Source organism: Biomphalaria glabrata, chromosome 11, assembly GCF_947242115.1.
Source record: "Biomphalaria glabrata chromosome 11, xgBioGlab47.1, whole genome shotgun sequence".
NCBI classification, from domain to species: Eukaryota; Metazoa; Mollusca; class Gastropoda; family Planorbidae; genus Biomphalaria; species Biomphalaria glabrata.
Genome location: NC_074721.1, coordinates 20,475,970 through 20,764,327, shown reverse-complemented (window position 1 = coordinate 20,764,327; position 288,358 = coordinate 20,475,970). Strand labels below are relative to the sequence as shown.

The 288,358-nt window shown below is 37.4% G+C and overlaps 6 protein-coding genes and 1 long non-coding RNA gene across 16 annotated transcripts; 2 read left to right on the top strand and 5 right to left on the bottom strand.

Moving 5' to 3' along the window:
- The first annotated feature begins 3,959 nt into the window (after positions 1–3,959).
- Positions 3,960–30,069, top strand: LOC106073177 (uncharacterized). The gene is made up of 10 exons (XM_056004234.1): positions 3,960–4,266; positions 5,022–5,089; positions 6,773–6,782; positions 10,955–11,091; positions 17,231–17,412; positions 17,818–18,014; positions 21,893–22,086; positions 23,136–23,276; positions 26,665–26,974; positions 29,403–30,069. Exons 2-9 carry the CDS (start codon positions 5,029–5,031, stop codon positions 26,958–26,960), a joined length of 1,218 nt encoding a protein of 405 aa, XP_055860209.1. The 5' UTR covers positions 3,960–4,266; positions 5,022–5,028; the 3' UTR covers positions 26,961–26,974; positions 29,403–30,069.
- Positions 30,070–43,004: 12,935 nt separating this feature from the next.
- LOC106068861 (glycerol-3-phosphate dehydrogenase [NAD(+)], cytoplasmic-like) lies at positions 43,005–55,063 on the top strand. The gene is made up of 10 exons (XM_056003887.1): positions 43,005–43,051; positions 43,901–44,034; positions 47,104–47,284; positions 48,025–48,165; positions 49,170–49,311; positions 49,597–49,709; positions 49,831–49,951; positions 50,136–50,245; positions 51,401–51,507; positions 52,058–55,063. The coding sequence occupies exons 1-10, from the start codon at positions 43,031–43,033 to the stop codon at positions 52,152–52,154; spliced, it is 1,167 nt and encodes a 388-aa protein (XP_055859862.1). The 5' UTR covers positions 43,005–43,030; the 3' UTR covers positions 52,155–55,063.
- A 9,317-nt stretch (positions 55,064–64,380) lies between these two features.
- Positions 64,381–100,124, bottom strand: LOC106068855 (uncharacterized). 3 transcript variants are annotated; one of them, XM_056003838.1, is made up of 26 exons: positions 100,106–100,124; positions 93,994–94,137; positions 92,531–92,775; positions 91,964–92,131; positions 90,872–90,979; positions 90,280–90,351; positions 88,605–88,734; positions 88,125–88,228; positions 86,920–87,009; positions 86,361–86,402; positions 86,018–86,160; positions 85,623–85,750; positions 84,723–84,841; positions 83,679–84,378; positions 81,868–82,196; positions 81,657–81,734; positions 80,835–80,943; positions 80,091–80,274; positions 77,809–77,907; positions 73,967–74,060; positions 72,608–73,867; positions 71,558–71,658; positions 70,726–70,904; positions 68,659–68,820; positions 67,929–68,101; positions 64,381–67,384 (listed from the first exon to the last, which is right to left on the bottom strand). In XM_056003838.1, the coding sequence occupies exons 2-26, from the start codon at positions 94,070–94,072 to the stop codon at positions 67,193–67,195; spliced, it is 5,088 nt and encodes a 1,695-aa protein (XP_055859813.1). In that variant the 5' UTR covers positions 94,073–94,137; positions 100,106–100,124; the 3' UTR covers positions 64,381–67,192. The 3 variants fall into 3 exon arrangements, with proteins under 3 accessions (XP_055859813.1, XP_055859811.1, XP_055859810.1); XM_056003836.1 differs by lacking the exon at positions 100,106–100,124 and adding an exon at positions 99,428–99,482; XM_056003835.1 differs by lacking the exon at positions 100,106–100,124 and adding an exon at positions 99,071–99,393.
- A 10,893-nt stretch (positions 100,125–111,017) lies between these two features.
- On the bottom strand, positions 111,018–112,395 carry LOC129928942 (jerky protein homolog-like). Its single transcript, XM_056045538.1, is given in 1 exon segment — positions 111,018–112,395. A coding segment is annotated over 1 exon segment (1,005 nt). The 5' UTR covers positions 112,023–112,395.
- Positions 112,396–123,732: 11,337 nt separating this feature from the next.
- On the bottom strand, positions 123,733–161,642 carry LOC106058378 (uncharacterized). 2 transcript variants are annotated; one of them, XM_056004904.1, is made up of 9 exons: positions 161,574–161,642; positions 158,179–158,319; positions 157,053–157,208; positions 152,421–152,516; positions 151,251–151,325; positions 147,086–147,199; positions 145,833–145,873; positions 133,994–134,040; positions 123,733–124,186 (listed from the first exon to the last, which is right to left on the bottom strand). In XM_056004904.1, exons 2-9 carry the CDS (start codon positions 158,298–158,300, stop codon positions 124,124–124,126), a joined length of 714 nt encoding a protein of 237 aa, XP_055860879.1. In that variant the 5' UTR covers positions 158,301–158,319; positions 161,574–161,642; the 3' UTR covers positions 123,733–124,123. The 2 variants fall into 2 exon arrangements, with proteins under 2 accessions (XP_055860879.1, XP_055860878.1); XM_056004903.1 differs by having other exon boundaries at positions 145,833–145,883; positions 147,087–147,199.
- Positions 161,643–162,873: 1,231 nt separating this feature from the next.
- LOC106073105 (uncharacterized) lies at positions 162,874–221,216 on the bottom strand. Of its 7 annotated transcripts, XM_056004927.1 has the most exons (16): positions 221,118–221,216; positions 218,961–219,063; positions 218,136–218,305; positions 215,616–215,829; positions 214,329–214,616; positions 213,902–213,952; positions 212,581–212,676; positions 211,459–211,482; positions 210,680–210,715; positions 210,251–210,277; positions 209,490–209,516; positions 204,705–204,731; positions 165,515–165,547; positions 164,789–164,815; positions 163,994–164,011; positions 162,874–163,023 (listed from the first exon to the last, which is right to left on the bottom strand). In XM_056004927.1, the coding sequence occupies exons 2-16, from the start codon at positions 219,022–219,024 to the stop codon at positions 162,980–162,982; spliced, it is 1,146 nt and encodes a 381-aa protein (XP_055860902.1). In that variant the 5' UTR covers positions 219,025–219,063; positions 221,118–221,216; the 3' UTR covers positions 162,874–162,979. The 7 variants fall into 7 exon arrangements, with proteins under 7 accessions (XP_055860902.1, XP_055860904.1, XP_055860905.1 ...); XM_056004929.1 differs by lacking the exon at positions 164,789–164,815; XM_056004930.1 differs by lacking the exon at positions 204,705–204,731.
- A 34,216-nt stretch (positions 221,217–255,432) lies between these two features.
- LOC129921851 (uncharacterized) lies at positions 255,433–258,822 on the bottom strand. Its single transcript, XR_008773837.1, has 4 exons — positions 258,499–258,822; positions 257,185–257,291; positions 256,767–256,835; positions 255,433–256,414 (listed from the first exon to the last, which is right to left on the bottom strand). It is a non-coding gene; the product is annotated as an uncharacterized LOC129921851 (long non-coding RNA).
- Positions 258,823–288,358: the final 29,536 nt, after the last annotated feature.

Sequence of the window (288,358 nt, the reverse complement as noted above, 5' to 3'; positions counted from 1 at the left end):
AATGATTAAGTTTGAATTTTAAGTCCTCTAATGCTACAATGTTATGTCATCACGACAAATACATTTTGTCTTCCAAAGTAATCAATAATCTAAATAATAATAGCGCAATGGGATTTTTTTCGTGGACAATTTTGACTTCGTGCCACAACGTAAACACTGTTCAAGCGCAATAGTAATATATTTGTCATATTCTTGTTTTAAATTGGTCTACATACAATTTTTATATTACACATATTGATTTTACTAACAAAATGTTAAGCATTTGAAAGACCATAAGAAGCCCTTGCACCTCTATTCTATATAGAATCAAGGCGACAGTAAAGCCTCATGTTCAATAAGTGCATACCGTGTGTAATGAGACCGTTCGAACAATGAAATGCTATTTAAATTCTTTATGAATACAATATGACAAGGTAATTTTAAAGGTACACTTGCACCAACGGGGATCGCTAGAAAATTAACATTCATCTTCATCGGGTAAGCACCTTAATGACGCGTCAATAATTACGATTCTTATAAACCATATCAAACACTATTGGAAGTGAAAACCATATTTTCTAATAAATTATAGATTTGATTTGAAAAGTGTATTACATTCTAAGCATGTCTTGTGTTCATCTAGTTTTCTGGATTAAGATCTCGGGAAATGTTTGCCATGGCAGACAACTCGTTCAAACCATGAATGACACACGTGTTGGTTCTATAGAGGTGCGATGTGTGGCTGGAGGGGCAAATAACTTCTTCCCTATTTATAAAGGGAGTTCGAGTTTGAAGCCCACTAAAGAACAGAGATAGAGATAGAAAGCTTAATGATGCGCATAGACCAAATGTCCATAGCATTTGGCATGCAAATTAATGCCGAAAAAATGCTAACAGCATCAGAGGAAAACACGGATAAGTATCAAACTTTGAAGTCTAGACCAGAGGGGTAGTGAACAAAACGTGCGCCGGGGCAAGGAACTTTATTGTAGCCCCCCCCCCCCCCCATGAGCGTCACATAAAAAAAACGATTTTCTAAAATTCAATCATGAATCGGTAGCAAAAATGTATTGCATTGAATATCAAGTCAATGATTCTACAAACTCTTCCTCTACATGGATGTAAAAAGGGATGTAAAACCTCAAGTTGGTAGGCACACACATTTAAAAAAAAACAATTATCGTTATTTAAGTTTGTCACTACCAGGACTATTAATTCAATTTTTAAATGTCATGGTAACGCTAAGAACATGTCACACCTATCGGCACAATTTCAAAATGATTTTATTCATCTTCTGGTATCCACATAGAAATCAACCAATAAGTGGCATTAAACGAATAAATATTAGGAACTTTGATTCGACTTACGTTCCCTCTCATCAAGACCGAATGTCGAAAGTCTTTAGCTACTGCTTTGGATACAGCTTTTACTAACAAAATGTTTTCATCAAGGATTCGTTTTTGGGGACCTATTGAAATACACCCTAACCCTGTATCCCCAATTTTAAACAAAAATAATTTTCAATCACAAAGTCTTCGTTTCAGATGCTTTTACATGGGACCCAGCTGTGACCTGTATATTTTCCTGAATCTTATGCAGACAAAGCCGTGGTCCGCTAGAGGTCTAAGTTTTCTTTACCTCTTCTACGACTGTCTGCTACAAGGACTTTCTTCTGGGCCTTAGTGTGTCCGCGGCCTTTGTCAGAACTTTCCAAATGTCTTTTTCAGAGACCGTCTGCTGCAAGCTACTTTCCTCTATGTCAATAAGGGCAAACGGCGGCCTTCGTTAAACTTTATAGCGCTTACGAGGGGTATCTCTGTTACGCCTAAAGAGTGGTTTTGGTCTGCACATTCACATTCCACTATAAAAATACATTTGTCATAAACACAGTGCATTGTATCCAACACGGTGAATACATTCCGATTTAACCCGAGTGGAAGTGATGGTTAGTTAAAACAATTTTGAAAACTAAAAATTTCCAAAAAATCATATTTGTTTTTTATTTTTTTTAGCGCCCCTTGGCGTATGGCGTCCCTCTGAGGGTTACAACTGAGGCATCATACCTCCTTGTTCCCCCTCATTATGCCTCTGCCTATAGACTCAGATTAAGAGACCAGACAAGTCAGATTTGCACAGCCCCCCCCCCCCCCAATCAGCACGTGCACATCTCAAAACTATGTGAAAAGACAAAGGCGTAGCATATAGCTTTAAATCAGACTATTCTTGGACATGATAACTTTCTAGTAGTTTTGGGAACCATGGTAAAAAAAAAAACTCAAGCTAGATTGAGCGGTCGTTTTATAATATCCACAGAGTTGGCAAAGACGTTCCTGAAGGGAACAGTTCCAGTGTAAAGAAGAAGAGGCAGACAAAAGACGCGATGGGAAGACAACACCAAGGAATGGACAGGCCTGTTAAGCTAATCCTGGCAAGAGAGAGAGAGAGACAGAGAGAGAGAGAGAGAGCGGAATGATGAGAGATGGTTAACAGATCATGTGTGATGTTAGAGGACAAGTGAAGGTGATTTAGCTATCCAACTTCGATACAACATATCCACAGTGTTTACCTATCATGACAGCATTTCGTGGTTCCCTTAGTGTGGACCTATCATGACAGAATGACGTATCTCCAGTGTCTCGTGAAAGTTAAATCACGAATCAAGTAGGCCTATTTTAACATAATTCTTTTCAATAGTTATTAACCACACAAAGAAAAATGTGTCAATACTGAAAAGTTTTTTTTTTCTTTTTGAAAGCGCTGTCATTGACAGTTCAACAAACAGGAACATAACCAAAAAAAAAAAAAAAATCGATAACTTAGCTACCGTCCCGATAAAAAGGAAATGACTTCGCAATCAATCAGCCATGAAAAGGTAATCTTCCACTGGGGCAAAAGTTTCCATTACTTTAGAAAGGGCTCAAATTGAGGACACCCCTACGTTAAAGAACCAAAAGTTTTATTCATAAAACGCTATTAAAACCTGAAAACCTTATTACCCAGACTTCTGAAAGACATTCTCTTTAAATGTAAAAATTTGTTTCGTAATTTTTCCGGCTACATACACTAACACTAACAATAACATCTCTTATCTATGTGACCGTGTGCTGTTGTTTGTATTGCTAGACCATTCCCTTCCTTATAGTTAGACAGAATTATTTGGAAGACTAGTTAGACATTACTACGAACTTACTGAGTGTGTCTGAGTGTAGATTGTGAAAGTTGTGGGTGTGTTAAAGTGGGACTATTGAGAAACCCACACAGTAGATGTAGACCATAATTTAAATAATTGAATCACGAACGCACATTCTTTTTTTTTTTAAGTCAAACAAAGAATACTTAATAACGGAAACTAATATGTCAGTATCCACAAGTATGGCTAAATTAGTTGGGTTTAGTCCCCTTAAGTAATTTTAAACTCTATTTCTCCCTCACGCATTCTCAGATCAAGTTGATACTTTAAACAATTATTTATTGTACCTAACAAAACATGAATCAATAAACAAAAATACTCAATTAGTCAATTAATTATTGATAATTAATTATTTTGTCAATATGATCGAATAAGGGAAATAACTTGTACATTATTGGTACTAATTGGTAGATATAATTTTAAGGACGGAGTTTTTCCTCGTTAGATAAGCTTTTTTTTTTTTAAAGGATTTTAAAAATATTTTGTTTGTTTATGTACGGTTTAAAAAAGTTTGGTGATTTCTTTTTCAAAGGCTTGCAAAATTAATTTAAAAAGCAATACGGCTAGCAGACAAGAAGTAACCGTTACCTAATCTTATCTAATCACAGAATATTCTGAATTGGATTTCCAATTTTTAATTTAGTTATCTAACAGACAGTATCCCAACACACATGTTTGTATGTTGATGTCTGTACATCTACACGCTCTACCTCCCTTCCCACTCCCGTGTGCTAAGACAGCACTGCCCCTTACGATCGACGATACTGTTAGATACTAAATGGGAGGCAAGTCGGTGTTTGTTTACCCTGACGACGGCTGAAGTTTTTCTCATAGCAATGACCCAGTCTCTATTCACTTCAGTCAAATGGAAGTAAATATAAAAATATTACATTGAAATAGGAAAGATTTTCCTGAATAGTGAAAGTGAGAGATTTTTTTCTTTGTAGATTCTTCCTTGAAGTCGTCGCAGAATGAAAGACCAACTCTGATTGGAGGAAAAGATAGACTTCAATTCAGCCGGTAGTGCAAACAATCCAGGGACCACTGAGAACTGGTACATTCGTGCACCCGGAACAAGGAGGATTTTAGCGTGTAAGGTAAGTATTTTATTTTTTTGAGAAATAATAATTGGATTGAAAATCTTTCATTGTATCGTTCACAATTTAAACTAAATAATAATATCGCATTTTATCGGTCAGTGTTTATTTACATTTGTTGTTGACAAACGTTAAGACTATATACTGATTTAGAAATGCATGAAAATTATTATCTTGCTTAATAAGCAACATATTATGTATTTAGATAAGCTTTTGTTAATCTAGAGATAAGCTATTGATAACATTGCGATCATCAAAGGTTAAAAGACTTATCTGGCATAACTCGTTGTATAACGCTTTGAATCACTTCGTACCCGTTACATAGGTTATTTAAAAATACTTTTAAATAGGTTTAGTCGTGCAAAAGGTGCATAAGAACTTTCCAAAACGTGCAATTTATTTATTTTTAAACTGCGAATGCATTTTGTTTGCACAAACTTAGAAAAAAATTATTAAAAAAAAAACAGCAACATTTTTTTAATTTTGAATTTGTGTGACGTAGGTTAAGATTTGATAATAACTGATCCGCAGTGGCCGCCTCCAACTTTGTGGAACTGAAACGCTCGTAATGATCTTTTTTTTAAAATTTAATTTTATAGTCTAATGTTTTGTTTTTACATGCATTTTATTTTTGTTAAGGTTAAACATTAAATAATATTAATTGATTTTTCTTTTTTTTCTTGTATACATTCAGATACTGTGTGATTAAATAATTTACGTCATCATAATAATTTTTGTTTGTTTACGACATCTAGCACTGGGATGGAGTGGTCACGTTGTTCAGTCTTGTTTGTGGCCTGTATGATAGGCATACTAATCAATGGTCAGTTTTACTTTTTTAAAAATATAAATTCTTAAGTTATTTGGTTCAGTTAAATGTCCACTTAAAAAGTCAATTCAATAAATGCATATCAGATTTTATTTGCTTTAATGTTTCCTACAACACAAATATATTTATTTACTTTCAATATGCATAACGTCAACGTTTTTTTTTCTATCCATTTTGTATCCTCTTGCATGACTTGTCGATTGTATTGTGTCCCTTTTCAAAGTAAATTAGTCAACAGATAACGTTTGCATAACTACCCAAGTCAATAGCGACTGCTCAAGTCTACCAAATATTGACCCAGTTATTGACAGGCTCCAATTTCATATTCATTGAAGCATATCCGTAGAACTTCGCAGGCTTTTGAGGTCTTTTTTTTTTAATGCTTGGTTCAAGTATTGAGACTCAAACTTTAAATCAATAATTGACACCAAGGACAGGGTCAAATCTATCATGCAATGAACAATGAACTCTCGTAATAGCTACCGTGACATTAGGAAAGATGAGTCTTTGTAATTAATGCCTACAGCGTCAGTTTTCGCAGCCAACTAGACTACGTGTAATCATTCCATTTTAATTTAGATTCTTCCTTCCTTGAAATTTCTGTATTCTACACTGTGTCTCAAAGTCTTTCTATTTCATTGCACATTCTCCAAAATGAAATTATAAATTATGTTGACTAATATTTCATTGAAATAAAAAAATATAAATAGTAGAATGTACATTTATGCTTTTTAAAGTGTGGTATCAAGTACAAGTCAGTTAAGTCTTGATTTATAAATCTACTCTTTTTTTTCACTTCTAAAATTTCCTCAGAGATCAACTAAGAAACTTAGCCTAGTCCTAAACATCATTAAGTAAGACTGTGATGTGGCTCAAACCAATAATATTTGAGAACCTCTTTATTCTAATATGTAATGAGTTCTTTGACAAATAACAAAGATTGTAAGAGATTGTAGCCATGAATTTCTAACTCCTATAGACATTGAGGATTGTCACACTAAACATTATTCAGAGTAATCTGCTCTGTGATGAAGCTTTCATTTTTGAGATCCAGTTTACGTTTTTTAAGCAACAAAATTCAGGAAGAAAAAAAGAAAAGAAACACATATGAAGAAATGTCGTGGCAATATATTGGAATCTAAAGAAATCAAAAGTAAGAACATGAAAAGAGGAAGATTTGGAGAGATTCTTTTAAACAGATTAAATAGACAATGTCAAGGACGCCATATTGAAAAGTCACTGATGGCAGCTATATAATACACATTTGTGCTTAAAGAGCTAAAGAAATTCGATAATACAGTTTGAAAAGTTCACAAAATGTATCAAATGACTTATACTTCGCTTATCGATACTTTAGTAATATGTACACTGTATACACTAAAAAGCTATTTGGAGATTGGCCTCCATGTATAAAAATCTTCCATGACTGTAATCTTGTTCAAATTATCAGACCACAAACCTATATACTAGACATTCAGACTTTTGTGAGATTCGAAACTGAATTTCAAAGAGTCAAAAAGAACGAAATAAAAATAAACTTTTCACCCCTCCCCCCCCCCAAGTGTCTTCATTTTTAAATGATGTAAACGACTTAGTATTATTCATGCATGTCTTAACATACATTTTCTTTATTGAATTTGTTTTCACGGCTTGGTGTGTCCACAACAATAACAACAGGCGTGTCTGGGTAAGTTATAGATAGGTGTGTCTGGGTAAGTTATAGATAGGTGTGTCTGGGTAAGTTATAGATAGGTGTGTCTGGGTAAGTTATAGATACTGTACTTCTTATAGATACTGTACTTCCTATAGATACTGTACTTCCTATAGATACTGTACTTCTTATAGATACTGTACTTCCTATAGATACTGTACTTCTTATAGATACTGTACTTCCTATAGATACTGTACTTCTTATTTCTGTTTCTCTCTCACTGTCATTTCTGTTTTTTTTTTCAAAATTTTGTTTCGGATGTTCCTTCAGAAATAAATTTGATTACACCCTAGGCCACACCTCCTACATGACGTCATGGCAGCTGGCATGGATCGATTCAAGGACCATCAGACTGACAATCAGAAGCGCATACCACACGACCAGGCAGTCATTTGAAAGGAGCACCAAGTTCCAAGAACTCTTTGCTTATAACGAGACAGCATAGATCTACAGAGCTTTTAGTAGAAAATGGCATTGTATTTACTTGAGTATTTCTTTAGATAACACCAAAAACAAACACAATTTTTTTTTAAATTTCTCAGTTGCTTTTTTTGTGTCATTTCTTAATCTGTTCACTGGACTGACCTCTTCTTTATTTGGTTGTAGAGCCTATACATCGCTTGTCCTCTAGGTGTGCAAAAGAAACTTAAATACCTGGTGTGTGTAAGCAAAAAGATATTTTGTAACAGGCAAAGGTGGCTTTTTGGTTTTGTGCTATATGTGAATCTGTAAGTGAATCTGTCATGTTTAGATTTCCAAAACATAAGCTAATGAAAATCAAATTTCGCCATCGACTGTGACTTCTCTAAATAAAGGTAACGGCCAATTTTGTTGTTTTTAATGAAAAAGTACAGATACACCATTTCTTTTTAAAAGTTTTTAAAGACTTATAAGTACAGGATGAAGTGGAAAAAAATCGCAATAACAGAAAAATACATTAAACAATGTTGCATTGTATATATATTTAGTGACTGATTTTTAGCGGCCCCCGAAAGGGGAAAAGACGCTATTAGTTTTGTGCGAAATGTCTGACCGTCTGTCCGTCCGTCCCGTTTAGATCTCGTAAACTAGAAAAGATATTGAAAATCCGACATCACAATATTTTAGACCATTCAAAGTTCTGATGCAACGGCTACTTTTTTTTCTGAAAGCGAAAAATCTAATTTTTAAAATCAGTTATGCAAGCAGTTTTTTAAAGAGAAAAAGCTAATTAGTATGCATTATAAGTTAAACCTAAATTAAAACGAATAGTAATCTTGTAAACTTCATTTTCGTAAACTTTTTCTTATTGCGAATTTTTTTTATTTTTTTTTGAGCATTCGAATAAGAGATTGGGCCTTTTCAAAACAATTACATCAATTATAAGACTTCAGTTAGGCCAGGAGAGGCGCGGTAGCTGAGTGGTAAAGCGCTTGGCTTCTGAACCGGGGGCCCCGGGTTCGAACCCTGGTGAAGACTGGGATTTTCAACTTTGGAATCCTTAGGCGCCTCTGAGTCCACCGAGCTCCAATGGGTACCTGATATTAGTTGGGGAAAAGTAAAGGCGATTGGTCGTTGTGCCGGCTACATGACACCCTCGTTAACCGTAGGCCACAAAAACAGATGAAATTTACATCATCTGCCCTATAGACCACAAGGTCTGAAAGGGGAACTAGTTAGGCCAGGTTCACGTCTAACTTTGCATTCACTTGCACCTATCCTTTGATCTGCTGTACCGTTGGGGCACTACACAATATCTGTCAACCTTCTTTCTCCATTCTTATCTCTCATTTGTCTTTGATATAATTTCATTTGGATGTTCTTTCTGAAAATATTGAAGCCTGCCTGGGTGGACCACTTCGGGGGCCGATTTTGAGTTTTTGTTTCCACACAAACTGTCTTTGTAATCTTGTTTGGTTTGATTTTGTTTATTTTAGGTGAGATTTTAATACTAAACCATCACTTGCCCCAGCTCAGCCAAGGGGATTTTGAGTTTAAAATCCCCTACAAGGGAGTTTTGAGTTTAAAACCACCTACCAGGGGGTTTTGAGTTTTGAACCCCCTACCAGGGGTTTCGCAGTTAAATCCCCCTCTTCTATAAAACATAAACGAAACAAAAAAAAATGCAAACGACAATCCCCAAATTCCAAGAGCACAGTTAAGCAAGGAAGATTTTGGTTTTAAAATCCCCTCCAAAATTTACGATAAACCCCCCCTCTTCAATATTAAAAAAGCAAAATTCTATGAGCGTAGCCAACTAAAAAATACCGCTTCAATATAAAAAAAAAAGCAAATTACGCACTCAAAATGTTATGAGCGTAGCTAAATTGGTTTTGACTCAGTTTTCAATTTAGGCTCCCTTTCAGCGGGGTTTGTAGGTAAAAAATACCTCTTTAATATTAAAAACAAAGCAAATTATACACTCAAAATTCTATGAGTATAGTCAAAGGGGTTATGAGTTTAACCAGAGGGGTTTGATGCTAAAAAAATATCTCTTCAATATAAAAAAAAAGCAAATTACACACTAAAATTATTTGAGCGTAGCCAAGCCAATTGGGGGTTTTGAGTTTAAACCCCTCTCCTATAGATGGCTTTTTTTTTAAAGTTCAAAATCCCCTCCAGATGGTTTTGAGTTTAAAATCCCCCTACTGAGCGTTTTTAGGTGGAAAACCTCTATCTTGAATATTATTCTAAAGCAAACTACAGTTACCAAATTCTATGACCGTAACTAAATGGGGTTTTGAATTTAGAAAAAAAACCTTCAGAGATTTTTTAGTTTTAATCCCCCAACAGATGATTTTGACGATGAAACTTCCCTTTTTGATATAAAATCTAAATCAAACTACAGTCCCCTAATTCCAAGAGCGTATTCAAAAGAGGTTACACATTTCTACCAGTGGCGGAGCTCCATTAATAAATAGTCATCTGCCGAAGTTGAAAAACACTAAATGTGGCTCAACAAAAATGATTTTAGGAGTCAGTTATAGAGTTCGGGTCTAAATCAAGGAAATCCTATGCCGAACTGGGAGTCAACCCCTTAGTAAGGTTGTGACAGAGCGTCGCATGAGGTTTGCGGGACATGTTCTCCGACAAAATGAATTACGCATAATAAGAGTTGCGATGACATCCTAGTACAACTTGGGGCCACACATTCATGGAGGTCCTCAGAGCAGGTGGGAATAGGCATCAGACATTACCAGTGACAGATAGATTTTTGAGGAAACAGCTTGACGGCAAATGCGCCGAACGGAGCGGGAGTGTCTATGTAAGAAAAGCACATTAGGTTTTTGAAATAAACCTTTTTAATAGCAGGAAAATGCACTGTAGATACCTCAGAATATGCACTTTGTTGGCTTTCAGTACCAGAAATAGTGCTTGGCGGCGGGGCTCCGCCCCGCGCTGGGGGACCTCCTAGCGTTCCCCAGACGCCCTTTCTGGCAATGGCGGGAAGTCTACAACTTTTCCACTAACTCCAGGAAGAACCTATTCTAGTGCACTATAAACGTCTTCCGAAAGAATGAAGGGTCAGAATTTGATAAAGATTATACATAATACATACTTACATATAAATATATTTTTTTTCGCGGGGGTGGGAGAAAAAATCCCCCCCAAACCCCACCCCCGAAAAAAAAATCCTAGCTACGCCCATATATATATATACAATGCATAACTGCAATAGGAAGATAATTTTTGTCTTATATTATTTACCATTATGTGTCCAAATCAATGCATTTTGTATTGTAAGGGCTACAAGTTTCAAAGTTTTAACAACTTATGTTTCGGTTTTCCAAAGTCGTGCTGATATAGGACCAAGCACGCATATTGAATGAACATAAGACCAACATATGAACAAGAAGATGATTTAATATGCAGTGTGGGTTAATAGGCAAATTATAAGAGCCATTCTTTAATGTTTCTCTCCTTTTTAAATGTGTGTGAAAATGACCGCCCGCAAGGGACACCCACGAGCTTGAGTGCCCTTTATAAGTGTATGAGACTCTAGCTTTGGTTTTGACCTACATAGATCTTGGTATTATTTACAATGTGTGTTGATATATATGTGTGTAAGTGTTTTTGTTTGATTGTGTGTGTATGCATTACTGTGAATGTGTGTCCAAATCTTCCTATGACTATTCAAAAAAATCGTATAATTTTATTATTTCCTTTAGCGCTGAAGAGATCAATGAGGAGACAATCAACCCAGCTGTCATATCTGTGGTTGCAGTTGTGGGTGGAGTTATCGGTCTTGTCGTGATTGTCATCATTTGTGCTGAGAAAAAAGTGAACCCAAATGTTAAAAGACGAGGTACGCAAGAATCAGGGCCGGCCTTAGGCATAGGAAAACTAGGGCCTCCGATGGGTGGGGGGTTCGCACAGGACTCAAAGAATTGTTTTAGAGAAATGAAATGCGAAACATAGATCCAAACTGAAACATAGCATCTGGCTCTGTGTCTACTAGTCTAGCTCTGTGTCTACTAGTCTGGCTCTGTGTCTACTAGTCTAGTTCTGTGTCTACTAGTCTGGCTCTGTGTCTACTAGTCTAGCTCTGTGTCTACTAGGCTAGCTCTGTGTCTACTAGTCTAGCTCTGTGTCTACTAGTCTAGCTCTGTGTCTACTAGCCTAGCTCTGTGTCTACTAGCCTAGCTCTGTGTCTACTAGTCTGGCTCTGTGTCTACTAGTCTAGTTCTGTGTCTACTAGTCTAGCTCTGTGTCTACTAGTCTAGCTCTGTGTCTACTAGCCTAGCTCTGTGTCTACTAGTCTAGCTCTGTGTCTACTAGTCTGGCTCTGTGTCTACAAGTCTAGCTCTGTGTCTACTAGTCTAGCTCTGTGTCTACTAGTCTAGCTCTGTGTCTACTAGTCCAGCTCTGTGTCTACTAGTCTAGCTCTGTGTCTACTAGTCTAGCTCTGTGTCTACTAGTCTAGCTCTGTGTCTACTAGCCTAGCTCTGTGTCTACTAGTCTAGCTCTGTGTCTACTAGTCTAGCTCTGTGTCTACTAGTCTAGCTCTGTGTCTACTAGTCTAGCTCTGTGTCTACTAGTCTAGCTCTGTGTCTACTAGCCTAGCTCTGTGTCTACTAGCCCAGCTCTGTGTCTACTAGTCTAGCTCTGTGTCTACTGGCTCTGTGTCTACTAGTCTAGCTCTGTGTCTACTAGTCTGGCTCTGTGTCTACTAGTCTGGCTCTGTGTCTACTAGTCTAGCTCTGTGTCTACTAGTCTAGCTCTGTGTCTACTAGTCTAGCTCTGTGTCTACTAGTCTAGCTCTGTGTCTACTAGTCTAGCTCTGTGTCTACTAGTCCAGCTCTGTGTCTACTAGTCTAGCTCTGTGTCTACTAGTCTAGCTCTGTGTCTACTAGCCTAGCTCTGTGTCTACTAGTCTAGCTCTGTGTCTACTAGCCTAGCTCTGTGTCTACTAGCCCAGCTCTGTGTCTACTAGTCTAGCTCTGTGTCTACTGGCTCTGTGTCTACTAGTCTAGCTCTGTGTCTACTAGTCTAGCTCTGTGTCTACTAGTCTAGCTCTGTGTCTACTAGCCTAGCTCTGTGTCTACTAGCCCAGCTCTGTGTCTACTAGTCTAGCTCTGTGTCTACTAGTCTAGCTCTGTGTCTACTAGTCTAGCTCTGTGTCTACTAGTCTAGCTCTGTGTCTACTAGTCTAGCTCTGTGTCTACTAGTCTAGCTCTGTGTCTACTAGTCTAGCTCTGTGTCTACTAGTCTAGCTCTGTGTCTACTAGTCTAGCTCTGTGTCTACTAGTCTAGCTCTGTGTCTACTAGCCTAGCTCTGTGTCTACTAGTCTAGCTCTGTGTCTACTAGTCTAGCTCTGTGTCTACTAGCCTAGCTCTGTGTCTACTAGTCTAGCTCTGTGTCTACTAGTCTAGCTCTGTGTCTACTAGCCTAGCTCTGTGTCTACTAGCCTAGCTCTGTGTCTACTAGCCCAGCTCTGTGTCTACTAGTCTAGCTCTGTGTCTACTGGCTCTGTGTCTACTAGTCTAGCTCTGTGTCTACTAGTCTAGCTCTGTGTCTACTAGTCTGGCTCTGTGTCTACTAGTTTAGCTCTGTGTCTACTAGTCTGGCTCTGTGTCTACTAGTCTAGTTCTGTGTCTACTAGTCTGGCTCTGTGTCTACTAGTCTGGCTCTGTGTCTACTAGTCTGGCTCTGTGTCTACTAGTCTGGCTCTGTGTCTACTAGTCTGGCTCTGTGTCTACTAGTCTAGCTCTGTGTCTACTAGTCTAGCTCTGTGTCTACTAGTCTGGCTCTGTGTCTACTAGTCTGGCTCTGTGTCTAATGGTCTAGCTCTGTGTCTACTTGCTAGACTACAGATGTTAGAAGTCCATTGTTTAGATCTACTTGCTAGACTACAGATGTTAGAAGTCCATTGTTTAGATCAGGAGTCTCAAACACGTGGCCCGCGAAACTATTTTGTGTGGCCCGCGACCACGTCCGCAAATTAAAAAAAAATTAGATAAAATTTACAATGACCACATATAAGCGGTGAAATGATTTACAACTGCTCAAATCAGTAAATAAGGTGTTACTGTCGCCCACCGACCGCTTAGGCTTTCAGCTGGGTGAACGGTGGCCTGATTCTTACCGCTGGCCGATAGCGGCTAGAATCTGGCCACCATTATATCACTGCTCCGACCGTTTGGCCGCGTGGCTAATCAGGCCACTTGGCTAGCGAAACAGGAGAAAAAAGGGAGATGGGGAGGGATTGGGTACATGTGTCAAGATTCTGTGAAGTCAAGCTTTGTTGTTAGCGAGATGATAGCAAAGGCATCACGACCATTCACTGAAGGCCAGTTTGTAAAAGAGTGTATGCTACAGGCGTGTGAAATTATCTGCCCCGAGAAAAAGAAGCCCTTCGAAGGCATAAGTTTGTCTGCGAACACAGTTGCAAGCAGGATCACCGAGTCAGCGACAAATGTTCAACAGCAACTGATTGCCGCTGCAATAGACTTTGTAGCATATTCCATTGCACTGGACGAGTCTACTGGTGTACCAGACACCGCATACTGTGCCGTATTCATTCGTGGGGTCGACGAAAACTTGAACATTGTTGAAGAGCTATTGGACTTACTAGCAATGAAAGGAACGACGACTGGACGCGACGTGTTTCAAGAACTGGAAGCTTGTATTGACAGGTGTGTGGGCTACCGTGGGAAAAAACTTGTTGAAGTGGCTACGGATGGTGCACCAGCAATGTGTTCAGTGAAGGTTGGTGTTGTTGGATTAATGGTAGAGAAACGGAATCAGCTCAGCTTGGCGGGACCTTTTGCAGCCATACACTGCATTCTGCACCAAGAAGCACACTGTGGCAAAAGTATACACACGAAGAACGTGATGGATGTTGTCGTGAAGACGGTGAACTTCATACGTGCACGGGGTCTCAACCACAGACAGTTTGTGTCATTTCTAGCTGATTTAGAAACGGAATACGAAGAGTTGCTTTATCATACGGAAGTCAGATGGTTGAGTCGTGGAAAAGTGCTGCAGAGATTTTTTGAACCGAGACGGGAAATAGCATTGTTCATGGCAATGAAAGACAGAGACATACCTCATCTCAGTGACCTAATGTTTTTGTCGGATCTTGCTTTTCTTACTGACATCACCCAACATCTCAATGCACTCAATTCACAACTACAGGGCACAAAGCAGCTGATTACCGTGATGTTTGATTCATTCAGATGCAAGCTGACTTTGTGGGCCACTCAGCTGGCAGATGGAAACCTGGCTTATTTCTCTTTTCTACAGAGCATAACGGTTGAACTACAGCGCCTGAAAGACTACGTAGACATCCTCTTCAGACTACTTGAAGATTTTGAACACCGCTTTCAGCTATTCACTGCTCTCGAACCACAGTTTTTCCTTGTTGCCACTCCCTCCGCAGTTGACGTGAAAAAGGTTCCAGTGGAAGTCCAGATGGAACTAATGGACCTGCAGTGTGACACTGTTCTGAAGCAAAAATAAGGTGATGTTCCAGATTTCTACCAGTTTCATCCCAGAGAGAAGTTTCCAAACTTAATTTGCGCAGCTGCTAGAATTCTTGCGATGTTTGGGGGTACGTACGTTTGCAAACAGTTTTTCTCCAGAATGAAGATCAACAAAACAGCATTACGATCATGATTGACTGATTAGCATCTGAGAGCAACCTTGCGGCTTGCCAATACACGCGACTTCAGGCCTAACGTCGATGGTCTGGTCTCTGCCAAACGCTCTCAGCTGAGTGGACAGAAACATGAGTGACGAGCCATCTGCAGTAGGCCTAGTAATTATAGTTTTTTTTTTTTTTTTTTTTGGGGGGGGGGGGCAACGTTAACTTATTTTAGTAAACTAAACTGCCTGTGCATGTATAAACTACAATAAATGTAATTAATAATTATATAAACATTTTATTTTAGCTTTTAACTGCAGTGACAGTTGTGTTTGTAAAATTTAATGAAAAAACATGATCTTTTCGTGGTGTGGCCAGCTGACTGATTGTTACTTTCCATTGTGGCCCACATGCTGATATGAGTTTGAGACCCCTGGATTAGATATACTTGTTAGACTACATCTAGGTTAGAAGTCCATTGTTTATATCTGCTTGTTAGACTACATCTAGGTTAGAAGTCCATTGTTTAGATTTACTTGCTAGACTACAGATGTTAGAAGTCCATTGTTTAGATTTACTTGCTAGACTACAGATGTTAGAAGTCCATTGTTTAGATCTATTTGCTAGACTACAGATGTTAGAAGTCCATTGTTTAGATCTACTTGCTAGACTACAGATGTTAGAAGTCCATTGTTTAGATCTATTTGCTAGACTACAGATGTTAGAAGTCCATTGTTTAGATCTACTTGCTAGACTACAGATGTTAGGAGTCCATTGTTTAGATCTACTTGCTAGACTACAGATGTTAGGAGTCCATTGTTTAGATCTACTTGCTAGACTACAGATGTTAGAAGTCCATTGTTTAGATCTACTTGCTAGACTACAGATGTTAGAAGTCCATTGTTTAGATCTACTTGCTAGACTACAGATGTTAGAAGTCCATTGTTTAGATCTACTTGCTAGACTACAGATGTTAGAAGTCCATTGTTTAGATCTACTCGTTAGACTACAGATGTTAGAAGTCCATTTTTTTGATCTACTTGCTAGACTACAGATGTTAGAAGTCCATTGTTTAGATCTACTTGCTAGACTACAACTGTTAGAAGTCCATTTTTTTGATCTACTTGCTAGACTACAGATGTTAGAAGTCCATTGTTTAGATCTACTTGCTAGACTACAGATGTTAGAAGTCCATTGTTTAGATCTACTTGCTAGACTACAGATGTTAGAAGTCCATTGTTTAGATCTACTTGCTAGACTACAGATGTTAGAAGTCCATTGTTTAGATCTACTTGCTAGACTACAGATGTTAGAAGTCCATTGTTTAGATCTACTTGCTAGACTACAGATGTTAGAAGTCCATTGTTTAGATCTACTTGCTAGACTACAGATGTTAGAAGTCCATTGTTTAGATCTACTTGCTAGACTACAGATGTTAGAAGTCCATTGTTTAGATCTACTTGCTAGACTACAGATGTTAGAAGTCCATTGTTTAGATCTACTTGCCTGACTACATCTAGGTTAGAAGTCCATTGTTTAGATCTACTCGTTAGACTACATATGTTAGGAGTCCATTGTTTAGATCTACTCGTCAGACTACAGATGTTAGAAGACCATTGTTTAGATCTACTCTTTAGACGACATATGTTAGAAGACCATTGTTTAGGTCTACTCGTTAGACTACATATGTTAGGAGTCCATTGTTTAGATCTACTCGTCAGACTACAGATGTTAGAAGACCATTGTTTAGATCTACTCTTTAGACGACATATGTTAGAAGACCATTGTTTAGATCTACTCTTTAGACGACATATGTTAGAAGACCATTGTTTAGGTCTACTCTTTAGACTACATATGTAAGAAGACCCTTGCTTAGAGTATAAATAACGGTCTATAATTCATTGCGTATTTTTCAGAGTATTTTTTTTTTTGCTTTTCTATTTAATTTGGGGCCACCCACTTCACTTCGCCTAGGGCATCCCTATTCACTTCGCAAAGGCCCTAGGCCTCGAATTACCTAATTAAGGCCGGTTCTGCAATAATGCACAATATATTGTAATGTATTGAATACTATAGAACATTTGCTCTCTAACATTGCTTAACCCGGAACAAAAGAATTTGTCATTTTTATTTGAAAGAAAAAAGAAATATTAAATTAAAATTGATAATTGTAATAATTTAGACAACTTGATGGTAATTATTTATCCCTTCATTACATGAAATTGTCTTTTTATCTTAACCACACTGGTACTGAGTACATCATAATCGATTACTGTGTGTCGTTTATTTCGTATGTAGGCTTTTATCAGTGCCACTCTGTGCACGTGTGTTTCTAATTTCATCATGTGTCTCTGTCAGGACCACCGGACTGGACAAATAATTTAATCTTGAAGAGAGAGCTGGACGAAGGATTCACTGACATCTCTGATGGCATCTATGCCAACAGTCCTAACCACGTGACCAGAGAGAGGCTGGGGATCACGGTGACCGATGCAGCCAGGTGGAATCGCGGAATGACATCAGGAAAACATGTCTTTGAGGTGAAGCACATTTTTTATGGACTAATGGCGCCATGATTTTTTTTTCAGTTATTAATAATTCGAATTTTTTTTTTGGGGGGGGGGGGAGGGGGGGTCTAATGCATGAGGTTTTAACTCTTTTATTTTAATGAAACATTAAATGTAAGCAAATCAATGCATTCTAAATCGCTGGACACATTGAGAACTATCGTCTATTCAAAAGTTTTAAAGGGTTATTTGAAATGATCCCCCATTGACTTCTGGGATGAAAGTCTGGGGAAAACATGCAGGGAAGTATTGTAAAAAATAAATCCATTAAAATGTTTTATTATTGTGTGTTTGTCTTTTGTCTGTCACGTTTCGATCGATCTAAAAAAATACAATCGATTTTGAAATCCGAGTTCATTTTCATATTTATTTTCTCAGATAAACTGGCCCAAGAAAAACAACCGAGGGTTCTCCTCCTGTGTAGGCGTAGGAACCTCGGATGTACCAATGAAAAAACAGGGCCGTGTCAGCCTTGTGGGTGAACACAGTCAATCGTGGGGCTTGGACATGGCCAAGCAGAGAGCCATTCATTTTGGTAAAGTGCAGCAGAGACTTTATTTGCCCATCCCCGACAGGTGGGTCTAACATATAATCATACATGTCAATAGGATTTGGGATTTTTATCTTTGGTGGGAAACTAGAAATAGACAGCTTTTTGGTCTAACCGGTGCACACACTACAGAAAGTGGCTGATAAGCTATTGACTTCAAAGGTTGTATCATGATAAGCTATTGACTTCAAAGGTTGTATCATGATAAGCTATTGACTTCAAAGGTTGTATCATGATAAGCTATTGACTTCAAAGGTTGTATCATGATAAGCTATTCACTTCAAAGGTTGTATCATGATAAGCTATTCACTTCAAAGGTTGTATCATGATAAGCTATTCACTTCAAAGGTTGTATCATGATAAGCTATTGACTTCAAAGGTTGTATCATGATAAGCTATTGACTTCAAAGGTTGTATCATGATAAGCTATTCACTTCAAAGGTTGTATCATGATAAGCTATTGACTTCAAAGGTTGTATCATGATAAGCTATTGACTTCAAAGGTTGTATCATGATAAGCTATTGACTTCAAAGGTTGTATCATGATAAGCTATTCACTTCAAAGGTTGTATCATGATAAGCTATTGACTTCAAAGGTTGTATCATGATAAGCTATTGACTTCAAAGGTTGTATCATGATAAGCTATTGACTTCAAAGGTTGTATCATGATAAGCTATTCACTTCAAAGGTTGTATCATGATAAGTTATTGACTTCAAAGGTTGTATCATGATAAGCTATTCGCTTCAAAGGTTGTATCATGATAAGCTATTGACTTCAAAGGTTGTATCATGATAAGCTATTGACTTCAAAGGTTGTATCATGATAAGCTATTCACTTCAAAGGTTGTATCATGATAAGCTATTGACTTCAAAGGTTGTATCATGATAAGCTATTGACTTCAAAGGTTGTATCATGATAAGCTATTCACTTCAAAGGTTGTATCATGATAAGTTATTGACTTCAAAGGTTGTATCATGATAAGCTATTGACTTCAAAGGTTGTATCATGATAAGCTATTGACTTCAAAGGTTGTATCATGATATAGTGTATTTGTGTGCACTTTTTATATGTAAGAGTGTAGAATGAAACTCTCTTCCGTTTGTTTGTCCTTTTTTATTTAGTTGGAGAACATTGAAGTTCAATTTAGAGTTTGTTTTAAATGTTTCTATTTGCTGATAGTAAAAATTCTCTTATGTAACAATCCCAGCATACTTAACATAATGTGACGTAGCTATGGCCTCAGTTGAACTGTATATGTTTATGAAAAAAAAAAGATAGTGGAGAGTCGTTGTTGTTTTTAAAAGTCTTGCCTACGTCTAAAAGTCATTTCATTTCTACCTCACTAACTCCCCAGGTTTTTATGTGCGTGACATGTGAAATAATGTAGCCATAACTATGGTGGGATATGACTGCCCTATTAAGATGTAGAGGCTGTGGCATGTAACATGTGTTCCAGATTGGAATTTTTTTTTGTTTCTATTAGTTGAAAAAGGCGGGAAAGACGAGGTGGGAAATGTGCAACAAACTTCTTGGGCTATAATACGGAAAGACTATAGGGCGCGTGCTCAGCACGATAGAGACTTCTGGAGTCTTTTTGTTTTCTTTGTCAAACTATACCAAACAATATTAACAAGCATACTAGAGCTATTTTACAATTTCAAAGGTTAACCAATGATTATTTTTAAACGTTGAATCTGGTTGATTTTCATTTTCTTGACAAAGTTTATTTTGAACTTACTGTCTGTCTGATTGGGTGGATTCTCCCGCACTGTTGTTATTCCCACTTTCCATTCTCGAATTAAGTTCAAATTTTGTACAATTATTCATTGTCGATTAAACAAGTGAATAAAATAATTATAATTGAAAGCTATTCTTTCATCAATTAGTGGTAATTAACTAATTTTGCATTTTATTGAAAAAAGGGAGATAAACTTATAACATTGAGATATATGGACGCGATTGAATGGTGCTCTCCATTCACTCATTATAAGCTTTGTATTGAAAAGTTGTTTTTAAATACTTTGTTTTCAAATGTGATTCTCCGATTTCTCGGGTCACTTAGAAGCGTATATATCAAGGGAGGTAATTCATAATATCCATTGCATGAAAACTAATTCAGTTACCGTTTCTGTATTACTCCTGTCTCGGAAGACAATGAATACACACAGTTACAACATTGGCTCTGGTTCGTCTAGAGACGGTACAGAATCTGGAGTGACTGATCAAGCCAATTTTGTAGCGGCAGAGTTTACCACAGTTCGTGCATGTGCGTGCATCTGTCCTAGGGCTAGCTGACAGGGCAGCTTTCTGTTACTTCGTTTCTTCAGCTTCGTTACTTTTGCAAAGTTTGTACCAGCACGTACAGTCTGTCTCTGTTTCTATTGATCGCACATAACGCAAAGGGAAATAACTCATCAAGATATGTCATAGAAATGCTAAGACAACGTAAACATGGAGGTACAAAATAAACTAGAAATAGAGACATCGACTATAAACATATATCACTAGCTTACTTTGACCTTTGACATACACATTTTTGTATGTAGAAAATGCACGTTCGCTATATCTTCTTCCAAGTAATAGAGTCTGGTGGGAAATAGTCCGACTTAGTTTCTTAAGACGATTTTTTTTTCACATCTTGTATATTACAGGCATTCCGTTATCTGTTAAAGTTCCCATTCAGACAATGTTAAGGTCATCTGTTTATTTGGACAACAGTTGAGCAAGGTGTTATGTGGCCAGCATAACTACCAACCGCCTTAACTTTGCCCAACTAAAGTCAGGTACCCATTAGAGTTGGGTGTACTCAGGGGCGCACTAAAAATCCCGAAATTCGGAATCCCAGTCTTCACCGAGAGTTGAACCGAGGACCCCAGGTTCGGAAGCCAAGTGTGTAACCACCGCCCCTCCCCCGTTCAACATATAGGATAATTGCGTCCTACACATATCCATGAATTCATTTAGCGTTCATTTTAATTAGAGACTTGAACTCTGTTAGATCTAAATCATTGGACAATTTTCTTAGCAGATGGAATAAGAGATGTGCTTATGTGTCTTTCTGGGTATTTTATTAGGTTGTGTTTTTTTGTATATGTAAGTTATAATTCAGTGCTTTATGTTTTATTGTTACTTTACGAGTAAGTCTTCTATTCTGAAATGTCTCTAAATTGTTTGATTTTACTACTGGTGTTACACTAGTCATTTGTTATGAATCTCACTGTTCTGGGTGTGTGGGTTTGTTTTATGTGTTCTTAGTTTAGAGGTAAAAACCACGGGGAACAAATTGTAAACTTAGTCCAACCAAGGTCAAATAGTATTGAAGTTTCAGGTTGTTGTTTTATTTGTAATAAATTTCTCTTAATAAACACTAATGCTTTGTTTAATTCTTATTGTATAATTTTCTTAATATGGAGATTCTATAGTGGTTTTATATTAATTGTAACACCTTGGTATTTTAAGTTTTTAGCTATGTTACTGGATTACTGTGAATAAGATTGATTGGCTTTTGTTTTAGTATTTTATTAATCGTAATTATTGATATTTTTCTAGGTAGAAAGACATGCTGCAATTTAATTTCCATTTCTGTAATTCATCTTTGTAAACTTTCAGTATTGCTTTTCATATTATGATTGTTTCTCTAAGTAATGTAATAGTTGTTGCTGTTAGATTTGTCTTCTTGATCATTGCATTGTATCTTGCATTTCTTTCAAACGTAAACAAGTTGCAATTTTAATGTTTCACATGAGGATTGGAACAAATCGTTTCTTATTTTCTTCTCTTTCCTTAAAAATGTAAACCGGGTCTATAAAATCCAAATGTAAATAATGCTATGATAGAATCTCAGCCTAGAAGTCCCACTATTCCCATGTAGATCTAAGATGTAATCTTTATGAGTCGACAGGTACTTTATGTACGTGGACATGGACTCGGGCACTGTCAGCTTCGGCGATGACGTCACCATCCACGGCCGGAACGCGGAGTACTACGGAAACATCCTGACAGGGATACCCAAGAACAGCAAGAAACCATTTTACTTGATGATTAGCATGTGCCAGCCCAAGGAGCAGGTGCAAGTTTACTACAGGGGGACTGCAAGTAAGTTGTTTGGTTAGAATGGGACTGCACATTAGCGTGTTGAAGTATCTTAGGACTGCAAGTAAGGTGTTTGGTTAGCATGGGACTGCACGTTAGCGTGTTGAAGTATCTTAGGACTGCAAGTAAGGTGTTTGGTTAGCATGGGACTGCACGTTAGCGTGTTGAAGTATCTTAGGACTGCAAGTAAGGTGTTTGGTTAGCATGGGACTGCACGTTAGCGTGTTGAAGTATCTTAGGACTACAAGTAAGGTGTTTGGTTAGCATGGGACTGCACGTTAGCGTGTTGAAGTATCTTAGGACTACAAGTAAGGTGTTTGGTTAGCATGGGACTGCACGTTTAAGTTTAATCATCTCTGTTCTAGTGTAATCAATGATTACTAACCCGCATCGGGTTCTAGTGATGTGTCGCAAACATTATGACTTTACCATTGATGCCACAAACCTCTTGATAATAAAAATGTGTGTGTGTGAATTATCTTGTGAGTTACAATACGTCAGTTAAATTATTCTTTAACTACGATCTGACTTAATCATCTCTTGAGAGCTACAATGGAAGGGCAACGGATGAACCTATCAACTTCATCTTCTTGTGTTTTTATTTCGATAAGTCTCAGATCGCCACATTAAAAACCTCCAAAACTAACCCCCAAAAAATTTTGAGTCTACGGTCCGACTCTACGGCGCTCAGATTTATGGCACTAATGGTCTCAGCCTTTTAGCACTTTTTCAAACCGATACAGCCAATATCATAGTTGGCAGATCCATGTTCCTTGATCCCACTAAGTAATTTCAGCTGCTAAATAGACAAGGAAATCTCTTAAAGCTATTCCTAAAATCTATTATGATTAATATGTTTTTCTTAAAAATACAACACCAGTAAAAAAAAAAAACACCAACAACAACAACACGCAAACAACGAAACAAATTTAAGTAAAAGTGATTTACTGCTGAAGTGATTTCGTAAATAAAATCTTCTTATCTCGTGTATTTTTTATCCTGTAACATTGTTGAAGCTCCTCATTTGAACGTGTGTTGATTTGTATCCATAGCAACAGGCAATGGCTTCAATCTGATTGGTGGAGCACCTTTCTACGAAGACGGAGGCAAGGGACCAACAAGACCTCAAGAACAACAAGCAACGGTTGCAGTAGCACCAGCTGCCAATGTTATAAACGTATATAGCATGCCCAGTAAGCACCTTGCATACTTTGCACGTATTGAAAATAGGTCCATCTCAACAGTCCTCGCTAAATAGGTCCATCTCAACAGTCCTCACTAAATAGGTCCATCTCAACAGTCCTCGCTAAATAGGTCCATCTCAATAGTCCTCGCTAAATAGGTCCATCTCAATAGTCCTCGCTAAATAGGTCCATCTCAACAGTCCTCGCTAAATAGGTCCATCTCAACAGTCCTCGCCAAATAGATCCATCTCAACAGTCCTCGCTAAATAGGTCCATCTCAACAGTCCTCACTAAATAGGTCCATCTCAACAGTCCTCGCTAAATAGGTCTATCTCAACAGTCCTCGCTAAATAGATCCATCTCAACAGTCCTTGCTAAATAGGTCCATCTCAACAGTCCTCGCTAAATAGGTCCATCTCAACAGTCCTCGCTAAATAGATCCATCTCAACAGTCCTCGCTAAATAGGTCTATCTCAACAGTCCTCGCTAAATAGGTCCATCTCAGTAGTCCTCGCTAAATAGGTCCATCTCAATAGTCCTCGCCAAATAGATCCATCTCAACAGTCCTCGCTAAATGGTCCATCTCAGTAGTCCTCGCTAAATAGGTCCATCTCAATAGTCCTCGCTAAATAGGTCCGTCTCAATAGTCCTCGCTAAATGGTCCATCTCAGTAGTCCTCGCTAAATAGGTCCGTCTCAATAGTCCTCGCTAAATAGGTCCATCTCAATAGTCCTCGCTAAATAGGTCCGTCTCAATAGTCCTCGCTAAATAGGTCCGTCTCAATAGTCCTCGCTAAATAGGTCCGTCTCAATAGTCCTCGCTAAATAGGTCCATCTCAACAGTCCTCGCCAAATAGATCCATCTCAACAGTCCTCGCTAAATAGGTCTATCTCAACAGTCCTCGCTAAATAGGTCCATCTCAGTAGTCCTCGCTAAATAGGTCCATCTCAATAGTCCTCGCTAAATAGGTCTATCTCAACAGTCCTCGCTAAATAGGTCCATCTCAGTAGTCCTCGCTAAATAGGTCCATCTCAATAGTCCTCGCTAAATAGGTCCATCTCAACAGTCCTCGCTAAATAGGTCCATCTCAATAGTCCTCGCTAAATAGGTCCATCTCAATAGTCCTCGCTAAATAGGTCCATCTCAATAGTCCTCGCTAAATAGGTCCATCTCAACAGTCCTCGCTAAATAGGTCCATCTCAACAGTCCTCGCTAAATAGTTCCATCTCAACAGTCCTCGCTAAATAGGTCCATCTCAACAGTCCTCGCTAAATAGGTCCATCTCAACTGGGTCTAACTAAATAGTTTCCAGAATTTGATTCAAATCTCACGTGTTGGCGCTTGTTCCATATGCAATGTTAGGAGACGTTTCTAACTTTTAGCAGCCTCTTTTCACGTACACACAGCCTTGTTATCTCGGCAACCAAAACTTGATTTCATAGAAGTAGTACCATAGTATCTATCTCATGGATATTTTGCATAAAAAGGTTGTCCGACGCCATCTTCGCTAATTATCCACCTTCACATCTTCTCCTGTCACTAGAAGTAGTTTCTCCCTGCTTAGCGACACATGCAGAAGTTTAGTTTGTCATCATTAACATTATCATAAATTTGAGTGAGGACTTAACAAAAGCCCTCGATAGAAACCCTGCTGTTTAGCCTAGCCTAGTGCATACATGTCAGCATACAGGTCGAGAATTTGTGGTAACTCTTAGACCTGTCGACACGAAGATGAGCAAGTTTCCTTTTCCTTTCCTCAGCGCCGGCGGCGACACCGTGAGTCGAAGTTTGGCGTGCGATATATGAGTTAACGGGACAGTGGCCTGTGCTGCACTGTGCTCAATTTTTTTTGGCTCAGGCCTGGGCAGCGTCCACTACGGGGAAGTGTGGTCTGGGTGCCACATGTGCGCCCAGACTCCTCGGTCTTTTTTGTGACCTGTCCAAGCACTCAAACCTCTTTTCCATTTCAATGTTTACGAAGCTACTGTTGATCAACTCACTCTGTCTGGTACATGTTATTGTTGATCAACTCACTCTGTCTGGTACATGTTATTGTTGATCAACTCACTCTGTCTGGTACATGTTATTGTTGATCAACTCACTCTGTCTGGTACATGTTATTGTTGATCAACTCACTCTGTCTGGTACATGTTATTGTTGATCAACTCACTCTGTCTGGTACATGTTATTGTTGATCAACTCACTCTGTCTGGTACATGTTATTGTTGATCAACTCACTCTGTCTGGTACATGTTATTGTTGATCAACTCACTCTGTCTGGTACATGTTATTGTTGATCAACTCACTCTGTCTGGTACATGTTATTGTTGATCAACTCACTCTGTCTGGTTCTCCCACACCCATTCTCCACTATGATTCTCGGATCAAGTTGAAACTTTATACAATTATTTATTGTTCAAGTCAAAACAAGAAACAGTAAAAAAAAACAACAACAAATTAGTTAATTGAGTTCCCCTTTCAGATCTAGTGGTCTATAGATATATATGATGTAAAGGTCATCTGTTTCTGTGGCCTACGGTTAATGAGGGTGTCATGTGGTCAGCACAACGACCAACCGCCTTTACGTTTCCCCCAACTAATGTCAGGTACCCATTAGAGCTGGGTGGACTCAGAGGCACCCGATGATCCCTAAATTAAAAATACCAATCTTCACCAGAATTCAAACCCCGGACCCCGGTTCGGGAGCCAAGCGCTTTATCGCTCAGCCACCGCGCCTCCAAAATAATTAATTAATTATTGATAATTAATTATTTTGATTGGTATCGAATACAGGGAATAAGTGCTATTTTTTTTAGAGATGTTGCAGTATATATGAAGCTATTCCCTATAAAACGTTTTGACCTCGTTTTTTCTTCCACTTCCCATGCTTGGATCAAGTTAACGTTTTGTAGAATTATTCATAGTTGGTGACAATACACGAATCAATAAAAAAAAAAGTAATTAATCAATTATATATAATTCATTATTTTTTTTAATATAAAAAATGGAACTTATTCCTGCTATATCTATTTATAGGCAGATGATATTAAGGTCATCTGTTTCTTAAGCCAATGGTTAAAGAGCAGGGTTTCATGTGGCCAGCACAACGACCAACCACTTTTCCCCAACTAAAGTCAGGTTGAATAGAGTTGGGGAGGACTCAATGGCCAAAGATACACATGGCCTTCTTTACCTGCCTTATAGATCGCAAGGTCTGAAAGGAGGAACTTTTTGCTTTTTAGATACGTTTTTAACCTGCAAAGTAATGGACTCTCCTTTTTGTTATCCAATCATTAGTTCTCACCAAATTCTAAAATTTCGTTGTACTTATTTCAGACATGCAATTTGTGTGTGTGTGTTAATATCACTCTTTAAAATGCTTCAATCTTTGATTTAGGCGTCCCTCAAGGTTACCCACAACAGCCTGCCTATCCAGTTCAGGGCGGCTACCCTCCTCCTTACAGCGCCTACCAGCCACAAGGGGCATACCAACAACCAGGTGCCTACCAGCAACAGGGATATGGAGGATATCCACCCCAAGGTTACCCCCCAGCCGTAGCGGAAGGGAGCCACAAGAAGAAAAGCAAGGGTCACAAACGCAGTGGCTCCTCTTCATCCTCCTCCTCCGAGTCGGACAGTGGCAAGAAACAGAGGAAAGAGCTCAAGAAGTTAGCCAAACTGGTCTCTGACTAAACTAGCTTGCACGGGTAAGTCAAACTGGCCACTGAGTAAACTAAGCTTGCATGGGTAAGTCAAACTGGCCACTGAGTGAACTAGCTTGCATGGGTAAGTCAAACTGGCCACTGGGTAAACTAGCTTGCATGGGTAAGTCAAACTGGCCACTGAGTAAACTAAGCTTGCATGGGTAAGTCAAACTGGCCACTGAGTGAACTAGCTTGCATGGGTAAGTCAAACTGGCCACTGAGTAAACTAAGCTTGCATGGGTAAGTCAAACTGGCCACTGAGTAAACTAAGCTTGCATGGGTAAGTCAAACTGGCCACTGGGTAAACTAGCTTGCATGGGTAAGTCAAACTGGCCACTGGGTAAACTAGCTTGCATGGGTAAGTCAAACTGGCCACTGAGTAAACTAAGCTTGCATGGGTAAGTCAAACTGGCCACTGAGTAAACTAAGCTTGCATGGGTAAGTCAAACTGGCCACTGGGTAAACTAGCTTGCATGGGTAAGTCAAACTGGCCACTGGGTAAACTAGCTTGCATGGGTAAGTCAAACTGGCCACTGAGTAAACTAAGCTTGCATGGGTAAATCAAACTGGCCACTGAGTGAACTAGCTTGTATGGGTAAGTCAAACTGGCCACTGGGTAAACTAGCTTGCATGGGTAAGTCAAACTGGCCACTGGGTAAACTAAGCTTGCATGGGTAAGTCAAACTGACCACTGGGTAAACTAAGCTTGCATGGGTAAGTCAAACTGACCACTGAGTAAACTAAGCTTGCATGGGTAAGGCAAACTGGCCACTGAGTAAACTAAGCTTGCATGGGTAAGTCAAACTGACCACTGGGTAAACTAGCTTGCATGGGTAAGTCAAACTGGCCACTGAGTAAACAAGCTTGCATGGGAAAGTCAAACTGGCCACTGGGTAAACAAGCTAACATGGGAATGTGGTGCACATGAAAATAACTATAATACGAATACTTACACTACTACTTCTAATAATAATAATGGTAACAAGAAAAACATTTTTTTTTACATACTTTAAAAATAAAAGAAGCTTTTATTAAGTGAAATTGTATCCCTTAGTTTGGATCAGGCATGTAACTATACGCATGACAAACTTAAACATAATAAATCTGTGCAATTAGAAATATTCTTACAAATACTCTTAGTTTCTAGCGCTATTTCGTGGTTTTAACTTTCTCAATGCGCTCTGATCCTACCACATGTCTGGACCAGTTGGGGGAGGGGGAAGAAGGGGGTATCTTGGGAAACGTTTATACATGATCGTTTTTTTTTCTTATTCTTAAATGCATAAAAAAAATTCACTTAGTGCTTAAGAGTCCTCAAGAGGATTAATTCAACTTATAGGCCCTACCACAACATCTGTCAAGTACGATCTCTTTCCCATGTTCAAGATACCAAACAAAATAATTAATGAACAATAGCTAATTAACTAATTGGTTCATTTTTTTTAAATTGATTCTTTTGTTGTCAGGTAAAAGAAATAGTTGTGCAATTCTAGATTGGTTGTGGGAGAAATAACGTGTGCAAACTTTCTACCATACAGACAGAGTGAATTGATAGAAGCTTTGTAATACTAAGGTGACTACAATGCATAGTTTCTCTTAGATGTTATTCCTGCGGCGGCAGGGAATTAGACAATTCTAAGTAATAGTAAGAAGGTATCGTCTTCAAGCTCGAAGAACTATGAGAAGTTAACAATAGCTAACGACCACGCAGACCTGTATGTGACCTACATATTTTGTCACATTAAAGCCTGCCAAAGGCGCTGTCTGCTGTTGTTGGTCTTTTCACTACCTGACAGGTCTCCATAGGTTCTTAAACGTATGTCATGCGATGTATTCAATACTTCTCCGGCTCTACTGAATGGAGCAAACATCGCTACAAAATAAATCAGCTTAGTGTTTCGTGTTCAATGTTTCATAGAACTTGGTCTCTAAGACATTTCTTCAAACCTACATGCTCGTTGTTTAGCCAAGAATTCAAAACAGTGGCGTAGCTAGGGAGGGGGGGGGGCTTGACGTCTTTATGAGCCCCCCCCCCTGCATTTTGACATTCGACATCAGGCCATGAGATAATGTACTTAATAAATAAATAACTTAATACTAACTCCTGTTATTCCCTGAGAGTAACTCCGCCAAAAGGAGGTCAACAGGTCACTAATTTATATAACAACATGAATAGCGAGATTAACTGGCAGAGGCGTAATATTTCATCCTGAATAGAACAAACAAACATTTCGGACACTCGCTTGGGAGATCCCTACAATGGGCGCTCGTGATACTTTCGAATTTGAACCTCCACCCCTCCCCCACCCTAGCTACGCCACTGATTCCAAACATGTTTAATTACAAATAAATAAATAGATAAAAATAATTAACTTATAAAAAGTTCATCCTTTTCTGTTAAGAATGATTATTATTCGTTTTTTTTCTTCAGTTTATCAATGAGATGACACTGTAGGAATGAGATTCTAAAAAGCTGCTGATATTTAATGTTGCATCTGTGACTGTGATATTTTATTTTTTAAAAACTGTGATTTAACTTTATTATGTAATATTTTATGTCTTTGATTTAATTGTAATTGATGTTTATATGCCTGTACATAAAACAATAAATGTGAAATAACGCGTCTATTTGAGAGTATTGCTGGGCTTCAAATCTTCTTTTCTCTTCACCCTGTTCCAAGAATGTAGGTCAGTGTTTCCCAAAGTGGGGTAGGGGAAGACTTAAAAATTAGGAGTGTGTACGCTTTGTACCTCATTAACTAAGCTGATTTTTTTTTAAATACCCGTTTATTATGTTCTCTTAATAAATTAAAAATGAGGTGGGGGGAGAGGGCTACTTAGCATTACACAAATTATAAAAAAGGGGTACACATAGGTCAAAAGTCTGGGAGACACTGGTGTAGACTCGATATAATAGGTTCTATAATGTTAATTGTTTGCTATCATTTTTTGTGTTAACACAGCGAGGCCTATTCAGAGTATAACAAAAAGTCTATGTATTTTGTTTTAATTAACGATTTATTAATGCCAAACATAATACACTCAACTTTGCCTGTTCTTTTGAAAGGTATGTGAAATAAAAAATACATACATTTAAACTTTTTTTTTGTTTTTTTTGACAACTCAGTCTGTCTGTCCGGAACAGATTTTGAACTCGAAATTTCTCCCAGGCCCATTCTTGGATCAAGTTGGAAACGTTACATTACCTATAGTACTCCTACCTAACAAAACATGAATTAAAAAGGTTACAAAGACAGTTAGTGTGGAAAACACAAACTCAAAATCGGCCTCGAACTGTTCCACCCAGGCAGGTAAAAAGGCAGGTTTCAATATTATCACAATGATATTCTATCAAAGAGAAAGGACAGAAAATAATGGAGAAAAAAAAGGTTAACAGATCTTGTGTGGTGCCCCAGCGGACCAAAGGATAGGTGAGTGTGAAGTTAGATTTGAACCTGGCCTAACTGATGTCTTATAAAGAATAACTAATTGATCTAATTGTTTTGTAAATGGCCAAGCTCTTATTCCTCAAGAATAAAACTTTTCCGTAAATAAAATTTCTTTCTTTGGTTAGGTGTTCTTTAATTGAGATGTAGCACTGCAGTTCACGCGATAATATGAAAAAACTAATTATTAATTGTTGTTTAAAATTATTTAAAAACTAGTAAATATTTTTTTTGTGTGTAAATATAGTACTTAGTATAAAAGAACTTACATAGCTTAACAATACGAATACTACTTTTACTTTGACAAAAAATCTACAACTGTTTGCATAAATATGTTAAAATATATGTTATACGAATGGTTGCCCTATTAAAGAAACTCAAGTGTTTGTTACTATTAATAGTAAATAGTTGTAAAAGTGGTGTATTTTTATGAAAAAACTGCTTGCATAAGTGATTTTAAAAAATTAGATTTTTCGCTTTCAGAAAAGAAAAAAGTAGCCTTTGTATCAGAACTTTGAATGGTCTAAAATATTGTGAAGTCGGATTTTCACTATCTTTTCTAGTTTACGAGATCTAATGCCTGCATCTTCTTCTTCTTCTTCTTCATCGTTCTCATTGTTATGTTGGAGTGTTCATATGACTAGACCAATACATGAGATGAACTGCGCAGTGGTTTCCAAATCAGGGAGCTCTCCATATAGTTTTCTTTCTATTGGGGTGATTTGGGGCCAATGTCTTATACGGGCCTCTTGGCAAAGAGAGCAGTTTTGCAGGACGTGGTCGGCATTTTCTGGTGATACTCCACAAGGGCAGATTTCACTGGTTCCAATTTTGAGCTTCCGGTACATGTGTTGTCGCATTCTGTCCGGTCCTGAGTCGAAAGATTAGACGTTGGTCTTGTCGGGATAGCTTATAGTAAGCGTCATCTTTCTTGTGATTTGGATGGGAGCTCGTCCATTTCTCATTTATTTTATCTACAATTAATTTCTTCATTTCTTCTGGATAGAGTGCAGAGTTAATTTGTAAGTTTGTTCTCCCACTCTTGGCGAGTGTGTCAGCCTTTTCGTTTCCTGCTAGTTGTATATGAGCTGGTATCCATTGAATAACAGTTTCTTTTTTTTTGCTGTTGTTGTTGAGCTTTGTAAGTGCTGATCTGAGGTTTTTAATTAAGAGGAATCAGAGTTTTGCAGGCTTTGGAGGGTTGTTTTCGCGTCTGTTAGAAAGACAATCTGTCTGTGAGGGGGAACTTGGATGATTTGCTAGCATGGTAGCAGTTAGTGCTAGTGCTTCCCTTTCTGCTCGTGACTGTCAGAGAGCTCTCCAGTTGCAATGGATTTTTCTAGTTTTCCTCCATCTGGCCATTCGATAAGTATTCCAGCTCCTCCATTTGTGGTGGCTTTATGGGATGAGCCATCTGTGTAAACTCTGATCCACTAATTGCTAGGGTAATTGGTATGTAGAAAACAGTTCAATATTTCCTTGAGCTCTGTTGGTCTGTAATCAGATTTTCTTTTTATGTTTTCAATATGGTCCCTTATAGTAGGAAGAAGACTTTCGTCCCAGGATGGAGATTCATTATAGTGTATCGAGGATTCGAGGGTAATTTTTTCAAGTTGGTGTTTCTTTTTTAGGTTTAGAGATTCCTGTATGAAATTGGTCATTTTGAGACGTTTTTTTTTGTGCCAGTTTTGTGGATTTTTGTTCTGAGTGGGTGCCTCTCCAAGGTTTCCAATTTAGTGAATTGGGAAAGGATTTTTATTTCTCTTCTTTCATCCAGAGAGATCAGGGCAGCGGTTTCCTCCATAGCTCTTATGGGTGTTGTTTTGATTGCTCCTGTCATTATCCTTAGACCAATATTTTGAACCTTGTCTATTTTTCTTAGGTTGGTTTGGGCTGCTGAGCCCCACGCTGTGGCACCATATTCTAGTACAGGTCTTACTTAACTGGTATAGGTCTTTTTCAGGATGTTGTGATTAACTCCCCAATCTGTGCCAGCTAATTTTTTCAAGAGGGATAGTCTCTGGATGCCTTTACTCTGTGTTTTATCTATTTGGTTTTTCTAGGTTATTCTCGGATCATAGCTGACTCCAAGATATGTAGGGCTGACATTTTTTCTAAAGCTTCTTTATCTAATGTTAATTTTCTTGTTTGTTGTTTTGTTGACAGTGAGAATATGGTATATGGTGTCTTTTTGGTGTTAATGGACATGCACCAGTCTTTGGACCAATTATTGAGCTTATCAAGAGCATCTTGTAATCGAAATTTCGATGTTCCTACATATTCTTCTGTGCTAATTAAGGCAGGTCATCTGCATACATGCTGCTTTTAACTTTTCTTGGTAGGTTTTGATTTAGATCGTTTATGAATATTAGGAAAAGTGTTGGGGATAGGGCTCCTCCTTGGGGGACGCCATTTTTTATACCCACTCTGTGGCTTCTTTGTCCTTGCATGCAAACCAAGGCTTTTCTATTATTTAGGTATTCCTTTATCCAGTTGTACATTCTGTGGGATATGTGATGCTCGATTAGCTTGAGCAAGAGACCTTGTTCCCAGACTTTGTCAAATGCTTTTTCTAAGTCACCCACACAATTGTTGTTGGTTTCTTTTCTTGAAAGCCGTCTTCTATTTCTTGTGTGATGAAGGCGATTTGATCTTGTGTTGATCTGCCTTTTCTAAAGCCAGCCTGGGCTTCAGTGAGTAGGTTATTTGACTCAAGGATCCATGCCAGCCTTCTATTTATCACTCTTTCCATCAGTTTGCAAGTACAGCTAGTGAGGCTGATGGGACGGTAGCTATCCAGTTTACTTCTTGGTTTGACATGCTTTAGTATAGGGATCATAATGGCTTTTTTCCAGATGTTTGAAATTCTGCCAGATTTCCAGCTAGCATTGAATATTTGTAGCAGTTTTCTTTTGGCTTGAGGACCCAAATGAAGAAGCATGTCATTTGATATTTTGTCTGGGCCCGGGCTTGTTTTGGTTTGAGGACTTTTAGGGATTTATCTAGTTCCTTCATTTTAAGATTAGTGGTAATTCCCAAGGAGTAAGCTGGATTGTTTTCTTTAATTTTATCTTGGATTTCTGAGTTTACATCTTTATTTCTACTTTCATTAATTTGTATTTGTCCTACGCTTTGGAAAAACTTAATGAATTCATTTGCTGCTTCTTGGCCTTTCAGGGGTTTGTTGTCCTTTTCTATTACTATAGGAGTTGTTCTGTTTTCTTCCTGGTTGAGACATTTGGCTATACGCCAGAGTTTGTGGCCATCTCTATCTACGTGTAGTTGTTCTGTTTTTTCATGCCAACTTTTCCTCATGGCGGAAAGGTAATTTTTCCTGAAAACTGCGTTAGCTGCTTTTAGATTTATGTTATTTTCTATACAAGGGTTATTTTCTACTGTGTTTCTGGCTTCAAAAGTGGAATTGTGGAGTTGTTGAAGGTGATCAGACCAGTTGGGGATATAATCTTTTCTTGCTCCTCTAGGAATTTATTCCTTAGCTGCTAGGAGGATTGCTTTGGAGAAAGCTGAGAATGACTTATTAACCTTATTTGATTTGCAGTTTATTGAAGTTGTGTATAGGTCTGTGAGCTTTGAGAATAGGTGCCAGTTAGCTTTTTTGTAGTTCCATCTGGGGATGGTGGAGTTTTCTGATATTTTGAAGGAGGTATCGATACTGATCAATATGGGTCTGTGGTCACTGGTGGCTAGCTGGTCTGCAACTTCTCTGGTGCACTTTTTGAACAAGTTTTCAGTTGCAAAGGCTAGATATGGAGTGGTTGATGTTAGCCAGGCTCTTGAGAAAAAGGTTGGTTTATCCTCAGGTTTATTAAGCAAGTTAAGTCTGTTCTCTGCTTGCCATTCTTCAATTTCTTCTCCCCTGGCATTTAGGTCTGGGTATCCCCAGCTCTGAGAGTGACTATTCATATCTCCTAAGATTAGACAGTCTTTTTGGTCAGGTATTTGTATGTGGTCAATCTCTATTTCCTTGTCTGGTGGGAAGTAGCAGTTAAATAGATTAATATTTCCATCTGGGAGAATTAGCTTAGTTCCCATTATTTCTGATTCTGAGGAGTTGGGCTTAGTAGGGTGAGGATTCCTCCTTTGGGTCTGATTTCTCTATCTTGTCTGATGCAGGTGTAGCCTCTAATGGAGAAACGAAGATTACTGTTCAAATGAGTTTCTTGGATGCAAGCTACATCAATTTCTTTCTCATGCAGAAATATTTTTAGAGCTTCTTTTTTCTTGTGTATGCCCTCTGCGTTCTATTGTAAGATTTTTAGACTTTTGGTCTTGGAGTGTTGCCCAGTAGTATTTACTTTCTTGTCCCTGCTCCTGGCTCCACAGGCAGAGATAGAAGAACCACCAGCTCGCTTGTGTGGGCTCCTTCGAGGCGGAGAGCCCGGCCCCCTACCTGCGCGGCGGGATTCCACAGGCAGGACGCCACATCTGTTAGAATCGTTACTGAACTCCAACATAGATGAGGTTGCGTGTCAATGTGTTATGCGCCAGGAGGCCCATTGACTCCGACTTCAGTCTGCTTTTCTTTCTGGGTGTGCTCCCATAGCCTTTGATCATCCAAGATCATCTGCAAGGCAGAAGGTGTTTATTTTCGGAGTTTTCTCTCCTAGGTGAACTGCTATCCCTAGCTAACGGGTTTCATCTACCCGGGTTTAGAGTTAGAGCGCCCTATACTCGCTTTTTGCAATCATTTCCCTGGATTTCTGAGATGTTTTTTAGTAAATATTCTAACCACTGGAATACTTCACCTCATCCTCCATGACTGCAAACCAGTTGGTCCGCGGCTGTTTATTTGCTATTCACAGCTAACCCTTATATCTAAGGGTCTTTCCCTTATCCACCACCTGGGGATGCGCTTGGTAGAAGGTGGTAGCTCCCCCAGCCTGCATCTTAATGATTGGAAGACATATGATAATCCCTAGTCAATGCTTTTAGGAGGTTCCTAATAGTCTATCATATCCCCAACCTGGTTGCTGTAACTGCTTGCTGCAACTGGTAGCTGGTAACGCATTATCAACGTAGCCCCGAAGTTATCCACATCTGCCAAATCCTCACGCAAAGCTGTGACCGGAGCCGACCACACCAGATAACCCCCCCCCCCCATTACATACCTGTCAGCAAAAAGGTATTGCCTACTGTCCATAGCCATAGAATATTGCCCAGTGTCCACAGTGCCTACTGCCCAGTATCCGGTCCAAGCTGTCCACTGCCGACTGCTTAGAGCAACCTTTGCTACAGAAAATAAACATAAAAAAATAAACAGGTGTGAGTCAGCACGGCCATCTACGAGCTAGAGACCACAGCTGAAAGATCATTCTACGATAACTTCTACATACTTAGTCTGCAGCACCAACCCTCCCTACAGCTAAATAGGCAGTGGCCCGAGCCGACGTCCTAAGACAGAGCCGACAGATGACTCATCCTTCTGATGCCAGTCCTACGACCACCAGAAGAAGACCAAACGGGCTAGCAGCTAAGAAATATAAGTAAGTAGACAAGACATAGGAACACTCTCTCATTCATTCATTAATTAGCAATCTATGATGAGAAATTAGTGTAATAACTTAAGGGAGGCAACACAACGAGATATAGATTTTTATTTACATGGAGACATGACAAACACATAGGACATCTGCCTTGAGCACAGCATCTTCATCTCGGTTCTCTAGACTTGGGCGGAAATCGTTCCCTTCTTCCCTAATGTCAACATTCTTCCTAGTCTAGTCTAGGGGTCGGCAACCTTTTGAGTCGGAAGAGCCAAAAATTACAATTTTAAAAAATGTGAAGTTTTTAAAAAGCCACAAAGTTTTTTCTTGCCAACTATAAATAGTTCTCACACAATGTTTTTTTTAAAAATGAAAAAAAACAAAACGAATTCATATATAAGTAGTGTATTGAGCAAACAAATTCAATTGGAGCGTTGGCTTTGTATGGTTTTAGAACGTTTGGATACATTTGGCACATATGGTAACTTGTTTTCTTAGTTTCAAACACGACTCTAATTTTCCCATTGTTAGTTGGCTTCTTACTTGACTTTTAATTCTATTCATACAAGAGAACGCTTTCTGGCACGACTATGTCGATCTAAAGATAGTCAGCACTTCAAATGGTAACTTATTCACCTCACTGTAGCATTCTGGGAGATTAGTCCATGCGCCGAACTCGCTGCATTCCTTTTAAAGCTGTCCACTTTTGTTGCGTTACATTTCTGGACCTCTAACACTTCCAACTTGCTTTTCAACTCTGTAAATATTTCCCCCCACAAAGCTTTACTTTTTAAATCGATCAATTACATTTCTCGAGATCCAGTATCAATTCTAAATGTATTAATGTGGATTTCGTTACTATTTGTGTTGAGATGGTGTACTAGGAATACTAGAATAGTTTTGTTGGTTTTGAACTGCTCAAATCTGTCTTTGATTTGTTTTAAATAACTGTGCTGAAGTAATTTGTGTCAAAAGTTGCACTGATTTTATCGAGATACTGCTTTAGACATTCAAAAAGAAGTAATTGACCGCACTGAATATCTTCTGCAAAAAGAATTAATTTTACTTCAAAACCAACCAATTCTTGTACCAAAACATATGATGGGTTTTCCTTTCCTTTCAGTTTTAGATTAAGCTCATTTAATTTCTCTGTTATATCAATCATAAAGTAAAATGTTTTTCAACTATTTGTCGTTCTCTAATTCGGTGTGATAAATGCCTTTATCATTTAGAAATGTATTGATTTCATTCAAGCACAAAGCAAAAAAGTTTCATCAACTTACCATTGGAAAGTCATAGCTTTTGACAAGATGCTATTAATAATCTTTATTACCAAATTCATGACCTCATTCAGTCGGAATCGTTTTGGGCACAAAGCGCTTCTTGGTGTATTATTCAGTGAAACGTAAGAATTTCTTGGTTTATTTTGCTCGAGGAATCGTTGTTGGTCCTTCAATTTTTCCTGTCATACTTCTGGCTCTATCAGTTGCTATTCATATGATTTTATTTAAATCGATCTTATTGTCTTCAAGGTATTTTTGCATAGCATTCACTCTATCGTCGCCTCTTGTTTGGCATGAGAGCGGTAGCAATCCTTCTTCTTCTAGCCAGCTTTTTGATGCTGAGCTGTGAGCTCTTTTGCAGACTGTGCCAAGGAAAAATAGTGCGCTGTTTTCTTCAGTTGTTTAGCACTGCCGTACAGGGTGTTGGTTATGTTGGGCTGTAGTGGTTGTAGGGTCTGCCTAATGTGGCTTAGGAAGAGCATTCAAAGAGGATATGGCTGTAGCAATCCTAGGGAAGACATATACCTGACAAAATGGGCAACTTGTGCGTGTCTTTATGTCGCAAGACTAATCTATTATAAGGTAGAAGAAAGTTGAATATCTTCCACCGGCAAATAATTTACATTTGAAGACATTTTAGCTATTCAATCTTGTACTGTTTTAGCGGATACTGGCAAATGTTAGATTTTTTTTTCAAGATTTCTGATTTGTTTTTAAATCACGAAACAGTTCTTCAGTTGCACGTATGACGCAGTCTTTGACATACTCACTATCTGTAAATGGGTTGCCTTTTTGTGCAATTTCTAGTGGTGCCGAAAAGCTTGCCAGAATAGCATTACTTGTAGATTGCTTCTAACTTTGAGAAGCTAATTCGCTTTACTTAAACAACAAACTATAAGTCACAGTCAAAGTGCGTGGTGAAGACGCCAATTCGTCTTGCGTCATAGCAAATTAAAACCTACATAGAAACATCCGACAACGGCGTCATTCAAGAGCTTCTGGCAGACTGACAATAGTGACGACGCGTGTAAAGGGGGATGGGTGTGGCGAAAAGCGAGTACAAGTGGCTGAGAAATCGAATCGGTGCCTAATCCTCATTAAACGATTCAGAACTATTTTTAAAAAGTTTCGATAAAATAAATAATATTTGCGTATAAAGAGCCGCAACTTCACATCCAAAGAGCCGCATGTGGCTCGCGAGCCGCAGATTGCCGACCCCGCGTCTAGTCACTAATAGTGCGCACCTTCTGCACTAGCTTGGATGGCGGTGTGCATGGCGGGGTTATAACATATTGTTATGACTTTGCCATGCGCACCGCCATCCAAGATAGTGCAGAAAGAAGGTGCGCACTATCTGTGACTAAACAAGTCGGATGTTGACATTAGGACTAACGATTTCCGCCCAAGTAAAGAGCCAATATGGAGATGCTGTACTCAAGGCAGATGCCCCTTTGTGTTTGTCATGTCTCCGTGTAAATAAACGTCTATGTCCTCGTTGAGTTGCCTCACTTCAGTTATTACAATTGGTGTCAGAAGTGGGATTATAGGCGACTCAACGAGAGGAGGTAGGATTCTAGCATAATGGCATCTTTCAAACAACTAGACCAGCTTTTAGTTAAGGAGCTAAGGCAGGAACTTCGTTACAGACGCCTGAAGCTTGGTGGTAGCAAGGAGGTGCTTACAGCTCGTCTCCGGCAAGCCCTAATCGATGAAGACGAAGATCCGGAGACCCACCTATTTGAAATTGAACCGGAGATTTATGAGCTTATTGGCAAGATAAATGAAGGTATTGATGCATTGTGTGAACAAATTAACAGTATGGGGAACAAGGTAGATAAAATGGTGTCTCAAGTGAAAGAAAGAGTAGACTCGTTGGTAAAGGAGCAGTTGCCTGTAGACTCGTTGGTAAAGAAGTTGCGTGGTCAAGACTGTGGTTGCACAAACAGTGGTGACGGAGACGCTGGGGATTTGAGCGCCGTCTGTGTCTGTGTTGTGAGCAAGTCTTGTGGTTGTGACATTCAAGACGAGAAATATGACAATGATTGCTGTGATGATCTAAACGAGATGTACCAAATCGAAGGGAAAGAGACAAATGAAGAAACTGAAGACTGTTATGTGCCTGAAGCGTTTGTTCCTGTTGTACCTGTTACCAGTACCTTAACTGAAGTCTGTTATGTGCCTGAAGCGTTTGTTCCTGTTGTACCTGTTATCAGTACCTTAACTGAAGTCTGTTATGTGCCTGAAGCGTTTGTTCCTGTTGTACCTGTTACCAGTACCTTAATGAGCTGGACAGATCAAGACAACGTTGGGTCTGCGTTCAAGCCTGTTGCTATGGACCTTAAAGACCTCTGCCTATCTGCCGGTGCTCACGAGGGAAATTCGAAGCTTGAAAACTGCGTCATGAATTTTACCATGAACTGTACGTGCGGCGCATCACACATAGAATTTAGATGCCAAGAAAACCACCAACAGGGCATATGTACTTCTACCATCATCATCGACATTGGCATAGATGAATGTCAATCAAACCACTTTAAATCTGAGCTGTCAAGAGGAAGACATTTTCTACTTGAACCTGAAGAGACCTATCTTCTGGACGTGAGACTGTTATCTGAGGATGACTGCGGTGCATTGGACTTTGTTTGCAACTTGGCTGCATGTGAACCTGCAGCTCCCATGAGAGGCGTCTGTCGGGAAGGTCTGCTGAGACAGCGTGTCCGATCAACGGATGTGCTGAAGAAAACAGTGATCGACACTATCTCTTTGTGTGTCAAACGGCCACGTCATCGTCGCAACAACAGCCTGGTCAACTGGATAAAGAGAAAGCGGCACTGGAGGAAAACAATGCGGATGGCCTCGTGGGGAACACGCTCCCTGCCGCCTGTGCCTCCCACTGATCGACCTCAACCTGAACTGTCAAACCTCAGCTGCAGTGTTACTTTTCGGGACGAAAAGTGCTAAGACGGGGGCAATGTTATGACTTTGCCATGCGCACCGCCGTCCAAGATAGTGCAGAAAGAAGGTGCGCACTATCTGTGACTAAACAAGTCGGATGTTGACATTAGGACTAACGATTTCCGCCCAAGTAAAGAGCCAATATGGAGATGCTGTACTCAAGGCAGATGCCCCTTTGTGTTTGTCATGTCTCCGTGTAAATAAACGTCTATGTCCTCGTTGAGTTGCCTCACTTCAGTTATTACAATATTATTTTACACATTAATACATCTATTTCATTTCTAGGTTATATTCTCTTTTTTTTTTCATCATTTATCTTTTGTAAACTTGTATTCATTAAATCATTTTAATTTTTAAATTTAATATACTGGTCTGTTCTTACTGTCAGTTGCGGTGTGCCTGTTAATATATCTTGTATATGTGGGCGGGATAAATAAATACTTAATTAATTAATAGCCCCTAGACCTTAACAAAAGAGGCAAAAATAACGTTTTAAACTTTTTGTCACAGGCCGTAACCAAATGGGCAGCTGTAGCTATCGAAAGGGACGCATGAATGCCAATATGACATGTATAAATTGTTAATGGTTTTATAATATTCTCTTAATTCTCTTTTAAAAGTGACCATCTGAGCATCGTTTAAAAAAAATTTTTTTACAGACTACATTGTAATACTAATTTAATCTAACACATTTCCGAAATAATGTAATAGCCTACATCCGTAGACAGTGCTACTAGTAGGCTTTATCCTTTTAGGACATAGTCACACTTAGCGATACATTTCTTATAAGTATGTATCTAGAGTTCACTGCATACGTGCGTGCTGTTATCAATACATTTTGATTTTGAGGACAGGTAGATGCCCATCATTTAATATGCCAGATTGTATAGAAATGGCCGGGCCGATTTAGACACCCAGTCCGTCCCTGTGGAGGATACTTTTTTTAAAAAAAAAGTAAAAGGTTGTCATTAAAATGAGAAAGGGACGAAAAGTGTGAAAGCGGGTGTGTATGTGTGTGTGGTGGTTACGGTCGAAAAGCAACTAAATATAGAATTGAACAGAAGTAGTCAGAAATTGTAGGCTACGTACGTAGGACTAACTTTTTTGCTGTCAGCGGTAAAGTTGGGGGGGGGGGGGGGCGGATAAGTAAAAAATGATACTAGAATTCAGAGGCCAAAAGCACATGAGAGTGTTTGTGGCCGGGGGGTGGGGGGGGGGGGTGGGATGTATAAAGGAGGTCTTTCCAAATTAAGTCAAATATCAATGTAGGAGTAATTACGAAGCGCAGATAAAAAAAAATAACAACAACAACTACAATATGGATGTTCCAGGCAGAGAGAGAGAGAGAGAGAGAGAGAGAGAGAGAGAGAGAGAGAGAAGGAAATAGCAAGCGGGCCGTTTAGTTTCATTCTAACACATACATTAATAATAATAGGTAGGCCTATGTTCGGGAGATCAATAAAATGTGACCCATTTATTGAAATTTCAAACGAAAAAAAAAGGAATGTTCCGGCAGTAAAAGCGCTACAACCTTTTGCGGTACGTGACGTTTTGGCCCCGCCGTTTTGGATACGGGACGTTTTGGCGCGAGCCGTTTTGGCGACGGGACGTTTTGGCGCGAGATTTCATTTGACGATAATTTAATAAGCACTTAGCTTTTATAACAATGTTTATTTCACTCTACCATAATATTGTATGTATAGTATGAATTCTAACACCGTTCAGCGAATTGTTTTTATTTTTCAATTTTAAAGGTTTTGCTTATTTCATGAATATAGGCCTATAATAAGTCAGATTCCTGAATGGTAATGACATGCTATATGCTATAATCGCACTGGATGACATTTTTGGATTTCTTTCCAAAAGATTTTGTTTTTTTATTTGACATTAGTGTAATATACGAACTAGCTAAGTGTCACACATTAATATAACAAAAACCATGTTAACATCTAAAGCTCTATTACGCTGAATGACGACAATAACTCCACACATAGTAAAGATCAAGACACGGAATGTGGTCAGTACAAACTATAACGTGAAAAAATATATTTTCAGGAATTGGGTATGGGTGATTTGGGTGACACATTGACGCAGGTAGAGTTAAACAAACGAGGACAAGACCAGCACCGAGCACTGGTCGTTGGGGTCAAGCGTCTGGCGATCATCTCCTTTGGAATGGTCATTACATGTGACACCTTTCCCGCCCCCTCTGTTCTGCTCATATTTCACTCCTTGTATATACTCTTTCCTCCACCCCCCCCCTCTCTCACGCGATTTTTGTTTTTAATTTTAAAGTAATATCTTTAAAAACTTTTTTGAAAATAAAAGTGTGCCTCTTAATAAACACACATACACAAGCCAAAATGTTTATTAAAGAAAATGATGTGAAAAACAAACACACATTTACATTTACTACGTGAAAAATATGTCTTAACACAAACACTCATGCAAAACATAAATATGAATAATTCTTTTATAAGAAATAATACAATAAACGTACATAATGTATTTCGCGCCAAAACGTCCCGTCGCCAAAACGGCTCGCGCCAAAACGACCTTCGCGCCAAAACGGCGGGGCAAAAACGGCGGCGCCAAAACGTCCTGCTTCGAACCTTGTGTTCGCGCTGTCATTATTATAGGCCTATACGTGTAAGAAAACAATAATGGCAATTGAACAGCAAAAAAAGCTTATCTTTTTTTTTAAAGGAACAATCTTGTAGATCTAGATTCTAGTAAATCTAGACTCTGTAGTCCGATATGATGGTTTCGGGGGGGGGGGGGGGGCGTTAATAAAAAGGCCTAAAATTTCTAAAACACCTGACGCACCTTTCTTCGTGACCTTAATCTAAGACAGTTCAAAGGTAAAGGAAAATGTGTATCTTCAGGTTTAAGGTATAGACATGTAGTGTAGGCTATCTAGATGTAGTTTTAGTTGTGTTATAGTCTAATAATCAAATTTACAATGTTTAAGTTAAATACATGAACAGCACACTTTTTTATTTGAGCGCCAAAGAAATTTAAAGCACCGCGTAATTCTAGATTTATAGACTACGACTAGACCTAGATAAGGATGATCTAGAATTCTCTCTCTTAGAGTCTAGAATCTAGATGTATAGGACCTACCAATGTATGTAGGCCTATACTAGGCTATACAGAACGTTACACTGACACAGACGTGTTAAAAGGAACAATAACATGTAGATCTAGCTAGACCATATACTAAATATTATGTTATAGTATAATCTAGAATCTAGACTAATCTATTATAAAGCTAAGATATGATCAAAAGCTATTAGAAATACTAAAATGGGGTAAACTAATACCATAATATATTATAGTAGTTATATAATATAGTTAACTTTCAGTTCGATTTCAATAAATAAATAAAAATTAATATGAATTTGTATTACAAAAATATTTTAAATATCAGCATCTAGAATCTAGATCTAGACCTAGAGTGTCAAGAAATGTCATTATTCTTATAGAACTACAACTATACGGAGAACTGCCTGATCTGGAAACCATTGCGCAGTTCATCTCAGACTCAGATATAGGAATACTGATCTGAACCCTCCGACATGTAAAATAAGAACGAAGAAGATTCAATTCATATGCAGCATAAATAATAAAGCTAAAGTAGATCTATTCTATATTAGTTTAGTTCCTATTTGACATTGTGCCTTAAAATAGATACGACTATGAACTTTAACCCCTTATTATATCGTTATGTTGTTATAAAAGTTGAATCTTCGCTTCCTGTGCTTCATTTGTCGACCAACGTATGAACAGAAGTACAGATCTTACGTTGGTCAAAATAACATCAAACCGAACATCATGGCCCCTAAAAAAATCTGTGTTATAGGATCAGGTAACTGGTAAGTCTCTTATTCAGCCTAGATTATCATACATCTAGATCTATAATAATATTCTACTACTTAGTTAGACTTAGTACTACTACTATAAAATAACTACTGTCTACTCTCTTAAGTAGTCTAAGCTAACACTAGTGACTAGACTGTCACTATGACTAGTCTAGTCACTAGCTAGTGCCTTTCCCTTACCTTACCCCACTGGCCACTTACTTAACTTAGTTACTAGACTAGTCTTAGTCTAGTCTAGAGACTAAGTAGACTAGAGTTGAGTCGGAGACTTGACTAGATGAGAGATCTATTTTTTTTCTAGACTATATCTAGGTTAATAACTTAATTATATAAAATATAAAATAATATAATCAATAATCCAGATCTAGACTCTATATCTATAGACTATAGAGTCTAGTCATAGTAGAACTATATTATTAATAATTATAATTTAGATCTAGACTATATATATAATATAATTAATATAATATATAATAATTATAATAATAGTTCACTAAGTTAAGACCCCTAGCTAGGGACTGAAAGCCCAAGTAGAGAGTAGATCTGTAATGATCTTGATCTATATCTAGATCTAGTAGTAGAAAAAGAAGTAGAGAATCTATATCTAGATTTAGATTTTTTTTTTTCTAGATAAAATTCTAGAGGCAGGTCTAAATAAAGTACATTTATAATTATTAATTATAATAGTCTGGAATCATTTTTTATTCATAGAATAAAATTAAAAGAATGTGACTTTGTGAATGTCACAATAATTAATGAATGCTTACTATTGTCTATACTAGATGTAGATCTAATACTTGTCTATATAGATTATTATATACTTACTAGATCTAGAATTCTAGAAAAATATGTATTAGTTACTAATTTAGTATGTATAACTTTTTTTTTTTTTTTTTTTTTTTTTTTTTTTTGCCAGTAGTAGATCTAGATCTACTAGATTCTAGAATAGATTGACTAGTACTAGATTTAACTAGATCTAGATCTATTACCTATAGTGGCTATAGATCTAGTCAATTCTAGTGTAACTATAGACTACTACATCTAGATTCTATATAGTCTAGATACATCTAGATCTGTCTTAGTCTTAGAATTAGTATCTTGTAATTAAAAGTGTAATATAAGGTGACTAGATTTTTGGGGAGTGAAAGCAGGACACATGATCATGGGATGTAAAACTTTGATGTTATTACATCACAATCTACACACAATGTAGGCCTACACACACAATAATTTAAATAATGAAAGCTTTCTGAAACATTTTCCAAGACAGATTGTCTTTCTGATCTTTCTGGGTCTTTCGCGATCCATCTGAAAGTATTAACCAGTTGAATAGGCTGCTTCTGTCTCTGAAATACCCGTTACACTGCACAATTTTCGTTAAAGTTTTAGATTGTCATCCAAATAGTGAGTCACATCAGTACTTCTTTGAGGAGAAACCTTTTCAAGTTTTCATGCTTCTTTCTGTGCATTTCTAAACCCATTTGTCAATGGCAGAAGATACTTCAAAAGCACTGACATTCTGTCCCTCAATAAACAGAACTACTGCATTGAATATTGCTGCAGTGTTTTGTACAAAAGGAAGCTGCATTTCGGCACACAAGTTTGCTTAGAAGCTTTCGATTATGGTGAGGCACTTCTCTTGTGAAAAAAAATTTGATTTTAAAACAGGGTATAATTTAAATAGTATCTCCACAGTATTCTTCAGAGGTACAAAGTCTGAGCAGTAAAGCACTTGGCTTCCGAACCTGGGGTCCCTGGTTTGAATCCTGTTTTTTTTTTTAATTTCGGGATCTTTGGGCCCCCCTGAGTTCACAAAACTCTAATGGGTACCTGACATTAGTTGAGATAAAATAAAGGTGGTTGTTCATTGTGCTGGCCACTTGACACCCTCGTTAACCGGAGGCCACAGAAACAGATAACCTTTACATCATCTGCCCTATAGACCACAAGGTCTGAAAGGGGAACTTTACTTTTTTTACTTTTAGCGCTAACCACCTGGCCTTTCCATATACCAAAATTCTGCTAAATTCTGTGTATCCACTTCCAGCAAAAGGTGGCACAAAAAATTGTATCATCAAGGGAAACAATTTTACTTTATTGTGGGCTCGAAGCATCCGTGAATGCTCTCAAAAGCTGGGCATCACTATCCTGCTTCTTTACTTTGTTAATTTTATATTCCCATTTAGTTCTTGTACAATTGTATTTTGGCTCATTCAAGTTGTTAGTCAAAATATTAACAAAGATTTTATAATAAATTGATTGACTTATGAAAGCTGGACATTGGTTGTCCCACCTGGACATTTTATGAAAGCATGACTGATTGTTCAAAGCGGGGCTGTCACACCTAAGTCAGGACTTCTTGTCACCTTATAAAATATAATAGTACCTATTGCTCCTATACTTTTGACTAATCTAGTCCTAGAATCTATATTAAATGTTGTAAAATGTTTTAATTTACATTTTTTCGGACGTTCCTTCTGAGTTATAGGTTATCTATGTCCTAGTGGCTTCTGAACCTCCTGCAGGACAACAGGGGATGGCAGCTGCCAGGGTATGAACCTGGGACCATTGAGATGACAGAATGAAAGTCCAGCATGCATACTGCACAACCATGCAGCCATCCACTTAAAATCTATTCTTACCATTTCATCATTCTTTCAGTCCACATGATTATTTTTTTTCCATAGCTGATTATCAGCTAGCTATTTACATAATTTTGTTTCAATTTTGGGATTTTAATAAGCTTTTGTATCTAATAGGCATTTTTAAGCATTCTCAGAGCGCTGTAGTCCAGTCTCATTTGTGGATCTTTTGGGGTATCAGGGAGAAGATTTTCATGCTGCCTTTAGATGCTCAGCAAACACTAGTCAGCTCGAGTCCCCCTGATAGGTAGCCAAGTAGTTTATGCTAGCCACACATCATGTTTTATAAATCAAACATTTTGTGTATCACTGAAGAAATCATTGTGTGTAAATGAGACTTTCTTAAACATAAGGCATTGTTTATCTCTTAAACTTTTTTGTGAACCTTATTACAAGAAAATGTTCACTCTTTCAATTCTAGGGGTACAGTTATTGCCAAAATTGTGGGCACCACTTCTTTGAATTTGCCCTCAGAGTTTGACCCAACAATCAACATGTGGGTATTTGAAGAAATAGTGGATGGAGAGAAGTTGTCACACATCATCAATACAAGACATGAAAATGTCAAGTATTTGAAAGGAATACAGTTACCAGAGAAAGTGGTAAGATCTTTTTTCTCTTGCAGCTCAAGTCTGGTGCACAGTGAATTATGTCTGTTGTGAGGTAGCGTTAACACATGATAACCTAAATAGATAAGTTTTTTTTTAGGTCCCTTGTTATCTTTAGCCAAGTTTTTGAAATACAAAACTTTTTTTTTTAGTACTTTGAATCTAACTCAGTTTTAAGTGTCTTTTAAAATACATTATAATCAGTTGATATAATAGTATAAAATGTATTTTTAATATTTGGTTACATTTTTAAAAGAGTAATTTTGTTTTTACAACTGAGAAGATAATTGAATTCTAGTTGTTAGATATAGGCATATCTGCCTTTATATAATTTAAGATAATTTTTTTTAACCAAATTGTTCAAATATGTGATACATTTGTTGTTGTTGTTTTTTTAGTTCTACTAACATCTATTGGGGTCTGGGGAATGAAACAAATCTTAAAGTGAATGCAGTGTATATTCATCTATCTTTGGGGCTACATCGGTTTAAATCTTTTTTTTTTTTTGTTGTTTTTCATTTATTTGTATGTTTAATTGACAACTAGCAAATATAAATGTACATGCACACTTAAGCAAATATAAATGTACATGCACACTTAAGAAAAAAAAACACCTTAATAATTCATGAAAACTGTTAAGAACTGGCTGTGGAAAATGAATTGATCTTTTGAAATAAATTGTTATTTGAATAATGTTGTTTGAATTATACTAATTTCACTCTACATTCTCTCAGGTGGCAGTAACAGATGTTATAGAGGCTTCTGCAGGTGCTGATATTTTAATATTTGTGTTACCTCATCAGTTTGTTAGAGGTGTTTGTGAGAAGTTGAAAGGACATGTTAAACCTGATTGTGTAGCTGTAACATTAATTAAAGTGAGTCTATAGTCTTTGCAGAAACATTATTTAGATAACCTAGTCTTTGCACAATCACACTATTTAGATAACCCAGTCTTTTCACAATCACACTATTTAGATAACCCTGTCTTTTCACAATCACACTATTTAGATAAACCAGTCTTTTCACAACCACACCCCTAGTCTTTTCACAATCACACTATTTAGATAACCTAGTCTTTTCACAATCACACTATTTAGATAATCTAGTATTTAGTAAAGCTGAATATTTAGAGAACCCAGTCTTTAGTAAATCACACTATTTACAGTGATGGGAATTTTCTGAAAATTTTTGGAATTCCGAAAATGTCTTCTGATCCTTTTTCCAAAAACTCAAGCATGTTTTGATTTTCAAACACATTAATTCTTTATAGTTGTTACAATACCAGTATATAAGCAATTATCTATTTTAGAATGCTCAGACTGCCTGGACCCAGATATATAGCATCTGCAAATAGCTTTCTCCTCTCATCTCAATGTACAAACAATTGTGCCTTGCATGCGTTTTGTGTGCAGTAAAGGTCATGCAGTGTAATTAATATGTAATACAACTTTTTTTAAAAGAAAAAATTTAATAGAATTAATTTTACATAATTAACTGAAATGGAATTCAGCAATTTCTTTTTTAAGTCACCACGATTGGCCAATTCAAAAACATCTGCATTGGGTGTGGCAAAATATGTAGGTCGCAGCTGGGCTGTGTAGCCACTTGAAATACTGCACTCCTCTAAATCTTCAAACTCTAAGCCTTGTATATATCTTTAGAAAACCTTTAGATAACCTAGTCTTTACAAGCTTTATTTAGATAACATAGTCTTTACACACGCTTTTTAGATAATCTAGTCTTTACACATTCTATTTAGATAATGTAGTCTTTACACATTCTATTTAGATAACCTTCAGTAAAAAAGTGTTGGTCATAATTGGATCTTTTAGATTGTATAGGTCTGTTTCTATCTTTCTATCCTCTTCCTTTATTTCAGGGCTTTGAAGTTGCGGAGGGAGGAGGCATACTACTGATATCTACTGTCATTAGCTCTATTCTAAATATCCGCACTGCTGTATTGATGGGTGCTAACATTGCAAATGAAGTGGCCTTAGAACACTACTGTGAAGCTACTATTGGTAAACATATTGTGTACACATTAATCTGTATTACTAGATCATTACTATACTTCCAGCAATAACGAAACATTTGTTTGTTTTCACAATGTTTTACAGCTTTGTTGCTTTCTTCAATCAGTTATGAGACTAGCTACTTTCAAGTTTTTTACTAGTTATGCATATCTGTTAAAGTGTGTGTGTTGTAAATAATCTGTATTATTAGATCATCCATAATTTGATGTTTGTTCTGAGAATGTTTATAATTTCTTATTAGTGAGAAACAAAAAAAAATTGATTTGATTTTAGGTTGTTCAGATTACCAGCTTGGTCAGAGTCTTAAGTCTGTCTTTGAGACGAGCTATTTTCGAATTGTAGTAGTTGAAGATGTCTTAACTGTAGAAGTATGTGGTGCATTGAAAGTAAGTATCTTAGTGAAATTGGTACTAAAAACTTTTTGTTCACTTCTAGAATGTAATAGTGTAGAATATCTATTGTTTCTTTACATTGTATAAAATGATTTGACTTTTTCCACACCAATAGAATGTTGTGGCCACAGCAGCTGGCTTCAGCGATGGATTAGGATATGGTGACAATACAAAGGCTGCTGTGATAAGATTAGGTCTGATGGAAATGATTCGCTTCTGTGAGCTGTTTTACCCTGGTATGTTACTTTCCTTTTTCAAATAAAGCTTGATACAAACAATTAGCTAGTAACATGATTACGTTTTTAACAGTTATATTGAAAACTTCAAATTCAAACTGAAGTTCAATGATTATGAAAAATTGGACATATTTCTTTCTTGATTAAACCAGTCATTTTTATGTGTTTTGTTACTGACATATAGGCTCAAAGCTACAAACATTTTTTGAAAGTTGTGGAATAGCTGACCTCATCACTACCTGCTATGGAGGCAGGAATCGAAAAGTAGCAGAGGCTTTTGCCAGGACTGGAAGAGTAAGAGACTGTTATTTACTAATGCTAGATCCTTCTTATCACGCTTTTAAGCTATTCATTCCTATTTGAATTGGTTTTGAAACCAACTGATGTTTTTAGGGATTTCAATCATACAGAAGGTGATCACAATTATTTTTATTTCTTTACAAAAACAACAGAAACAAATTTGTTGCCTTCAAAAGATTTGTTGCATTCCCATGTTCCATCCTCAGAAGGTAATGAATTCTTGCAGAGAGAAGGCTTTTCAAGATCCAATACTTTTCTGTTCTTGTTGTGCTGCAGCCTTCATTTTGTATCACTTTTGTTTATCAGAAACACATGTTCCATCTTTGTTTTTTTTTTTTTACTTATGTAGACACTTTATTTGCTTGCTGAATGAAAATACTTATACATACTAATGACAGAAGTTTTGTTGATTAGATGAATGAAAACATATACATATAATGACAGAAGTTTTGTTCATGACACATGTGTGCTAGCTTCAGCTAAATAACATTCTGCAATTTCCATTTAAAAAGCAATTTGAAAAGTCTTGAGATCTTTTAAAAGATTCAATTCTTTTCATTTAAATTTTTTATCAGCGTTAATATTTTTTTTTCATGTTTGGTCAAACATTTGGAGATGTGTTTAGTTGGGCTCATGTCATTTGTGATCTTTTTTAAGATGTCTTCAGTGCATTCTGGTGCTAGTGTAATTCTGAATACATCATCAAATGTATCTTAGTTATAGTACCACTTTCTATTTGTATTCTCTTGAGTGTTTCTATAATTTATGGATTACTTTTTTTATTGTTGACTTGTTCCAGGTCTTTTGTTTCCCCCCATTTAGCTTTACACTTGTGTACACAAGATTCTATTAGAGTCCTCTTCATTTTGTTCACAAATATTTATGGCTCTAATGTGTACATATTTGGATTATTTCAATGTTAGACATTTAGGATCAATTGAACAGAAAGTACTTTCCAAATTTCATCAACTGACATCAAACATTATTTTTTGTTTTTAGATAATTTTGTGTAGACTTCTCTTTGATCTCCTCATTGAAACAAACCTGTTTCTGTTAGTTATTTAATCTTGTATACATTCATACAAATCATAGAGAGGCTCTGTTGGATAAGCCAGGAATACTATTTTATTGTATCTTTGTATCATTCAGCCATTAGATGTACTAGAGAAAGAGATACTTAATGGTCAGTTACTTCAAGGTCCACCCACGGCTGCAGAAGTCAACCACATGTTGAAGGCTAAAAATATGGAAGATCAGTGAGTACTTTTTTTTTTAATTAAATTTTAACAAAATTAATAAATAATAAATAAATGTATTTATAAGTAAATAATTAAATGTAATAATTCTTTTGATCAATTTTGTCTTATGTGCCTTAGGGAGGTTAGGCCAAAAAAAGCTTTTGAAGCAGAGTCAGTGTAATTTGAAAGTTTTTTTTTTATTTAGAAACATGGCAAAATGCTTTCTTATCAAAATTATTAGAAAAAAGCATTTAGACATCATTGTTAAATCAAAATGTCTCTTTTTAATCTTGCTACTATAATAAAAATAAAAAGTTATCATTTGAAAATATTTGACATTGTAAATTATTACAGTATCTAATAAAGTATCTAATAAAGTAAATTTGATACATATATTTAAGAAGTCTTTTAAATTGAAAAAATGAAATGATTGTCTTACAAATTCCCAGAAATGTATTTAATCATAAATATTTGAATTATTAAAAAAAAAATGTAACAAGATTGTCTTGCTTAAATCCACAAATTTAAATTTTTAAAAATTGATTATATTGTCTTGCTTAATCCACAGATTTCCACTTTTTACGGCTGTTCATAAAATTTGTATAGGAGAACAGCAAGTGGGAGATCTTTTGGTATGTCTGAAAAATCATCCAGAACATAAGTAGTTGAATGTCATCCCAACAGTCTCTAGTTAGGAAGGAGTTGTGAGGAATCAAGTCATTCTATTGCTCAAGTCAAAAACATCATTATCAGTTGCATTGAAACCTTTGAAGAAGCTTTTCACATAAACATGTTTTGTTATTTCAGTCATTTTTTAGTTAGGTACAGGGTAGTTTTCCATTAAGACATTTATTTGTGTGAAACAATTGTTTTAAGGGGGTCTATACAAATGATATAAAGCAACAGATTTATAAGGGTTTTTTTTGGCCAGAAACTTGCGTGTCCACATCTTAACTTACAAGATAAACTTTTTTTTTTTGGTTTCATTTTTTTTTAAAAGTACTTCCCCTCCCCATCATGACTTACATAGTCTGTCATAATCAAATGGCATTTTTTTATTTTCATCCAGAGTGGCAGCCAATCCACCTTTTTTTATGTGGTGTCTTTAAGTTGATTACTGGCTGGGATTCCATCATAGGATGTGAAAAGCTAAAAGCTTAATACCTTTTGGTCTCATTAAGATCATTTTCTCTAGGATGTTGTCTCTGAATAGCTGTAACATATACTATTACTGTGTTACATGTCACTGAAACTCACAAAGCCATTGTTATTAATTGGTTCTGACAAAAGTTAAATCAATCATTTATGGTCTAATTTAGGATGCTGTTAACCTAATAGCTACTTTATCCATTTTTAAATCCAGCTACTTTATCCATTTGTAAAAAGTTGTGCCCTTTAAACTCCTAAGCAAAAAGTAGCTTAAAAAATATTATAATGAAAAAAACAACAACAAATAGAACAATAGGCTTTAAAAAATATACTTTTTAATTCCTTTCAAACAAAAAATAAAATATCTTTATAAACACTGTGGTATTGACACTTTCATTTTAAAAATGAGAAAGCTATACACATCCTATTTTTTTTTTTTTTTTTTTTAATGAACACAATTTATGTTCTTGCTCTGGATAAACATGAGATCATATGAAAGTTTAAAACTTGCTGGTAACTTCCTATTGCATTGTTCTGCGTTACTAGTCTACTGAAAATGCAGCATTCTATCGTTATTAGATTAATCATTTAATTTAATAATTACCTCAAGAGATTGATATTGGTGAGTATTGATATCTTCTCCTTCCCTACAGTGGGACTACTTCCCTCACCCTGGTTCACACTGATCTCTTCCTAAGTTTGTGGTCATCTTTTCTCTATCCCTTGTTTTTATAGCATAGCATACCATCCAGGGGCATTCAGTTTATTGTGCATTTGTCTTACTTTATGAAAACATGTGTGACAGCATTAGAAGCTGAACAAAAGCATTTTATCTGATAACACATGAATATGAAGTATGTTTTTATAACTAAGTAACTAACTAGAGAATTGATCATTTAAAAAAACTGATGCATTTTGTCTGATAACATTTGTACATATATTATTCTAAGTAACTAGAATAACTCAAGAATCAATCATGTCTTTTGAAAAGCATTAAAAGGAAATGAGCTTTCTCTTTTGTGTTTCATTCCACTTTTGGTTTCAGTTATGTTTACTTTTCTTTTATTGACTTTGCAACAATCAATCCAACAGCTTCTTGATCTAGTTTGAACAAGTTGCATTCAAATAATTGAAGATCATGTTTAAACATTTGGTGATATGGATTGACAGAAAATATTTTTATAAATATTTTAAGATGTAATGTTCATAAGGCTAATTGTTTTCATTTTAAAAAAAGGTTAAAATATTAAAATCTTAGATACCGCTGAGGAAATGATGTTTTAAAATTTCAATTCACTAGAACAGACTAGGGGATGTTTGGATCTTACCTGACGCTAAACATTAGCTCGTGGTATAGACCTTCTGTGAAAGTCAAGGGATCACTGTACCTGTTATTTCATTTAAATATTTTTGTTTTGCTATGTAACAAATCTTCAAACACCACCCCCCCCCCTTTCCTTGTAACAAATGTATACCCTCCTCATTCCCTGAGCTGTTAAGTAATATCTGAACATTCATCTATTTAAAAAAAAAAAAAAATCTTTAGATGGATTTTATAGTTCTACATATTTCATTATTTCTGTTATATCTTTGGTACAAGCCTTTCCATTTGAAAGCCTCCAGAAACTGCTTCATATTTCAGAAATGTTTCACCTGCCCAAGTTATTAAGTATTTTTCAATATAAAGCATAAAACACTTTTTTTGTCCAACTTTGACATTTTATAAAATTTGAATTTTATATTGTTTTTTTTTTATCTTCTAGTCATGAAGAGTTCTTTTGATATCAGTTTTTTTTTTTCTTGTTTGTTTGTTTGTTTTTTTAATTGTACTTTCCTTTACATGTTGAGTTAATGCAATTTTCAGAAATGATATCACTTAGAGTCCTTTAGCAGTGACACATTGCAGAAAAAAATCTTTGTATGTATTTGTAATTACTATTTAGATATTTCCAAGGTTATGTTTTTCAATTCAATTCTGTTTAGATCTTATATTATCCTATCCTTTAAAATAAGAGTGGACAGTTTCACTTAATGAGAAGATGATAAAAAAAAAAAGTTGATTTCCATTCTTAGGGATACAAATCATGATTTGTAATGGAAAAATAATTGTTTTGTTGATGTAGATCTTTAGCTGTATAATATCTTTATGTGTGTAGCTAGACCTTTGGTTATTTCAAGTTAGATTGTCTACATTAATTTTTTACTATCTTACATTACACTGACAATTAGATTTGGTTTTAATTAGTGATAAAGTGCCATCAAATAAAATAACATACTGGATTGAAATGGTCACAAAGGTCACAACTCTCTCACTGAATCAGATTTTATGCTAGATATGGATTACTTTCATAATACCAGTACCTCACAACTCTCTCACTGAACCAGAGTTAATACTTGCTTTGGATTACTTTCATAATACCAGTACCTCACAACTCTCTCACTGAACCAGAGTTTATACTTGCTTTGGATTAATTCATAATACCAGTAACTCACAACTCTCTCTGAACCAGAGTTTATACTTGCTTTGGATTACTTTCATAATACCAGTACCTCACAACTCTCTCACTGAACCAGAGTTTATACTTGCTTTGGATTAATTCATAATACCAGTAACTCACAACTCTCACTGAACCAGAGTTTATACTTGCTTTGGATTAATTCATAATACCAGTAACTCACAACTCTCACTGAACCAGAGTTTATACTTGCTACGGACTACTTTCATAATACCAGTAGCTCACAACTCTCACTGAACCAGAGTTTATACTTGCTATGGATTACTTTCATAATACCAGTAGCAGTGATTTTTGTTCTCATCTTATCTCTATTATCAAACTTTTAGCTTCTTGGATTTTTTTGATTTTTTAAAATTTTTTCTTCTTCAAATTTCCTGTCAACATTTTATTGCAGGAACTTTTTTTTTTTTAATGTTTATGTCCAAAGTCCTTTTGTATTAGCTCAAACAAATGACTGTCATATTTTATTGTTCAACGTTTCAAAGGACATTCCTGAAAAGATCAAAACATGTTACTGTAGTTAAAATCTGTACACTTTTAGATCCCCTGTAACTGTGTGCTCAATCAGGTCATATAAAAAGAAACACCCAATGTAGACAGAGAACACTAGATGAATGTACTGTAAACTCATTGCTGTTGCCTGGGTGTGAAGCTGATTGATTGTATTCTAGAGATAAGGTTATTGAGAATATTGAGATCAACAGGTCTAGTGTAGGAATGGAGGACAATAAATGTTACAAAAAAACAAATTACTTATTAAGAGTAAACATAGAGCTAAATTGAAATGCCCATTGGAAAATGTCTACTGTACAGTAATTTATTTAATGCACTATGTCAAGCAGCACAATTGTCTAAACACAGATATTTGTATAAACAGTGTCATTTTGAGCAGAGGTTCTCAACACTTTTATGTTGCCATCTCTCTGATGGTTGATATAGACCATCTTTAGCAGATCTTCTAATGACATGCCCACACTAGTAAAACCAGCTTGTAAGTGCTGCTACCTAGACATGTCTAAAACCAGTTGTCACCATTGTTACACAGACATGTTTATACTAACAAACTAGTTGTCACCATTGTTACACAGACATGTTTATACTAACAAACCAGTTGTCATCCCATCTGGTTACCATTATTACCTAGATAAGAAATGTTTTGATGCATTTATGAGATGATAATTGTACATTACACAAACATTATTATTCATCCTAATCTTATTCTCTGTTTAGTCTGCAATATTTTTGTGTACATAATAGATGGGGGCCCTTTACTAAGGCCCTTAATTTAAACTTTTTTTTTTTTGTGATCGTATCTGAAATACCTTTTTTTCTATATTTACATTATACAACAAATAAATGCAAGTATTGTTGTGATAATGGTGTTGTTGTTTTTTGGTTTGTTTCGTCAGTATTCGAAGAAAGGAGTTAATCATGTGATTCACACGTTGCTGAGATCAAGCTTGAGTTAGGATTCAAATCTTGAGTTAGGATTCAAATGTTCAGCTTGTTTCCATACTGCTACTTTTCATGTGCGTTCTCACCCCCGTCTCCCCTTTTTAAGCCTCTGTCCAAACTAGTGAGAATGGAGCTCTATTTGTGGACAAGAGTTGTATACGCTCTTAACAAATGCTTATAACTATGTTTGTCACTATGTTATTGTGTCATCTGGACAAACATTGAAACACTTCGTTCAGTTTGAACCCTAAATGTTTTTCCCTATGTACAACACGAAAGGACATTTTGTTCATCCATCAGATCACACTTTGACCTAGATCTAGGCAACCATTTTAATCCTGTATCTTTTGTCCTTCAACACAGTGACTCCCAAATGTTTTAACTCTTTCTTTGTAGCTTGTTGCTAGCATTAGTTAACTGAAGGAAACTTTGAGATACGCTTGTCAAGTTTTTTCCCCTGAGGTTTTATTGACCTTGTTTTGGTACAACAATAGTTTAATACATATAGCTGGGTAATCTGTAAGAACTTTGAACCTAGCAAAAAGTAGTTCTACCTTATCTCCCACGAGTATACTAGGTGTCTTGACACATTCATTACACGACCGATATTTACAAATATTCTTTAAAAGCCAAAACGTTTCTTTTATTTCAAAAATAATTTCTAATGCTAAAACCAATGAATTTCTTAAGCATATAAATTAGTTTCATTACTAATAACTAATCGTTTGCAAGTATATCCTTACGTACTGTACTTTGTGTGACTTAAGTCGCCCCTGTCTCCATCAGAAGTTTTGGGGATAGCGGACGGAGGAAATACTCCCATCTCCTCAGCGTGGTACCTCTGTGGAAACGTCCGCCCGGGGAAGCGGAAAGTCTAAGTACGTGAGCAAACATGGCTACCAGTGAGCTACTCCAGACATGCTCTAGCCAGTGTACTTACACTTGGTGGGGATGTGAGAAAGGCTTGCTACCCTGTCCACACCCATTGCACCGTTCCCCAACGGGGATCATACGGTGGTGATGGCCCTCCCTCGAAACGCAATTGTACATTATAGGATTATGAAGTGTGGGCTCGGCCTCCGGCCTCGCATGGGTAGGGGGAACCCTTTGCGTTAGCTAAAGGTACCGTGAACCGTGAACAAACGGATGTGATTAAATGATCATCTAGTTGATTGCGGGGCTCCAGACAGAGGGGTCGGTAAAGAGACAATTCCTCATAGGCCTACTATCCCGGGTCAAAGGTTCATATAAGGGATTTATCTCGTCGAACCTTTTTGGGCATCTCAACGAGGTGGATAGCGGACGAAGGATTTCAGCTCCCGTCGGCTCAGGGTGGAGCCTCTGTAGAAATGTTTGCTCGGAGAAGCAGATAGGCTAAGAACCAGAACGATCACACCCTCCAGTAGACTAGCACACTATACTCAGCCAGTGTACTTGCGCGTGGTGAGGATGAGAGACAGACTTATTACCTCTGTCCGTTCCCAATAAGGGCGGTGATGGTTCCTCTACGGAACGCCATGGTACAGTATAGGAATATGAAATTGTTCACCTCGTCGGCTCGGCCAAAAGCTTTTCCCGTCATAGGTTCATAAAAGGTTCTCAAACCTTTGTGTACACTTGGAGGAGGTGGATAGCGGAGGAATTCTAACTCCCTTGACCCCAACCTGGTCCAACCGTCCGTTAGTGGAAGCGAATATTGGCGAATAACAGGTAGCAAAACCAGTCCCTAGTAGATGGCCTCGTGTTCTGGGAACAGTTTGAGACCCCGCTGGCCATTCAACAGAGACCACTAGCCCAGATCGAAAAAAAATGTTTCGCTATCCCACGTGGGTGGTGTCTTCAGTGTCCCTTTAGTTTGAGTGACAGACCGCACAGGTGACGTCACACACTTGGAACAGGAAACAATTCACTGGTAGCGCGGCTGCTCAGAGAAACTAGCAAAGAGACCGAGGTTCGACCTAGAGTGGTCTTGTCTATAGACTAGAACATCGATTAACCCTCAAGTAGAAGCTGGATTAACGAGACACTGCTTTAATACTGACCTCCGTGACGCGTAACTAATCGGCCTTTCCAAATGTCTGCCCACATAGCTTAGGCCCCTAATGAGGCAACAGAGGCTTGGTTACGGGATCACGACAATCGTTCCCTCGACAAATGGTTCACCGACAATTGGTTCCTAACAAAGGGTTCACACAACTAAGGCCAACTGACAATTGGTTCACAGTCAAATCGTTCTCTGCTTATTATTAATAATTTCGTCTCGTGTTTTATTAAAAGTACATATAGAGGATTGAACATTTTAATACTCTTGTATTTAAAAAAAAATAAATTAAAATTGTATTGCTAGCTCGAGAACAGATTGGGTCCAATCCTAGTTTCTTTGTTCATCTTTCTTTCTAAAGACACTGGGCCAATGGGATAAAAATTAAACCTTAAAAAAAAAGTGTGATCTTACAATAATCAGCTGAACAATTGAAATGATCCATCACTTAAATAAAGGCAGCCTTCACCATGACGCTCGTGTAGTCTTGTTCGCCCCACCCCAATGCATAAGTGCTTATCGCTTTTTTATGTGGTCCAGATGTTCAATTAACAAAACCTATTCCGTCATGCCGTTAGAGTCAGGCCTTCGCCCCCGCCCCACCCCCTCCCCGCTTTTTAAAATCTACCCATTCATCTGGCTACTCCAGCTAACGCCTAGCTGAGTGCTAGACATAAGGACGTCTCTGGAATAACACTTTTAAGGACAGGGAATCATTATAGCTTAATTAAAGGGTTTGATGTATAAACACTAAAGATATCTACTAATCACTAGTATTAGGCCCTATACTTGCCCTTAAAAAAAAAAAAGAAGGTTTATTTAATATTCTAACAAAAATTGTAGGTCACATCAAATCTGCTACAGTGCTAGTCACTGCACTTGATTACTTGAGCCCAGCGACTGATAGAACAACAAAATTACCTTTTTTTTTTATTGAATGGGGCGGTTTTAATCTCAAAACCCCTCATTGGCTACTCTCACGGAATGTTATGACTGTAGTTATGCTTTAGTTTCAAAACAAACAAATAATGCAACATTACTGTCACCAATTCCCCAAAACTACTTGTGAAGAAAGAAGTAGATTACTTGTTGTCAGTTCCAATATTTTCTGATATTTAATCTGCATAGTTTTGCGCTCGGTCCGCCATTCAACAGTCACACACACACACACACGCGCGCATATTTGAGACATTTTGAATGAAATGCATTGAATCCAATGTAGACTATACGTTACCAGCACCATTCGAAATCTGTGTGGCTCATCAATCATTCATTTCCTAGTGATTTCTGTTGTTTTCATTGGGAGTCAGGCCATTCTATATTCAAAGAAGTCCAGTATTGGGAATCGGCGCCAACTAGGCGCCATTATCCCGATTGACGTTAAAAAGGATTTGATCCAACGACCCGGCGTGGAACTGGAACTCTTCACCCCAAGGTCTGAGGGTGGTCGACAATAATAGTGACCATTGAGGTTTAAACTGGGTATGATCGTGTCGTATAGGCCTATGTAGCGTAAGGCCTCCGTATCCGGCCCGATCACTAGAAGCGGCCGAAGGCTGTGATAACGACGTTAAATGTCTTCATGTTAGATACTGTAACCACCACAATACCGTGGGAGGATCACCATACCAGTTTTCCCATTATCAGCTAGCCACTTGTGGAACGGCTGGCGGAATCGTTGGACTGGGTCATGGGCGTTTACAGGATTTCTTTTTCGGGCGGGGGTTTGGGGGAATTCCCCTCCCCCCCCCCCCCCGTACATATATATATATACATGGTGCGTCAAAAAATGTATACACACTTTGAACTGTCATAGACTATTTCCCGTTCTACAAGGTTAAATTTCTGGACATGGAAAGCTTAATGTCCGATTGGAAAAATAAATGTGATTAATGTGAGTAATGTTCAAACTGGTGGCCTTCAGCATCAATACATTGCTGAGTACGAGTCAACACTGATTCCATACATCGTACCAAAGTGTCCACTGAGATTTCTGCGCCCAACGCCTGAACCTCATTCTACAGTGTGACGTGGTTTACGTTTGTACACCTCACCTTGAACTGTGCGCCATAAGAAGAAATCCAGCGGCGTGAGGTCTGGAGAGCGTGCAGGAAACTCGATTGGTCCCCTGCGTCCTATCTACTGGCCTGACACATTGTTGTATGCTTTATTCTTATATTGAAGAGGGTTTTTTTCGTAAACAAAATTTGGAGGGGCCTTTAAACTCAAAACCCCCTTAGTTGTGCTGGGGCAAGTGATTGTTTAACATTAAAATCTCACCTAAAATAAGCAAAATCAAAGCAAAAATCCAGTCATAAAATCCCACCCTCTGCATGGGCGGGGGGGTTGGGGGGGGAAGGAGTTTGAACACCCCCCTCCCCCGCAATGGACTGGATTATGGAAAAGTGTGTGTGTGTGTGTGGGGGGGGGTTGTTCCATCCTCAACCCAAGCGAGGTAAAAAAGAAAAGCTGGCCTCACGAAGTTATGGAGACTGTGTTCGCTGCCCGTTATTTGCCCTTCTAGTTTCCACTTCGAGACTACGGGAGCTGGAATCAAATAGTACAGACTCCATCACAGAGCGATGATGTCAAGTCTACGATTTAAATAGGTCTATTTGTAATCTTTGCTCTTGCCTTTTAGGCCTTGTTAAAAAACAACAACATCAGGTGTGTCCTGAATTTCACTGGCCTCTCATGTGCTCACATTTGACAACAAACTTGTGTCAATAACTAGGACAGTGTCACATACACCAAGCATGACAACACAATAGATCTAGAAACGCGAAACTGAGTTTGAAGACTCATTGCTTGTTGAATGGAATTAATGGCGTATTAGCACCTGTTAGTGTTAATGATAAGGGAAAAGAAAGGTAAATAATTGCTAGAGCTGAAGTGCGATAAAGAGAGTTGTCTTTAATAAGTCTATCTCAGATTGACCTGAGTATGCAACCATCTCAGTCGACTGTCGGGGGTTAAATAAAATATTTGTTGTGGATCATCTGTGGAGGACATTATTTCCAGAAATCATTCTTTAAGCAAATGACAAGCTAAAGAGTTTGAAGTTTAGAAGTTGTTCCTTCACTTTCTATATGCCTAGAGTTGACCTAACAATTAAAAGGCTTCTTATAAGTCTCTACTAAGCTGATTATGTGAAAAATTGATAATAACTATTTAAATATCATATTAGTTGAAACCTTTTCTGTCTTTAATCATGACTTTAAAAAAAAGAATCTGACATAGCAAGTATGAAATTAACTAGAGAGAACATTGAAATGACGTCATCCATCAATCTGGCTGCCTAATCGTGTGGTATGCGCTCTGGACTGTTGTCGTTTGGTGGTCTCAATGGTCCCGGGTTTGAACCCTGCCCGCTGCCATCCCCTGTAGTCCTGAGGGAGGTTTGGGCTAGGATGTCATTATCTTCGACTCTGAAGGAACACCCGAAAAATGTCAAACATTTTGCATCTGAATGATCGTGAAACACAGTAGACCTACTTAAGGCTTTCAACAAATCATTTAAAACAAAAATAACTAAAGGTCTAATCAAACAAGTTTTAAACAAATTAGTCGAAGAATCTTTTTTTTTCTCTTCATAAATCTGACAACAAATATTTACATGGACCGTTTGGTTTTCCCAGCAGTTTTCAACTAACCAATTCAATGTACACAAGTCTCTTGCAGTCTTTTCACTCTGGTCTCGTTCGTTCACACGAACTCAATGTAGTGTCAATAATGGACTATACAACTTCATAATTCAAACCCTTTCATTCAGACGAACAAATCAGGTATAATGAACAGCACACAAAAAAAAAATCAAAAGGTCAAGGTGAAAATCTATTGAGAATGGTTGGCCATTTATTGTGTCCAGGTGTTGTGCACGTATTTCTTCACACATTCTTTTCTTTGACTTCTGCTACACTCCTCAAGATACCACACAGCGAAGATGACAGGTGGGAAAACATTCTGGCTCTCATAAGTCACAATTAGTCAATAGCCATCACGGACTATTAATTAAAGGAAAAAACAAACATACGAACAGTAACTGCATGTGGTTGTGTTTAGTCATGTCTTTCTTTCCTTTGGCTGCACTGCTTGTGTTCTTATTCAATGGAAGTTTACTTTGTGAGAGTCAACAGTTCGAGGTGCTCCAATTCACCACAAGTTTGTTGCTGCAGACACCAGTCAAACAGGTCCCGGACAGAAGAGAAGTACGTGGGGCCATTCCTACATCTACAGACCAATGGCTGGCTCGTTTCATTCAACACGGACAAAGGTCAATTGATTATGTAGGCTTCTGTACTTCCAGCGAATGTAGACAACTTTTGCATGAACTTTTCAAGTGGAAAACTGATAATGATTTGGAAGAATCTAATGGACATTGGGGTTGAAGGTTTCTACATTTCAATTCCGTGTACACTTGAGCTTTAAACATAAATAAGTTCTATAATTAAACAATTAGTTGATGTGTGTGTTTTTTTCCGATAAAATTTATTTAAAATAGTTCGAATTTAAAAACTTTTATCATTTCTGTTATGTTAATTTATATATTATATCATTTCTGTATTGTACTAACCTAATGAAACACTAAAAGAAGACATGTCTTGATCCTAAGCTTTATTGAACAAGAATGACAAAACAGTTCACGATAACACAGTACACACACACACACAAGCTGACCTGGACACCAAGACATTTTGACACATAAGAACAGATCAGTTCACAGCACACAACAAGAACATAAATACACAACATGTATATCTAGGCCTAATGAAGTTCTGAAATGTTGGCAATGCCTAAACTAAATATAACATACATAAATTTGTATAGAATATGTATGAAAGTGAATAACTGCCAGATTTTATTTATTTTCTGGCTAAGTGGTCCTCTTCCATGTTTCATTTACGACAGTGTTTGTTAAAATTATTATTCAACGCGTCTTTCATATGAAGAATGTCATTTACTGTTGAGGTGAGGACTGTGAATGAGTGTTTGTGTGCTCAATTAAAAGGGAAATCAAACAATAGATTTTGTTCTGGTCATTAAATTAACAATTCTTGTATGTTTGACTAGAGAATATAGTTTGAATCAAGTGGGACACAAACTAAACATAAAAAAGTTCTTTAACTGAAGGAATACAATGACTAGAAGTAATTCCTGCATTAAATCCACTTACGAAATGTCTTGATGTCAAGTCTGAAATGATAAAAATAAGAAGATGAAGAGAAAGAGTCTCATTGCATGGCAGAGGGCGCTACTGTTGCAGACCTGCCACATCATCAAAAAGGTCCTCAGTGGATCCTGTGTAAGTAGTACTACAATTCATTGTGCTTCTCCTCTAACGAATCTCAGGGCCAACAGTGCCATAGAACAAATATCATATCATTAGCATAATAATAGTAATCATTGAACCCTAACACAAAGTGTCCTAGCCTGTCTAGTGAGTGCAGATTTGAGATTTCACTATTTCTACATGGACAAGTTTACACTGGTAGTGGGAAGTCAACTGGACGTTTCTAGACAGCTGACAAGCTTCAAGTTTTCAATGATCTGTCATTTATTTATACATATATAAAGAGCAGCAAGAATAACACCTACACAACCATAACATAACATCTACAGTATCTTGTTGATAGAAAATAATAATAAAAATATAAAATAAATAAATGGAAGAAAATAAAAAAAGAACTGAAAAGAAAAAAAAATATTTGAAGAATGAAAAAAGAACCATCCTTGGATTCAATCTGAATGTTTAATTGGTAGAGAAAATAAATAATCTTTCGACATATCCCAATAAACATATTGTAGTGCATTTGTTTATCATAGTTTAGTTCATACTACATACACATATAGGTAACCACTGGTTAGTTTCTACTGGACATGTTATGCTGTCAACAAATAGAAAACATGTTAAATGAATTATAATACTGCATCAAACATCTTACAGATGCATCATAAATGAATTTAATTATTCTTATAATAATAAGACAAATAAAAACTGTTATTAATTACTGCATAGATTGTACAAAATAAAAGTTTATTAAATTTAAAAATATATATCTATACTTTTAAATTTTCTTCAGAATGAATGGCCACCAAATATTTATACAAACTGTAGCCTAAAATAGGCACACAGTCGAGAGAAAACTAGACAAATAAATAATATTTACAAACCAAAGTTGACTGGAAGCAGTCAATGGACAGTTTGCAATAGGTGAACAAAGTAAAAGTATAAGAACAACAGACCAAGCAGCAGAGAAACGATAAAGGTAACTTCTGTAAGAGGAACTTTCTATAGTAGCATACACCAATGACAACAGCATAAATGTGATGCTATTCATAAAGTAAAGTTTTCCTTTCAAAACAAGCAATCCATACGGTAGATCAGCCGTCTTTACTACCCAAATTCAAGTTAGGTACCCATTAGAGTTGGGTGGACTCAGGGGTACCCTAAAAATCCCAAAACATCAAAATCCCAGTCTCTTCACTGAGATTTGAATAATGGACCCCAAATTCAGAAGGCAGGTGCTTAACCACTGAGCCACCACGCCTCCCTGATGCTATTAATACAGCTAGAAGTTTTTCTCAAGAATTAAATAAACATTAAAACATTTCAGCTGACCAAATCGTCTCTCTGAGACATTATGTCATTATAATACCCAGAGACTCTATGAAATAGCAGTTATGTCAATCTCTGTCTACTTGGGGGTGCTATTTTAACATTGTCTTTGAACCTTGAGTTGGGTCACACAGAAGTCAATAATCTTTAATAGCATCCATAATTGTATTTTACAGACTAGTTGCCATCTATATAAAATCTCTTTTTCAAATCAAATTATTTATAACTGGACTGTGTGTGTATACATATCTGTGTTAATATATATTGAGGACAAAAGAGTGATAACAAAAAAAAACAACAACACTGTTAGCTACAGTTGACTTGAAGTAGTGAGTTTGATATACAGTTGACTTGAAGTAGTGAGTTTGATATACAGTTGACATAGAGGTAGTGTTTGATATAAGAAGTAGAGAGTTAGATATACAGTTGATATAGAAGTAGAGAGTTGGATATACAGTTGACATAGAAGTAGAGAGTTGGATATGCAGTTGATATAGAAGTAGAGAGTTGGATATACAGTTGACATAGAAGTAGAGAGTTGGATATACAGTTGACATAGAAATAGAGAGTTGGATATACAGTTGACATAGAAGTAGAGAGTTGGATATACAGTTGACATAGAAGTAGAGAGTTGGATATACAGTTGACATAGAAGTAGAGAGTTAGATATACAGTTGATATAGAAGTAGAGAGTTGGATATACAGTTGACATAGAAGTAGAGAGTTGGATATGCAGTTGATATAGAAGTAGAGAGTTGGATATACAGTTGACATAGAAGTAGAGAGTTGGATATGCAGTTGATATAGAAGTAGAGAGTTGGATATGCAGTTGATATAGAAGTAGAGAGTTGGATATACAGTTGACATAGTGGTAGTGTTTGATATAAGAAGTAGAGAGTTAGATATACAGTTGATATAGAAGTAGAGAGTTGGATATACAGTTGACATAGAAGTAGAGAGTTGGATAAACAGTTGACAGAGAAGTAGAGAGTTGGATAAACAGTTGACAGAGAAGTAGAGTTGGATATACAGTTGACATAGAAGTAGAGAGTTGGATATACAGTTGACATAGAAGTAGAGTTGGATATACAGTTGACATAGAAGTAGAGTTGGATATACAGTTGACATAGAAGTAGAGAGTTGGATATACAGTTGACATAGAAATAGAGAGTTGGATATACAGTTGACTTAGAAGTAGAGAATTGGATATACAGTTGACAGAGAAATAGAGAGTTGGATAAACAGTTGACAGAGAAGTAGAGAGTTGGATAAACAGTTGACAGAGAAGTAGAGAGTTGGATAAACAGTTGACTTAGAAGTAGAGAATTGGATAAACAGTTGACTTAGAAGTAGAGAATTGGATGATTTTTTATTTGAACACAGTGGGTCAATGTATATTTGTTCTTATCGCTTCAGACTGCACTTTGAGCTTTCAAAAAAAAGCAATGATAGAAAGATGTGCTGGACACATAGCATCATTACAAATGTCCCATCATGTTTTCAGGAGAAAAGTAAATTCGGACTCAAAAGAGGAGTTGTTCCTATCCTATTTCTGCTCAATAAAGATTTAAAATTTTTTAAATACAATGAAAACCAAAAACAATTGGCAGAATAATTGTTAAATTGTATTTATGTGTGTGGTTTATTTTAAAGATGGAATTTTAAAAAGCCTGAATAAAAAATAAAAAAATTCAACCAAACAATCACCCCTTTTATACTTGCTTTCCAAACCAGAAGTAAATCATTCCAATAAAACCCAGCTCAAATAGAAAGAGTATGTTGTTTTTACCAAGAAATACAATGTTTGTTGCAGTTCATTGTAAACTCCTCGTTTTAAAACAAAATGAAATCTTTATACAATGTGTTGAGCATGAATAATGAAAGACAATGTTTATAAATATTTATACAAGAATGTGGTCAGTTTCATTAAAAGTCCAGTTCAGCATAACTTATTTCCATTTCTACACCAAACTCTTTAGCCCAAGGCTCACTGAGGGCATTGATAAAGTCCACTGTAGTCTGTCTGTTGACTAGAGTAATGTTCCAGTTGATGGAGATACCTTCAGTTTCATTGAAGAGCTCCAGTCTTATCTTCTTCATGCTGGTCTCACAGACTTCCTACAAAAAAAAGTACATAATTCATTGTCATTAAATTTGACACTATTAAAGTGAAGAAAATCAACTCAAGCAATTTGAAATGCTACCCTTTGAACCAAAAGGATTTTTTAAATAGAAAATATAAACAAAAATAATAGATATAAAGATGGAGACATAATAAAAAAAAAGTATTGACTTTATACACTCTCTATCTCCAAACTGTTTCTGGTTTGTCCATTTATTGATTGTCATTATAAGTTTAACATTCACATGTCCTATTCTACTCAATAAATATTTAACACTGTTTATACAAATTTCAAATAATCTGAAAAAAAAAAAGCAGAAGTAATAGATCAATACAACTTTGAAGAGAGAGGGAGGTGCGATGGCTGAGCAGTAAAGCACTTGGTTTGAATTCTGGTGAAGGCTCGAGGGCTGGGATTTTTTATTTTGGGATCTTTGGGCACCTCTGAGTCCACCTTTAACATCATCTGCCCAATAGACCACAAGGTCTGAAAGGGAAACTACCTTTAATAGATTAACAAATAAAAACAACAAAACTGACCACTGCAGCCACATTATTGATCTTCTGTCTCTCCAAAACTGTGAATTGATTGCCTACAGTATCTACAGTTATAGGTCCCTGAAGACGGGGCTGCGGCCATTGGTGATTGGCTCGTACAAGACACAAGTCACATGTAGTGACAACAAAGCTCACAGGAAAAAGCTTCTGGTTTCCTATTTAGTAAAAAAAAATTCAGTAGAAGTAGGTATACATAAAAAACAACAACATAAATATAGTTGAATTTTAAATATTATTGCTAATACTAACAAAGATTAATGCATTCTTTCACTTTTAAAATAGGTAATGAATGATGTGTATTGTAACTTCAAAGTGTATACCTAATATTACAAGTAACAAGATATGAATTAATTCTAATTATGAAGTACAAAACATGCTTCTTATGACTTTCCTGGACTTGCAGTAATTTGGTTAGCAATACAAGGGACATAACCTATCTCAATAAATCCCATACAATACAGAAATACAAGGGACATTACCTATCTCAATAAATCCCATACAGTAGGAACAGCGCCTGGATTGTGACAAGGTTGTTGGAGTTTTTTTACAACTCCGCGCAGTGCAATCAGGATCCTCTTGCACCCCTTAGGCACCCCCACGGGAGTCTTTTGTTACCCTTTAGCCTAATTGTTTCCTCTTACGATCATTTCCACCCGGGCGCCACTATGAGGCAGGGTAGCATGCCCGGGTACAGCAATACAAGGGACATTACCTCTCTCAATAAATCCCATACAATACAGCAACAGACTCTGGCCAGAGCTGACCTTGTTCACCACATCTACTTCAAGGTTGTTCAGTGTTGCCTGATCCACATCTTCATTAACAATGACATGAGATGTAATTCCTTGGGATACTGCATACTTGGCCAGGTTGGCTGTTGGAATACACAATGAGTTCAAACAAAATATTGTGTTCAAATTGAGAGATTATTGGCAAGCAGAGGTTACTGTACTACATTCTAAAAATTACCTTCAATCAATCCAAAAAAAAGTAGATGCGTCTCTTTACTAGCTACTCCAGATCTTAAGACATAGTTAGACTAAATAATATGTGTACAATTAACTACTGAAATGCTACCCATAACATAATAACACTACAAACATGACACACTGACGCAACCAGACATAACAAAACAACCAGACATAACAAAACAACCAGACATAACAAAACAACCAGACATAACAAAACAACCAGACATAACAAAACGTGAAATGATTAGGTAAGCCTTCAAAAGAGATGAATGATTTTTAAGTTTTTATTAAATTCATTTTTATGAATGTGTGCCTTTTTAAGTGGGTCTATTCTTTTTTTTAGTTTAAGATTTTTGTGTGAGTTTATGGAGTCAATTCCTACAAGAATTTATTTCCCAATCCTTGTAAAGCACTTAGAAAGAAAGTCTAGGACAACATTCTTCCCTATGGCAAAGCAAATTTTAGAATCAGTATTGTTAATTACAGTATGTATCTTTAAGCTAGTTTAGTAAATATATCCACATAATAAAGAAAAATTGCTCAATCAATTATAGCTTCAGATTTCTAAGCAATATAAAATGGATGTTTGTTCTTTTTTTTAAATACAGGTTCACTGGGATGCCCTCTTGTGAAGAATGTCAACACAAATCTCGCTTGCAAATTGCTGAACTAAGATCAGTGAAATCAGGAGTAAGACAAAAATGTATGCTATCGCCCATAATATTTTTTTTTTTAATTGGTTCATGAGACAGTCTCAGACAACAAAAATGGCATACAATGGACTCTATCACAACATCTGGAAGACTTAAATTCTGCCTCCTCTGATATGCAACAAAGCACTCAGACCAAACTGACCAGACTCTCAGAAGTAGCAAAGAGGACCAGACTTCTATCTACTAGATATTGGGAATTCAGTGGCCAAGTTATCTATCTACTGGATATTGGGAATTCAGTGGTCAAGTTATCTATCTACTGGATATTGGGAATTCAGTGATCAAGTTATCTATCTACTGGATATTGGGAATTCAGTGGTCAAGTTATCTATCTACTGGATATTGGGAATTCAGTGATCAAGTTATCTATCTACTGGATATTGGGAATTCAGTGGTCAAGTTATCTATCTACTGGATATTGGGAATTCAGTGGTCAAGTTATCTATCTACTGGATATTGGGAATTCAGTGGTCAAGTTATCTATCTACTGGATATTGGGAATTCAGTGGCCAAGTTATCTATCTACTGGATATTGGGAATTCAGTGGTCAAGTTATCTATCTACTGGATATTGGGAATTCAGTGGTCAAGTTATCTATCAACTGGATATTGGGAATTCAGTGGTCAAGTTATCTATCTACTGGATATTGGGAATTCAGTGGTCAAGTTATCTATCTACTGGATATTGGGAATTCAGTGGTCAAGTTATCTATCTACTGGATATTGGGAATTCAGTGGTCAAGTTATCTATCTACTGGATATTGGGAATTCAGTGGTCAAGTTATCTATCTACTGGATATTGGGAATTCAGTGGTCAAGTTATCTATCTACTGGATATTGGGAATTCAGTGGCCAAGTTATCTATCTACTGGATATTGGGAATTCAGTGGCCAAGTTATCTATCTACTGGATATTGGGAATTCAGTGGTCAAGTTATCTATCTACTGGATATTGGGAATTCAGTGGTCAAGTTATCTATCTACTGGATATTGGGAATTCAGTGGCCAAGTTATCTATCTACTGGATATTGGGAATTCAGTGGCCAAGTTATCTATCTACTGTGGGAGAGAAGCAAGCAAAAAGCCATACTACTCACTATGTAAAAGTTCGACAAACTGCAAAGTTTTCTCCTTGTTCCTTGTGATAAATGTGAAACTGGAACAGTCTGTCACAAACTCCAATCTGAAACTCTGTCCCCCTAGACCAACATCTATGTACCGCAGCTCTGGGATCGGTTGAGTTTCCACACATGTTAACCATTGGTCTGGAGGAAGGCTGAAATGTAAAAATTTGGATAATGTTTAATTATTACAGTGAAACAAATACTTTTGATGTGTACAAATGTGATATTAATAAACTACATACATATCTTATCTTATATAATACAGACGTTACTTTAAAAAAGATGAATACGTCCTACACGTCATGCATTTAGTCATGCATATTAACCAATGACTTAAATTCTGCCAAGTCACTGGTTTTCCTGGCTAGCTCAGGCAACCCGTTCCATGCTCTAATAGCACTAGGGAAGAAGGAGTATTTGTACAAATTTGTCCTAGCATATGGGACGAGGAATGTGCCTTTATCTTTGTGTCTTTCAGAGTATTTTATTAAATTTTGTTTTTGTATTTGAAGATTATGGTTCAGTGTTTTATGTATAATTGCTACTTTACTTTTAAGTCTTCTATCCTGAAGGCTATCTAAATTTAGTGATTTTACTAAAGGTGTTACTCTAGTCAAATGTGAATATTCTTTTGTTATGAATCTCACTGCTCTATTTACTACTTAATTAGATAATTTACAACACAGATGCACATTAACTAAAAGAAAAAAAGAATATACTGTTTAATAAATTTAATAAAAAAATATGCACATAATGACAATGAAATTTTAAACAATTATGCTAATTAATAGTTTGATGAGATTACCTGTGGTCATCAGATGTTATTTTTAGAATATAAAACCTACAGGATGACATGATTAAGATTCCTTCATAAGGGGCTTCAATGATATACTGAACTATTTCACTCTGTTAGAAAGAGAAATGTGTTTTAGTGAGTTAACTCTTTCAAACATTTGAAGAACATCAGATTTATATTTAATAACCACAGTGAGAAAATCACACAAATGAAAATAAAATAAAATAATTTTTTTTTTATAAGTCAATAGGGCAAGTCAAGTAGAATTCACCTTGGCCAAACAATTTTAAGGATATTATGGAGATGGACAAACTTTTCTGTATTTTTTTTTGTGTGTAGTTTCATTAAACACATTAGTTAGTATGTGTGATTAGTTAATATGTCACACATACAACATAACAAAATTTTTAAAAAAAAGGTAATACACCATCCATGTGAAGTGTGAGCATTGAACACTTGGTTACTAAGCCAGAGGGTAAGGTTGTTGCAGATTTTCACTTCACAATTTTTAGGACTTTCTTGAGACTGCTCAGCTTAGGAGAGTACAGGTGAATGATCCTTGTGATTTTTGTATAAGCAAATGTGACTCATCTATGTGCTAGCAACATAATATCCTTGTAAAATACTGGCTACAAAAATAAAATGTCTTCTAGTCTAAGGACCAAAAGTTCTGAAAGAGGAATCGCATAAAACAGTTTAAAAAAAGCTTCTTAAAAAAATAAATCTTTATATAGAATGTATAATAGAGTAAGTATATATAGAATGTTATAATAGAGTAAGTATACATATATAGAATGTATAATAGAGTAAGTATATATATAGAATGTATAATAGAGTAAGTATATTTAGAATGTATAATAGAGTAAGTATATATAGAATGTATAATAGAGTAAGTATATATAGAATGTATAGTAGAGTAAGTATATATAGAATGTATAGTAGAGTAAGTATATATAGAATGTATAGTAGAGTAAGTATATATAGAATGTATAATAGAGTAAGTATATATAAAATGTATAATAGAGTATGTATATATAGAATGTATAATAGTGTACGTACCTGTAATTTACATGTGAATTCTTCATCATTCTCAAACATGGACATCATCATGTACAGAGTTAAATGATGATTTAAATGATGGAAGGCATACTGTGGAACCATGCTGTCTTGTTTCTCTATTTCATTCTCATCATCGTCACTATTGTTATTGTCATAGCCAGCTAGTGATGCATAGTTGACATTATTAAACTCTGGGCTTTCTGCTTTTGGCAGATCAACTGCCCCAGAATGCATTGCATAGGAAGTCATTTGAGAAGAGTTTGTTTTAGCTCTAGCCTCCAGTTTCTGTGCCAGTGAAGAAGAGTTGAACCAAGTGGTGTCATAGATGCTAGTTATTTCATCCTCATCACTTTGAGTATGGGCATTGATCACATCTAATGTCATTGGTGCAATGTCTGTCTTAGTATCCAAGCTGTCAATTAGGGTGTCAGTGTCACTACCAGGAGGGGAAGTGACGGAAGTCATGTAAACACTACTGACCATGCTGTTACATATATCAGGATTGAGAGGGGACACTACTCTAACTTGATGACTGACCAGTGAATTCTTCACTGATTCCTCCTCTCCTTCATCATTGGGTGTCCCGATGGAAAACTTAACTGGCTCAGCCATGGAGGTTAAAGAAGAGCTGAGGGAGGTGTGACCACTCTCCACTACGGCAGGTGTTGGTAAGATGGTAATGCTGGAATTGCTATCTGAACTCTTCAGACGTGGAGTACAATCACTGTCTGTGCAGGCATCACTGTCACGTCTCTGAGTAACTGAAGACTTTCTGAGGGCAGAGACACTGACAGTTCTTACATTGTCTCTGCTTCTGATACTAGATGATAAGCTCTTCTGATCAAGAAGGTTCTGTCCCTCACTGACCAAAGCTTTAACCTTTTCTTTCATGGTAGCTAGGCTTTTGTAAATAAACGTTTTGGAAGAGGATCTATCTCTATTGCTCCCAGCTGTTGTAGAAATACTTGGAGTGCTATCCAATGAGCTTGGCTGCTGTGGTCTCTCAAGTTTTTGGAATGATGAGGTATTTTCCTTATCTAATTGATCAGCATCGGAGTTATTCAAGTTTTCTCCCTTCTTTCTCCTGGTTGAAACCTCTTCAAGTGTGTTTCTTCTCACATCTGCAGTCTTGCCCTTGGTTGATAAATCCCCTCTTAAACTAGATGTCATGGCAGCCAATTGCTGAGAAGTGGAGGACTTGGTCACTTCGGAGAAATAATCTTCAACACAGACAAGTTCTTCAGCTTCAGAGAAACTGGTCTGCAATGAGAACACACAAGAACAAATGTGGACACCAAAAACAGTTTTCAAATTCAAGAAATGTAATAAAGAAAACAATATTGATTCAAAACTCCTTACACCATGTAATAGAGCGCTGCGAACCATTTTGGTGTTTGCATTAAAAGCATTACTCCTGTCTCGACCATTGGACATTGCAGAGTCTTGAGTCCAGCTGAAAATGACAACATTGATAGACTTTCACTAAAAATGAAATATCAGAAAACAAACAACAAAGCAACAAAACAACAAAGTAACAAAACAAAGTAACAGTGTCATAGTGTTTACAATTTATTTTTTCATCAACATCAAAAGATTAAAAGAAAAGGATTTGTATGATTTAAGACCCAGGAAACTATAGACCAGTATCACTTACCAGCATCACATGTAAAATCTTAGAACACATAATATGTAGCAACATCATAAACCACTTAGACAAACATAATGTCCTCACACTTAATCAACATGGTTTTAGGAAATATAGATCATGTGAAACACAACTAATAGGACTAATTGATGATTTTTCAAAAGGTTTAGATAATAGTGAACAAATAGATGCTATCTTACTATATTTTTCTAAGGCTTTTGACAAAGTTCACCACCATAGTTTGCTTAAAAAATTAAAATATTTTGGCATTAATGGTCCACTGCATCAGTGGATTAAAGATTTTCTGATAAGGAGAGAACAAACTGTAATAATAAATGGCTCTAAATCAACATCGATAACAGTAAACTCAGGTGTACCTCAAGGAACAGTCTTGGGTCCACTACTATTTTTAATTTACATAAAAATGATTTACCAAATTGCATTACTTCAGGAACAAAAGTCAGATTATTTGCAGACGATTGCATAATATATAGAACAATATAAACAACACAAGACACAGATATTTTACAAAGAGAATAAGATGAATTACAGAAATGGGAAACAAATTGGAGCATGTCTTTCCACCCAGAAAAATGTCATTTGTTAAGAGTAACAAAATTACTAAAACAAATTAATTCCACTTATCTTATTCATGGCAAACCAGTAACACAGACTAAAAATGCAAAATACCTAGGTGTTATAATAAATGAAAAACTGTCATGGAATCCACATATTGATGAAACTATAAAAAAATCAAACAAAGCATTAGGATTTATTAAAAGAAATTTCTATAAATCAAATAAGAACATAAAACTAAAATGTTATTTAACCTTGGTTAGGCCAATAATAGAATATGCATCCTCCGTTTGGGACCCCTCAACTCAAGAAAACATTAAGAAACTGGAACAGACACAAAATAGAGCAGTGAGATTCATAACAAATGAATATTCACATTTGACTAGAGTAACACCTTTAGTAAAATCACTAAATTTAGAAAGCCTTCAGGACAGAAGACTCAAAAGTAAAGTAGCAATTATACATAGAACACTGAACCATAATCTTCAAATACAAAAACAAAATTTAATAAAATACTCTGGAAGACACAAAGATAAAGGCACATTCCTCGTCCTATATGCTAGGACAAATTTGTACAAATACTCCTTTTTCCCTGGTGCTATTAGAGCATGGAATGGGTTGCCTGAGCTAGCCAGGAAAACCAGTGACTTGGCAGAGTTTAAAGTTATTGGTTAATATGCATGACTAAATGCATGACGCGTAGGACGTAATCATCTTCTTTTTTGAAGTAACGTCTGTATTATATAAGATAAGAAAAGAAGATAAGGTAAGATAAGATCATTATTTTTATGATGTCAGTGAATCAATTAGAGAGTACAGAGTAAGCAAAAATTAAAAAGAAAGTAAGCTAGTATAAGTAGGAGTCACAGGAAATTAGTTAAAAAGAGTATACACAAAGATATTGTAATGTTTCTCACTATCCACGAATCCAGGCTCTCTGCAAACTGCACAACACAACTAACTCAAAGAACTTGACAACTCAGGGCTCCAAATTAACTTAACAGTTTAATGTCAAATACATCACAGCCAATACTGTACAATTGGTAACAACATAAAACTGACTGTACAAAAACTTCGCCTCTGTTCCGGATCAACTTCACACGGTGCTGGTTGTGACATTGTGAGATAACCTGAAGTGACTTGACTCTGACACATTTGCTCTTATATATGGTTCCTATAGGCCTTCTAGAACCAGATGGAATGTTGCCTGACCATTCTGGTTGATCACATGACTACATTCGACATGATTTGCGTGCAATATATTCACAACACAGATGCTTCCCGAACTAGAGTGTACTCTCACTCATCATGGTTGACAGCTTGTCTAGCGCTAGCCTAAGGCGACTTGCGTTGGCTAAATACACACAGCACTAGCCCCTCTGTGTTACCCCCAGGTTTATAACAATATTGTACAACCTACAGAAAAGCCTTAACCACTATACCTTGGTGTATGCTAGTTCTGACTCTTTGATAATAGATTCACAAGGAAAATGACAGAATTGTCTATTTTGTAAAATATGGTTTCTATAATCCTATCTCACTTTCTTCATGCATGTTTTTGTTTCTTGATGTACACAACTAATGTGCTATTTTTTTTTTTTAAATGTATTTTTCATTTTGTTAATATAGTTTTTTAGAATCAAATAATCAGAAGCCTATGATTTTGCGCTGCTGCTTCTGTTAGTTGGTAGAAAAAGAATGTCCTACAACACTACTGCTGCTATTTGATGCATTACATAACATGTTGCTGCTATTTGATGCATTACATAACATGTTGCTGCTATTTGATGCGTTACATAACATGTTGCTGCTATTTGATGCGTTACATAACATGTTGCTGCTATTTGATGCGTTACATAACATGTTGCTGCTATTTGATGCGTTACATAACATGTTGCTGCTATTTGATGCATTTCAAATAACATGTTGCTGCTATTTGATGCGTTACATAACATGTTGCTGCTATTTGATGCATTACATAACATGTTGCTGCTATTTGATGCATTACATAACATGTTGCTGCTATTTGATGCGTTACATAACATGTTGCTGCTATTTGATGCGTTACATAACATGTTGCTGCTATTTGATGCGTTACATAACATGTTGCTGCTATTTGATGCGTTACATAACATGTTGCTGCTATTTGATGCATTTCATAACATGTTGCTGCTATTTGATGCGTTACATTACATGTTGCTGCTATTTGATGCATTACATAACATGTTGCTGCTATTTGATGCGTTACATAACATGTTGCTGCTATTTGATGCGTTACATAACATGTTGCTGCTATTTGATGCGTTACATAACATGTTGCTGCTATTTGATGCGTTACATAACATGTTGCTGCTATTTGATGCATTACATAACATGTTGCTGCTATTTGATGCATTACATAACATGTTGCTGCTATTTGATGCATTACATAACATGTTGCTGCTATTTGATGCATTACATAGCATGCTGCTGCTGAATGCCCTAATGACCAGCTCATCAAACTATTTATTTCTTTATTTAATTTCTTTTGTATACAGAAAAGTAGCTTCTGGTTGTAAAGCTCAGAAAGTCACCACAGTTTAAATGACACATTATCTGTACAGTAAAAATCCTTTGCCAATAGATCGAAGTCTTCTAAGTACAGAGCCATGCAATGGCATTCATTCAATTAATTGTTCATGCTGCTGCTGCCTTAGCTGTTTTTCTTCTAGCACGCTTACCAAGTTCAAGTCAATATAAGATTTTAAAATCAATGAGTACAATTTTTAGAGCAAGCAGTCTTAAAGACAGGCAAAAATGAAATCAATAATTTTTTATATTTTTTAATATGTGTTGTCACTGTCATGGTCATACATATGGCACTTTCAAACCAAAAAAACCCTCAACAACAACAGAGAACTATTAAGTTCTATCAATACTAAATAATAATAATAATTCATCAAATTCACTTTGTTATAAATTGTTGTCCCCAAGAACTTACCTTCCAGAGTTATTTCCAGAACATGAGACGGAGTCAAAGTTTATTTTCCTAGAAAAATTAAGATCTAAAGAGCTTGTGGAGTTCTTACGAGGTTGCACGCTGAACAAAAACAATGATTAGACAGCATTAATGAAACAATATTTTATTTAGCTGCTATTAATGCCTAAACGTATCTGTGATCTACAAAAGGCTAAAATTGCATTGTCAATATTTTTTTAATCCAATGGAATAGGTAAACAAGGGAAAGAATTTTGTTGATTCCTGTCACAGGTCACAAGCTTGCTGACAGTGTCACTCAATTTTATCACAACATCGATTATTATTTATTTATCTGAATTATTCCTTACTCTTAGGCCTGATTTCACCACCAAACCTCACCTTTTCCTCTTTTTGCTTATCTCCCTTGACCCGGTAAAAGATAAACAGTCCTAGCACTGCCGTTGGTCATTGACGCCAGGTGTCTGACATTCACGGTCAACACCACCTAGACTGGAATGTACTTCATTCTTTCCTCCAGCTCTAACCAGGTCTCTCTTTGATCAAGGAGATAATCTGTGTCAACACGCCTCTTGACATTCTAAGTGCGACTCCATCCTCAAGTCAGATTCACCCATGCAGAAGATAATCTTAAGTCTCTCACCCATCCCTTTTCTGCCCATCTCTTCCAGACCTTTATAAGCTAGACCAAGTCGGAATAGACACACTTTGTCATTCCTCCATCTCGCTGACAGTTGAGTCTGGACTATATCATTCATTCTTACTTTTAGAGGAATACCTGGTGGTAAGCCAAACTTAATCACAGTTCCATTTAATTAGCTTGTGTGTTATTCTGGCTGAATAATACTGTTTCGATTGCAGTAGCTCAATCAATGTTTAATGTGTGCATTGTGTATTTCTCACTGTCGTAGGTAAGAAACAACCATTGCATATGTACATGTTTATATATTGCATTAACGTATGTCCACAATATTATTGCTGCGTTGCTCAATTGGTCATTGATGCAACCTTGTATATACTTGTACAACTTATTTTATTTCCTTTATCTTGGCTGATTGCCTTGATAGTCTTTCTAACGCATTGACGCTGCGCTTAGGAAAGAGTTATGAATTATCTCCCCCTTAACCATTTTACTTAGGTGAGAGTTACGCCCCTTGAAAGGACACTCTTCATTCAAGTTCACTCCATTGTAAACAATGGTGTCATGGTCGCTGACGCTTGTCCACCGCCCCCCCCCCCCTTTTAACTTATGTTTAATTGAGGTTATTACCTCCCTTACTTTGTACGTTTTATATTGCTACTATCAGCCATCTATTTTTTCAATTCCATTTGTCATCATCTCCCCATTGTACTCAAAAGCAATTTTACCAATCTGACGAATGCACCTCAGTCGAGGGCATCGATAAAATGCATGAGAGACATGTCCTAACTTTGTTTAGGTGTCTGCCTATTTGGTACTATTTGACTGCCTATTAGTCAACCTACTTGGCGCTATCTGCCTATTTGGCATTACGTGCCTTCTGGATGCCGCACACCTATTAGACACTACACTCCCTGAGACCATGTGTCTATGCCAGACTTCCTAACCTTGTCTACTCATTGCAACTCACTGGACCTATCCTACTAACAACACTGCCCACGGCAGATCAGCTCTGCCTGCAGCACACTTGTGCCCACAACAAACCTCTGAACTTTGGATTGAGACTCCACAAGAACTGAATCACCGGCGACCCTCTACCCGCTAGAGCGCCACCTCCAGCTGCAAGACCTCCACACAGGAGCACAGCCAGCTACTGCATCGATAGGACAACCAGATAAGTTCAAAGGACAAAAGTGACATACTCTCTCATAAAGTGCCAAGTATGATGATACAATATCACTAAGAGATAGATGCAAACCCCCCCCCATCCCTTTTTTTATTCTGCCTTGTACATTTTATGTAAATACATATCCATCAATTCTTTAAAGTTTTTGTATCTTTCTCCATTGTTTGTTTTGTTGTGTGCCTGCTCCCGATATAGCTCTGATGGCCCAGTGGGTGGCAAACTCAAAATAATCATCCCTTAGACACCTACAAGCCAGTCATACACACAATACACAAGGGCCGTCACAATGCCTCAATACAGACAGAAAGAGCATAAAAGAAAATGATGGAATGAGACTTTGTGACTGGTTACAACTTTTGGACCTCTGATTAGGGAATGAGACTGGTGACTGGAGAGATTCAATGACTTGACAAATACAAGATAAGAGAAATCCAAGATCTTTGACTAACATATACTTACTTTAAAGATTTTTTTTTCTTAGTTGAAATAGTCTTGGCCTGCTCTATGAAGCTGCCAGTAGAGGAACTGTAGGAACCAACAGGTGTGGAGTTAGCTGAGCTGGTGGATTTGACACCCATTCCAGGTGATGTAAGTTCTATTATAATTGTGCTGGCACACTTTGGACAGATCAATGTAGGAGTGTCTACAAAATGACAGTAACAAATAAAAATAGAAGTCAATCAAATAGAAATGATCCAAAATAATTTTACCCATACAATAGTATATTTATTACAATATTTTTTTTTTGTAAATAAAGGAAAATAAATGAAAAGAAGTCTGGCTTAAAATATAAATATCATGACACATTCTATAAACTCAGAGCAGAAACTGACTGAAACAAATAAGACTTAAGACAAATGCATAGACTGACATAAATTTTTATTTCACATGCTAAGAACCATTTTTATAAATGCTCTTTCTTCCCAAGAGCCATTCAAGCATGCAATGGGTAGCCAGGAAAACCAAAACTTAGTAGATTTATAATTATGGTTTTTTTTAAAGTATAATTTATTCGATAAATGCAGACACTAACGTAAACTAATGAAAAAATGCCCCAGTATAAAGTAACATGTTTCAAGTATACTTGTTTTGAAAGTAATTTTCTTAGGAGTACACAATCAGCATTGTGAGATTGATGAGTTTTTTTTGGTCAAAGAAAAGAAGTAAGACAAGAAATCAAGAGTCCTAGAGAAAGTCACTTACCAATAAGAGCTTTCATTGACTGTAAGTCTCGACTACTACCTGATGTTGGAAGGGATTGTTTTTGATGAACCAATTCACTTTTTATAAAAGTACTGTTACACTTCAAACACTAGAGACAAATTTGACAGTTGCATTTATTTAAAACAAATATATAGTTAACAATAAAACCTGCATATTTAGAATCAGTAAACAGAAATTGTGAAACATTTTTCTGAATTTTTTAAAACTATTTATTTTTTTGGAATTGTTAATCTACGACAGTACATATTTTTATTTACAAAGCTTCTATCAATTCACTTTGTCTCCCCCCTAGTATATGTGGCGGCGCAAAGTAAAGTAATAATAAAAATATATTACAGTACAAATAACAAAGGTGTAATTGCTTGACCATAATATTTATGTGCTCCACTAATTACTTTGCAAGGATCAACATAATAATGCCAATCTTTCATAGTTTAATTACCCCTGGACCCTAAAGTCAATACAACAGTTTAATCTTCTGATATGTATAATACAAAATAAATGGGGAATTCTTGAATTTATTATTTATTTATACATTTCTGATGTTCCTTTGGAAATGATTATTAGGTTCTAGCCCAAACCACATGCAGGATGGCTGGGGATTGCAGGGAGCATGCTTCAAACTTATATTGACTACAGTCCAGAGTGTATACAGCACAACCAGTCAGCCATCCATTTAGAACCACAAATATTTCAAAATAGATGATGGTGGTAGAGTATAGTTAGAAAATGGCAATTTTTTTTTTTTTTTTTTTTTTTACAAAAAATAGTAATACAACTTAGTAAAAATGAATTATTTACCTGCATTACTGCCACAGTTTTAGACTTAACTTCTGCTTCTCTTAATTCTAGAATAGGTTGAAAATGTTTCATAAGCATCTAAAGACATTGAAAAAAACAAGTTAAATATTCTTAGATATCCTATCTTAGAAATAAATTATTTCTACAAATCTCAACAAGATTTCACTGTTAAATCTTAACACCTAAGAGATAATAAGACAGTCTGACTAACATTTCCATCATCTATCTCAACATGATAGCAACGAGTCTGTCGATCTTTCCTCATGTAGTCGAACTTCAAGTCAAGCTGCATAATCTCTACCTCTTCTTCTGTCTCAGCGTCAAGGCTGGATGAATTATCCTCTTTTTGTTCATGGTGCCTCCGCGTCTTAAGAATACAACTATCCATGCTAGCCAGACTGGACAGCTCCAGTTTTTCAGTTACTTTCATTCTAATGTCTTTCTCAATCAACTTTGTGCTGGTTAAGGAAACAATGATTATCTTGTTGTCTTTGTCAGGGAGATGGGCAAATATGGCTTCTGTTAACTCAACATGCTTTGCTGTATAATAAACAAAAAAAAAAGTAAATTACAAACTGATTTTAAGTCCTACATTTAAAAAAAAGGTTCTCAAAAGTTATCATTACATGAAATACTTTGTAATCTTACTTAGTAACTTGATTATACTGCAGAGGAAGAGAAACCAGTGCAACAAAACTATATTCTTGCATAAAACAAGGAAAAATATACAAAATACTTTTTTTATAAACACAAAACTTCTATGAAATGTAATTAGTTTGAATCAGTCGTAATTAAATTTCTGATATATCTAGACCAACAACAATAGATCTGTGTGATTAGATATATTTTACAAATTGTTTTTGTTTAGTGCTATTTCATGCTTTTAGCTTTCTCAATATGCTATGAGTAAAAAGTAAATAAAGTTCCCCTTTCAGACCTTGTGGTTTATAGGGCAGATGATGTAAAGGTCATCTGATTCAGGGCATACGGTTAATGAGGATATCATGTGGCCAGCACAATGACCAACCACCTTTACTTTTCCCCAATTAATGTCAGGTACCCATTAGAGCTGCTATGAACCTATCACTTATCTGGCCAGTTGGGGAAATGGAGTGGGGGTGGGTGGGGAGGAAGGGATATCTGGGTAAATTTTACCATAACCAATTTTTAAAAGCTTTTACATAAGAAAAAAAAAAAAAAAGGGAATGACATAAGTTCGAGTTCAAGACTTACGCCTCCTCAGGATGGTATACTAACCACTCTGCTTGTGAGATGCTTATGACTATAGAGGATTGTAAAGTTTTGTGTTGTTTCAAACTTACTTTAAAATGGCGACCAATAAATGGGACTAATTCAGCTTGTACCACCACTTCAATCAAGTTCAATTTATTTTCCTTGTTCGAGATATACCAAATAAAATAATAAATCCCCATAAGTTAATTAACTGATTGTGTTGTTTTTGTTTTTTTTTGGGGGGGGGGGGTTGTGTTGTCAAGTAAAAGAAATAATTGTGCAAAATTTTAGCTTGATCCGAGAATGGGTGTGGGAGAAATAAAAGCACAAAGTTTTTACCAGACACAGTAGGTTGATCTAAGTTTTGTAAACAAAGGTGCAAGTGTGATTAGAGTAGATAACCAGAGAGAAAGAGAGCAAGTGAGTCAATAATAATTAGGACAATATTCTTTGATTCAGTTTCCCCACCATTTATTTTCGAGACACTTGTAACTTTGGCTTTAAGTACTGGTACAAAAGCTTATGAACAAAACCAAGTACTTGATGCTGGGTAAGGCTTGAAAGAATACTTAAATATCATTTTAAATTTGACTGCAAGCAATGACATTATGATCATCCTGAAAGTCTTCAATCTAAAATAAATCATACTATATAAGCTAATTAATTCCTTTCAATATAAAGAAGCTGCATAACACACCTAGATCTAAAAAAATTATTGTTACATTGAACAGGATTATACTGCAGTGTTGTAAAAGTCAATTGCAGAATTTATATTAACTATATACTTACAAGTTGTATTAGGGTTGTCTGTTTTTGTAACACTGCTTTTCACTTCAAGGTCCCTTTTTGGTAAGGTGATTCTATGGTTGGTTTCAACAGAAGAGTTATCACCTGACACAGAGTTGGTACTACATTGATCAGAATCAGGGTTTTCCCTTTGGATTCTATCAGAAGATTCAGAAGAAGTGTGTTTTGATGAATAAGTTATTGCTAACTTTGGAAAAGATTGGGTTATAGCTGTCTGGCTGGCTAATGATTGTCTTACAGCTGCGCGGCTGGGTAAGGGATTAGTCTGATCATCAAAAACTTTTCTTTCCAATAATTCCTGTGGCCTCTCAGAAATGTTGGAGTTGAGGTTTTCATTTGCTGAAATTTTTTTCTGTGATGTTTTTGTTGTTTCAATGATGTTGCTAATCTGCGCATTCTCAGATTTTGATCTTCCACCGGCTAATCTGGCTATTTGGGCCATGATGGGATTGCTCCCCTCCTCAGGTTTAGTATTTCTCAAGTAAAGGTCATCTTCTGTGGGACATTCTTCTACTTTTGGCTCTGCACTTTTAGCTTCACTGAATGTTTCTAAGTCTTTACTAACTTGATAGACTCCCTGATCTGACTCCTGATCAATCTGATCTACACCACTGGCACTCACTAGTGAAGAAGGGACTTGTGCTAGCTTTTTTTTATTGAAAATATTTTTATCTTCTATTGCCTTTAAGAAAAAAAAAATATATCACTGCACATTTTATATTGACACATAAGTACATTATGTACTTTTTGAGGCTAACTAAATAAGTAAATCATTTTCTATACCTCTAGTTATATTAATAAACATATATCTGATTCTTTCCTTAAAACTTTTGAGAATGCCAAAAAAAAATTTACATATTTTTTTTTAGCAAAAAAGAAAAAAAAAAAGAAAATTTTAATATGAAACTAAAAATCAACTGATAAAGGGATAGAAAAAAAAATGTGGATATCTATTCTATAATGTTTACATGTGAAAGATATTGCTAATAGTGATCCTAGTTAATAATCATCAGCGTAGGTATTTACTTGCAGCCAATTGGGTCCATAATGTTCTCTCAGTTCTTCCACTTCTTTCATTGTTCTCCTGGCCTCTTCGTTTCTGGCTAATGTTTGATGTTTATAGTGGTTAACAGCAGGTGAAGTCCCTTGATGGTAAACACACAAAACATTAATAGTGTACATTTTTTGTGTTCAAAACTTCACACTTTGCTAATACAGCAGTAATGGTCATTGGGCTAGGAGACTATATATACGTCTCATTCTTAGTGACTTAGGTTCAATCTTTTTTTTTACTTGCTAGCCCTATCACATTACTAATGTTAGTTTGTTTATATTAGAACCATAAAATACCACTGTTTCATTGATTGAGCCATTCTTTTTTATATGTATCAAGAGATATCAGCAACTGAGAACAGATTCTCAAGACATTTCATACACAAGTTCCTTTTACAGATTTGCAGTCTACTGTCTAAATATTAAAATTTGCAAAAACAACAAACAAGCTTTCTTATATATATATATTATATATATATATATATATATATATATATATGTTACAATGACCACCCCTATATATAAATAGTATGTAAAAATTTAAATTTGCATCACTGACAATTCTTATATATAAATAGTGTAAACAATAATTTTTTTTTTGCATTTTCATCCCTGACACATGTATGATATGTGGACAAAAATTCAATCATTTGACTATGTACATTACAAAGTTAAAGACTATGTTGCGTAAGAAAAAAATATCACTTTTGACAGGCAATGCACCACTAACAAATGATATCACATAAAGTTATTCTCCACATTGAAAACAAATCTAAGGTGCTTATACTCCTACTTGGCTTGCAACATACTTTAAATATTATTATATAGCAAACTGAGAAAAGTTATTATATCCATTCTTAAGATCAGACTGACCTGGTGTGGCACCCTGACTAGAAGACAAATCTCCAGATGTGTCCATGTCACGAATTTCTGTTCTCCTGGCCTTTGTTTTTTTGTGTTTTATTTTTTTAGAAGATACTGGCCTTGCAATCATATCTGTGCTGTAAATAGAAAGCAGAGTAATCTTAAAGAATCTAGATCTATTGTTTTTGTTGCATCAAATCTCAAATAATTCTTAAGAACCTTATAAATAAACTAAAGATAAAGTTTTAACAGATGAAATGTTTTCAAGCTTGGTGTAAAAACACTAGATGACTTATGTTCCAAATCTAGTAACTTGGTCTGGGGTTCCTTTCTATTTCATATTAAGATCTTCTTGCGAGTAATAATTTAATATAAAAACTTTTATTTTCCAAAGACAAACTCACCTATCTGTCTCAGATCCAATCCCAGAGGAAGGAGATAGTTGGTAATCTGTATTTGTTTCCAGGTTACTGGACATCAAATTTGTTCTGCTTTCATATGTTAATGGTATAGAACTGACAACTGGCTTTTTTTGTGGCATGAAATGCTGCGATCATATGTAAAGTTTTCTACACAAATAATCTATGTAAAAATAATTCATATAAATGATACCAAGACTAGTTATGTTATTTCTATTGAACTGCAATTTCAATATGATCTTCATGTTCAAATAAAAGAATGATTACAATTCTAAATAATTATAATTACAAGTCCAGCTATCAGTGATACCACTGAGTCTACACTTACATTTATTTCTGAAACGGTCAATTTTCTTCTGTCAAGCTCAAACTATAACAAAAAAACATTGTTTCAGAAGAACAATAAATAATTAGAGCACAACTAAAGATGACAATGTGATTTATTTTGCCTTTTCAACAAACTAGAAATCAATTATACAATCACTTGATATTAATAAATTAAACACAAATTTTAATTTAACTAATTCGTTTTCTTTTATTACTACCCGATATCTATGTCAAAAGTCATTTGAAACATTTTATTATTCTTTTCACAAATTCTAAGATCAAGCTTCACTGCCTAATTTGAAGCCTTTCAACACATAGGAAAAATGAAGTGTACATTTCCAAGACCTAGTAGTCCATAGGCAAGTTGAATGTTATAACTTTTTATTGGTAATAATTAACAGTGATGCTATGCTCAACACAACTTTTATTGTAACCACAGGAGATAAGGTACATACATAAAACTGAGTAGTGGAGTATTTAATCATTTTTAATCTGTCACTAATTTGTCACTACTGAACCTTTTTCTCTTTAAAACCATCATTCTTTTCTTTAAAACCTACCTCAGAATTGACAGCATGCCAAGACAAGCAGGAAACAGTTAAAGCTCGATGTAATCTGTGATAAAATATTGGATTCCCATCCAGCTGAAGCTAGAGACCATAAAAAAATATATCATCAAATCCATGCATATCAGAAGTTTTCAAAATAAACTTAACTACATCAAAAACACATAACTGAACTTCACTACTTGCAACTAAAGATAAATGAAAACTGAGCTAAATCTTTATCAACTCAATGCATGGCAGTTAATCTTCATATCAAGCCTTCTATTTACCGCACTGCTAGTTAGTTGCCCATACAATTTGTATCTCATAGAATGAAAGTAATGCTTTCGCACTGCTAGTTAGTTGCCCATACGATTTGTATGTCATAGAATGAAAGTAATGCTTTCTCACTGCTAGTTACTTGCCCATGTATGTCAGAATGAAAGTAATGCTTTCTCACTGCTAGTTAGTTGCCCATGTATGTCATAGAATGAAAGTAATGCTTTCTCTATATTGAAATTATTTTGTTCTCAAAATGGAAGAGCTTAGACCATTGGATTCAGCAGGTCTAAAAGTGCACAGAAATGAACCCATGCCTTTAAAAAAAAACACTTGATCAACATTTCCTTGGTTGTACCAAGACACCACACAAAAAGCTGCACAAGGTATTTACAGTTTGTTCCACCATGTATGAACATTTCCAATTAATAGTGAAAAAAATAAATAAAATATTCTGCACAAGACATCAAATATACATAAACATTTTAGAATTCATTCATCTTAACTCTTTCTCTCTATAATTATTTTTCCACGTTTCAACTGAATTCTTCATTTTGCTCATTACTAATTAACTACTCTGTTACGATTAAGTTTCAATAACTTTTTCATTTATTATCAGAAAATATTTTATTGGTACAGAATTAAAGGGGAATGCATGCTAATTTTATGAAACACAAAGTAAAGTTTATAAAATTAAACATTAATTTAATTTAATGAGGTCAAATCAACGATGGTATCATCAATTAGGAGAGAAAGAGTTAAGAATATACTTGCTCTAGACATCAACAATACATAAACATTGAAGAATTCATTGTTCTCCAATCCTCACTTTATTACTGCATACATTTTTTTATTCAAATACTGAGTAAATAATTGTGATTCTGATATAATAAAAATTGTGAAGTGTAAAAGAGATTCATGTTTTGAATGATTTGTTCTACCTGTTTTAATCTTGACAATGCCCCTAAAGGGACAAGGTAACTATGATCATTCAAATAGTTCTCTCCTAAATCCAAATCTTGTAGAGACACTAAGACTTCAATACCTTAAAGAAAATGATGATCAATGATAATGTAAAAAAACAGAACAGAAAATGTAAAAAATGAAACTATAATACATCCTTATTTTGGTTCAAATTTTCAAGTAATGGAGGAGAAGAAAGGTATATAGAGATTTATTTAAGCCTGTTGATGATTTAGAGTATGGAATTCTTTTGTGGTTTGTGGCTTTTTTCTACATATAATTAACATACTTTGGCTGGTTAGTCTTTTTTTTTTAAATATAAACTCATGTGGCTTAAAAAACATAGCACAACACAGTTCTAATAGTAAAACAAGACAATTGCAACATTTGACTATTATAATAATAACAGAAATTGAAACAAAAAATATTATGTTTTATACATAATTTTGGATACAAACCAGTAATGGTGTCCAGATTATTCCCCCTTAAAATGAGAGAAACCAATGAAGATCTTGAAGCCATAGAAAATGATGGAATTTTGGTTAAATTGTTGTAAGCCAGTGTTACACATAAAACATCATTGAGATTCTTGGGAAAAAAAAGGTAAGTGTCAATTAACATGCATACATGTATAAAATTAAGACTTTTTATTTAGAAAAGTTTACAGTATCTGCATTTTTTACCAATGGACTATTTGTTTGCACATTAGAATTTATGTTGGAATGAAAAATTGTAGTAAAAAAATAAACAGCTAAAAATGGTGACTGTAATCTCAAGATATGCTAATTCTATAGGATATGTAAAATAAATAAGATATATTCAATTATGATAGATTTATAACTCTTTTTTTTGTGTGGTGTATATATTTATATATATATATATATATAAATATATATATATAAATTTAATTGGTAGGTTTTAGAGATGGATGCAGCATAACAAATTCAAAATCTAGAGATAGTTGATGGAAAATAACATCTAAAAAATATCTATGTATTAGTCTCTTTCAAGAAAGCCTTCAAAATTATTTTATTAAAATCACTAAATTTAGAAATCCTTCAGGATAGAAGACTGAGAAGTAAAGTAGCAATTATACATAAAACACTGAACCATAATCTTCAAATACAAAAACAAAATCTAATAAAATAATTAGAAAGACACAAAGATAAAGGCACATTCCTCGTTCCATATGCTAGGATAAATTTGTACAAATGCTTCTTCTTTCCTAGTACTATTAGAGCATGGAATGGGTTGCCTGAGCTAGTCAGGAAAACCAGTGACTTACAATATTAGGGTCATTGGTTAATATGCATGACTAAATGCATGATGTGTAGGACATAATCATCTTATTTAATACAGATGTTAATTAAAAAAAGAAGATGATTATGTCCTACACATCATTAACGTCTGTATTAAATAAGATAAGATAAAGATAAATACTTTGGCATGGAATTCTCAAAGTCATAAAAAGAAAATAATTCAAATTCAGTATAATTAAAACAAGTTATCACCTCTACCATCTCAGGATATGTCAAAAGGAAAATTGGAGACTGGTCTAAAACCTCAGAAAGCACAAGAAACGGTTCTTACTTTCCTATCTCATGTACCGTGACTTCTTTGAAAGGCTTATGGAAGACTGCACTACGAGCAAGAAAATTAGAAAGGAATGATTAGCAGGTAATACAAGTGGTCAGCGAGAAACAGAAGAAAAGCTAGCAAACTAGCTAGCCTGCACAGAGGACAGCTTTCTCTCAAGGCACAAGACTATTATAACTAAAAAAAATATTGCCCTCAACAATAAGGATCAAACATAATGATCAGGCTTTTTGGTCAAGATTAGGAAATGGCAAGATAGGCAAAAGCAACAATGAGATGAGAACAAATGAGTAGCATGAAGACAAAAAAAAACACAGGCAACTGATCAGACCATCACTTACGATAACCCAAAGTTCAGGAGAAGTGAAAGCATTAAAATAGTGTTAGGAATGTACATTAGGAACGAAAGAAAGATCTATTCAAAAAACAAGGTAAATCAAAACCATTGAAGTGATCAAACAAGGAAAATATTGATATTAGAATATACAAGAGTCATTTTTAAAACTCAAAAAAAAACAAAAAAACAATCATAGTTACCACTAAATATGGGTCACAAGAATATAAGGAGTTGTGGCTCAAATCTAACTTCTGTACACAGGGTAACAGTCTCTGGAATATAATCAATGAAAAAATTATAATTTTAAAATAGACTGTTAAAATCTTAACTTTAAATTAATATCTGTCAGATGCCCTTCCTGAGTCAATAAAACATTCTAATGGGTGCCTGAAATTATTTTTAGGAAGAGGCAGTTAGTCATTGTTCTGGCCACATAACACCTTTGTTAACCCTAAGCCATAGAAAGAGCTTTAGATCATTTGCCCCATGGAATGTGATGGTCATTTAACAAAAAGGCTAAAATGAAGTGAATTCTAGAATACATTTTTTAAATTTATTATAAGAAAAATGTCCTTCCTATCATAGATGAAAAGTCACATTCACCTGTTTTTGGACACTTATATGTAACCACCATAAAGATCAATACTTAACTATCCTTGAAAGATTAAAGTCAAAATTAGAACATGAACATCCTAAAACCCTGAATAAAAACCCAAGCTCTTGATAGGAATCTCTTTGCTCCTCTACCATCAAATCCAATAAATAGAACATAGATGACAATACAACTATTACCAGTGAATCATCCAAACTTGAAAATGAGTTAAATGTGAAAGAGACAAATTTTAAAGCAGGCCATGTCATGGCTGCACTCATATCCCCTCCACAACATTCCAGCACATCCTGCAAGTAAAGGGACACATCTTTTGTATAACAATCCAATGGTTAACAGTAGAGGGAAATATCATGTAGAGCAATATCTTTATAGAAGTAAAAATAACAAAATACAAAATGCGATAGAATACTATAGTTAATAATGTTTTGATATATATAAATATATACATAAGGTTGTTATTGCAAATGGTCATGGATATAAGCACTCCTCCACTACCTATGCATCTCAAAAAACTTGAAAAAAAAAACATTCCAACTCCTGGTTTTCACTAACAGAGAAGAGGCAAAGACAAGTAACTGGCGCCTTAACCAGTAAGCTTTGGTAAGGATAGCTATGCACTTAGGAGAAGGAAAACTTTGAATTCAAACCTCTGCTTCTTGGCAGCTATACCTAAATATGGGAAAGGCTTCAGGATTTAGCTCTGAGGAAAAATTAGAACCTTTAAGCAGTTTACAGCACACAATGCCACACCCTGTCAGAGCCTGTGATGCCTCTGATCCCAAATAGTAATGGCACTAGCCATTCCTTTAAATACATAAGCTGCACAGAGAGGGGGGACTTCTGTGTCGGCAACATTGTTCTGACCATAGCTTAATTCCCAGGCATTCTCTCTTTCTATGAGATGGTCCATAGCTGCTTACAAAAGGAGCCATTTATTTGTATATATTGTTATAACCCTGCCTTGCACACCGCTATCCAACTCAGTGCAGAAGGTGCACACAAGTTCATACACTGTTAGAGAACAGACAGGAGGGCTTATGATGAAGTTCTGCCAGAGACAGACTGTTATGATCTATGTTTGTGATGTCTTGTAAATAAAGACCTGTCCTTAATGAGTTGCCTTCCTTAAAATTTGTAACATATATATATATATATGCACACACATATTCATATATTATAACCATTTACAACATTAACTGGAAACAATTATGACAACAGAGACTATACATTAGTGATGATTTTAAGAAAATATACAGCAGAAACTAACTTACCTTGAGTTTATCAATACTTCTATATATGGTCAATGAAATCAAAAAGTTTCGTAATTTGTGAAGGCCTTCGACCATATGGATCTGAACTCTGTGTAGGTTTAGAGAACTCAAATTTCCAAAACGATGTAAAGATATGGGTGATGTCAATGTTCCTGAATTGTGAACAATCTAAAACAAAAAATGTACATGTATTTATTGATAGCTGCGGTTGAATTGTAGACAATTTTGAAAGTTGTTTATAATCTTACACTTAAAAAATAGAAGACTACTGTAAAATAGTTAACATTTATAAGGTTCTGAGAAACTAATGCTGTAATAGTAATATCTCAAACAAGATAGATGAGCAGTTAAGCTTACAACAACAAGAGAGGGAATACAAATCTTAGCATCAGTTACAAGACTTTTAAGCTAAACATTTTACATAACATCTTTCTTAACAAATCTTAATCATTTACAAAACTATATTTACTTTTTTTAAACTCATAGTTTGTTTTTAAAGTCTCCAGGTTTAGGGACTCAAAAAACCACTTTACAGACTTATAATTATAGAAAGAAGAACCTATTTACTTTTAAACTGGGTGTACTCAACATAAAATCTTTAATAAATTGAATCTGTGAGGACCATTCAGCTTTTAGCTTATTGACTTCCTGTTGTGTCTGCAATCGTTTTGTCAGAGGAAGAAAGATACCACTTTCTTGAGTAATACTGCCATTTAAATCAGCAGAGCTATGTCGTCTGCAATCAGCATTTAAGTAACTCAAGACTTCTGTGGTAAGAGTAAATGTTGATCGTCCATTTAAAACTCTGTCACCTATACAAAACAAATATATAGATATTTTTTGTTTATTGAAATTTTGAAAAGACTAAAAATAACAATAAACCCAAAGTAGATGTGACAATAAATTATGTAAAGTTGTCTCAAGGAGTCAATATTTACAACATTTCAAAACTTAAATTTAATAATTTCCTTAAAAATAACTTAAGTCTAACATTTACAGATTTCACTGATTGTATTGTAGATCTCTATACACTTATGTTTCCATAAGAGTCAACTGAGATTTGTAAAATTAAAGACATACTTAGCAGTCTACTAATAGTGAACAGAGTTTACGCCTATCTTATCAACAGACAAGACAAAATATTTCGCTGAATGAAGCCTACTTTGTTTCTTTCACCTTGTGCAAATTAGGTCACACAAAAAAGGCATTTTTTTTTCGTAAGAAATTTTATTGTTTTCCCTATTCTTGTTATTTGAATCAAGAAAATATCATTGAAGTTTTTAACAATGAAATGAAGTGAATGAAAAAAAAAAAGCAATTAAGATAAATATATCCCAATAATTAATCATACGTGTTAAAATAATATAAGTATTAATGACTTTTTTAAAAGCAAAAAACTATAAATTAAAGTATAATTATCATCTTGTTAAAATGATGCAATCAAATCTTGATCTTTCTAAGGCAATTCTTTGTTCGATTAGATCTTTGTTTCTCAACATGGTGGCTCCTCCACCAAGTTTTGCTCACAAGGTAATCATTGGTTCAAGAGACAAATGTTCTGTTGTATTTGTTTTGTATTTTTAGATTCATATCTAATAAATTACTTTATTACCAATATTTTAAAAAAAAAATTATTTTCATTTTAGAAATAAGACCTTGACACAATTTTCATGAAAAGTGTCTGCAATAAAATTAACTCAAACATCATCTTGCTGAAAACAGTTAAACATCTTTTCATGTCAGAAGAGTCAAAAGGCTGAAACATACAACAGGATGCTACAAGATGTGTTGCTTAACACTAAGATGATCTTACAATTAACAGGCCATTAAAGTCATCTGCCTTGAGTGTCACACACACTTTAGTATTTGCCTTTATACCTTCTTCATGACTATGGAGATACAGATATTCCATCTTCATTTGGGGGGAGGGAGGAAGAGAGATACAGAGAGGGAATGTGTATATGTGTGTGTGTGTGAGAGAGAGAGAACCATTCTTTATTCTTTCATTTTTATTTTATCTGTGACTTTACCTTCATTCCGCAATAACAGATAAAGTTTTTTCAATGATCCATTACTGTTATTAGTGCCCTCTTGAGATCTAGATGTCATGTTCTTCAGTTCTTGAGAAGATCTATAACTTCAAAGCAAGCACTTGAAGCATTTTTTTCTAAAATCTAGATTAAAAAAAATTATTTCTAAAGCTATTTTTTTTATTTAGCTTTTTAACTTAAAAATACAAAACAAACATAGATTAGTCATTAGATCTAGATTCTAGATCTAGTACATTTATGCTAGAATCTGCTATATCTATCTAGACTAGATAGCAGATCTAGATGATAAATCTTTTATGTTTAATAAAAAAAATAAATATTTATAATTACTATAATACAAGTCTAAGTAAGTAAGATATAAAATATATGATCTTGAATAATCTAGATCTATTCTATATAAATACTATTTTTATAAATAGTATATAAATTATTATTAATAATACTATTAAATTCAATAAAATTATAAAATTGTCTTATTTAGTTATGACTAGATACTAGATCTAGTAAATCATATAATCTAGATAGAGTATCATAGAGTTTACTATTAATTATATTATTATATCACTGTATCAGAATCTAGATTATAGATATAGACCTAGATTTTTTAAATTCTATCACTATAATTATGATAATAATAATATTTTAATATAATGATTCTAGACCTATCATCTAGATTCTAGATCTAGATTTATATACTAATATAGTAGATGGAGTCTAGAATAGATCTATACTATGGTTAGTCCATGGTGGTTCGATGATGACCACTTTTGTCATCCAGGTCCAGGGGGCAGAGGACTTTGCACTGGGGTTTTGTGCCTCCTCATGTGGCTGGTGAGACCTATGATGTCACATATGTGAGCTGGAATCTAAATCTATATACTATGGGAAAGGACCAATGGTGAATGCTTTTGTGCCAGTTTTTAGTTTAGAATTTATAGCTCCGCAATGGTTAAACTTATTAAAAAAAAAGAAAACATCTGCGGACTCCTCAGCTATTGGCAATAAAACTAAATTTGACTCTTTTTTCCATATCAGCTATTAAATTTATAATTCAAGTCAACTTGAGGTAGGGGTCGGATCTAATCTGCGAACGTAATTTTCGCTGGAGTCATAATGAGCGAAAGGTCGTAAAAATAGGGAAATAGCATGTTAAAATATATATAGTAAATTAAGCTTCAATTAGTTCTATCATCTAATTTCTTCCATGAAACATTATAACTATTGTCCTCCTCATTTTTTTTCTCACTTTTCCCATGCTCCACATCTCCTTTCTCTGCTTGGAACTGATGTAGATATAGCCTAGGAAACTTGTGATTAAATATTTCTTTTAAAGAAAGAAAGAAACTACAAATTCGATCTTGCGCCTCCTTCCTATAGGCTAGTCCACGTCATTTTACTCTCCATTTCATAAACTCTCGTTACTGCAGCTATTTTTGTTTTAGAACACATGTTCAGTGCACATAATCACCATCAACTTGATCTCACATGAAGTCCCCCATACACGCACACTGTTTGACCTGTTTGACCCAAAGACAGATCCCGAATGCGATGGATTGATGTTGTATGGAGGCAGATCTACAACAGCTTGGGTTTCGGGCATGGAGACGAAAGAAGAGATCTGAATGTATGGATGTATTGAAGCAGGCCATAGCCCTCCACAGGCTGTAGTGCTACTAAGATGGATAGACAGAATTGATGTCCACAGCTGCACTTGCAACACTCAAAACAATCTTGAAAGAAAAAAAGCATAGGGCTAACTCTCTTCAGTACATCACACTGATGCGATACTTGGTCATGCCCATATTTTTATAATGCTTGCAAATCTTGGAAGCTAACTGCAGAATTAGAGAGAAGACGTGTAGTATGCCTAATGGAACTGAGATGCTATACAAAGACGGCATCACAAACGAAGATATTAAAAACATGATCACAACAGTCATATTACACCCTATTATCTGCTATAAACCACTTTAAAAAAATGTGTGGCCTATCACAATGTACCCAGGGCAAAAACCTTATATAAAAATTCATTAATGTCGGAAGGTGACCTATAGTCGATAATGCACTCTTTCTTTTTTTTTTGTAGCCTATAGGTAGGCCTATAGTATAAAAAAATAGGTGCGTAAACAATACTTATGAAAATGAATTATGCATTTCTTTTAAACTTTTATACACATATTAATACCATTAGTTAGTAACAAGAGATTAACCAGCCAGTTTGAAAAAAAGGAGAATGGCAAAACAGAGGTCCCCCCCCCCCTTCCACAGTACCTATAAAAGCTCTGGCATAGAGGAAAGTAGCTGGCAGCAGATGGCCTCTGATAGAGACTGTTGGAGAGCTCTAACATTTAAAGGCTGCGAGACAAACATTATAGACGGAAAGAAAATAGACAGCCAGGGGACAGCGGCTTTGCCTGCATGAAATGCGGGAAAATATGCTGGTCGCAGCTTGGCTTGCGTAGTCATGTGAGACACGTAGTACTGCACTCATCCTCAATCTTTGAAATCAAAGACATTGCCAAATTCATATAAAAATAGGCCTATTATTTTAATATTTCAGTTAACAAACAATAATAGATAAGACAAAAAGAAAAACAGATTAAATCAGTCACTAAATTATCATTAATGGCTTTTTAAGCTTATTACAGATGTGTTCGCTGAAAAGGTTTCCAGTTAAAAGGTCATTTTGAGCCAACACCCCATAGCCTTGGCTATTCTAGCTAATTATTTCCTCATCTATTTCTTGGTTCCGCAAGGTTGTTAACGCCGGAAGTGGTAATGGTCTTAAGCCCATCATTACCTATAAAATGCTTCCAATGGCATGCGTCTCAAATAGCAACCAGTCCAACTCCTAGCCTTCACGTGTGGTTCAGTTACTGAGGGAACAGTTACCATAGAAAGGAGAAGGAGCAAAGGCGAGCAACTGGTGCCTAAACCAGTAAGCTTTCGGGCAGGAGGGGCTTGTTAGCCTTGGTTGGCTACCCAGCTAGGAGAAAGAAAACTCTGAATCCAAACCTCCGCTGCCTTGCGGATATACCCAAACATGGGAAAGGCTTCAGGAGACAACCCTGAGAAAAAATCAGGAGCTGGTGACCCTTAGGCAGATGATGGCACACCGTGCTACTGATCCCAAACTGTATTGGATATAATATTCCGTTCCTTTGGTCACATCAGTTGCCCAGAGAGGTGGGAACTGCTGTGTGGGTGACATCGTTCCGACCATAAACAATGCCAAGGCTTTCATCTCACTTATTCAAAGTCCTAACCCCAAAAACTGGAGAGGACACTCCAGCTTTGCCTTTGGCATCAGCCAAACACGGGAAGTGGCAGTCACCGGTTATAAGCTCAAATGCTCAATTGACGTAGAGCAGGGCGCCTGGGGCCACTTTCGTTCTTGGGAGGGATCCTAGGATTCCAATGGACAGCTACCGCCCACCTCAAGCTGGGCAGCCCCCAGCCAATAAGGTGCTGTCCCGTCATGCCTGTCTTCCTCGTTTGGATACACGAGGAAAGGACAAAATCTGAAAAGCAGGCACAAAGCCAATGTACCAGTCGACATGAAGAAAAAAAAAAAGGAGCTCCTCTCTTAAACTGGGCAACGTGGAATGTGCATACTCTACAAACTGGACTTAATGAAAACTAAACAGACATAGAAGATGCCAGAAAATCCGCAATAATAAACGATGAACTGTCCAGGCTCAAAGTAGACATTGCGCCCTTCAGGAAACTCGTTCAATCAAAGAAAAAGACTACACCTTCTTCTGGCAAGGCAAAGCAGTTAAGAACACACTGCTGAACACAGTAGAGCTGAGGTGCAAGGGTTCAGAAAGACTCCTATCACTATGCCTCAACACATCTATTGGACACGTGACTTTGATAAGTGCCTACGCTCCTACTCTGAGTTCCACACCAGAAGCCAAAAATATGTTTTATGACAACCTTTCGTCTGCTCTTAGCGAGATCCCAACTACAAACAGGTTATCATCCTCGATGACCTCAATGCACGCATTGGATCTGACAACTCTGCATGGGCGTTTTGGTGTCAGAAAAGTAAATGAAAATGGACAAAGGCTCCTCGAGGTTTGCTCACTACATTCCCTACTAATACCTACTTCAAGACTAAACCACAGCACAGAGTATCTTGGCGGCACCCTCGCTCCAAACACTGGCACCAACTAGACCAAATCATGGTAAGACAAAAGTACTTAAAACAAATATGGGACCACCTGCTACAGCACCATCCTCCATCCTCATAGAGGATAACAAGCTGGATGCTGTAAACGAATTCTGCTATCTGGGATCCACAATTAAAGATGACCTGTCTCTAGAAGAGGAGATAAAAAAATGCCTCGCTAGACTCAGGTCAAGAGTTTAGGAAAACGAGAAGCTAACTACAGTGACCAAAATGGAAGTCTACAAGGCATATGTGTTATGAGTACACTGCAGTATATGCAGTAAATCATGGATCAACTACACAAAGCAAGACAGAAAACCGAACTCATGCCATTTAGATAGCAGAATTCATTCACGGTGTCCAGCTTGTTATCGAAATCTGAAAAATGACCAGCTCCTCTACCACAGAAGCAAAGCCACCTTAACCTGTGCTATTTGTGGACAGAAGTGTCCTCTCCAAAATAGGGCTCCACAGCCACGAGGAAGTGTGCTCTGAGATGATTATATATATATATATATATGCTTTTTTTTTTCAGCCTATGTCCATTGGTGCTTTAAAATCGCCTTAATTTCGGACCTATTCTCGATTATCCGGAAACGTTTAGACAATGGAAATTTCCATGCATGTCAACTTTGACCTTCAGCTATGCTTTATTGTATGAGGGAAAACAAAAGTGAATATGTGGGAAATGTAGAAAAATGGAGTCTTTGTAATACTATTTTATTCTGCATTTACTTTCAAAATAAAGAACAATGGATAAAAATTATGGGGAGGTGTTCACTTTATATGCCATTTCGATGATTTCGCTGATGGGCCTTCCCTTATATATTTGTATAGAATAGATTGAAATAATTGAATAGATCTAAATCTAGCTAGATTTACTTCAGTAAGAATCTTCTTATTAGCTCGAACCATTAGCCATGATTAGACTCAGTCATTTGTGGTGATTTGATTCTTGAACAATCAATGTGAATAAATCTGATCTAATCACTAATCAGACTAATCATCTACTCTACTCTACTCTTTCTAGCTAGCTGCACTCTACTAGACTCTACTAGCAAAATCACAAATGACAAAATGAAAATAAATTCAAAATCTAGATCTAGCTCAGTCTAGATCTAGAATTAGACTCTTGAGTATTACTAATATTAATATTAGATCTAGTACTAATTAATTAATCTAGCATAGAATATAGACTATAGTGTCTATAGAATATAAATCTACTGAAAAAGAACATACAAATATTTTTTTTTCCAAATGTTCAATGTAAACACAAGACACATGACAAATGGCGGAGCTTTATCTAAAAAACATACTGGTATATTTTTCCTACGCTTCAACTTTTTTTTCTCCCCAATATTATTCATTAGTAAATATTCTATAGATCTAAATAAAGAAGATCTTTTAACGTATATGTCTAATTATTTGAGATTTAATAGACTATGTCTAACACTAAAGTAGTACAATAAAAAAAGAAGCAGATAAACGATCTACAAGAAGTATATCTACATATAATATATAATTATGATACGTCACCGTTTCAAAACTCATTAAATGGGGGGGGGGGGGGGGAGAGAGCTAGTAGAGGTGTCCACGCCGTCTATTAAACTATACGACGTCCATGTAGGAAGGAATCAAAAATGCTTTCGGACCCTCCCAAAACAAGTCAGCACTGGGCAAATTATCACAGACAATAAAGGATGGCTGCCTGGTCGTGCGGTTTGCGCGCTGGACTGTCGTTCGGATTTATCGACGGTCGAGGGTTCAAACCCTGCCCGCTCCCATCCCCTGTCGTCCTGCGGGAGGTTTGGACTAGGAAGTAAACTATCTTCAACTCTGAAGGAACATCCGAAACATGTAAAACATTTTACAAACAAAAACAAGAGCAAACAAATGCACAGATGGGTCGAACATTACTCCGAACTATATGCCACAACATGATTGACAGTCTCTGCCTCAAGTAAAGATGGACTGGGAGCAGTATTACTCCAGGATGGTCGTATAATTGCATATGCATCAAGAACTCTCACAGATACAGAAACAAAATATGCTCAGATTGAGAAGGAAATGCTCTCAATTGTAGGCTATATAGTACAAGCAAGTTTCACTGCTACATATTTGGTAAGGAAGTAACAGTTTATTAACGATCACAAACCTCTGGAGCAAATCTTCAAGAAACCGTTATTGTCAGCACCAATGAGAATACAGAAGATACTAATAAGACTAATGTGGTAAGGAAAAGGCAAGGAAATTTTTATCTCCGATACATTTTCTCGTGCATATCTACCAAATACTGATACACAGACATGTGAATTTACAGATGATTCAGTGCATATGATCTTTGCTCGAGTGGTACTTCCCAGGCTACAAAAACTCGCTGATCGGGTCTATCCAGAATCACAATGCGGCTTTCGCTCAGGGATATCCACGATTGACATGGTTTTCTCCATCCGTCCAGTTCAGGAAAAGTGCAGAGAACAAAGAATGCCTTTGTACATTGCGTTCATTCGATCTAGTCAGCAGAGATGGCCACTTTAAATTTTTTACAGATAATATGCTGTCCATCCAAGCTGCTAAATGTAATTGTCTCCTTTTACCAAAATATTATGGGTACTGTGCAGTTCAACGCGCCTGCTCCAAAAGTTTCAGTGTAAACGGCGGTGTTAAACAAGGATTTGTCCTGGCCCCCAACCTCTTCGGAGTACTATTTTCACTGCTAATCCACCACACGTTTAACAACTCCACCGAAGGCATCTATCTCCTTTCTACATTTGATGGCAAACTTCTAAATATTATCAGACTGAGGGCCAAAACTAAAATCAGAACCACTCTCGTAAGAGATATGGTATTCGCGGACGATGCAGCGGTAGTGGCACAATCACAAGAGGAGCTCCAGTCACTGATGTCCTGCTTCTCTCAGGCCTGTAAAGAGTATGGCCTAACCATCAGAACGAAGAAAACAAACGCTGGCTCGGATATGTTCGCCGGAGGAGGATAATCGCATCCCGAAAGTCCTACTTTACGTGCAAATCACGTCTGGCTCAAGAAAACTGGTCGCCCCACCTCCGTTATGTGGATGTAATAAAACGGGACCTAAAAACAGTGAACATTGATACTGACCATTTGGAAGACATAGCCCTAAACCGCACTAGATGGAGAGAGATGGAAACAAAGAAAGCTATGAACAGTGGGGAAAAAAACAACAACAAAAAACACGGGCCTCGGCTGTGGAAAAAAAGCGTGCCATACGAAAAATGGCCGGCTCCTCTACCACCAAAAGTGAAAGCCACCTTAACCTAAGATATATGTGGAATTGGATGCAGGGCCGGTTCTACAAATTGCGGGGCCCTATGCGAAACGGATTGCGAGGGGCCTAGTCTGGGTAGGGATAAGGGTAATAAGTGAAAATTAAGTGTTTTTTTTTTGTAATTTATATATATATTTATTTAGGCCTACTGAGTACAAAATCACGGTGAAATTAATTTTACGAGCCGCATCTACAAAAGTAGTTTTCCAATATTAAGGCTAGTCTTTGAGTCCTAAGATTAGCGAGGAATGCAGTATTTCCCGTGGCTGCGCAGTCCCAGCTGTGACCTACATATTTTGCCACATCTGCAGGCGGTCGATTTAGACTTTCTTTTCGTCGACTGCGTTTGTCCTCGGCAGCAGATTTTCTTTTGGTCTCAAATGTGTATCCATCGGCCTTCGTGAGGGACCTCCAGCTGTCTCGTTCTGAGGCCGCATGCAACCAGGTGCTCTCTTCTATGTCAGCCAAGGAAAGTTGACGCCTAAGCTGGTCTTTGAAGCATTTCCGTGGGGCGCCTCTGTTACGTCGACCACCTTTTAGCTCACCAAAAAAGACTGCCTTTGGCATACGTTCGTCTCCCATACGGGATACGTGCCCTACCCAGTGCAACTGTTGGACCAAAAGAAGTCCCTCTATACTGTCCATACCGGCGTTCGCAAGGACATCGCTGTTTGTAGTGCGGTCCTGCCACCGTATGTCCATAATGGAGCGCAAGCATCTTTGGTGGAAGCGCTCAAGAAGTCTTAGATGTTTTCTGTATAATGTCCATGTCTCAGAGCCATACAGAAGGGTTGAGAGAACCACCGCCTGGTAGACACTGATTTTTGTAGGCAGGCGGAGCGATCTGTTCCGCCAAACTCTCGCCTGAAGGCGTCCAAAAGCGCTACTATGGCCCTGGCCAGACAGTTATCAACTTGAAAGTGAGGTGTCATTTGACACTATACTACTTAGATATGTGAAGTGGTCTACCACATTAAGGGGCTGTCCGTTTACGGTGGGGCTGAGTATGTTTTATTGGGCGACTTCTGGAACATGACTACTGTTTTTAGATAGACCGAAAGAGGCAGCAGCGTATGCAAATTTGTTTACCGCGTTCTGGAGGTCATGTTCATTGTGAGCTAGCAGGGCGTAATCATCGACATAGAGAAGCTCCGTTATGACAATCTCCTTTGTTTTTGTATGGGATAGTAGACGTCGAAGATTGAACACATTGCCGTCAGAACGAAACCGGATATAGATGCCTTCGTGCACTCGCTGCCTCATTTGACCCATCATTACGCCACAGAAGATAGCGAATAGAGTAGGAGCAAGTACACAGCTCTGCTTCACGTCATTTTCTATTGGGAAGTGACCAGAAAGGCCACCATTGTGTCTGATCTGGCCTCTTTGCCCCACGTGAAACTGCTTGAGAATGGATGGGCATCCCAGCCTAGCCAAAATCCTCCACAAACCATCGCGACTGACCGTGTCGAAAGCCTTGGTGAGGTCCACAAAGGCAGCGTATAGGTTTAAGTTCTGCTCTTTGCATTTTTCTTGTAATTGTCGCAGAACAAATATCATATCAGATGTACCTCTACCGGCTCTGAAACCACATTGGCTTTCAAATAAGACCTGGTCCACTAACATTAAATAAAGTATTGGAACTTCCTGTTTTGTGTTAAAATTTGCCTTATTTTTACATTTTTATTAAATGCAAGCTGAAAATACCGTTTTCTTTAAATCGCGATTAGGATTAGCGTTTTTTGATAAAGAATGACACCCAAAATGACAATTTGATCTATTTTTCAGGACATTTTTATGAGTTTTCAGGATATTTTAATAATTTCAGGAGATTTTCATGACTTTTTCGTATACTTTGCAATTTTAGGAGAATTGATATAACCTTTGTAAAAATATACTGGTAGAGGAACAAGCAGTTGTTGCACAAATCTTTATTCTTACTGTCTTATAAAAGCCTATAGTGTTTTATCAAGTAAAAAGAAATAGAGATCCCTATCTATATAGACAAAATTGATAGATCTAGATCAGTGGTTCCCAAACTTTTTTGTCTCGTAGACCCCCTGCCATGTTTTCTGGTTTTCGGTAGACCCCCTACTCAACTTGCAAATTTTTGCAAATTCATCAACCTTATTTTTAAACAAATTTCTAACTGTAGTGCGTTGAAGAGTGAAATAGTAATTTAAAACTACACAACTACGGATATAATGTTTTATAGACAAATCTGTTTTTCTATTAATTAATCTTTCTAACATTAAATATTAATTAATTAATTAACGAATATGCTTTAAGTATCATTGTAAAAGGTTTCGCAAAGAGCAGTTTCTCGTGTATTTCTTGATCTTTCACGTGTGGCTCAAGTATTAAATCTGCGGAACTGTTTTTATAACAGGAGAGGGGCAAAGGCGAGTAACTGGAGCCTAAACCAGGTCTCGTCGGTCAACCTTAAGGAAATATAAGGAGACGGTGACCATTACCGCCATGTATCCCTGGGCCGTCCCCTCTTCTTCTTTCCTTGTGGGTTCCAGGCTAGGGCTTGCCATGTTATGCTGGATGCAGGCTGGCAAAGGGTGTGACCAATCCATCTCCAGCGTCTCTGAAAGATATCTACTTCAATGGGCTGCTGCTTTGTTCTTTGCCACTGTTCCTCATTCGAGATCTTGTCTGGCCAGCGGATTATAAGAATCTTCCTCAGGCAGCTATTGATGAATACCTGGATTTTTTCATGGTGGTGATGGTGGTTCTCCAGGTCTCTTCTCCATAAAGTAGTATTGGCTTAACAATGGTGTTAATGAGCCTAATCTTTGTGGTGGAGCTTTTTTTCCCTAGATCCCCAGGTGTTCTTCACTTAATGGAAGGCTGCTTGAGCTTTACCATGGCACCGCGATTTGGAAGCAGATGCCAAGCAGATGGTCAAGACGTGCAGACAGTTGGAGAGTCTCGCCCAGAATCGAGATGCCTGGAAAAAGCTGGTTGGTGGCCTATGCCCAGAAAGGACCACAGGCATAGATGAGATGAGATGGTGACCATTAGACAGTTTGTAGCACACAGCACTACACCTTGTCTGAACAAACTGTATTTATATCTTTTGCAAAGATTTACATAAGAAGGTTTTAATTGTATAACTCATGCCACCGAAGCGACCTTAAACTGTATTGTCGCTTAAAGAAATTCTTTTAATAGTAACAGATGTAGGTTTTTGTAAAAAGGTAATAACAATTATTGACCTTTGCTTTTTTCCGTATTTTGCTATAAGTAAGGAAATCTTGTAAGACGCTCACAAACCAAAACCTTCTCTATATGATGTCAAACAGAGATTTTGTGGGTCTATTTTGAACTTTGAGTGTTCGAAAGTTGTTCAAATCTTAATTTTTGTCAAGGTGGCATTGTCTCAGATGATCCTCCATCGTAACTGGTTTCATATCGTCATAAAAGTCACTTAGGCAACTGTTGTTTGACAAGGAAGGAATGAATCCCAATTTTAAATAATTAACGCTGTACAGTCTACATTTCTTTTTTTTTTTAAATATTAGTTATATGTAGACAAAATTAAGCAATTTAAATAAGTATTGAAATTGAATACAACAATGTTTCGTTTCAATAGCAGGGTAAATATTGAAATGATTAACTCGGGTACAAATCATACATTAGTGTATGAAATGATTACATTAATGGAATGTGAAAATTAAGTTACGACCTGCTTAAATGAAATCTATTACCGTAGACCCCCGTGGACATCTCATAGACCCCCAATTTATTTTTTTACTTTCGTGGACCCCTTGGAGGTCTTCGTAGACCCCTGGGGGTCTATATGGACCACTTTGGGAATCACTGATCTAGATCTATGTACAATAATTTTATTTTCAAGCGAATGCATTTTTAAACATTTTTATGGCTTATTATGACGTTGCTCATACCAATAGCCAAGTCAAATAGATCTAAATCCTACTTCCTCTTGCCGTTCTTTCAAGGACATTTGACGTAACTAGCATAGCTTGAAACAATTTTGTGTGCTTTTTAAAACAGTTTAAAAGCTAATTACACAAAGATGTAAGCTAAATATTATAATAATCTAGCTATTATTTTCATATATCTAGGTATAATAAATCTAGCTCTACTTAGACTTAGTCCTTCTAGTCTTACACTAAGTTAGTTAGACTTGACTTAGTCTTAGACTGACTACTTAGACTACTTAGAGTTTAGAGTAATTACTGACTGTTACTAACTGTTAGACCCATACATGATACAAAGGCCTGAAAGGCAAAGGCCATATATATAGTTTAAATAGTTAGTTAAAATACTAATTACTATACTATAGTAACTTAAGTAACTAGTAGACCTATACTTATAATACTAGACACTGGTCTATCTAGATCTAGATCTAAACTAAACTGACTTAATAAGTCTATCTACTAATATCTAGCGTAGATTCCTAGAGTCTATATCTGAACACCGACTTTCGGGAACTACAGTAACTTGTCTATGTTTATCGAACAAGTTAAGCTCAGTCGCCGACATTTTTTATGTTTGAATTTGTGTAGCTCCGTAAAAATTAGACCTAAAAAAAATCTAGAAAAAAACTGATTATATCTATGAACTTCTCATCCATTTTTCTTAAAAAGTAGATATGTTTTATTCTATTACTACTCATAGTTAAAATTATATTTGATGTTAAAGTGGGTCAGGTCGATATTTTCAAGAGCTTAAATTATCGAACATTTTTCTAGCGTTATCGAACATCTTAAGAAACTATCGAACACATGAGAAGAATGGTGTTTTAAAAGTGTTATAACCTTAAAATTTGGTTATTAATATCATTTTCTTTTGACCCAATGTCAAGACAGAGAGGTCTTAGTCATTTTCACACTTAACATACCGCCCATCTAGTTAAAAAATGACCTCACAGAGTCACACTCAATTCCAACCAGTGCTGTATTTTGTTAAGACTTGAAAAGGTCATAAATAAGTCAATTTAGCCTAAGTCCCTAAGTTTTGCCTAAGGCTAAGAATCTATGGTAGATATATGGTAAATATGGGGCCCTTTATTATTATTTGTCAGTGCCATATATTTCTTGTGGCCTAAGCTATGAGCTGTATAAGCTTGTATATAATGTTGCCCAAGCCATTGGAGAACACAACTGTATATATCTGGTTGTGTGTTGTGTAAAAAAAAAATTGCGTCAACGACTCTATGACTATGTATTAAATGCTCTTGATGTTGGTGACCTAATTGGTGCCTTGATCGTTGGTACCTGTCAATTAATAATTGGCTCCTCCCACTTTCCCCGCAATATTAATATTGTTCTCACTAAGTAGCAATGTTTTCGTACTGTGTTGATGTGCGCAATCATTCAAACATTGGAGAATTATGTCTTATCCATGTCGTTGACGACAATTTTTTTTCCGTACTCAAGTGTCTAAAATGTTCAGTGATGTGTATCTAGATTATTCTAGATGATCATAATTGTTTGTCACATGACTTCACAAGCCCTCCTTCCCCCCCCCCCTCCCCCCTTCCGAACAATATTTGAAATTATAGACATAATTATAGACAGAGATTGTCAATTTAATTATCGTATGCAATAGTGATGAATAGTGTAATAAAAAAAGGAAATCTTTTTTAAAATATATGTACATATTTATTTACTTTTTTTTAAAAGTTACAACAAAAAAACTAGTGATGACTTTCAAAATATAATTTACACAATCAGTAAATACACAGCATATATATGTATTTACATATATGTGTACATGTATATATATATGTGTCATATATCTATGTGTGAGTTTATGTAATTTTCATTATTTCAATTGATGAGAATAAAAACATACAAAAGATGTGTAGTTAGTAGATTATTTTAAACATACACAGTAATATGGATATGAAATTATCATGTATATTTACGACTGATAACGAGTAGTGTGTAAGGAACCTCTAAGTTCAGTGCAAATAGGTATGATCTGGGCTACAATAGTTACACACAAATTTAAATTTTTTTGTCAAATTTTTGGCATTTTTGTGTGCAAATGGTATGCCACCACGAGTCACACCTCTCACAGAGAACCTAGAGGTCCCCTTGGTCCATTGTATTACAGCCCAAACATTTTTCGTTTGTGAATAATTCAACATTGTCCACCTCAATGCTCTTTGATAGTTCCATCTCCTTTGACTTTCTAGAATCTGGATTCTCAACCAAATCACTATTTTTTTTTGTAAAGTTGACCGATTTTTTCTTTTCTCTTTTTTTCGCTTCTTCTTCCTTTTTTTTCGCTTTTTCAATCTTTTTGTGTTCTTGAAAAAGTCTTGTTTTCTCATCAAGTTCTTCTCTTATTCTCTTATTTTCTTCTCTCTTGTGTTTTCTGTCAATTTTTGACTTTTCTATTTCATCCTTTTCTATCATCTTCCTTTTGAGAGAATCTCGAAATTCCTCTCCACTGATTATATTGGGTAAGGTTGGGGTTGTTCTATTTCTAAGTCTGCCTCTTCCCTTTCCACTAAAACTGGGTAATTTGAATATATCATCATGTGTCAAAATGGCTTTAGGTGGTGCAGATTCTGGTTCTTGAAATGCCCGATCTATACTAAGAGTTAAAGCTTCAAATTTCTTAAATTTTTTTTCATATACTGATTCATTAAATTTCTCCTTTTGGGGGCTTGATATCCTTGAAAAAAACATTGACAATTCAGTTTTTGTCATTTCATTGAAAATAAAGTATGCGTATTCTTTAAGTGAAGCTATTTTTCCAACATTTAACTTAACAGGGTTGGAGATAGGGACTTCAGAAATATTAGCGGCTTCATTCTCATAAAATTGTGTACATGGCAATTCATATTCTGTTGACTTTCTTTGCGACGGTGTTTCCGATTCAACTGGTACAAGAGAGTAGATATTTAATGAAGATTCATTCATATCAAATTCCGTAGATTCAGGTTCTGCTGCTTTTTGTTGCGATGGGGTTTCCGATACATTTGGCACAAGGGAGTAGATATTTAATGAAGATTCATTCAGGTCAAATTCCGTATATTCAGGTTCTGTTGATTTTTGTTGCGATGGGGTTTCCGATACATTTGGCACAAGGGAGTAGATATTTAATGAAGATTCATTCAGGTCAAATTCCGTATATTCAGGTTCTGTAGATTCAGGCCTACATTGCGATGGTGTTTCTGAGACATCTGGCACAATGGCTTCATCATATGAAAAAGATCTGCTAGGCCACATTTTTTGGGAACTTTTAATCATGTCTGGGTTAAAAGGGAAAATACCGGCAGCCCTGAAGCTGCTAGAGGCTATTTCTGGTGTGGCCGCTTTGTACCAAGCTGGCTTTAAAACTCCAGAAAAAGATTCTAAATTAACTCCTGCACCAGTAACTGATATATGTTTGCTGACAGCTTTCTGCCAGGCTGACTTTACTGAGCTCAGGGTTCGTAGCGCTCCTAAAAACTCCTAAAATCTCCTAAAAAATGAAAAGTCTCCTAAAATCCTAAAATTCTCCTAAAAATTGCCGAAAGTCTCCTAAAATTTTGTCCACTCTCCTAAAATTTTTACCCAATATTTTTTTTTAAATATAATTTTGCTTATTTCTTGCTAAAAATGTGAGGGGATAACAACAGCGTTACTAGGCATTCTGATTGCATGACCTTACGGGCTGGCTGTGTTAATGACCTGACCAGTGACGCGTCTACACCGCCTTTCACCCACTTGTGAAGCGCGATCTCGTGATTGAAGATGGCCTTGGCTCAAGCAAGCATTTCACCTGGCAGTATTTTTCTGAAGTCATTTAAGAAATGTTTGTTTCCATTTATTGTTACCACTAAAGACGCGCTAGATCTAGTCTGTAGTGACTATTGTCTATAATTAGAGCAATTACCAGACTAATTTGTAGGCTACATCCCTCCGGGCCCTCCCTCACCTAAAATCGTCTTGTTGTAAGTTAAGAGTGACTTCGCGCAGAAAGTCGGTAAATCTTCTAGATCTAGCTAGTCTCTAGTAACTGTAATAGTATCTAGATTTAGATTTAGATCTAAATTAGATCTAGTGAAGATAATTCGCACCTAACCTGAAAACTCCGTGAATTTTAGTCAATTTAATGATCTCGATACATCTAATGTCTAGATTACTCTAGAAATACGCTAGATTCTAGATTTACGCTAAATCACTTAGAGTCTAGTGAAGATAATTAACACAAAGAAGTGAAAAGTCCGCAAATTTAGTGACTTAGATCTAGACTCTAGATCTACGGTATATCCAGTGAAGATAATTTGCATACTGCCGCGAAAAGTCCGCAAATTTTAGTGACTTAGATATAGACTCTAGATCTATGGTATATTCAGTGAAGATAATTCGCACACAGCCGCGAAAAGTCCGCGAATTTTAGTGAAATTATATATAGACTCTAGATTAACTATAAAGCACTAGAATCTAGTGAAGATAATTCTCACACAGCCGTGAAAAGTCCGCAAAATTTAGTGACTTAGAGTTAAAGTCCGCGAATTTTACCGAATTAGCTTTAGAGTCTAGGTCTTCTGTAAATTTAGTGAAGATAATATTCACACAGTGAAAAGTCCTCGAATTTTCGTGACTTTGATGTAGACTCTAGATTTACGCTAAATCACTAGAATATATATAGTGAAAATATTTCTCAGAAAAGTCCGCGAATTTTAGTGACTTAGATCTAGAGTCTAGATCTACTGTAAATTCAGTGAAGATAATTCTCTCACAGCCGTGAAAAGTGATTAGTGATTTAGATCAAAAGAGTCTAGATCTACTGTAGATTTAACGAAAATATTTCGCATACAGCTATGAAGAGTCCGTAAAAATTATTTCACTCATAAAAGCCAGGGAAACTAGGCCTATATGGTTGAAAAAGATTCTGCTAGGAAAAAAAACGTGAATAGGTCTAATTCCCCCCCCCCCCCCCCCCCCCCAACCCAAAAGCCATTTTTAGTAAGCAAATGTCAACTAAACATTCAAATAGGCCATTATTACCCTATATATTACTGGCTCTGTTTATGAAAAGGATTTAAGTTAACTAATAAAAGAATAAAACATTACCTCAAATGCACACCATGACTCTAGTATCTATAAGATACACATAGGAACTAAAAATGTACATTTCCATCACAGAGAAGATACATCATGAATAAGGCATCTCTAAGAATGCTTCTTATTTTTAAAAAATGGAAAAGTAACCATTTGTTATGTTTTTAAATAAATCTTTGAAAAAAAAATGTTTGTTTGAGGTTTTGGGATGACAGTCAAGTTGTTACTTGATTAAAAGATAACTTTCATTACATTTTCTGTGGACATACAACAGCTGATAACATTGTTTCTGTGCATATTGGCAAGATATTTATTATTTTAAAAATCAAATAACAATAATTGATTTGATAAATGCTTAGTTTTGTGTATGTTTTACTATGTATCACACAAACGGATAGGAAACACACACACACACACACATCATACATTTCATCCTTAAAAAACCTCCTAAAATCTCCTAAAATTTTGTCATGGAAAAGTGCTACTAACCCTGTGAGCTGAAAAATGCCTGATCCAGGGGTTAAATGATATGGCTGGCATGAGGAAGAAGGCAGTATAAGATGATATTGTTGTCATGGCATATAGTAGAGGTTTCTAAAAGGGATGTATGACTTGCATGCCCATCAACGAGAAGCAAGATGGGCTTAGTGAGGTGATTTGTAGAGGGGATGAAAACGTCTCTCAACCATGTAAAAAAAACAGCTGCTGTCATCCAGCCTTTATCTTTATCCAGCTGAATTAATGCTTCTGGAAATGCATCAAGTAGGTTGTGTTTGGGCACCCGTTTGTAGGGATAAATCAGTAATGGTGGCATGTACTCACCTGCCGCACTACAGCATGCCAATACGGTGACCTGTTTTTTAGTGTTAGCTGTTATGTTGTATACGTTTTTGCTGCCTTTACATGCTATAACCTGCCTGCTTTTGACATCAAAACCAAAGCCAGTTTCGTCTGCATTGAAGATGCGACTAGGGCTTGTAAATATTGTTGGGTCTATTGATTCAATGGTTTGTTGGAAATCCATAAACCATTTTTCTATAGCTTTTGGTGTGACTACAGCTCTTTCTTTTGAGAGGGGCATGGGTGTTCTTGAAGAAATTTGGGGATGTCGGGAGAAAAATCCATTTAACCATTGTGTACTTGGCAAAGGTATCTTATCCAGATCTTGACTTTCTATAGTCTTATTTCGTACAGCAATGATGGCCCTTGCAGTCTCCCTAACCTCATCACGAGTTTTTCCAAAGCCTCGTTGTGCCATTTCGATTAGCCATCGCGTTAATCGTTTCTCTTCACCTATGGTTAAAAGTGATCGTTTGGGAACTAAAGGCTGTTTTCCTTTTATTTTGTCATGAAGAGTGGTCAGAGGTATGTTGTGAAATTTAGATGCTTTTCTCAGTGACATGTTATTAAATTTAATATCTACAATGGCAGCATTCAATACTTCAATATCATGCAGAATCCTGATGCCTTTATTTTTCTTTGAAGGCATAGTACCAATCCAATAACCAATATATAGGCCTACGTGAGTAGTAGTGACAAGTCTAAAAAAAAAATAAAAAAAAATTGAAAGTTGTAATTCACAATTTGATCCGTATCTTTTAAATTAAAGATTCATTATTTTTTAATAAGTTGGGATTTTTTTTTCTAAAAATAGTATGTTCGATAACTTCAGTTACGTTAAAATGTCCATTAGAATCCAACACCCTGCCAAAAACCCTCTAATTAATATTCATGGGGTCAATGAAAGCCATTTTGAATAGAACACACATGTGTCCCCATCTATCTAGATGCCTAATAATCAAATTTCATGTTGATAAGACAATATTCAGCATTAAAAATAGCACTAAGCCTAACATAAGCTCCTTCTTCCCAAAAGGCCAAAAAATGTAAGTTTACATACCTATGAACTTTGTTATGAACTTGCACTTTGCTATTATTAGAAAATCAACCAGACACACGAAGAAAGTAAACGAAAATGGTGCATGCGCAGTACCAATATAGTATTTTTGCTGTAATCTTCAAAATAAATAAGATTTCATGAGAATATCGTGGGGTGTTCGATAAGTAACGAGTTTTGGAGGTGTTCGATAGATGTAAGTTACTCTAGGTCAAATTTTATTTTATTTTTTTCTTTGGTGAAGGTTTAACTTAAGTATCGCTAGTGACTAGTAATGGACAATAAAATACTTAAATAGCTGTGTTCCTATGAAGATCTATAATCTATAAGTATTAATACCACTCATACTCTTATTAAAGATTTTATTTTAAAATAAATTTGGTAACTTCATTATGATTCTCCCATGCTGAAGGCAGTTTTTGTGCTTTCCCCTTTATTGGATGTCGCTGAACACCACTATGTAATTGCTAATAAATTAAAATTGGACCCCACAATCATTCACAATGGTTAATTCCAGCCCTGCTATTTAGAGATGTGTGAATACAGAGTAGATTACTTGTTCTCTTTGCTTGACTTCTTGGTACAATGGTTAAGTCCGGCCCTGCTATTTAGTGGTGTTCAAACTCTTAAGCCATGAAGAGAATTATATATATATATATATATATAGATACTGAATATTTATATTTAGATCTAGATATTCATTATATTCTGTTATAATAGTCTACTAAAATAGACTAAAAACTTAACACAATTATTTTTTTAGGGGATTATATTTTTGTATATATATATATATATATGTTGTTATATAGATCTGATAATAATTCACTAGATGATTTAAATCGTATACATTTTGTAATAATAAGCAGGCTTTAGTTTCCAAACTAGGTGCCTCTTCTAATTTTTTTTCTTATGCATTTTTTTCAGCTTGTATCAAATAAAAATAACAAGACTTTTCTGATAATTTGAGCATGAGCATCATCCATAGAAGCACACGAGCTGTTCGAAAGCTTGCAGTTAAGGGACGATTGGGAAGTGGGAGGACTTACACCCAAGTTTCTCACCCAGTTTTTAAATTGGATCAGGTAAACACTCTTTTCCTACTTTTTTTTTTTACACAGTGAAAGGTTTGAAATCAATTATTGACTCATGTTTGTAAGTTATAAATTAATATACGGTACAGTGGGCATCATCAAATAGATGCATTCATAAAGATCAAAGACCTTTTTTTCATTATTCTTTATACAGTTTTTAGATGTAATTGTACTGTGTTGGACACCTCTTAGCTGTGTTGTGTGAGTACAGTGTTGACTATGTTCAGGCAGAGCTAATATTAATTAACCAACTAGATACAGACGAAAGACCAATAATGAAATAAGGCAATCAAGATTGTTGACAATTCATTTTATTCGGTAATGAAGGGAATCCATCTATGTCATCACTGTCGCTAACAAAATAACGAAGTCCAAAAAATTCTCAATTAGCAAAACTAGACTTGTCTTCAGATAAGCTAACATAACAGTTTTTATCCCATATCTAACTGTAGTCATGGTTTTTATTATATGACATTATTGTCGCTAGATTAAACCTTCATCCAAAAAAAACAACAACCCTAAACAAATGAATCCTTTTACCCACAAAATTCTTTATTGTAAACTAACATAGCCTAAAAATGTTTAGAATGAAAATGAAAGAATCTTTTGCACAAGAATCAATTTAAATTTAGACATTTTGGACTCTATGTAATATGTAAATAAGAAAAATTCCTCTGCCATTGCAGATTGTATAGTCATTTTAAAAATGTTTTTAGATTTCATTACTAGTTGCTTTGTTTTCAATATCTTGTTTTCATAAAAACAATTGACGCCTATGGATATGTGAAGTGAACACAAAATTATTTTGTGTATTAGTGTCTGAACTATTTTTAGACATGGTTGCATGTGGTTTTTACATTTTGTCTAGCTATAACACTAGTTGAAATTTCTTAAAAATTATCCTTGAACTTCAGCTATTTGTAAACACTTTTGTGTGTTCTTTGTTTTATCTTTTTCCAATTCTTTATAAATATTTTTAATTTTTTTTTCAAAAAGCTTGATTTCAGGTATTAAAGATTTTAGAATTTTTTATTAATCTATAAACAATATAGTGGATAAATGATGTTTTCATGTCACTTTCAACATGTTTATCTTGTACCTAGCATTAAGGTTAAATTAAATATACAAACAGAAAATATGTGATGGTATTATGATGTGTCGAAGTGATAATTAGTAGAGGATTTTTAAGTGGCGCAAGGTTGTTTTTTAAACCCTCATGGTAGAAGTGGGGGCTGTTGTTGGTGTGGAAGTAACATATGAGTTTCAACTGTGTGATGAAATTCTAAATTATGTCAGTTTACAGCAACTAGTTCACCTGTTACCACATTTTATTTTTGTTTGACAGAATGGAGCTACACTAAGTCAGCCAGTTACAAGATCTGCTGGATGGGCCCTCCCAGCATCATTAGCCTTAATTGGACTTGGATTTTCACTTTTCAGCACCAAGCAATTAGTTTCCTGTAATGGAACAATTAAGGCATTTGCTGTTCCAAATAGGAAATAGTCCACAAAGATGAATGAATCAGAACCAAACCCTCAGATTTTAAACTGGCAAAACATTTAATTTTACCGGTAACATCACTCCAATACTTGAATACTTCATGGTTAGATAAAATAATGTAGAGTTCTTTTTTTAATCAAAATCTTTGCTCACAGAGCTAATCTTACTGAATGAATTTACTCAATAGTTTTACCCTTTTTTTTTTTCTTTTAGGAATATTGTCCCACAAGTTTTTTTCTGTTAATTGACATGATTTCTTCAGAATGAGTTTTTTTTTTTTTAAAACAAAATACCGGTAATTAACATTTTTTGTTGTTATGAACTATCTACTAGTTAATTAGTTTGCACTGTTTGCTAAGAATGAACATGTCAGCACTGTGTGAGATGTTCCAGGTCTGAACATTAAATGCCCTATGTACGTAATAGAGCTGAATAAAGCTCTTCACTGGCTTATACCTGAATCAGAGTCAGTTTCTTCAATGCAATTTATTTTGTTACTTGATGGATGTTTTGTAAATATTTGTTTTAACATAAACCTGTATTTTTAGTTATGGAAGAAAAGTCATTTTGTTGACTTTTTTTTTCATTGAAGTGCCAACACACATTAAAATTTTATCCAAGAATCAGAGTAGAAACTACAGCAGCAGTTTCATGTGTATGTAATTAGTCCATTTATTTATCTAACTACTGTACATAGAGCTGTTCAAACTGATCAACCAAACTCTGTTGTTTCATGTTTATTGATTTTGGTCTCAATAAAAAAAATGCATTTTATTAATCCATTTATGTTTTTGATATGTCTGTCCAAAATATGAATATACTTTTGAAGTTTTCCTAAGTAATTTCTCCACTCCTTGGCAACACAAAAAAGTTATTAAACACTATAGTTGTGAATCAATTATATTTATGTTAAATGTTATCTTTGGATAATAATAATGGTAGTGACTTTGATTCTGAAACTAAAGGATGAGTGCAGTGTTTCACCTGACTGCTCAGACCTAGTTGCAACCTTTATATTCTTTTGCATCTCATGCAGACAAAGCCGTTATCTACCGGCGGTCTATAAAGCACTCTTCCAAAGTAGGAAGCTTAAATTTTCATAATAGGATCCAATTTATGTATAATATATAATACTTCTGTGCTGATAAACCATCTCATAGAAAGTTAATACATTTCAGTGTTCACAAAATTGAATGTCGAGAAAAACCCAGTTGTTACATTTTGTTTCAATGTGCTCAAGAACATTACTTGCTAGAAAACTGCTAAATGAAGGCAATGACCATCCATTGAACCATCACTATACTAAAAAATGCAAGACAGATAATTATAACAACATTGTGTAGTTTCAATATGTAATATATATAGCTCCATTGTCTACTGGAAGTGCCCCAAAGCCATATGCATTTTATATCAAACAGGCTAAACTGTTATTTTGAAAATCATAAAATTATAAATTCATATACATTGGTGCTTTTTGGTCCCATTATGAATGAAACTGTACAAATTAAACAAACCCAACTAACTAAAAGAAGCAAGAATGAAAACAAAAATATCTGATCACAATGGAAGCTCTTTCATCTGCCTAAACGTTTATTTCCTTGTTACATTGGGTTTGTAAGTTCCTTATATTAAGTGGTAAGTGGTTTCATTTTTCTTTCCATTTGTATATGGAATGTTTATCGTCATCTTTCCTTTGCATTCCTCATGGAACCTCAGTAAAAGCAAGCCACTCTCCACGGTCTCTTGCTAGTGTATTAATGGCTTCCCAGCTCTTTCCTGTCCTCTCGGCTTCATCTAGTACACTGCTTCACCATGTTCTGATAGGTCTTTCTCTACGTCTTTTGCCCTGTGGGGTCCAAGCTATCTCTTATACAAGTACGCCTAATAGAAGCTTTTTTTTTTTTAAAGTATTAAAAACAAGGTTACAAAGACTGTGGAAACACAAACTCAAATCAGCCCCCGAAATGGTCCACTTTGAATGATCTCAAATATCATGATGTCAGATTTTCATTTTCTCTTCTAGTTTCTGAGATCTAAACAGGTCGGACGGACAGACAGGCCACACAAAACTAATAGCGTCTTTTCCCCTTTTCGGGGGCCGCTAAAAATGTTTTTCTTGTTTAAAACCTAACTTTCGTTGTGAAACAGTGTGCTTGCTGTGATGTAAACTGATCCCCTTTTTTATAGAGTACAACTTTAAACATCACCAAAAGAAGCATCCTGATTTCAGAAGCAATCTCACAATTGAAGAAAGAAAGATTGAAGTCATGAATTAGTTAATAAATTAACCAGACCTAATTCCCCGGACAATCATCATTACAACTAGATACAACAGTAGTTTGTTTGGTGCTGTGTCAAAAGATTGTAAAGCGGAAGAAGCCCTTTTTTAGATGGTGAATTAATTTATCAAAGAATGCTTGTCAGGCTCAGCCAATATTATGTGTCCCAATCAGAAAAAGGTATTTGATAGCATTACTCTGTCAAGAAGAATCATTAACTATGGTAAGTTGTGTTAAAAAGCTGATAATTTGATGCACCAATTTTACAAGGCAAGTAAGGATTATGTGTGTGGTACTTGCAGTGATCAACTGCATTGGATATATTGACCTAATTATTACAGTGATCAACTGCATTGAATCTATTGACCTAATTATTACAGTGATCAACTGCATTGAATATATTGACCTAATTATTACAGTGATCAACTGCATTGAATATATTGACCTAATTGTTACAGTGATCAACTGCATTGAATATATTGACCTAATTATTACAATGATCAAGCTTTTCAGAACGAAGGGTTTAACCACAGGCAGTGCGGTGAACTACTTGAAGATTTCGAAACAAAACTTTCCGATGTTCGGTACCACAATAGCATCAGCTGGCTTATCATGGGCAAGGTATTAAGAAGGATCTGGGATCTCATGGAAGAAATTGTTTTGTTCTTTGAAACAAAGGAAATTAACTGTGACTTTGTTACTAATATTTCGAATGAAGAGTGAAAGACAGACTTCATTTTTATCAATGTCATTATGGAATAATGTCAAAAGTCAGGACATGAAATTTGTGAGCATGTTAATCTTTCCAAAGTTTTCCCTTCTCTCCAGGAAAGCAAGTGAAAGCAATTTTTGGTCAGTTTTCTTTTCTGTATGATGAAGCAGCATTTCCACACTTGTAAAACTTTGCTGCTAAACTTTCACATTATTTAGGTCCACAAACATCTGTGAACAAGCAGTTTCTTACTTGAAACTAAACAAAGTGTAAGAACAGGTCAGTCCTGACTGACTAAGTTGAAAGCAGTCCTAGGAAAGCAACTAGTAAGCACTTCAGGAATATTATACACGAGTGCAAACAGTTAAATAGTTCATAAGTACTAATGTACATTTGTGGTGATATGTTGTAGTAATAATAATAAAAAAGAAACCATTAGTAAAGTTAGCTAAAGAAATTCCTAAATTTTAAATTTGCGTGTAAAAATCAAACGTAGGCCTACATGTCCAATACAGTCTAAATGTCAAATGACTTGACAATAGACATAGCTGTAAGTAGAAACATTTATATTTTCATTTTCCTAACTTGTCATTTTTAAGTACACACACAGTCTATTTCATATATATATATATATATAGGCTTGTATTCGAGTCCGAAGAGTAATGAGGAATGCAGTATTTCCCGTGGCTACGCAGCCCAACTGTGATCTACATATTTTGCCACATCCAGGGCAAGCATAACAATTGTTTGCCGGTGGTCGATTAAGATTTTCTTTTCGCCGTCTGTTCTCGGCAGCTGATTTTCTTTTGGTCTAAAATTTGTATCCTGCGGCCTTTGTGAGTGACCTCCAGCTGTCTCGTTCTGAGGCCGCATGCAACCAGGTGCTCTCTTCTATGTCAGCTTAGGCACGTTTGCGCCTAAGCAGGTCTTTAAAGCGTTTCAGTGGGGCACCTCTGTTACGTCGACCACATTTTATCTCACAAAAAAGACTGCTTTTGGCATACGTTCGACCCCAAGTAAATTATCTTCAACTCTGAAGGAACATCCGAAATACAAAACATTTTACAAAACATTTTACAACATTTTACTCGCAAGGACATTGCTGTTTGTAGTGCGGTTTTGCCACCGTATGTCCATAATGGAGCACAAGCATCTTTGGTGAAAGCGATCAAGTTGTCTTAGTTGCTTGCTGTGTACTTGCTCCTACTCTATTCGCTATCTTCTTTGGCCTAATGCTGGGTCAAATGAGGAAGCGATTGCACGAAGCCATCGACATCACGTTTCGTTTCGACGGCATTATATTTATTCGTATTCATTCCAAAAAAAAAAAAAAAATTCTCTGCGGCCCTTCATAGAAAAAAATTGCCCACCCCTGGTGCGACTTAATTACCAGTGATGGTCTCATACATTGAGAAACCTTCAGGCAGAACTGGGGGGAGGGGTATCGCCAAACCTACAATCTGTTATTAAGTTTTGTGCACGATGAATATAAGAGTGAAATTAGATTTCAATGGAGTTTTTTGTTTTTGTTTCTGATATTTGAAAGAAATATTTAAAGCAGTAGCCTCAGTGTTCATTTATTGCTTAGCGTTTCTTTGGGTTAGATCAAAATGGATGCAAAACAAAGTAAAAAAAACAACAAAAAAAAAAAAAAGTAGTTTTGATCAGTTATGTAAATTAAATTTAAAATAAATCTAGACTATGATCTAGAGCAGGGGTGGGCAACCTTTTTGGATCGAGGGCCGCATTTCTTTAAATTTGGGAATGGCGGGCCGCATATCTATATACAACTTAGAAAGATACTCTAGCTAACTTTTAATTCATAGTTACACTGTATTATATTCACGTTTCTTTTTTCCTCACTCCACGTTAAGGAATCACAACAATAGTTAGCAATTTTTTAATCAATTTATTTTTTCAATTGCTGTTGTCTTTTTATATTACAAAAACCCCACAAATATACAGTTGTACTTAATGTGCAGTATTTTACTTTTTACACTCGTGCATAATGTTCCGAAACTGTAAAACTAGCCTACTTGTTGTTACCCTTGTGACTGCTGTCAAATTACAGTCAGTCAAAAAAACAAGTAATCATCCTTTTTTAGTTTCCCCCCACCCAAAATATAATGCTTGTTCACTGGATGAGACAATATATGTTCCGGAAGTTAAATATCGGGACGAGCGAAACTTGCCCTTTTGGAGCATCACCAGAGAATGCTGAGCATGTCCTTCAATGGTGCATACTAAATCAGAGACCCGAACAGGACCTTGGCCCCAAGGCCCTCCTATAGAACCAAAACTATTCGGAGAACTGCCTGATCTGGAAAACATTGCGCGGTTCATCTTAGATACTGTTCTGAACCCTCCAACATGTAAAATGAAAACAAAGAAGAAGAAGAACAGATGCATGTATGCACAAATAGTGTGAACAGCAGCACATTTTTTAAAGTGTTAACATACAGATTCTGGCATCCATAAGACTCCTGTGGAGGTACTGACTGCTCGGAGTTATGTCCTCTGGAGCTAAATCAGCTTCTGCGCTAAATGGTGAGCTAATGGTATTGAAAGCCTGTTCTTGACGTCTTAAAATTTGCTTTTATAAATTGCAAAATTAAGGAATCTAAATAAGTGTTGTACTTTTAATCATTTCAATAGACATAATTTCACCTTTCAGCAAAGGAAAATGACAAAGCCTGTATTCTTTTTGCTTGCTTGTAGAAATGGGAAGGCCTTGTTTGAAAAGATTTAACATCCATTTACATTTCATATGCAAAAAGCTCATAGCAATGGCAATTATGAAACATGAAATCTTCCTTCCACGCTTCATTAGAAATATTGGTAACAAAATATCAGTCAGTGTCCTTCAAGTAACAGAACAATTTCTTCCTTGAAATTTTATATTGTTCTCGTTTACCTTGCCCATGCTATGATAGAGGAAATTTTGGATTAATTTATTCATAATCGGAACTACCTAAGTTAATACCCCCCTATCTCTAATAAATTTGATTTACCGAGAATTATAACTTCTGAAATTAAAATTTTATGCAGCTTTGTGCAAACTTTCCTGTTTAAAGTTTGTGGTTGGGATATTTAAAAAAAACAACAACAACACCATTTTACTCAGTTAAAGATCGAGCTCCACCAGTTGTCACCCTTGCCATCTTGTTCCAAGCATACCCAACATTCAACACAGTTCTGCATAGCATTGGATAAATACTGATCAGAGATTGTGTCTTGAATTGAGTTTATTGATGTATAGCCAATAAGCATAGTCTTCGTTTGATTGAAACTTTTTATAATGGCAGTTTCAATAATTTATATTTATATTATTTTTAATATATTTGCATTTTTATATGTATATACTGTGGGCACACCTGACTTCTGTAGATGTCGGGGGGCCGCATAAAACACTCCGGCGGGCCGCATGTGGCCCGCGGGTCGTAATTTGCCCACCCCTGATCTAGAGTCTAGACTAACAATATATGTTCGATTAGATAATATTTTTACCAATTGTTTTTTTTTAGCACAATTGCATGCTTTTAGCTTCCTGACTGCGCTATGATCCTATCCGTTGGCAAGGCGAAGGAGAAGAAAGAAGAAAGTATCTGTCTCAATGTTCCCGTTATCGCCCTTTTTTAAAGGATGTTTTATACATAAATACAAACAATAAATCTAATTCAATGTGCTAGTGAAGTGCCTTTGAAAATAGAAGGTCTATTAGTTATCTATTGTTAGTTTCAAACCTTAAAGCAACGAACTAATTAATTCTCTACACAAAGTTTAAAGGGGATCCATTCAACTTATGCCACAACTATATTAGATAGATAGATAGATAGATAGATAGATAGATAGATAGATAGATAGATCTATATATTGTTACGTATTTCTGAATCTTCTGGCTAGATGTATTAGTTGGCACACAAATAAAAACACAGCAAAGAACTTGACGACTAAACTTTCAGTTGCATATACATTTAATGACTATTAACTCTAACATTACTGTAACATGTAGCGTAGAAGACTGTACAATATCTGTCAGTTTACAGTTAGCTATACTTCGTTGCACTGCATCTCTTCACTTCGTTGCACTTCATCTCTTCTCAACTTGCATCGAGCCGTATTCCACAGAACAGACCAACGACACACTTCCCAGTGTCGCTCCAGGTCTCCCAAAGCTGAACCAAGTCGTACTCAAGTCTACCGAATCAGAGCCGCACACGTCTTACATCGACTGTATCGACTGTAACGGCTCAAGTCCACTGTAGTCCACTCCAGTTAACTCTACCCTAGTTAACTTGCATCGAGTCGTACACATTTCTCTTCCACAGAGCCGCACACGTCTTACATCGTCTGTATCGACTGTAACGGCTAACTCACGACTCCATACGACTGACTTTCACATTAACTTTCTGGCTTATATAGAGTCCCTAATCGCTTCTCCAAAGTTGCACAAACACTCCTAGTATCCTCTGGAATAACATGTCAGGAAACGTCACATCCTGTCTTTATTTATACATGTAGATTCCAGAAAACACTCGCTGCAGTGTCATCAAGTCGGGGTCACACGTAGTGACCTTTATCTGTCACTGTTCATTAGTAACTGTCCCCCTACTTAGATCTGTTCGTCCCCTGGAACAACACGTGTGGACACGTCACATCCTGTCTTTGTTTGTACATGTAGATTCCAGGGAACACTAGCTGCTGTGTCATCTCGCCGGGGTCATACGTTGACCTCTACCTATCACTGTTCATTTGTAACAATATATATATATTCCTTTAAAAGATAGGAGAATGCAGAATGGTTAGAGATGTACTTCTAAATGTGAAAAACTCTTACTTCCTCCAAGTACATTCTCAAAAAAAGCGATTTGTATATGAATATATTATTTAAAATATAAATGATTCTAAATCTCTTTTCATTAAATATCGGTTGTGAATGCGCTATATAAATTATTTTAAATATTGTAATATCAATGGTTTTTTAACTTAACCTCTCCCATCCCTCTTTTTCGTTAATTTCAATGGAACCATTAAAAAACGGGTGAGGGAAGGAGCAAAACAAAATAGGAGTGCCATCAAAGACCCATGCCGACCAGCAAATTGATCAGGCCAAACACAGTCTCGAAGACATCAAAGTAGTGTTGAAGACATGCCGCTCGTGCATAGCAGAAAGTACGGTCTAACGTTTTACAAATGATAATACGTACAGTGTATAATGTAATTCTTAAAATTACATTCTTGTAGAATTTCAAACAAAATTAATTGTTATAATAATTTACAAAAAAAAAAAAAAAAAAAGAAAACGTGTTTGGGCCTTTGTGTCTTGCTGCTGTCACTTTTGAATTTAATTTTCTTTGGTGGCGACCAGACCGGCCCATTTGGTACCGGCCCACCGGGCATTAGCCCGTTTGCCCATATAGCCAGTCGCCCCTGGCCACAACACCTGTGAAGTAGGCTACAATTTCTTTGCCTTGCTCGATACCAAACAAAATAATTTAATTATTGATAGCTAATGAAATAATTGTTAATTTTTATAATTAATTCTTGTTTAGTCAAGTACATGAAATAATTGTCCAAAGTTTCACCATGATCCGAGATTGGGTGTGGGAGAAATAACGTGGACACACTTTGGACCAGACACACAGATAGACCAGCAGCATTTAGGATTCTGTTTTTTTTTAGACTTATACAGATTAATAAAAAAAAAGAAGAATTAAAATGGTATACTTTTATTTTCTTCTTTTTAAATAAATATATACATTTTAAAAATGATTCTCTGAGATAGTCTCACTACAAATATCGTTTATCAGTTGTATTTCTCGATCAATAAATGATTGTGATGAACATAAATCTGTGACAACAGCGTTGTGTTGGATGTGTTATTGCGATGTGATGGTAGAAACGTTTGTAAAGTTTCGATCTAGCTCAATAAGATTCAATATCCTGATTGACAAACTATTCTATACTATGGTAAATATTTATGTAAGTGCTCAACATCGTAGATCAGTATAGGCCACGTTGTTTCTCTTCCAGTTAGACCAAGTACTATCTTCCAGTTTGGCCAAGTACCGTACTATCGTCAAGTTCGGCCAAGTACTCTCTTCAAGGCATTAACTTGGGCCACTAGAGCTCTTTCTTGATCTCATTCGAAATAAGAATAAACCACGAGTGAACTGGGAAAACAGGCAAAATAGACAAAATCCTTTAAAAAAAAAAACACCAAAGCTTATCTAAAAGGGAAGAACTCCGCCCTTAAACCTATATCCACCAATAATGTACAAGTTATTTCCCTTATTCGATTGAGTTGTTTTTTTATTATTCATGTTTTGGTAGGTAGGCTACAATAAATAATTATTTAATGTATCAACTTTATCGGAGAATGCGTGAAGAGAAATAGCGTTAATATTTATTTAAGGGGACTAAACCCAACAAATCAAGACATACTCAAGGAATAGTTTCCCTTGATGGTAACAAACAAAATAATTGCCATTAATTAATTGATTTATTTGGTTACTTTTTTTTTTTTTTATTGATTCATGTCTTGCCTATGCCAATGAATAATTTTGAGATGTTTCAACTTGATCCGAGAATGAGTGTGGGAGAAATAACGTGTACACACTTTTTACCAGACAAATAGACAGAGATGATATAAGCTTTGTAAAAAGATTTTGAGGTCATGATGCAATGAAGACAATTTGCATTTGTCAATTGTTTCTGATACTTGTGAGCATTATGTTTCGTTGTTTAAGGTCAGTGCAATTAATAACAAGGTTACAAAGACAGTTTGTGTGGAAACGCAAACTCAAAATAGGCCCCCGAAGTGGTCCACCAGGCAGGTAAAAAGGCAAGTTTCAATATTTTCAGAAAGAACATCAGAATGAAATTCTATCAAAGAATATTGACAGAGAAGAATGAAAAAAGAAGGCTGACAGATCTTGTGTGGTGCCCCAGCAGACCAAAGAATAGGTGAAAGTGAATGTGAAGTTTGGTGTGAACCTTGCTAACTAATGTCTTATAATGAATATCTAATTGATCTAATTGTTTTGTAAATGGTCGATCTCTAATTCAAATCCTCAAGAAAGAAAATTTCCTTTAGGTACGTGTTCTATAGTTATAGTACAGCTCTGCAGGTCACGAGACAATATGAAAAACTACTCATTAATTGTTGTTGTAAATTCTGTCCAACTTATATGCATACTAAATAGATTTTTTATCTTTAAAAAAACTTTTTTTTTGTGTAAATATAGTAGATAGTATAACAAAACTTATTTAACTTAGCAATACATTTGTAAAAAAAAAATTTTGACAAAAAAACTAAAACCATTTGCATAAATGTGTTAATAATATAATCAATTTTCATCTCCCCTACTAAAGAGACTCTAGTGTTTGTTACTATTAATAGTGAATAGTAAAAGTGGTGTATTTTTATGAAAAAACTGCTTGTATAAGTGATTTAAAAAATTTGATTTTTCCTCTCTCAGAAAAGAAAAAAGTAGTCTTTGCATCAGAACTTTGAATGGTCTAAAATATTATAATGTCGGATTTTCACTATCTTTTCTAGTTTACGAGATCTAAATGGGACGAACGGACGGATGGACGGACATCCCACACAAAACTATTAGCGTCTTTTCCCCTTTTTGGGGGCCGATAATAAAAAATAACGCAAAAGTTTAATAGGAGGTCCCCGGCGTTGATTGGAACATGAGAATATGGATCTTTCTGATTGAGGCGTATAGTGTTAAGGGCATATACCGTACCATGTATGTGAAACAGTTTGAATAAAGGATCTCAAGTGGAGTGTGTGTGTGTGGTGACAATAGGAAGAGGTTAGCGCGTGGTGTGTGTGTGTGTGTGGTGACAATAGGAAGAGGTTAGCGCGTGGTGTGTGTGTGTGTGGTGACAATAGGAAGAGGTTAGCGCGTGGTGTGTGTGTGTGTGTGTGGTGACAATAGGAAGAGGTTAGCGCGTGGTGTGTGTGTGTGTGGTGACAATAGGAAGAGGTTAGCGCATGGTGTGTGTGTGTGTGGTGACAATAGGAAGAGGTTAGCGCGTGGTGTGTGTGTGTGTGGTGACAATAGGAAGAGGTTAGCGCGTGGTGTGTGTGTGTGTGGTGACAATAGGAAGAGGTTAGCGCGTGGTGTGTGTGTGTGTGGTGACAATAGGAAGAGGTTAGCGCGTGGTGTGTGTGTGTGTGGTGACAATAGGAAGAGGTTAGCGCGTGGTGTGTGTGTGTGTGTGGTGACACTAGGAAGAGGTTAGCGCGTGGTGTGTGTGTGTGTGGTGACACTAGGAAGAGGTTAGCGCGTGGTGTGTGTGTGTGTGGTGACAATAGGAAGAGGTTAGCGCGTGGTGTGTGTGTGTGTGGTGACAATAGGAAGAGGTTAGCGCGTGGTGTGTGTGTGTGTGGTGACAATAGGAAGAGGTTAGCGCGTGGTGTGTGTGTGTGTGTGGTGACAATAGGAAGAGGTTAGCGCGTGGTGTGTGTGTGTGTGGTGACAATAGGAAGAGGTTAGCGCGTGGTGTGTGTGTGTGTGTGGTGACAATAGGAAGAGGTTAGCGCATGGTGTGTGTGTGTGTGGTGACAATAGGAAGAGGTTAGCGCGTGGTGTGTGTGTGTGTGTGGTGACACTAGGAAGAGGTTAGCGCGTGGTGTGTGTGTGTGTGTGGTGACAATAGGAAGAGGTTAGCGCGTGGTGTGTGTGTGTGTGGTGACAATAGGAAGAGGTTAGCGCGTGGTGTGTGTGTGTGTGGTGACAATAGGAAGAGGTTAGCGCGTGGTGTGTGTGTGTGTGTGGTGACAATAGGAAGAGGTTAGCGCGTGGTGTGTGTGTGTGTGTGGTGACAATAGGAAGAGGTTAGCGCGTGGTGTGTGTGTGTGTGGTGACAATAGGAAGAGGTTAGCGCGTGGTGTGTGTGTGTGTGTGGTGACAATAGGAAGAGGTTAGCGCGTGGTGTGTGTGTGTGTGTGTGGTGACAATAGGAAGAGGTTAGCGCGTGGTGTGTGTGTGTGTGGTGACAATAGGAAGAGGTTAGCGCGTGGTGTGTGTGTGTGGTGACAATAGGAAGAGGTTAGCGCGTGGTGTGTGTGTGTGGTGACAATAGGAAGAGGTTAGCGCGTGGTGTGTGTGTGTGTGGTGACAATAGGAAGAGGTTAGCGCGTGGTGTGTGTGTGTGTGTGTGGTGACAATAGGAAGAGGTTAGCGCGTGGTGTGTGTGTGTGTGTGGTGACAATAGGAAGAGGTTAGCGCGTGGTGTGTGTGTGTGTGTGGTGACACTAGGAAGAGGTTAGCGCGTGGTGTGTGTGTGTGTGGTGACACTAGGAAGAGGTTAGCGCGTGGTGTGTGTGTGTGTGTGGTGACAATAGGAAGAGGTTAGCGCGTGGTGTGTGTGTGTGTGGTGACAATAGGAAGAGGTTAGCGCGTGGTGTGTGTGTGTGTGGTGACAATAGGAAGAGGTTAGCGCGTGGTGTGTGTGTGTGTGGTGACAATAGGAAGAGGTTAGCGCGTGGTGTGTGTGTGTGTGGTGACAATAGGAAGAGGTTAGCGCGTGGTGTGTGTGTGTGTGTGGTGACAATAGGAAGAGGTTAGCGCATGGTGTGTGTGTGTGTGGTGACAATAGGAAGAGGTTAGCGCGTGGTGTGTGTGTGTGTGTGGTGACACTAGGAAGAGGTTAGCGCGTGGTGTGTGTGTGTGTGTGGTGACAATAGGAAGAGGTTAGCGCGTGGTGTGTGTGTGTGTGGTGACAATAGGAAGAGGTTAGCGCGTGGTGTGTGTGTGTGTGGTGACAATAGGAAGAGGTTAGCGCGTGGTGTGTGTGTGTGTGTGGTGACAATAGGAAGAGGTTAGCGCGTGGTGTGTGTGTGTGTGTGGTGACAATAGGAAGAGGTTAGCGCGTGGTGTGTGTGTGTGTGGTGACAATAGGAAGAGGTTAGCGCGTGGTGTGTGTGTGTGTGTGGTGACAATAGGAAGAGGTTAGCGCGTGGTGTGTGTGTGTGTGTGTGGTGACAATAGGAAGAGGTTAGCGCGTGGTGTGTGTGTGTGTGGTGACAATAGGAAGAGGTTAGCGCGTGGTGTGTGTGTGTGGTGACAATAGGAAGAGGTTAGCGCGTGGTGTGTGTGTGTGGTGACAATAGGAAGAGGTTAGCGCGTGGTGTGTGTGTGTGTGGTGACAATAGGAAGAGGTTAGCGCGTGGTGTGTGTGTGTGTGTGTGGTGACAATAGGAAGAGGTTAGCGCGTGGTGTGTGTGTGTGTGTGGTGACAATAGGAAGAGGTTAGCGCGTGGTGTGTGTGTGTGTGGTGACACTAGGAAGAGGTTAGCGCGTGGTGTGTGTGTGTGTGGTGACACTAGGAAGAGGTTAGCGCGTGGTGTGTGTGTGTGTGTGGTGACAATAGGAAGAGGTTAGCGCGTGGTGTGTGTGTGTGTGGTGACAATAGGAAGAGGTTAGCGCGTGGTGTGTGTGTGTGTGGTGACAATAGGAAGAGGTTAGCGCGTGGTGTGTGTGTGTGTGGTGACAATAGGAAGAGGTTAGCGCGTGGTGTGTGTGTGTGTGTGGTGACAATAGGAAGAGGTTAGCGCGTGGTGTGTGTGTGTGTGTGGTGACAATAGGAAGAGGTTAGCGCGTGGTGTGTGTGTGTGTGGTGACAATAGGAAGAGGTTAGCGCGTGGTGTGTGTGTGTGTGGTGACAATAGGAAGAGGTTAGCGCGTGGTGTGTGTGTGTGTGGTGACAATAGGAAGAGGTTAGCGCGTGGTGTGTGTGTGTGTGTGGTGACAATAGGAAGAGGTTAGCGCGTGGTGTGTGTGTGTGTGTGGTGACAATAGGAAGAGGTTAGCGCGTGGTGTGTGTGTGTGTGTGGTGACAATAGGAAGAGGTTAGCGCGTGGTGTGTGTGTGTGTGGTGACAATAGGAAGAGGTTAGCGCGTGGTGTGTGTGTGTGTGTGTGGTGACAATAGGAAGAGGTTAGCGCGTGGTGTGTGTGTGTGTGTGTGTGGTGACAATAGGAAGAGGTTAGCGCGTGGTGTGTGTGTGTGTGGTGACAATAGGAAGAGGTTAGCGCGTGGTGTGTGTGTGTGGTGACAATAGGAAGAGGTTAGCGCGTGGTGTGTGTGTGTGGTGACAATAGGAAGAGGTTAGCGCGTGGTGTGTGTGTGTGTGGTGACAATAGGAAGAGGTTAGCGCGTGGTGTGTGTGTGTGTGTGTGTGGTGACAATAGGAAGAGGTTAGCGCGTGGTGTGTGTGTGTGTGTGGTGACAATAGGAAGAGGTTAGCGCGTGGTGTGTGTGTGTGTGTGGTGACACTAGGAAGAGGTTAGCGCGTGGTGTGTGTGTGTGTGTGTGTGGTGACACTAGGAAGAGGTTAGCGCGTGGTGTGTGTGTGTGTGTGGTGACAATAGGAAGAGGTTAGCGCGTGGTGTGTGTGTGTGTGGTGACAATAGGAAGAGGTTAGCGCGTGGTGTGTGTGTGTGTGTGTGGTGACACTAGGAAGAGGTTAGCGCGTGGTGTGTGTGTGTGGTGACACTAGGAAGAGGTTAGCGCGTGGTGTGTGTGTGTGGTGACACTAGGAAGAGGTTAGCGCGTGGTGTGTGTGTGTGGTAACACTAGGAAGAGGTTAGCGCGTGGTGTGTGTGTGTGTGTGGTGACACTAGGAAGAGGTTAGCGCGTGGTGTGTGTGTGTGGTGACACTAGGAAGAGGTTAGCGCGTGGTGTGTGTGTGTGCGTGGTGACACTAGGAAGAGGTTAGCGCGTGGTGTGTGTATGTGTGGTGACACTAGGAAGAGGTTAGCGCGTGGTGTGTGTGTGTGTGGTGACACTAGGAAGAGGTTAGCGCGTGGTGTGTGTGTGTGTGGTGACACTAGGAAGAGGTTAGCGCGTGGTGTGTGTGTGTGTGTGGTGACAATAGGAAGAGGTTAGCGCGTGGTGTGTGTGTGTGTGGTGACACTAGGAAGAGGTTAGCGCGTGGTGTGTGTGTGTGTGGTGACACTAGGAAGAGGTTAGCGCGTGGTGTGTGTATGTGTGGTGACACTAGGAAGAGGTTAGCGCGTGGTGTGTGTGTGTGTGTGGTGACACTAGGAAGAGGTTAGCGCGTGGTGTGTGTGTGTGTGGTGACACTAGGAAGAGGTTAGCGCGTGGTGTGTGTGTGTGTGGTGACACTAGGAAGAGGTTAGCGCGTGGTGTGTGTGTGTGTGGTGACACTAGGAAGAGGTTAGCGCGTGGTGTGTGTGTGTGTGTGGTGACACTAGGAAGAGGTTAGCGCGTGGTGTGTGTGTGTGTGTGGTGACAATAGGAAGAGGTTAGCGCGTGGTGTGTGTGTGTGTGTGGTGACACTAGGAAGAGGTTAGCGCGTGGTGTGTGTGTGTGTGGTGACACTAGGAAGAGGTTAGCGCGTGGTGTGTGTGTGTGGTGACACTAGGAAGAGGTTAGCGCGTGGTGTGTGTGTGTGTGGTGACACTAGGAAGAGGTTAGCGCGTGGTGTGTGTGTGTGTGGTGACACTAGGAAGAGGTTAGCGCGTGGTGTGTGTGTGTGTGGTGACACTAGGAAGAGGTTAGCGCGTGGTGTGTGTGTGTGTGGTGACACTAGGAAGAGGTTAGCGCGTGGTGTGTGTGTGTGTGGTGACACTAGGAAGAGGTTAGCGCGTGGTGTGTGTGTGTGTGGTGACACTAGGAAGAGGTTAGCGCGTGGTGTGTGTGTGTGTGTGGTGACAATAGGAAGAGGTTAGCGCGTGGTGTGTGTGTGTGTGGTGACAATAGGAAGAGGTTAGCGCGTGGTGTGTGTGTGTGTGGTGACAATAGGAAGAGGTTAGCGCGTGGTGTGTGTGTGTGTGTGGTGACAATAGGAAGAGGTTAGCGCGTGGTGTGTGTGTGTGTGGTGACACTAGGAAGAGGTTAGCGCGTGGTGTGTGTGTGTGTGTGGTGACAATAGGAAGAGGTTAGCGCGTGGTGTGTGTGTGTGTGGTGACACTAGGAAGAGGTTAGCGCGTGGTGTGTGTGTGTGTGGTGACACTAGGAAGAGGTTAGCGCGTGGTGTGTGTGTGTGTGGTGACACTAGGAAGAGGTTAGCGCGTGGTGTGTGTGTGTGTGGTGACACTAGGAAGAGGTTAGCGCGTGGTGTGTGTGTGTGTGTGGTGACAATAGGAAGAGGTTAGCGCGTGGTGTGTGTGTGTGTGGTGACACTAGGAAGAGGTTAGCGCGTGGTGTGTGTGTGTGTGGTGACAATAGGAAGAGGTTAGCGCGTGGTGTGTGTATGTGTGGTGACACTAGGAAGAGGTTAGCGCGTGGTGTGTGTGTGTGTGGTGACACTAGGAAGAGGTTAGCGCGTGGTGTGTGTGTGTGTGGTGACACTAGGAAGAGGTTAGCGCGTGGTGTGTGTGTGTGTGGTGACACTAGGAAGAGGTTAGCGCGTGGTGTGTGTGTGTGTGGTGACACTAGGAAGAGGTTAGCGCGTGGTGTGTGTGTGTGTGTGGTGACACTAGGAAGAGGTTAGCGCGTGGTGTGTGTGTGTGTGTGGTGACAATAGGAAGAGGTTAGCGCGTGGTGTGTGTGTGTGTGGTGACACTAGGAAGAGGTTAGCGCGTGGTGTGTGTGTGTGTGGTGACACTAGGAAGAGGTTAGCGCGTGGTGTGTGTGTGTGGTGACACTAGGAAGAGGTTAGCGCGTGGTGTGTGTGTGTGTGGTGACACTAGGAAGAGGTTAGCGCGTGGTGTGTGTGTGTGTGGTGACACTAGGAAGAGGTTAGCGCGTGGTGTGTGTGTGTGTGGTGACACTAGGAAGAGGTTAGCGCGTGGTGTGTGTGTGTGTGGTGACACTAGGAAGAGGTTAGCGCGTGGTGTGTGTGTGTGTGGTGACACTAGGAAGAGGTTAGCGCGTGGTGTGTGTGTGTGTGGTGACAATAGGAAGAGGTTAGCGCGTGGTGTGTGTGTGTGTGGTGACACTAGGAAGAGGTTAGCGCGTGGTGTGTGTGTGTGTGGTGACAATAGGAAGAGGTTAGCGCGTGGTGTGTGTGTGTGTGGTGACACTAGGAAGAGGTTAGCGCGTGGTGTGTGTGTGTGTGTGGTGACAATAGGAAGAGGTTAGCGCGTGGTGTGTGTGTGTGTGGTGACACTAGGAAGAGGTTAGCGCGTGGTGTGTGTGTGTGTGGTGACACTAGGAAGAGGTTAGCGCGTGGTGTGTGTGTGTGTGGTGACACTAGGAAGAGGTTAGCGCGTGGTGTGTGTGTGTGTGGTGACACTAGGAAGAGGTTAGCGCGTTGTGTGTGTGTGTGTGGTGACAATAGGAAGAGGTTAGCGCGTGGTGTGTGTGTGTGTGGTGACAATAGGAAGAGGTTAGCGCGTGGTGTGTGTGTGTGTGGTGACACTAGGAAGAGGTTAGCGCGTGGTGTGTGTGTGTGTGGTGACACTAGGAAGAGGTTAGCGCGTGGTGTGTGTGTGTGTGTGGTGACAATAGGAAGAGGTTAGCGCGTGGTGTGTGTGTGTGTGGTGACAATAGGAAGAGGTTAGCGCGTGGTGTGTGTGTGTGTGGTGACACTAGGAAGAGGTTAGCGCGTGGTGTGTGTGTGTGTGTGGTGACAATAGGAAGAGGTTAGCGCGTGGTGTGTGTGTGTGTGGTGACAATAGGAAGAGGTTAGCGCGTGGTGTGTGTGTGTGTGGTGACAATAGGAAGAGGTTAGCGCGTGGTGTGTGTGTGTGTGTGGTGACAATAGGAAGAGGTTAGCGCGTGGTGTGTGTGTGTGTGTGGTGACAATAGGAAGAGGTTAGCGCGTGGTGTGTGTGTGTGTGTGGTGACACTAGGAAGAGGTTAGCGCGTGGTGTGAAGGATGCAAGATAAGCGGCCCTGTCGTTAGCGGTCTGAGGTAGGGGAGACGACTCCAGAACACCAGAGTCAAAAGATGTGCTTTTGTGGTGAGTTAGATTTTGTTCAAAATACCATTTTATATTATGACTAAAGTCTGCTACATTTATTTATTTCATCTCAAGTTCAAATATGTCTATAGTGTAATAAAGAGGATATTGTTCACAAAGAAGTGATTCCATTTATGTCATGTTTTGTACGTTCAAATATAATCATAGAGTTGTCTACCAGCAGATTGGTGCAACACGTCAACGTCCGTCAACATCAGCACACAAACCCCCGCAATGACCAATCGCGTTTGACTTTCTTTACCAAATGGCAGCTATCCATGAAAGCTGTGGACTTAGTTACGTTCTAAGAATTCCAACTCAAACATGCCTACCAGGATTCTAGACCAAGATTTTTCCACTCGGATGTCATTCATTAGAAGATTGTTAGGAAAACGTGAAACGCAGATTATATTTAGGTCTAATACATTCCACAATCTTGAGGTAACATGTTTGTGTAAAAACATAGAAAAAAAAACAACTTTAAGGGTTAACAGTGCCCGATGTATCGAACTTTTTTTGTACTCTTTCATTTTTTATGTCATATTAATATTATTTTTTTGGATGGCTGCCTGGTCGTGCGGTTCGCTTGCTGGACTGTAGTTAGAACTTATCGATGGTCCCGGGTTCAAACCCTGCCCGCTCCCATCCCCGTCGTCCTACGGGAGGTTTCGACTAGGAAGTAAATTATCTTTGAAGGAGCAGAATCTCGTCTTGTTTTTCTTAGTACTATTCGTGCAGCGTTGTTCTGAATTTGTTGCAGCTTGGCGATTTCGTCGTCGGGTATACCTGCTAGCACGGCGTTGCAGTAGTCAAGACGGGAGAGTATGAATGCCACAGCCTTTTTTTTGTTTTCGCTTAGGGCTGTAGACACGGTGTTCCGGGGCTCTAAATCTGCTTGCACTGAACACACGAGGTTACAATTGAATCATATTCTTTCTAGAATTAATGTCTACAAATGATAAAAACATAATCTCCCTCCCCACACCAGAAAAAAAAATATGACACATAAAAATTTAAGAATCAAACAAAACAAAAAGTTTGATACATTAGGCGCTGTTAACCCTTAAAGTTTTTTTTGTTCTATTACCTTGTCTTGTCTTCTATCATCTGTTTGCACACGGGAAGCTGAGCGCCCTGCAACACATCAACAGTAGAGTCAGATTGTTCAATGAATGTACAATTTCCCCTCAGGATTCGAAAGGCTATGGTTAGTACTATTAATGGTTAAAACGTGCATTTCAATGAACGAGGCTACGATCTTGCCCCAGTATAAAGGTATCAAAGCTTCACTGGCTACGATCTTGCCCCAGTATAAAGGTATCAAAGCTTCACTGGCTATGATCTTGCCCCAGTATAAGGGTATCAAAGCTTCACTGGCTACGATCTTGCCCCAGTATAAAGGTATCAAAGCTTCACTGGCTACGATCTTGCGCCAGTATAAGGGTATCAAAGCTTCACTGGCTATGATCTTGCCCCAGTATAAGGGTATCAAAGCTTCGCTGGCTACGATCTTGCCCCAGTATAAAGGTATCAAAGCTTCACTGGCTACGATCTTGCCCCAGTATAAAGGTATCAAAGCTTCACTGGCTACGATCTTGCCCCAGTATAAAGGTATCAAAGCTTCACTGGCTACGATCTTGCCCCAGTATAAGGGTATCAAAGCTTCACTGGCTATGATCTTGCCCCAGTATAAGGGTATCAAAGCTTCACTGGCTACGATCTTGCCCCAGTATAAAGGTATCAAAGCTTCACTGGCTACGATCTTGCCCCAGTATAAAGGTATCAAAGCTTCACTGGCTACGATCTCGCCCCAGTATAAGGCACTAGCGCATTCAGAACTTTGGAGTGGGGGGGGCGATTTTTTTTCCAAACCGTAACCCTAACCAAAATTAGACTGATGCGCTCTCTGGTCATGGCCACATTTTTATATGCTTGCGAGTCGTGGACGTTGAATGCAGAGCTTGAGAGGAGGATCCTAGCAATGGAATTGAGATGCTACAGAAGGATCCTAGGCATCACATTCAAAGACCGCATCACAAACCAAGAAATCATAGACAGGGTTACTGTAGCGATCGGAGCTCATGACGACCTGCTTACTATTGTGAAAAAACGAAAGCTTAAAACCTTTGGCCACATTACAAGATCTACGGGGCTCGCAAAGACCTTTCTTCAGGGAACAGTGCCAGGAAAAAGAAGAAGAGGCAGACAGAAAAAGCGATGGGAGGACAACATTAAAGAATGGACAGGCCTGCCATTGAGAGAGGTTCTGATCAAGGCAAAAAAAAGGGAGGAATGGAGAAAGACGGTCGACAAATCTTGCCTGGTGCCCCAACGGTCCAACAGACTAAGGGATAGGTAAAGGTAAAAGGTAACCCTAACCCTCAGTAAACCCTAACCCTAAGCATAAATGAGCGTACAGCATATATACACATACGCACGCACGCACACATATATATATATTTTTTAAAGCAGTGTTTCTCAACTTTTGGAGAAGCAAAACAACAAAAAAACAGCCATGTTGAGGCCTTTCTCTTGGCAGCTAGGGAGTCTGGGGGAGCGTAGAAAGCTGCCCGACGCCAAAACCGTTTTCTTGCATTCTTCACAGCAGAAACGCATTCTCCTGACATTTACAACTCATTACTCATCCTATTCAAAAAAAGGACCTTTTGAAAATGTTTTACTTCAAAAATATTCTAATATGAATTTACAGGCTCTTACTACATAGCAAATACAACCGATTTGTTCCTTGAAAAGATAAGATACCCCACATATTTAGATTAATAATTAATAATATTTTTTAAAAAAGCTCATTTTTAAGTGATACATTTTGCTCAAAAGGCATGTTTGTAACTTTGTTTTGTTACAGAACTATCATTCAAAGCTCTAAACAAAACATTTGGGAAGTGGGAGGAGAAATTAAGTGAACCAATTAGATTCTACTTAAATTTTCTTTCATATTTAGGATTTACGTAGGCCCTATATATTGTGATTTTTAGTCCCAAATTTTTTATGCAACAGAAAAATATCAGTATGAGTAAAGGCTGGAAACAGATGACTAGGAAAATAATATTTGGGTTCAGAACTCATCTCAATTGTTAATCTTATAATGAAAAATTTCGTATGAATTCTAAATTTTCCAAAACAAATTTTTTCTTAAATAACTAAGATAAATTCATGTGCAATTACATAAACTATGTCGCCATATTTGACTATTCAGTTTTAAAACGTCATGTTTTCGTCGGGAAAGGAGAGAGGGCGGTAGAGTGAAAACGTTAATCCTCGCTCCTTTTTATAATTTCTGCTAGTGATTGCCTTGGGCGCCCGCAGGGGGGTACAAGGGGGTGCACTTGCACCAGGGGCGGACTGGCTATATGGGCGTTCGGGCAAATGCCCGGTGGGCCGGTACCCAAATGGGCAGGTATTACCACAACAATAATCTTTTTGTTTTAAATTACGTCTGTAGTTTATAAGACAAGAGCCTCATTGATGTCTCTAAGGCACGTATTAAACAACTGCATGCATGTGTACAGCTTTCGATACATTATCTAAATAAATAGAATCTAGAATTGTGTGCCCATCGTATAATATACAATTTATGGGCTGGATGGTCTAGAAATGCCTGGGCCGATCTTGACACCCAGTCCGCCCCTGACTTGCACCCCCCTGGATTCTGATTAGCCAAATTCTAGCCACTTTTTTTGCACCATCAGGTCAATTAAAATCTAAGTAGCAACTGAACAATTAGTGCTTCCACTGGTGACTGAAGTACAGTTGTAGTAGACTAGCCTAGGCTTATCAGGCATTGATGACTGACCATTCACGTGCACCCTCTGAATTCTGGGTAGCCAAATTTTAGCCAGTTTTTTACTCTTCAAATCAATTAACTTCTGCTAGGAAGCAACTTAACATATAGTGCTTCCATTAAAATAAAGTTATTAAGGATAAGCTATTGTTGTAATAAACTGTAACAAGCTAATCAGTAGTATATGTCCGCCCATGTTCGCTTGCTATTCAATATTCTATATCACGTCGTAACGATTTGTTTTCATTTGCATATATTTAGTAGTTATTACATTTAGTAAAGACCCAGAAAATGATAAAGTATTTGTTTTTTTGTCTTGGAGTTAAAAACTTGCCAGCTGTCTTTTGATTTGATATATGTGAAAGTTTCTTTTAACAAGATTGAAGAGTACAGTCATCTTGGTAAATGTATTCACATCTTGCGGAGTTGCGGTCAGCGTTAGCGCTCAATAAAATAAAATAGCAGGTTAAACACGTCCACCAGTTTGTGATAGAAGAGATATAAAAAAAGTTCTTCCCATATCACCCGAGTCAAAACGTTGATTTGTATCGACAGAGCATTGGCAGCAGCAAGAAACCAAAATATACAAGCAGCACCATCAGGAATTAACTGCTGGTATTTCTTGGCATTTTTCACATGGACAAACTACTCGGCCAAGGCTACGATGGCTGCCCCGTGATGGGTGGCATTAAAAACTGTGTTCAGGCAAGGATTCGTAAAAAATATCCTAAAGCAGACATTGTCCGTTGCGAGCCCCACAGACTTAAATTTGTTATTATTGACCTGTATGCCTTTTCAAATAGGCCTATTGGTAATGCTGTCGGTGTCATCCAGAAGATTATCTATTTCTTCCATAGCTGTCCCAAGCGAGAGCGTTGATGCTAAATTTACCTCTTTTGTGTGAGACACATTTGACTGAGAAATACAAATTCCTTCGCGCTTTAAGTCACAACTCTTATAAATCTTTGACTGTTTGGCGTGTTTTAAATAACGGCTGTAAGTGAAACCAGACAAACTGCATATGCGTAATCTGTGCCTGCTTCTCAGATTTGTCTATTTGTCAATTATTCATCTTTTCATGAACCAGTTTCAGTGATGATGCAGTCTGTCCATCTTAGCATAAGTGGCCGCTTAACAGCAAATCAGCAGTCACATTAATGACATAAATACAAACGTGGCCATATTGAAGAACACTTCAAGGATGGCATCTTGAGGAAGGCGAGACTGCTGGCAGGCAAACGGGGTATTGAGTTGGTGCTACCGAGAATTAACAGTCGACAGACACACCGAGAAAAAAAAACATATGTTTGGATTTTGGGAGTTATTAAAGAACACAGCTTTACATGACGTCACTTTGTTCGTTAGTTTCTTCATTAACATTTCGCTTTTCAAGCAATAATTATGTTCAGTTCAAGTTCTTTTGTTTACGTCCTAAAATATGCAAGAGCTGCAACATTATGAAGCACTGCAGATAAGCGTTCATCGCCGGCTTGTCCATCGCGACAAGAAGCAATTCAGTAGTTAAGTTATTGACAGTTTTGGCAGTGTTTGCATTTTTTGTTTGATCAACCGTTGGGATGCACGGACCGCACAGATAAACTGACCAAAATGTATAGTAAATAGTTTGTTCGCGTGTATGGGTGGCGTAGTGCACTATTTCTTTTCTTTAATATTCTTTGTAATAAAAACGTTGCAGTTACGACTTTGAGCCAAGAGTAGAGACTTACACCACCCTGCAAAAAGTCATGCGGGCGCCCACGGTGATTGCATTTGGCATTAACGAATTCTTCGATATAAGAATTTAATTTATAGCATTAGCATATATAAATTATATGAGTGACATTTTTTTTAATTTTGTAATTTCTTAACTAAAATACAAAAAGAAAAAAGTATTGGTTTGTCCGATGGGCGAAAGGCGATTGCATGTATCGCCCCTCCCACCTGGTACAACCCTTTTTCATTTTAATTTACTAATGATAAAAATTTTAGATCAAAGTGTGTGTGCGACATAATATACAAATGGGTTAAAACATCAATATGTAGCTTATATAGATATTCAACTAATTTTGTTCACAAACTATGATTTCTCCATAAAAATAGGACCCCCCCCCCCCCCCACTCAGAGGGCTAGAGTGGGGAGGGCAGTAGACGCAATCGCTCCACCCCCTCCCACGTCACCAAATCGGCCAAGATACCAGAAGTGTAGCGACATAAGAGATTGTATGTAGGACTATTTCCTAAGGCGTAGGGTGGTAGGGCGAAGAAGTGATATCGGTAATCGAATTAAAAGTATATAGTAAGGAGGAGTAGCGTTATACAGCGGGCCGTGCCTGTGAGATGTAACAGATTATGTAAACAGTTTTTTTTTTTTTTTGGGAGGGGGGGCGGAGCAGGATGTAAAAAGACCATAAAAGTATCATAGTCATAGAGCTCATGGGCGTAGCCAGGGGGGGGGTTCAACCCTACTATTTATTTCATCATTAAATCCGGCTTGAAAAGTTTAGGTGCAACGGCTACTTTTGGTTTTCTAAAAGCAAACCGTTTAATTTATAAAATTAATTATGCAAGCGATTTTTTCATAAAAATACACCAATTCTAAAACAATTACGTAAATGTAAGGGAGGCAATGTTACAATATGCTAACAAAGATGGACAATTTTTGTGTATTTTCAGTATCACTAAGTCAAATATATTTTTAAAATGTACAGGAAATGTTTACAACAAATACAAATAATAGTTAAAGACGTTTTTTTCTGGTCAACTAGCTGCTAAAATTAAAAGAAAACATTTCTGTTTGTTTATAAAGGCTAATAATGCACTTTGTATGTAAATATCACGCACATTTTTTTAAATGGACTTTTTATGCAGCGATTTTCGTGCAGTAGCGTAACGTCGCAACATGATCAGGTGCTAAACCAATTCCTTAAACTTTTTTAAAAAATCAGATTTTATTTATTTTTTGTTTAGTGCCCCCATCCGAATAAAAGAAGCTTATTTTTGTGCGTTTTGTCTGTTGGTCGGTCTGTCCGTCACGATTAGATTTAAAAAACTAGAACTCTAAAAGCTATTGAAAATCTGATTTACCCTTTAATGTTCCTCCCATAACATCTCAATAGTTTTAAGTATCTAAAATTGATTGTTCCGGATTTTTTTGTGCAAAACTAATCAACGCCAACAAATGTTTGTTTGCTCTTCTAACTTATATTACATTCAATTTCCATGCTTAAACGTTGCAAAAACACATTATCAATAATATGTTGTTCCGTTTTTTATGTAAATAGCATATTAATGCTAAATCATAATCTCTATACTGACTTATATTTCATTAAGTGTAAAAATGTTCCGGATATTGTTTTATAAAACATGAATTATGCCTAATGATTGTTTGAAATCGCATAAGGCTTTTAAAAAAAGTAATTTACTAGAATTGATTACTGAAAATTACTTTTTAGACATTTAATTTTCTTGTAAAACATAACATAGAAGTTTTGTAATCGATAAAGAAAGTTCCGGATTTTGTTTCTTACAAATCGTCGCCAGAAATTTCCGAATTTATTTAAAAATCTACTAACGCCAAATAATTGTTTGAACTCCCTCTTCTAATTAATAAACAAATAATCTTCTCATTTACGAAATAATGTTTTTACGGATTTTTATGAAAAATATTTTAACTCACTACTCTCTTACAGTACATTTAACTTTCTACCTAAAACATTAAAAAATCTAATTATCGTTAATATTATGTTCCGGTTTTTAAGGAAAACAGAATCCAAACACCAAAGTAAGGTATGAAAATCTCTCCACGTGGCTGTAGTACATCTAATTTTTATACGAGACCATCCAAAAAATTTAATTAACGGTATTACATTTATCTGAAATTCTCTTTTTCTTTTACTATTTATACAAACATCCGGAACAATCTATTATATAAACTTTTCAATTGTGTTCATACCTAAAAATTATTGCGATGTTTTGAAACGTAAAATAAAGGTTAATCAATTTTTAATAACTTTTAGTTGTTTTTTTTATATCAAGATAACGGACAGACCGACTGACAGACAAAACGCAAAAACAATGTGGCTTTGATCCTTTTTAAATAATATCTATTAGAACTCAGTGCACCAATGTCTATGAACCCTCGTTAAATATCTCGTGTAAATAAAGACATTTTTTTTTATGGTACCGGTACTAGCCTATTGTGAGGTAATGGAATTTTTTTTCTTTGACATCATATGAATGGACTCTTTAAATGTAATGTTAAAAGAACGCACTCGGTGCACCAATGTCTATTAACCCTCGAAAAAATTGCTTGTATTAATGAAAACATATTTTAGTCTAACTAAGCCGTGTGACGTAGTGTTTTTTTTCCTTTGACGTCACATGGAATGAATTCTTTAAATGAAATGCTAAAAGAACGCACTCGGTGCACCAATGTCTATGAACACTCGAGAAATGGCTCGTGTTGATAAAGGTGATTTTTAGTCTAGCTAGGCCTTGTGACGTAGTGTTTTTTTTTCCTTTGACGTCATATGGAATGAATTCTTTAAATGAAATGCTTAAAGAACGCACTCGGTGCACCAAAGTCTATGAACGCTCGATAAATGGCTCTTATAGATGAAGGCGATTTTTAGTCTAGCTAGGCCGTGTGACGTAGTGTTTTTTTTTTCCCTCTGACGTTATATGGAATTAATTCTTCAAATGAAATGAAAAAAGAACTCGGTATAGTAATGTTTATTAAGCCTCGTTATGTGACTCGCGTTTAAAAAAGGAATGATATCTTGATTTAGATCTAATCTAGATTTTTTAAACTAGATCTAGATTTTTATTACAGTATATCTAGATCTGGATTTATATTCTAATTAAAATTATTTTAGAGTCTAGATCTAGAATTTCTAGATCTAGTTTAGACTAAAATAGACTAGATTAAGATGTAGAATTTCAATTTCTAAACTTAAAGTGTAAAAAAAAAGTGTAGATTTTCATTTCCAAACGTTTTGATCAATATTGTAATGTTTTAATATACTAAAACTAATCTACTATTTTTTTATTAAATTTAAATTTAAATTTACGGCAAATGAATCTTTGAAACATTATTACTTTTGACCATCGGATGGCTGCCTGGTCGTGCGGTTTGCGCGCTGGACTGTCGTTCAGATTTATGGATGGCCCAGGGTTCAAACCCTGCCCGCTCCCATCCCCCGTCGTCCTGCGGGAGGTTTGGACTAGGAAGTAATTATCTTCAACTCTGAAGGAACATCCGAAACGTGTAAAACATTTTACATCAAAATTAAATCACCTCTTGAATATTATTTGCGAATATGCAGATCCGACAGGGATCCGACTTCATAGACATTGGTGCACCGAGTGCGTTCTTTTAGCATTTCATTTAAAGAATTCATTCCATATGACGTCAAAGGAAAAAAAAACACTACGTCACAAGGCCTAGCTAGACTAAAAATCACCTTTATCAACACGAGCCATTTCTCGAGTGTTCATAGACATTGGTGCACCGAGTGCGTTCTTTTAGCATTTCATTTAAAGAATTCATTCCATGTGACGTCAAAGGAAAAAAAACACTACGTCACACGGCTTAGTTAGACTAAAATATGTTTTCATTAATACAAGCAATTTTTTCGAGGGTTAATAGACATTGGTGCACCGAGTGCGTTCTTTTAACATTACATTTAAAGAGTCCATTCATATGATGTCAAAGAAAAAAAATTCCATTACCTCACAATAGGCTAGTACCGGTACCATAAAAAAAAATGTCTTTATTTACACGAGATATTTAACGAGGGTTCATAGACATTGGTGCACTGAGTTCTAATAGATATTATTTAAAAAGGATCAAAGCCACATTGTTTTTGCGTTTTGTCTGTCAGTCGGTCTGTCCGTTATCTTGATATAAAAAAAACAACTAAAAGTTATTAAAAATTGATTAACCTTTATTTTACGTTTCAAAACATCGCAATAATTTTTAGGTATGAACACAATTGAAAAGTTTATATAATAGATTGTTCCGGATGTTTGTATAAATAGTAAAAGAAAAAGAGAATTTCAGATAAATGTAATACCGTTAATTAAATTTTTTGGATGGTCTCGTATAAAAATTAGATGTACTACAGCCACGTGGAGAGATTTTCATACCTTACTTTGGTGTTTGGATTCTGTTTTCCTTAAAAACCGGAACATAATATTAACGATAATTAGATTTTTTAATGTTTTAGGTAGAAAGTTAAATGTACTGTAAGAGAGTAGTGAGTTAAAATATTTTTCATAAAAATCCGTAAAAACATTATTTCGTAAATGAGAAGATTATTTGTTTATTAATTAGAAGAGGGAGTTCAAACAATTATTTGGCGTTAGTAGATTTTTAAATAAATTCGGAAATTTCTGGCGACGATTTGTAAGAAACAAAATCCGGAACTTTCTTTATCGATTACAAAACTTCTATGTTATGTTTTACAAGAAAATTAAATGTCTAAAAAGTAATTTTCAGTAATCAATTCTAGTAAATTACTTTTTTTAAAAGCCTTATGCGATTTCAAACAATCATTAGGCATAATTCATGTTTTATAAAACAATATCCGGAACATTTTTACACTTAATGAAATATAAGTCAGTATAGAGATTATGATTTAGCATTAATATGCTATTTACATAAAAAACGGAACAACATATTATTGATAATGTGTTTTTGCAACGTTTAAGCATGGAAATTGAATGTAATATAAGTTAGAAGAGCAAACAAACATTTGTTGGCGTTGATTAGTTTTGCACAAAAAAATCCGGAACAATCAATTTTAGATACTTAAAACTATTGAGATGTTATGGGAGGAACATTAAAGGGTAAATCAGATTTTCAATAGCTTTTAGAGTTCTAGTTTTTTAAATCTAATCGTGACGGACAGACCGACCAACAGACAAAACGCACAAAAATAAGCTTCTTTTATTCGGATGGGGGCACTAAACAAAAAATAAATAAAATCTGATTTTTTAAAAAAGTTTAAGGAATTGGTTTAGCACCTGATCATGTTGCGACGTTACGCTACTGCACGAAAATCGCTGCATAAAAAGTCCATTTAAAAAAATGTGCGTGATATTTACATACAAAGTGCATTATTAGCCTTTATAAACAAACAGAAATGTTTTCTTTTAATTTTAGCAGCTAGTTGACCAGAAAAAAACGTCTTTAACTATTATTTGTATTTGTTGTAAACATTTCCTGTACATTTTAAAAATATATTTGACTTAGTGATACTGAAAATACACAAGAATTGTCCATCTTTGTTAGCATATTGTAACATTGCCTCCCTTACATTTACGTAATTGTTTTAGAATTGGTGTATTTTTATGAAAAAATCGCTTGCATAATTAATTTTATAAATTAAACGGTTTGCTTTTAGAAAACCAAAAGTAGCCGTTGCACCTAAACTTTTCAAGCCGGATTTAATGATGAAATAATATTTTTCATATCTCTTCTAGTTTTCGAGATCTGAGTGTGACAGACGGACAGACGGACAGACGGACATTTTGCACAAACCTAATAGCGGCTTTTTCCCCTTACGGGGGCCGCTAAAAAAGCAAATTACACACTAAAATTATTTGAGCGTAGCCAATCCAATCGGGGGTTTTGAGTTTAAACCCCTCTCCTACAGATGGCTTTTTTAAAAAGTTTAAAACCCCTCCAGATGATTTTGAGTTTAAGATCCCCCTACAGAGCATTTGGAGGTGGAGAACCCCCAACAGATGATTTTGACGATAAAACTTCCCTTTTCGATATAAAATCTAAAGCAAACTACAGTCACTTAATTCCAAGAGTGTATTTAAGAGAGACTAGACATTTTTACCAGTGGCGGGGCTCCATTAATAAAGTGCAGTGAATAGTCATCTGCCGAAATTGAAAAACACTAAATGTGGCTCAATAAAGATGGCTAAGACAGATTTTAGGAGTCAGTTATAGAGATCGGGTCCAAATCAAGGAAATCCTATGCCGAACTGGGAGTCGATCCCTTACTAAGATTGTGACAGAGCGTCGCATGAGGTTTGCGGGACATATTCTCCGACAAAAAGAATTACGCAGAAGAGTTGCGATGATATCCTAGTACAACATGACGCCACACATTCATGGAGGTCCTCATGGCAGGTGGTAAGAGACATTACCAGTGACAGATTTTTATGGAAACAGCTTGACGGCAAATGCTCCGAACGGCGTGGGAGGGTCTAAGTCAGTAAGAATAGCACATTAGGTTTTTGAAAAAAAACTTTTTAATAGCAGGAAAATGCAGTGTAGGTACCTCAGAATATGCATTTTGTTGGCTTTCAATATCAGAAATAGTGCTTGGCTCCTAGTGCTCCCCCAGACCCCCTTGCTAGTAATGGCGGGAGATCTACTACTTTATGGAAACAGCTTGACGGCAAATGCGCAGAACTGCGCGGGAGGGTCTAAGTCAGTAAGAATAGCACATTAGGTTTTTGAAATATAACTTTTTAATAGCTGGTAAATGCAGTGTAGATACCTCAGAATATGCATTTTTTTGGCTTTCAATATCAGAAATAGTGCTTGGCGGCGGGGCTTCGCCCCGCGCTGGGGAAGCTCCTAGCGCTCCCCTTGACCCCCTTGCTAGAAATGGCGGGGAATCTACAATTTTTCCTCATGGAAGAACCTATTCTAGGGCACAATAAATGTCTTCCGAAAGAATGAAGGGTCAGAATGTAATAAAGATTATGTACATACACACACACATAAATACATATACATTTTATTCGCGGGGGGGGGATTTCCCCCCCCCCCCCGAAACAAAATCCTGGCTACGCCCAGGATAGAGATTGTCAAATATTTCAAAATAACGGAAAAGTAATAGTATAGTCAGATAATGAAAAGAAGACTATTTGGTAAGGCGGACAGTTTGGAGGGGGGGGGGGGGAGAAAAGTCATACTCAAATTTATGGGCCGGTCCAAGTTATAAAAGGAAGGGGGGTCCATGGCTAAAAAAAAAATTACTAGAAAACAATATATATCCTGGGACCAAAACAACGGGCGTGGCTTTTGTATTGCTCGTTTCTTATAGATTGTTCAATGGGCAAGAAATGAAATGTAAACAAATAATAATATGAAACATACCTTGAAAATACTCTTCGTCGTATACAGCGGCACTCACGTCGCTCGATTGACAAAAGAAAAGAAAATAACAAGATAACAGTTGAGTTCTAAGGCTATAGACAGGCGCATACTTGAAACATGTCAAATACGTGTTAAAATATTCATTCAGAGGCGAAGCTAGGGTGGGGGGAGGGAGGGGAAAGTTTCAAAATCCCCCGGGCCCCAATTTGAGGGGGGAAACCAAATGAGTGTATTTTACAATAAATATACCCTTAGGTGTGCCTCTCAGTAGGGTCAACCCTCGCGCGTCTTTCAGCTTGTCTCCCCTTAGGTGTATGACCGGATTTAGACAAGACACTAAGCTATTTGAGCTAGGGGTCTGCTTGTAAACATCAGACAATTTATTCCTTTGTTTTGTTTTTTCTCAAAACAATATGGGGCGAGAGGTGAGGCTAAGCTATAGCTTATGATGCCTATAGGTAAATCAATTTTACAGCACTGTCTATACCTGATCTTATTTGTTTCTAACAGCACTGTCTATACCTGATTTTATTCGTTTCTAACAGCACTGTCTATACCTGATTTTATTCGTTTCTAACAGCACTGTCTATACCTGATTTTATTCGTTTCTAACAGCACTGTCTATACCTGATTTTATTCGTTTCTAACAGCACTGTCTATACCTGATCTTATTCGTTTCTAACATAATTTATATCTGTTATTGTTCGTTTTATCAACATGATTAACACCTGACCTTATTCGTTTCTATCAACACGGTATATACCTGATCTTACTCGTGCCTGTTTGGCCTAAACCTGAACTTGTTCGTGTCTGTGGGGTCTAAACCTGAACTTATTAATGCCTGTATGGTCTAAACCTAGAGATTAGAGACAGGATTACTGCAGTGATTGGACCCCATGATGACCTGCTAACTATCTTTAAAAAAAAAGCACGCTAAAAATCTATGGCCATATTACAAGGTCTATGGTGCTGGCAAAGACCTTCCCTCAGGTAACAGTAACAGGAAAAAGAAGAAAAGGCAGAGACAGTAATGGGAGGACAACATACAAGAATGGACGGTACTGCCATTGAAAGAGGTTCTAAGGCAAAGGACAGAGAGGAATGGAGAAAGACGGTCGACAAATCTTACAAGGTGCCCCAACGGTCCTACAGACTAAGGGATAGGTAAAGGTAATTGGTCTAAACCTGAACTTATTCGTGTCTGTTTGGTCTATTACCTGAACTTATTTATGCATGTATGGTCTAACCCTTACCTGGCGCGTGTCTGCTCACGCTTGTAATCTTTATGTTTAATGCCGATGAACTGCTGCAACTCTGGGATATAGAGTTTAATATCATTGAGGCCATAGTTGGGGTAGGCTGAACAGCTGTAACAGTCATGGCATATAGAGTTTAATATCATTGAGGCCATAGTTGGGGTAGGCTGAACAGCTGTAACATTTATGGCATATAGAGTTTAATATCATTGAGGCCATAGTTGGGGTAGGCTGAACAGCTGTAACAGTCATGGCATATAGAGTTTAATATCATTGAGGCCATAGTTGGGGTAGGCTGAACAGCTGTAACATTTATGGCATATAGAGTTTAATATCATTGAGGCCATAGTTGGGGTAGGCTGAACAGCTGTAACATTTATGGCATATAGAGTTTATAAACATTGAAAGTTTGAAACCATGGTTTGTGTAAGCTGAACAGCTGTAAGTCACGAAATATAGAGTTTAATATCATTGAGGCCATAATTTGGTTAGTCTGAACAGCTGTAACAGTCATGGGATACAGAGTTTAAAATCAATGAAACCATGGTTTGGGTAGATCGTACAGCCATAACAGTCATGTCATATAACATTTAAAATAATCGAAATCATGGTTTGGCTAGATCGTACAGCTGTAACACTCATTGGATATAGAGTTTAAAATAATTTAAACAATGGTTTGGGTAGATCGTACAGCTGTAACAGAGCATTTGATTTAAAAGTTAAATAAAGAGAAAACAGTTTCCTAAACCTACTTTGCTTTTTCTAATGCATTGTTCAGAGATTTGATTTACAGCTTATGCATCAATAAAATCTCTGCTAAGCATATTGTTATAACTCTGGTGGTGGTGCTGATAACGGGAGTAGTGTGTGTGTAGTCAGGCCAGTCACGCCGGGTGTAGTCACGTGATCAACCAGAATGGTCGAGCGACGTTCCGTCGGTTTCTGGAAGGCCAGCGGGGATCCTATATAAAGAGAAGATTTGTCACAGTCAGACGGTTCACAACAGTCCGGTTCACAACAGTCCGGTTCACACCAGTCCGGTTCACTAAAGACGACTTGGTTGTGGTTTAGCGGTGCAGTTCAGAACAGCGCATTACGACGCTTCGGTCCAAAGTATTGTCAAGTACTGTCAAGACGCGAGCACGTTGCCCTGCCTCATCGTGGCGCTCGCATGGAAACGACCATGAGAGGAAGTGGTTAGGCTAAATGGGTAGCAACACAAGACTACCGTGGGGATGCCCACGGGTAGTCGAGAGTCAACTCATTGCACGGGCAGAGTTGTAAAAAAGTCCCCACGAACACGTCCCACATCCATGCGCTGTTCCTCAAAGGAACCGTTACATAAATGGCGGGTCCTGCACAGCTAGCTTGGTACAACGAAGGAAAATGGCGGAGGCTCCCGGTGGGACATGTGCGGCCAAGCATGCGTCGGGGGGCCAAAGGCATTGGAAACAGCAATGTTTTACATAGGCATTGACTCGGGTCTCTCTAAAACAGAACTGTGTTCTCACAGTTTTTTTTTGTTTTTTTTTTACTGTTTGGCGTCCAAACAGGTTTTTTTTCAAACTTATGGCTCGAAGAGCCTTCGGCTCAGCCCTTGGACATCAACAAGTACTGTCAAGAAACCTCGCGAGTACGAGACGACGTCTTGATCTTTATCTGCGTTCGAGTCCGACACAACGAGCCTAGTGTGTGAAGTCAGTCCTGAACTGTTGAACCCAGTGCAAGCCCGGAACGAGACGGAGAGGCCAGTGCAAGAGTTGATACGGCGGTACGGTGTTATCGGAGAGATATTTGTACAGTGTACGTGTTGCCAATTGTACAGTATTGGCTGTTATTTATTTATGCTGTATTGAGCCCCTTTTCTCGACCGTCTTGACTGCGACACCTCCTCTCTTATATAGGGTCCCTACTGGCCTTCTCGAACCGGACAGAACGCCGCTCGACGTTTCTGGGTGGTCAGGTGACTACAACTCTCGTGACGCTCCTGAGCTCTGTTCACGACGCCGATCCTACTCGAACCTTCATGCTGACACTCGTCTTGGCTGACCGTCGTAGCTCGTCACGGTTGACCGCTCGTCTAGCGCTGGCCTGGGGCGATTTGCGTCGGCTGACTACACACACCACTACCCCTCTCTGTGCCACCATTAGGTTTACAACAATATATAATGACATTTTTAACATGAAGCTTCAGTTACTACGGACACTATGGAGAACTCTACCAGAAAAACTTTGGTGGTCTTCGAAAAACAAATCCTGTAGAACTTCTGAAGCTATGGAAAAGTGGGTGGACAATTTATTGGGAGCTGGTGGGATTATAAAGTAAAGCAAGAAAAACAGGTGATGCCTAATTCGACCTTCGGGTCATTTAAATTTCCAACACTCGTGTCGCGGGACACATGACCGAAAAGGTACAAAAAACGAAATGAAATTGACCCGAAACTATTTGATTAGAAACTTACATTAATTAATGAGACATTGGAAGTTCCTTTTTTACGCGTCGGAAGTGGCTTCATTTATCTACTTAAAATGTGAGCAAAATTGTAGCTAGCTTTATCACCGAGTCATTTTCTTGTCTCTTTATGGTAAATATTCTCAAAAATCCTCCAATCTCTAAGGATCTTATGAATAATAAAAAAATGTTTAGTTATTGTGTAGTTATATATTATTTGGTTCAATTTAAAGATGCAACCTATAAAGGGGACTAATTCAGCTTATACCAAAACTTCAGTAAAGTACAATTTCTTTCCCTTGTTCGAGATACCAAACAAAATAATTTATTAGCAATAGTTAATAACTTATTGGTTCATTTTTTAAAATTGATTCTTGTGCTGAAAGGTAAAAGAAATAATTGTGCAAAATTTCAGTTTGATCCGAGATTGGGTGTCTGAGCAATAACGTGTACAAACTTTTTACCAGACAGAGTGAGTTGATTTAAGATTTGTAAAATGTTAACAAGTGATAATTCACATTACTAAGAGATGCACTCTGGCCCTCTATCCACATTTTGGTCTTACATGAACTCTATATCAACAAGGTTACAAATGACAGTTTGTGTGGAAACACAAACTCAAAACCCCGAAGTGGTCCACCCAGGCAGGCTTTAATCCGAATGAAATTATATCAAAGACAAATAAGAGATAAGAATGGAGAATGAAGGTTAACAGATCTTGTGTAGTGCCCCAACGGTCCAACAGATCAAAGGATAGGTGAAAGTGAATGTAAAGTTAGATGTGAACCTGACCTAACTAGTTCCCCTTTCAGACCTTGTGGTCTATAGGGCAGATGATGTAAAGTTCATCTGTTTTTGTGGCCTACGGTTAACGAGGGTGTCATGTTGCCAGCACAACGACCAACCGCCTTTACTTTTCCCCAACTAATGTCAGGTACCCATTAGAGGTTTCAGGGGCGCCCAAAGATTCCAAAGTTGAAAATCCCAGTCTTCACCAGGATTCGAACCCGGGACCCCCGGTTCGGAAGCCAAGCGCTTTACCGCTCAGCCATCGCACATCCCCTGGACTAAGTCCTATACTCTAATTGTTTTGAAAAGGCTCAATCTCTTATTCGAATCCTCAAAATAAAAAATTAAAAAGAAAATTCCGCAATATAAAAAATGTTTATGAAAAGGAAGTTTATAAGATTATTATTATTTTTAAATTAGGTCTAACTTATAATGCATACTAATTAGCTTTTTCTCTTTAAAAAACTGCTTGCATAACTGATTTTAAAAATTAGATTTTTCACTTTCAGAAAAAAAAACTTTGAATGGTCTAAAATATTGTGATGTCGGATTTTCAATATCTTTTCTAGTTTACGAGATCTAAACGGGACGGACGGACAGACGGAAAGACATTTCACACAAAACTAATAGCGTCTTTTCCCCTTTCGGGGGCCGCTAATAAAACCAAGTAGAAAATATTTCCCAAGCAAAGTAAAAAAGAAAATGAGTTATGAAGTAAACAATTACCGCACTTTATCATACTAGTGAGTCGTGAAGTAAACAATTATCATACTAGTGAGTTGTGAAGTAAACAATTACCGCACTTTATCATACTAGTGAGTAGTGAAGTAAACAATTACCGCACGTTATCGTACTAGTGAGTTATAAAGTAAACTATTACCGAACGTTATCATACTAGTTGGTTATAAAGTAAACAATTACCGCAGGTTATCATACTGCAACATTCTGTTGATCTGAAATGCACGGACCCTGGCGTGCTCTTGGCGAATTTCAAGTCTAAAATATATAAAAAAAAAGCTTAGATAAAGGGGAGAACCGCTCAATTACTGAAAATTCAAGATTCATTTTCTTTTTTCTGACTGACTTGACTGACAAAACGGTAGATTTTAATCGCCCTGATCTGCTGCTCATCGATAAAAAAGAAAAGGCCGCTACCATTATTGACATCGCCGTACCACTATCTCATAATTAAAAAAAAAACTGAGCTGGAGAAACAACGAAAATATGGGAATCTTGGCTTGGAGATGAAGCGTTTATGGAAATTATCTAAAATAACAATATACCCCATTGTCATATCAACCGAGGGAATAATAACAACTGACCTCACAGATACTTTTAAGGCCCTTGGCATTCCTAGGAACATTCTCGTTGCCTGTCAGAGGGCGGTACTTCTGCAGACCTTCCACATCACCAGAATATTCCTCGGCGGAAACTGTTAAAGGGACTACGATGAATTTTGTTTCCTTTTAACGAAACTCGACCCTGGCTTCGCCAGAGAATGAATACTCGCTCTTTTATAATAATAATAATAATAATTTTATTTATAAAGCGCTGTTAACAAACAAAATGTAGGCTCATGGCGCTGTGAAAAAATAACAAACATAAACACGAGAGCTAAATGACAAACTAATCTAAAAAAGTTTTAAACAGGTAGGTCTTAATATTCTTCTTGGGAGTTGTATAGCATGTTATCTGTCTGAGATCAATGGGAAGTGAGTTCCAAACCTTTGGTCTGTACACAGAAAAAGCCCGCAGGCCGTAGCTATACATAAATAATTACTACCAATTAATTTAATAATTGGTTAATTTTTTAATTGATTTCTTTGTTGTCATCGTGCATAAAAGTTTCAACTTGATCCGGGAAGTGGGAGAAAAAAAACGTGAAACTCATTCTGCCAGACAGACGAAGTGAGTCAATAGAAGTTTTGTGAAGAAAAACAAAACCTTAAGTAATAAATTGAACTGTGACCACTAATGACCACTAATGACCACTATTCCAAATGAACCAAATCCAAACCTGTACGTTGCCTACATTTCTACAAAGTCTACGAGTACAGATCTAGATCTTGATGTATTTTGATATGAACTTACCTTTTTTTCATAAACATACAAAAATCAGATCCCAGGAATAATAAAGATACAAAAAGACAGAGTATGATTATCATGGAGCTCAGCCGAATACGATCTCTGTAAACAAAAATAATCTTGAATCAAAGTCTGCAAAAACTTAATGACTGCGTGAACTCAACATCTTTCCTAACACTCATTTCGATCTGCCAGACTGGGTTTATAAATACTGTTACAAATGAACAGTGATAGGTAGAGGTCAACGTATGACCCCGGCGAGATGACACAGCAGCGAGTGTTCTCTGGAATCTACATGTACAAACAAAGACAGGATGTGACGTGTCCACACGTGTTGTTCCAGAGGACGAACAGATCTAAGTAGGGGGACAGTTACTAATGAACAGTGACAGATAAAGGTCACTACGTGTGACCCCGACTTGATGACACTGCAGCGAGTGTTCTCTGGAATCTACATGTATAAATAAAGACAGGATGTGACGTTTCCTGACATGTTATTCCAGAGGATACTAGCAGTGTTTGTGCAACTTTGGAGAAGCGATTAGGGACTCTATATAAGCCAGAAAGTTAATGTGAAAGTCAGTCGTGAGTGAGTCGTCGGTACTGTTGTCTACTGTGCGAGACAGTAGAAGAGAGATGTGTACGACTCGATGCAAGTTAACTAGGGTAGAGTTAACTGGAGTGGACTACTGTCATTAAAGTCTATACAGCGAACTACAGTGGACTTGAGCCGTTACAGTCGATACTGTCGATGTAAGACGTGTGCGGTTCTGATTCGGTAGACTTGAGTACGACTTGGTTCAGCTTTCGGAGACCTGGAGCGACACTGGGAAGTGTGTCGTTGGTCTGTTCTGTGGAATACGGCTCGAGGCAAGTAGAGAAGAGATGAATTGCAACGAAGTGAAGAGATGAATTGCAACGAAGTATAGCTAACTTTAAACTGACAGATATTGTACAGTCTTCTACGCTACATGTTACAGTGACGAATTGTTAGAGTTAATAGTCATTAAAGTTATATGAAACTGAATGTTGAGTCGTCAAGTTCTTTGCAGTGTTTTTATTTGTGTGCCTACTAATACATTTAGCCAGAAGATTCAGAAATACGTAACAATACCAATTCAATGCCTTGTCAGTTTTATATTCTCTGCTGCGCCTCTTTAACCTTAGTCCTACATTGTCATCAGTAGTACGTCATGGCTGCCACAAAGTAAACAGAACAAGAAAAATAAATAAAAAAATCTTTTCTAAAAAAAAACAAAACTTATTTAAGGGAAAGAACGCTGCACTTACAATGATATCTTGCAATAATGTGTAAGTTATTTCCCTTATTTAATATCAAACAAAATAATTTATTACCAATATTTAATTGACTTATTAGTTAACTCTTTAATTGATTCATGTTTTGTTAGGTTGATCCGAGAATGGGTATGGGAGAATAACGTGTTGAATTATCTAAGGGGACAAAACCCTACATATTTAGCCGTATATGTGATTACTGAAGGATAAATTTCCCTTGTTGGTATAAAAAAAATGAATTAATTAGTAATAGTAAGCAATGGGAGGCGCGGTGGCTGAGCGGTAAAGTTCTTGGCTTTTGAACCGGGGGTCCCGGGTTAAATCCTGGTGAAGACTGGGATTTTTATTTCGTGATCCTTGGGCGCCTCTGAGTTCCTGACATTAGTTGGGGAAAAGTAAAGGCGGTAGGTCGTTGTGCTGGCCACATGACACCCTCGTTAACCGTAGGCCACAAAATCATCTGCCCTATAGACCACAAGGTCTGAAAGAGAACTTTACTTTACTTAATAGTAAGTAATAGACTAATTGGTTAATTTGGTATTGATTCACGTCATGTCTAAGACAATGAATAACTGTTTTAACTTCACCCGAGAATGGGTGTTGGAAAAGTAAGGTGAACAAAATATTTACCAGACAGACAAACAGACAGACAATGTGAGTTGATACAAGCTTTGTAAAAACTCCCTAAGCCATCCCAAGTCGGAGGAAAAGGACGATGAAGGCAACATGCCTCTGACAAGGGAATGCTCATTCTGAGGAGCTAACATACATGCCTCTGACAAGGGAATGCTCATTCTGAGGGGCTAACATACATGCCTCTGACAAGGGAATGCTCATTCTGAGGAGCTAACATACATGCCTCTGACAAGGGAATGCTCATTCTGAGGGGCTAACATACATGCCTCTGACAAAGGAATGCTCATTCTGAGGGGCTAACATACATGCCTCTGACAAGGGAATGCTCATTCTGAGGGGCTAACATACATGCCTCTGACAAGGGAATGCTCATTCTGAGGGGCTAACATACATGCCTCTGACAAGGGAATGCTCATTCTGAGGAGCTAACATACATGCCTCTGACAAGGGAATGCTCATTCTGAGGGGCTAACATACATGCCTCTGACAAGGGAATGCTCATTCTGAGGGGCTAACATACATGCCTCTGACAAGGGAATGCTCATTCTGAGGGGCTAACATACATGCCTCTGACAAGGGAATGCTCATTCTGAGGAGCTAACATACATGCCTCTGACAAGGGAATGCTCATTCTAAGGGGCTAACAACAAGAAACGTTTCTCTGTAAGAAACATTATGTACACTCAAGATTCTCAATCGATCAGGACATAAGACCGGAACAGTTCAGTCATTAATTTAGGCTTAATGATGGAAACAAGAATAATAAATAAATATTTTAAAATATCGAGGCGCGGTGGCTGAGCGGTAAAGCGCTTGGCTTCCGAACCGGGGACCGGGGTTCGAATCCTGGTGAAGACTGGGATTTTTAATTTCGGGATCTTCGGGCGCCTCTGAGTCCACCCAGCTCTAATGGGTACCTGACATTAGTTAGGGAAAAGTAAAGGCGGTTGGTCGTTGTGCTGGCCACATGACACCCTTGTTAACCGTAGGCCACAGAAACAGATGACCTTTACATCATCTGCCCTATAGAACACAAGGTCTGAAAGGGAAACTTTACTTTACTTTACTATTTTAAAATATCAACGCTTCTATAACGTGTAATTGTTTACATTTGTAATAGATGTAGACCAACAATAATAAATCTGTGCGATTAGAAATATATTGACCAATTATTTTTGTTTAGCTTTATTTCATGCTTTTAGCTTTCTCAATACGCTATGATCCAATCACTTATCTGGACCAGTTGCAAAGGTAGGGGGGGGGGAAGAAAGAAGGGGGCATCTTCTTAAGGTTACCGTGACAGCTTTTTAAATGCATTTTATAAAAAAAGTACGACTCAAACTCGAGGGCTGAAGCCTCCTCAAGCCAATAGTCTAACTATTTTGCCAGCGGAGTTCTTATGAAGATAGGAGGTTTCATAGCTATCGTCAGTTTGAAAGTTTTAAGCGACGAACTAATTCTCTACACAAAGTATAAAGGGAACTAATTCAATTTATTGCCGTATCTGTCAAGTACAATTTCTTTTCCTTGTTCAATACCAAACAAAATAACTTAGTAACAATAATTAATAACCTAATTGTTTATTTTTTTTATTGATTCACTTTATGTCAGGTAGAAAAATAACAGCCAAATTTTAACTTATGTAACTTAATAATGTAATACACGAAATGTTATCAAGAAACAAATATACAAAATAAATTATAGAAAGCTGCAACGTGTCTGACACAATCTAGGAGAATATCAAATTCACACTATTTTTCAATATCTACCTGTGAACCCCCTTTACCCACAATGAGAAAAAGGTATAGCAGCAGCCCCTTATCCTGCTGGTAGGTCTCGGGGAGATCTGTTAGTAAAAAAAAAGGTCAAATAAAGAATGGATGCGAAGAACTGCTACTAAAAAGTAAGAGATACATGTATCATAGCACATACAGGCTAGTTGTGGGATTGAACCTGATAAGGTCATATTTGTGGTAAGGAAGACGTCTTATAGTGGGTCCGTTTTATTCAGCTAAAAAAAAAAAGTCAACAGTACAATGGTAAGGCGCTTTGGAAAAATTTTTACAGTTCTGAAATAATAATGAATGAGAATCGAATTAGAGGAGTTTACAAAGAAGTCTTCTACAAGAAAACGTTTTGAATTGATTTTATTACAGATGTCTTCCACAAGAATGATATGAAAAGTCCTATTTCGAATAAAGGATGTCTCTGTATTTGATAATTAAAGTTTTTAAAATATTTGTAATGATGTCCAGTTAACTTGATCAAAGCTGAAACATGCGAAATTTGATCTCATGAAAAATGAATGATCGCCTTTCCGCCCCCCCCCCTTTTTTTTTCCACGCCAGGGTGAATGTTATGATGAGAATCGAACCTAAACTAATTGAGTGGACTTGGACAGTAAAAAGGTAAAGTTCCCATTTTATACCATGCGGTCTATTGGGCAGGAAAGGTTAAGGTCATCTCTTTCTTTGGCCAATGGTTAACGAGCAGGGTATCATGTGACCAGCACAACGACCAACCACCTTTACTTTACCCTATTGATGTCAGGCATCCATTAGAGTTGGATGGACTCAGGGGCGCCGAAAAAATCCCGAAATTCAAAATCCCAGTCTGTACAGTGATTTGAACCAAAGTACCCCAGTTTCGGATGCCAAGCGCTTAACCATTCAGCCACCGCGCCCCCATGGGCAGACTAGTACTAACTTGTAATAGTCCACTTCACAAATGGGCTCCTCTCCTGACCACGTCCCGTTGACACAACGACTCAAATAGCTGCCGGACTTGAGGTGGAAGTTGAGGAGGCAGTCGAACTGAACGTGAGTCTCATTCTGTGTCTTGATAGTGTAGAACTTGGTCAGCCTGTCATGTACAGCCATGAATATTAGCATACGTGTAAACCAACATCAAAGTGGACCACACATTGAAAGATCGAATATCTAATTGTAAACAACTGTCAGTCCACTTGAATCATTCAGAGCTCGAATAAATAAAAATTGAAATAGAAAAAAAAGCAAAATATAAAAAATCCTTTTTAAAAAGTTCAAAGCTTATCTAAGGGAAAGAACTATCCCCTAACAACTACAATAATAATATATAATATATTATGTTTAGAATAAATATAATAATAATGTAGAAGTTATTTCTCTTATTTGATATCAAGCAAAATAATATTAATAATTGATTGACTAATTGGTTACTTTTAAAATTGATTCATGTTTTGTTTGGTAGAACAAATAATTGATTGACTAATTGGTTACTTTTAAAATTGATTCATGTTTTGTTAGGTAAAACAAATAATTGTTGAACGTTTCAACTTGATCCGAGAATGAGTGAAGAAGAAATAATGTGTTCAATTCTCTAAGGGGACAAACCCTGATAGTTTAATTTCCCTGGTTGGTACCAAAGAAACTACCAGTAATTAATTGACTAATTGTTGTTGTTGTTTTTTTTTTAAATTGCTTCATGTTTTGTCTTTGCCAATGAATAATTGTGTAAAATTTCAACTTGATCCGAGAATGGGTGCGTAGAAACTTTGTACCAGTCAGAGTGAGTTGATATAAGTTTTGTAACAATGCTCTTTTCAGAGTACCGGTATATACAAAACAAAATATCTTGTTAGCAACAAGAGGAGTCGGAACTGAACCCAAGTGGAACTCAAGGAGCAGTGTCTCTTAACAACGGATGTGATAATCATACTCCGGACACATGGGTCTGTGAAGAGCCTTTTAAAGAAAAAAAATCTTTTCTTTAGGTCATTAATGTCCGCAAACTGGACCCTTAACGGACAGTCAATCAGGGATTGGAACAATTGAGTGTGCTAGTCTCCAACCTGTTCTTGAAGATCTCCCTGGGACAGGCAAAGGTTGGAACATTAAGTGACTGGTTGTTTCTGGCGTAGGACTTGGCATCTTCCTTCTTGAAACAAACCAATGATGACAGCTCTCGATTCATCTTGGCAAACTACTGATGGCTAGAAAGCAAATAGGATTGATTGATAAATAAATAACATTCAATGATTTTTATTTATGCAGGGCAGTATTTAGACTTGAAAAGGCCCTACGCTTTGAGATATTAGACCCTTTATAAGGCCATATTTTATGACAGTACTCTAAGCCCCACTCTAAGGTATCTGAGATATAAGACCCTTTATAAGGCCATATTTCATGTCAGTACTCTAAGCTATCTGAGATATTAGACCCTTTATAAGGCCATATTTTATGTCAGTACCCTAAGCTATCTGAGATATTAGACCCTTTATAAGGCCATATTTTATGTCAGTACCCTAAGCTATCTGAGATATTAGACCCTTTATAAGGCCATATTTTATGTCAGTACCCTAAGCTATCTGAGATATTAGACCCTTTATAAGGCCATATTTTATGTCAGTAGGCCTACTCTAAGCTATAGCTCAAGATGATGATGATCTCTTTGTTTAAATATCCGTGCTATTGGCAAGCACATTTTATTGCTTAACTTCCTAATGGTAAAACATTTGTTTTTAATTAAAGCTCTACTTTCAGCAATATATTAAAAACCTGGACGCTGATCTCAAAAACGGCTCTAACGATTTTTCTAGAAATGTAACAGTTGACGTATACGACTGAGAAAAAGAATTACGAGCTAAATGGCCACGCTGGAAAACTCGAGTTTGACAGTTTATAGTTTTTCAAAGTAGAAAAATGAAAACAAAATCTTTTCTATAAATTGGAGTTAAAAAAACATGGCGTAGTCAGCCGTAGTGTACCTATAACTGAATTGTTTATTAAATGTAAAATTTCTTAAAGTTAATTGATATATTATCTAAGCTTTGCTTATGATTTTACGTAAATCTAATATAGATTTCGTTTAGGTACTAGATCTAGAAGTAGATCTAGATCAAGACTAGATCTTACGAGTTCTAAATCAGATACGTGTAATGAAGGTATCAATGAAAAGTTACTTTCTTATGCAATACCCGCTGGCTTAATTGGAAGAATTGATAGTTGAAGTTGGGGTTTTGTGCAAATTATTTTTGTATATTCTATTTTATTTTAAGCTGTATAATTGAGGTATTGCTTTTTCCATCCATCCCAGTGTCGCTAAAGTCCATGGATGGCCTTGGCCGGTTTAGCACATCGCTCCATTTTGATCTATTCTGTGCTTTACTTCTCCATGCCCGGACTTCTTGTAGCTGTTTTAGATCTGCCTCTACGTCATCAAGCCACCATACTCGTGATTTGCTTTGGGGCACCTGCCTTTTGGTTTTTGGCGGTGAACAATCTTTGCTCCTCTGTTCTTTGGCATTCTTTCGAGGTGACCTGCCCAACTTAATCTGTTCCTGTTTATTTCGTCATTATGGAGGGGTCTTCATAGAGCTGGAATATTTATTGGTTGGTGCGAATCCTCCATCTGGTTTCCCCATGTATGGCACCATATATTTTTCTGAGGATTTTTCTTTCCCAAGTATTTAGCATATTTTCTGTGTTTTTGTGTCAGCGTCCTGGTTTCACTTGCATATGTGACTACAGGTTAGTTGATGGTTTTGTAAATAGTTTTCTTTGTCTTCTTTTGAAAATGTTTTTCTTGTTGATGAACACAAATGATAGTCAATTTCCAACATGTGTGATAAATGATAGTCAATTTCCAACATGTGTGATAAATGATAGTCAATTTCCAACATGTGTGATAAATGATAGTCAATTTTAAACATGTGTGATAAATGATAGTCAATTTTAAACATGTGTGATAAATGATAGTCAATTTTAAATATGTGTGATAAATGATAGTCAATTTCAAACTTGTGTGATAAATGATAGTCAATTTCAAACATGTGTTATAAATGATAGTAAATTTCCAACATGTGTGATAAATGATAGTCAATTTCCAACATGTGTGATAAATGATAGTCAATTTCCAACATGTGTGATAAATGATAGTCAATTTCAAACTTGTGTGATAAATGATAGTCAATTTCCAACATGTGTGATAAATGATAGTCAATTTCAAACATGTGTGATAAATGATAGTCAATTTCAAACTTGTGTGATAAATGATAGTCAATTTCCAACATGTGTGATAAATGATAGTCAATTTCAAACATGTGTGATAAATGATAGTCAATTTCAAACATGTGTGATAAATGATAGTCAATTTCCAACATGTCTAATAAATGATAGTCAATTTCAAACATGTGTGATAAATAATAGTCAATTTCCAACATGTGTGATAAATGATAGTCAATTTCAAACATGTGTGGTAAATGATAGTCAATTTCCAACACGTGTGATAAATGATAGTCGATTTCAAACATGTGTGATAAATGATAGTCAATTTCAAACATGTGTGATAAATGATAGTCAATTTCCAACATGTGTGATAAATGATAGTCAATTTCAAACATGTGTGATAAATGATAGTCAATTTCAAACATGTGTGATAAATGATAGTCAATTTCAAACATGTGTGATAAATGATAGTCAATTTTTCAGAGCCATATCGCAATAGTGTATTTTACTGGAGTACAATTGTATATTTATGAGATTAAAATAGCATATGTATTAGGTTACAATAGTTTATTTATTAATATACTAAAAATATCTTTGTGTAGAGAATCACTTAGACTAGCTATTAGAAATTTAAAGAATTCGTATTGAAATACTTGTAGCATATTTGACCTTTCACCTTAGAAGATAACATAAAACCATTAGAACAAACCTAATGTTTATTTTGAGTCAATATTTACAAATAGAAGTAATGCCGCTTGCTTTATGTTCCTTTCAGTTCATATAATTATAACAAATGAGTTGCAAATAAAACACGTTTTAGTTTTTTATTCTTATTTGATTTATAGAAATGTCTTTTAATAAACCCTAATGCTTTGTTTGATTAATTGATAGTTTCCTCAATAAGGGGAGTCCCTTCAAGGTTGAGACTCTGATCGGCCGCAGTCTGGCATATGGCCCTGTAAAGATAAATCTAGTCTATAGTACATTTATATTATATATCTAGATGAGTATAAATCTATCAATCCAAGTCAAGTAGTATTACAATTACAGTAACAATTATAGTCTAATATTTAAAAAATTAGTGTTCTATTTTTAGGCGCCTTGATCTTACAATGTGTTTGTTACTTTTATGGATTCAATTATTGTTCTCAGAATCAATCAAAAAGTTTCTGTAGGTTGTATTGATGTAAAGGTAGTGATTAAAATAATAATAAAAAAAGATTTAACTCGAATAACTTACCTGTGGTTGCTATTTCTGTAGTACTGTGTACTGCACTAAACATTTGCATTTCCGCACTATTGATCATCTAAGCTAAACCAAAGTTTATGAAGACAATGTGCAAGTAGCATCGAATCACTGCGCACTTCAATTCTGCTTTAAAACTCTTTCAGATCTACAATCTTCAGCTTTGATTTTGATAAATCATAGTTCAGACCTACAATATAACAATAATGGCAATGTCTTCGATTCCAAAGATTAAGGATGAGAGCAGTGTTTCACGTGACTAAGCAATCCCAGTTGCGACATGCATATTTTTCAATGCAGACAAAACCGTTGTCCACCGGCGGTCTATTAAGTTTTTTCTGTCTTCTGCGCGTGTCTTCAATAATTGTTTTCCTTTCGTTAGTGAGAGCTCTCTAACTGACTCTAACAGAGGTCATCTGACGCCAGCTACTTTCCTCTATGCCACTGAGGGCAAAATTGCGCCTGATTAGTTCTTTATAGCAGCAAAGAAGCTCGCCTTTGGCCTGCAGTCGTCTCCCATGCGGGATAGGTTTCCTAGCTAGCGCATCTCTCGAAAGGTAATTAGTGCTTTTATACTGTCCACACCAGCCACTAGCAGAACTGAGTTAGTTGTAATATAGTCTCGCCAGCGTATGCCCATTATGGTTTAATGCCCTTGATACGGAAGCCAGGTCTCATAGCCATACAAAGGTGTGGTGACAACCTACAATCTACAGATTTTAATAAATCATAGTTTTAGATGTACGATTTACAGTTTTGATAAATCGTAGTTTTAGATGTACGATTTACAAATTTGATAAATCATAGTTTTAGATGCACGGTTTACAGTTTTGATAAATCATAGTTCTAGATGCACGATTTACAGTTTTGATGAAAAAGTTTCTCTTTCAAACCTTGCGCTTGGCTTTCGAAACGCGGGGCCTCGGGATCGAATCTCAACGATTTTGAATATCGGGATTTTCTGTAGGCCCCTGAGTCCACCTGACTCTATCATGTACTTGACACCTGTAGGGGAAAGTAAAGGCGGATGGGTGTTATGCTGGCCACCCTGTCTTCCATAGAAATAGATTATCTTTACTGCTTTGATAAAGTTTACATGAAAGGTCACAAGTTCATCATTTTTATTCAATTCTGTTTGAATATATTTTAAAAGTAGCATGTTACTGACTACTGAGTGTGCACATTTTGCAAATCTGACAAATGTAATCGTCTTGATGAAATCCCTTTTAGTTACGTTTAGAAGTAGTCTAAATAGTTTGTTGATATCTTATTCAATATATAACAAAACAACAACAATGTTTCAACACTAGTGTACTATTTATTGTGTCAGATTACAGAATTACAAGCCGTAGATATAGTCTTGAGTTCTTCGGTTTTAACTGGCAGGTTAAGATCCTCTATCAGCTGTACATGCTGGCAGTCTTAGAGCTTGGGGCTGATTTGGCTAATGTAGAAGTAAGAATAAATGACAGGCATAGGTTAATGAAATAGAAGGAAAGAAATTAAAAGCTGAAACAAGTCGGTGAGAGAGAGAGCAATGGAACATGATACATAAGCCAACATATTTGTTTTGTAAAGTGTGGCTGTTCTAAAGCACAACAACATATAGACGGATTATAAATCATTCTTAGTTTGACTGCGAATCAAAGATGATTAAATTATGCCTGAAGGATTGATGGGAATATTGAACAAGGGACAATGATGTGTCGTTGGTAAAGCTAACTACAAGGCTGCTCACATTTTAAGTAGAGAAATGAAGTCACTGTACGGCGCTTAAAAAAGAAAAGATGAACCTTCAATATCCCATTAATTAATGTAAGGACTAGATCCATACGTTTCTAATAAACTTGTTTCAGGTCAATTTTGTTTTGTTTTGTACATTTACGGTCATGTGGCCCGCGACACGAGTGCTGGAAATTAAAATGGCCCGCAATTAGGTTGGGCATCACTGTAGACTGCAGACAATATCAATACAAGTAAAAATAGATGTAGATCGTATCATCACAAGTAAATAGATGTGGATAATATCATTACAGGAAAATGTCATGCAGCTAGAACTACATAAATGTAGACAATGTCATGCAGGGAGCTGAGCCATATAGCGCTTGGCTTCCAAACCGGGATTCTCGGGTTCAAATCCTGGTGAAGACTAGGGTTTTTAATTTCGGGATCTTTGGACGCCTCTGAATCCACCCAGCCCTAACGGGTACGTGACCTTAGTTGGGGAAAAGTAAATGTGGTTGATCGTTGTGCTGGCCCTATGACAACCTCGTTAACCGTAGGCTACAGAAACAGATGACCTTTACATCATCTGCCCTATAGACCACAAGGTCTGAAAAGGGGAACTTTTCTACTTAAATGTACATAATGTCATGAAGGTAGATCTAAATAAATGGAGACTATATCAGACTTACATCTCGAGCTGTCACTTTCTGTAGACAGAAATATCATTATAAAATTAGTTTATGCTAAAAAAACTAGGCTTCCAATTTGAACACTGAACCAATAGGCTGCATTGGTTTTGGAATCCTAACTCTTCTCATGTAGTTTGAACACACTTGTATTTTGTAGAATATTTGCAATAGTATTATTAATAGAAACTTATTAACGCAGACACATTTATATACAGTCAATTATTTAACTACATTCTAAATTTGCTTTAATTGTAAAAAGTTTGAATGTAACATAACTCTTTTTTTTAGTTCATCAATAATATCTTCAAAAGCGAACAAGAGCTCTCTTCCACCGATGTACACCTCGCATACTCCATTCTGTCTGACAGGAGGTGAGACTTGGGGGTTAAACTTAAAGTTCGGTTTTGCGTTCACTTCCGGTGTCACGGACACTCCGGGCTCGCGGACTAGAGACACTTGGATCCCGGCATTGATCTACCAGGCAAGCCGTGCGGGATAGGCCATTTATGTCAGGGCCCCCTGAGGGATGGCGCCTGGATGTTGACAGATCGCTGTGGGAGCTCTTTGACATCCCCTCACAGTGCACCCTCTTAGGCACTCCTAGCCGTCCCTTCTCACGACCGTTTCCACCCGGGCGCCACGTTGAGGCAGGGCAGCATGATTCACTAGATTCCTCTCAAGCTTATTTAATTTACCATTTCAGACTGTGAAATGAACAGTGAAAATGAACAGTGACAATGTGAAAACATGATAACCAGGTTATTTGTTTCGATCTACGGGTACAAGAGCACTTACTTTTGTTAGCGAGCTCTTGTACATTCTCTGAGGTGGAGAGAAAACAAAATATGAATACAAACATCATGTCAAATATTGCTACACGTTGTCTACTTGATACTAAACGCTAGAACTAATTCGTACAAGTGCTTCCTCTTCCCTAATTAGAGAAAGGAATGGGTTGCCTGAATCAGCCAAGAAATCAACGACTTTACAGAGTTTAAGTCATTGATTAACATGCATGGCTTGATGGACACATGCAATGCGTAGAACGTAATTATGTTCTCGTTTGGAGTCACGTCTTTAATTTATAAGATAAGAAGATATACGTGATCACATTTTGAAATGAGACATTAAAAGTTTAGTGACTTGTGACAAGTGGGGTTAAAAGGTGGTCGTTTTAGCGTGTCTAGGGGGTTTTAGTTTGTGAACCCACACTTGCACAAATATACGTACATGCACATAGTTAAAAAGGCTGGCAACAAATGCTATATATAAAGACTTATATGCAGGTGAAATAAAAGATAAAGATAAAAGGTCTAATGCTTTACAGTGTGTTGGGATAAGATCAGGTATATATATTGGTCATCATTAGGGGAAGTTTACACTTCATGCCAGACGTTATGCTTTTATAATTTGGGACAGATAAATCAGATTGCGTCGGAGGTTCGCAAAAGGCTTGTAAAGGGGTCCCAGAACTGAAAATGTTTGAGAACTCCTGGTATAGAGTAAAAGAAGATGTCTTACCTTTGGATCTAGATGTACTGCTAGCTGCATTGACTGTCAATAGAAACATTCATAAAATATAAATACAAATAAAAATTTTCAGTTTTTTTTTGGTACAGTAAGAATAAAAAAAAAGGAATCCAAAACCAAAACACATTAAGTTACATAGTGACTCATATAAAGTGGACATTTTAACAAATCTTATATCTCATATAAAGTGGACATTTTAACAAAGCTTATATCAGATCAATCTGTATGTGTGTCTGGTAATAAATTTGAACACGTTATTTCTCCCACACACAATCTCAGATCAAGTTGAAACTTTTCTGAATTATTTATAGGCTTAAACAATATATGACTCTATAATCAAATAACCAATTAGTACATTAGTAAATTAATTACTGGTTATTAATTATATTGTTTGATATCAACATGGGAAATAAATCCTTCAGTATTCCCAGATATGGGTGACTATGTCGGGTTTTGTCCCATTGGATGATTGTACATGTTATTTCTTCCACACCCATTCTCGGATCAAGTTGAGCTTTAAACAATTATTTATTCTACCTAACCCTAACCACGAATCAATGAAAACATTCACCCATTAATCCAGTAATTATTGGCAATTTATTTTTTAATATAAAAAAAGAGAAACAACTTCTACATTCTTGTGAGATGATAAGCTTTGATTAAATTTGTTTTCTCTATTTTGCTCGTGACTAACTCCTTTTGAGCGCCACTTAAAAGGCGAAATGGAAGGAGACATGTGTGACCTAGACATAGGCTAACCAGTACATTTTGTTGTTTGATTAGACATAGGCTAACTAGTACATTTTGTTGTTTGATTAGACATAGGCTAACTAGTACATTTTGTTGTTTGATTAGACATAGGCTAACCAGTACATTTTGTTGTTTGATTAGACATAGGCTAACCAGTACATTTTGTTGTTTGATTAGACATAGGCTAACCAGTACATTTTGTTGTTTGATTAGACATAGGCTAACCAGTACATTTTGTTGTTTGATTAGACATAGGCTAACCAGTACATTTTGTTGTTTGATTAGACATAGGCTAACCAGTACATTTTGTTGTTTGATTAGACATAGGCTAACCAGTACATTTTGTTGTTTGATTAGACATAGGCTAACTAGTACATTTTGTTGTTTGATTAGACATAGGCTAACCAGTACATTTTGTTGTTTGATTAGACATAGGCTAACCAGTACATTTTGTTGTTTGATTAGACATAGGCTAACCAGTACATTTTGTTGTTTGATTAGACATAGGCTAACTAGTACATTTTGTTGTTTGATTAGACATAGGCTAACCAGTACATTTTGTTGTTTGATTAGACATAGGCTAACCAGTACATTTTGTTGTTTGATTAGACATAGGCTAACTAGTACATTTTGTTGTTTGATTAGACATAGGCTAACCAGTACATTTTGTTGTTTGATTAGACATAGGCTAACCAGTACATTTTGTTGTTTGATTAGACATAGGCTAACTAGTACATTTTGTTGTTTGATTAGACATAGGCTAACCAGTACATTTTGTTGTTTGATTAGACATAGGCTAACCAGTACATTTTGTTGTTTGATTAGACATAGGCTAACCAGTACATTTTGTTGTTTGATTAGACATAGGCTAACCAGTACATTTTGTTGTTTGATTAGACATAGGCTAACCAGTACATTTTGTTGTTTGATTAGACATAGGCTAACCAGTACATTTTGTTGTTTGATTAGACATAGGCTAACCAGTACATTTTGTTGTTTGATTAGACATAGGCTAACTAGTACATTTTGTTGTTTGATTAGACATAGGCTAACCAGTACATTTTGTTGTTTGATTAGACATAGGCTAACCAGTACATTTTGTTGTTTGATTAGACATAGGCTAACCAGTACATTTTGTTGTTTGATTTCATCATTGCTTACAGCTTGTAGTCTGTTTAATGTATAGGAAAGAGAACAGATGTAAGAATCAAAGATCAGAGATGAATTAATTCATTGTGTTTTATGATACAAAATGCACTAAGGTAAGTGAAGATAAGCCTTTGTGAGGAAAATTACATTGTTCGCTACAAATGTTAAATAGACCTTTTTTAGACCATCAAATCTATATTTATAAGTCCCCGAATAGCGCAATAGTTAACATACAAGACTACTACAAAATAGAGGCACGAGACCTCGAGTTCGAATTCAGGCTCTAGCAATACTTTTATTTTAAAATAGAGCCTTTGAACTTTCTCCCAGATACCCCCCCCCCTCCCCCATCTGGTCCACAGAAGTGCCTGGCACTGAGCAAGTAGCATTACACAAAAAAACAATTAATTAAAATATTTCCAATTGTACAGATTTATCATTGTTTGTCTAGCTAAATCGATTGAAAATTAATACATAATGGATTCAAAGTAGGCCTAAATGGACATATTAAAACGAAGACCGAGCCTCGCACAAACCGCTTCAACGCTAAATCAACCTCGGTTCGGAAGCCAAGCTCCTTACCACTCAGCCACCGCTCCTCCAGCAGGAGAAAAAACATGTACACATTTTGTATCAGACAGACACAGTGAAATGATATAAATATAAGTGTCATAAGTGTACATTTCAACTGAGGTTTCATATGAAAAGCCTTTATCTAAATTTCTATAATAAAGCTAATCGTCATTCACTGTAAAACACACTTTTTTGAGTAAGGAATTATAGAACAGATGAAGCAGAGAACTAACACACAACTTCAAAAACAATGAAGAGAAAGCACACGCTCCAGTTAAATCTGAGAGAACTAGAACTTATTTGGGCAAGTCACATTCTCCAGTTAAATCTGAGAGAATTAGAACTTAGATGGGCAAGTCACATTCTCCAGTTAAATCTGAGAGAACTAGAACTTAGTTGGGCAAGTCACATTCTCCAGTTAAATCTAAGAGAGAACTAGAACTTAGATGGTCAAGTCACATTCTCCAGTTAAATCTGAGAACTAGTACTTAGATGGTCAAGTCACATTCTCCAGGTAAATCTGAGAGAACTAGAACTTAGATTGGCAAGTCACATTCTCCAGTTAAATCTGAAAACTAGTACTTAGATGGTCAAGTCACATTCTCCAGGTAAATCTGAGAGAACTAGAACTTAGATGGGCAAGTCACATTCTCCAGTTAAATCTGAGAGAACTAGTACTTAGATGGGCAAGTCACATTCTCCAGTTAAATCTGAAAACTGGTACTTAGATGGTCAAGTCACATTCTCCAGGTAAATCTGAGAACTAGTACTTAGATGGTCAAGTCACATTCTCCAGGTAAATCTGAGAACTAGAACTTAGATGGTCAAATCACATTCTCCAGTTAAATCTGAGAGAACTAGTACTTAGTTGGGCAAGTCACATTCTCCAGTTCAATCTGAGAGAACTAGAACTTAGATGGGCAAGTCAAATTATCCAGTTAAATCTGAGAGAACTAGAACTTAGATGGGCAAGTCACATTCTCCAGTTAAATCTGAGAGAACTAGACCTTAGATGGGCAAGTCACATTCTCCAGTTAAATCTGAGAGAACTAGTACTTAGATAAGCTAGTCACATTCTCCAGTTAAATCTGAGAGAACCAGAACTTAGATGGGCAAGTCACATTCTCCAGTTAAATCTGAGAGAACTAGAACTTAGATGGGAAAGTCACATTCTCCAGGTAAATCTGAGAACTAGAACTTAGATGGTCAAATCACATTCTCCAGTTAAATCTAAGAGAACTAGTACTTAGTTGGGCAAGTCACATTCTCCAGTTAAATCTGAGAGAACCAGAACTTAGATGGGCAAGTCAAATTATCCAGTTAAATCTGAGAGAACTAGAACTTAGATGGGCAAGTCACATTCTCCAGTTAAATCTGAGAGAATTAGAACTTAGATGGGCAAGTCACATTCTCCAGTTAAATCTGAGAGAACTAGAACTTAGTTGGGCAAGTCACATTCTCCAGGTAAATCTGAGAGAACTAGAACTTAGATTGGCAAGTCACATTCTCCAGTTAAATCTGAAAACTAGTACTTAGATGGTCAAGTCACATTCTCCAGGTAAATCTGAGAGAACTAGAACTTAGATGGGCAAGTCACATTCTCCAGGTAAATCTGAGAGAACTAGAACTTAGATGGGCAAGTCACATTCTCCAGTTAAATCTGAAAACTGGTACTTAGATGGTCAAGTCACATTCTCCAGGTAAATCTGAGAACTAGTACTTAGATGGTCAAGTCACATTCTCCAGGTAAATCTGAGAACTAGAACTTAGATGGTCAAATCACATTCTCCAGGTAAATCTGAGAACTAGAACTTAGATGGTCAAGTCACATTCTCCAGTTAAATCTGAGAGAACTAGAACTTAGATGGGCAAGTCAAATTATCCAGTTAAATCTGAGAGAACTAGAACTTAGATGGGCAAGTCACATTCTCCAGTTAAATCTGAGAGAACTAGAACTTAGATGGGCAAGTCACATTCTCCAGTTAAATCTGAGAGAACTAGTACTTAGATAAGCAAGTCACATTCTCCAGTTAAATCTGAGAGAACTAGTACTTAGATAAGCAAGTCACATTCTCCAGTTAAATCTGAGAGAACTAGAACTTAGATGGGAAAGTCACATTCTCCAGTTAAATCTGAGAGAACTAGTACTTAGTTTGGCAAGTCACATTCTCCAGTTAAATCTGAGAGAACTAGTATTTAGATAAGCAAGTCACATTCTCCAGTTAAATCTGAGAGAACTAGTACTTAGTTGGGCAAGTCACATTCTCCAGTTAAATCTGAGAGAACTAGTATTTAGATAAGCAAGTCACATTCTCCAGTTAAATCTGAGAGAACTACTACTTAGTTGGGCAAGTCACATTCTCCAGTTAAATCTGAGAGAACTAGTACCTAGTTGGGCAAGTCACATACTCCAGTTAAATCTGAGAGAACTAGTACTTAGTTGGGCAAGTCACATTCTCCAGTTAAATCTGAGAGAACCAGAACTTAGATGGGCAAGTCACATTCTCCAGTTAAATCTGAGAGAACTAGTACTTAGATAAGCAAGTCACATTCTCCAGGTAAATCTGAGAGAACTAGAACTTAGATGGGCAAGTCAAATTCTCCAGTTAAATCTGAGAGAACTAGTACTTAGATAAGCAAGTCACATTCTCCAGGTAAATCTGAGAGAACTAGAACTTAGATGGGCAAGTCACATTCTTCAGTTAAATCTGAGAGAACTAGAACTTAGATGGGCAAGTCACATTCTCCAGTTAAATCTGAGAGAACCAGAACTTAGATGGGCAAGTCACATTCTCCAGTTAAATCTGAGAGAACTAGAACTTAGTTGGGCAAGTCACATTCTCCAGTTAAATCTGAGAGAACTAGTACTTAGTTTGGCAAGTCACATTCTCCAGTTAAATCTGAGAGAACTACTACTTAGTTGGGCAAGTCACATTCTCCAGTTAAATCTGAGAGAACTAGTACTTAGTTGGGCAAGTCACATTCTCCAGTTAAATCTGAGAGAACTAGTACTTAGATGGGCAAGTCACATTCTCCAGTTAAATCTGAGAGAACTAGAACTTAGTTGGGCAAGTCACATTCTCCAGTTAAATCTGAGAGAACTAGAACTTAGTTGGGCAAGTCACACACTCCAGTTAAATCTGAGAGAACTAGTACTTAGATAAGCAAGTCACATTCTCCAGGTAAATCTGAGAGAACTAGTACTTAGATAAGCAAGTCACATTCTCCAGGTAAATCTTAGAGAACTAGAACTTAGATGGGCAAGTCACATTCTCCAGTTAAATCTGAGAGAACTAGAACTTAGATGGGCAAGTCACATTCTCCAGGTAAATCTGAGAGAACTAGTACTTAGATAAGCAAGTCACATTCTCCAGGTAAATCTGAGAGAACTAGTACTTAGATGGGCAAGTCACATTCTCCAGTTAAATCTGAGAGAACTAGAACTTAGATGGGCAAGTCACACACTCCAGTTAAATCTGAGAGAACTAGAACTTAGATGGGAAAGTCACATTCTCCAGTTAAATCTGAGAGAACTAGTACTTAGTTTGGCAAGTCACATTCTCCAGTTAAATCTGAGAGAACTAGTATTTAGATAAGCAAGTCACATTCTCCAGTTAAATCTGAGAGAACTAGTACTTAGTTGGGCAAGTCACATTCTCCAGTTAAATCTGAGAGAACTAGTATTTAGATAAGCAAGTCACATTCTCCAGTTAAATCTGAGAGAACTACTACTTAGTTGGGCAAGTCACATTCTCTAGTTAAATCTGAGAGAACTAGTACCTAGTTGGGCAAGTCACATACTCCAGTTAAATCTGAGAGAACTAGTACTTAGTTGGGCAAGTCACATTCTCCAGTTAAATCTGAGAGAACCAGAACTTAGATGGGCAAGTCACATTCTCCAGTTAAATCTGAGAGAACTAGTACTTAGATAAGCAAGTCACATTCTCCAGGTAAATCTGAGAGAACTAGAACTTAGATGGGCAAGTCAAATTCTCCAGTTAAATCTGAGAGAACTAGTACTTAGATAAGCAAGTCACATTCTCCAGGTAAATCTGAGAGAACTAGAACTTAGATGGGCAAGTCACATTCTTCAGTTAAATCTGAGAGAACTAGAACTTAGATGGGCAAGTCACATTCTCCAGTTAAATCTGAGAGAACCAGAACTTAGATGGGCAAGTCACATTCTCCAGTTAAATCTGAGAGAACTAGAACTTAGTTGGGCAAGTCACATTCTCCAGTTAAATCTGAGAGAACTAGTACTTAGTTTGGCAAGTCACATTCTCCAGTTAAATCTGAGAGAACTACTACTTAGTTGGGCAAGTCACATTCTCCAGTTAAATCTGAGAGAACTAGTACTTAGTTGGGCAAGTCACATTCTCCAGTTAAATCTGAGAGAACTAGTACTTAGATGGGCAAGTCACATTCTCCAGTTAAATCTGAGAGAACTAGAACTTAGTTGGGCAAGTCACATTCTCCAGTTAAATCTGAGAGAACTAGAACTTAGTTGGGCAAGTCACACACTCCAGTTAAATCTGAGAGAACTAGTACTTAGATAAGCAAGTCACATTCTCCAGGTAAATCTGAGAGAACTAGTACTTAGATAAGCAAGTCACATTCTCCAGGTAAATCTTAGAGAACTAGAACTTAGATGGGCAAGTCACATTCTCCAGTTAAATCTGAGAGAACTAGAACTTAGATGGGCAAGTCACATTCTCCAGGTAAATCTGAGAGAACTAGTACTTAGATAAGCAAGTCACATTCTCCAGGTAAATCTGAGAGAACTAGTACTTAGATGGGCAAGTCACATTCTCCAGTTAAATCTGAGAGAACTAGAACTTAGATGGGCAAGTCACACACTCCAGTTAAATCTGAGAGAACTAGAACTTAGATGGTCAAGTCACATTCTCCAGTTAAATCTGAGAGAACTAGAACTTAGATGGGCAAGTCACATTCTCCAGTTAAATCTGAGAGAACTAGACCTTAGATGGGCAAGTCACATTCTCCAGTTAAATCTGAGAGAACTAGTACTTAGATAAGCTAGTCACATTCTCCAGTTAAATCTGAGAGAACCAGAACTTAGATGGGCAAGTCACATTCTCCAGTTAAATCTGAGAGAACTAGAACTTAGATGGGAAAGTCACATTCTCCAGGTAAATCTGAGAACTAGAACTTAGATGGTCAAATCACATTCTCCAGTTAAATCTGAGAGAACTAGTACTTAGTTGGGCAAGTCACATTCTCCAGTTAAATCTGAGAGAACCAGAACTTAGATGGGCAAGTCAAATTATCCAGTTAAATCTGAGAGAACTAGAACTTAGATGGGCAAGTCACATTCTCCAGTTAAATCTGAGAGAATTAGAACTTAGATGGGCAAGTCACATTCTCCAGTTAAATCTGAGAGAACTAGAACTTAGTTGGGCAAGTCACATTCTCCAGGTAAATCTGAGAGAACTAGAACTTAGATTGGCAAGTCACATTCTTCAGTTAAATCTGAAAACTAGTACTTAGATGGTCAAGTCACATTCTCCAGGTAAATCTGAGAGAACTAGAACTTAGATGGGCAAGTCACATTCTCCAGGTAAATCTGAGAGAACTAGAACTTAGATGGGCAAGTCACATTCTCCAGTTAAATCTGAAAACTGGTACTTAGATGGTCAAGTCACATTCTCCAGGTAAATCTGAGAACTAGTACTTAGATGGGCAAGTCACATTCTCCAGTTAAATCTGAGAACTAGAACTTAGATGGGCAAGTCACATTCTCCAGTTAAATCTGAGAACTAGTACTTAGATGGTCAAGTCACATTCTCCAGGTAAATCTGAGAACTAGTACTTAGATGGTCAAGTCACATTCTCCAGGTAAATCTGAGAACTAGAACTTAGATGGTCAAATCACATTCTCCAGTTAAATCTGAGAGAACTAGTACTTAGTTGGGCAAGTCACATTCTCCAGTTAAATCTGAGAGAACTAGAACTTAGATGGGCAAGTCAAATTATCCAGTTAAATCTGAGAGAACTAGAACTTAGATGGGCAAGTCACATTCTCCAGTTAAATCTGAGAGAACTAGTACTTAGATAAGCAAGTCACATTCTCCAGTTAAATCTGAGAGAACTAGTACTTAGATAAGCAAGTCACATTCTCCAGTTAAATCTGAGAGAACTAGAACTTAGATGGGAAAGTCACATTCTCCAGTTAAATCTGAGAGAACTAGTACTTAGTTTGGCAAGTCACATTCTCCAGTTAAATCTGAGAGAACTAGTATTTAGATAAGCAAGTCACATTCTCCAGTTAAATCTGAGAGAACTAGTACTTAGTTGGGCAAGTCACATTCTCCAGTTAAATCTGAGAGAACTAGTATTTAGATAAGCAAGTCACATTCTCCAGTTAAATCTGAGAGAACTACTACTTAGTTGGGCAAGTCACATTCTCCAGTTAAATCTGAGAGAACTAGTACCTAGTTGGGCAAGTCACATACTCCAGTTAAATCTGAGAGAACTAGTACTTAGTTGGGCAAGTCACATTCTCCAGTTAAATCTGAGAGAACCAGAACTTAGATGGGCAAGTCACATTCTCCAGTTAAATCTGAGAGAACTAGTACTTAGATAAGCAAGTCACATTCTCCAGGTAAATCTGAGAGAACTAGAACTTAGATGGGCAAGTCAAATTCTCCAGTTAAATCTGAGAGAACTAGTACTTAGATAAGCAAGTCACATTCTCCAGGTAAATCTGAGAGAACTAGAACTTAGATGGGCAAGTCACATTCTTCAGTTAAATCTGAGAGAACTAGAACTTAGATGGGCAAGTCACATTCTCCAGTTAAATCTGAGAGAACTAGTACTTAGTTGGGCAAGTCACATTCTCCAGTTAAATCTGAGAGAACTAGTACTTAGATGGGCAAGTCACATTCTCCAGTTAAATCTGAGAGAACTAGAACTTAGTTGGGCAAGTCACATTCTCCAGTTAAATCTGAGAGAACTAGAACTTAGTTGGGCAAATCACACACTCCAGTTAAATCTGAGAGAACTAGTACTTAGATAAGCAAGTCACATTCTCCAGGTAAATCTGAGAGAACTAGTACTTAGATAAGCAAGTCACATTCTCCAGGTAAATCTTAGAGAACTAGAACTTAGATGGGCAAGTCACATTCTCCAGTTAAATCTGAGAGAACTAGAACTTAGATGGGCAAGTCACATTCTCCAGGTAAATCTGAGAGAACTAGTACTTAGATAAGCAAGTCACATTCTCCAGGTAAATCTGAGAGAACTAGTACTTAGATGGGCAAGTCACATTCTCCAGTTAAATCTGAGAGAACTAGAACTTAGATGGGCAAGTCACACACTCCAGTTAAATCTGAGAGAACTAGAACTTAGATGGGAAAGTCACATTCTCCAGTTAAATCTGAGAGAACTAGTACTTAGTTTGGCAAGTCACATTCTCCAGTTAAATCTGAGAGAACTAGTATTTAGATAAGCAAGTCACATTCTCCAGTTAAATCTGAGAGAACTAGTACTTAGTTGGGCAAGTCACATTCTCCAGTTAAATCTGAGAGAACTAGTATTTAGATAAGCAAGTCACATTCTCCAGTTAAATCTGAGAGAACTACTACTTAGTTGGGCAAGTCACATTCTCCAGTTAAATCTGAGAGAACTAGTACCTAGTTGGGCAAGTCACATACTCCAGTTAAATCTGAGAGAACTAGTACTTAGTTGGGCAAGTCACATTCTCCAGTTAAATCTGAGAGAACCAGAACTTAGATGGGCAAGTCACATTCTCCAGTTAAATCTGAGAGAACTAGTACTTAGATAAGCAAGTCACATTCTCCAGGTAAATCTGAGAGAACTAGAACTTAGATGGGCAAGTCAAATTATCCAGTTAAATCTGAGAGAACTAGAACTTAGATGGGCAAGTCACATTCTCCAGTTAAATCTGAGAGAACTAGTACTTAGATAAGCAAGTCACATTCTCCAGTTAAATCTGAGAGAACTAGTACTTAGATAAGCAAGTCACATTCTCCAGTTAAATCTGAGAGAACTAGAACTTAGATGGGAAAGTCACATTCTCCAGTTAAATCTGAGAGAACTAGTACTTAGTTTGGCAAGTCACATTCTCCAGTTAAATCTGAGAGAACTAGTATTTAGATAAGCAAGTCACATTCTCCAGTTAAATCTGAGAGAACTAGTACTTAGTTGGGCAAGTCACATTCTCCAGTTAAATCTGAGAGAACTAGTATTTAGATAAGCAAGTCACATTCTCCAGTTAAATCTGAGAGAACTACTACTTAGTTGGGCAAGTCACATTCTCCAGTTAAATCTGAGAGAACTAGTACCTAGTTGGGCAAGTCACATACTCCAGTTAAATCTGAGAGAACTAGTACTTAGTTGGGCAAGTCACATTCTCCAGTTAAATCTGAGAGAACCAGAACTTAGATGGGCAAGTCACATTCTCCAGTTAAATCTGAGAGAACTAGTACTTAGATAAGCAAGTCACATTCTCCAGGTAAATCTGAGAGAACTAGAACTTAGATGGGCAAGTCAAATTCTCCAGTTAAATCTGAGAGAACTAGTACTTAGATAAGCAAGTCACATTCTCCAGGTAAATCTGAGAGAACTAGAACTTAGATGGGCAAGTCACATTCTTCAGTTAAATCTGAGAGAACTAGAACTTAGATGGGCAAGTCACATTCTCCAGTTAAATCTGAGAGAACTAGTACTTAGTTGGGCAAGTCACATTCTCCAGTTAAATCTGAGAGAACTAGTACTTAGATGGGCAAGTCACATTCTCCAGTTAAATCTGAGAGAACTAGAACTTAGTTGGGCAAGTCACATTCTCCAGTTAAATCTGAGAGAACTAGAACTTAGTTGGGCAAATCACACACTCCAGTTAAATCTGAGAGAACTAGTACTTAGATAAGCAAGTCACATTCTCCAGGTAAATCTGAGAGAACTAGTACTTAGATAAGCAAGTCACATTCTCCAGGTAAATCTTAGAGAACTAGAACTTAGATGGGCAAGTCACATTCTCCAGTTAAATCTGAGAGAACTAGAACTTAGATGGGCAAGTCACATTCTCCAGGTAAATCTGAGAGAACTAGTACTTAGATAAGCAAGTCACATTCTCCAGGTAAATCTGAGAGAACTAGTACTTAGATGGGCAAGTCACATTCTCCAGTTAAATCTGAGAGAACTAGAACTTAGATGGGCAAGTCACACACTCCAGTTAAATCTGAGAGAACTAGAACTTAGATGGGAAAGTCACATTCTCCAGTTAAATCTGAGAGAACTAGTACTTAGTTTGGCAAGTCACATTCTCCAGTTAAATCTGAGAGAACTAGTATTTAGATAAGCAAGTCACATTCTCCAGTTAAATCTGAGAGAACTAGTACTTAGTTGGGCAAGTCACATTCTCCAGTTAAATCTGAGAGAACTAGTATTTAGATAAGCAAGTCACATTCTCCAGTTAAATCTGAGAGAACTACTACTTAGTTGGGCAAGTCACATTCTCCAGTTAAATCTGAGAGAACTAGTACCTAGTTGGGCAAGTCACATACTCCAGTTAAATCTGAGAGAACTAGTACTTAGTTGGGCAAGTCACATTCTCCAGTTAAATCTGAGAGAACCAGAACTTAGATGGGCAAGTCACATTCTCCAGTTAAATCTGAGAGAACTAGTACTTAGATAAGCAAGTCACATTCTCCAGGTAAATCTGAGAGAACTAGAACTTAGATGGGCAAGTCAAATTCTCCAGTTAAATCTGAGAGAACTAGTACTTAGATAAGCAAGTCACATTCTCCAGGTAAATCTGAGAGAACTAGAACTTAGATGGGCAAGTCACATTCTTCAGTTAAATCTGAGAGAACTAGAACTTAGATGGGCAAGTCACATTCTCCAGTTAAATCTGAGAGAACCAGAACTTAGATGGGCAAGTCACACTCTCCAGTTAAATCTGAGAGAACTAGAACTTAGTTGGGCAAGTCACATTCTCCAGTTAAATCTGAGAGAACTAGTACTTAGTTTGGCAAGTCACATTCTCCAGTTAAATCTGAGAGAACTACTACTTAGTTGGGCAAGTCACATTCTCCAGTTAAATCTGAGAGAACTAGTACTTAGTTGGGCAAGTCACATTCTCCAGTTAAATCTGAGAGAACTAGTACTTAGATGGGCAAGTCACATTCTCCAGTTAAATCTGAGAGAACTAGAACTTAGTTGGGCAAGTCACATTCTCCAGTTAAATCTGAGAGAACTAGAACTTAGTTGGGCAAGTCACACACTCCAGTTAAATCTGAGAGAACTAGTACTTAGATAAGCAAGTCACATTCTCCAGGTAAATCTGAGAGAACTAGTACTTAGATAAGCAAGTCACATTCTCCAGGTAAATCTTAGAGAACTAGAACTTAGATGGGCAAGTCACATTCTCCAGTTAAATCTGAGAGAACTAGAACTTAGATGGGCAAGTCACATTCTCCAGGTAAATCTGAGAGAACTAGTACTTAGATAAGCAAGTCACATTCTCCAGGTAAATCTGAGAGAACTAGTACTTAGATGGGCAAGTCACATTCTCCAGTTAAATCTGAGAGAACTAGAACTTAGATGGGCAAGTCACACACTCCAGTTAAATCTGAGAGAACTAGAACTTAGATGGTCAAGTCACATTCTCCAGTTAAATCTGAGAGAACTAGAACTTAGATGGGCAAGTCACATTCTCCAGTTAAATCTGAGAGAACTAGACCTTAGATGGGCAAGTCACATTCTCCAGTTAAATCTGAGAGAACTAGTACTTAGATAAGCTAGTCACATTCTCCAGTTAAATCTGAGAGAACCAGAACTTAGATGGGCAAGTCACATTCTCCAGTTAAATCTGAGAGAACTAGAACTTAGATGGGAAAGTCACATTCTCCAGGTAAATCTGAGAACTAGAACTTAGATGGTCAAATCACATTCTCCAATTAAATCTGAGAGAACTAGTACTTAGTTGGGCAAGTCACATTCTCCAGTTAAATCTGAGATAACCAGAACTTAGATGGGCAAGTCAAATTATCTAGTTAAATCTGAGAGAACTAGAACTTAGATGGGCAAGTCACATTCTCCAGTTAAATCTGAGAGAATTAGAACTTAGATGGGCAAGTCACATTCTCCAGTTAAATCTGAGAGAACTAGAACTTAGTTGGGCAAGTCACATTCTCCAGGTAAATCTGAGAGAACTAGAACTTAGATTGGCAAGTCACATTCTCCAGTTAAATCTGAAAACTAGTACTTAGATGGTCAAGTCACATTCTCCAGGTAAATCTGAGAGAACTAGAACTTAGATGGGCAAGTCACATTCTCCAGGTAAATCTGAGAGAACTAGAACTTAGTTGGGCAAGTCACATTCTCCAGTTAAATCTGAGAGAACTAGAACTTAGTTGGGCAAGTCACACACTCCAGTTAAATCTGAGAGAACTAGTACTTAGATAAGCAAGTCACATTCTCCAGGTAAATCTGAGAGAACTAGTACTTAGATAAGCAAGTCACATTCTCCAGGTAAATCTTAGAGAACTAGAACTTAGATGGGCAAGTCACATTCTCCAGTTAAATCTGAGAGAACTAGAACTTAGATGGGCAAGTCACATTCTCCAGGTAAATCTGAGAGAACTAGTACTTAGATAAGCAAGTCACATTCTCCAGGTAAATCTGAGAGAACTAGTACTTAGATGGGCAAGTCACATTCTCCAGTTAAATCTGAGAGAACTAGAACTTAGATGGGCAAGTCACACACTCCAGTTAAATCTGAGAGAACTAGAACTTAGATGGTCAAGTCACATTCTCCAGTTAAATCTGAGAGAACTAGAACTTAGATGGGCAAGTCACATTCTCCAGTTAAATCTGAGAGAACTAGACCTTAGATGGGCAAGTCACATTCTCCAGTTAAATCTGAGAGAACTAGTACTTAGATAAGCTAGTCACATTCTCCAGTTAAATCTGAGAGAACCAGAACTTAGATGGGCAAGTCACATTCTCCAGTTAAATCTGAGAGAACCAGAACTTAGATGGGCAAGTCAAATTATCCAGTTAAATCTGAGAGAACTAGAACTTAGATGGGCAAGTCACATTCTCCAGTTAAATCTGAGAGAATTAGAACTTAGATGGGCAAGTCACATTCTCCAGTTAAATCTGAGAGAACTAGAACTTAGTTGGGCAAGTCACATTCTCCAGGTAAATCTGAGAACTAGAACTTAGATGGTCAAATCACATTCTCCAGTTAAATCTGAGAGAACTAGTACTTAGTTGGGCAAGTCACATTCTCCAGTTAAATCTGAGAGAACCAGAACTTAGATGGGCAAGTCAAATTATCCAGTTAAATCTGAGAGAACTAGAACTTAGATGGGCAAGTCACATTCTCCAGTTAAATCTGAGAGAATTAGAACTTAGATGGGCAAGTCACATTCTCCAGTTAAATCTGAGAGAACTAGAACTTAGTTGGGCAAGTCACATTCTCCAGGTAAATCTGAGAGAACTAGAACTTAGATTGGCAAGTCACATTCTCCAGTTAAATCTGAAAACTAGTACTTAGATGGTCAAGTCACATTCTCCAGGTAAATCTGAGAGAACTAGAACTTAGATGGGCAAGTCACATTCTCCAGGTAAATCTGAGAGAACTAGAACTTAGATGGGCAAGTCACATTCTCCAGTTAAATCTGAAAACTGGTACTTAGATGGTCAAGTCACATTCTCCAGGTAAATCTGAGAACTAGTACTTAGATGGGCAAGTCACATTCTCCAGTTAAATCTGAGAACTAGAACTTAGATGGGCAAGTCACATTCTCCAGTTAAATCTGAGAACTAGTACTTAGATGGTCAAGTCACATTCTCCAGGTAAATCTGAGAACTAGTACTTAGATGGTCAAGTCACATTCTCCAGGTAAATCTGAGAACTAGAACTTAGATGGTCAAATCACATTCTCCAGTTAAATCTGAGAGAACTAGTACTTAGTTGGGCAAGTCACATTCTCCAGTTAAATCTGAGAGAACTAGAACTTAGATGGGCAAGTCAAATTATCCAGTTAAATCTGAGAGAACTAGAACTTAGATGGGCAAGTCACATTCTCCAGTTAAATCTGAGAGAACTAGTACTTAGATAAGCAAGTCACATTCTCCAGTTAAATCTGAAGAAACTAGTACTTAGATAAGCAAGTCACATTCTCCAGTTAAATCTGAGAGAACTAGAACTTAGATGGGAAAGTCACATTCTCCAGTTAAATCTGAGAGAACTAGTACTTAGTTTGGCAAGTCACATTCTCCAGTTAAATCTGAGAGAACTAGTATTTAGATAAGCAAGTCACATTCTCCAGTTAAATCTGAGAGAACTAGTACTTAGTTGGGCAAGTCACATTCTCCAGTTAAATCTGAGAGAACTAGTATTTAGATAAGCAAGTCACATTCTCCAGTTAAATCTGAGAGAACTACTACTTAGTTGGGCAAGTCACATTCTCCAGTTAAATCTGAGAGAACTAGTACCTAGTTGGGCAAGTCACATACTCCAGTTAAATCTGAGAGAACTAGTACTTAGTTGGGCAAGTCACATTCTCCAGTTAAATCTGAGAGAACTAGAACTTAGATGGGCAAGTCACATTCTCCAGTTAAATCTGAGAGAACTAGTACTTAGATAAGCAAGTCACATTCTCCAGGTAAATCTGAGAGAACTAGAACTTAGATGGGCAAGTCAAATTCTCCAGTTAAATCTGAGAGAACTAGTACTTAGATAAGCAAGTCACATTCTCCAGGTAAATCTGAGAGAACTAGAACTTAGATGGGCAAGTCACATTCTTCAGTTAAATCTGAGAGAACTAGAACTTAGATGGGCAAGTCACATTCTCCAGTTAAATCTGAGAGAACCAGAACTTAGATGGGCAAGTCACATTCTCCAGTTAAATCTGAGAGAACTAGAACTTAGTTGGGCAAGTCACATTCTCCAGTTAAATCTGAGAGAACTAGTACTTAGTTTGGCAAGTCACATTCTCCAGTTAAATCTGAGAGAACTACTACTTAGTTGGGCAAGTCACATTCTCCAGTTAAATCTGAGAGAACTAGTACTTAGTTGGGCAAGTCACATTCTCCAGTTAAATCTGAGAGAACTAGTACTTAGATGGGCAAGTTACATTCTCCAGTTAAATCTGAGAGAACTAGAACTTAGTTGGGCAAGTCACATTCTCCAGTTAAATCTGAGAGAACTAGAACTTAGTTGGGCAAATCACACACTCCAGAGAAATCTGAGAGAACTAGTACTTAGATAAGCAAGTCACATTCTCCAGGTAAATCTGAGAGAACTAGTACTTAGATAAGCAAGTCACATTCTCCAGGTAAATCTTAGAGAACTAGAACTTAGATGGGCAAGTCACATTCTCCAGTTAAATCTGAGAGAACTAGAACTTAGATGGGCAAGTCACATTCTCCAGGTAAATCTGAGAGAACTAGTACTTAGATAAGCAAGTCACATTCTCCAGGTAAATCTGAGAGAACTAGTACTTAGATGGGCAAGTCACATTCTCCAGTTAAATCTGAGAGAACTAGAACTTAGATGGGCAAGTCACACACTCCAGTTAAATCTGAGAGAACTAGAACTTAGATGGGAAAGTCACATTCTCCAGTTAAATCTGAGAGAACTAGTACTTAGTTTGGCAAGTCACATTCTCCAGTTAAATCTGAGAGAACTAGTATTTAGATAAGCAAGTCACATTCTTCAGTTAAATCTGAGAGAACTAGAACTTAGATGGGCAAGTCACATTCTCCAGTTAAATCTGAGAGAACCAGAACTTAGATGGGCAAGTCACACTCTCCAGTTAAATCTGAGAGAACTAGAACTTAGTTGGGCAAGTCACATTCTCCAGTTAAATCTGAGAGAACTAGTACTTAGTTTGGCAAGTCACATTCTCAAGTTAAATCTGAGAGAACTACTACTTAGTTGGGCAAGTCACATTCTCCAGTTAAATCTGAGAGAACTAGTACTTAGTTGGGCAAGTCACATTCTCCAGTTAAATCTGAGAGAACTAGTACTTAGATGGGCAAGTCACATTCTCCAGTTAAATCTGAGAGAACTAGAACTTAGTTGGGCAAGTCACATTCTCCAGTTAAATCTGAGAGAACTAGAACTTAGTTGGGCAAGTCACACACTCCAGTTAAATCTGAGAGAACTAGTACTTAGATAAGCAAGTCACATTCTCCAGGTAAATCTGAGAGAACTAGTACTTAGATAAGCAAGTCACATTCTCCAGGTAAATCTTAGAGAACTAGAACTTAGATGGGCAAGTCACATTCTCCAGTTAAATCTGAGAGAACTAGAACTTAGATGGGCAAGTCACATTCTCCAGGTAAATCTGAGAGAACTAGTACTTAGATAAGCAAGTCACATTCTCCAGGTAAATCTGAGAGAACTAGTACTTAGATGGGCAAGTCACATTCTCCAGTTAAATCTGAGAGAACTAGAACTTAGATGGGCAAGTCACACACTCCAGTTAAATCTGAGAGAACTAGAACTTAGATGGTCAAGTCACATTCTCCAGTTAAATCTGAGAGAACTAGAACTTAGATGGGCAAGTCACATTCTCCAGTTAAATCTGAGAGAACTAGACCTTAGATGGGCAAGTCACATTCTCCAGTTAAATCTGAGAGAACTAGTACTTAGATAAGCTAGTCACATTCTCCAGTTAAATCTGAGAGAACCAGAACTTAGATGGGCAAGTCACATTCTCCAGTTAAATCTGAGAGAACTAGAACTTAGATGGGAAAGTCACATTCTCCAGGTAAATCTGAGAACTAGAACTTAGATGGTCAAATCACATTCTCCAGTTAAATCTGAGAGAACTAGTACTTAGTTGGGCAAGTCACATTCTCCAGTTAAATCTGAGATAACCAGAACTTAGATGGGCAAGTCAAATTATCTAGTTAAATCTGAGAGAACTAGAACTTAGATGGGCAAGTCACATTCTCCAGTTAAATCTGAGAGAATTAGAACTTAGATGGGCAAGTCACATTCTCCAGTTAAATCTGAGAGAACTAGAACTTAGTTGGGCAAGTCACATTCTCCAGGTAAATCTGAGAGAACTAGAACTTAGATTGGCAAGTCACATTCTCCAGTTAAATCTGAAAACTAGTACTTAGATGGTCAAGTCACATTCTCCAGGTAAATCTGAGAGAACTAGAACTTAGATGGGCAAGTCACATTCTCCAGGTAAATCTGAGAGAACTAGAACTTAGTTGGGCAAGTCACATTCTCCAGTTAAATCTGAGAGAACTAGAACTTAGTTGGGCAAGTCACACACTCCAGTTAAATCTGAGAGAACTAGTACTTAGATAAGCAAGTCACATTCTCCAGGTAAATCTGAGAGAACTAGTACTTAGATAAGCAAGTCACATTCTCCAGGTAAATCTTAGAGAACTAGAACTTAGATGGGCAAGTCACATTCTCCAGTTAAATCTGAGAGAACTAGAACTTAGATGGGCAAGTCACATTCTCCAGGTAAATCTGAGAGAACTAGTACTTAGATAAGCAAGTCACATTCTCCAGGTAAATCTGAGAGAACTAGTACTTAGATGGGCAAGTCACATTCTCCAGTTAAATCTGAGAGAACTAGAACTTAGATGGGCAAGTCACACACTCCAGTTAAATCTGAGAGAACTAGAACTTAGATGGTCAAGTCACATTCTCCAGTTAAATCTGAGAGAACTAGAACTTAGATGGGCAAGTCACATTCTCCAGTTAAATCTGAGAGAACTAGACCTTAGATGGGCAAGTCACATTCTCCAGTTAAATCTGAGAGAACTAGTACTTAGATAAGCTAGTCACATTCTCCAGTTAAATCTGAGAGAACCAGAACTTAGATGGGCAAGTCACATTCTCCAGTTAAATCTGAGAGAACTAGAACTTAGATGGGAAAGTCACATTCTCCAGGTAAATCTGAGAACTAGAACTTAGATGGTCAAATCACATTCTCCAGTTAAATCTGAGAGAACTAGTACTTAGTTGGGCAAGTCACATTCTCCAGTTAAATCTGAGAGAACCAGAACTTAGATGGGCAAGTCAAATTATCCAGTTAAATCTGAGAGAACTAGAACTTAGATGGGCAAGTCACATTCTCCAGTTAAATCTGAGAGAATTAGAACTTAGATGGGCAAGTCACATTCTCCAGTTAAATCTGAGAGAACTAGAACTTAGTTGGGCAAGTCACATTCTCCAGGTAAATCTGAGAGAACTAGAACTTAGATTGGCAAGTCACATTCTCCAGTTAAATCTGAAAACTAGTACTTAGATGGTCAAGTCACATTCTCCAGGTAAATCTGAGAGAACTAGAACTTAGATGGGCAAGTCACATTCTCCAGGTAAATCTGAGAGAACTAGAACTTAGATGGGCAAGTCACATTCTCCAGTTAAATCTGAAAACTGGTACTTAGATGGTCAAGTCACATTCTCCAGGTAAATCTGAGAACTAGTACTTAGATGGGCAAGTCACATTCTCCAGTTAAATCTGAGAACTAGAACTTAGATGGGCAAGTCACATTCTCCAGTTAAATCTGAGAACTAGTACTTAGATGGTCAAGTCACATTCTCCAGGTAAATCTGAGAACTAGTACTTAGATGGTCAAGTCACATTCTCCAGGTAAATCTGAGAACTAGAACTTAGATGGTCAAATCACATTCTCCAGTTAAATCTGAGAGAACTAGTACTTAGTTGGGCAAGTCACATTCTCCAGTTAAATCTGAGAGAACTGGAACTTAGATGGGCAAGTCAAATTATCCAGTTAAATCTGAGAGAACTAGAACTTAGATGGGCAAGTCACATTCTCCAGTTAAATCTGAGAGAACTAGTACTTAGATAAGCAAGTCACATTCTCCAGTTAAATCTGAGAGAACTAGTACTTAGATAAGCAAGTCACATTCTCCAGTTAAATCTGAGAGAACTAGAACTTAGATGGGAAAGTCACATTCTCCAGTTAAATCTGAGAGAACTAGTACTTAGTTTGGCAAGTCACATTCTCCAGTTAAATCTGAGAGAACTAGTATTTAGATAAGCAAGTCACATTCTCCAGTTAAATCTGAGAGAACTAGTACTTAGTTGGGCAAGTCACATTCTCCAGTTAAATCTGAGAGAACTAGTATTTAGATAAGCAAGTCACATTCTCCAGTTAAATCTGAGAGAACTACTACTTAGTTGGGCAAGTCACATTCTCCAGTTAAATCTGAGAGAACTAGTACTTAGTTGGGCAAGTCACATTCTCCAGTTAAATCTGAGAGAACCAGAACTTAGATGGGCAAGTCACATTCTCCAGTTAAATCTGAGAGAACTAGTACTTAGATAAGCAAGTCACATTCTCCAGGTAAATCTGAGAGAACTAGAACTTAGATGGGCAAGTCAAATTCTCCAGTTAAATCTGAGAGAACTAGTACTTAGATAAGCAAGTCACATTCTCCAGGTAAATCTGAGAGAACTAGAACTTAGATGGGCAAGTCACATTCTTCAGTTAAATCTGAGAGAACTAGAACTTAGATGGGCAAGTCACATTCTCCAGTTAAATCTGAGAGAACCAGAACTTAGATGGGCAAGTCACATTCTCCAGTTAAATCTGAGAGAACTAGAACTTAGTTGGGCAAGTCACATTCTCCAGTTAAATCTGAGAGAACTAGTACTTAGTTTGGCAAGTCACATTCTCCAGTTAAATCTGAGAGAACTACTACTTAGTTGGGCAAGTCACATTCTCCAGTTAAATCTGAGAGAACTAGTACTTAGTTGGGCAAGTCACATTCTCCAGTTAAATCTGAGAGAACTAGTACTTAGATGGGCAAGTCACATTCTCCAGTTAAATCTGAGAGAACTAGAACTTAGTTGGGCAAGTCACATTCTCCAGTTAAATCTGAGAGAACTAGAACTTAGTTGGGCAAATCACACACTCCAGTTAAATCTGAGAGAACTAGTACTTAGATAAGCAAGTCACATTCTCCAGGTAAATCTGAGAGAACTAGTACTTAGATAAGCAAGTCACATTCTCCAGGTAAATCTTAGAGAACTAGAACTTAGATGGGCAAGTCACATTCTCCAGTTAAATCTGAGAGAACTAGAACTTAGATGGGCAAGTCACATTCTCCAGGTAAATCTGAGAGAACTAGTACTTAGATAAGCAAGTCACATTCTCCAGGTAAATCTGAGAGAACTAGTACTTAGATGGGCAAGTCACATTCTCCAGTTAAATCTGAGAGAACTAGAACTTAGATGGGCAAGTCACACACTCCAGTTAAATCTGAGAGAACTAGAACTTAGATGGGAAAGTCACATTCTCCAGTTAAATCTGAGAGAACTAGTACTTAGTTTGGCAAGTCACATTCTCCAGTTAAATCTGAGAGAACTAGTATTTAGATAAGCAAGTCACATTCTCCAGTTAAATCTGAGAGAACTAGTACTTAGTTGGGCAAGTCACATTCTCCAGTTAAATCTGAGAGAACTAGTATTTAGATAAGCAAGTCACATTCTCCAGTTAAATCTGAGAGAACTACTACTTAGTTGGGCAAGTCACATTCTCCAGTTAAATCTGAGAGAACTAGTACCTAGTTGGGCAAGTCACATACTCCAGTTAAATCTGAGAGAACTAGTACTTAGTTGGGCAAGTCACATTCTCCAGTTAAATCTGAGAGAACCAGAACTTAGATGGGCAAGTCACATTCTCCAGTTAAATCTGAGAGAACTAGTACTTAGATAAGCAAGTCACATTCTCCAGGTAAATCTGAGAGAACTAGAACTTAGATGGGCAAGTCAAATTCTCCAGTTAAATCTGAGAGAACTAGTACTTAGATAAGCAAGTCACATTCTCCAGGTAAATCTGAGAGAACTAGAACTTAGATGGGCAAGTCACATTCTTCAGTTAAATCTGAGAGAACTAGAACTTAGATGGGCAAGTCACATTCTCCAGTTAAATCTGAGAGAACCAGAACTTAGATGGGCAAGTCACACTCTCCAGTTAAATCTGAGAGAACTAGAACTTAGTTGGGCAAGTCACATTCTCCAGTTAAATCTGAGAGAACTAGTACTTAGTTTGGCAAGTCACATTCTCCAGTTAAATCTGAGAGAACTACTACTTAGTTGGGCAAGTCACATTCTCCAGTTAAATCTGAGAGAACTAGTACTTAGTTGGGCAAGTCACATTCTCCAGTTAAATCTGAGAGAACTAGTACATAGATGGGCAAGTCACATTCTCCAGTTAAATCTGAGAGAACTAGAACTTAGTTGGGCAAGTCACATTCTCCAGTTAAATCTGAGAGAACTAGAACTTAGTTGGGCAAGTCACACACTCCAGTTAAATCTGAGAGAACTAGTACTTAGATAAGCAAGTCACATTCTCCAGGTAAATCTGAGAGAACTAGTACTTAGATAAGCAAGTCACATTCTCCAGGTAAATCTTAGAGAACTAGAACTTAGATGGGCAAGTCACATTCTCCAGTTAAATCTGAGAGAACTAGAACTTAGATGGGCAAGTCACATTCTCCAGGTAAATCTGAGAGAACTAGTACTTAGATAAGCAAGTCACATTCTCCAGGTAAATCTGAGAGAACTAGTACTTAGATGGGCAAGTCACATTCTCCAGTTAAATCTGAGAGAACTAGAACTTAGATGGGCAAGTCACACACTCCAGTTAAATCTGAGAGAACTAGAACTTAGATGGTCAAGTCACATTCTCCAGTTAAATCTGAGAGAACTAGAACTTAGATGGGCAAGTCACATTCTCCAGTTAAATCTGAGAGAACTAGACCTTAGATGGGCAAGTCACATTCTCCAGTTAAATCTGAGAGAACTAGTACTTAGATAAGCTAGTCACATTCTCCAGTTAAATCTGAGAGAACCAGAACTTAGATGGGCAAGTCACATTCTCCAGTTAAATCTGAAAACTGGTACTTAGATGGTCAAGTCACATTCTCCAGGTAAATCTGAGAACTAGTACTTAGATGGGCAAGTCACATTCTCCAGTTAAATCTGAGAACTAGAACTTAGATGGGCAAGTCACATTCTCCAGTTAAATCTGAGAACTAGTACTTAGATGGTCAAGTCACATTCTCCAGGTAAATCTGAGAACTAGTACTTAGATGGTCAAGTCACATTCTCCAGGTAAATCTGAGAACTAGAACTTAGATGGTCAAATCACATTCTCCAGTTAAATCTGAGAGAACTAGTACTTAGTTGGGCAAGTCACATTCTCCAGTTAAATCTGAGAGAACTAGAACTTAGATGGGCAAGTCAAATTATCCAGTTAAATCTGAGAGAACTAGAACTTAGATGGGCAAGTCACATTCTCCAGTTAAATCTGAGAGAACTAGTACTTAGATAAGCAAGTCACATTCTCCAGTTAAATCTGAGAGAACTAGTACTTAGATAAGCAAGTCACATTCTCCAGTTAAATCTGAGAGAACTAGAACTTAGATGGGAAAGTCACATTCTCCAGTTAAATCTGAGAGAACTAGTACTTAGTTTGGCAAGTCACATTCTCCAGTTAAATCTGAGAGAACTAGTATTTAGATAAGCAAGTCACATTCTCCAGTTAAATCTGAGAGAACTAGTACTTAGTTGGGCAAGTCACATTCTCCAGTTAAATCTGAGAGAACTAGTATTTAGATAAGCAAGTCACATTCTCCAGTTAAATCTGAGAGAACTACTACTTAGTTGGGCAAGTCACATTCTCCAGTTAAATCTGAGAGAACTAGTACCTAGTTGGGCAAGTCACATACTCCAGTTAAATCTGAGAGAACTAGTACTTAGTTGGGCAAGTCACATTCTCCAGTTAAATCTGAGAGAACCAGAACTTAGATGGGCAAGTCACATTCTCCAGTTAAATCTGAGAGAACTAGTACTTAGATAAGCAAGTCACATTCTCCAGGTAAATCTGAGAGAACTAGAACTTAGATGGGCAAGTCAAATTCTCCAGTTAAATCTGAGAGAACTAGTACTTAGATAAGCAAGTCACATTCTCCAGGTAAATCTGAGAGAACTAGAACTTAGATGGGCAAGTCACATTCTTCAGTTAAATCTGAGAGAACTAGAACTTAGATGGGCAAGTCACATTCTCCAGTTAAATCTGAGAGAACCAGAACTTAGATGGGCAAGTCACATTCTCCAGTTAAATCTGAGAGAACTAGAACTTAGTTGGGCAAGTCACATTCTCCAGTTAAATCTGAGAGAACTAGTACTTAGTTTGGCAAGTCACATTCTCCAGTTAAATCTGAGAGAACTACTACTTAGTTGGGCAAGTCACATTCTCCAGTTAAATCTGAGAGAACTAGTACTTAGTTGGGCAAGTCACATTCTCCAGTTAAATCTGAGAGAACTAGTACTTAGATGGGCAAGTCACATTCTCCAGTTAAATCTGAGAGAACTAGAACTTAGTTGGGCAAGTCACATTCTCCAGTTAAATCTGAGAGAACTAGAACTTAGTTGGGCAAATCACACACTCCAGTTAAATCTAAGAGAACTAGTACTTAGATAAGCAAGTCACATTCTCCAGGTAAATCTGAGAGAACTAGTACTTAGATAAGCAAGTCACATTCTCCAGGTAAATCTTAGAGAACTAGAACTTAGATGGGCAAGTCACATTCTCCAGTTAAATCTGAGAGAACTAGAACTTAGATGGGCAAGTCACATTCTCCAGGTAAATCTGAGAGAACTAGTACTTAGATAAGCAAGTCACATTCTCCAGGTAAATCTGAGAGAACTAGTACTTAGATGGGCAAGTCACATTCTCCAGTTAAATCTGAGAGAACTAGAACTTAGATGGGCAAGTCACACACTCCAGTTAAATCTGAGAGAACTAGAACTTAGATGGGAAAGTCACATTCTCCAGTTAAATCTGAGAGAACTAGTACTTAGTTTGGCAAGTCACATTCTCCAGTTAAATCTGAGAGAACTAGTATTTAGATAAGCAAGTCACATTCTCCAGTTAAATCTGAGAGAACTAGTACTTAGTTGGGCAAGTCACATTCTCCAGTTAAATCTGAGAGAACTAGTATTTAGATAAGCAAGTCACATTCTCCAGTTAAATCTGAGAGAACTACTACTTAGTTGGGCAAGTCACATTCTCCAGTTAAATCTGAGAGAACTAGTACCTAGTTGGGCAAGTCACATACTCCAGTTAAATCTGAGAGAACTAGTACTTAGTTGGGCAAGTCACATTCTCCAGTTAAATCTGAGAGAACCAGAACTTAGATGGGCAAGTCACATTCTCCAGTTAAATCTGAGAGAACTAGTACTTAGATAAGCAAGTCACATTCTCCAGGTAAATCTGAGAGAACTAGAACTTAGATGGGCAAGTCAAATTCTCCAGTTAAATCTGAGAGAACTAGTACTTAGATAAGCAAGTCACATTCTCCAGGTAAATCTGAGAGAACTAGAACTTAGATGGGCAAGTCACATTCTTCAGTTAAATCTGAGAGAACTAGAACTTAGATGGGCAAGTCACATTCTCCAGTTAAATCTGAGAGAACCAGAACTTAGATGGGCAAGTCACACTCTCCAGTTAAATCTGAGAGAACTAGAACTTAGTTGGGCAAGTCACATTCTCCAGTTAAATCTGAGAGAACTAGTACTTAGTTTGGCAAGTCACATTCTCCAGTTAAATCTGAGAGAACTACTACTTAGTTGGGCAAGTCACATTCTCCAGTTAAATCTGAGAGAACTAGTACTTAGTTGGGCAAGTCACATTCTCCAGTTAAATCTGAGAGAACTAGTACTTAGATGGGCAAGTCACATTCTCCAGTTAAATCTGAGAGAACTAGAACTTAGTTGGGCAAGTCACACACTCCAGTTAAATCTGAGAGAACTAGTACTTAGATAAGCAAGTCACATTCTCCAGGTAAATCTGAGAGAACTAGTACTTAGATAAGCAAGTCACATTCTCCAGGTAAATCTTAGAGAACTAGAACTTAGATGGGCAAGTCACATTCTCCAGTTAAATCTGAGAGAACTAGAACTTAGATGGGCAAGTCACATTCTCCAGGTAAATCTGAGAGAACTAGTACTTAGATAAGCAAGTCACATTCTCCAGGTAAATCTGAGAGAACTAGTACTTAGATGGGCAAGTCACATTCTCCAGTTAAATCTGAGAGAACTAGAACTTAGATGGGCAAGTCACACACTCCAGTTAAATCTGAGAGAACTAGAACTTAGATGGTCAAGTCACATTCTCCAGTTAAATCTGAGAGAACTAGAACTTAGATGGGCAAGTCACATTCTCCAGTTAAATCTGAGAGAACTAGACCTTAGATGGGCAAGTCACATTCTCCAGTTAAATCTGAGAGAACTAGTACTTAGATAAGCTAGTCACATTCTCCAGTTAAATCTGAGAGAACCAGAACTTAGATGGGCAAGTCACATTCTCCAGTTAAATCTGAGAGAACTAGAACTTAGATGGGAAAGTCACATTCTCCAGGTAAATCTGAGAACTAGAACTTAGATGGTCAAATCACATTCTCCAGTTAAATCTGAGAGAACTAGTACTTAGTTGGGCAAGTCACATTCTCCAGTTAAATCTGAGAGAACCAGAACTTAGATGGGCAAGTCAAATTATCCAGTTAAATCTGAGAGAACTAGAACTTAGATGGGCAAGTCACATTCTCCAGTTAAATCTGAGAGAATTAGAACTTAGATGGGCAAGTCACATTCTCCAGTTAAATCTGAGAGAACTAGAACTTAGTTGGGCAAGTCACATTCTCCAGGTAAATCTGAGAGAACTATAACTTAGATTGGCAAGTCACATTCTCCAGTTAAATCTGAAAACTAGTACTTAGATGGTCAAGTCACATTCTCCAGGTAAATCTGAGAGAACTAGAACTTAGATGGGCAAGTCACATTCTCCAGGTAAATCTGAGAGAACTAGAACTTAGATGGGCAAGTCACATTCTCCAGTTAAATCTGAAAACTGGTACTTAGATGGTCAAGTCACATTCTCCAGGTAAATCTGAGAACTAGTACTTAGATGGGCAAGTCACATTCTCCAGTTAAATCTGAGAACTAGAACTTAGATGGGCAAGTCACATTCTCCAGTTAAATCTGAGAACTAGTACTTAGATGGTCAAGTCACATTCTCCAGGTAAATCTGAGAACTAGTACTTAGATGGTCAAGTCACATTCTCCAGGTAAATCTGAGAACTAGAACTTAGATGGTCAAATCACATTCTCCAGTTAAATCTGAGAGAACTAGTACTTAGTTGGGCAAGTCACATTCTCCAGTTAAATCTGAGAGAACTGGAACTTAGATGGGCAAGTCAAATTATCCAGTTAAATCTGAGAGAACTAGAACTTAGATGGGCAAGTCACATTCTCCAGTTAAATCTGAGAGAACTAGTACTTAGATAAGCAAGTCACATTCTCCAGTTAAATCTGAGAGAACTAGTACTTAGATAAGCAAGTCACATTCTCCAGTTAAATCTGAGAGAACTAGAACTTAGATGGGAAAGTCACATTCTCCAGTTAAATCTGAGAGAACTAGTACTTAGTTTGGCAAGTCACATTCTCCAGTTAAATCTGAGAGAACTAGTATTTAGATAAGCAAGTCACATTCTCCAGTTAAATCTGAGAGAACTAGTACTTAGTTGGGCAAGTCACATTCTCCAGTTAAATCTGAGAGAACTAGTATTTAGATAAGCAAGTCACATTCTCCAGTTAAATCTGAGAGAACTACTACTTAGTTGGGCAAGTCACATTCTCCAGTTAAATCTGAGAGAACTAGTACCTAGTTGGGCAAGTCACATACTCCAGTTAAATCTGAGAGAACTAGTACTTAGTTGGGCAAGTCACATTCTCCAGTTAAATCTGAGAGAACCAGAACTTAGATGGGCAAGTCACATTCTCCAGTTAAATCTGAGAGAACTAGTACTTAGATAAGCAAGTCACATTCTCCAGGTAAATCTGAGAGAACTAGAACTTAGATGGGCAAGTCAAATTCTCCAGTTAAATCTGAGAGAACTAGTACTTAGATAAGCAAGTCACATTCTCCAGGTAAATCTGAGAGAACTAGAACTTAGATGGGCAAGTCACATTCTTCAGTTAAATCTGAGAGAACTAGAACTTAGATGGGCAAGTCACATTCTCCAGTTAAATCTGAGAGAACCAGAACTTAGATGGGCAAGTCACATTCTCCAGTTAAATCTGAGAGAACTAGAACTTAGTTGGGCAAGTCACATTCTCCAGTTAAATCTGAGAGAACTAGTACTTAGTTTGGCAAGTCACATTCTCCAGTTAAATCTGAGAGAACTACTACTTAGTTGGGCAAGTCACATTCTCCAGTTAAATCTGAGAGAACTAGTACTTAGTTGGGCAAGTCACATTCTCCAGTTAAATCTGAGAGAACTAGTACTTAGATGGGCAAGTCACATTCTCCAGTTAAATCTGAGAGAACTAGAACTTAGTTGGGCAAGTCACATTCTCCAGTTAAATCTGAGAGAACTAGAACTTAGTTGGGCAAATCACACACTCCAGTTAAATCTGAGAGAACTAGTACTTAGATAAGCAAGTCACATTCTCCAGGTAAATCTGAGAGAACTAGTACTTAGATAAGCAAGTCACATTCTCCAGGTAAATCTTAGAGAACTAGAACTTAGATGGGCAAGTCACATTCTCCAGTTAAATCTGAGAGAACTAGAACTTAGATGGGCAAGTCACATTCTCCAGGTAAATCTGAGAGAACTAGTACTTAGATAAGCAAGTCACATTCTCCAGGTAAATCTGAGAGAACTAGTACTTAGATGGGCAAGTCACATTCTCCAGTTAAATCTGAGAGAACTAGAACTTAGATGGGCAAGTCACACACTCCAGTTAAATCTGAGAGAACTAGAACTTAGATGGGAAAGTCACATTCTCCAGTTAAATCTGAGAGAACTAGTACTTAGTTTGGCAAGTCACATTCTCCAGTTAAATCTGAGAGAACTAGTATTTAGATAAGCAAGTCACATTCTCCAGTTAAATCTGAGAGAACTAGTACTTAGTTGGGCAAGTCACATTCTCCAGTTAAATCTGAGAGAACTAGTATTTAGATAAGCAAGTCACATTCTCCAGTTAAATCTGAGAGAACTACTACTTAGTTGGGCAAGTCACATTCTCCAGTTAAATCTGAGAGAACTAGTACCTAGTTGGGCAAGTCACATACTCCAGTTAAATCTGAGAGAACTAGTACTTAGTTGGGCAAGTCACATTCTCCAGTTAAATCTGAGAGAACCAGAACTTAGATGGGCAAGTCACATTCTCCAGTTAAATCTGAGAGAACTAGTACTTAGATAAGCAAGTCACATTCTCCAGGTAAATCTGAGAGAACTAGAACTTAGATGGGCAAGTCAAATTCTCCAGTTAAATCTGAGAGAACTAGTACTTAGATAAGCAAGTCACATTCTCCAGGTAAATCTGAGAGAACTAGAACTTAGATGGGCAAGTCACATTCTTCAGTTAAATCTGAGAGAACTAGAACTTAGATGGGCAAGTCACATTCTCCAGTTAAATCTGAGAGAACCAGAACTTAGATGGGCAAGTCACACTCTCCAGTTAAATCTGAGAGAACTAGAACTTAGTTGGGCAAGTCACATTCTCCAGTTAAATCTGAGAGAACTAGTACTTAGTTTGGCAAGTCACATTCTCCAGTTAAATCTGAGAGAACTACTACTTAGTTGGGCAAGTCACATTCTCCAGTTAAATCTGAGAGAACTAGTACTTAGTTGGGCAAGTCACATTCTCCAGTTAAATCTGAGAGAACTAGTACATAGATGGGCAAGTCACATTCTCCAGTTAAATCTGAGAGAACTAGAACTTAGTTGGGCAAGTCACATTCTCCAGTTAAATCTGAGAGAACTAGAACTTAGTTGGGCAAGTCACACACTCCAGTTAAATCTGAGAGAACTAGTACTTAGATAAGCAAGTCACATTCTCCAGGTAAATCTGAGAGAACTAGTACTTAGATAAGCAAGTCACATTCTCCAGGTAAATCTTAGAGAACTAGAACTTAGATGGGCAAGTCACATTCTCCAGTTAAATCTGAGAGAACTAGAACTTAGATGGGCAAGTCACATTCTCCAGGTAAATCTGAGAGAACTAGTACTTAGATAAGCAAGTCACATTCTCCAGGTAAATCTGAGAGAACTAGTACTTAGATGGGCAAGTCACATTCTCCAGTTAAATCTGAGAGAACTAGAACTTAGATGGGCAAGTCACACACTCCAGTTAAATCTGAGAGAACTAGAACTTAGATGGTCAAGTCACATTCTCCAGTTAAATCTGAGAGAACTAGAACTTAGATGGGCAAGTCACATTCTCCAGTTAAATCTGAGAGAACTAGACCTTAGATGGGCAAGTCACATTCTCCAGTTAAATCTGAGAGAACTAGTACTTAGATAAGCTAGTCACATTCTCCAGTTAAATCTGAGAGAACCAGAACTTAGATGGGCAAGTCACATTCTCCAGTTAAATCTGAAAACTGGTACTTAGATGGTCAAGTCACATTCTCCAGGTAAATCTGAGAACTAGTACTTAGATGGGCAAGTCACATTCTCCAGTTAAATCTGAGAACTAGAACTTAGATGGGCAAGTCACATTCTCCAGTTAAATCTGAGAACTAGTACTTAGATGGTCAAGTCACATTCTTCAGGTAAATCTGAGAACTAGTACTTAGATGGTCAAGTCACATTCTCCAGGTAAATCTGAGAACTAGAACTTAGATGGTCAAATCACATTCTCCAGTTAAATCTGAGAGAACTAGTACTTAGTTGGGCAAGTCACATTCTCCAGTTAAATCTGAGAGAACTAGAACTTAGATGGGCAAGTCAAATTATCCAGTTAAATCTGAGAGAACTAGAACTTAGATGGGCAAGTCACATTCTCCAGTTAAATCTGAGAGAACTAGTACTTAGATAAGCAAGTCACATTCTCCAGTTAAATCTGAGAGAACTAGTACTTAGATAAGCAAGTCACATTCTCCAGTTAATACTGAGAGAACTAGAACTTAGATGGGAAAGTCACATTCTCCAGTTAAATCTGAGAGAACTAGTACTTAGTTTGGCAAGTCACATTCTCCAGTTAAATCTGAGAGAACTAGTATTTAGATAAGCAAGTCACATTCTCCAGTTAAATCTGAGAGAACTAGTACTTAGTTGGGCAAGTCACATTCTCCAGTTAAATCTGAGAGAACTAGTATTTAGATAAGCAAGTCACATTCTCCAGTTAAATCTGAGAGAACTACTACTTAGTTGGGCAAGTCACATTCTCCAGTTAAATCTGAGAGAACTAGTACCTAGTTGGGCAAGTCACATACTCCAGTTAAATCTGAGAGAACTAGTACTTAGTTGGGCAAGTCACATTCTCCAGTTAAATCTGAGAGAACCAGAACTTAGATGGGCAAGTCACATTCTCCAGTTAAATCTGAGAGAACTAGTACTTAGATAAGCAAGTCACATTCTCCAGGTAAATCTGAGAGAACTAGAACTTAGATGGGCAAGTCAAATTCTCCAGTTAAATCTGAGAGAACTAGTACTTAGATAAGCAAGTCACATTCTCCAGGTAAATCTGAGAGAACTAGAACTTAGATGGGCAAGTCACATTCTTCAGTTAAATCTGAGAGAACTAGAACTTAGATGGGCAAGTCACATTCTCCAGTTAAATCTGAGAGAACCAGAACTTAGATGGGCAAGTCACATTCTCCAGTTAAATCTGAGAGAACTAGAACTTAGTTGGGCAAGTCACATTCTCCAGTTAAATCTGAGAGAACTAGTACTTAGTTTGGCAAGTCACATTCTCCAGTTAAATCTGAGAGAACTACTACTTAGTTGGGCAAGTCACATTCTCCAGTTAAATCTGAGAGAACTAGTACTTAGTTGGGCAAGTCACATTCTCCAGTTAAATCTGAGAGAACTAGTACTTAGATGGGCAAGTCACATTCTCCAGTTAAATCTGAGAGAACTAGAACTTAGTTGGGCAAGTCACATTCTCCAGTTAAATCTGAGAGAACTAGAACTTAGTTGGGCAAATCACACACTCCAGTTAAATCTGAGAGAACTAGTACTTAGATAAGCAAGTCACATTCTCCAGGTAAATCTGAGAACTAGAACTTAGATGGTCAAATCACATTCTCCAGGTAAATCTTAGAGAACTAGAACTTAGATGGGCAAGTCACATTCTCCAGTTAAATCTGAGAGAACTAGAACTTAGATGGGCAAGTCACATTCTCCAGGTAAATCTGAGAGAACTAGTACTTAGATAAGCAAGTCACATTCTCCAGGTAAATCTGAGAGAACTAGTACTTAGATGGGCAAGTCACATTCTCCAGTTAAATCTGAGAGAACTAGAACTTAGATGGGCAAGTCACACACTCCAGTTAAATCTGAGAGAACTAGAACTTAGATGGGAAAGTCACATTCTCCAGTTAAATCTGAGAGAACTAGTACTTAGTTTGGCAAGTCACATTCTCCAGTTAAATCTGAGAGAACTAGTATTTAGATAAGCAAGTCACATTCTCCAGTTAAATCTGAGAGAACTAGTACTTAGTTGGGCAAGTCACATTCTCCAGTTAAATCTGAGAGAACTAGTATTTAGATAAGCAAGTCACATTCTCCAGTTAAATCTGAGAGAACTACTACTTAGTTGGGCAAGTCACATTCTCCAGTTAAATCTGAGAGAACTAGTACCTAGTTGGGCAAGTCACATACTCCAGTTAAATCTGAGAGAACTAGTACTTAGTTGGGCAAGTCACATTCTCCAGTTAAATCTGAGAGAACCAGAACTTAGATGGGCAAGTCACATTCTCCAGTTAAATCTGAGAGAACTAGTACTTAGATAAGCAAGTCACATTCTCCAGGTAAATCTGAGAGAACTAGAACTTAGATGGGCAAGTCAAATTCTCCAGTTAAATCTGAGAGAACTAGTACTTAGATAAGCAAGTCACATTCTCCAGGTAAATCTGAGAGAACTAGAACTTAGATGGGCAAGTCACATTCTTCAGTTAAATCTGAGAGAACTAGAACTTAGATGGGCAAGTCACATTCTCCAGTTAAATCTGAGAGAACCAGAACTTAGATGGGCAAGTCACACTCTCCAGTTAAATCTGAGAGAACTAGAACTTAGTTGGGCAAGTCACATTCTCCAGTTAAATCTGAGAGAACTAGTACTTAGTTTGGCAAGTCACATTCTCCAGTTAAATCTGAGAGAACTACTACTTAGTTGGGCAAGTCACATTCTCCAGTTAAATCTGAGAGAACTAGTACTTAGTTGGGCAAGTCACATTCTCCAGTTAAATCTGAGAGAACTAGTACTTAGATGGGCAAGTCACATTCTCCAGTTAAATCTGAGAGAACTAGAACTTAGTTGGGCAAGTCACATTCTCCAGTTAAATCTGAGAGAACTAGAACTTAGTTGGGCAAGTCACACACTCCAGTTAAATCTGAGAGAACTAGAACTTAGATGGTCAAGTCACATTCTCCAGTTAAATCTGAGAGAACTAGAACTTAGATGGGTAAGTCACATTCTCCAGTTAAATCTGAGAGAACTAGACCTTAGATGGGCAAGTCACATTCTCCAGTTAAATCTGAGAGAACTAGTACTTAGATAAGCTAGTCACATTCTCCAGTTAAATCTGAGAGAACCAGAACTTAGATGGGCAAGTCACATTCTCCAGTTAAATCTGAGAGAACTAGAACTTAGATGGGAAAGTCACATTCTCCAGGTAAATCTGAGAACTAGAACTTAGATGGTCAAATCACATTCTCCAGTTAAATCTGAGAGAACTAGTACTTAGTTGGGCAAGTCACATTCTCCAGTTAAATCTGAGATAACCAGAACTTAGATGGGCAAGTCAAATTATCTAGTTAAATCTGAGAGAACTAGAACTTAGATGGGCAAGTCACATTCTCCAGTTAAATCTGAGAGAATTAGAACTTAGATGGGCAAGTCACATTCTCCAGTTAAATCTGAGAGAACTAGAACTTAGTTGGGCAAGTCACATTCTCCAGGTAAATCTGAGAGAACTAGAACTTAGATTGGCAAGTCACATTCTCCAGTTAAATCTGAAAACTAGTACTTAGATGGTCAAGTCACATTCTCCAGGTAAATCTGAGAGAACTAGAACTTAGATGGGCAAGTCACATTCTCCAGGTAAATCTGAGAGAACTAGAACTTAGATGGGCAAGTCACATTTTCCAGTTAAATCTGAAAACTGGTACTTAGATGGTCAAGTCACATTCTCCAGGTAAATCTGAGAACTAGTACTTAGATGGGCAAGTCACATTCTCCAGTTAAATCTGAGAACTAGAACTTAGATGGGCAAGTCACATTCTCCAGTTAAATCTGAGAACTAGTACTTAGATGGTCAAGTCACATTCTCCAGGTAAATCTGAGAACTAGTACTTAGATGGTCAAGTCACATTCTCCAGGTAAATCTGAGAACTAGAACTTAGATGGTCAAATCACATTCTCCAGTTAAATCTGAGAGAACTAGTACTTAGTTGGGCAAGTCACATTCTCCAGTTAAATCTGAGAGAACTAGAACTTAGATGGGCAAGTCAAATTATCCAGTTAAATCTGAGAGAACTAGAACTTAGATGGGCAAGTCACATTCTCCAGTTAAATCTGAGAGAACTAGAACTTAGATGGGCAACTCACATTCTCCAGTTAAATCTGAGAGAACTAGTACTTAGATAAGCAAGTCACATTCTCCAGTTAAATCTGAGAGAACTAGTACTTAGATAAGCAAGTCACATTCTCCAGTTAAATTTGAGAGAACTAGAACTTAGATGGGAAAGTCACATTCTCCAGTTAAATCTGAGAGAACTAGTACTTAGTTTGGCAAGTCACATTCTCCAGTTAAATCTGAGAGAACTAGTATTTAGATAAGCAAGTCACATTCTCCAGTTAAATCTGAGAGAACTAGTACTTAGTTGGGCAAGTCACATTCTCCAGTTAAATCTGAGAGAACTAGTATTTAGATAAGCAAGTCACATTCTCCAGTTAAATCTGAGAGAACTACTACTTAGTTGGGCAAGTCACATTCTCCAGTTAAATCTGAGAGAACTAGTACCTAGTTGGGCAAGTCACATACTCCAGTTAAATCTGAGAGAACTAGTACTTAGTTGGGCAAGTCACATTCTCCAGTTAAATCTGAGAGAACCAGAACTTAGATGGGCAAGTCACATTCTCCAGTTAAATCTGAGAGAACTAGTACTTAGATAAGCAAGTCACATTCTCCAGGTAAATCTGAGAGAACTAGAACTTAGATGGGCAAGTCAAATTCTCCAGTTAAATCTGAGAGAACTAGTACTTAGATAAGCAAGTCACATTCTCCAGGTAAATCTGAGAGAACTAGAACTTAGATGGGCAAGTCACATTCTTCAGTTAAATCTGAGAGAACTAGAACTTAGATGGGCAAGTCACATTCTCCAGTTAAATCTGAGAGAACCAGAACTTAGATGGGCAAGTCACATTCTCCAGTTAAATCTGAGAGAACTAGAACTTAGTTGGGCAAGTCACATTCTCCAGTTAAATCTGAGAGAACTAGTACTTAGTTTGGCAAGTCACATTCTCCAGTTAAATCTGAGAGAACTACTACTTAGTTGGGCAAGTCACATTCTCCAGTTAAATCTGAGAGAACTAGTACTTAGTTGGGCAAGTCACATTCTCCAGTTAAATCTGAGAGAACTAGTACTTAGATGGGCAAGTCACATTCTCCAGTTAAATCTGAGAGAACTAGAACTTAGTTGGGCAAGTCACATTCTCCAGTTAAATCTGAGAGAATTAGAACTTAGTTGGGCAAGTCACACACTCCAGTTAAATCTGAGAGAACTAGTACTTAGATAAGCAAGTCACATTCTCCAGGTAAATCTGAGAGAACTAGTACTTAGATAAGCAAGTCACATTCTCCAGGTAAATCTTAGAGAACTAGAACTTAGATGGGCAAGTCACATTCTCCAGTTAAATCTGAGAGAACTAGAACTTAGATGGGCAAGTCACATTCTCCAGGTAAATCTGAGAGAACTAGTACTTAGATAAGCAAGTCACATTCTCCAGGTAAATCTGAGAGAACTAGTACTTAGATGGGCAAGTCACATTCTCCAGTTAAATCTGAGAGAACTAGAACTTAGATGGGCAAGTCACACACTCCAGTTAAATCTGAGAGAACTAGAACTTAGATGGGAAAGTCACATTCTCCAGTTAAATCTGAGAGAACTAGTACTTAGTTTGGCAAGTCACATTCTCCAGTTAAATCTGAGAGAACTAGTATTTAGATAAGCAAGTCACATTCTCCAGTTAAATCTGAGAGAACTAGTACTTAGTTGGGCAAGTCACATTCTCCAGTTAAATCTGAGAGAACTAGTATTTAGATAAGCAAGTCACATTCTCCAGTTAAATCTGAGAGAACTACTACTTAGTTGGGCAAGTCACATTCTCCAGTTAAATCTGAGAGAACTAGTACCTAGTTGGGCAAGTCACATACTCCAGTTAAATCTGAGAGAACTAGTACTTAGTTGGGCAAGTCACATTCTCCAGTTAAATCTGAGAGAACCAGAACTTAGATGGGCAAGTCACATTCTCCAGTTAAATCTGAGAGAACTAGTACTTAGATAAGCAAGTCACATTCTCCAGGTAAATCTGAGAGAACTAGAACTTAGATGGGCAAGTCAAATTCTCCAGTTAAATCTGAGAGAACTAGTACTTAGATAAGCAAGTCACATTCTCCAGGTAAATCTGAGAGAACTAGAACTTAGATGGGCAAGTCACATTCTTCAGTTAAATCTGAGAGAACTAGTACTTAGTTGGGCAAGTCACATTCTCCAGTTAAATCTGAGAGAACCAGAACTTAGATGGGCAAGTCACATTCTCCAGTTAAATCTGAGAGAACTAGTACTTAGATAAGCAAGTCACATTCTCCAGGTAAATCTGAGAGAACTAGAACTTAGATGGGCAAGTCAAATTCTCCAGTTAAATCTGAGAGAACTAGTACTTAGATAAGCAAGTCACATTCTCCAGGTAAATCTGAGAGAACTAGAACTTAGATGGGCAAGTCACATTCTTCAGTTAAATCTGAGAGAACTAGAACTTAGATGGGCAAGTCACATTCTCCAGTTAAATCTGAGAGAACCAGAACTTAGATGGGCAAGTCACATTCTCCAGTTAAATCTGAGAGAACTAGAACTTAGTTGGGCAAGTCACATTCTCCAGTTAAATCTGAGAGAACTAGTACTTAGTTTGGCAAGTCACATTCTCCAGTTAAATCTGAGAGAACTACTACTTAGTTGGGCAAGTCACATTCTCCAGTTAAATCTGAGAGAACTAGTACTTAGTTGGGCAAGTCACATTCTCCAGTTAAATCTGAGAGAACTAGTACTTAGATGGGCAAGTCACATTCTCCAGTTAAATCTGAGAGAACTAGAACTTAGTTGGGCAAGTCACATTCTCCAGTTAAATCTGAGAGAACTAGAACTTAGTTGGGCAAGTCACACACTCCAGTTAAATCTGAGAGAACTAGTACTTAGATAAGCAAGTCACATTCTCCAGGTAAATCTGAGAGAACTAGTACTTAGATAAGCAAGTCACATTCTCCAGGTAAATCTTAGAGAACTAGAACTTAGATGGGCAAGTCACATTCTCCAGTTAAATCTGAGAGAACTAGAACTTAGATGGGCAAGTCACATTCTCCAGGTAAATCTGAGAGAACTAGTACTTAGATAAGCAAGTCACATTCTCCAGGTAAATCTGAGAGAACTAGTACTTAGATGGGCAAGTCACATTCTCCAGTTAAATCTGAGAGAACTAGAACTTAGATGGGCAAGTCACACACTCCAGTTAAATCTGAGAGAACTAGAACTTAGATGGTCAAGTCACATTCTCCAGTTAAATCTGAGAGAACTAGAACTTAGATGGGCAAGTCACATTCTCCAGTAAAATCTGAGAGAACTAGTACTTAGATGGGCAAGACACATTCTCCAGTTAAATCTGAGAGAACTAGAACTTAGATGGGCAAGACACATTCTCCAGTTAAATCTGAGAGAACTAGAACTTAGATGGGCAAGTCACATTCTCCAGTTAAATCTGAGAGAACTAGTACTTAGATGGGCAAGACACATTCTCCGTCAGAAACTCTGAGATAAGAAACACATTTTTTGTGTATTTTTCTCATAGATTTCTCTATTAAGAACTATAGATGATTATTTTTATTGTCTGTGGCATTTTACGTCTCGAGAGACGATCTTTTCCCTTTGCAACTTCTTGTGTGACTAAAGAGGCCAATCCTTGATACACAGCTGCGATAGCAGGTCGGGCACATATAATCACCAGGCGCCGTTGCATTTTCACCCTTCTGTTGTGTATGACATCTGCAATCTGTGACCCTTCCTTTATGCTCTCACTCCATGTGGATCTGTCCAGTGCCACCTCTTCCCAGTTGCCAGTGTCGATTTTGAAGAGCTTCATGTCGCGTTTGCATACATCCGTATAACGTAAAAGTGGGCGACCAGCGGCTCTCCTGCCTTCTATTAGATCGCCATACAGGATGTCCTGTGGAAGTCGACCTGCTGGCATTCTACGAACGTGGCCAAGCCAGGCCAAGGCGTCTGCTGCTGATAACAGAGCGGATGTCCTGGCACCCTGCTCTTTGTAGCACTTCCTCATTGGTTATCTTATCTTGCCACCTTATTTTAAAGATCCGCCTTATGACATCTATTACAATTGAGCTTGTAGGTGAAACTTACTTTCTGAACGGTTACGTGCCATATTCACTGAAATAAAAATATAATAGACTACAGTACAAAGAGAAGTCTAATTCCTTTAGTAGTAACTTAACATACATTATGCACATACAGTTCAACTGTCCTACTGTAATTCAACATACATTATGCACATACAGTTCAACTGTCCTACTGTAATTCAACATACATTATGCACATACAGTTCAACTGTCCTACTGTAATTCAATATATATACACATTGGTGGACAACAAGAAAAGCTATAAGAATACATATTTTTTCACAATAGCTCCTTTATACAACTCATCATGAGTGTTAGATTAAAAATCAACGGAATATTTTAACCCGCTCTCCTTCAGGTGAGATAGAATCCTGGTTAAGCGAATGTATAGAACTTCTATACTTTATAATATTCCAATGATAAGCCTTCAGATCTAGACTAATTTTCCTGAACATTAATTTATTAAACTAGTTCTAGACATTTTTGTCAAGCCAAATTGAATTTTTTTTTTCGATGAAAAATTATAATGTTAAACTAGAGTGGCGATATACACTTACACTTCTCTGTGGCATTTTACGTCTCGTGAGACGATCTTTTCCCTTTGCAACTTCTTGTGTGACTAAAGAGGCCAATCCTTGATACACAGCTGCGATCACAGGTTGGGCATATAAAATCACCAGGCGCCATTGCATTTTCACCCTTCTTTCTGCTTCTGTTGTGTATGACATCTGCAATCTGTGACCCTTCCTTTATGCTCTCTCTCCATGTGGATCTGTCCAGTGCCACCTCTTCCCAGTTGCCAGTGTCGATTTTGAAGAGCTTCATGTCGCGTTTGCATACATCCGTATAACGTAAAAGTGGGCGACCAGCGGCTCTCCTGCCTTCAATTAGATCGCCATACAGGATGTCCTGTGGAAGTCGACCTACTGGCATTCTACGAACGTGGCCAAGCCAGCCAAGGCGTCTGCTGCTGATAACAGAGCGGATGTCCTGGCATCCTGCTCAATGTAGCACTTCCTCATTTGTTATCTTATCTTGCCACCTTATTTTAAAGATCCGCCTTAGGCATCGGAGGTGGAAGACATTCAGCTTTTTTTCCTGCCATGAGTAGGTTGACCATGTTTCACTTCCGTACAGCAAGGTGCTCAACACACAGGTCCGGTAGACTAGGGCTTTAGTACTGCTAGTCAGCAATATGTTGTCCCAGACTCTTTTCTGCAACCGTGACATGGTGGCCATTGCCTTGGCTATCCTGTTGTTTATGTCTTTATCCAGTAGAGTGTTGTTGGATATGATGGAGCCAAGGTAACAAAAGTGATCAACAATTTCTAGTGGTTGGCCATTAATGCTTACTTGAGGTGCAGTGTTTGTGTTTTGGACAAGTATCTTAGTCTTGCTTTGACTGATGTTTAAGCCGAACTTCTGGCAAGCAGCAGATAGTTTGTCAACCATGGACTGTAGCTGAATATCAGAATCAGCCACAATAGCTGCATCATCAGCATACAGGAGTTCCCTGACGAGTAGCTTCCTAACCTTGGTTTTTGCCCGCAGCCTTGATACATTAAATAGTTTTCCAGAGGATCTTGTATGGAGAAACACACCTTCGTTTATGTCGCTGTACGCATAATGCAGTAGACAGGAGAAGAATATGCCAAACAGAGTAGGTGCGAGCACACATCCCTGCTTGACACCACTGCAAACCTCAAAAGGTGCTGATTGGGCTCCATTGAATTTGACAGTACATTTAGTTTCCTCGTGAAAACACTCAATTAACTTCAGTAGTTTGGGAGGGCAACCTATTTTCCTCAGGAGTTTGAAAAGGCCACTTCTGCTGACCATGTCAAAAGCTTTAGTCATATCGACAAAAACAATGTAAAGGGGTCTGTCTCTCTCTCTGAATTTCTCCTGCAGTAGTCGTAGAGAAGATATCATGTCTATAGTGGATCTACCACTCCTGAATCCACACTGAGACTCTGGGTAGACTCTAGAAGCTATCACTTGCAGCCTGGATAGTGCCACTCTAGCAAAGATTTAGCCCACTATACTGAGGAGAGAGATACCCCTATAGTTGTTGCAATCACTCCGATCCCCTTTGTTCTTGTATATTGTGACTATAGTTGCGTCACGCATGTCCTGTGGGACATGACCTGTTTCCCAACAGCGGCAGAGGAGAATATAGAGTTCAGGGAGCAGGAGTGATTCGTTGACTTTCACTACTTCCACTGGGATACCATCACTCCCAGGAGATTTTCTATTTTTTAAGCAGTTAATTGCTTTTTTGAGGTCACTAAGGCTCGGAAGCTCATCTAGGCATTCCAGTACTGGAAGATCTGGTAGAGAAGCCAGGGCGACATCGTCTACTGTATTCTGTGTGGCATAGACTTCGAGGTAGTGTTCTGTCCATCGTTCTAGCTGCTTGGTTTGATCTGTAATTTTTTCTCCTGATTTGGATAGAAGGGGGGGCAGGCTTAGACACTGCTGGACCCAGGGCCGCTTTAGTGACATCAAATAGAGCTTTGCTATTTCCTGAGTGGAGACTGTCTTGGATTCTGTTGCAGGTATCCCTCCAAAAGTTGTTAGCACATTTTCTAGCCATTTGTTTTGCCTCTTTATTAGCACTTTTGAAGGCCTCCAGAGATTTTGGATTAGGCATTGTCTTGTGAGCGATGTGTGCAGATCGTTTTTTCTCGATGCAAGGTTCCATATGTGCTAGATTCGCCTCAAACCAGTCTATATTTTTGTGTTTTTGAGTCCCAAAGGCGGTGATTGCCGAACTGTAGATTACGTCTCTTAATTTCTCCCATCTGATCGAGATGTCTTCTTCATCACTTAACGAGGGGATTGAACTGTTCAGGAGCTCGCCAAAGAGTGCACACTTCTCTGGGTCACCTATTTGGTTGACGTTAATTCGCCTAGTTCTGGGTTGAGTGGAAGTGTAAGCCTTCTTGAGAAGTAGTTTGATTTTGCTTAGCACTAGTGAATGGTCTGAGTTGCAGTCCGCACTATGGTATGAACGGGTGTGGATTACACTTTTCAGATCCATCCTTCGGGTGATACAGAGGTCAAGCTGGTGCCACCTTTTTGAGCGTGGGTGCTGCCAAGAGACTTTACGGCGTTCCTTGCCAGAGAAGAATGTATTTGTTACACACAGTTCATGAGAGCTACAGAACTCGAGTAGCCTTTGGCCATTGTCATTTATTTTGCCAACACCATGAGGTCCCAAGCATTTTGGCCATGCATCATTTCCATCACCAACACGGGCATTAAAGTCTCCATTTATATAGAGGTGCTCGGATTTTGGAATACTTTTAATTACTTCCTCTAGAGCTTGAAAGAATCTGTCTTTGTCCTCTTCTGGTGCAGCAAGGGTTGGTGAGTAAGCACAGATTATATTAACTTTGCCTTGCGGTGATGCAAATTTCATGTGTGCTACTCTTTCATTGCCAATGGGAAACATTGCAATGCAGGGGACGAGACTGTTTCTTATTGCAAAGCCGACGCCATGTATTCTAGGGCTTTGTTCTGGTTTTCCTTGCCAGTAGAATGTATAGTTGCTTTCTGTAAGAGATCCACTGTCTGCCAGTCTGGTTTCTTGCAGGCAGGCCACATCAATGTTTAGTCTGCTGAGTTCTCTGTCGATGATAGCTGTTTGTCGCATGTCGGTGACGAGTTCAGGGTCAGTATTGAAGCCAGGACACATTGTCCGTATGTTCCAGCTTGCTAAACGCATTAATGTTGAGGGTTTTCTTTTCATTTTATTTGCAGGTGCGGGTGAGCAGCTTGCTTTTTGATTTTGTCTTAGCACCAAGCACCCAGTGGTGCGGCAAGCTGTGGCGGTATAGCACTTTATTGTCCGAGGGCTGCTCGGCTTAAGGCAGGCAGTAGCTATCCAGTGAGGCTAAAAAGCCCCTCCTACCGTCAAGAGTGGTCCCTGGCGTTCCAGCTTACGCCAATCAGCTAGGAACCTATCACCGGTAACTACCACTCTCCGTGTTTTTTCAAAGACATTACTGTCAGAGATGGAGTGACCTCTCCATTGCTGGGGGAAAGCCTGGGCGGTAAATTTGCGAGTGCTGGGCTGCCCACACGTCAGCACCCGCCTCTCTTCCATACTGACCGGGTCCAAAGGGATGGCGAGCCATCACAATTTGGGGACAGGTGGCTGCAGGAGTCCAATGGCTGTGTGAAGCGTCAAGTGTAGGTAGCTTAACTTGTAAACACCGCTGGCTAGCATCTGTGAAAGGGGAGCAATTTTGTAAGTCTCACTTGCCAGTACATAGCCTCTCCACAGCAAGTCCTATGCAGTACCTCCTCGTGGTGGCAGATGGAAACTGAGGCTGCGAAGCCTCAGGCTAAACTGCAAGGGTCTCGGAGGAGGTTTGGCCCCAAGATGTGAGGCAGGCATGGCCCGTCGGCGTGCGGACACGCCCTGTTGCCCACAAACCAAACCCCTAGCTATAGGTCAATAGCCGCACTGCCTTGTGTGTGTGTCCCTGTAAGGTCTAAGGCTAAGGGAGTAAACCCTAACAGAAAATCCGGTCCTGGAGCCCCGTAGGCGGGGGGACAGTAGTAAGACTACTGCTCTCTACACTTCTAAGGACATGGTATAGAACCTTTTTTGAAATACTTGTGTCCCAATTCCACCCTCCATGAAGTTGTGACTTGAATAGAGGTATTGCAATAATAATAACCAGTCTACATAGCAATACCTCTGTTACACAATACGCTATTTGAAAACGTATTTAGCACGATTTCGTTTCATTCTTTTCAATGTATCTTAGGAACTTACCTCCAGATTTACTGCGAGCTGCACTTACTGTAATGAAAGATTTGAAATAAAAGTTGAGTCCATAGTGTCAACAAGAGATGATCCTAATTCGCTTATTAGTACCAGGTGTACAGAAGATCGAAATCAGCTACTTTTGTTTTAGTGTTTGTTGCTTTGCCAAAGTGTCTACAAGTTTCTAGGACTTTCTGGCTCAATATTTGTCAATCCGTTTCAAATGTTTTCTTCTTATTTTTTTTTCCACTCACGACAATAAAAAAAAAATGTTTTATAGTTTTAAAATAGAAATTGTTTTAAAAACTATAATTGTATATTCTAGATATCTTTTCGGTTTCTTTTGGACATCACAGAGTAATTTTGATGCTAATTAGTGTAAAACATTTAAAACAAAACATAGCTATGATGATTTTTTTCTATATTTGTTTTGAAATAAATTTATTCAATTTGTGTTTTTTTGTTATCTAAAGACTGTATCATCTAAAGAATGAAAAAAATGAGCTTTTAAAGATCTAGAACTAAAACAGAGGCTTCACTGTGATCGGTGTCACCAGGTTCCACTTTCCTTTTTTTAAAACATATTCAGAGAGCTAATCATCTAGAATAGATTCATAAAGTGTTACAAATTTTATTATACAATAAAAAAATAAACTTTACAAAAATCTTAATAACCCTCTGGTAGGTGTCAGTCGTTTCGGTCCGCACCCGCGCCACCCTAGTGACGCCACTAAAACGACAACCATTAAAGTCCAGTAGGTTGTACTTACATTTCGACTTATTAGCAGCTAAAGATCCTGTAGAAGAAAAAAGAAATATAGATCGAAGTTTGGGTGGTTGAGGTGGTAAGAACGCAGCTATCAATACACAAGAACATTGTTCAATTTATTTTTTAATTGCTGTGGCGTCGAGTCTAAAGTCCGGTCCAATGTGTCAGGAAATGACGATATAGTTATATGCACGTGATAAACTTAATTCAGATAGCCATTGTACGTTTAGGCTGCTGACCATCTAACGTTGCTTAAGACACATCATGCCTTGTACAAGACGTGTGATCGCATATAAAAGTTTTTAGCCATTTCGCTGATCGGCTCGTTATATTGTAATTAGGATGGTCTGTTGATTCTATTAGATAAGTAATCAACTAGAAGAAACAAGAAATCGCTAAGTTAAAGACTGAATAGGTTTAATGAACTTACTATGCGAGCTCATACTTCTAATCAACTCCCGTCTTTCTGGAACAGAAGTAAACAAAGAAATTAAGGACATTGTACAAATAAGTTTCTCTGTCTGTGTGTGTTTGTGTGTGTGAGAGAGGAAGAAAATGAGAGAGAAAGAGAGGTAGAGATTGCCAGATTGGTAGAGATTAAGAGAGAATGATAGATAGAAAGAGAGATTGTGAGAGATTGAGAGAGGAAGAGAGATTTATAGAGAAAAAGAGAGATTGAAAGAGAGAGATTGAAAAAGAAATAGAGAAATAAGAGAGATTGAGAGAGAAAGAGAGATTGATAGAGCAAAAGAGAGATTGAAAGAAAGAGAGAGAGAGAGAGAGAGATTGATAGAGCAAAAGAGAGATTGAAAGAAAGAGAGAGAGAGAGAGAGAGAGAGAAAAGTAAAAAATGAAATTGAAGAAAATGACCACAAAAAAAAGGCGCCTAGAAAAGGGAGAGAAGAAGAACGAGAGGAAGAAGAAAAGAGACAAAGTGACTAAAGAAAACTTGAAATGAGAAAGTGAGAGCGTGAATGAGAATAAAAGAAATAAACTCAATTAGAAAGACCTAGGATCTGATGTTATAACAATATCTGATAAGACTCTCTAGACTGACTTAAAGAATGCGTTGGTATAGAACAATGCGAAGATAAAGGCTAATCTAATAATTTAGCAAATACTTTATGGCCATTGTTTTGTAAATGTCCCCACTTATAGGAATTAATTATATTGTAGTCATTCATTAGGTAACATGGCGATAATACTCACGTTTTTCTTGCTTAGCTCGACACACTGTGGACAGATAAAAAAAAACAGACATTGGTCACGTGACTTCAAAAGTCTGTCTTTGTAAACACTCACCAATCTACCACGTTCCATACTCTATACGTGTTATATAGCCGCATGAGAACACTTGATAGCATTTTTGTATAATGAATATTTTTGTTTGTTGAACAGGTTTCCAATGTTTCTTCACAATTGAAGATGATTAGCGTCCTAGCCCAGAAATCCCGCAGGATAGGGGGGATGGCAGCGGGCAAGGCTGGAACGTGGGACCATCGTCACGACAGCCCAGAGCGCACGACCAGACAGCCAATTTATATGTAGATTTATATGTTGACTCTTCTACTTACAAAGACGAACCTCGTTGTTTCCCTGGTTTGGCTCTGAGCCCATCTACTAAAATAAATCTACTATGCACATAGGTTAAATCGGTAAACTACTTTAAAAATAATAATGTAAAAGTTCAGACATCAGACAATCAGCCATGGGAACACACTGCATGAGTTACTCTGACTGAAGGGCAAAGAAAAAGTGGGTCCTTCAAGATAGAGATTTCACTGGCCCCCAACTAGCCACAGACCCGTATACTTCACCTCTAGAAACATAAGTAGTGGGAACCTAGGATCCATCCCACCGACGAAAGTGACACCTGGCGCTCTGTGACATTTTGGCTTCTAACCTATGACTGCCACGCCAAAGGCGAAGCTGCCGTGCCCTTTCCTGTTTTTAATGTTAGGGCTTTGGATAAACGAAATGAAAGCCTAGGCATTATTTATGGTCGAAACGATTTGACCCAGACAGCAAGCCCCCCAACCCCATCTCCTCGCAACTGATGTGTCCAAAGGAGCAGCATATATCCGATACAATTAGGGATTAGCAGCGTCCCAGAATCGCCAGATTGAGGCACTGTTTGCCACAAGCTGTATAGGGATCATTTTTCCTTTTTCCTTTCTATATATATATATATATATATATAAATAAATCCAGATTGGAGTTAGGGGTTCTTGTTAATCCTAATATGAACTGTCAATGAGGAAAAGAAATGGTGGACATTCCCTGGCACCGTCATTCTTCATTTAGTCAACTTGAACCAAGCAACCGACTCACTGACAGCCATCATGGTCGTGACAGCCACAAACACAATCACCACGGGAAGCAACCATTTCAATACATTGTACCAGTCTGAGGCCTCGTTGTTTTCATCTGGAGAGAGTTTCATTTTAAACCAAATTAAAAAATAGAAATATTGAACGAGTAGCCTTAAAGTACAAGCAATGTTTCTATGTCCATAGTGTAACTGTTCAAGTTGTATAACTATTTAGCTTTGTTTCTTTTAAAGAATGTGTGTATATTTTGTTTGTTTTAAAGAATGTGTGTATATTTTGTTTGTTTTAAAGAATGTGTGTATATTTTGTTTGTTTTAAAGAATGTGTGTATATTTTGTTTGTTTTAAAGAATGTGTGTATATTTTGTTTGTTTTAAAGAATGTGTGTATATTTTGTTTGTTTTAAAGAATGTGTGTATATTTTGTTTGTTTTAAAGAATGTGTGTATATTTTGTTTCTTTTAAAGAATGTGTGTATATTTTGTTTGTTTTAAAGAATGTGTGTATATTTTGTTTGTTTTAAAGAATGTGTGTATATTTTGTTTGTTTTAAAGAATGTGTGTATATTTTGTTTGTTTTAAAGAATGTGTGTATATTTTGTTTGTTTTAAAGAATGCGTGTACATTTTGTTTGTTTTAAAGAATGTGTGTATATTTTGTTTGTTTTAAAGAATGTGTGTATATTTTGTTTGTTTTAAAGAATGTGTGTATATTTTGTTTGTTTTAAAGAATGTGTGTATATTTTGTTTGTTTTAAAGAATGTGTGTATATTTTGTTTGTTTTAAAGAATGTGTGTACATTTTGTTTGTTTTAAAGAATGTGTGTATATTTTGTTTGTTTTAAAGAATGTGTGTATATTTTGTTTGTTTTAAAGAATGTGTGTATATTTTGTTTGTTTTAAAGAATGTGTGTATATTTTGTTTGTTTTAGTGAACGTTGGGATTGTTTCAGTATTTAGTCACATACATCATTTCAGAGATTCTTGGACTATTTGTTTCATACTGAACAGATTAGAATGTTAACATAATAACTCCCATAATGGTAAACATTATACTGACGAAACAAATCTTTCAGACGTATAATTAATTCGTAAAAATAGGCTATTTTAAAAAGCTTTATAAAAAAGGTTAAAGATATAATACTCTTTTTATGCCATGCCAACTACACTTAAGGAAAGAAACACATTTCGTTCTTAATGAGTAAACAAATTAATTAATTTTTCACAATAAACAGTGCTTACACAAATAACCTCCAGTGAAATGTATGGAACAATTAACCAGCTATGTGGAACTAACTAAATACGGTTACATTATACTAACTCTTACCACAATTGACACAGGAGGTATTCCTTATCGTTGTGACATCAGGCTCATAAACTGTAGACACACATACAATACATTTTTAAAGCGTCTTCAAAATATTTTGACCAAATTATTTCTTAATGCTCTTTAAATAAAATGGGACACTATATAGATCAAATTTTATAATATTTCAAGAAACAAATCACATCTAAAATGACAACGAAACTGACTCGCAAAATTTCACAGAAATGATGGTTTATATTTGACTAACTAGTAGACTAAATCTTAATATAGCTTATAGGTAAGATTAGATCTATAGATAATTCAACTAAACTTAAGTTTAATTTTGTTGACAGCACTAAAAGACAACGAGGCGAGTTCAGTGTGTAGATGTTAGACATCTGAAGCCTTTTTTTTTTTTTTGCTTTGTTAATGACACTGCAGCACTGACCTTCGAAAAGACACTTGCGAAGCACTGTTCTATTACAATCATCTCTGTAGGTCAGCTCAAAGTTATTGCTTCCCAGGACCAAATCTAGATCAGAAGTGTCACAAGCAGTCGTGAACTTACGCTGTTCCTTGCTGGACTCTATCACCTTGACCATAACAGTTGGGTTGTTGAGATTCTCTGTGCACACGCTCAGTTTGTGGGGGGAGTCCGCCCTAAAGCGGTACATACAAAGGGGGGAGAGGATGTCTATATTCATACCATCAACCCTTACACGTAGTTCAACTTCACCTGCAAGTACACAACCAAACAAAATAATATCTAAATAAAATTGTTTGGACGATTACCCATGTTCTGTTCTCAAAGCTCAATGGTACAATGAAATTTCAGATTTAAGTCTCAAATCATTTTCTGGAGCATTTTGTTTTCTTAAAATACAACAAAAGTGACGGTGAGTGACCACTGAGTGAAGAAAAACAAAAGTATGCAGTGACGGAGAGTGACCACTGAGTAAAGAAAAACAAAAATACGCAGTGACCACTGAGTGAAGAAAAACAAAAGTACGCAGTGACCACTGAGTAAAGAAAAACAAAAGTACGCAGTGACCACTGAGTAAAGAAAAACAAAAGTACGCAGTGACCACTGAGTAAAGAAAAACAAAAGTACGCAGTGACCACTAAGTGAATGAAAACAAAAGTATCAATAGAAAGTCACCATGTCTTTATACAGTCGAAGTATCATCTCAGTATCAGGTATCCTGATTTTAAGTATTAAAGTTCTAAATTTATAAGTATCACATTTATCACATATCTAGAGTTCTAAAAATCACATATCTAGAGTTCTAAAAATCACATATCTAGAGTTCTAAAAATCACATATCTGGACTTTTACAAATCAGATAAAAACTGTCGATAAAAACAAACTAATTAATTTTTTAAAAAAATCTTGACAAACTTTTTTTTACAGTGTACTTAAACCTGTAAACGGTAACTTCTATAAATCTAGATGTAGAACTTTATGTTTCACTTAATCAACCAGAAAAAAGAGAAAATAAATAAAATCAATAACAAAGGTGAAAACCTTTACTTTTTATCCTTCAAGTTATTACCGTACACACTCTCACACTTATGTACGTAGGTAACAATGGAAAAATGTTTTTTATCAATTATGTATAAAAAAATGTATTGTTATAATTTATGTTTAAACAGGAAAAGGTGGTTTATGTAATATAGTCTTCCTTTTTGTTAACTAGTTTCAAAAGACTATCAAGTTATGAGTGTTAGGACTCACCAAAAATATCCGGTACCAGTACAAAATTCTTCACAGACTTCTGATTATCTTTGCGATTGATAATAAATTCAAACTTTTTCCCCGCGTGGCTTTGTCTGGCAGTGAAGTTGACAGTCATGTAGTAAACGCGACCTTTGAACTGGTTACAGGAACATTGCTCATCCTTCTTGGCAGAGTTCTCACAACTCTCTTTCAGCATGCTCACAGCACAAAACTGGAAGGCAAGGCCGGTAAATCTTGTTTTATTTCAAATACATTTATTTCATTGTTAAGTTTGTTGTTTCTTATCTATACATAATTCAAAATACAGCAATGAGGATGGAGGCCTCTATGGCATTTTACGTCTCGAGAGAGTATGTTTTCTCTTTGGAACTTTTTGAGTGACTAAAGAGGCCAATCCTTGATACACAGCTGCGATCGCAGGTTGGGCATCTGTGATCACCAGGCTCCGTTGCATTTTCGCCCTTCTTTCTACTTCTGTTGTGTATGGCATCTGCAATTCGAGACCCTTCCTTTATGCTCTCTCTCCATGTGGATCTATCCAGTGCCACTTTTTCCCAGCTGCTAGTGTCAATTTTGAAGAGCTTCATGTCGCGTTTGCATACATCCGTATACCGTAAAAGGAGGCATAGTGCTAAGGTATTTAAATTGGGTACTGTGACAAGTGTAGTGTTGTGCATTGGGTGGCTGTTGTGTGGTGTCAAGGGTATTGTTATTGAGTGAGCTACACATATACATGAAACAGACAAGCACAGTACTAATGATACCCTGCTCTTTCCTTGTTAATGGATGGAGTCAACACGGAGATATTTACAGTGCACAATTATTGAGGGTGAACTATTCACATGGATAAACCGAAATATACAGGCATGTTTCACAAACATAAATGTGTAACATTAAAACTAGGTACATTAAATGTTCGAATCATTGTCAAGGTATCAAACTATTGTAAATATGTTCGACGTAAGAGATTCACTATGTTAACATCTTCAAACATCGATCATGACAATACCATATACACCACACAATACGCCAACATCTCACAAACACTAGCCACCACACAATACGCCAACATCTCACAAACACGAGCCACCACACAATACGCCAACATCTCACAAACACTAGCCACCACACAATACGCCAACATCTCACAAACACGAGCCACCACACAATACGCCAACATCTCACAAACACTAGCCACCACACAATACGCCAACATCTCACAAACACTAGCCACCACACAATACGCCAACATCTCACAAACACTAGCCACCACACAATACGCCAACATCTCACAAACACTAGCCACCACACAATACGCCAACATCTCACAAACACTAGCCACCACACAATACGCCAACATCTCACAAACACTAGCCACCACACAATACGCCAACATCTCACAAACACGAGCCACAACACAATACGCCAACATCTCAGAAAACACTAGACACCACTCGACAAGTCATCTAACAAAATCCGAGACATATAGACATCGCACTACACTTGTCACATATGACAGGACAACATCTCACTACACTTGTCACATATGACAGGACAACATCTCACTTCACTTGTCACATATGACAGGACAAAATCTCACTACACTTGTCACATATGACAGGACAACATCTCACTACACTTGTCACATATGACAGGACAACATCTCACTTCACTTATCACATATGACATGACAACATCTCACTACACTTGTCACATATGACAGGACAACATCTCACTTCACTTGTCACATATGACATGACAACATCTCACTACACTTGTCACATATGACAGGACAACATCTCACTACACTTGTCACATATGACAGGACAACATCTCACTTCACTTGTCACATATGACAGGACAACATCTCACTACACTTGTCACATATGACAGGACAACATCTCACTTCACTTGTCACATATGACAGGACAACATCTCACTACACTTGTCACATATGACAGGACAACATCTCACTTCACTTGTCACATATGACAGGACAACATCTCACTTCACTTGTCACATATGACAGGACAACATCTCACTACACTTGTCACGTATGACAGGACACCATCTCACTACACTTGTCACATATGACAGGACAACATCTCACTTCACTTGTCACATATGACAGGACAACATCTCACTACACTTGTCACATATGACAGGACAACATCTCACTACACTTGTCACATAATGGCTAAAAGATTTTTGTAAGAACAATCTACAAGGAACAGACATCTTGTCAGAGTTAATTCTCTAGAAGTATCTTTAGAGAAAAGAAATAGTGTATATTTCACATCTAATCCCAAAAAAATATTGAAACATATTTTCTATTTCCTGTTATTTATACACGATTTTAAATAAACTGTTGAATTATTTATAGACTAGTGGGCTGGACATGGATTGAATGTTCACTTAATGAACTCGAGCTTTGAAAGACATTTGTAGAGAAATTGTAATCCTAACCTAAAATAACCTTTGACTTAAGATAACCTCTGACCGAAGAGAACCACTGACCTGACTATCCCCGGTGCGTACAATAAGATCAGTCTTCCAATCTGTCTCTTGTCCAGTAGTCCAGTCCACAGTAATATTTATCACTATCTGGTCATGTCCAGCCAGATATCCAAGAAGACAATGTTGAGACCCCAGTAAATTTACATTTAACACGGGGTCATAGGTCGAAGCTGAAAAGGTACATGCGTCGTTACTTCTATAAAGTAATGCAGTAGCGGAAGCAGTAGAGCTTCGCTCAAGAGCTAAAAGAAAGGCTATAAGCTGGCTTTATAAATTGTTCAAAAGGTTATTCCAAGCTCTTTCTAAGTTGTCAAAATCTATTACAAGTATTCCCAGCTCTTTCAAAGTGTTTACTAGGCTCTGCCAAACCTTTTCAAAGTCTTCAAAATGATTTTCCTGAATAGTTAAAATGCCAGTAGGAATAGAGTTAAACGTACTTTTTCACCCACACAACACCACATACACACAGACACAAAAGTTCACGTCTGTAATGGCGTTCTAAAATAAGTGAGCAATATTTTTCAAAAGATTAATTTTGCTTCGTAAACACGCCAATAATTAATTTTATCCCAGCACTTGTAAAAAGGTAATTATCGGATTCAAAATAAGAAATGTTTATTTTTTAATATACTCTTAGATTTTTAGCATTTCTTTTGCAGACAGAAACACATTTACATTCGATGGTCCTCCCTTTTGGACAATTTATTTTAACAGTAGTTAACCAAAGGAAATATTGAGTTAAATTCAGCTATTAGATTTTGCATGTTCACAAACAACAACAATAAATAAAATAATAACTAAATATCGAGATAGACAAACCATTACCTCGCTGTAGTGATGTTAGAAACACTGTTAATTTCAGAAGCTCTTGAAGTTTCTTGAAACACATTGAGTCATATCAAACAGTTCAGGTTTGCCTGCATATAGACTGTATAGAAAATCATAGCAAGAGTTCATGGCTATCTAGATATATATAGAGAGAATTAACAGAGAAATATGTCTTCCCATCTCGCAGTGCACAAAGAATTAAACGTTTGCATTGATATGAAATAATTATAACTATGCAAACAAATTAATAAAACTAAAAAAAAAAACGTTTAAAATACTACAGAAAAACAACACTATTAGTTTAAATACTATAGAGGTCATCGTGTCTCCTGTCACACTATCTAGATCTAGTGCTGTCTCTCACTGTCTCCTGTAACACTATTTAGATCTAGTGCTGTCTCTCACTGTCTCCTGTCACACTATCTAGATCTAGTGCTGTCTCTCACTGTCTCCTGTAACACTATTTAGATCTAGTGCTGTCTCTCACTGTCTCCTGTCACACTATCTAGATCTAGTGCTGTCTCTCACTGTCTCCTGTCACACTATCTAGATCTAGTGCTGTCTCTCACCGTCTCCTGTCACACTATCTAGATCTAGTGCTGTCTCTCACTGTCTCCTGTAACACTATTTAAATCTAGTGCTGTCTCTCACTGTCTCCTGTCACACTATCTAGATCTAGTGCTGTTTCTCACTGTCTCCTGTAACACTATTTAGATCTAGTGCTGTCTCTCACTGTCTCCTGTCACACTATCTAGATCTAGTGCTGTCTCTCACTGTCTCCTGTCACACTATCTAGATCTAGTGCTGTCTCTCACCGTCTCCTGTCACACTATCTAGATCTAGTGCTGTCTCTCACTGTCTCCTGTCACACTATCTAGATCTAGTGCTGTCTCTCACCGTCTCCTGTCACACTATCTAGATCTAGTGCTGTCTCTCACTGTCACCTGTCACACTATCTAGATCTAGTGCTGTCTCTCACTGTCTCCTGTCACACTATCTAGATCTAGTGCTGTCTCTCACTGTCTCCTGTCACACTATCTAGATCTAGTGCTGTCTCTCACTGTCTCCTGTCACACTATCTAGATCTAGTGCTGTCTCTCACAGTCTCCTGTCACACTATCTAGATCTAGTGCTGTCTCTCACTGTCTCCTGTCACACTATCTAGATCTAGTGCTGTCTCTCACTGTCTCCTGTCACACTATCTAGATCTAGTGCTGTCTCTCACTGTCTCCTGTCACACTATCTAGATCTAGTGCTGTCTCTCACTGTCTCCTGTCACACTATCTAGATCTAGTGCTGTCTCTCACAGTCTCCTGTCACACTATCTAGATCTAGTGCTGTCTCTCACTGTCTCCTGTCACACTATCTAGATCTAGTGCTGTCTCTCACAGTCTCCTGTCACACTATCTAGATCTAGTGCTGTCTCTCACTGTCTCCTGTCACACTATCTAGATCTAGTGCTGTCTCTCACTGTCTCCTGTCACACTATCTAGATCTAGTGCTGTCTCTCACTGTCTCCTGTCACACTATCTAGATCTAGTGCTGTCTCTCACTGTCTCCTGTCACACTATCTAGATCTAGTGATCATCTTCTTTTTTTGAAGTAACGACTGTATCATATAAGATAGTGCTGTCTCTCATTGACTCCTGTCATAATCTTCTTGTATATTACAGACGTTTATTTTATTTTATAAAAAAAATAGATAATTACGTCTTACGCATCTCTTGTGCGGACTTGTCTCTAATCCACTATTTCTATAGTACTTCTCAATCTCTCTCTGGCACTTGTCCACCTAAGGCACACTTCCTATTCCTCGTTCCATATGCTAGGACAAATGTGTACAAATTCTCCCATGTGCTATTAGAGCATGGAATGGGTTGCCTGAGCCAGGCAGGAAAACCAATGACTTAGTAGAATTTAATTCATTGGTTGACATGTATGTCTAGAATATTAGATGCATGACGCGTAGGACGTACTCATCTTATTTTTATAGTATACTGTATTTTATAAGATAAGATAATAAGAGTATCTCTTGTCTTAAAATGTCTACTAGGTCTAAATCTATAGATCTTATTTTATCTTATATATTACATAGGTCTGTTATTTCTAAAGCACATTCGCTTCTGTTCGTATTTCTTTCATAAAGTTGTTTACCTTACCCGCCTAGACATCAAATTAAATTTTAATGTTAACTTAACATCTGGAATGGCGATACGACGGCGAATTTCCGAAACATTTTAGAAAACATCTTTACACAAATTTCCGGGTCAGAGTTTCGCACCAAAACATTTGCATTGGAGATTTTTTTTTGTTATCTAGGGCGTAAAAACTATAAATAGCTCGTTTTGGTGTGTCCGGAATGAAGAAAGTGATCAACTGTGTCTTCCTTTGTAAAGGTTTATTATAACTTCTTGTCCACGTTTTAGTCCTGCGCGATCATTGGATCTTGCCATTAAGAAATCGGTTCCCTAAAATAGGGTTCAGTTGAAGAGTTGTATACAAAGTAAAATACAAAAATAAAATACTTTTAAAAACACAAAAAAAAAAAATTAATATAAAGGAAAGAACCTCACAAATGCTGTCATATATCTCAATACCGCAAAAATTAATTGATTACCCTAATTTAAACTTATTTTTTTTTATTGATTCAAGTGTTCTAATTGACAATAAATTATTGTGCAAAGTTGCAACTTGATCCGAACATGGAAAGTGAGACGTGTACAAGATATGTGTACCAGACACACAGAGTTGACAAAGTAGTGTAAAAAGGCTTGTTACCTAATTACCTTTGTGAAGAGACCAAAGATGCCAAGCTAGTTCTTTTATCCAAATAAAATATAAGACAGATACGAGTTTAAAAAAATCTGTTTACTTGATAAAACACCAGGCAATGTCGAATCAATTGCAACATATTTAATTCTGCTGATGTATTATAAGTAATAAGAGCAGTGAGTAATACTTTAATTTCTGTCTCTTTATTGTACTAGTCGGCTTTGAACAGCCATCTTATATTGGCAAATGAAACCACACATACACACCTACACATACATTTATATACATAGAAATAGACATGCTATCGCAGGCTTGGTAGGCCTGGATGTGGCATTGACACTGCACACTGCATGATCTGTATCATTAAAAATATTAATGTATCTTAGAGTGTGCTGCTGATATGGTTGGGATGACAGAGCATAATTAACTGAATTTACTCGTCCAATAAGAAATATTAAAAAAACCATTTGAGTCATTTTGATTTCAGCAAAGTCGTGCAATGTATCCCCCGAAAATGCATACACATTTTAATTAATTAATTAATTCAATATTTAGGTCAAATTAATTTATTTTTCTGTTGCTAAAATTATTTATTCAAATCTATCAGAACCGGACTATCACAAAGAAGAAATTTTTAAATCTAGATTATTTATAGACCTCTTCATGATAATATCCCGCTGTGCAATCTTAGTTGAAGAAATTTAGTTCATTTACATATTTATCACGTAAATATTTTTGTTCTTTAAAAAATTTTTGAATAAAATTATAAACAGAAAACGTGCTCTCTCATCTCCACGTATCCGACATCGCCGCCCCTGTTTTGTTTAAGCTAGAAGTCTCTGTGTTCTAATTTTGTCCGAATCCAAACCAAGATTGCAAGGTGAAGAACTGTGTATAGAGGAGCAAGGTACACATCTGACGAGTGCACCAGTTTCCATGCACGCACATTAAAACAGCCAATCACAAGCATACACGTCCCTGATTGTCACATGATTTGTGTCCCATCAAAAGAAATTCTTAGACTGTTAACAGTGGGAGCACTTTTAGACTGGGTCACATTCTGAGAAGTAGCACTTTTGGCGTTGGCCACATTCTGCGAGCTTTTGGCGGCCAAACTGTTTTGAATTTTATGTGTGACATAAACACATAGAGCAGTGACTAGTCCAACCCATATTCTTGATACTCATGTGTAACTTGTAGTGATGAAGTGTCAATGAAAGTTTCAAGGGAAGTAACAATGCTGTTGCTGAATAGGGGAACAAATGACTAGCTCGTTGGCCACAATGGAAAACTTTTCTAGTTTAACCGTTCTAATTGTTCAAGGTAAAAAAAAAATAAGTATAAATTTGGCTAGAGAACTAGAATATATTCATCTTGAACTGACTATACGTCTTGGGGTATTTCCGCACATTCTTTCAAGTGTTTAATAAATTAGGGACATTTTAATCTGGATGCTTTCTCGGGAGGGGGATGGGTAAAATATTTAATTTTGAAGAAATCTAACATTCATTAATAACGCGCCCTACCTTATTCTAATCTTTTATCATATAGATTTTATTTAAGTTTTCGTCCCAGCAATTCTGGTACATTTCGAACAACGGTAATGAATTTCCAGAGCTGTATTTAGCTTTACTAGAACTTTTAGAATACACAAGTAAGTGAAGCTAGAGTGTTTCCCCTTTGTACTGTGAACAACTTGCCATGTGTCTGTTGTGCTTGTTGGTCTTCACAAACCATTTGAAATGTTCTGTCGGGAATGACAACATTCAGCTGATTAAATGAATCATTTTAAATCATTTTCAATTCAGTCAATGCTGTCCTTGTCGATACCAAATGACACAATGCTGTCCTTGTCGATACCAAATGACACAATGATTTCCTTGTCGATACCAAATGACACAATGATTTCCTTGTCAAAACCAAATGACACAATGCTGTCCTTGTCGAAACCAAATGACACAATGCTGTCCTTGTCGATACCAAATGACACAATGCTGTCCTTGTCGATACCAAATGACACAATGATTTCCTTGTCGAAACCAAATGACACAATGCTGTCCTTTTCGATACCAAATGACACAATGCTTTCCTTGTCGAAACAAAATGACACAATGATTTCCTTGTCGATACCAAATGACAATGGTTTTCTTGTCGATACCAAATGACACAATGATTTCCTTGTCGATACCAAATGACACAATGATTTCCTTGTCGATACCAAATGTAGCAATGCTTTTCTTGTCGATACCAAATGACACAATGGTTTCCATGTCAATACCAAATGACAATGGTTTCCTTGTCGATACTAAATGACACTGATTTCCTTTTCGATACCAAATGACACACTGGTTTCCTTGTCGATCCCAAATGAGACAATTATTTCTTTTACTTGGCAAAATAAGACTCATAAAAAAGAATTAACCAGTAGTTAATTATCTATTAGTTATTACTTATTTGGTTGGTATCTCGAACAAGGGAAAGAAATTGTATTTGACATATGTGGCTATAAAGGTTGAATAAGCCCACTTTATGACAAGTTTGCAACTCACAAGAGAGATAACTCTAACACCTTCTAACACCTTCTATTTTCATAAGCAGCTCCCTGGCACAGAGGTTAGTGCAAGGCCTGAAGAGGCTTTCGTCCTCGAGTTCCAATTCAGGTCGTTCACCTTTTTTTTTAATGTATTTAAAAAGTGACCATCCAGATACCCCGTTCTTTCTTTACCACACCTTCCCAACTGGTCTAAACAAGTGATAGTATCATGGCGCATTGAGAAATCTAAAAGCATGAAATTGTGCTAAACAAAAACATTTGGTAAAACTATTTGTAACCGCACAGATTTATTATTGTTAGTCTAGTCTAGATCTATTACCAATTTAATTAAATGACTTATCCAAAGTGATTGATACAACTACGCCTAATAAAAGCGTCGTTTAAATCCCATTGCAGAGAGTTCAAGTTTAAAACCTTTCTACAGGAGGCTTTGAGGTTAAAAATCCACTCTTCAATTAAAAAGCAAAGCTACAGCCACTACATTCCGTGAGCGTAGCCAAGAAAGGAAAGATATGGTTCAAAAAATCCGTCAGCGTAGCCAAAGGGGATATGGTCAACCCTTCTTCCAATAAAAAGACAAGCAAAGCTTCAATCACTAAATTTCATGTCCGTAGCAAAAACGGGTTTTGTGGTTAACCCTCCCCCCCCCCATCTCCAATAAAACTTAAGCAAAATTATAGTTTGAATTGAACCATGTTAAACCAACTTGTTCTGAGATATAAATAAAGCCATCTGTTCTGAGATATATTCTGTTAAAGCCATCTATTCTGAGATATACTCTATTAAAGCCATCTGTTCTGAGATATACTCTATTAAAGCCATCTTTTCTGAGATATACTCTATTAAAGCCATCTGATCTGAGATATACACTATTAAAGCCATCTGTTCTGAGATATACTCTATTACAGCCATCTGTTCTGAGATATACTCTATTAAAGCCATCTGTTCTGAGATATACTCTATTAAAGCCATCTGTTCTGAGATATACTCTATTAAAGCCATCTGTTCTGAGATATATTCTGTTAAAGCCATCTATTCTGAGATATACTCTATTAAAGCCATCTGTTCTGAGATATATTCTGTTAAAGCCATCTATTCTGAGATATACTCTATTAAAGCCATCTGTTCTGAGATATATTCTGTTAAAGCCACCTATTCTCAGATATACTCTATTAAAGCCATCTGTTCTGAGATATACTCTATTAAAGCCATCTGTTCTGAGATATATTCTGTTAAAGCCATCTATTCTGAGATATACTCTATTAAAGCCATCTGTTCTGAGATATATTCTGTTAAAGCCATCTATTCTGAGATATACTCTATTAAAGCCATCTGTTCTGAGATATACACTATTAAAGCCATCTGTTCTGAGATATACTCTATTACAGCCATCTGTTCTGAGATATACTCTATTAAAGCCATCTGTTCTGAGATATACTCTATTAAAGCCATCTGTTCTGAGATATACTCTATTAAAGCCATCTGTTCTGAGATATATTCTGTTAAAGCCATCTATTCTGAGATATACTCTATTAAAGCCATCTGTTCTGAGATATATTCTGTTAAAGCCATCTATTCTGAGATATACTCTATTAAATATTAAAGCCATCTGTTCTGAGATATATTCTGTTAAAGCCACCTATTCTGAGATATACCTTGTTAAAGCTACCTGTCTGAAGATATAGCCTATTATAGTTAGCTGTGAGCTATGCCCCTGTTAAAACCTTCTGTTATGAGATATACCCTGCTATAGCTACCTATTTAAAGATATACCCTATTGATGCTCACGGTTTTCCTATATCCCCTGGTGTCCTACAGTAATTCAAAAGTCTACGCTACTTACTGGATGTACTTGACTTGTCAGCATTTCTTATACCCGCTGTGGACAAATAGATCAGTTGTATCAATAGATCAGTTGTATCAACAGATCAGTTTTATCAATAGATCAGTTCTATCAATAGATCAGTTCTATCATAGATCAGTTCTATCAATGGATCAGTTCTATCAATAGATCAGTTCTATCAATAGATCAGTTCTATCAATAGATCAGTTCTATCAATAGATCAGTTGTATCAATAGATCAGTTGTATCAATAGATCAGTTCTATCAACAGATTAGTTGTATCAACAGATCAGTTATATCAATAGATCAGTTGTATCAATAGATCAGTTCTATCAATAGATCAGTTCTATCAATGGATCAGTTCTATCAATAGATCAGTTGTATCAATAGATCAGTTGTATCAATAGATCAGTTGTATCAACAGATCAGTTGTATCAATAGATCAGTTGTATCAATAGATCAGTTCTATCAATGGATCAGTTCTATCAATAGATCAGTTGTATCAACAGATCAGTTGTATCAAGAGATCAGTTGTATCAATAGATCAGTTCTATCAATGGATCAGTTCTATCAACAGATCAGTTGTTTTAATTGATCAATCGTATCAACAGATCAGTTCTATCAATAGATCAGTTGTATAAACAGATCAGTTCTATCAATAGATCAGTTCTATCAATAGATCAGTTGTATCAACAGATCAGTTCTATCAATAGATCAGTTCTATCAATAGATCAGTTGTATCAACAGATCAGTTCTATCAATAAATCAGTTCTATCAATGGATCAGTTCTATCAATAGATCAGTTCTATCAATAGATCAGTTGTATCAATAGATCAGTTCTATCAATAGATCAGTTGTATCAACAGATCAGTTGTATCAATAGATCCGTTGTATCAATAGATCAGTTCTATCAATGGATCAGTTGTATCAATAGATCAGTTGTATCAACAGATCAGTTGTATCAATAGATCAATTCTATCAATAGATCAGTTGTATCAACAGATCAGTTCTATCAATAGATCAGTTGTATCAACAGATCAGTTCTATCAGTAGATCAGTTGTATCAACAGATCAGTTCTATCAATAGATCAGTTGTTTCAATGGATCAGTTGTATCAACAGATCAGTTCTATCAACAGATCAGTTCTATCAATAGATCAGTTGTTTCAATGGATCAGTTGTATCAACAGATCAGTTCTATCAACAGATCAGTTGTTTCAATGGATCAGTTGTATCAACAGATCAGTTGTTTCAATGGATCAGTTGTATCAACAGATCAGTTCTATCAATAGATCAGTTGTTTCAATGGATCAGTTGTATCAACAGATCAGTTCTATCAATAGATCAGTTGTTTCAATGGATCAGTTGTATCAACAGATCACTTCTATCAACAGATCAGTTCTATCAATAGATCAGTTGTTTCAATGGATCAGTTGTATCAACAGATCAGTTCTATCAACAGATCAGTTGTTTCAATGGATCAGTTGTATCAACAGATCAGTTGTTTCAATGGATCAGTTGTATCAACAGATCAGTTCTATCAATAGATCAGTTGTTTCAATGGATCAGTTGTATCAACAGATCAGTTCTATCAATAGATCAGTTGTTTCAATGGATCAGTTGTATCAACAGATCACTTCTATCAACAGATCAGTTCTATCAATAGATCAGTTGTTTCAATGGATTAGTTGTATCAACAGATCAGTTCTATCAACAGATCAGTTCTATCAATAGATCAGTTGTTTCAATGGATCAGTTGTATCAACAGATCAGTTCTATCAATAGATCAGTTGTTTCAATGGATCAGTTGTATCAACAGATCAGTTCTATCAATAGATCAGTTGTTTCAATGGATCAGTTGTATCAACAGATCAGTTCTATCAATAGATCAGTTCTTTCAATGGATCAGTTGTATCAACAGATCAGTTCTATCAATAGATCAGTTGTTTCAATGGATCAGTTGTATCAACAGATCACTTCTATCAAAAGATCAGTTCTATCAATAGATCAGTTGTTTCAATGGATCAGTTGTATCAACAGATCAGTTCTATCAACAGATCAGTTCTATCAATAGATCAGTTGTTTCAATGGATCAGTTGTATCAACAGATCAGTTCTATCAACAGATCAGTTATATCAATAGATCAGTTGTTTCAATGGATCAGTTGTATCAACAGATCAGTTCTATCAACAGATCAGTTCTATCAATAGATCAGTTGTTTCAATGGATCAGTTGTATCAACAGATCAGTTCTATCAACAGATCAGTTCTATCAATAGATCAGTTGTTTCAATGGATCAGTTGTATCAACAGATCAGTTCTATCAACAGATCAGTTATATCAATGCTTTGATCTACACATTTTGTTTTTCAGTAGACACAGAATAACTAAGGGCCAATGAAAGTAGAGACGACCTTTTGATGGTATTGCGGTCTCAGAACAATCACGGAAAGGTTTTACATCTCCCTTTTAAAAATCAAAGAAAAACAGTCTTCAGTAAAGAGAAGTTCCAAGTGGCAACTTAGGTTTACAAGAAATAAATGGAGCAAAAGCTGGGAAAACGGCAATACGGGCAGGGAAGTCTGGCAAAACTTAAAAGGGCCCTCAAAATCGGACGAATGGTGGCAGCTAAAAAGGGAAGAACAGGTAACAATCGCTAGGTACCGAACGGGACACTGTCCAATCGGTGCCTATTTTGCTAAATTTAAACCAAACTTCGACTCACGCTGCAGGCACTGCCAGGAAGACGTCGAAACGGTTAACCACATCCTTTACGAGTGCGCAAAACTACACCCTAAACAAGGCCATTTGAGTGAAACAAAAGCTGGTTTGCATGAGGAGCTGGCTCTGTACGGAGACAGAGAAGCTTTGAGAAGGACTGCCGCTTTCCTTGTCCGTGTTATCAGAGAATAGAGTTCTCAACACGGTGCCCTAGTGCGATGAGACTCACACGGTTTACACTTTACAGGTAGGTGGACTTCCAACTGATAACTTATATTTACAGGTAGGTGGACTCTATTCCAACTGATAACTTATATTTACAGGCAGGTGGACTGTATTCCAACTGATAACTTACATTTAAAGGTAGGTGGACTTTATTCCATCTGATAACTTCTATTTACAGCGAGGTGGACCTATTCCAATTGATAACTTTGGCCCGTAATAAGATATTGGTGGTATCTGTTTAAATGTAATAGATTGTCACGGTAAATACGGGAATTCCTAACGAGGCTTTGAATAAAGTTTCCTGCCAATAAACGACTATATCTGAACAGGATTCTTCTTATCTTCTTATATAATACAGACGTTACTTCAAAAAAGAAGATGATTACGTCCTACGCGTCATGCATTTAGTCATGCATATTAACCAATGACTTAAATTCTGTCAAGTCACTGGTTTTCCTGGCTAGCTCAGGCAACCCATTCCATGCTCTAATAGTACTAGGGAAGAAGGAGTATTTGTAGAAGTAATAGGTATACATCTTGCCGTTCTTGTGCTAACAAAATGAAAGTAGGGACCCAGGGCCTACATACTTCAGACCGTCACGCCAATACTATGTCGATATGGTGCGCAAGGTGCGGTCGTTCAACCAAACTAGCGACCATAGACTAATATATATTATATCTAGTCTGGACATGGAGATCTTGTAACACAACAAAAAAAAAATAACGTGAAATCTTTTTAAAAAGTTGAAAAAAGGCGTTTTTTGTACATTAGTTACAAGAAGTAAAGTGCATTTTCAACCCTAACCTATGTAATATATAATTTAATTGTTAGATCTAGATCTAGTAATTGAACATCAAAAAATAAGAGTGCTCTCGTCTCATAATTATTATTTTGCTATTTTTAGATACATAATCTAGAAATATCTAAGTAATCAATCTATTTAAATGTACATAAAATGATTAAAATCAACAGACATGAATCTAGGATTTTTGAAACGTTATCTCAAATAAAACTAACAGGAAATGGCTTTGTTTCATATATTAGCGTAAATATATATAGTTCTGTGATTATAGCCCATTCTTAAGTAAATCCGAGAAAGGAATTTGCATTATTTCTAAACTTTGAAAACTAAAGATCATTACTTTTCTAAGACAGAAAAGATTCATTGGGGCGACTTCCCTTAGAGCTTGAAAAAAAGTTACTTACATAAAAATCTATATTTATATAGTTCTGTGAATCGATCAATCGCGGATAAGAATGTGTTTCCGGTTTCCAGTCTAGATATAATATATTTAAGTCTATGCTAGCGACTTCTATAAAGTTGCTAACTTATTGTTTGACTCTGAACTGAGACCGTATTTAACAGACTATGTCTTCACTTCATGGCAGTTGGATATTTCTTAAATGTCATTTACAAATGAAACTAGACTAGAATGAATTAAAAGAATAAAATCGAGGCTTACGTTGTTTTGGTGTCTGTAAGTCTGTGAACGTGAAATTAAAAAAAAAAATTACTTAAAAAAAAAAGAAAAACTTTACTAGTAGTTTTTGTCAGTTATTTTATTTTAAAAAATATTTGATCATTTCATTTAATTAGAACTAAAAAAACAACATCCAGACAACCGTAAGCACTAAACATTCAAAGAGTCTAAACTAGGTCATAACAAGAGAACATGCACAAAGATCTCGAAACGTAGATGACATATTCAAAACGTTGTTCACTTTTTAATAAGTATTAAAACTGGTTATAAAAAAGCTATTTTAAAGTAATAACAAAAGTTACAGCGGAAACAGAAACCTATAGTTCGTACATCGTGGTTCGATGATGACCACTTTTGTCATCCAGGGGCTGAGGGCTTTGCACTGAGGTTTTGCGACTTCTAGTTTGACTGGTGAGACCTATGTGAGCCCGGAATGTTCGGCTGCGCACTGGCCAGGTTATTCCAGCTGGAGCTAGTGTCATTAACTTTGCTTTCTCTCTCTGACGCTTTTCTTATGCTAGCGCCGTTCTCTTGCACTCTGCTATTTATGCGCCAGTTTTCACAGCGCGACGCCATGATGTTCTATCATGTGCTTCCATCTCCAAGGTGGCAGGGTCTATGCTGAAAGCTTTCAGAGAAGCTTTCAGGGTGTCCCTGAAGGTTTTTTTTTTGTTAGCGCTTTCCCCCCCCCCCTTAATTGGCCATATAGAAGTCGTTTAGGGATGCGGTGGTCTTCCATTCTCCACATGTGGCCTGCCCATCGCAGCTGGCACTGCATCAGGATTGTGTGGATGCTTTGCAGGCTTGCTCTTCGTAGGACTTTAATGTCATGTATTTTTTTTTTGCCATTTAACATTCAGGATTTTTCTGAGACAGGTCATGTGAAACTGGTGAGGGTTTTTTTTTTCCAACATCGCATATAGCACACAAAATTTTATTGTAAAAAACAAAAACAAAAAAAAACAACATTTTCAATCGCGTGTGTGGTCTCTAAAATATTCAGCCGTACGTATTCTGTATAATGGATGTAGGATTATCATTAGTAGCTAGAATGTGCATATCATGTAGTCAAGACATCCCTGAAATATCCTAAGTGTAATCAAAACATCCCTGACACATCCTTAATGTAATCAAGACATCCCTGACACATCCTTAGTGTAATCAAGACATCCCTGAAACATCCTTAGTGTAGTCAAGACATCCCTAAAACATCTTTTAAATATTCATAGAATGTAATGCAAAATTCTCTTACAAAATATCATCAGAAAGATGGAGACAGCAGACAGTATCGTTGTTGGTGACAACCATTTCACCACAGTCAACTAATTCACGTGTCCAGGAGGCACTGGAGATGACATAAAAATAATCATGTTTGTGAAACGTTTGGAGATTAAATTCCCGCTGAGCAGACGAACAAACAAGTGGACGTTTTGAGCCAAGAGAAGAGACAAGAGAAGAGACAAGACAGAACAAAAGAGAAACATTATAAGAAGAATAATCATCAAGATTTATTGCCGTGGAGTTCATTTGTTTTTACAATAATGAATTACACATACCAAACATTACAACAATACAAATGGTTTATGCATTCATGTGTCTCAATCAGTCTTCACGTGACACCAGCAAGCTGCTCATTATTCAATATGGTAGTTGTCAAGGCAACGAAAGAGTTAGGTCTATTTTATGTGTGATCACTGACCTGTATCTTCTCGGTGGAGGTAGAAAGATAAAGAATTAGAAAATCACAAAAGATTAAACTGAATTTTAACAGCAAAACTTATTACAAGATGTAATCCGAATCTCAATAACAATTAGTCCTTTTTGAAGAACAAATTCTACTAAGCTGAGCAAAACCTTTGGATTCCTCTACTGGTGTAACTTTGTCATCCAAGAATTTTAAAATTACAGCTGTTATTATTTTTCATGAATTCCTTTCTTAAAACTTAAAAAAAAACAACGGTAAAACTTTACATCGAAGGACCCTTTTGAAGAATGTTACGCAAGTGGCAGCACCGCGCTGTCTATCGCTACAGTAATCAGGTCACAAGGTCACTACCGGCTAGACGGTGTCGGTAGTATCATGTAATAGTTCGTGATATATCTAGTCATTCTCTAATGACATGAAAATTCTGGATCTATATTATGTAATAAAAAAAATTTAAAAAGGCTATAAAGAAAATAAATAATGAGAATGAATTAATCTTTTTTTTTTTTTTTTTTGTGTCACAAATGTATGGTACCGTTATCCTATATATGTACGGGTTATAGGCCTATATTTATATATTTTTGCTGACACTATTTTTTTTTTCATTTGTAATGTTTTACAGACCTAAATTATTATTTTTTAGAAGGGTATTATAGTGGATCAAATTATTGATTTAATGTAATTTTACTTTAAAGTAAACTAATCATACTGGGTTCCGTATATGTGCAACATATTCTTTATTTTATTTTCAAATTAAATTACACTTAATGGGTTTCCTTGCAAGTACAGATATTTATCTGAAATCCACGCATTTTCAATAACAGTAGCTAGATGTTTATGAAGAGTAGTGTGTAGCCTAACATATGCTCGCCCCTCCTCCTTTCACATTCTGGACTTGGAACCAGACAACAGTGGAGTTACCGGCATTTTAACTAAAATGTAACTGTTTTTTTTTTTTAAATATTTAAAGCCGGTAGAGGAGACATATGCTATACAATACAAAGGCTCATTGCTGATGATTGCTGTATTAATGTAAATGAAATAAGTTGCAGTTGCACTTAAACCGTATAAACAAATATATATAAAAAAAAAACATTAAAGGTAGGCCTAAACTAGAAGATGTTCAAATATAAGGATATTTGTGGTTCAGTTCTAACGTGTGGCTCTCAAGCATAAAATTTAGGAAAGTAGGCCTACACTGGAGTCACAGTGGAAATAACACGCTAAAAATTTACCCCACAACTAAAAAAGTTCCAGTTTCATTGAACAGTGGTCTTATTTCTGCCAGATCTCTACATTTTTTTTAAAAATTATTTCAAGTTGCATTAGCATTTGTATTAAATAACATATGTCTCCCCATTTTCTACACTGATGTTTAAGTGCATTACAGCTAGGTACCAATTTATGATCAAAGAAATATTTATAGAGACAAAGTCAAGTGACGTAAGTTTCAACTTCAAATGTAATAAAGTAAGCATTAAGTGAATAGGAAACTATGAAAAAAATAATCAGTTGGGAAAGTTATGGCACAGGATAGAAAGAACTGATGTCCTCAAGAATGTTGTTGAATGCATCATTGCCTGTTTTGCCTCTTCGCTGTCTCCACAGAAATTCATCAATATGACTCTGCAGTAGGTCATCAGATGTTCCGCTCATCCGTTTTAATTTCTGCTTCATTGACTTCCACATTCTCTCAACGTGGTTAGTGGTAGCGCCGGTTGCCGGATCAACAAAATGTGTCCTATGGTTGTCGACATTATGTTGATACGGGGGCAAAACAGGCAAATTAGCAATTCCATTGTAGGCCGCCCATGCATCCGAATGGATCATTGTTCCAGGTTTGATATACTGCTCAATAATGGGAAGCAGAGTATTTGCTGAACGATCCTTAACAAATACCATGAAACCATCCTCTGTAGTCGTATCGATACCCCCCAAAGACCCATTTCAGAGGCGTGTAACGACCGACATGATTCTTTCTTCTGGCCACAACCGTCTCGTCTATTTCCACCACATGTCCCTCTCCACCAAGACGTATAGGATGGAGAGTGAGATATCTAGTGCATATCCCTCTAAGAAAGTTGAACCAGTCAACAACTGTCTTACTGGAAAAGTGTAACGTCTCCATCACTGTTTTGTTGGAAGTGGACATGCTCCAAATATAGACAAGCCAAATAAATTCGCCTAAAGACAATCTAGATTTTGAGAGAAAACTTTCTTCCCTGACAGAAACCTTTCTTGCTTTGTGAGTGGAGCATCTAAAGACTTTGCCATCCTTTTTATCGGCGCTGCTTATCTCAGACATTCTGTGGCCACTTTCAGGGACAGGACAATTAGGCGGAGTTCTCCTCAGAATGTTGTGGTTTCGAAGGAACTCTCGCGCAGTTCCTACGTCACTCACAATGTCTACAATCTCAGTGATATGCATTGTACTGTTTTGAAATAGGTCAAATGATGATGAAGCAGAGAATATTTCATTGGCTCGGACATATAATCCACATGCTAAATGGAAAATCCACCAAAACTTTCTTTATATCAAAAAAGTCAGATCAAGGGTAGCCCAAGACTAACCTAGAGAGACATCTTCATACGTGATCTTAGGACTACAGACTTTATGTCAAAGAAGTCAGATCAAGGGTTGCCCAAGACTAACCTTCAGAGATATCCTTATACGTGATCTTAGGACTACAGACTTTATGTCAAAGAAGTCAGATCAAGGGTTGCCCAAGACTAACCTTCAGAGATATCCTTATACGTGATCTTAGGACTACAGACTTTATGTCAAAGAATTCAGATCAAGGGTTGCCAAGACTAACCTTCAGAGATATCTTCATACGAGATCTTAGGACTACAGACTTTATGTCAAGGAAGTCAGATCAAGGGTGGCCAAGACTAACCTTCAGAGATATCTTCATACGAGATCTTAGGACTACAGATTTTATGTCAAAGAAGTCAGATCAAGGGTTGCCCTAGACTAACCTTCAGAGATATCCTTATACGTGATCTTAGGACTACAGACTTTATGTCAAAGAAGTCAGATCAAGGGTTGCACAAGACTAACCTTCAGAGATATCCTTATACGTGATCTTAGGACTACAGACTTTATGTCAAAGAAGTCAGATCAAGGGTTGCCCAAGACTAACCTTCAGAGATATCTTCATGCATGATCTCAGAACTACAGACTTTATGTCAAAGAATTCAGATCAAGGGTTGCCAAGACTAACCTTCAGAGATATCTTCATACGAGATCTTAGGACTACAGACTTTATGTCAAAGAAGTCAGATCAAGGGTGGCCAAGACTAACCTTCAGAGATATCTTCATACGAGATCTTAGGACTACAGACTTTATGTCAAGGAAGTCAGATCAAGGGTGGCCAAGACTAACCTTCAGAGATATCTTCATACGAGATCTTAGGACTACAGACTTTATGTCGAAGAAGTCAGATCAAGGGTTGCCCAAGACTAACCTTCAGAGATATCCTTATACGTGATCTTAGGACTACAGGCTTTATGTCAAAGAAGTCAGATCAAGGGTTGCCCAAGAATAACCTTCAGAGATATCCTTATACGTGATCTTAGAACTACAGACTTTATGTCAAAGAAGTCAGATCAAGGGTTGCCCAAGACTAACCTTCAGAGATATCCTTATACGTGATCTTAGGACTACAGACTTTATGTCAAAGAAGTCAGATCAAGGGTTGCCCAAGACTAACCTTCAGAGATATCTTCATGCATGATCTCAGAACTACAGACTTTATGTCAAAGAATTCAGATCAAGGGTTGCCAAGACTAACCTTCAGAGATATCTTCATACGAGATCTTAGGACTACAGACTTTATGTCAAAGAAGTCAGATCAAGGGTGGCCAAGACTAAACTTCAGAGATATCTTCATACGAGATCTTAGGACTACAGACTTTATGTCAAGGAAGTCAGATCAAGGGTGGCCAAGACTAACCTTCAGAGATATCTTCATACGAGATCTTAGGACTACAGACTTTATGTCGAAGAAGTCAGATCAAGGGTTGCCCAAGACTAACCTTCAGAGATATCCTTATACGTGATCTTAGGACTACAGGCTTTATGTCGAAGAAGTCAGATCAAGGGTTGCCCAAGAATAACCTTCAGAGATATCCTTATACGTGATCTTAGGACTACAGACTTTATGTCAAAGAATTCAGATCAAGGGTTGCCAAGACTAACCTTCAGAGATATCTTCATACGAGATCTTAGGACTACAGACTTTATGTCAAGGAAGTCAGATCAAGGGTGGCCAAGACTAACCTTCAGAGATATCTTCATACGAGATCTTAGGACTACAGACTTTATGTCAAAGAAGTCAGATCAAGGGTTGCCCTAGACTAACCTTCAGAGATATCCTTATACGTGATCTTAGGACTACAGACTTTATGTCAAAGAAGTCAGATCAAGGGTTGCCCAAGACTAACCTTCAGAGATATCCTTATACGTGATCTTAGGACTACAGACTTTATGTCAAAGAAGTCAGATCAAGGGTTGCCCAAGACTAACCTTCAGAGATATCTTCATGCATGATCTCAGAACTACAGACTTTATGTCAAAGAATTCAGATCAAGGGTTGCCAAGACTAACCTTCAGAGATATCTTCATACGAGATCTTAGGACTACAGACTTTATGTCAAAGAAGTCAGATCAAGGGTGGCCAAGACTAACCTTCAGAGATATCTTCATACGAGATCTTAGGACTACAGACTTTATGTCAAGGAAGTCAGATCAAGGGTGGCCAAGACTAACCTTCAGAGATATCTTCATACGAGATCTTAGGACTACAGACTTTATGTCGAAGAAGTCAGATCAAGGGTTGCCCAAGACTAACCTTCAGAGATATCCTTATACGTGATCTTAGGACTACAGGCTTTATGTCAAAGAAGTCAGATCAAGGGTTGCCCAAGAATAACCTTCAGAGATATCCTTATACGTGATCTTAGAACTACAGACTTTATGTCAAAGAAGTCAGATCAAGGGTTGCCCAAGACTAACCTTCAGAGATATCCTTATACGTGATCTTAGGACTACAGACTTTATGTCAAAGAAGTCAGATCAAGGGTTGCCCAAGACTAACCTTCAGAGATATCTTCATGCATGATCTCAGAACTACAGACTTTATGTCAAAGAATTCAGATCAAGGGTGGCCAAGACTAACCTTCAGAGATATCTTCATGCATGATCTCAGAACTACAGACTTTATGTCAAAGAATTCAGATCAAGGGTTGCCAAGACTAACCTTCAGAGATATCTTCATACGAGATCTTAGGACTACAGACTTTATGTCAAAGAAGTCAGATCAAGGGTGGCCAAGACTAACCTTCAGAGATATCTTCATACGAGATCTTAGGACTACAGACTTTATGTCAAGGAAGTCAGATCAAGGGTGGCCAAGACTAACCTTCAGAGATATCTTCATGCATGATCTCAGAACTACAGACTTTATGTCAAAGAATTCAGATCAAGGGTTGCCAAGACTAACCTTCAGAGATATCTTCATACGAGATCTTAGGACTACAGACTTTATGTCAAGGAAGTCAGATCAAGGGTGGCCAAGACTAACCTTCAGAGATATCTTCATACGAGATCTTAGGACTACAGACTTTATGTCAAGGAAGTCAGATCAAGGGTGGCCAAGACTAACCTTCAGAGATATCTTCATACGAGATCTTAGGACTACAGACTTTATGTCGAAGAAGTCAGATCAAGGGTTGCCCAAGACTAACCTTCAGAGATATCCTTATACGTGATCTTAGGACTACAGGCTTTATGTCAAAGAAGTCAGATCAAGGGTTGCCCAAGAATAACCTTCAGAGATATCCTTATACGTGATTTTAGAACTACAGACTTTATGTCAAAGAAGTCAGATCAAGGGTTGCCCAAGACTAACCTTCAGAGATATCCTTATACGTGATCTTAGGACTACAGGCTTTATGTCAAAGAAGTGAGATCAAGGGTTGCCCAAGAATAACCTTCAGAGATATCCTTATACGTGATCTTAGAACTACAGACTTTATGTCAAAGAAGTCAGATCAAGGGTTGCCCAAGACTAACCTTCAGAGATATCCTTATACGTGATCTTAGGACTACAGACTTTATGTCAAAGAAGTCAGATCAAGGGTTGCCCAAGACTAACCTTCAGAGATATCTTCATGCATGATCTCAGAACTACAGACTTTATGTCAAAGAATTCAGATCAAGGGTTGCCAAGACTAACCTTCAGAGATATCTTCATACGAGATCTTAGGACTACAGACTTTATGTCAAAGAAGTCAGATCAAGGGTTGCCCTAGACTAACCTTCAGAGATATCCTTATACGTGATCTTAGGACTACAGACTTTATGTCAAAGAAGTCAGATCAAGGGTTGCCCAAGACTAACCTTCAGAGATATCCTTATACGTGATCTTAGGACTACAGACTTTATGTCAAAGAAGTCAGATCAAGGGTTGCCCAAGACTAACCTTCAGAGATATCTTCATGCATGATCTCAGAACTACAGACTTTATGTCAAAGAATTCAGATCAAGGGTTGCCAAGACTAACCTTCAGAGATATCTTCATACGAGATCTTAGGACTACAGACTTTATGTCAAAGAAGTCAGATCAAGGGTGGCCAAGACTAACCTTCAGAGATATCTTCATACGAGATCTTAGGACTACAGACTTTATGTCAAGGAAGTCAGATCAAGGGTGGCCAAGACTAACCTTCAGAGATATCTTCATACGAGATCTTAGGACTACAGACTTTATGTCGAAGAAGTCAGATCAAGGGTTGCCCAAGACTAACCTTCAGAGATATCCTTATACGTGATCTTAGGACTACAGGCTTTATGTCAAAGAAGTCAGATCAAGGGTTGCCCAAGAATAACCTTCAGAGATATCCTTATACGTGATCTTAGAACTACAGACTTTATGTCAAAGAAGTCAGATCAAGGGTTGCCCAAGACTAACCTTCAGAGATATCCTTATACGTGATCTTAGGACTACAGACTTTATGTCAAAGAAGTCAGATCAAGGGTTGCCCAAGACTAACCTTCAGAGATATCTTCATGCATGATCTCAGAACTACAGACTTTATGTCAAAGAATTCAGATCAAGGGTTGCCAAGACTAACCTTCAGAGATATCTTCATACGAGATCTTAGGACTACAGACTTTATGTCAAAGAAGTCAGATCAAGGGTGGCCAAGACTAAACTTCAGAGATATCTTCATACGAGATCTTAGGACTACAGACTTTATGTCAAGGAAGTCAGATCAAGGGTGGCCAAGACTAACCTTCAGAGATATCTTCATACGAGATCTTAGGACTACAGACTTTATGTCGAAGAAGTCAGATCAAGGGTTGCCCAAGACTAACCTTCAGAGATATCCTTATACGTGATCTTAGGACTACAGGCTTTATGTCGAAGAAGTCAGATCAAGGGTTGCCCAAGAATAACCTTCAGAGATATCCTTATACGTGATCTTAGGACTACAGACTTTATGTCAAAGAATTCAGATCAAGGGTTGCCAAGACTAACCTTCAGAGATATCTTCATACGAGATCTTAGGACTACAGACTTTATGTCAAGGAAGTCAGATCAAGGGTGGCCAAGACTAACCTTCAGAGATATCTTCATACGAGATCTTAGGACTACAGACTTTATGTCAAAGAAGTCAGATCAAGGGTTGCCCTAGACTAACCTTCAGAGATATCCTTATACGTGATCTTAGGACTACAGACTTTATGTCAAAGAAGTCAGATCAAGGGTTGCCCAAGACTAACCTTCAGAGATATCCTTATACGTGATCTTAGGACTACAGACTTTATGTCAAAGAAGTCAGATCAAGGGTTGCCCAAGACTAACCTTCAGAGATATCTTCATGCATGATCTCAGAACTACAGACTTTATGTCAAAGAATTCAGATCAAGGGTTGCCAAGACTAACCTTCAGAGATATCTTCATACGAGATCTTAGGACTACAGACTTTATGTCAAAGAAGTCAGATCAAGGGTGGCCAAGACTAACCTTCAGAGATATCTTCATACGAGATCTTAGGACTACAGACTTTATGTCAAGGAAGTCAGATCAAGGGTGGCCAAGACTAACCTTCAGAGATATCTTCATACGAGATCTTAGGACTACAGACTTTATGTCGAAGAAGTCAGATCAAGGGTTGCCCAAGACTAACCTTCAGAGATATCCTTATACGTGATCTTAGGACTACAGGCTTTATGTCAAAGAAGTCAGATCAAGGGTTGCCCAAGAATAACCTTCAGAGATATCCTTATACGTGATCTTAGAACTACAGACTTTATGTCAAAGAAGTTAGATCAAGGGTTGCCCAAGACTAACCTTCAGAGATATCCTTATACGTGATCTTAGGACTACAGACTTTATGTCAAAGAAGTCAGATCAAGGGTTGCCCAAGACTAACCTTCAGAGATATCTTCATGCATGATCTCAGAACTACAGACTTTATGTCAAAGAATTCAGATCAAGGGTGGCCAAGACTAACCTTCAGAGATATCTTCATGCATGATCTCAGAACTACAGACTTTATGTCAAAGAATTCAGATCAAGGGTTGCCAAGACTAACCTTCAGAGATATCTTCATACGAGATCTTAGGACTACAGACTTTATGTCAAAGAAGTCAGATCAAGGGTGGCCAAGACTAACCTTCAGAGATATCTTCATACGAGATCTTAGGACTACAGACTTTATGTCAAGGAAGTCAGATCAAGGGTGGCCAAGACTAACCTTCAGAGATATCTTCATGCATGATCTCAGAACTACAGACTTTATGTCAAAGAATTCAGATCAAGGGTTGCCAAGACTAACCTTCAGAGATATCTTCATACGAGATCTTAGGACTACAGACTTTATGTCAAGGAAGTCAGATCAAGGGTGGCCAAGACTAACCTTCAGAGATATCTTCATACGAGATCTTAGGACTACAGACTTTATGTCAAGGAAGTCAGATCAAGGGTGGCCAAGACTAACCTTCAGAGATATCTTCATGCATGATCTCAGAACTACAGACTTTATGTCAAAGAATTCAGATCAAGGGTTGCCAAGACTAACCTTCAGAGATATCTTCATACGAGATCTTAGGACTACAGACTTTATGTCAAGGAAGTCAGATCAAGGGTGGCCAAGACTAACCTTCAGAGATATCTTCATACGAGATCTTAGGACTACAGACTTTATGTCAAAGAAGTCAGATCAAGGGTGGCCAAGACTAACCTTCAGAGATATCTTCATGCATGATCTCAGAACTACAGACTTTATGTCAAAGAATTCAGATCAAGGGTTGCCAAGACTAACCTTCAGAGATATCTTCATACGAGATCTTAGGACTACAGACTTTATGTCAAGGAAGTCAGATCAAGGATGGCCAAGACTAACCTTCAGAGATATCTTCATACGAGATCTTAGGACTACAGACTTTATGTCAAGGAAGTCAGATCAAGGGTGGCCAAGACTAACCTTCAGAGATATCTTCATACGAGATCTTAGGACTACAGACTTTATGTCGAAGAAGTCAGATCAAGGGTTGCCCAAGACTAACCTTCAGAGATATCCTTATACGTGATCTTAGGACTACAGGCTTTATGTCAAAGAAGTCATATCAAGGGTTGCCCAAGAATAACCTTCAGAGATATCCTTATACGTGATCTTAGAACTACAGACTTTATGTCAAAGAAGTCAGATCAAGGGTTGCCCAAGACTAACCTTCAGAGATATCCTTATACGTGATCTTAGGACTACAGGCTTTATGTCAAAGAAGTCAGATCAAGGGTTGCCCAAGAATAACCTTCAGAGATATCCTTATACGTGATCTTAGAACTACAGACTTTATGTCAAAGAAGTCAGATCAAGGGTTGCCCAAGACTAACCTTCAGAGATATCCTTATACGTGATCTTAGGACTACAGACTTTATGTCAAAGAAGTCAGATCAAGGGTTGCCCAAGACTAACCTTCAGAGATATCTTCATGCATGATCTCAGAACTACAGACTTTATGTCAAAGAATTCAGATCAAGGGTTGCCAAGACTAACCTTCAGAGATATCTTCATACGAGATCTTAGGACTACAGACTTTATGTCAAAGAAGTCAGATCAAGGGTGGCCAAGACTAAACTTCAGAGATATCTTCATACGAGATCTTAGGACTACAGACTTTATGTCAAGGAAGTCAGATCAAGGGTGGCCAAGACTAACCTTCAGAGATATCTTCATACGAGATCTTAGGACTACAGACTTTATGTCGAAGAAGTCAGATCAAGGGTTGCCCAAGACTAACCTTCAGAGATATCCTTATACGTGATCTTAGGACTACAGGCTTTATGTCGAAGAAGTCAGATCAAGGGTTGCCCAAGAATAACCTTCAGAGATATCCTTATACGTGATCTTAGGACTACAGACTTTATGTCAAAGAATTCAGATCAAGGGTTGCCAAGACTAACCTTCAGAGATATCTTCATACGAGATCTTAGGACTACAGACTTTATGTCAAGGAAGTCAGATCAAGGGTGGCCAAGACTAACCTTCAGAGATATCTTCATACGAGATCTTAGGACTACAGACTTTATGTCAAAGAAGTCAGATCAAGGGTTGCCCTAGACTAACCTTCAGAGATATCCTTATACGTGATCTTAGGACTACAGACTTTATGTCAAAGAAGTCAGATCAAGGGTTGCCCAAGACTAACCTTCAGAGATATCCTTATACGTGATCTTAGGACTACAGACTTTATGTCAAAGAAGTCAGATCAAGGGTTGCCCAAGACTAACCTTCAGAGATATCTTCATGCATGATCTCAGAACTACAGACTTTATGTCAAAGAATTCAGATCAAGGGTTGCCAAGACTAACCTTCAGAGATATCTTCATACGAGATCTTAGGACTACAGACTTTATGTCAAAGAAGTCAGATCAAGGGTGGCCAAGACTAACCTTCAGAGATATCTTCATACGAGATCTTAGGACTACAGACTTTATGTCAAGGAAGTCAGATCAAGGGTGGCCAAGACTAACCTTCAGAGATATCTTCATACGAGATCTTAGGACTACAGACTTTATGTCGAAGAAGTCAGATCAAGGGTTGCCCAAGACTAACCTTCAGAGATATCCTTATACGTGATCTTAGGACTACAGGCTTTATGTCAAAGAAGTCAGATCAAGGGTTGCCCAAGAATAACCTTCAGAGATATCCTTATACGTGATCTTAGAACTACAGACTTTATGTCAAAGAAGTCAGATCAAGGGTTGCCCAAGACTAACCTTCAGAGATATCCTTATACGTGATCTTAGGACTACAGACTTTATGTCAAAGAAGTCAGATCAAGGGTTGCCCAAGACTAACCTTCAGAGATATCTTCATGCATGATCTCAGAACTACAGACTTTATGTCAAAGAATTCAGATCAAGGGTGGCCAAGACTAACCTTCAGAGATATCTTCATGCATGATCTCAGAACTACAGACTTTATGTCAAAGAATTCAGATCAAGGGTTGCCAAGACTAACCTTCAGAGATATCTTCATACGAGATCTTAGGACTACAGACTTTATGTCAAAGAAGTCAGATCAAGGGTGGCCAAGACTAACCTTCAGAGATATCTTCATACGAGATCTTAGGACTACAGACTTTATGTCAAGGAAGTCAGATCAAGGGTGGCCAAGACTAACCTTCAGAGATATCTTCATGCATGATCTCAGAACTACAGACTTTATGTCAAAGAATTCAGATCAAGGGTTGCCAAGACTAACCTTCAGAGATATCTTCATACGAGATCTTAGGACTACAGACTTTATGTCAAGGAAGTCAGATCAAGGGTGGCCAAGACTAACCTTCAGAGATATCTTCATACGAGATCTTAGGACTACAGACTTTATGTCAAGGAAGTCAGATCAAGGGTGGCCAAGACTAACCTTCAGAGATATCTTCATGCATGATCTCAGAACTACAGACTTTATGTCAAAGAATTCAGATCAAGGGTTGCCAAGACTAACCTTCAGAGATATCTTCATACGAGATCTTAGGACTACAGACTTTATGTCAAGGAAGTCAGATCAAGGGTGGCCAAGACTAACCTTCAGAGATATCTTCATACGAGATCTTAGGACTACAGACTTTATGTCAAGGAAGTCAGATCAAGGGTGGCCAAGACTAACCTTCAGAGATATCTTCATACGAGATCTTAGGACTACAGACTTTATGTCGAAGAAGTCAGATCAAGGGTTGCCCAAGACTAACCTTCAGAGATATCCTTATACGTGATCTTAGAACTACAGACTTTATGTCAAAGAAGTCAGATCAAGGGTTGCCAAGACTAACCTTCAGAGATATCTTCATACGAGATCTTAGGACTACAGACTTTATGTCAAGGAAGTCAGATCAAGGGTGGCCAAGACTAACCTTCAGAGATATCTTCATACGAGATCTTAGGACTACAGACTTTATGTCGAAGAAGTCAGATCAAGGGTTGCCCAAGACTAACCTTCAGAGATATCCTTATACGTGATCTTAGAACTACAGACTTTATGTCAAAGAAGTCAGATCAAGGGTTGCCCAAGACTAACCTTCAGAGATATCCTTATACGTGATCTTAGGACTACAGACTTTATGTCAAAGAAGTCAGATCAAGGGTTGCCCAAGACTAACCTTCAGAGATATCTTCATGCATGATCTCAGAACTACAGACTTTATGTCAAAGAATTCAGATCAAGGGTTGCCAAGACTAACCTTCAGAGATATCTTCATACGAGATCTTAGGACTACAGACTTTATGTCAAAGAAGTCAGATCAAGGGTGGCCAAGACTAACCTTCAGAGATATCTTCATACGAGATCTTAGGACTACAGACTTTATGTCAAGGAAGTCAGATCAAGGGTGGCCAAGACTAACCTTCAGAGATATCTTCATACGAGATCTTAGGACTACAGACTTTATGTCGAAGAAGTCAGATCAAGGGTTGCCCAAGACTAACCTTCAGAGATATCCTTATACGTGATCTTAGGACTACAGGCTTTATGTCGAAGAAGTCAGATCAAGGGTTGCCCAAGAATAACCTTCAGAGATATCCTTATACGTGATCTTAGAACTTCAGACTTTATGTCAAAGAAGTCAGATCAAGGGTTGCCCAAGACTAACCTTCAGAGATATCTTCATGCATGATCTCAGAACTACAGACTTTAACTAAAGAACGTGGAAGGAAATGGAGGCAGACAGTGCATGCAGACAAGATTCTCGTCGAGAGTTAAACAACTGGCCATAGGCAAATAAAAAAAACAAAGCTGCCCTGATAGTGCTTACACGAACTTGGCGTGAGACCCTGTCCAACCGTCTCTTTCTCTCTCTCTCTCTGTCTCAGTGTTTTGTGGTTTTCTGTTGCAAGATATTTCCCTCTAATATCCTAATTCAACATAAGGCGGTAACTTCGAAACAGTATTGGAACCGATCTTTACATAAAGATTGAGTGTAATAATAATTGTAACTAGCAGTGAACATTTTTGTGTGAGCTACTATATGAGTTCAATGATAATGTATTCTTATCTAGTAACACCAATGTGTATAATTGTCTTCACTTACCACATTTGGAACAATCTGGTGCAGTAATATTGTCTGGGTCAAGTGCTGGAAGCAAAGAGATCTTCTCAAAGTAAAGCAAAGACACATGTTGTTAAGATACTCTGTATCAGAGTAATATTGAAATGGAATAGAACCCGTAGCCAAACAGATATATTGGTAACAATTACTTCAGTGCCAATCTGATATTGGGGCAGATCAGGTTAAGTTATCCCACAAGAAAAATCAACGACATTGTCATGTGGCTAGGTAAGACCAAGGGAATTAACGTGGACAATATCAGGGCTGGAGTGATATTTTGGAAGAGCAGCTAGGTAAGGCCAGGGTAATTCACGTGGACAAAATTAGGACAATAGGTAGGTCATTTGTTTGTCATTTTTCATCGAGATATGGACAAAAAAAAAACAACAGGTGACAAAAATCTGTATGTTTTGTGAATAAGAGTTTGAATAAAAGTGCTGCAAATGTGAGTTATTTTAAAAGTGCTGTGAATGTGAGTTATTTTAAAAGTGCTGTGAATGTGAGTTATTTTAAAAGTGCTGTGAATGTTAGTTATTTTAAAAGTGCTGTGAATGTGAGTTATTTTAAAAGTGTTGCAAATGTAAGTTATTTTAAAAGTGCTGTGAATGTGAGTTATTTTAAAAGTGCTGTGAATGTGAGTTATTTTAAAAGTGCTGTGAATGTGAGTTATTTTAAAAGTGCTGTGAATGTGAGTTATTTTAAAAGTGCTGTGAATGTGAGTTATTTTAAAAGTGCTGTTAATGTGAGTTATTTTAAAAGTGCTGTGAATGTGAGTTATTTTAAAAGTGCTGTTAATGTGAGTTATTTTAAAAGTGCTGTGAATGTGAGTTATTTTAAAAGTGCAGTGAATGTGTTAAAAAAAAGAGTAAAGTTCTCCTTTCAGACTTTGCTATAAAAAAAAAAACAACAGATGATGTTAAGTTCATGTTTCTGTGAACCATGGTTAACGACCAACTGACTTTGCTTTCCCCAACTAAAGTCAGGTACCCATTAGAGTCTGGTGGACTCAGCACGCCTTAAAAATCCCTAATCCCAGTCTTCACCTAGATTCGAACCCAGGACCCCAGGTTCGGAAGCTCCCGCACCCCCGCTGTGAATGAGATTTTGTATAAAAGTGCCATGAATGTGTGTATAAAAGTGCTCCGAATGATTGTATAAAAGTGCCAGTTTGAATAAAAATTTCAGTACTTGTGAGTTTGTACTAAACGTGCCTACCAGTAATGTAAACTTGCACAGTGCCCGTCTGTTGGCACTAGTTCCAATATTTCAGTTTGTAAAGCGCAAAGTTTGTGTTGACTTTGAAAGTGTAGTTGAAACACTTTGTAGAAACCTTGGCGATCTCAATGTCAAATATCTCAATCCCGAGCAGTGAGTGAGCTGTGTTTTCAAGACAGAGTGTCAAGTTATGATCAGTCCAGTCGTAGAACTGAAGCTTCCATAGTTTGACCTGGCTGAGATCTATGGTGTTATCCAACATGGCAGAAAAATGAGGTTCACCTACAAAAAAGTAATATGTCAAAAAAGTAAGCATCAATCTTATCTTATAGGGTACAGACGTTACTTCAAACAAGAAGATAATTATGTCCTACACATTTCATGTGTCAATCTAAACATGCATGTTTATCAGTGGCTTATACTTGATTTTCCTGGCAATATTAAGATGACATCATTTAAAAAAAACAACTTAGAAGTCGACAAAAATAATTGTTCTATTCGGTCAAGAGAATGGCACAATGAGTGAATTATTGATTCATCGCTCAGTTGCGTGAATTTTCGAATGAGAGTAGTGTTGCAAGTACTTTGTGTCTCTACTTGGATCTATCTGAAGCTAAAGCTAGTAATGGGGCTAAACTTAGGACTGAAGCTTCATGTCAGGCGAAGAAATAGTTCTTAGAGTCTCTGGTCCGACGTTACATGTTGTTGTAGACATGACGAGGGGATGTAGGCCCATATTGGTTCTATCAGGCCGTGGAAGAAACTGACTTAGGGTGTGCCCTTTGGCCTTTGTATTAAGAATACTCCTAAATGGATTGCAAGTGAATCATTGCTTAACAATTATCTACATATTGTTATATCTCTGCTCCTGCATTGATGCAATTGGTACGCACTAGTGCACTGCTGAAAACTAGTGATGAACAGAGGGAGAGACAAGATGGTGGACTGTTGATTCCGGACAAATAGTAGATGGAGAAGCAGAACTCGAAATAGGTTAGAACCGCCTGAGTTGTAGAAAGGATCATTGCCAGTGTGGTCAGCAGGTGAGAAGCAGTGTAGGTTGTATGGTCAGGTAGACGTCTTGTGAGAAAACTGTGGGAAGGGTCGTTCCTGTTTGTGGAAGACATTCCTGGCAGTTAATGTGGACATCTTGCTTGAGCGGCACGTACTGTGACCCTGTGTTGGTGGCAATATAGTGAACCGTGTAGGAAAGTCAAAAGGCGGCAATAGTGAACCTTGTACATTAGTGGAAGGCAGTGGTGGTGACAGTTAACCATAAACATTTATGTTTGTGCAATCGTTTCTAATCTGTTGTCAACACAATAAACATCAATCATCTCTTCCCTTCGAGCCTTCCTAGAGTGTTTGCCCTAGGTATGAAGGTTTACTCTAGAAGTGTAGCACTGCATTGGGGTCGGCTTAAAAGTTTGAACACGTTTTTTTCTCCTATTTCCCATTCTCGGATCAAGTTAACACTTTGCACAATTATCCATTGAACCTGACAAGACATGAATCAATAAAAAAGAACAATTAGTTAATTAGTTATTGGCGATTGATTATTTTTGTTTGAAACAAGGGCAATAAATGCTACTTAATGAGAGATGTGAATGCATATATGAATTTAATCCCCTAATTACGTTTTGACATGCATTTTCTGCCACTTTCCATACTCAGATCAAGTAGAAACTTTGCATAATTATTCACAGTCGATAACAATACACGAATCAATCTGAAAATAAAACAATTAATAATCATTTAGTACTAATTAATTTATTTTCTTTTATAGTAATTTTCAGTCAATGGCAGTAATTAGCGGTTCTTTTCCTTAGTTAAGCTTTGTTTTTAATTTTTTTCTATTGCTTGTTTGTTGTTGTTTTTTTTTTCTTTACCTCTAGACACAGCCCAGCAGACAGAACGACAGTCTCAAACGTACCTCTAGACACAGCCCAGCAGACAGAACGACAGTCTCAAACGTACCTCTAGACACAGCCCAGGCAGACAGAACGACAGTCTCAAACGTACCTCTAGACACAGCCCAGGCAGACAGAACGACAGTCTCAAACGTACCTCTAGACACAGCCCAGGCAGACAGAACGACAGTCTCAAACGTACCTCCCATTGTAAAGTTTTGTTCCACTCGATTGATTTGAGCAGCGTCCAGTAGAACTGCCCGAAAACTGACCGCTTGTTTTCTTTTTGTAGTTTTTAGAGAGAAGAAATAAACTAGGCTCTCATTTCGGGTACAGTTACAGGCCATGTCAGGAACACAGACACCTTGAATGTAAGACACTTGACAAAACTATGGAGGGACGACACACACACATAAAGTAGCATTGGAAATAGATGCGTTTTTTTTAAAATGAATTTCTACTTTATGAAGCTAAACAGTAGACTAAACAGTAGACTAAACAGTAGACTAAACAGTAGACTAAACAGTAGACTAAACAGTTGACTAAACAGTAGACTAAACAGTAGACTAAACAGTAGACTAAACAGTAGACTACACGTTTCTCATTCAATGGATGTAATAATAACATTGATTCCTTATTGCAAGACGTCTGCTCAGTGAGCTTGAAATAATCAAGTGCTTCTATTGACAGTCCAGCTAATGAGTATCAATGCCAAGACTGTCAGTCTAAATATGACATATGCTTCATGCCCATGTACGCCTATTTATTTACTGACTCTTTACTGTTGACGCACCACTAGTGCTGTGTACTTCAACAGCAACATTAGAGACTGGTTTAAAGCCACAGTGGAAGTAAAACAAGGCTGCCTACTCTCACCAACTCTTTTCAATACCTTCCTTGAAAGGAGAACGGAAAATGCTCTCGAAGACTATGAAGGTACTGTGAGAATTGGAGGAAGAAGAATTAGTAACTAACGGTTCGCGGACGACATAGCAATGCTAAATAGATAAGATGCTAGAGAAAGATCCTACATATCACATACAAAGACCGAATCCCAAACAAAGAGATTAGAAACAGGATTAGTACAGAGATTGACCTGCTAACTTCTGTCAAATAACTCAAACTAAGACACTATGGCCATGATCCTCAGAGCTCGCAAAGGGAACAGTACCAGGAAAAAAGAAGGGATAGGCTGAAAAAGCGATAGGAAGACAATATAAAACAATGGACGGGCCTGTAATTGAAAGAGATTCTATCCAAGGCAAAGACAGAGGAATTGTGAAAGACGATCAACAGATCCTGTGTGGTGCCCCAACGGTCCAACAGACTAAGGAAGAGGCGAGGTTAGGTGAATACAAAGAAAACTTGAAGTCAAGTTCGCTAGAAAAAGACGTAAGCGAAATGATTCTATTTTGAACCATTGCAAGATCAATCCAGTTTTCACTATGTGGCTACTTTCTACGGAAATCGTTAGAGCCGTTTTCAAAATAACCAACCACCCAGGTTTCAAGTCAGTTTGCAGTTGCACCCAGTTTTTTTGTGTGTTTTTTAAATATATTTTTTGGAATCCATGAAGAGTTTGCAAGCAAATAGGAGGAATTGTACTATCAAGAATAAGAATATAAATTCTCAAGTCAAATTGTTTATTTGCCATCTAAGCTTATGTTTACACGTACTAACACATTAACACACCAAAGTGCGCTAACACAAACATATATATAAACTAGCGCAGTAACACTAATATCATATACACACACAAACGCCAAATGAAAAACACACTAATACACAAACACAATGAAACACACGAACACATACGCTTAATTTGAAGGGAGAAAGGGTCAAAGGTGACAAGATGTTGGCAACGAATGATGGGAGGGAGGGGAGGTGTATCTAAACTATTCTGAGCAGCAACGCTCAGATACATGACACATACAACGATTTTCTTGGCAGTTTTGAGTTTAATTTTTAATCAAAAGTCAGTGATGAGTACCTGATGACCTTTTATGTGATGCGTTTAGGATTGTTTCAAGTTTCTATCCCTGGCATCCTGCAGGAACTTAGGACGTAAGGACGTTATACTCTTTGTTTGGAAGGTAAGGACGTTATACTCTGTTTGGGACGTAAGGACGTTATACTCTTTGTTTAGATCGTAAGGACGTAATACTCTTTGTTTAGGACGTAAGGACGTAATGCTCTTTGTTTGGGACGTAAGGACGTAATACTCTTTGTTTGGAACGTAAGGACGTAATACTCTTTGTTTAGGACGTAAGGACGTAATACTATTTGTTTGGGACGTAAGGACGTAATACTCTTTGTTTGGAACGTAAGGACGTAATACTTTTTGTTTAGGACGTAAGGACGTAATACTCTTTGTTTGGGACGTAAGGACGTTATACTCTTTGTTTAGATCGTAAGGACGTAATACTCTTTGTTTAGGACGTAAGGACGTAATGCTCTTTGTTTGGGACGTAAGGACGTTATACTCCTAGTGTCCGGAAGAACGCCCAGATCGTGTGACACAAACCATCCAAAAGTTGTAACAAATCAATAGTTCTGTTGATTTCATGAGCTACTTACTTGTAAATAGCGGGAGTCCTGTTTCTCTTCTACCAGCAAACGTAGTGGCCATTTGTCAGTGTTTTCATTATTCATGTCCACCTCAATGGTAGCTTCATAAATGTTGTTCTGACATTTTCCTGAAGTTCTCACGAAGACTATCGGGTCTCCTGTCACTGCAAACACAAGAGTTAGACACCGGGGAGTTTGTACCAAGTAGTTGCAACAAGATGTGAAGCAGGACCAAGACACACACCACACACACGTAGCTCAGTTATACAAATCTAGGTTTAAGAAAATAGTTAGTCTGGTTTGAGAAAAAAAAATCTAGGTTTAGGAAATAAAAAACAAAGATTTACTGCTGCAGGGGTAAACGACTGTATAGAAAATACGAAAAACATGCATATATATATAAGTCTGCCGGATTAGGCATGTTCTTCGTATTTTCTAGGAAAATAGTTAGTCTGATTTGATAAAAAAAAAGAATCTAGGTTTAGAACAATAGTTTGTCTGGTTTGCGATAAAAAGAATCTAGGTTCAACTAATATACCGCCAACTTTTCTAGCATTCCATTTAGTTAAGTATCTAAATCTATTAAACAAGCGACTGTTAGATTATTGATAACGCTATTCAACATTCTATCTATCTATGTATATATGTATCTATCTATATTTAATCTATCCATGGAACTATACTAATGGAACACCAGCTTCGAGTTTTTTACAAAGACAAAGAGAGTCGAAGTGCCGTCGCGCATCTTTTTCGCGCACCATACCATTTTGAAAAATCGATGAGGATGCCAAAGAAGAAATTTACTCCGAGAGCCACTTGGATTGACCTTCATTGAGAGTAAAACTTCCCCACACTATATTTTATTAGATCTGTAAAAACTTTATCCATTTTCTGACTATCTGATAAAATAGATACAATTTCCCTGAATAAGAGATCGTCACAAAAGTTATTTTTTTCGATCACCCTATAAAATGCCACTTATTTTCCAAAAAATAGAATCTAAATTCCGAAAATACAATCTTTCAGTGTTTCTGTGTTTGGTTTATTTACACTAAATCTGGATGAAGACCTGTCTACCGTTCCGCCAAATGCGTATTTGTTACGATATACTAAATTGCACGAAATAAAAATAGGAGGCCTAATACAGTTTTGACACTCCAAGCTACGCATTTCTAATCGTTTTTTTTTTTTATTATCGAAAGGACTAGGCTATAGGTATACACGTCTCGTGGGAAACAAAGAAAAAGTTAATCTTGATAATATTGTAGCCTAAATAAAATGACAAAAAAAAAAAAAAAAACTATAGCCTAATCTAAAATGAAATAGATCTAGAGCTAGATTTTCTTGGACGAATGATATAAAATAAGTATAAATAATAAGTCATATGAATCTGATAGATCTAAAACAAATACTGATAGAGTCATTCATTAATTAATTATTAGAATTACTTGACTACCAACTGGGTATTTTTATTGCCAAAATACAATGTATTTTATGTGCATTTATTAAAAACAACAACCAAAAATTAAGCGTTTGACGCAACTAGATCTAATATTAGTAATATATAGATTCTAGTTCTAGATCCAGAAAGCTACTTCTCTAATTCAGTTTTCTAGTTTAATTCTAGTTAGATCTAGATGTCTAGACCACTAGATCTAAATCTAGCCAGGGTTTTTGTCATGGAATAGATTTATAAAACTTCAGCCACCTACTGATCACAATATGACAGATAGGCCTACTCTCTCTACTACTAGACTCTAGATCTAGTACTAGTAGATCACTACATTTGACTAGATGATTACTAGATCACAGTAAAATTCAATGTGTACTTCCGACTTTAGCTCAACAAACAAGTCTACTCCAAAGTATAGATCTACTAGTAAAGTCACAAAGTGTAAAGGATCATATATATTCACATAAAAAAAATTATAGGCCTAAAATGAATCGAATAATCAGTCACTAATTTGACTAATCAGTAATCTAAATTGTTTTTTTTTTTTAATGGCAAGTGTTAATATGACTTCTGACTTGTAAACCAGTTGCAGAGATTCTAGTTTTTATTTTGATGACATGTTACGATATATCAATGATATTTAGATAAACCTAGTGGAACAGACAGAAGGACCATTTAATATAAGGCAAAGAAGTAAGATGTTTATAATCCATCAAACTCACAGAGGACTTGTGTCATTTGTGACGGCATTTCATGCATTTACAGAAGCTACAAACTATTCTACAAAAATGATAGGCTTGTCTTTGATTCCGAAGACTTATGAGGAATGCTATGTTTCCAGTGGCTACTCAGCCCCAGCTGTGACCTACATATTATGCCACACTGAGCACAGGCATAACCATTGTCCACCTGTGGTAGAATCAGTTGTTTTTTTTCTTTTTGCCGTCTACCCTCGGCAATTAATTTTCATTGGTGTATACCACACCTTTGTAAGTGACCTCCAGCTGTCTCGCTCTGAAGCTGTATGCAACCAGGTGCTCTCTTATTCTATGTCAGTTAAAGCAAGTTGGCGCCTAAGCTTGTCTTTAAAGCAATTCTGTGGTACCTCTTTATGTGCATATGACATGTTAGGCAAATAGGTTTTGCCTATCGGAAGGCCATTTCAGAATATATAGGTGTTTAAAATGAAACTCCAAACATCTGGACTTCCAGTAACCAAGAAAATAAGCTTAGGATTCAAAGAGACGACACTGGCATTTCAGCTAAGACAATCAGTAAAATTAATAGCAACTTTAATTGCAGTCCACCAAACAAGATAAAAAGAAACAAGTGTGGCTTCAATAGCATTGATGATATTTAGTTTACTTTTATCTCATTTACTAGTATTACTATTTCATTGACTAAGGTTTTTTATTGTCAAATATGCATAAGTACATGTACTAGTTCCTGCAATTTGATGAAAAATAATAATTAAATTGTTTGTAGTCTATATACAAATGTTTATAAGAGATCACAGCTTAGCTTAATTTACTTAATTTCAAAACTATGATTTTGTGTTCTGACTCTACTCTAAATAAATTATATTTTATTTTAAGAATGCAAAGTTGGAAATTCTGTTCTGATGAAAAAAAAATATTAAAATCAAGTAGATGTTTATGGTTTCTTTGTATTTATTTTTAAATTATTTATAATTTATTAAAAATTAATTGTTCATTAACATTTACTTGAAGTAAAGATCAAAAACACAAATTCAATTCATGCAGATCACAGCCCATCACTTAAATGTATTTACTGTCAATTCTACACACTATTCATTTCAAAATGTTGCTTTAAATTGTTATATGACACAATCAAAGTACTGGTACCTCACATTGATGTAGGCCTAAAGCACCTGAAATAATGACAAATTTTCATTCAATAACTTGTACTGTCATTTATTATCAGACGTGTTAAAACTAATGACCTGTATCATCATCATTGGCCTCCTTCAGTCGTAGAAATAGAAAGACTAAGGTTTCATCTCAGAGCACACTTCCTCATGTGGCTGTGGAGCCCTATTTCGGAGAGACACTCCCATCCACAGATAGCACAGGTTAAGGTGGTTTTTGCTTCGGTGGTAGAGGAGCTGGCCATTTTTCGGATTGTACGTTTTTCTTCCTGAGCTGAGACCTATGTACTTTCACTGTCCATAGCTTTCATGGTCACTGTCTCTCCATCTGTTGCGGCCTAAAGCTATGTCTTCCCAATTGTCAGTATTGATGTTCACTGATTTGAGGTCACGTTTTATTACATCTATGTAATGGAAGTGGGGGCGACCAGTTTTTCTTGTGTCAGTAGTGTGTTAAAACTAATGACCTGTGTATATAATTTATTAAGCAGGAGCATCAACAAATCTTGAACAATAATTGTCTACAGAAAAACTTTATTCTTATCCAAACAATATACATTTACAATGTATTTAAGCAAGTTAATTTATATTTATACAAATCTATATGGCCTAAAGATTATAGCGTATTTTGATGTGTGAATACCAAGTTACATTATTACATGAAAATAGTGTACTCATTTTTAAAATATTCTGGGTAATAAAAATAAAAAACTAATGATACAATAAAATTGAAGCATTAGTCAAAAAAAGAAAAATTTCACTCAAGATCTATGTGAACTCTGCTTGAAAATTAATTAATTAATTAATTTTGAAATTAATTTTAAAAAAAAATTATGGTTCTTTAGTCAATGGAATGATAGCAGCAATTATTTAACAATTTCATGATTATCCATTCATTTCAATATACTTATAACTGAAAAATAATTCATAAGGTTTAGATACAACCATTTGAAATAATGATTATATTTTTTTTCTTAATTTGCTTAATTCAAATCTAATATAAACAAGATTTCCTCTGTCAAGAAACTTATGAGGGAACAACATGCATGTTCTTCTCAGTAAGTTTTGCAAAGGGAATTAATAATATTTAATTGATGTTGTTTTTTTTTATGCCAACATTTTAAACCTTTGCACCAGGTTTTAGTTTTAAGGAGAATGCACCATATTTTATATGTTTACTTTTGTTAGATTCTTATTTTAATTTTAAAAAAGTAAAATTTCCCTTACCACTCATCTACTGCCCTCCCTCTTGTTTTAATGGGGCTCAGATTAATAGTTTTCAAGTACAATATTAAACAGATTTAAAGAAATACTAAATCCAAACCTGTTGGCTGAATGACAGGATATACATAAATATGTATACAGCTTACAGTATAATATATATATCTTAAATTAAAATTGGTCCAAGACTTTTATTTTGCAACATGATGGGATTTTCCTTTCTGGTGGTGCTATGCAGGAGTCCAAGAATCTCATCTTTTCTCATAACAGAAAGTTATCTAGTTATAAAAATAAATAAAAGGATTTTAAAAAAAATTAAAAAATATGTAATATGTGTGACATATGTGTTGACCATGCTAAACGTATATATGTTATTAATTATAGTTATATAATTTTGCCATTCTAAAAATAGTCTGTACCTAAAAGGAGCTACTGCGTTAATGTGTTAATAGTTATGAATTATTACTATAGGTGAAGGCAGATGTTCAGTTAATTTGATGCACATTGAACTAATCTAAAAGCAACTATAACATATATTATGATTTACATTTTCATGGAAAACTAGTTTTTCAAAAATACAAGTACTTCAGCTTATGAGAAAAGTACATGGGAAAAATTGCAGTACCTTACCTTTAAGAGGTGCAACCAATCATTGACTTTTCAGGAATGCATGCTTTTTTCTTGCATTTCCAAACATAACTGTAATTATACAATTAGGCATATTGGTTAATTTCTTTTGAAAACATTACAATTAAAAAATAATATTATTAAATTGAAAACGTTGTATCAAACATACAAATTATCAGACAATTTTGCCTAATTTCATCTAACAGTTTATTGTAAAGGAATGGCCTGCACAACAGCCAAGGTATAATAGGCATTCATGAAAGATGAATGTGCTTAAGAGTGTTATAAATAAAAAAAAAAAACTTAGAGAAAAATGTTAAATTCCATCCCAGATATTTGGATGTTGCTTGACCATGAAAATCACACAATTCATAAAACATCTATTAGATAACTAAAATAAAAATTGTATAGTAGTACTTACATTAAATATTGAATGGATGCCCAGAGAGTAGAAATAGCATAAGTATGATCCTTGAGCCATTCTGGTACATCATCAGAACTGGTTGCCATGGTTCTACTTGTTAATAACTGAAACATTACAAACATTTTTTTTTATTTATAATTTATCACAGACTAGAATTGAAATGTTGCCAGGAAAAATACCAATGGTTAGAATACACCTGATGCTACTTTTGTAGCCTTATTACTGGTTAAAATGCACCTAAACTTCATTAATTAAATCTGATAAGAAACATATATGTATCACACAAGTCCAAGTTTATCAGAGTGTCAGCAAATAATTAACTAGATATGTGAGTTTTATATTAAAGTACTGAATTTCAGGGGATAGATCCAATTTGACACCACATCATTTATTATTTCATGATCTCCTGGGTATGGCATGGAATGGAAACTAATATATATGGGGTGTAGGCAAGGCATGGATTATAAATTGTCTTGTATAGATTAGATTGGGTAAAACTGCCAATCGAAGGTAACTTTTACTGATAGATCTGGATCAATTATAAATTTATGGGACCTAGGCCTGCATAAATTTCATCTTTTATTTTATATATTTTATGTACATATATAACTAGTCTAGAATCTATAATTATATCTTAATAATAATTTTTGTAGATAGATGTCATATAATATCTAACATATTAAGTATAGATCAGTAGATTTAGAATTTTAGCTAGTGGAATATTTTTATATCCTAATCTGAACTGGATCTATATATCTAGAATTTAGATCAGTAGATTTAGTATTTTAGGTAGTAAAAACTTTTATACTCTAAATCTAAACTGGATCTAGATCTAATTATTCTAGAAGCTTAGATCTAGAAGACTAGTTGTCAAGATTTGACTACACTATGGCTAATGCACTAGCTTAGTAGGCCTACTAGATAGATCAAGAGACAGAGTACTAATAGACTCGTCTTGCCTCGTTGGGCCTCTCAAATCAGCTATAGACTTTAGAGACAATTTAGGAAGGTGAATATCGATCCAATTCAAAGATCTACAATCTACATGTTAGAGTCTAGCTAGAGATGCTAGATCTAGTCTAGAAGGCTTATCAATAAAAAATAAAATCAATCATTTCTAAAGTTTGTAAAATTATATGTAGATCTAATCTATCTATTTATAATATAATAAAAATCTATGTCTACTTTTTAAATATTTAAAATGATATGGCTGGGGCTGGTGATATTAATTATTTTAATTGAGACATTGACATACTGTCACATACAAAGTAACAAAATAATTAGATCTTATACTAACTCATAGACTCATACCATATTGTATTAAACCTTCGAGTTTACGTTCCACTACCTTGACTTGACTATATTGACTAAATAAAGGGCACTATGATTATAGATGTAGATTATTATCTATGATGATGATGTTTATCAACTGGTAGATCTATAAGTAGTATCGTCACTTTAAGTATAATCAGTATAACTACTGCATTCGTTTCATTCACTGTCTGTATCAAATATCGTGTGAATGACTGAATGTGATGTGAAAGTGAAGTCTAGATTTAGAATAATTTAGATAGAATTGATAGATTATAGAATATAGATCTACTATTAAAAAGTATTAACTATAGGGCCTACTAACTATAGTGTCTATACTATAGTATAGCCAGTATGACTCGTATGATTATACTCATATACTGTAAAAGTGTATAATAGTAAGTATAGCTATAGACAGCACTGTCACAGACTAGATCATAGATATAGATGATCGATAAGATCTAGACTAGAGGGAGAGTCACTAGATTTGACTAGATCTATAAATATTCATATTGACAATTATTGATCTCATGTATGGTCTAGATCTAGATAAAATAGAGTGTCTATATTAGATCTATTGATTTTTTTTTAAAACGTTAAATAAATCTAGATCTTAGTCTTTAACTTTAGTCTAGGCCTAGGTGTTGTATATCTATATTATTCTAGATATTATACAAGAGATCTAGATCAATATAAGTTCGGTTTTTTTAAAATTCGCATTCGAAATTTTAAATACCCAGATTTAAGTATTTATATACCCATATTGGTAGGTCCGAGTTAATCATTTATTAGATCTATTAAAGCATGTCTATATAAAAGATTATTATTTTAAAAATATATTATTATATAAAAGATATAGTTATGAATATTTACTTTAAAAAATTAAAGAAAATGAATTTTTCACTTTTGCCAATTAACACTCTGGCTAGCAAAAAGGATGACTCCTCAATACTGTGAAAAGACGATAACTGCATGAGTTGGTTTGGAATTGTATTTTGTAAGACTAATTTTCAAAACATATCCTTCATGAGAGAGAACGAAAAAAGGTTGTAAAAAAAAAAGCTGGCTGGACTACGCAAATAATGGACCAGCCTCTCTCTCTTGATATCTTGTTAAGAACATTGGTGAACGGGAAAAGTGGATGCTTTGGTTGCGCGGGACAGATGATAAAAATGACATGTACATAAAAAAAATCCAGATTTTGTGTAAAATACCCAAATGAGGAAGTACTGGAAACACCTATTTTAATGAAGTGGCCTTAAAAAAAAATCTTTTGTGACGATCCATTATTCAGGGAAATTGTATCTATTTTATCAGATAGTCAGAAAATGGATAATGTTTTTACAGATCTAATAAAATATAGTGTGGGGAAGTTTTACTCTCAATGAAGGTCAATCCAAGTGGCTCTCGGAGTAAATTTCTTCTTTGGCATCCTCATCGATTTTTCAAATTGGTATGGTGCGCGAAAAAAGATGCGCGACGGCACTCTGATCATAAAATCTCGAAGCTGGTGTTCCATTAGTATAGTTCCATGATCTATCTATCTATCTTTAATGTACTATTGAAAACTTACCAAGATAAACAAACTTTGCTATCAAACAGTTGAAATAGTGAAAACAGATGAATTGTAAATTAAATTGTTTTAATTGTTGTCCCTAGAGATGATTTCTTTAGTTGTCAACAAACAGGTTTAATTAATTTAATCTATAGCTACAAAATAGAGAGTTCACTAAGGTTGACTAATAAGCTGTTTACTGCTGACCTATTCTTAACGAAGGTTCCACTGGAACACTCTCCTTTATGGCAGTGAAAGCTGGTCAACATACATGTACCAAGAGCACATAATGGGCATCTCTTGGAGGGACCATGTCTCCAATTAGGAAGTTTTGAGCTTGGCCAATATGAACAGCATGTATGCTCTCCTGACACAAAGAAGATTACGGTGGCTCGGACATATCACCCACATGCCAGATGGTAGAATCCCGAAAGATATCTTATATGCTGAGCTTGTGGAAGGAGTCAGACCCAAGGGCCGCCCAAGACTAACACATAGAGATGTCTGCAAGCGAGACATAAGAGCCACAGGCATCAGCGAAAGTATGTGGGAAAACATAGCCAAAGACCGGAGCGCATGGAGACAGACTGTGCGTGCTGGGACAACCCTCGCTGAGAACAAAAGAATTGAAGCGGACTTATTAAGAAGGAAAAAAATAAAGCTAGCCCTGAATCAGAGGCATACACATGTATGAATTGTGGCAAAGTCTGCCGTTCTAGAATTGGCTTGATTAGCCACAACAGATTCTGCCCCGTCTCAAGATTAAACCAAAACCAGTGACTCATTTGGTCGCATCCATTGCCTTTCGAGACAAAAGGAACCATATATATATGTATATTCTTTACGAAGGTTCCACTGGAACTGACATTAGACTACTAGTTGACTAGTGATGTTTACAGAGAGGCTGGTGTGTCCAAATAAATAAGAAGTAGTCTTGAAGAGCTTAGTTAAGGATTAGAACCATTTTAGAGAGAAAACTCATAGGACGTAATCATCTTTTTTAAAGTAACGTCTGCTAATTTATAAGATAAGAACGATGTTGTTACAAAGGCTGACAAACCCTATGTAGGTCAAACACATGTAAGTCAAACACATGTAGGCCAAACACATGTAAGTCAAACACATGTAGGCCAAACACATGTAAGTCAAACACATGTAGGTCAAACACATGTAAGTCAAACACATGTAGGCCAAACACATGTAGGCCAAACACATGTAAGTCAAACACATGTAGGCCAAACACATGTAAGTCAAACACATGTAAGTCAAACACATGTAAGTCAAACACATGTAGGCCAAACACATGTAGGCCAAACACATGTAAGTCAAACACATTTAAGTCAAACACATTTAAGTCAAACACATGTAGGACAAACACATGTAGGCCAAACACATGTAGGCCAAACACATGTAAGTCAAACACATGTAGGCCAAACACATGTAGGCCAAACACATGTAGGCCAAACACATGTAAGTCAAACACATGTAAGTCAAACACATGTAGGCCAAACACGTGTAGGCCAAACACATGTAGGCCAAACACATGTAAGTCAAACACATGTAAGTCAAACACATGTAAGCCAAACACATGTAAGTCAAACACATGTAGGCCAAACACATGTAAGTCAAACACATGTAGGCCAAACACATGTAGGTCAAACACATGTAAGTCAAACACATGTAAGTCAAACACATGTAGGCCAAACACATGTAGGTCAAACACATGTAAGTCAAACACGTGTAGGCCAAACACATGTAGGCCAAACACATGTAAGTCAAACACATGTAGGCCAAACACATGTAATTCAAACACATGTAAGTCAAACACATGTAAGCCAAACACATGTAAGTCAAACACATGTAAGTCAAACACATGTAAGTCAAACACATGTAAGTCAAACACATGTAAGTCAAACACATGTAGGCCAAACACGTCTCATTTAATTAGCTAACAAGTTGTTAGAACCAACCAGATCTTTACTAAGTAAGAATTGAAGCTATTCAATGGAATCTAATAAATTTTTTTTCCTTGGACCTCATTTATGTAAATCTATATCAAAATATAGACATAATATTTATCTAATCTAGGTCATTTGATCTAAAATCTAGATCCTGTAAAACGACATTTTGATACATAGATAAACGAGACCAACTAGAAGTTATGATGTTACCCGTGGACTAAGACAATGAAAAACATTATTGGTCATTGTCTCTTTTCTAGACCCACTCTTCAATGTTTTTGTCTCAGAATTTAAGTTTCAACTTTTTCTATTTCGGCACTGATTAATTAGGTTGAACTATCGGGAAAATCCTGTGAAAAAAACCCAAACAAACACTTTATATATCTAGAAGTAACAAGCAAAATAAAAAAAATGCTTTAAAATAAAAAAAAGCTTATGTCAACTTAAGTTGTGTAATTAAATGTGTAATAGATCTAGTGTAACAATAATAAATATCTGCGATTAAAAATATTTTTACCAATTGTTTTTGTTTAGTGCAATTTCATGCTTTAAGCTTTCTCAATACGCTATGATTCTATCGCTTGTCTGAGCCAGTGTGGAAAAGGGTAGGGATAATTGACTTATTGAGTTTTTTGTTTATTGATTCGTATATTGTTGGTAAGAGGTGGCACTGGATAGATCCACATGGAGAGAGAGCATAAAGGAAGGGTCACGGATTGCACATGTCATACACAACAGAAGCAGAAAGAAGGGTGAAAATGCAACGGCGCCTGGTGATTATATATGCCCAACCTGCGATCGCAGCTGTGTATCAAGGATTGGCCTCTTTAGTCACACAAGAAGTTGCAAAGATCGTCTCTCGAGACGTAAAATGCCCCAGATGCCACAGTTCGTTGGTACAATAAGCAACTGTTTAAAGTATCAACTTGATCGGAGAATGCGTGAGGGAGAAATAGCATTAACAATTGTTTAATGGGACTAAAGCCAACAAATTTAGCAATATCTGTGAATATTAGTTTCCCTTGTTTCTATCAAACAAAATAATGAATTAGTTGTCTAATTGGTTACTTTTTTTAATTCATGTTTTGCCTATGTTAATGAATAATTATGCGAAGTTTCAGCTTGATCCGAGAATGGGTGTGGGAGAAATAACGTGTACACACGTTTCACCAGACAGACAGACAGATTGAGTTGATAAATGCTATGTGAAAATCGAAATACAGAAGTCTCGACTAGAGAATTATTAGAGCGTCACCTGCGACTTTGATTGTTTCAAGTGATTGAAAGATAATCAAAGAATAAACGGGCGTGTCATTGAAAGAGATTCTACTCAAGGAAAAAGACTGAGAGGAATGGAGAAAGACTGTCGACAGATCATGTGTGGTGCCCCTACGGTTCCACAGATCAAGGAAAACGTAAAAGTAAAGATTTGAAATGAGTAGGCTCTATTTTGGTATTTCTGTGAATTGAAAAGCTGCAAGTAGAGTGTTAGTATCTATATATATAATTCTCTTCTTCCCTCAAGAGTTTTGTCAAGAAGTAAAGGAAAGATCACTCTGCAGATAGTCCACGAGAAAACAAGAGTAGTGTTAACACTACGGATGACTGGCTGCGCGATGGACTGTCGTATCAAACTCTGCCCGCTCCCATCCCCCTTTGTCCAGTGGGAGGTTTGGACTAGGAACTAATCTAAGTAATCTACTATGTATGTATATATATATATATATATATATATATATATTATATATATATATATATATATATATATATATATATATATATATATATATATATATATATATATATATATATATATATATATATATATATATATATTGTTATGACTTTTCCATGCGCACCACCATCCAGGCTAGTGCAGAGATGCGCACTTCTAGTAACCAAACTAGAACAGGATGTTGACATGAAGAGACTAACGATTTCCGCCCAAGTAGAGAGCCAATATGGAGAGATCGTGCCTAAGAAAGATGATGTTTTATGAACTTGTGATGTCTTGTAAATAAAGATATATGTGCCTCGTTGAGTTGCCTCACTTAAGTTATTACAATTGGTGTCAGAAGTGGGATTATAGGCAACTCAACGAGAGGAGGTAGGATTAGATCTCTATGGCATCGCTGAAGCTATTACATCAGCTCTTAATTCAAGAGCTAAGACAAGAGCTTCGAGACCGAGGTTTAAAACCTGTCGGTAGCAGGGAAACGCCCACGGCTCGTCTGCGGCAAGCTCTGATCGATGAAGAGGAAGATCCGGAGACCTATCAATTTGAAATTGAGCCTGGGATTGTTGATGTAATGGGCAAGATCCAAGACTGTGGGGATGCATTTAAGGAACAATTGAACATGATTAGGAATAAGATGAGGAGCATGATGTGGAACAAAGTAGATGAAAGTGTGTTACCAGTAGAAGGCCAAATAGACCAAAGTGATAACATTGTGTCGCAAGCAAAAGGAGGAATAAACTCGTTAGGGAAGGAGCAGTTGCCTGGTCAGGACTGTGGCTGCACAAACAGTGGTGATGGAGGCGCTGGGGATTGGAGCGCCGTCTGTGACTGTCTTGTGGGCAAGTCTGTCGGGGGTGACTTTCAAGGCGAGAAACGTGATGACGATTGCTTCGACGATCTGAAAGGTATGTTTCAAATCGAAAGGAACGAAACAAATGAAGAAACAAGAGAAGTCTGTTATGTGCCTGAAGTGTTTGTTCCTGTTGCACCTGTTACCAGTATCTCGATGAGCCGGACAGATGAAGACAACGTTGGGTCTGCGTCCAAGCTTTCTGCTGTGGACCTTAAAGACCTCTGTTTATCTGTCAGTACCTTTGATGAGAACTCAAACCATGAAAGCCTCAAGACCGTTTCTGATTCCTTGCCTTTGATGTCGTCGGGTGAAATTGTGAATACGGGCCCCAACAATGGCCGAGAAAGAAACAACGAATTTGACTTTGGCAGCGGCATAAGAGAGAACTCGACGCTTGGCAACTGCATCCAGGCGATTGACATGAACTGTATAAGCGGCGCCATGCGGGGACAGTGCCCATGCCAAGAAACCCAGCTACAAGATCTGAACTTGACAGAAATGTGTACTTCTGCCCACATCACAGAGAGTGACTTGAACGGTGGTGAATTAATTCCAGCGAAACCTGATGTAGCGGTGGAAGAACATTACAAGGATGCTTCATCGGCATACCTTACAGATGAGGCTGAGAAAGACTATGTGCCTGAAACCATGGCTCCCAGTAGGCCTACAACATCCATGGAAAAGGTCCGCTGACTCAGCGTCTTGGAACAACAACCCTGGAATCTACGGTGATAACCACAACATCCATTTGTGTTACGTGGCTGGCAACCCTGACCTCCACTTAACTCTCCATGTTTCAGCTGGCTGGCATCAGCGACTATCGTCATGAGGTCGAAGCAGCGACCACGACATCGCCTCAAGCGTAGACTGGCCAACTGGAAGAAGAGGAAGCGACGACCACGGGAAACTGTGCAGATGGCTTTGTGGGCAACAGACACCCTAACGTCTATGGTTCCCACCGATCGACCTCCACCTGAACTGTCAAAGCTCCACTGCAGTGTTTCTTTTCGGGACGAAAAGTGCTAAGACGGGGGCAATGTTATGACTTTTCCATGCGCACCACCATCCAGGCTAGTGCAGAGATGCGCACTTCTAGTAACCAAACTAGAACAGGATGTTGACATGAACAGACTAACGATTTCCGCCCAAGTAGAGAGCCAATATGGAGAGATCGTGCCTAAGAAAGATGATGTTTTATGAACTTGTGATGTCTTGAAAATAAAGATATATGTGCCTCGTTGAGTTGCCTCACTTAAGTTATATATATATATATATATATATATATATATATATATATATATATATATATATATATATATATATATATATATATATATATATATATATATGTAAATAGCAGGGCCGGACTTACCCATTGTGGGGCCCTATGAGAAACGGATTTCGCGGGACCAAGTTTGAGTAGGGGAGCGAATAATAAGTGAAATTTAAGAGTTTGTATAGGAAAATAAATTCGTCTATGCATTTTATTACTACTAACAGATATACTTTACGAGCCTTGCGTGTAGCGAAGTCATACTGTATATCATAATAATTCTGTTTCCTACATAGATCACGCGCAATAGCAAGAATTACCAAATGTTTCAATCTATCTTTGAGAATTGTTGAGCTCAAGTAATTCTTCATTAGTTTGAGGCGCGAGAAGCTTCTTTCACCAGATTACATAATGATGCGTAATGTCGCGCGTAAGATTGGAGTTTTCCATATTGAATGACACCCAAAATGACAATTTTCGTGTATATATTTTCGTATATTTTAAGAACTTTTTCTTATAAAAATTACTATTTTGGGAGATTTCCAGGAGCTCCTGGTAAATCGCCTGGAGGGTGCCGGAAATCTGTTTTAAGTTATAAAATGGTTTAATTAATTAATTTATGCACCTTAAATTAGCGCGGGTCCTATCAAAGTGCAGGTCTTATGAAAGCGCGGGTCCTATGAAAATGAGGCTCCTATGAAAGTGCTCCAGGTAAATCGACAGGAGGGCGCGGGAAATCTCTTTTAAGATATACAATGGTTTAATGTAATCATTTCTACACCTTGAATTAGAGCGGGCCATATGAAAGTGCGGGCCATATGAAAGTGCGGGCCATATGAAAGTGCGGGCCATATGAAAGTGCGGGCCATATGAAAGTGCGGGGCACACTGCGATCGCAGAGGTTACAGGCGCCCAAGGTCAGCCCTGCAAAATAGCGGCGTATGCTACGCCGCCGGTCGACTAGATACAAATATTTCAATGACAGGATTATATTGGTTGACTAATATAGTTTTCATTTCATAAACGTATCTGTCACTCATTGGTCAAGAATCACAAACTATGTGTAATTACTTCAATATCAAAGAATACAGAAAATATTGATTAAAACTATAAGAATGTTATACATAAAAAGTGTTTTTTTTTACATCCAGACAGGACACAGTGGTAGACACAGAACCAATGTAGTTAATAAAAGACTTTTAATTAGACGTTGCGCTCAGACTCCAGTGAATCACAAATATAGCTATTCACTTTCCTAAATGTTTCCGTCTGAAAAAAATGAAAACTTTTTTGTGTAACAAATATTTGTATTGACTATTCAACACGATGAATTCTTGAACTACAACCTAAACGATCAATTGATTAGGGTCACCTTGCACAATTACTATCTTCCCTACGGCGGAATCAATTGTGTTTCTGGTAGAGAACAAGCGCTTAGATCCTTAAGTTTAAACTGACCTGAATTCATTATATTGTGTCAAAATGTTCTTTTTATTTTAGCTAATTGATTGTTATTTAAGAGTAAAAATGTGTTTCACGTGCCTGTGTGTGAGTGTTTTACTTTTCTGACATTTTTAATGAGCAAACGTGACCTACGTCATTCATCAAACAACGGTTACGTGTGCAGTCTCTCAGTAGTAGAGTCTCTGTGATCAACTAAGTTACCATGTAGTGAACAAGAATGTAAACTTGTCTTCTTGTGTTTTTTTTCAAATTGACAAGCTGCATTCCATTCCAGTAGTTAGACTTGTTTTATAGGAGCATGTCCAGTTAATTTAAAAAAAACTTTCTTTAAAGATGGATATATTTCTAGGGTTTATCTTTTTAATAGCATGTAAGATACAGTTTATTAATATTTTATTCGACTCTTTCATTTTAAAAGACAGTTTTTTTTAAAAGTTACTTATCTTCTAGATTACAAGCCAAATTCGTGCTTGTCTTTGTTGTGCCATCTGGCAACATTATTATGTCAAGATTTTCTTATTCCAGATTTATTGACAATATCTTTGTAGAATTTAAAAAAACAAAACAAAAACGAAAAGCTCTAGAAGTTAAATAGTTGGCCTATTTAGGAACTTCTAAACTTAGATAATAATATTTTATTCAGATTCCAATATTGATTGAAAATAATCACACCTTGTCAACCAATATCACAAATAATGAATGTCCTTGTTCTATTCTTGCTGCAGTGAATGCCAATGGAACAGTAGCTCATACATTTACCAGACTTACAAATACTTGGACAGAGTTTCAGTCTTTAAACCTCACTTTTAGCAGATCGACCAAACTCATGTGTTCAGTGCGCTGTCTGGAGAATCTGCAAACTTGTTTTTGTTTCCTATTTCGAAAGTCAGACGCTTTCTGTGAACTAGGTAACCGCCTATCTTTACATGATTTATTATTTTTAAAGTCAAACATTGTAAGTTCAATGAATTGAGAACATATTCCAACACAAACAAAATGTTGGTTTCAATTCATTTGAAAGTATTAGACATCAAACGTAAACTTGATTCAAACCTAATGTTCTGAACTGGCCAGGATTAATTTATACGAACGTGTCAAGATTCTCAAATGTTTTTAATTATTCATACAGCTATTATAGCGATCTTTTAATACGTGAGAAAACAATGGATCAATAGTTTATAGACTATATAGAGGTTTATGTTTGACTAGTGCTAAGTGGCTTGCTTAAATTGACTAGTATAGTAGTGCACAGCGTGCCTCACCGACAGAGCCAGAGTTCAAGTCTTAGCTGCACCAACACTTCGTTCGTCTTTAATATATGAAGAAGTTTTGAATGAACTTACCAACGATAAAAGCCATATCTTAGAAGTAACACTGACATGAGAGGTACATTAAATAGGGAAAAGATTAGATAAAAGCCATATTTTAGAAGTAATACTGCCATGAGAGTACATTAAATGGGGAAAAGATTAGATAAAAGCCATATTTTAGAAGTAATACTGCCATGAGAGTACATTAAATGGGGAAAAGATTAGATAAAAGCCATATTTTAGAAGTAATACTGCCATGAGAGTACATTAAATGGGGAAAAGATTAGATAAAAGCCATATCTTAGAAGTAATACTGCCATGAGAGTACATTAAATAGGGAAAACATTAGAGATTCATTAACTCTTTCTCTCCTTAATTATTTACCACATTCTGGTGGAATCAACGCTTGTATCGGCAGTTAGGAGAGAAAGAGTTAAAAGAAAAAACAAGAAAAACATACACAATACTAATGTAAAAAAGACAATACCTCCTTTATACAACTTCAAGAGCGATTGTTTTTCTCTTAATAACCAATGAATGCTAGATACAAAACAACAACAACGGAACATTTTATTATGTAAGTCGTTAGAGCCATTTTCGAGATTCGAGTCCAGGTTTTCCCGGTTCCACGAACATGCGAGTTGAATAGAATTATTGCCAATAGACATTATAGTTAGCTTTCTTCAATCTTTTTACAATACCTCAGTTCAATGTACAACTTGATGGAGTGTTGACGAACATAGGTGCGTGGGATCTTTAATAGCAGTTATCGTGAATTTTTTAAAACAATGTTCGCTGTTCTTTAGGAACAATGCTAGTTGTTCAGAACAGTATTCGTTATTCTTTCAGAGCAGTGTTCGTTATTCTTTCAGAGCAGTGTTCGTTGCTCTTTTAAAAAAACTTTGTGGCTCATCACAGTTTTACTTGGAATCTCATTATTTTGTAATGGAAGTTGTGTGGATACCACAATTAATTTTTCATAATCTTGCTATCCTTGACAACCAGTTACACCTGCCTTGCTTACCTTTAAAACTTTTACTTCATGTGTAAGCCAGTGTAAAGAGAATGAAAACCGAATGTGGGCTCACAAAACTTCAATACATTTTCATGAATTATTCTACAGGTTCAAACGTTATGAGTTCCAGCACGCACAGAAACACCAGCAGCGACATCTACTATCGTTTAGATTGTTTCGACTATAATGACGTCACTAGATCGATAGTGAATCTGACAGAGTCTTGCAGTGGTAAGATTACATATGTGGAACAAATAAGTAATTTGTAAAATGGTAACAGTATCAGAGTAACAAAAATATTAGGCATCAGGGATCATACTCTGTCAGTGTATATGAACAGAAAATATAGACTACTATAGTATTCTATCATTATGTGGATAAGCAATGTACTTATTAGTGTATGTAAGTAGGTCCTGTACTCAGGATATCCTCAATCCCGAGTTACGATGTTTCGTGGTTATGACACATTGCCCATATACAATATAAAGCCTTGTTTCAACTTCAATGGTTTTGTGTCGTAAAAGCAAACTTCATGTGCGGGAACTAGTTGGTTAGCGTGGCGGAAGAATACGCCGTGACGCAGCTGTGGGCCGAAACCATTCGTTATAGAAGGCCTGAACACTGACCTGCAACGTCACAACCTGTGGGCAAAACTTGTCGTCATGTCATAGGTCTAAACTGGAAGTGGTCAAAAGAATGTAAGATGTCAAAAGGTTGGAGGTGGTCAAAAGGTTGGAAGTGGTCAAAAGGTTGGAGGTGGTCAAAAGGTTGGAAGTGGTCAAAAGGTTGGAGGTGGTCAAAAGGTTGGAAGTGGTCAAAAGGTTGGAAGTGATCAAAAGGTTGGAAGTGGTCAAAAGGTTGGAAGTGGTCAAAAGATTGGAGGTGGTCAATGTGACAGGTGGGGAAATGTGACGTGTGTTTGGCACGTTTTATGTCTAGGGGATGATTATTTTTAAAGCTATCACACCCCCACTTATCAGCATATGAATCGGGAGCAGGCACGCAACGAGACAAAGCAATGAAAGATAGATACAAAAGTTAAAATAAAGGATATTTATTTACATAAATATACATATAATAATAAAAAGGGGAGGGTTTGCATCTATCTCTAGTATACTCTATGTTTAATCATCACTCTTGCACATAATAAGAGAGTATGTCACTTTGTCCTCTGACTTAGCTGGTTGTCCTGTTGATGTCGCAGCTGGCTGTGTCCTGGCTTGAGGTTCTGCAGCTGGAGGTGGCGCTCTAGCGGATAGAGGGACGCCGGCGATATAGTTCTTGTGGAGTCTCAGTCCCAAGTTCTAGTATCTGTAGTGGGCACAGTATGGCGGGTGGCCGGATACCGTGGGCACAAGGTTACTGCGGGCAGAGCTGATCTGCCGTGGGCAGCGTAGTTGACAGGATATGTCCAGTGAGTTGCAGAGGGTTGGCGTAGCTATGACGTCTCACACAGATCTGGTCTACAGGGACGTCGCACCTAATAGCTTGACAGGTGGGCTGTCGAATAGGCGGGCAATGCCGATAGCGCCAAGTGGTAGAGTTGAGTAGATCTCAGTAGGCAAGTGCAGCGCTGAATAGCACTAAGCACAACTGCGGGTAAATAGATCGTTGATCCAATAACTAGGCAATAGGCGATTCTTGATAGCAACTAGGCAAGTGCAGCGCTGATTAGCACTAAGCACATAGATAGGCCAGTAGGCAAATAGGCAGGTAAGTAATCCGATAAATAGGCAGACACCTGAGGGAGGCTGCGGATAAATAAAGACAAGTTAGGACATGTCTCTCATACATCTTATCGATGCCCTCGACTGAGGTGCATTCGTCAGATTGGTAAAATTGCTTTAGAGCATAAAAGGGAGATGATGACAAATGGGATTTGGAAAATAGATGGCAGATAGTAGCAATATAAAAACGTACATAAAAGAGAACGTAATAATGTAAAAATGTACATAGAAGGGGAAATAATAATCTCAAATAAACAACACAGGTGGGTAAAGAAAGAAAAGGGGGGGGGGGGGGAAGGGCGGTGGTCAGCGACCCAAACGATTTGTTTACATATGACCGTGGGTCGAGAACAATGGAGCGTGCTTGAATGTAGAGTGTGTCCGTTCAAGCGGGGTAACTCTTATAAGAGTAAAATGAGTAAAGGGGAGATAATCCATTACAGGGAAGATAATTCATATCTCTTTTCTAGACGCAGTATCAGTGCGCTAGTAAGATTATCAAGGCTGTCAACCGAGATAAAAGAAATAAAATAAGATGTACAAATATATACATGGTTGCATCAACGATCAATTGAGCAACGTAGCATTAATAGATTAATGCAATACATAAATAAATACATAACACAAGTTTATGTTTTCTACTTACGCCAGTGAGAAATACACAATGCACTAATTAAATATAAATGAACTAAGCAAAATACACATGATAAAATCCAATGGAAATATACACAGAGTAATTAAGATGGAACTTGTGATTAAGTTCGGCTTACCACCAGGTATTCCTCTAGGAGAAAGAATAAGTGATATAGTCCAGACTCGATAGCTCAGCTCGAATGAGAAAGAGAGGGTGATTTGAGTTGGTTTACTATATATATATGCCTGAAAGGTGTGGGCGGACACCGGAAACGTTCTAGGCTAAGAATTAGCTTACACGTGGGTGAAGTCCGACAAGCGTCACACCTTGGAGTACCACGCGGTGTATTGACCCGTGTAATCTCTTAGATCAAAGAGAGACGTGAGAGAAGGGGGGGGGGGAGAAGGATTAGCTTGCATTCAAACCAAGGTGGTGTAAACCGCGACCGTCCTTCAGACATCCGGCGGGTAAGACAAAAAGAGATTGTGTGTCTACCTTTCCCCGATCAAGGGCAGATAAATGAAAGGACGCGCCTTAGCTATCTCCAAGGTGGTCAACTAAGTCTAGCCTGGAGGGGAAAAGGTGGGGCGGGTGAAGAAATTGGAGGTAGGATGGGGAAATAATTAAAATAAAATAAATAAATAATGAAAAATAATAATTAATGCTGTGATAATTTAGAGTGACTCTGACAGCGAGTTTTTGACTTGTCACATACGCCGCCGCCAAGATGGATCTATCGCAGAAAGATCCATAAAGTGCGAGCAGACTGATGTCACTCTAACTTTAAGATCAGTTGTTATCACAGCATTAGAAAAAAAAAATCTGGAAAAATAAAGGGTAGCCATGCCAGGAGGAGAGTCTGTCCAAGTCTGTCCGTGGTCTACTTCCCGTCCCTCTGTATGTAGTCACCTGAGTGAAACATTTGGGGTTGCTTGGGAGAGTAGATTGGGCGATTGGGTGAGTAATAATTCCTTCCTGGGGCGGATTGGGGAGGGTGATTGGGGCTTAGGCGGGGTGCCCAAGGCACGTGTGCCCGTTGGGGCTTACCTCCGAAGCCGCTGTGAGGCGCTTCTTCACGAGAGTAAGTAGTCAGCTTACCTCGGTATCGTCTGACACGATCAATGTCAGGGAAGAGTGGCCTGACAAAGAATGTGGAGTTCTGCCGGAGAACGTCCCCACGATTGCGATAACTTGGCTTACATCGTGGCTTCCTGACACGGTCAATGCCAGGGGAAGGTTGATATTGAATGGTGGCTGAGGAGCCAGGGTGAGAAATGTCTTCACGAGCGCGAGGGTTCGGCTTACCTCGTGACTTCCTGACACTATCACTGCCAGGGGGAGGTTGATTCGGAATGGTGGCTGAGGAGCCATGCAAAGGAGTGAGTCCACGAGAGCAAGGGTTCATCTTATCTCGGGGCATTCTGACACTGTCAATGTCAGAGGAATGTTGCATGATTTTGGCTGAGTAGCATGGGTCAAGTAGACCCTCACGAGCGCGGGTAAACGACCTAACTCGTGACTTCCTAGCAGAGTCAATGCCAGGGCAAAGCGGTTTGAGCTTCGCTGATGAGTCGGGACTAGGCGTGTTAGCGAGGCGACCAGGGTTTCCAACCAGCTGGTTGCTGCCACGTTTCTGCTTCGTCGATCTACCGACGGGCAGAGAGAAGTAGGGTTTGTTGACTACTCCAAGAGGGACATATTTGGAGCCTAGAATGAAGTCATACGCTGGCGTGTCCATGACGGCTGCGTCAATGGTGCCATGTACGTACTTGCATTCTACGTGGACCCTAGCAATAGGAAGAACCTTTGGAGGAATCTCACGGTCAAGGGACTGAATCGTCACAGTTCTATCTGTGAGATCAGCCGGATCAACCAGTGCTTTGCAGATAACTGAACTTACCGCACAGCCTGTGTCAAATAGGGACCGGACGTACCGCCCGTTAACCAGAATGGTCTCTATCCCGGGGGAAGATGAGACAGGGTGAGGAAGTGCTGGTAGGACTTCCGTTTTCGTTGAACCAAGAGCAGTGTGTTCAGGGGCCACAGTCAGTGTTGATATGACGTATGGGTCGCCCGCTGTTCTATCAGTACGTGTTTGCTGATTAGAAACAGAGGGTTTGGGGACCGCGGTCATTACTGAAATGCGCTGTGAGGCCTGCTGCTTTTGGCGGTTGGGTTTGTGGCTACGCATGCTGTCGTTGCAGTCACGGTAGGCACGGTTAGTTTTGTTGCCACGCGTGCTGTTGTTGCAGTCACGGTGGGATTGGTTGTTCTGGTTATGACGAGGCTTACGTGCTGGGTAGTTGCAGTTTTTGTGCAAGGCTGGTTGTTGGGTTGGTGCCTTTCTAGGTTGGGGTTTGCTTGAGGGCAGGGGCTGGAATGGAGCGTCGCAGTTTGCAGAACTATTAGACTGAGCTGAAGGGTTGGGCTGGGTAGACAAGGTGGACTGGTCGAGAGAAGGGGCATCAGGTGTGGTAGTTTCACCTTTATTAGCAACGTCTGTGTCTGATGGGGCGGTGTGCTCGGTTTCGACATGAGTCATGATTCCACTCTCCTCTGCTTCCTGGTCTTGTCTTGCGGGTGTGCTGTTCAGCTCCAAATTCTGCGGTCTATAGCGCTGTCTGATTTCTAGTATTTCCTGCCTAATCGCATTCATTTTTAGTTCATGGGCTTCCATTCTTTGTGCCCTTTCAATCTGTCTTCGTACGTAGTCTTCTAACTCGAGACCTTCAAATCCACATAATATTCCTTCAGCCTCGAAATCTGAAGCTAATTCAGCTAAGTCCATGGTTAAAGAGGCCGGATTAGGAAGAGGATGAGGTGGAAGATAGTAAGAGGTAAAATGTAGAAAGGAGCCGCTGAATGTAAGAAAGAGTAAAAGGGGAATGAGGTGTCTGCCTACGTTAATCACAAAATTCCTGCAATTAAATACTACAAATTAAATACAGTAATAGTAATATATAAAATATGACAGAAGTGACACTCTTGATAATGCGAAGTGATGATACTTATAAATATTTAAAGAAAAAAAATATTGATATGGAATTTAGTTATTGCTGCCTGTTCGTGCCTGCTGTAAAGATGGGTTAAATCCACGGACGGGCTCGCCAAAATGTGACAGGTGGGGAAATGTGACGTGTGTTTGGCACGTTTTATGTCTAGGGGATGATTATTTTTAAAGCTATCACACCCCCACTTATCAGCATATGAATCGGGAGCAGGCACGCAACGAGACAAAGCAATGAAAGATAGATACAAAAGTTAAAATAAAGGATATTTATTTACATAAATATACATATAATAATAAAAAGGGGAGGGTTTGCATCTATCTCTAGTATACTCTATGTTTAATCATCACTCTTGCACATAATAAGAGAGTATGTCACTTTGTCCTCTGACTTAGCTGGTTGTCCTGTTGATGTCGCAGCTGGCTGTGTCCTGGCTTGAGGTTCTGCAGCTGGAGGTGGCGCTCTAGCGGATAGAGGGACGCCGGCGATATAGTTCTTGTGGAGTCTCAGTCCCAAGTTCTAGTATCTGTAGTGGGCACAGTATGGCGGGTGGCCGGATACCGTGGGCACAAGGTTACTGCGGGCAGAGCTGATCTGCCGTGGGCAGCGTAGTTGACAGGATATGTCCAGTGAGTTGCAGAGGGTTGGCGTAGCTATGACGTCTCACACAGATCTGGTCTACAGGGACGTCGCACCTAATAGCTTGACAGGTGGGCTGTCGAATAGGCGGGCAATGCCGATAGCGCCAAGTGGTAGAGTTGAGTAGATCTCAGTAGGCAAGTGCAGCGCTGAATAGCACTAAGCACAACTGCGGGTAAATAGATCGTTGATCCAATAACTAGGCAATAGGCGATTCTTGATAGCAACTAGGCAAGTGCAGCGCTGATTAGCACTAAGCACATAGATAGGCCAGTAGGCAAATAGGCAGGTAAGTAATCCGATAAATAGGCAGACACCTGAGGGAGGCTGCGGATAAATAAAGACAAGTTAGGACATGTCTCTCATACATCTTATCGATGCCCTCGACTGAGGTGCATTCGTCAGATTGGTAAAATTGCTTTAGAGCATAAAAGGGAGATGATGACAAATGGGATTTGGAAAATAGATGGCAGATAGTAGCAATATAAAAACGTACATAAAAGAGAACGTAATAATGTAAAAATGTACATAGAAGGGGAAATAATAATCTCAAATAAACAACACAGGTGGGTAAAGAAAGAAAAGGGGGGGGGGGGGAAGGGCGGTGGTCAGCGACCCAAACGATTTGTTTACATATGACCGTGGGTCGAGAACAATGGAGCGTGCTTGAATGTAGAGTGTGTCCGTTCAAGCGGGGTAACTCTTATAAGAGTAAAATGAGTAAAGGGGAGATAATCCATTACAGGGAAGATAATTCATATCTCTTTTCTAGACGCAGTATCAGTGCGCTAGTAAGATTATCAAGGCTGTCAACCGAGATAAAAGAAATAAAATAAGATGTACAAATATATACATGGTTGCATCAACGATCAATTGAGCAACGTAGCATTAATAGATTAATGCAATACATAAATAAATACATAACACAAGTTTATGTTTTCTACTTACGCCAGTGAGAAATACACAATGCACTAATTAAATATAAATGAACTAAGCAAAATACACATGATAAAATCCAATGGAAATATACACAGAGTAATTAAGATGGAACTTGTGATTAAGTTCGGCTTACCACCAGGTATTCCTCTAGGAGAAAGAATAAGTGATATAGTCCAGACTCGATAGCTCAGCTCGAATGAGAAAGAGAGGGTGATTTGAGTTGGTTTACTATATATATATGCCTGAAAGGTGTGGGCGGACACCGGAAACGTTCTAGGCTAAGAATTAGCTTACACGTGGGTGAAGTCCGACAAGCGTCACACCTTGGAGTACCACGCGGTGTATTGACCCGTGTAATCTCTTAGATCAAAGAGAGACGTGAGAGAAGGGGGGGGGGGGGAAGGATTAGCTTGCATTCAAACCAAGGTGGTGTAAACCGCGACCGTCCTTCAGACATCCGGCGGGTAAGACAAAAAGAGATTGTGTGTCTACCTTTCCCCGATCAAGGGCAGATAAATGAAAGGACGCGCCTTAGCTATCTCCAAGGTGGTCAACTAAGTCTAGCCTGGAGGGGAAAAGGTGGGGCGGGTGAAGAAATTGGAGGTAGGATGGGGAAATAATTAAAATAAAATAAATAAATAATGAAAAATAATAATTAATGCTGTGATAATTTAGAGTGACTCTGACAGCGAGTTTTTGACTTGTCACAGTCAAAAGGTTGGAAGTGGTCAAAAGGTTGGAGGTGGTCAAAAGGTTGGAGGTGGTCAAAAGGTTGGAAGTGGGAAAAAGGTTGGAAGTGATCAAAAGGTTGGAAGTGGTCAAAAGGTTGGAGGTGGTCAAAAGGTTGGAAGTGGTCAAAGGTTGTAAGTGGTCAAAAGGTTAGAGGTGGTCAAAAGGTTGGAAGTGGTCAAAAGGTTAGAAGTGGTCAAAGGTTGGAAGTGGTCAAAAGGTTGGAGGTGGTCAAAAGGTTGGAAGTGGTCAAAAGGTTGGAAGTGGTCAAAAGGTTGGAAGTGGTCAAAAGGTGAAAAGGGGTCAAAGGGACAAGAAACAAAAACTAGTCGTATGGCTCGTTAGCTTGAGTAATAGAGCAATGACAAATAAATGATGAATGCTTAGTTTAGTATATTATTTGAACACATAACAGAAAATGATCTAAAAAGCTTTGTTACTTATGTAGTCAAAAGCGCATGATGCCTGGTTCAGCTGAAATAGCAATTGTTAGTGTTACTAAGATGTTTTAATTTCATCACAGGATGTTCTGAGATGATAAACAGCTGTACCGGTGTCATCAAAAGTCCCGGCCATCCAGGACTTTACAGTGATAACATGGACTGTACCTGGCTACTGACAGTTCCCACAAACTTTAGGATAGAACTCAAGTAGGTTTTACTTCTAATAGGATACAAGTTTTGATATTGTGTAGATCAATCTTGCTATTACAAACAAGGTTACAAAGACAGTTTGGGTGAAACACAAACTCAAATTCGGCTTCGAAGTGATCAGCTCTTCTACTGTGCAAGATTTAGAGCCTTTGATACAGCCAACGATAAGGCCAATGTTGTCAGGCTTATTGTCTAGTACTAAAGCCTCATGCCAACCACTGATGAACGTGTGTGTATGTTGATACGTGCTACCAGATGTGTAGTTACTTGACCAGTATAACCAACACAGTCCTGTCTTCTTCCGGTGTACTCTCGTGGGTTGACGTATTCTTTTGCGACTAAAATTGCGGTTGCTCCTGTATCGTACAATACGTTGGTCATCTGTTCTACCACGAAGCCTGGGTATACCTGCAGTTTATTAGCGTGTTTGGCAGCAAATGCTCGATCTCTTGGTCTGTCGTTCCAAACTTTATTGCGTCGGTTGTAGAAGCAAGTCTCTGTTGTGTGGTTTGTTCTACCACAAATTTGACATTGTTCACCATAAAAGCTGATGCCGCAGTTGGGTTCTCTCTTGCTAACACTTCCCTTGGGTGTGCGGCCTTATACTGCCTTAGTTGTGCTATCAGGCGCTGATGGTCTTTGGCTCTCGCTCCGTGATGTATGTTTTCACATTTTTATTGTAAGCTTCCATCACAGCGTCCATTATGATGTGTTCTCTGGGGGTTTCATATTTGTGATCCACTTTTGACAGGTCTACCCATCGATCGAAGTAAATTGACATATTGGTCACGAATATTTGAGGATCGTCTTTCGCCAGAGGTGTCGACTCTTTCCATCTCCTTCGGTATTCGTAATTTGTGGAGCCAAACTGTCTCAGCAACGCCTTCTTTATGGCCACGTACTCTTTTCTTTCTTCATCTCTCATTTGAAGACAGATGTTGATGGCTCTACCTTTTAAGCGCCCCATGAGGCTTCTTGCCCATTCTGTCTGTGGGAGGTTGCATGCTGTTGCTATATCCTCAAATCTCAGTAGATATGAGTCAATGCACTCATTCTGGCTCTCGTCAAATGGAGACATTCTGTCAAACTGTTTGTATTTGTCAAAGTGTTCCTCCTTTTCATTTGGCTGTTCTTTGTCTTTCTTTTCTTTAAGTTTTAGTTCTAGTTGTAAGATTTCCTTCCTTCTACTATCTTCTTCTTTCTTTCTAATATCTTTTTCTTTCTTTTTGGCTTCTTCTAGTTGTAAGAGCTCCTTCCTTTTCTTCTTCCTGTGTTATTTTTAATGTTATGAACTTTTCCAGTTCTTCGCCTTGCAGGCCATTTTCCTTGCCCGCTTCTCTATATATTTGGTATATCGACATTTCCACTTACTTGTGCCTCGTCGTATCTCGTCGGGGTCGATAGTTGTGATGAAACAAGTCCTTTTTATGTTTACAGTGCCCTTTAATTGTCGAACATTTTAACAAAACATATAGCCACGGCCCACGGCAACGTTGTATACAGATACCCAACTTCACTAGCTGACTTCCTCTCTTCTTGTTTACACACTTACACGTCACTTCCCCCAAGTCCCCTAACTCTCGATACCCAACACTTGACCATGTGTCACGGTTGACCACACACAGTAACACCTATGTATTTAATAAACTGACAGTACTATGAAGATATCGTTCAATGTGAACCTGGCCTAACTGATGTTATTAAAGGATTATCTAATGGACCTGATTGACCAAACGTAAATAAACAATATTGCGCCACGCGATTCCCTACATTCTATACGACTGAAGTAAAATCAACAATGGTTATCACGTGGCGTTTTTTTCCCGTTGTTTTATCCATGGGTACTGTGTCACCTTTCGTTTTGTTTCATGAGTTCCATTGATTTCATTGTTTTGTTCAGAGCCAATCTCTCATCTAAAGCCTGAACAAAGAAACCTGTCCCTTCGTGTTCTAGTGTGTAGCTGGTAGGACAGAAAGTACTGCAGTGATCTAAAACCGTGGCAAAAATGTGTTGAAAATAGGCTTAATAGTCACCTCCCTTACCAAGTGGTCCCCAGTATTTTTTTTTTACTATTACTAGCGAATAGTTGTAAAATGGTGTGCTTTTATTTAAAAAAAAACTGCGAACATAGTTGATTTTTTAAATTAAATTTTTCGCTTTCAGAAAGTAAAAAGTAGCCGATGCATTAAGACTTTGAAAGATTTAAAGCAGTGATGCCCAAAATACGGCCCGCTGGCCACAACCGGCCCGCGACGTGGCTCCATCCGGCCCGCCGAAACGTTGGCAAAAAGTGTTAAAAATCCTATTCTCATAAAAAAAAACTTTGAAAAAAAATGTAACTATCTCTACTCAAGGGTAAATGGATTGGTACCGATAATACTATTTTGTTTTATAAGGATAGAGTGGCTCTTTTGTAAGGACACGAACAGCTTTGTGAAATCAAACACATAAATAAATAAGACGTCATTTTTGGTTTAAGATGCGATTGATTGATTTCAACTAGAAAGGAGGATTGATGAGAATATTTCCCCAAAAGAACCATTTTCCAACGGCGAATGCATAAAAAAGTGTTTGCTAGCAGAGATGGAAGAACTGTGTTCTGAAAAGACGTTGTCAATGTTTTTCTTGATAATACAAGGCGAGAGAACGATATGGGTAGATATCTCCATTCAAATATAACAGACAAAACAGATTTCGAAATGTTTTCATTTGCCGCTGACGAGTCTACAGACATATCTGATACCGCTCAAAATTGTGGTATTTATTCGTGGTAAAAATAACAGTTTTGAAATCAGAGAAGTTAGTAGCTATGAGAAACATGAACGGGACCACCACTAGCAAAGTCCTGCCAAAGAGGTTTCAACCATCACAAAGGACCTTTCTCTTGCTTGGGAGAAATTAGTGGAAGCAACTATTGATGGAGCAACAAGTATGGTTGACAGCAAGAATTATTAGAAAAGTTGTCGACTCAAAAGGAACTGTGGTTTCATTGAATTATTCACCAACAAGCTGTTCAGTCTGAACCATGTGATAATGATCGTGTTCAGATTGAACAAAGTTCGTCGTTTCGTGGGAAATTAAAATGGCCCACAGGCCAAATAAGGTTGAACATCACTGATTTAAAGCATTATGATATCAGATTTTCAATATATGTTATAGTTTATGAAATCTAAATGGGACGGACGAACGGACAGACGGACATACCGACGGACGACAGACCACGCAAACCAAATAGCGGAATAGCGGGTATTCCCCTTTCGTGCGCCGCTAATAAAAGTATAACATCATAATCTAAGTCTATGAGACAAGTGAATGATTTCTACATAAGACGGTGCGCCAAATGCTCTGTTGATTCAAGTCTTTATTGAAGACTGGCCAGAAATCCCATTGACGTGTCTTCAAGTTATGGACCGAATTTAGTTTTAAGGTGATTATCTTTGACAACAAATTTAAGGGTAAAACCAGAATTTTTCTTGTTTGGCAGATTAGCTAATGATTGTTTCCCAAAGATATAAATAAACTGTCAAATTTAAAAAAAAAATTTCTACAAAAAGGGAAAAGTGAAAACTTATTTCTGTCTATCAAGACTTTATACTTCTTACGAGTGGCCCACAGATGTGAGAATTTTTGCAAATAATTTATAGGCTATGCTATATTATGTAATCTATTGTTTGCAAAATATGATTATTTTCTTTCTTGAAAATCTAAAAAAAGGAGAAAGCAGGTTTATTGTATAATGAGTGAAACATATATTGAAAATCCGATATCATAATATTTTTAATTTTATACAGTATAAAATTCTTTGTCCTGAATATTCATTCATTCACTCATAATCATTCATTCACTCATAATCACTCATTCAACAACTTGCATGAACGATAACATACGAAAGTTTAACTCCTTCGTACTTAATGTGAGCTTGGGACAGTTAAGCCATTTTCAAGATCAAAACCGCAGTGATTAACTTTACCAAAATAAAAAAAATAATTTTTTTCACAATTTCTACAAAAAATGTTTTTGAAAGCCGACATTTTATAATGTGTAAAGTACAAAACAATATTTTCCCCCGCTTAAGCACTTATGAACACCTTTTGGGTGAGTCACTTTCATTCTTTGCGATTTGTTATATATGCCTATTTCATCACAGATCTAGATCTTGCATATACTCCTACTCTAGGTGTAGATAATTGTCAAAGTGTTTGTGAGGAATTATCATTAGATCATTGCGAAAGTGTTTGTCAGGAATTATCATTAGATCATTGCGAAAGTGTTTGTCAGGAATTATCATTAGATCATTGCGAAAGTGTTTGTCAGGAATTATCATTAGATCATTGCGAAAGTGTTTGTCAGGAATTATCATTAGATCATTGCGAAAGTGTTTGTGAGGAATTATCATTAGATCATTGCGAAAGTGTTTGTCAGGAATTATCATTAGATCATTGCGAAAGTGTTTGTCAGGAATTATCATTAGATCATTGCGAAAGTGTTTGTCAGGAATTATCATTAGATCATTGCGAAAGTGTTTGTCAGGAATTATCATTAGATCATTGCGAAAGTGTTTGTCAGGAATTATCATTAGATCATTGCGAAAGTGTTTGTCAGGAATTATCATTAGATCATTGCGAAAGTGTTTGTCAGGAATTATCATTAGATCATTGCGAAAGTGTTTGTCAGGAATTATCATTAGATCATTGCGAAAGTGTTTGTCAGGAATTATCATTAGATCATTGCGAAAGTGTTTGTCAGGAATTATCATTAGATCATTGCGAAAGTGTTTGTCAGGAATTATCATTAGATCATTGCGAAAGTGTTTGTCAGGAATTATCATTAGATCATTGCGAAAGCGTGTGTGGGAAGAAGAATACTACATTATGAAATGTAAAGACTGGCTGAAACTAGAGTGAATGATAATGTGTAGCATACTTTTAAAACGACTAGATCTAGATGTTAAAGTAGGCCTCTATTCTAAAGCACTAATTAAACAGTCCTAAACAATTGTCAGTGAGATATAAGGGTCAATTAAAAGAGCATGTGTGTGTGTTTGTGTGTGTGTGGGGGGGGGAAGTGGCGTCACTAGGATCGGTGTCACCCGGTGCGGGAAGGTCGGGGTGTCAGAGATTATTGAAGAGCTCCTTGCTGTTTAAAAGTAAGCTAGTGTTTCTCAGCTGCTTCTGAAAAAAACAAATCAAGCACTAAACAGGTTTATGTCAAGCAAAGCCTGGAATGCCAACAAAGAATGTTGATCTGTTTTGTAGATTTTGAAAAACGTTTGATAGTCCATCGGAATCACTCTGAAAAATAGCAAGAGAATAAGGCATCTCGCAACAATTTGTCCAGATTCAGCGTCTAAAGCAAATCAAGCTGTTGTGTCACAACAGACGCTGGAATTCTTCAACATTGAGACAAATATGAGGTAAGGGTGCATCTTATCCCATTCAGGTTCCCATGCCGTAAACCAAACCGAGTTGGATTTTGTAGACGACATAGCATTACTTTGAAATATAATTAAATGTATACACGAGATAACGGATAAAGACGGCCTCAAAGTTATGCATATTGGGTGCAGGTTACCCATTAACCCATCAACATTGGTCATACAGATCCTGAACAAATAGAAGTTAACCTATTTAGGCAGTGTTATCTAAAGTGATGGAGATGTCTATCATTCATAATGTTACATGTTGGATTGGACAGCAGGAGCCGTCTTTCAAAAAGTACGGTCTATCTGAACAAACACATCAATTAGCCTGGAGATTAAAATCCACCTACTTAATACAACCATTATCCCAACGGCCGCCTAACTTTAAGACGTGGAAGGCTGAAAAGAGGCTGAGCGGTGATGGCTGAGAAGCCCTACGATTAATATACCGAAATGAAAAATCTTTTCCAGCACAGGTATTCGAAGTCTAAGAAAGTGGCGACAGAACTTCGATTGATATTTGTGAGACATATCATTAGACAAGACGAAACACGTTTACCAAAGTCAGCCTTAACATGAAAGCCGAAAAGAGGGATGCAAAAACATGGCCGTCCACGGCTAACATGGTGTCACAACTTTTTAGTAGTTCTGAATTTCGTGGGCACCAGCTGAGAAGTGGCTGTGAAAGTCGCCTTAGACTGATTTCTGTGGATGAAGCTTGCAGCCATATACTTCTAATGACGTGCAAGGGGCTTAATTCTATGTGTTTCTGAATATATTATAATAAAACATGTTCGGCACAGAGCTGACCAGAAAAGATGTTTGGGAATCTCCTTAAGCTCACTCAGAGTTGTACGGGGGGGGGGGGGGGGAAGCCCCGGCCGCCAAGCATTTTCCTACATTTCTGATCTTCAGAAACTCTTTCTCCTGGCGTCTACAACGCATTAATTTTCTCGTAACAGTCAATCAATATTAACTTAAGAAGGTTTGGGACACCCGGTGCGGACCGCACCCCCGCACCTGCCTAGTGACGCCATTGTGTGGGGGTATAATATAGTTTGTGAAAATGTTTTATTCTAAAAAAGGTGTCACTCTATATGTAGATTGTTGACTGACAAAATAAAAATAAATATGTAAAGAGTGGACTAAGTTGCGAATAGTGCTGTTTCATTTTCAACCTGTTCCACATAAAATCTAATTGATGATTTTTCAAAAGGTTTAGATAATAGTGAACAAATAGATGCTATCTTACTAGATTTTTCTAAGGCTTTTGACAAAGTTCACCACCATAGTTTGCTTAAAAAATTAAAATATATCGGCATTAATGGTCCACTGCATCAGTGGATTAAAGATTTTCTGATAGGGAGAGAACAAACTGTAATAATCAACACCGATAACTGTAAACTCAGGTGTACCTCAAGGAACAGTCTTGGGTCCACAACTATTTTTAATTTACATAAATGATTTACCAAATTGCATTACTTCGGGAACAAAAGTCAGATTATTTGCAGACGATTGCATAATATATAGAACAATAAAAACAACACAAGACACAGATATTTTACAAAGAGAATTAGATGAATTACAGAAATGGGAATCAAATTGGAGCATGTCTTTCCACCCAGAAAAATGTCAGTTGTTAAGAGTAACAAAAAAACTAAAACAAATTAATTCCACTTATCTTATTCATGGCAAACCAGTAACACAGACTAAAAATGCAAAATACCTAGGTGTTATAATAAATGAAAAACTGTCATGGAATCTACATATTGATGAAACGACAAAAAAATCAAACAAAGCATTAGGATTTATTAAAAGAAATTTCTATAAATCAAATAAGAACATAAAACTAAAATGTTATTTAACCTTGGTTAGACCAATAATAGAATATGCATCCTCCGTTTGGGACCCCTCAACTCAAGAAAACATTAAGAAACTGGAGCAGACACAAAATAGAGCAGTGAGATTCATAACAAACGAATATTCACATTTGACTAGAGTAACACCTTTAGTAAAATCACTAAATTTAGAAAGCCTTCAGGACAGAAGGCTCAAAAGTAAAGTAGCAATCATACATAAAACAATGAACCATAATCTTCAAATACAAAAACAAAATTTAATAAAATACTCAGAAAGACACAAAGATAAAGGCACATTCCTCGTCCCATATGCTAGGACAAATTTGTACAAATACTCCTTCTTACCTAGTGCTATTAGAGCATGGAATGGGTTGCCTGAGCTAGCCAGTAAAACCAGTGACTTGGCAGAATTTAAGTCATTGGTTAATATGCATGACTAAATGCATGACGCGTAGGACGTAATCATCTTCTTTTTTGAAGTAACGTCTGTATTATATAAGATAAGAAGATAAGGGCGACGTTTCATGTAAAAATAGTGTGTGTTGATGTGGCCAGAGGGTGGGGGGACATTTTTAGTGCAGGGCGATGGAAGTCTACCACTGATGGGTCTAAGAAGTGTTTGTGTCATACTCACTAACAGGGATTGGATTGAAGGATAAACAAAAGAAGAGGGACTTATCTGAGGGCTTGAAAATTGTGTCAGCTGTGGGGTAGCGTAGTAATGTGGGCCGTTTTATTGGTGGGTTTAAAAGTGTTCAAGCCGATATACACATATACCATCTTTTTCAACAGTAGCGTAGCACGGGTATCAGTTATAAATTATGCGCTCTTAAAATTCAAGGACAGACGTTTTATTAGAAGATATAAGTGTGTTGGGGAAGGAGCGTTTCAATTCAAACTATTGTGTATGTCTATGGGCGGCCTTATAGTGCAAGGAGATTTAAGACTGTAACTGAAGGACCTAAGAATGACACAGAAGTTGAGGGCTAGACAATTATGTAGCGGATGAGGGAGCATTGAAATGAGGGCCATTTTTGAATCAGGTTAAGAGTGTTCCAGGCAAAATTAACATATATGCCAACTAACTCAACCGTTACGTACCACGGATATCAGCATTTAAAAAAAAATATAACTTGACATACTTAGTTTCAGATATTCTAGAGGGAACATACAGGAAAAATGACAGCGAGCAAGATTTGAACTCGCTACCATCCTAACAAATGTCCGAAGTTTATACCACATGGCAGTGGCGTCACTAAAGGGGTGCGGCCGCACCGGGTGACACCCACTCTAGTGACGCCACTGTTACATAGCCAGGCAGTTATAGGCCTAACAAACATACTTGCATAAGTCAAAAAATGTCTTCGTTGTACAAATATCATAGGACATTCAAAAGTGAACAAACTCTCACTTGAATATATTTACATCTTGATTCGTTCATACTCTTTTATCTCTTCTTTTGTATTGTCAACTAGACTTTTAATAATAATTTCTTTCTAAATAGAATCTTTCTCTTTAGTTTTACAGCTTATAGCTTTGAGTGCTGCTGTGACTGGGTTGATGTCTATGACGGGGAGTCAGAAACAGCGCAAAAGTTTTCCATGTTGCCGTGTACAATGCCAAATCAGACACTGGTGTCTACATCCAGCACAATGTTCCTACATTTCCACACCGACCTTTCTGTGCTGAATACTGGGTTCAGAGCTATTTACAAAGCCACGCCCAAGTCCTACTTCTGATCAAAATATTTTGGATGATACATCGACGGAGCATTTTTAATTTTGATCATTTAAATCAGTTCAAATTTCATTCCAAAAGATTTTTTCATCCTGTACAAATTATTCTTTAAATTTTGTATTTCTTTTTAACTCTTGTTTGAAAGATTACATTTTGTCTAGGGACACATTTACCTTTTACATTTACCTTTACATTTACCATTACTTCAACATCAAATTTAAAAAAAAAAAAAAAAAAAAAGATGTTGAGTTACATTTTGATTGCGCGCGGGACAATGTGTTTAAAAAGAAAAGTTGTTAGACATTAATCCAAGGTATAACTGACGTGTTCAAAACAGTTTATAAGTATTTGACGAATCTATTTAAAATAGGTAGATTGAAGAGTTTAAAGGTCATTAGTTCAGGCAATATGAGCATTACCTGGTTCACATTGGTTGTGGAGTGTCTGCTGACTGTGTTTACAAATAATTGATTTGCAGATTTGAATGACGTTGAATTGAACGTCTAAATGTTCAGGCATTGACAAACTTAAACATATCGTACAGAAAATAAACTATTTTACACTGATTGTCTGCTGATTAGTTTATGTATAATTCGATAAACCATTTGTATAATGTGGTTATTTGTGTGTGTGTGTGTGTATTGTATGCGTGTGTCTTAAAGCCAAAAAGTCCTGGAATATTATTTCTAAAAATAATAATAGAGATTAAGTACGATAAACTAATCGCAAAATTCAAACTAGTAATAATTTGAAGTATTCAATCTATGCAATAGTTTCTCCCAGATTGATCACGTGCTAATCAAAGGTCACATCGTTTGCAAAGTTAACATTGTATTTGTTTAAAGAGTTATTCCTGAAATTAATAATCATAATATGTATAGTATTCTATAAATTGAATTGCTTTGACGTTTGAAAGTGTTGAGTTCAACCTTGAATGTTGTCTTCGAAATCTCAGACATGTTTACGTTACAGACTTTCTTTCAAAGAAGATAATTAGACCTACGTCCTACACTATATACAGTTAGTTGAACTTCTCAAATAAGTTGAACTAGTTCAGGCCAACTTGGTCATGGCTAGTAACACAACCTAGATTTACATTCTTTCTGCTTGTTATTTCAACTGGGCAAGAGAGTGGGAAATTATGACTGTCAAAGTATGGAATGTTTCCAATGTTTCGTAAACCCGGTACTATCAGTGCTGGGACCGCTAACCTGATGTCTATCTTAAGATGTAGCGGGTTGGGTAGGCCGTCCAATATTCTTCTCCTGGGGATGGTCGTGTCAGATGCCATGTCTCAGTTTACGACAGTGAACTTCGTCTTCATTTCGGTGATGTTTGAACCTGAC

Bases quoted from the DNA above. Each gene is read 5' to 3' on its own strand.
- LOC106073177 (XM_056004234.1), top strand. From the start codon at position 5,029: ATGGAGTGGTCACGTTGTTCAGTCTTGTTTGTGGCCTGTATGATAGGC. The intron at 11,092-17,230 runs GTACGCAAGAAT...TGTCTCTGTCAG, and splicing joins CCCAAATGTTAAAAGACGAG to GACCACCGGACTGGACAAAT. The intron at 22,087-23,135 runs GTAAGTTGTTTG...TTGTATCCATAG, and splicing joins TTACTACAGGGGGACTGCAA to CAACAGGCAATGGCTTCAAT.
- LOC106068861 (XM_056003887.1), top strand. From the start codon at position 43,031: ATGTGTATCTTCAGGTTTAAG. The intron at 44,035-47,103 runs GTAAGTCTCTTA...TTTCAATTCTAG, and splicing joins GTTATAGGATCAGGTAACTG to GGGTACAGTTATTGCCAAAA. The intron at 47,285-48,024 runs GTAAGATCTTTT...ACATTCTCTCAG, and splicing joins TACAGTTACCAGAGAAAGTG to GTGGCAGTAACAGATGTTAT.
- LOC106068855 (XM_056003838.1), bottom strand. From the start codon at position 94,072: ATGACATCTAGATCTCAAGAGGGCACTAATAACAGTAATGGATCATTG. The intron at 80,944-81,656 runs GTAAATAATTCA...ATTTGTCTCTAG, and splicing joins AAACTGTGGCAGTAATGCAG to TGTTTGAAGTGTAACAGTAC. The intron at 74,061-77,808 runs GTAAGTTCTTGG...TGTCATTTTCAG, and splicing joins TCTGGAAATAACTCTGGAAG to CTGGACTCAAGACTCTGCAA.
- LOC106058378 (XM_056004903.1), bottom strand. From the start codon at position 158,300: ATGAATCGAGAGCTGTCATCATTGGTTTGTTTCAAGAAGGAAGATGCC. The intron at 151,326-152,420 runs GTAAGTTCATAT...TATATATTTTAG, and splicing joins TGTATGTTTATGAAAAAAAG to ACTTGAAATTCGCCAAGAGC. The intron at 134,041-145,832 runs GTATGTTTCATA...GATGTGTTGCAG, and splicing joins CGACGAAGAGTATTTTCAAG to GGCGCTCAGCTTCCCGTGTG.
- LOC106073105 (XM_056004925.1), bottom strand. From the start codon at position 219,024: ATGTGTTTCAAGAAACTTCAAGAGCTTCTGAAATTAACAGTGTTTCTA. The intron at 213,953-214,328 runs GTCAGTGCTGCA...GTGTGTCTACAG, and splicing joins TCGCAAGTGTCTTTTCGAAG to TTTATGAGCCTGATGTCACA. The intron at 211,483-212,580 runs GTGAGTCGGTTG...ATCTGTCCACAG, and splicing joins CACGACCATGATGGCTGTCA to TGTGTCGAGCTAAGCAAGAA.